Genomic DNA, 260,918 nt, shown 5'->3' with positions numbered 1-260,918 from the left:
AAAAATATATATAAAAATGGGTTCCCTGTGGTAACTTTACAAAAAAATTTAGAGATAAACAGAAAAAAAGTTCCACAACAATCATAAAATAAATATCTGGATAAAAATTACAAGAAAAGATGACTCCACCAAAAAAAAAAAAAAGTTTAAAAAGTATTATTAGTATGGAAACATTGTTTTGAAAAAGCATACCATGTCATTCATGAGATCAAAGAGAAAAAGAATCCAGAAATCTGTTTGGGAGAACTCTGTTTGAATATGAACAGCAAAACATCTTCGTTCTTTATAGCATTCGTAAAGAAGACATTAAATGCGCTGCATTCAACGTTTACAGATTTTGCAGCGTGAGGAATGTGCTACCTACAATACGAACACTAGTTTTACTAGACCGAGTGCTTCCGTTTAGTTTTTGCTTATGAGCATGCGTCGTTTTTTTGTCCGTCGGACTAGCATACAGACAAGCGGACTTCGGGGTCCGTCGTAGTTACGACGTAAAGATTTGAAGCATGTTTCAAATCTAAAGTCCGTCGGATTTGAGGCTAAAAAAGTCCGTTGAAAGTCCGGAGAAGCCCACACACGATCGGATTACCAGCCAGCTTTAGTCCGTCAGCGTCCGTTGGACTTTTGTAGACGAAAAGTCCGACCGTGTGCACGCGGCATAATTCTTTTTTTTATTACAGGGGGTATTTACATTCCTTGTAATAGGAATAAAAGTGACATTTAAAAAAAAAAAAACTGTGTAAAAATAAAAGGTAAAATAAATAATAATAAAAAAAAATTTAAACACGCCCTGTCCCAACGAGCTCTCGTGCAGAAGCGAAAGCATACGTGAGTAGCGCCCGCATATGAAAATGTGAGGTATCGCCGTGATCGGTAGAGCGAAAGCAAAAATTCTAGCCCTAGACCTCCTCTGTAACTTAAAACATGCAACCTGTAGAATTCCGTCGCCTATGGAGATTTTTAAGGGTAAAAGTTTGTCGCTCTATGTAGGTAGCCCCACCCTTCTTCTTCGTGCTCTTCTTCATAGCCTCCATTTACCATATGTATTGTATTCTGCTGAAGCTAGACACTCTATGATTTCTTCACCTATCTGATGTTCATCTGTTATGATCTTCTCAAGTTTTGGATTAAAGTTTCTATGATATGCAAGATGTCATTTGGATCGAGTTAGTGTCTGCTTAAAGTGTTACTGATCCCACAACAGTAAAATTAGTCTGTATATGCAATAAAGCATGCTTGTTATACTCACTGTGGAGCCTAAGGGGTTAATCCTGTGCATTGTGTAAAAAGGCTGTTTGAGCCTGTCTTCTCTGGTCCTCCCCTTCTTCCACAGTCCCCATTTCATCTCCTAATAGAACAGAGCCTTGGGGGCACTCTGCACATCCTCGGTTTGGTGTGTATTGTTAGAGAGTTTTTTTTTGGTGGGGGAGGGTGCATGTGATCAGCACAGGGCTAATTAGCACTGTCCAGACAGAGGGTCAGGGGTACTGCAGCCTCAAAGGACAATCAGAGGAGAATGAAAACTCCTCCTACAAGCTTTAACCAGACACTCGCATAGAAATAGCAAGACTGCTATATACTGCTGATGAGCTAAGGAATTTAACAGTTTATATTTACTAAAATAATTGCATTGACATGTTCTGTGCACTGTGGGAGCCCAAATATAGTGAATGCAGGGTCCTGGGTTTAATAACACTTTAAGCTATCTCACCACAACTGGATCCATTCTAGAGATCACACTTTCAGTACTTAGATTGTGGAAGCAGAACAATTACATTTCAATACAGAAGGATTAGAAGGGCCCTGCTCATGGAGCTTACAATCTTATAACAGAGGAGACATGCTATTTTATTCTGCATCAAAACAAATTTACCTGTCTGTTTGCATTCTCCTAATAAATGTACACTGAGCTACACATGTGCAGCTCAGCAAACTTTCTTGGCAAATTGCCAGTGTGGTGAGATGACTGCACGTGGATGTACCGGGATGTGCATGCATGGGAGTTGTTTTCCCTGCTGGCCAATCAAGAGTCTGAAAATCTGATACTTGGACGAAGCCCAGAGAGAAGATATCAGGTGCATCACTGGAATGAAGGTGAGTATTCTGCAAAATGTAGCTCCACTTTAAGGCTGAGTTCACATATATGCGAATTGGATACAGAGTTTTTCTGCATCCAATTCGCATGGCAGACCAGTGTGACCAGCTCTCAATGGAGCCGGTTCACACAGGTCCAGGGTGGCCCACGGTCCAGATTGCAAAAGGGTCCTGTGCATCTTTGGGTCCGGTTCTGGTGCGAATTTGGGTAAAAATTCAGACCTGAATCGCACCTGAACAGAAGGTGTACAGAAATGCACTGGACCCCATGCTGTAAACCCAAATTCTAAACTTTCATATAGGTGCATTCCAAAAGTTGCTTATGTAGTTTTAATTACAGTCTTTACTCATCACTTCTTGTTAGAAGGGGAAAACTCCCTATCACATGGGCTTCCATTGGAAACAAGTGGCCCTTTCAACACACTATAAGATGGGCACACACACTATACAAACTGATTGTGCAATCTTCTTTAGATCCACCAACAATTATGTAGCTTAAGGGCCTGCGTGATTTGAAACAAACTGGAATGTTTAGGTTTGTATTCATATGACATAGTTTTGGCAAATCAAAAGGAGGTTGTTCAGAGATTGTACAGTCAAGGCGGACCATATGCTATACAATCTGATTGTACAATCTCCTTTCAATTTACCATTAACTATGTAGTGAAGGTGCCTGTCTGATTTGATACACGCTTAAGTTTTTTCCTCATATTACATTTTTTTGTACATCTAATGTAGGGGCCTGTGCAATTGGATATACATAGGTTGGAATGCATAAGCTTGTTCATAGGTTTTGTTTGGTAAATTAAATTTGAATATACAGAAGTTATACAGTCAGAATGTAATGTTTATGGTCAACCTGTACAGATGCATGGTCCATTGTTGTCACTACCAGGAAACTTAACCTGAGAAATGCCATCAGTGGAGTGCTTGCATTTACTGTAGATAGGAAGTGGCTGCATAGAGACTGCAGGAAATCAACAGCACTGATATGCAAGAAAAGATGAAATACAGAAGAAAACCAGGTCTTTATTAAAACAATAGCAATTGTCTCTGATTTGATCATCAGAGCTGGGAGACATGGTAATACCCCAAGGTCAAAGAGCTGGAAGGAGAGAGTAGACCAATAAAATACTTGGTGATCTGTATTGTGAGAGGCAAGTCTTGTAGCTAGCAGGGCGATGTTCATCTCTGACCAGATATAATACATAATAGAAAGAAGTGATCACAATGGAGTGATAGATTTAGGTAGTTGAATAGCAGCCCCAGGTAAGATGCGGATTGCAGGAGGTAACTGGGGAACAGAAGGTTAGTGTTTGGCTCCAATGTAAATGATGTGCTGTTAGATCTATGTAAATCAATCAGCAGCAGGGTGCAAGGCAGACATCTGGGGGTAGAAGGCTAGGGGCTGCATACATGCCATGTGACTGCACTGTGTAGTGTTCTTGGCTTCATTCATATTTAAAAATGCAAATCATGTTCACCCACATACTAAGGAATCCACATATCACCATATAGCATGCAGTTCTGTATTGCTTCTTACTGTAATACCCTGTGCACTTCTACAACATATCACTCAGCATTTTATCACAGCATAAAAGTTAGATAAAGTTACAGTAAAACCTTGTATTGCGAGCATAATTCGTTCTGGAAGCAAGCTTGTAATCCAAAGCACTGGTATATCAAAGCAAATTTCCCCATAAGAAATAATGGAAACTCAAATGATTCATTCCAAAACCATTTATTCATAGGTCCTTCAGTTTATAGTCCATATGAAAAGATTATAGCAATGTGATAGGTTGTGTAATCATAAAATGTCCATCCGCAAATTGAAGCCCCCACAAGGGGATTAGAAGCAAAATCCATCAGGAGCTACAGAGTATAAAACAGAAGAGAGGCGCCTCTAAGTGTAGCAATATGTTGCACCTTCATTAAATGTAACCATATTGCTACACTTATGCCGCGTACACACGGTCGGACTTTTCGTCTACAAAAGTCCAACGGACGCTGACGGACTAAAGCTGGCTGGTAATCCGATCGTGTGTGGGCTTCTCCGGACTTTCAACGGACTTTTTTAGCCTCAAATCCGACGGACTTTAGATTTGAAACATGCTTCAAATCTTTACGTCGTAACTACGACGGACCCCGAAGTCCGCTTGTCTGTATGCTAGTCCGACGGACAAAAAAACGACGCATGCTCATAAGCAAAAACTAAACGGAAGCACTCGGTCTAGTAAAACTAGTGTTCGTATTGTAGGTAGCACATTCCTCACGCTGCAAAATCTGTAAACGTTGAATGCAGCGCATTTAATGTCTTCTTTACGAATGCTATAAAGAACGAAGATGTTTTGCTGTTCATATTCAAACAGAGTTCTCCCAAACAGATTTCTGGATTCTTTTTCTCTTTGATCTCATGAATGACATGGTATGCTTTTTCAAAACAATGTTTCCATACTAATAATACTTTTTAAACTTTTTTTTTTTTTGGTGGAGTCATCTTTTCTTGTAATTTTTATCCAGATATTTATTTTATGATTGTTGTGGAACTTTTTTTCTGTTTATCTCTAAATTTTTTTGTAAAGTTACCACAGGGAACCCATTTTTATATATATTTTTTAAATTTTTTTTAATGTTTGTAAAGTTACCACAAAGAACCCTTTATAATTTTTGTTTTTATAGTGATTTGTTTTTTTTTTTACATAAAGTTAACCCAAAGAAGCGTTTTTGGTTATGTATCTTTTTTTTTTTAAATACTTACCACTCGAACATTATTAACATTATTTTAATCTATTTTTGTTGTGTTTTTGCAAAATCAATGAGATTGTTGTCCCTTGTTAATTTAAAACATTGTGTCTAAAATCTATGATTTAAAATAAAAAACCTAAACTCAAAAAATATCCATTTATTTATGGTCTAAATAAAATAAAGAGGAAGTCAACGCTGGAAAAAGTATGTGTACAAGAAAATGGGGATCTTGAGGAGTCCATATAAGAGGGAGCACAATCTGGTCCAAGAATCCCAGAGATCAACAGCACCAGCAGATGATATAGATGTCCCCAGACTGTGGTACTACAACAGCCTGCGTCTTCTGTCAGACCAGACTGAACCCAAGTCATCACTTTCTTCTCTTCCCTGCAGCCTTTCCTCCACGCTGCCCTGCAGCCTTCCCTGCAGCCTTCCCTGTAGCCTTCTTTGGAGGCTGTGGCTCTGGTGTTTCAGTTGTGGCAGGAGGAGAAGGAGGAGGAGGAGGAGGAGGAGGGGGGGCTGCCTCATGTAGTTGGGTGTTTCGTGTTAGCGTGCCCTGCAGCCCCTTCTGGATTGTTTCCCCAAATAGTCGCTCACAAATGAGGCGCTGCTCCCAATCCATTTGAAGAAGCCTGCTGGCTAAGTAGCAGCCATAGGACTCTTCCGCTTCGGGGGGGGCTCTTCAAAAAACGGGTGGCCTCTTGCATGAGGCGCAGGGATGCCTCCTGTGTGACCGTCCCCTTCCTGGCCCTTTTTTTGGGAAGGTGGAGGGGAAGCACTTGTGATTGGGTCATGCTCCTACTGGGCCCAGCCACCTCACTTGGCCCAGCCACCTCACTTGGCCCAGCCATCTCACTGGGACCAGCCACCTCACTGGGACCAGCCACCTCCTGCCTGACACTGGGCCCAGCCTCCTCCAGGATGATGGAGAATCCGCCCTCCTCCAGGCTGTCCATGGGCCCGGTCTCCTCCTGCCTGCCACTTTCCACACATTCCTCCTGGATGGACTCATCCTGTGTATAAAAAAAGGACATAGTTTTATTTATTTATTTGGGGTTCATCAATGACACACAATTTGCTTCTCATGACCAGCAAATTCAATGTGAATACATCTCTTTAATAAAAGAGTCTAATCAGACACCCTAATTTTTTATAGCAGGTGCCAAACATATTTAGCCACTCCTGTCAATTGATATGTATACACAATTTTGAGGCCAAAATTATTTTAGACAATTATAACATCCAGTTAACATCATTAATATTAGTACAGTAAATATTTGTTAATATAATTTACCTGACTCCAGATGGTCATATCCGGTTCATCCAGGATGGAAGACCCAGCTTGCTCCTCATCAGCCTCTGCTGGGGTGGAGGGAAGGGTGGAGGGAAGGGTTGAAAGTGATGCCCTAGCTTCATTCTGGTCATCAAGAAAACGGAGTTGATTGTAGTACCACAGCCTGGGTACATAAACATCATCTGCTGATGCTCCTGATCTCATTGATTCCTGGATCTTCTTATGCTCCCTCTTATACATATTCCTCAAGACCCCAATTTTCTTGAGCAATGTCTCCATTGTTGCTTCCGGGATGGTCGCCTGGACAAAGGACAGAAGTCTCTCCAGCGTTGACTTCCTCACATGCTTTGCATAATACTGAGGGTGTTTCACCTCCCACAAATTCCTCATCTCTCGATATTTAGATATGAAAGCTGTAAGGAACTCTGGATCCTTAAATAGGGGATTCATTATATCTGGAAAAGATAAAGTCACAAGACAAAAAACACTTATTATTAGGTTTCTGCTAACCCCTCATCATCTTCTCCCTATGTAGGCCTCATCAATCTATCAAGCCATATAGGCCGCTTGCTACAAAGTCATGACCTAAAACCAAAAAAATATTTAAAATTACCTTCGTTTTGTAACGTCCTGGTCCACTATCACCTACGCACAGAACGTACGTACGACACGTGCGCAAGGGCCCTCTTTATACACTACGCATGTGTGAAACTCCGCCTGCGTCGCCCGCCCCTGACGTTCGAAATTAACTCATGTTCTCCGCCCCCTAATTCGACGCACAGAACGTACGTACGACACGTGCGCAAGGCCCCTCTTTATACACTACGCATGTGTGAAACTCCGCCTGCGTCGCCCGCCCCTGACGTTCGATTTTAACTCATGTTCTCCGCCCATTTTTAGTTACGGCGCGTAGTGGGGTAAATAATGGCGGAGACACCTGACATGTTATCTACCTCAGGTAGCGAAAAAAGCCCAGAGGCTGGAACGTCAACCGGATCTGTGAGGCCTAGATTTAAGGCCTCTAATATGAGTTTTGAAGAGATGGTGGAGATGGTGGCCATTCTTCAAAAAAAAGACTATGATGGGAAGTATGGGCCGTACGCACGGCCAAATTTGCGCAAGGCCAAAATAATGGCAAAGGTGGTGGACACTTTACAGGCTTCTTTTGGGGTCCAGCGCTCCAAGGATCAACTTCGCAAAAGATGGTCTGACCTCAAGCTCAGGGAGCCGGATCAATACGGACGGATCCTTAAAGTGCTGAAAAAAAGTAAGTACTTGTCGTGTTTTTCCTCTTGTGTTTATTACCTTGTATACTGCTCCATGTGCTTTTCCTTCCTATACGATTTTTTTGCTCATCGTTTCAAACGATCTTTTAATAAACCTCGTTACATATCTATAGATATATCTATCTATATATATGTGTGTATATATAGATATATATAGATATATAGATATATAGATAGATATATCTATCTATATATAGATATATAGATATATATATCTATATATCTATATATATAGATATATATATCTATATATATATATATATATATATAGATAGATATATATATAGATAGATATAGATATATATATCTATATATCTATATATATATAGATATATATATATATATCTATATATATATAGATATATAGAGAGAGAGAGAGAGAGAGAGAGAGAGATAGAGATAGGTAGATAGATAGATAGATATAGAAATGTAAAACATTCTTTTGGAATATTTTAAGTTATCTTTTTTTTTTTCTTTACATTTAGTTATATATTTAGATTTTGTTCCAGATATAGAGAGAGAGAGAGAGAGAGAGAGAGAGAGAGAGAGAGATCAAAAGATTATTAACTATATTTCGAGATATTGATATCTAGATATCTATCTATCCGATATGTCTTTATAATTTTAAATATTGAGGTAAAATAGGAACTCTACACAAACCACTTCACTCCAAATGTTTGAAAATTACTATGTACTAAAATATCTGTGTGCTAAGTAGATTACTAATTTTTTGTTTCACATAGGGGAAAAATCACTCAGCCAACAAGAAGACAGTCCACCCCAAGCCAAACAACATGATTGGGAAATCAGCCCAAGTCCCACTGAGGATGTGGAGGAAGGAGAGGTGGGCGACATGGGCACCCCACCAGGTGAGTGTCTGACACACCAGCTTACGGTAATCTATGCATGGCTGTCTTTTCTTTAATGTAATTTTTCTACTCTATTTTAGGGGATCTGGTTGTGCTTGATTCAAGCAACAGTGCCACCCCCGAGGATGTGGAGGAATTATGCTACATGGGCACCCCACCAGGTCAGTGTCTGAGACAACAGCTTTATTATGGTAAGGTAAACTATGTATGTGTGCATATTTCTAAACACATTTTTTGGTTTCATTCCACTTTAGGTACAAGAAGTGACTATTTCACCTCAGACAGTGCCCAACGGCTAATTGGTCAAATAATGGCCTGGAACAGGGAGATCGATGAAATGCGTAATCGGCTGGATCGTATGCAGCAGGAAATGAAGGACATGATTGATGTTTTGGGTAGAATCTAAATGCCCTTTTTGAAACCCCAAAACATCGATCATGTCCTTCATTTCCTGTTTTGCTGACCCCATTCTGGGCCTTCTCTTTATTTTTTTGGCTGAACATATATGGCTGTTTAACATAATTTAAAAAAGGAGGGCTGTTTCTAGAAAATACATACAAAATCCACAAAAAAATAAAACTTGATTTTAAAAAAACCAAAAAAAAGATAAAACTTGATTTTAAAAAAACTAAAAAAAAAATAAAACTTGATTTTAAAAAAAACAAAAAAAAATAAAACTTGATTTTAAAAAAACCAAAAAAAAGATAAAACTTGATTTTAAAAAAACCAAAAAAAAAAATAAAACTTGATTTTAAAAAAACCAAAAAAAAGATAAAACTTGATTTAAAAAAAAACAAAAAAAAAATAAAACTTGATTTTAAAAAAACCAAAAAAAAAATATTGATTTTCAAAAAAAAAAAAAAAAAAAAAAAGCCTGTTTGCGAAAATCAAAAAGGCAAAAAAATTTTTTTGTGGATTATGTAGAAATATTTAAATATAATAATATTTTTGCAAATTATTAAGATATCATTATATTTTTGTCTATGAACATTTTCTACTAAATGCATAACTGAATGCATAACAACGATTAATAAAAACATCTCCTTATAGGAATTAAATAAATGTGTGGTTTGTTATTTCAATGCTCAGTATCAGTTTGGTTATAATTGTAAAAAAGTTGTTTACAGTGGCAATGGAGCTTATTTAGACATTTAAAAGGAAAATACAGTTGGCACTACAACTGCTCGACCATAACCTAGGAGAAAGCCCAAAAGAAAGGCAAGCAATAAATATAATTCCAGATTTCATCAATATTTTTTTTATTTAAAAAAATTAAATATCCTGGCCCATTGCAATGGCCCCCCTACCCATAAAATAATTAACATATTGCTGTCTAACTTGACGGGCACTTTGGGGGGCCAAGCCAGTACGGACAGTATCCAGGCCTGTAAGGTTGTCATCTATAAGTCCGGCCTCAGGCCCAACTGTTCCTATATAATTTACAGAATGTTTGTGTAAAAAGTTGTGCAGAATGCAGCACGATAAAATGATAAAATTAAGTTTGTATTCCGCCAAATTAATGGATGTTTGAAACAGGCGGAACCGGCTGGCCAGAATTCCAAACGCATTCTCAACCACTCTTCTAGCTCTGGCCAGCCGGAAATTAAAAACCCTCCTCTCCGGGGTGAGGGTTCTTTGGGGGAATGGCCTCATGAGGTGCTTGCTCAGAGCGAAGGCTTCATCGGCAATGAAGACAAAGGGGAGTCCTTCCACGTTATCCGCATCAGGTGGCAATCCCAGGCCACCACTCTGGAGACGCTGGCAGAACTCCGTCTGGGCAAATACTCCTCCATCCGACATCCGGCCATTCTTCCCCACGTCCACATATAAAAATTCATAGTGTGCCGACACCACCGCCATTAAAACAATACTGTGGAACCCCTTATAATTAAAATAGTATGACCCCGAATGGGGTGGTGGCACGATGTGGACATGTTTCCCATCTATAGCCCCTCCACAATTGGGAAAGTCCCAACGGCTGGCAAAATGGGATGCCACAGTCTGCCATTCCTGTGGCGTTGAAGGAAACTGGGGAATCAAACAAGAAAACCAAAATCATTAATTTGGAAGCTAACATTGCAAGAAAATTATACAATTAAAAACATTATTCCCCAGCATCAGTATAACATTAAATAATTTAATTCTTCTGGAATAACTAATATGGAAAGGCACACTTATCAGATTGCTCACCCCCTCTGATGGAACATTGATTACATTTTAGGGGGTTGTGAAATCCCTAAAAAAGATTACTTTTAGGACACGCAGGAATTTAGGGACTAAAAAGGCTACAAGACTGCAGTTGTCGCACTCTGCAGGTGCAGTTGCTAACCAGCTTACAGTAAATGAGGTAAGGTAAAAAGGCATTCATGTTGCAAGGAGTACACAATCACATGCAAGGGCAATTAATGAAAACACTTTGTGGCTTGCATATGATTTGATGATGGAAATCAGCAGAGCTTCTGCTCATTTACTAAAGCACTGGAACAAATGCACTTGTAGAGTGCACATGCATTTTGCAAAGTGCAACATATATTTGCTTTAGACAAATCAACACCACAGAACATTCAAGCAAATTTTTACGAGGGTGTGGGGGGGGGGGGGTTGGGAAATCAAGCTAATTGCTAATTATCAGCACACTATTTGGAGTGAGTTTAGGGGGGGGGTTGGTAAATCTAGCTAATTGCTAATTATAAGCACACTAAATACACTCAAACAAAATACATTCAAAATGAGTAGACTAGGTGGATATGTTCCCATCATTGCATGCTGGGGAGGTTATTGAAGGAAAATATACATGCATGACAAAAAATAACAGGAAAAAAATCCAGCATGTGTGAGGATAAAAAGGGGACATTCACACTATATTGCAATGATGGTAAGTAGTGTTTGAAGCAAGAAATACATTACATTATCAAAGATTACATAAAAGAACATGTGATGCTAATAAAAGAAAAATATCTTACCTTAATATAGTCCTTCTGCTGGACCTGGATGATGGCAGAACAGGTCTCTGGGATAATGATCCCCAGAGCCTGGGGGGAGATGCCTGTCGAGAACTTGAGGTCCTGCAGGCTTCTCCCTGTCACCAAGTACCGCAACGTGGCAACTAGCCTCTGCTCCGGAGTGATGGCTTGCCTCATGCAGGTATCCTGCCTGCTGATATAGGGGGTCAGCAAAGCCAACAAACGGTCAAAAACGGGGTCCGTCATCCGGAGAAAGTTCCTGAAATCCTCAGGATTATTCTCACGGATCTCACGGAGCAATGGCATGTGACAGAACTGGTCACGCTGGAGCAACCAATTCTTGGTCCATGAACTCCTCCTCGCCCTGTTCATGGACTGGTCTTGGTCTGAAGAATAAACTACAGCACCAAACACATACAATGCACGAGCTCGACGACGAGTACGTACAGGTAACATGGTTTCAAAACGGTCGGCTGGTCAGAACGCACTAAACAGAACGCACTGAAGAACAGCAAGGCCTGTGAAGAACGACCTGAAAATCAGGAACGAGCGGACAATAAAACAAAGATTTCTCAATGCCAACTGACCAAACGCACTGAAAAGCAGATACAAACCTCACAAGCACAGACTGAACAACAGTTAAAACGAACTGAAAAATACGAGTCTCACAAGCGCGAATCGTCTCTCACCAAACTTCTACTAACACGAGATAAACACGAGATTAGCAGAAGGAGCCCAAAGGGTGTCGTACGGGCTATTGAACTTCCGTTTTATAGTCTCGTCGGACTTGGTGTACGTCACCGCGTACTAGGCTGTCGTACTTTTGTGTGGTCGTGTGTAGGCAAGTCCGTTCATTAGAAAGTCTGCCGCAAGTCCGCCGAAGGTACGCCGGAAGTATGTCGGACAGGCTGTCGGACTTTTGTAGACGAAAAGTCCGACCGTGTTTATGCGGCATTACAGGACCTCTTAAATATGAGATCTGATATTTAGACTAAAATGCAATAAAAAAAAAAAAAAAAAGTCATTTAAAAAAAATCATTTTAAAAAAATGGCCCTTTAAGAGCTGTGGGCGGAAGTGACGTATTGACGTCGCTTCCGCCCAGCAATTGTATGGAGACAGGTGGGGGCCATCTTCCCCTCACTCTGGGACGGCTCTGGGACCCTCTCTCGCCACCGATAAAAGTGATCTCGCAGTGAATCCACGGCAGAGACCACTTTTATCTTGTAGCGGACCGCCCACTGAAGAAGGGGATACCGAGCTTATGGCAGCTAGCTGCTGCCATAACAACGATATCCTCCTTCAAACAGCCGACGTAACACTGTGGTGGGCAGTCCGTAAGTGGTTAAGGCAAACAAACATACAATACATGTGTAACATGATAGTACAAGCTGTTGGCGCTGTATAAGTCCTCTATAATAGGAATAATAATAAAAAAAAGCTGCCTGCTCACAGTTTTTTAACTAACAGCAGTGGCGGCCCGTCCATTAAGGGCGCCCGGGAGCCACCCCCTCTATCCACGCCACCACTTATATGAATAATGGATAGATTCATGCATAGCATGGCCACCACGGCTACCCCCTATTCTTTCAGGACACCGGGCACCTGAATTACAGTGGCGGGGGTGTTTTTTTGAAGCACCTAATTAGAGCCATAAGCTTTAAAATAGTGAATATTCGCTGTTGTAACACTGATCCTCAATCGGCCAATCAGAAGTAGGTCTTATTGTTTGCCATCCCACCCCCCCCCCCCCCCTAAAAAATTACCACTGGCCGCCACTGACTGCTGACAGTTTAGTTCCACTTTAATTGTACATTTCTCTGATGTACTCAAGTGATTATATTCTCCTTTTTGCACCACTTTGCATGGTTCCTGGTTTGCTCACATATTTATCTGAGGATCTCCTAACCTACGGCAATGCTTGCCAGCACTCATAGTGCCCCCAAGTTCCCATAATTACCACAACCTCCCCCACAGTGCTCCTAGGTCCACTGAGAGCGCTCAACCCCTCCCCCCCACAGCATCCCCAGCCTCCCACAGTGCCCCCCATTGTGCTGCAGAGCCTCTAGTTTCCCCCTGGTGCCCCAACCCCCAATAGTGTGCCACAGGGACTCCAAACCTGTCATGGTGCCTCCTAGCCCCAACAGTGCCCTCCAGCCTCCTACAGTTCCCCTGCAAAGCCCCCATGCCCCCACACTAAAAATTAAAAACTCAACCACTACAGGGCTACCAAGTTTGCTGCAGTTAACCCCACCAGAACCCCCTTCCCCCCACAGTAACACCCAACAGCGTCCAGAACCTTCTTCCCCCCACAGTGACACCCAACCCCGTCCAGAACCTTCTTCCCCCCACAGTGACACCCAACCCCGTCCAGAACCTTCTTCCCCCCACAGTGACACCCAACCCCATCCAGAACCTTCTTCCCCCCACAGTGACACCCAACCCCGTCCAGAACCTTCTTCCCCCCACAGTGACACCCAACCCCATCCAGAACCTTCTTCCCCCCACAGTAACACCCAACCCCGTCCAGAACCTTCTTCCCCCCCCACAGTGACACCCAACCCCGTCCAGAACCATCTTCCCCCCACAGTGACACCCAACCCCGTCCAGAACCTTCTTCCCCCCACAGTGACACCCAACCCCGTCCAGAACCTTCTTCCCCCCCCACAGTAACACCCAACCCCGTCCAGAACCTTCTTCCCCCCACAGTGACACCCAACCCCGTCCAGAACCTTCTTCCCCCCACAGTGACACCCAACCCCGTCCAGAACCTTCTTCCCCCCACAGTGACACCCAACCCCGTCCAGAACCTTCTTCCCCCCACAGTGACACCCAACCCCGTCCAGAACCTTCTTCCCCCCACAGTGACACCCAACCCCATCCAGAGCCTTCCAGGATTCCATTACTTGATTTGCATTCCTATACTTTTATAGTGTGAGGATAAACTTTTTAATAGTGTTGAGGCTTGGAAGGTTTCGGAACATTTTACAGGGGATCCTGGTCTCTGTAAAATTGAGAACCACTTGCTTTACCCAGCTAGCTTCATTTACATTTATAAAATAAATATGTTAGATACATTAGTAATGTTTTGAAAACACAATAAAGAGTTTATAGCAAGCAAAAACTTTAGCAATAACAATTTTAGTAGCGCTGTCTTTGCTTGCCTAGCACCCAGTACAAACAGGCTTCATTGACCTGATTTAGTGCCTTTTCATATGCTCACAACTAGTAATTACTATATAAAAAAGGCAAAAGAAAATGTTATTGTCAAAACAAGGAAAATGGATATGAAATTCTAGATGCCACAGACAACAGATGTGTAATCTGACTGCAGAAAGATCATTCATGAGGAGGGATCATCATCAAAACATGTACACTGGTTGTCTGCCAGGCATGAAAGTTTATCATCTTACTGGAGACCCCTGTGCCAGCCTCTATGGGGGGAGCAATAGGGATCAGCTGGGGAGATTGAGACTCTTCAGTTTATTTTTCCACACGCTACATACTGATGATTTTTAGTACCACAATCATGCTACTAAAACCAGTAAACATTGATCTCCCAAGCCTTGTACACACTGGGTTGAACAGAAAGAAAAAGCTTGAGCTGCTGTACTAAGAATCCGATGTTAGTACAGCGATCTCCTCTGCTGTTTTATTGTGTTCTGACAAGGGGGCAACCCCCCCCCCCGCCAGAATGTTCCGAGCAGCTGCCCGGGAGCCAGTCAGCAGACTATTTTGGGTCATGACCATAGGTGTGCACACAGGGTGTGCCACGTGTGCCTGGGCACGCCCTAATCACTCCGTGTGGCATGCACATTAACATTATTGCTCTGTGTGCCGGCAGGGAGATGAGAAAGATTTCCCTCTCACTGGCACTTCCATAAGAGAAGTGCTTCTGTTCTTTTTCATTGTGCTGGCGGGAAGATCAGTGTGCGGAAACTATATATATATATATATATATATATATATATATATATATATACACACACACACACATATACAGTATCTCACAGAAGTGAGTACACCCCTCACATTTTTGTAAATATTTTATTATATCTTTTCATGTGACATCACTCTGAAGAAATGACACTTTGCTACAATGTAAAGTAATGAGTGTACAGCTTGTATAACAGTGTAAATTTGCTATCCCCTCAAAATAACTCAACACACAGCTATTATTGTCTAAACCGTTGGCAACAAAAGTGAGTACACCCTTAAGTGAAAATGTCCAAATTGGGCCCAATTAGCCATTTTCCCTCCCCGGTGTCATGTGACGGGTTAACGTTACAAGGTCTCAGGTGTGAATGGAGAGCAGGTGTGTTAAATTTGAAAATGAATGCCGCCTCAGTTTTGCAGAGCGTTTTGGGATCAAGGGGCAAAATCGTGGCAATTCTGCCAGCAATCACAAACGCCCATGTGTGAACGAAGCCTGAATGAAGGATGAGCAGATGAATTAAAGTTCCACCCCCTCCATTCATAGAGCACTTTTCATTAAAGCGTTTTTTTTTCCCTTACCTGCAAGTTAAAGGCATAATGTGCTAGTATGCATCGCATACTAGCACATTATGTGAAACGTACCTGAAAACAAAGCATTCCAGTGATGCAATGTCACCGCTGGAGGCCACTTTCATCTTTACCCGTCTTCCTTCTGGGTCCATGGACTCCGACTCTGTGACTGGCCAGAGCCGCGATGACGTCATTCCCATGCATACGTGGGGGAGCCGCCATTTACGGCACAGGACTCTGAAGGAATGGCCTGGGTGGCCGTTCCATCAGAGCGCATGCGCCAATGACGTCATCGGTTGCATATATAGTAAACATCTCCTAAACAGTGCACGTTAAGGAGATAATCACAATACGTATAGGTAAGCCTTATTATAGGCTTACCTATGGGTACAAATTGGAGATGGAAGTTCACTTTCACTTTAATGGAAAGTACAATACAGCTTCTATGAATGGAGGAGGGGGACTGAAAAGGCAGGAATCGTTATCACTTTTGACAAATGCCTGTGACAGGTCCAGCTGATCGTATTAACCCCTGCAACACCAGATGAATATGACTACATGAGTATTGAGCTCAATTTCAACTAAGAGACTAGTCAGCAGCACAAGGGACATGTCTTATTGAATGCAAGACAGGCTATATATTATGTAATTTTCTTTCCTTCAACTACAGGGTAAAGGAAAGAAAATTTATTGATTCCCCCATCAACACAATCAGTGTTGATGGGGAATCCCTCCCGTGGCGCTATTGTGTTTTGCCGGCAGGGAGCCTTCCCCGTCAGCAGAATACAATGATCACTGCTATAGCTGCTGGCAGTGAGTAGGTGAAAGACCCTAAAAAGCTGGTTGTATTGAAGTTGATCGATAGATCAGTATTGAAGATCAACTTCAATACAACCAACCTGCCCATAGATAGATCGAAATCTGCCTGGTTCCTGCTGAACCTGCTGAATTTAGATCCATCTATGGCTGGTTTAGTATCATCCCTTGTGCTGATTTAGGCTACATTTCCACTAGTGCGACTTGTGATGCGACTTGGGACTGCAAAGCTGCATGACAAGTCGTACCCCATGATTTCCAATGAGTACCGTTCATATCTGTGCAACTTCAAAGTAGTCCCTGCACTACTTTGGTCTGACCTTTATGCGACTTAGGGTCCATAGACCTCAATAATACACAGGCATTGCTTCAAGTCACATCAAAATCGCTGCAAAAATCACGGCAAAAAATCATGACTTTCAGGTCGCAATAGTGGAAACCTAGCCTTTTGCCTGGTACACATGATGAGATTATCGGACAAATGATCCTCTGTTTTTTTTTGCATGCTAATCTCAGATCGAAGCTGATAAGTTTACAAAAGTCACAAAAATTTGCGTACGACAGAATAAAAATTCAGAAGTAATGTCATGTGTTGTAATGCATTTGTTTTGCATTTTCGAATGACAGTTGTACTGATTAACCACTTCCATACCGGGGCTAGTCTGGCACTCCTCTCCTACATGTAAAAATCATAAATTTTTTGCTAGAAAATTATTTAGAACCGCCAAACATTATATATATTTTTTTTAGCAGACACCCTAGGGCAGTGGTCATCAACCCTGTCCTCAGGGCTAAGGATGAGCTCTGGTGTGTTCGCACAGCCCACGTGCAGAGCTCGCCAGGAAGTGATTAGCGCAGTGCCGACTTCCTGGCAGGCTCTGCACATGGGCTGTGCGAACACACCAGAACTCATCCTTACTCAGGGCCCACTAACAGATCAGGTGTTATGTATTAACTTGGGGAGATGCAGACTAGAATACTGCAATCACTGAGCATCAAATGATATCACCTTTGATGTATTTCAGTTATCTTGCAAACCTGGCCTGTTAGTGGGAGTTAGTTAGCTAGGGAATAAAATGGAAGTCGTTGCAACTTTCTGTCTCGCATGGTATTTGCACAAGAATTTTTCAAATGCTTTAAAAAAAAAAAAAAACAGTTTCATGAATCAAAATAACAACACAGTAAAGTTAGCCCAATTTTTTTGTATAATGAAAGATGATATTACATTGAGTAAATAGATACCCAACATGTCACGCTTAAAAATTGAGCATGGAATGGCGCCATACTTCGCTACCTAAAAATCACCATAGGTGACGGTTTAAATTTTTTTACAGGTTACCAGTTTAGAGGAGGTCTAGTGCTAGAATTGTTGCTCGCGATCTAATGCACGCGGTGATACCTCACGTGTGGTTTGCACGGTGTTTACATGTGTGGGCGGGACTTACGTGTGCATTCACTTCTGGGTGCGAGCCACCGGGGACAGGGGCGTTTTAATTTTTTTTTTTTACTTTTTTTTGAATTTTTACAATTTCTTTTACATTTTTTTTGATCACTTTTATTCCTATTACAAGGAATGTAAACATCCCTTGTAATAGGAATGGTTCATGACAGGTCCTCTTTATGGTGAAATGTGGGGTCAATAAGACTTCAGGCTGGAAAGCACGAGATCAAAAAGAAAACATCAATGATGTCATGCTTACCAGCTGTGATCACGGCTTTGTTTACAACTGCGGCCTGGACGTGACGTCATAACGCATGACTTTCATAGAGATGACTGGTGACCATCTGGTCCCAGGAAATCTCTATGGTTGTCACCCGGCGGCGTCCAATTCTTTCTCTGGGTCCCCGATGGCACGGGAGAGCCAGGAGAAGCACCGGATGGCGGTGGAGGGGGGGGTATGTCGGCTGAAAACGAGGATATCTGAATGATGCCTGTAGCTGCTGGCATCATTCAGATATTCCCACTGAAAGTCAAAGACGTCATATGACGTCCTTGGGCTGGAAGCGGTTAAACAAAAATCGTACGAAAAAAAAGTTTTGTGCATGTCCGATCAATAATATCGGATGGACTGTCCTGATTGGCTCTCGAAAGCTCTGTACTAATGATCAGATTATCATACGATCAGTCCGAAATCTATATCTTTCATATGATTTTTGATCGTGTGTACGGGCATAAGGCCCCTTTCACACTTTTTTGCTGCGATTTTGATTTTTTTTCATTTAAGCACTGCCTGTGTATTATTGAGGTCTATGGACAAATCGCATCAAAGTCCGACCAAAGTAGTGCAGGGACTACTTTGAAGTCGCTGAGACTTGAAGTCACACAGATATGAACAGTACTCATTGGAAAACATGGGGAACGACGTGTCATGCGACTTTGCAGTCCCAAGTCGCAGGACAAGTCGCACAAAAAAGCAAATCACCGCAAAATTGTGGTAAAAACGCACTACATGCTTTTCTGCAGCTTCTCCACTAAAGTCTATTGAACCAAAAAGTATGCAAAAAAAAAAAGCACCATTTTGCCTTTAGAAAAGTCCCTGACCCTTTCCAAAAATGCAGAGGCACAAAAATGCATTGACGTGAACATGTTCCATAGGAACCCATGTTAAAAATAATGTCCTGCGTTTCCACAAAAAGCAAAAAGCATGAAATAACGCATTGATGTGAATGAAGCCTAAAGCCTCGTACACACGATCAGATTTTCGGACGACCGTTCATCCTTTTTTTGTTGCATGCTAAAGTGAAGAGAATGACAGAATACAACTTTAGAAGTGATGTAATGTGTTGAATAGTTCTGTATGTATTCTTTCATTTCTGAGCATGCGTAGTCTTGCTCTTACGACTTTTTTCAGACGAAAACTATACTAATTAAATGAAAATCGAATGTTGAGTTCACATCCGACAAAAATTTTATAGTCTGCACATCCAGCTTTTGTTGGACGAAAAATCGGGATCAGCTATCGAAAGCACCGTAGTAATGATCTGAAAATCGGCAGATCGTTCGTCGGACAAAATTTTACTTCTGATTTTGGTATCGTGTCTATGGGCCTTTAGTGGGGGAGGATGAAGAAGGGGAATGCTTTGCCATCCTAGACTATGGGGCTGTGTGTTTTTATTGAATCTCGCAGTGTGGGGAATTTATCAAGCAGCTGTGCATGGCAACCAATCAGCTTCTATCTACAACTTATTCAGTTAAGGAGGAGCTCCAGGCTCCTTCAGAAAAATTTAGAGTCAGCCGCTACAAATACTGTAGCGGCTGACTTTTAATATTAGGATGCTTACCTGTCCAGGGATCCAGCGGTGTCTTCACTTGAGACAATTTTTCAACTGGCTCTCGGGTGCTGCCGCCAACATCTCAGCTAAGGGGAGCTGGCAGTGAAGCTTGTGCGCTGCACTTTGTGAATGTCCTAGCGGCGGGGGAAGGAAGCGGGGGGGGGGCTAACTTTCAGCTGAACTCGCCGTGGCAAGATCAGCCGGAAGTGGGAGCAGGTACCTGTCAAAACCATGTACCCACTGCCCCCCGAAAGGTGCCAAATGTGGCGGCGGAGGGCAACAAGCGGAGCTTACCCTTTTGGATGAAGCTCCGCTTTAAAGTGATTGTAAAGCTTCGATTATTTAAAAAAAAAAAAAATAACAAACATGTCATACTTACCTCCACTGTGCAGCTCATTTTGCACAGAGTGGCCCTGAACATCCTCTTCTGGGGTTCCCCGACGGCTCTCGCGGCTCCTCCCCACATCAGATAACCCCCTAGGAGAAGCGTTCTCCCGAAGGGGTTACCTTGCGGGCGCTCTCCCGAGTCCATCATTCCGCATCCATAGCTGCTGAACGTATGACTCAGCCCCGCCCTCCACGTCATTGGATCTGATTGACAGCAGCGGGAGCCAATGGCTGCGCTGCTATTAATCTATCCAATCAAGAGCCGAACACCCCTTGCAGAGGGACAGCGCATCCCCGCCGGGTCAAGTTCCAGAGCACAGGTAAGTAAAACACTGCTAGGTGTTTTTTCACCCTAACCGCTAGCCAACGCATATACGTCGGCACAATGGCACGACTGGGCAAATGGGTGTACAGGTACGTCCCCTATAAAACGTGGCATTGTGGGCGGCGCATGCGCGCCCGCCATGTACTCCGTGACCATGCCCGTTGGTCCCGCGGACTCGATGTCCACCGGGGGCCCGCGATTGTGTCACAGAGCGGAAGAACGGGGAGATGCCTATGTAACCAAGGCATTTCCCCATTCTGCCTAGTGACATGACAGAGATCTACTGCTCCCTGTCATCGGTCAGTGTCATGTCAGTAGTAGCCCATCCCCCCACAATTAGAACACCTCCCTAGGACACACTTAACCCCTTGATCGCCCCCCTTGTGTTTTACCTCCTCCCTGCCAGTGTCATTTACACAGTAATCACTGCATTTTTATAGCACTGATCGCTGTATAAATGACAATGGTCCCAAAATGTTGTCAAAATTGTCCGATGTGTCCGCCGTAACGTCACAGTCACGATAAAAATTGCAGATCACCGCCATTACTAATAAAAATAAAATTAATAATAAAAATGCAATAATCTATCTCCTATTTTGTAGACGCTATAACTTTTGCGCAAACCAATCAATATACGCTTATTTTTACCAAAAATATGTAGAAGAATACATATCGGCCTAAACTGAGAAAGAAATTCTTTTTTATATATATTTTTTTGGGGATATTTATTATACTACAAAGTAAAAAATTTTGCTTTTTTTTTTTTTTCAAAATTGTCGCTCTTTATTTGTTTATAGCGCAAAAAATAAAAACTGTAGAGGTGATCAAGTACCACCAAAAGAAAGCTCTATTTGTGGGGGGGGGGGGAGACGTCAATTTTGTTTGGGGGTCAGTTAAAGCGACGCAGTGCCGTATCGCAAAAAGTGCTCTGATTAGGAAGGGCGTAAATCCTTCTGGGGCTGAAGTGGTTAATGCATAGGATGCATTAAGGTGAAAAAACAGGAGAGTTTACAACCCCTTTAAGCTTTAAAAATGAAAGATAGAAGCTGATTGGTTGCCATGTACATCCCCTCCAGTAGCATGGGGAGACACAACTCTAGCCTCTGCATGCAAGGGTGACTCCATAGGATGCTGCAAGAGAAAGAAGCCACCCTCCCAGACAGGAAACCTGGCACAGAGGTGCCATGGCACCAGCTCAAACAGGAACATAGCAAGGATTAAAAGATAAAGGGGCTGCATGTTCACTAGGTGATAAAGTCAGATGCTGAAAGCACTAAAAATCTGAGAGTTTAATATCACTTTAAGAAAAGTCTCTAAGAAGACTGAGCCATGCCTCGCAGCACACCTGTCTATCCCTGTTACATGGGGTATATTTCTGGCACACACACACACTCCAATCTCCCATAGGAGAGAATGTGAGGAGCTCTTGGAGTGGAAAGAAGGGTGAGGCAGGGCACTCCTCAGCAGCAGACCCTCCCTGGAAAAGCTTGTCAGCAATGTGTGGGCTTTGGAGTGGAGGGGAGGGGGTGGGGAATGACTGGGACCCTGTGTGTCCTCTGATCTAGGGGCAGGAGGAGGCACAGGACACAGGAAAAAGCTCACTAGTTGCTTCAAACTCCTGCCTGTCAAAGCAAGGACAGAGGAGGGGTGAGGGCTCAGTGCAGTCACTTCTGCTAAGACCAGCAGCTCACATCAACAAAGACTTCTGGCAGACAGCAGTCCTCATAGGGAAGCAATTAGGAAAGGTGAAATGTTCACATGAAGGACTTGGAGGAGGATCTGTGGCCAGTCCCAGTGATCAGATCAGGAGAGTCCCAATAGTGGAGTCCATTGACTGGCTGCACAGTGACAGTGCTGGGAATGGTACACTGGGCACAGGAGCATGGAGAGGATAAAAGGTGAGTGCAGGACATGGCATCGCTGCCCATCCACATACAACTGTCCTCACCCATTACAATCTATTTTATTTTTTTTTTAATCAGAAAAGAGTTTTTATTTTAACTTTCACAGTATATGACATTCCATGTACAATAACAAAACAGAAATGTAAAGCGTTCGACTTTCTATAGTATATTGTCGATTGGTACAGTGTACACAGAAGTGCTTTTTTTTTTTTTTTTTTTTAATACTGTGTCATATAGTAAAATATTATAAGAAGTACAATCTATTTTAGATCTGGGGCAACAACTACTTCGTACAAGAGCCTGCCTGATTATATACAAATATAATGGATAGTTTAGGTCCTGATATTGTATAGCTATTGTTTATTCGATATTACAGTTTTTGTAGATCTGAAGGAGATTGTACAGTCAGATTGTAATGTTTATGGTGTGTATAATGGGCAAACCATCAATTCATCTTACTAAACTGACTACAGTAAACTTTACTTCTCCCTTCCTTCATATTGTAAAGCGCTGTGCAAACTGTTGGCGCAATAAATTCTGTACAATAATAGTGTGGTAGCTACTGGTTACTGCACAGGTTGATTGGAGTTATTTTGGTGACTCTATTGGAAAGAATTTGCTTATTGAGCAATATTTTGTTTCTTTATTGTAGGTTTTTTAGGGTCATTCAGCTAATTCAGTTTATATAATGTGTTTTGTTTTTTGTTTTGTATTTGTTTTTGTTTTTTCTGTATTGTTACATAAAAAAAAATTCTGTGACTCAAATAATGAGGCTAATAAGGGACAGTGTTTTTTTTTTTTTTTTTAAGTTTTATTTTTTAGGCTCTAGAACAAGTCCAGGATAGTCAAGAGCCATTGAGGGATCATTTATATTTGCGTGGTGCATCCTATGGGGGTCAATTTACTAAAACTGGAGAGTGCAAAATCTGGTGCAGCTCTGTATAGAAACAAATCAGCTTCCAGTGTTTTTTTTTTTTTTTGGTCAAAGCTTTAATTAAACAAGCTGAAGTTAGAAGATGATTGGCTACCTTAAACAGCTGCACCAGATTTTGCTCTCTAGCTTTAGTAAATCAACCCCATTATTATGTCACATGTTAACGCGCTGCGTTAAGGTAGCCCATTGAATTCAATGGACTGCCGACACACCACAACATCTCAGTTATCAGACATGTCATAATCTTTTTGCTGCATGACACTATGGTGCATTGCCATGTGTTACAATGTGCTGCAATGCATGCGTGTTCCCACAGTGTATTGGGATGTTTTTCAAAATGAATAGTGCCAAATTATATTGATGCATGCAACTTGCTTTGCTGCAAACCATTGATGTGAATCTGCATTCAAAGTCTATTTCACACTTAAAAGTGTATGTAAATGGTAACCTTTCTCTTACTTGCTCTCATTTTTCATCTATTAAACACACCATTAAAACAATGTTGTGTCTATCCAGCCAGAAATCTTGTGAGCTGTTCTCTTGCTGTATGCAGTGTCTCTGGACTGTTATCATTTAGCATTGCTCCCTGGCATCTTCGTGAACCACACAACACCTCCCATGTTATGGAGAAGAGATGGCGGTGTTATGTAGTCCTAGCGCAGTGTTCTCAGTTAGCATTGCTCCCAGCTATCTTCATGAACCACAAATGCCTCACCATTATGCAGCAAATAGGAGGGTTTTATGTAATCCTAACACCGTATTATTATTAATATACAGGATTTATATAGCTCCAACAGTTTACGCAGTGCTTTACAACATGAGGGCAGACAGTACAATTACAATCCAATTCAATACAGGGGGAATCAGAGAGCCCTGCTCATTAGAGCTTACAATCTAGTATTATCAATAGCATTATTCCCTGCTATCCCCATGGATTATCAAATACCTTCCCTTTAATGAAGAAGTGAGGAAGGTGTTATGTAATCCTCACTGTGTTATCAGTTAGCATTGTTCCCTTCTATCTCTTGGACTACAAAACACCACCCCTTGTAATGGAGAGGGGAGGGAGGTGTTTTATGCTCCACATACAGTGTTATCAGTAAGCATTGTCAACTGCAATCTCTGGACTAAAAAACACCTTCACGTGTTATGGAGAAGAGAGAGGATTTATTTAGTCCTAACGCCTTGATAATGCTGTTCAGTACAGTTGTCGCCCTAGAATTGAAACTGTTAATGCCAGAATTACCCGGTTAGAATAAAGGGAAAAAAAAGAAAACGAATGCAGCCACCACATCTAAGGACCTAGAAGCTGTAGTAGTATCAGCTGTGTTCTTGGATTTAGATATGCTTTATTAACTACCCTAATTTCACTTTGTCTATTTTGTCTATTTACTCCAATGTAGTTCATCAAACTGGCAAAAGTTACCAAAAACTCCCAGTTTATACTGGAATTTCACTCATGCGTACTGCACACTGCTCTTAAAGTCTAAAGATCTTTCTTATGAGCAGTCCTGTACTCATCCAGGTGTTATCAGTCTACTACTAAGGAGTTTGAGAAGTGATGTTTCACTGAAAAATCCATTCTGATTAGTCGTTACGGTTTCCAAAAGTTTGCTTTCTTGAATCGGCCTATAATGAGCAGTTGCTATTGCTTGATTCACATCGGAGTCCTTTGTTGTCTACCAAAGCCAGCTCTTTGGATTTGTGTTGGAAAAGTAACAATGTAATGTATGCGTACTTGGGTGCAGCCTGTGGTTATGGTGCTTGCTGTGAGTCATCAGCTACAACTTTTTTCATTATCCCTTTGCCAGAGAAGCAGTGACCCCCTGTAATCCTTCAGTCTCATATTACTGCTGTGTCAGATGTGTCTGTTCAGGTGTCCATAGGCATGCATAATGCTAGGAGGGGGAGCAGCTAAATATCCATAGGGAAAAGTGCATTTTTTAATGTTGTTGTGGCCAGCAGGTTGTCTATCCCCGGACAAGTAGTAATGTTTCCATCTCTACACTTGCATTGTATCGTCCCTAACTCAGTGCTGCAGATTGGCTGTAAGGTTAGAACTCTTGGCTTGATGCATCGGACATTTGGGTATGATTCCAATGACCATATCTGCATTGGGTTTGTGCATTCTCCCTGTGTTTGTATGGCTTATTTCCCACAACCCAAAAATTTACTAGTAGGTTAACTGGCACTTGACCAAATTGGCTGTATGTATATGGTAGGCTTAAGAGGTGAGTTCCTCTGTGGGCAGGGACTGATATGGCCATGTACTGCACAGCTTGAAATGGATGAAATAACTTTAAAAAAATGCACATTTATGGCAAATACTTTTTTTTTTTTTTTTTTAAATAACCTGAAACTTAGCAGAGCTTCTATTTGCAGAAGCTGCTTGGCCAACCCTATACAAACACTTTGCCAGGGCTTTTTTTTTTTTCTCAGAGAATAGGTGCAGGAACCCCCCTCTTTTGAGTTATCCCTTGTCTCCGCCCCCTACCCACCCCTGAGTAACATCCCTTGGTTCCGCCCCAACGCACCCCTGAGTAACATCCCTTGGTTTCACCCCTGAGTAACATCCCTTGGTTTCACCCCTGAGTAACATCCCTTGGTTTCACCCCTGAGTAACATCCCTTGGTTTCACCCCTGAGTAACATCCCTTGGTTTCACCCCTGAGTAACATCCCTTGGTTCTGCCCCCTACCCACCTCTTTTAGAGAATATAGTACCAAGTATTATTTTAAGTAATTTTGTATGCCATTTGTTAATGAGAACAAAAAAAACAATAAAATAGATCCCCTGCAGCCAGCAACAATGGATCCCATGTCAGCCACATTAGATCCCCCCCCCCCCCAGCAATAACAGATCCACCCAGCAACAATGGATCTTCCCCCAGCAACAATAGATCCCCCAGCAATAATAGATCCCCCAGCAAAAATAGACCCCTTCCACATTATACCTACCCAGCAACAATGGGCCACCTGTTACAAAATGCCACCTCAGCAACAATAGATCCACCCAGCAACAACAGATCTTCCAGAAGCAAGCAACTTTAGACCTCTCCCACAAGAGTAAATCCCTCCCAGCAACAATTTACCCCTCAGCAACATAAGATCCCCCATGCAAAAATAGATCCCTTCCAGTTGCAATAGATCCCCCAGCAGCCAGCATCATAGACCCTCCAGCATGCCTTACCATTACATGCATTCAGTGCTGGAGGTGCCGGAACTGTGTTCCCCCACGTTCCCGCTGAAAAAAAGCCCTGCACTTTTCAACCCTTTTCAGCCTGTGTACTGTAGTAGCACTAGCATATTAATGGCTGATTGTCTACCTCCCATATCACTAATCCCCATTTTACTTGCTGTACTTATAATGTATTGTAGCCAGATTCAGTCCTTGTCTTGTCACAGGTTTCCTTTAACAAGAGTAGTGCAAGGAGCATTTTTAATTTTCAAATATTTCCACGCTAGATGATATTGAAGTGCCTTATACTACAGGGGTAGCTGATGAGAACTTCCAGAATTTGGGTGCCACGCCTTACAGGTAGAATTAGATCTTATAATGAAGTGTTTCCAAAGTAAAGTGAGCAATGAGAACCTTTTTGAAGAACAAATTCGATATGACATGTAGTTATGTATCATTTATGCTTCAGAAGAAAAGGAAAAAAAAAATTGACTTTTACTGGTTCATGAGAGATGACATTTTTAATTCATAAACATTTATATTCCATTTTATTTTTGTTTAAAAAACATATATTTTTTTTTTTTTTTAAGAGAAATATTTTAGCAAGGTTCAACATAAGTCTCTCAGACTTTTCAAAGACAACAGTACATTATATGCACATACACATTATATGCACATATGCACATGACTCATATTGTTAAGATCTACAAGGTCAATGCGTTTCTCATAGCTAGCTTCTTTAGGACCTTATCTTGGGATCCAATGAGGGAATAGACCCTAGCATTATGCAACAACGTTATTGGGACAGATCAAGGAGGCAACCAGAGGCCAAACACTCCTGAAGCTGACACTGGGATGGGGAGGATATAGCAGACCATCCACAAAAGACCAATCACCCCTTCTGGGGATGTAATATTGAGGTCACTCCAGGATATATTCCACTCAATATGCCTAAAATGTATCCAAGGAGCTACCTATGATGCAATAAAGGCCGTCTGTAACCAATATGCGTGTATGTGCAATAGAGTGGAAATCCGAATGGGCCCCAACGTTTCCATAAGATGAGCACATCCAATGAAGGGATTAGTCTGCCAACCAGACCAAAGATAATGAGGAGATCAACAAGTAAAGTTCCCTTTTAGAGCTGTAATAGTGAGGGAAGTTGGTCCACTAAATAACATAATTCATTTTCTTTATTGATACCTAAACCCAATGAACAAAAATGTAATGTATTTCAGTTTAACAGCCCTTTAGATGTGGTGGCTGATTTGGTTTTCTTTTTCAGGCTAATAACAATATTTTCTGCAAGTACAGAAAAATCCCCATTGATCCTGGTAGAAATCCAGTATACTTGAAATCTCCTGTGCATTGAACTAAAATGTCATTGTTGTATCAGCTTTCCAGTCTATTTTCTGTGAACTAAAAAATCTGTCCCTCTCCGTGTAAGGGAGAATAGAAGAGGGGGAGGAATTTGCAAATCATATCATTTTATAAAATTAGGTGTCCTCACTCTCTTTGTTACAATTTAATGGGGACTTTTTCAATATCATAATTGATAGAATGATCTCTGTGTGTAAATTAGAATGGCTCTGTTTATTAACTCAACAAGCTTCCTCAAAAGCTTCAATCACACAAGTTGTCTTGTTTGGGGCACTCAAGGACAGAGGAGAGCTGCAAGGTGACCAAACCAGCACTGGGCACAGTGCTGTCACTTTGGCAAGATTTTCTTGCTTTGTTCCCTGAGAACACAGAACACTTGTAAGGGGTTGTGGCACACTCTCATGAACCCAAACCAGTCCAAAAAGGGCCAGATCCGGAATCATCTAATGCCTAGAATTATCTATACTTGCCAGGACCTTCCTATCATGCCATTAAATACAGTTAGTAAGAGAAAAGTCTTTTTTTTTTTTATTTTTTATCTTTTTTGAAATTACATCTAGTTGATGTGGTGTATATAGGGTTAAAAGTTACTAAAGCTTTCCATTTCACCATGCAATAAATGACTGAAAAACTTTATAAAAAATATAATAATGAAGTTAAAGGGTCAGTCCACACAAAAAATATATTTTAGTTCTAATTGGAGTCTGGTGGACTGTTTGCCTTTTCTTTTATGTCTTTAAAACTCCAACAGCAAGTAATTCCTGCCATAATTCCTGGCTCTGTTCTTGTCCACGAGGGGGTTTTGAGTATCTTCGATCACCTTTGCATCTAGAGCACATATGTCAGACACAAGGCCTGCTGGTGGAATCCGGCCCTCCAGGTCTTGTCAAGTGGCCCTTGCACCCAGTTTTGCAGCCGAAACATGGCAGAACTCCTGTGCCACCGCCTCTGGTTCTAGCCCTCCGCTCCTGCTCCCCGCTGTCACTTGTAAGCACACAGAAGCCCTCTGGATCTACAAGGGAAAGCTTCTCTCAGTGGCTCCCGGATCGAACAGATCCCTGCATGCACTCAGCAGGGCACGGCGGGGACAGATCTCCAGAGAGGGAGAGCACAATCCTTCTACATGCCACACTGCCTACACAGGGAGGTACTAGAGCCGGGCTAGGTAGGATAGAGGTATGCAAGGAAGCTTTGGGGGAGTTTGGGGTTAAGGTTGCACACCCTGCACTCTGTGCACAGCACAACCCTGAAGTTTGCACTCTGTACGTAGCATACCCCAAACCCTGCATTCTTTACATAGTGCACCCCTGAACTCTGCACTTTGTGCCTAGCGCACTCCTGAACTCTGCAGTCTGTGCCTAGCGCACTCCTGAACTCTGCAGTCTGTGCCTAGCGTAATCCTGCACTCTGTACATAACACACTCCTGAACTCTGTACGTAGTGCACCCCAGATACAACTGCTGATGTGTTCCGTGATGAATTTGAGTTTGACATCCCTGATGTAGAGGAAACCCATCATATAGGGCACAGCGGGTGTGCAGAGCCAGAAATTCAATCACAGATAAACCATATGGTCAAAAACTTGTGGCCTAATTAGCACTGTACTTACAGTGCCTTGAAGAAGTATTCATACCCCTTGAAATTTTCCACATTTTGTCATGTTACAACCAAAAACGTAAATGTATTTTATTGGGATTTTATATGCTATACCAACAAAAAGTGGCACATGATTGTGAAGTGGAAGGAAAATGATAAATGGTTTTCAAAATTTTTTACAAATAAAAATCTCAAAAGTGTTCTGTGCATTTGTATTCAGCCCCCTTTAGGCTCGATCATAGGCGTGCGCACAGGGTGTGCCGGGGGTGCCCAGGCACACCCTAATCACCCCGTGCACATTAGTGTTATCGCTCTGTGTAGCAGCAGTAACAGGGAAAGATCTCCCTCTTAACGGCTCTGCCATAGGAGAAGTGTTTATGGTCTTCTCTTTTACTGTTCCGGCAGGGAGATCAATGTGACGGGGTCATATATATGTAGACGCATACACTCACATATGTGTTTGAGCTTAAGGGTGCACACCCTAATGCAATAGGCTGCGCACACCTATGGGCTCGATTCACATCTATGCATGTTGCTTTTGAGAGTTTCTGCAGTGCTTTTTGCTGTGCTTTCTGCAATTTTGCCGCAATTTGTGTAGTTTTTTATTTTTTTATTTTTTACATTTATTGTATATAGCTGGTCGCTAAGCAGTGGGTCGGGAAGCTGGCCCCTGCGTCCTTAACAACCGACGAGTCATCAGCTGTCAGTGGGCTTCCCTGCTAACAGCTAAATGCATAAAAAAAAAAAAATCACAAAAACAATTGACGTTGGGACCCCCCAAAATCCATACCAGACCCTTATCCGAGCATTCAGACCAGCAGGTCAGGGAAGGGACGAGCGAGCGCCCCCCCCCCCCGAACCATACCAGACCGCATGCCCTCAATGTGGGGGAGTGGGTGGTTAGATGGGGGCAAGGGCCTCTTCCAGACAACCCTGGCCGGTGGTTGTTGGGCTCTGTGGGCGGGGGGCTTATTGGAATCTGGAAGCCACCTTTTAACAAGGGGGGGCCCAGATCCCGGCCCCCCCATGTGAACGAGCATCGGGGACATTGTTCCCCTGCCCATTCACCAAAAAAGCAGTGAATGTCAAAAACCGGCTCCTTCCTTTTTTTTTTTTTTTTTTTACAAGTCCTTTATTTAAAAAAAATAGCTCTGTCTTCTCCCACCGCCGTCTCTCCCGGTGCTATCTCCTTCCTCACCGCCGGTTAACCAATAAAAACAAAAATGTCCACTCTTGTCCTGATGCTTTCCTCCTTCGTTGTAACGATCACTCGCTGTCTGACATCTCTTATGTAGTCATGGGGCATGGCCATCCGATGATGTCACAGGGGGCGAGCTGTCCAGTGACTTCATTGGATGACCATGCCCCATGGCTACATAAGAGATGTCAGACAGCGGGGGACGTCACAACAGAGGAAGACAGCATCAGGACAAGAGCTGACATTTTTGTTTTTAGCAGGTAACTGGCGGTGAGGAAGAAGACCTCAGCGCGGGAGAAGACAGCTCGGGGAGAAGAGAGCATCAGGAGACCCGCTCCTTAGCAGCCAGCTATATACTGGTTACATGCAAAACTCTGCATTTTGCGGGGAAAAAAAGTTCCCGACCTTTTCCAAAAATGCAGAGGCACAAAAAATGCATTGATGTGAATGTGTTCCATAGGAATTTTTGTCCATTCAACCAAAGTAATGCTTTCTGGTACTGATGTCAGGTGAGAAGTCTTGAATTACAGTTAACATTCCAGTTCACCCAAAAGGTGTTCAGTAGTGTTGAGATCAGGGCTTTGTGCAGGCCAGTCAAGTTCTTCAAGTTCTTCAACACCAAACTGATCAAATCTTGTCTTTATGGACTTGTCTTTGTACACAGGAGCACAGTCATGATGGGAAAGGTCCTCCCCCAAATTGTTGTCACAAGGTTAGAAGAGCCTAAAATGTCTTTGGTTTAGCATTCACAGTACCCTTCGCTGGAAACACCAGAATTCAGTAGTTTGGGTTGGCATCCACATACGTTTGGCGTTATAGAACATCCCACCAATAGAGTTCCCTACAGATATAAGAAAATCTCCCAGCAGCTACCAAAAATTGAAATACAAATTGGGTATGCTGACCTTTTTAACAATACTGGTGTACGTCACCCCTCCCCCACCCCATTTGTTACATCCTCCTCTTTGTTTACACAGGTTGAGTTTACTGTACAAATTAGTCATTTCTATGGTGCGTTGAGCTAGGTGAGGGGCAAAGCTGCAAGTTAAAACTCATATCTTACCAAGTGTTTGCCTGCCTCAGCGGAAAGTGCAGCAGAAAAATTATGTAGCTGTAAAAGAATGTGACCACTACAAGACCCTCTCTACCTCCTGGCTTATATTTGCCACTCTATAAATAAATAGTATTAGAAAACTATGTGTTTCCAAAGCCTCATCTGCCGACAGACTGATCCACCTGACTGGCTGATGTTGTTATTACTTTGGGAATATGGTTTCAGTTGACAGATAGAGGCACTGCGAAGTAGATTTGCTTATATAAAGAGCTGCTGATGAATACTTTGGTAGATTGTCTCTGGAGTTATTATGAAATTGTATCTGTATATTGGTATTATATCTGCAGTCATTATGAAATGTAGTATAAAGGAATAAAGCCCAGATCAGTTAAAATGATTTCTGGCCATTTGCACAATAAAAATAAAGTGGCTCTAATGATGTGTGACCCATTGTTACTGCAGTGTTTGTTACACATCTTACTTTTACTCGGGTAGCAGTCTCGTCGACAAACATTCGGCAGTAAGACTTGTAGTTCTGTTTCCAGTACACTGACCACTGTAGGTCACTTGCTCGGCATCTCCTCCATCCATAAAAAGCCTTGCATTTGTTTTTCAGTGAATGCAAGATAATCTGTGATTTGGAGGAGGAGCCAATAAACGTCACAATCTGCCTTCCTCCAATCACAGAACGATCATAAAGCCAACTTGCTGATTGTGAATTCCAAACTAATATTTAAAGCGGAACTCCAGTCATTTTTTCAAATTTCCATCTATTAAATCTTCTGTCCTTTTTGTTTTAACTTTGGATAGTAAAACATTTTTCTTCTGCCAGTAAATACCTTATACAGCCCACTACCTGTTTCATGTCTGGTAAAAAGCTTAGGCTTATGACATCATGCACAGCTCACTCTCTCACTCTCCTGAGAGTTTGCCAGGAAGGGAGTAGGGATGAGTCATAAGAGGGCCAATGAGAGCTGCAGAGCTGGTGGTGTGCCTCTGTGTGTCTGTTTGGATCCAGGAAGTGAACAGGCAGCAGTTTCAGCTGTCCACAGTTAAAATTGTTACAGCCAGACTCAGTGGAGGGAGATTTCTGCATCATATTTGGCAAGTACAGAATCGCAGTATATATAAAATAATATGCAAAGTCGTTGGCGTGAAGCTTCAGAATGGCAAAGATGTTTTTATTACAACTTATGTGAGCAGACTGCAGTTCCTCCTTAAGCTTTAAGTATTACAGCACTATATTAGCAAAAATGACTTCTACTTCCTCTCTTGCTGACCTGCAACACTGTATTTCTGCCTCCAACGTACAAAAGAGCCCCAAATTTGGAGCTCAAAGAGCAGAGTCTTTTCATGTTTATGGAGAAATAAAAAACGGAGGGACACAGGTTTTCATGTGCTGTGGGACTGCACACAATTTTGCATGCTTTTCCCCAGCGCAAAAATGTGAAAGCAAGCATATGCATTATTATATCCCAAAATCCCTGGCCATCTCAGTGTGCAGTGACACTTGAAGTATCATAATTTGTTTCCTATTTTAATGGGGACACTGGATTAGTTAGAAATGAGGGTTATCGAGACGGGAAAGCAGAGATAATATAGCAGGCAGTCGATGAAAAATATAATAAACACATTTTCAACATTTCTGGATCATTATTCACATATTGCAGTTTAAGCTTGGGAGGAGTCGAATAAGGGTCGATCCTTGATTATTTTGTTCTGCTGTCTAGGATTTTGCTGTCACCAATTCCTTTACCATAAATAGGTACTGAGCATACACTCCAAAGGAACCTGGAAGTTCAACTCCCATCAGATCCCCCGACTGTCTCAGAAGGACCAGAGTTTCATATTGTCTTGGACAGCAGTATAGATCCCATGGAAGAAATGAAGAGAAAAACATATTTTTTGGTTGAATTTTACTTTAAGAAAGTTTAACAATGTCAGTCTAATGTGCATTGAGCATTGTGACATTGGGGTTTGCTACGTTTTTTTTTTTTTTTGATAAAATTATTTTCTCCATTTAGTGTGTATTGTGAAAAAAAAGAAAACTTTCTGTCCTATCCTAAGTACAGTACTTCCTTTATTGTAGGGTAACTTTTGAAGTCAAATGATTGCACCGTGGGTAGCAAAGGTAAAAGGCAGAGCTTTGTCAATTGTCAGGGTAATTGTCTGACAGAGATGGAAGTGATCATTGTGACACAGTATGTGTCATATCCTTTGAACATTGCACAGTAGAGGTCTTAGTGGACTGATTAAAGAGGTCTGAGGAAACACATTTCAGTTTTCTGTAAGACACCCTGTGATCTCATACAGGCTACATTCACAGGTGACTTTGTAGTAGCAGTGCTAGTGGTTACAACATATCTAGGTTAATTACCCAATAATGATATCCTTCTAATCTTGTAGAAAGAGAACGGCTAGTGCCATATATTGTCCTTTGCTGTGATCAAAACATGTAGTTTAAACATGTACTGACCTCTTCTAAAAAAAAAACCAAAAAAAAACAAAAAAACATTTTATTCTCACCTAGTGATTTCTATAATTACTGCCCTCAAACAGTTCTGAATTCACATCTTATTCTGAGTTAGTGACTAAAAGTATAAAAGCCAGAGACATACAGGCAACTAGCATTTTCAGAAGTAGGTGAACAATGTCAACCTTCGTTGACATTTCCTTTAAGGTATCTAAAACCTGCCTGTAGATGCACAATCCTTTTTATCAGCCAGTGCTTCCAGAAACAAGAACCTGGGGAAGATATGGGAGTAGTGCCCTCTCGCACAAGTGGTCCTGGATTATTAGAGGAAGGACATTGTAAATGGACAAGGTTTCCTAAAGTGTCACTTCACATGAGCCTTGGATGGATAATCCGTCAGCCAGTCATAGGTTGGGGCAGTTACGGTTTGTTTGTACTGTTGGTTATTTGGTGTGGGGGAGCACTAGAAACCTGCCATTGTGCAATTGCTGGGTGTCCAGTGTGCTCCTGTGTCTTTTGAGGAGTGGGCTCCCTCCAGGCAAACCTGCCCTCAATCTATCCATTACTATATATGCCTCCTACTATGGAGACTTTCAAAATTTATAGAGTTAGGACTGCAGATAATACTGGGGTGTCTTGATGCGGCCTCTGCAGCTTACGCGTGTATTTGCAAATGTGCGCAAACTAAACCCCTATTTTTAATGTGAACTGTTAGGAAAACATTTCTCTTCTTCAGAGCAACAATTTATTTACAGGTGTAATAACCCAGAAGAAGAAATATATATTGGGGGGTGGGGGGGGGGGTGGCTCTAAACCACTTCTTTCAGTGAGTGTGCCCGTTTGGGCAGCCTTCCCTCCGGGTTTGTTGGGAACCGTTGCTGTGTTATTTCAGTACAGGTTTTATTTTTTAAATCAAAATGTAGGCAAGACAGAACATCGGCACAACATAAGGAAAGATGAGCAACATCATTAACAGGTGTGACTAAAACAAGGTATCAGCAACATGGCCCCAGCTAATGTTTCGGGGCACCACCAAGGGTTGACTGGTAGAAGAAGTAGTCCTTACTCCTGGCTAATCGGTAAGAATGGGTGGTAGGAACACTGGCTAAGGAAACCATTGGTCTAGGGGGTCATACCCGTCCCGAGCACCCCTAATGGGATCATCCTGTGCCCCGGCTGGGTCCCCCCAGCAGCATTCCACCCCTTAGTGTTCTTGTCAGGGGATAGGTGATGCCAAATGTCTCTCTCTCGCGTCTGGCTTAGTATAACACACTCTACCAGACCTTCAGTGTTGCTGAATTAACTATATAACAAACCACTTACGAAATACCCCTAAGTCGTACCTCAGTACAGGTTTTATATTGCACCTGACACTGAATTATTTCTGATGCACCATGCTGCACTTCACCTACAAGCCAACCATGAGCTAAAGAATCTTTGTATATTTTAGTATCTTGGTTTCCTGCCACACTCACCCTCTATATGAACCTACACACCTGGTGTTTGAAACAATTATTAAAAAAAAAAAAAAAAAAAAGTGTAATAAAATCTGTTTTATGTCCATATATCTGACCACTACCTAATATCTTTTGGTTAGCTTGATTCAGACATTAGGCTGAATATACAAACTAACACCAGATCATGGTGAGGATCCTCCTTTATTTGCCCAGCACAGGATGTATATTAAAGAATCTGGTTGCTTCACACAAAGCCCTTTAATTTAAGAATCTTTGTTAAATGAGGCATTTTCCTAAGGCAGCTCTATCTGAAAAGAGATTTACACCATATGGAAGGAAAGTCCCGGGTCGGTCCAAATTCCAGTATCCTATGGCTAGATCCATATTTGCAGATGAAACTAACCCTTTATCATGTTCAAAGCCTAAAGCAAACAGTTGCTTTCTCCACTATCCAGTTCTGACATGTAGAAAGAAAGCACTTTTATAAATACTTTCCCCAGCTGTGTGTGACCTTTGTGCTTCATGTTACAGAACTCTAGTGCAAGTGTTATCATCTGCAATTGTTCTACTAAAAATAAAGACAGAGGATCACATTTCTCTCCACTCTGGCAATGGCAGTTTGGCTTGCTACAGTGGGCTCTATTTGGCAATAAGAGAAGCCTGATCTGATGTAAGAAATATGAAAAAAAAAAAAATTTTAGCTTTGGACATAATAATATGCATTCATTTAAAGAGATACTGTCCTCTAAATGGGCACAGTGACAGTGCCTCCCGATAGCTCCCTCCCCACACCTTTCCCACCAAGATACAGATACAGTATCTCATAAAAGTGAGTACACCCCTCACGTTTTTGTAAATATTTTATTATATCTTTTCATGTGACAACACTGAAGAAATGACACTTTGCTACAATGTAAAGTAGTGAGTGTACAGCTTGTATAACAGTGTAATTGCTGCCCCCTCAAAATAACTCAACACACAGCCATTAATGTCTAAACCACTGGCAACAAAAGTGAGTACACCCCTAAGTGAAAATGTCCAAATTGGGCACAAAGTGTCAATATTTTTGTGTGGCCATCATTATTTTCCAGCACTGCCTTAACTCTCTTGGGCATGGAGTTCACCAGAGCTTCACAGGTTGCCACTGGAGTCCTCTTCCACTCCTCCATGATGACATCACGGAGCTGGTGGATGTTAGAGATCTTGTGCTCCTCGGCCTTCTGTTTGAGGATGCCCCACAGATGCTCAAATAGGGTATAGGTCTGGAAACATGCTTGTCCAGTCCATCACCTTTACCCTCAGCTTCTTTAGCAAGGCAGTGGTCATCTTGGAGGAGTGTTTGGGGTCGTTCTCGTATTGGAATACTGCCCTGCGGCCCAGTCTCCGAAGGGAGGGGATCATGCTCTGCTTCAGTATGTCAAAGTACATGTTGGCATTCATGGTTCCCTCAATGAACTGTAGCTTCCCAGTGCCAGCAGCACTCATGAGACCATGACACTCCCACCACCATGCTTGACTGTGGGCAAGACACACTTGCCTTTGTACTCCTCACCTGGTTGTCGCCACACACGCTTTACACCATCTGAACCAAATAAGTTTATCTTGGTCTCATCAGACCACAGGACATGGTTCCAGTAATCCATGTCCTTATCTGCTTGTCATCAGCAAACTGCAGGCTTTCTTGTACATCATTTTTAGAAGAGCCTTCCTTCTGGGATGACAGCCATGCAGACCAATTTGATACAGTATGCGGCGTATGGTCTGAGCACTGACAGGGTGACCCCCCCCCCCCCCCCCACCCCTTCAACCTCTGCAGCAATGCTAGCAGCACTCATACGTCTATTTCCCAAAGACAACCTCTGCATATGACGCTGAGCATGTGTACTCAACTTCTTTTTGTAGAGCAACAATTCTTTTTTTTCAGATCCTCAGAGAGTTCTTTGCCATGAGGTACCATGTTGAACTTCCAGTGACCAGTATGAGAGAGTGAGAGCAATAACACCAAATTTAATACACCTGCTCCCCATTCACATCTGAGACTTTGTAACACTAACGAGTCCGGGGAGGGAAAATGGCTAATTGGGCCCAATTTGGACATTTTCACTTACAGGTGTACTCACTTTTGTTGCCAGCAGTTTAGACATTAATGGCTGTGTGTTGAGTTATTTTGAGGGGACAGCAAATTTACACTGTTATACAAGCTGTACACTCACTACTTTACATTGTAGCAAAGTGTCATTTCTTCAGTGTTGTCAATGAAGAATAATAATAAAATATTTACAAAAATGTGAGGGGTGTCCTTACTTTTGTGAGATACTGTAATATTAGAGCATGGCAGGGGTAGATGTACTGGCAAAAAATAGATCCTTCAGGCAGAGCTATGCAGGGAAGCATCTGAATGCAGAGAACGGTGATGATGCTCATGCCATCATGGATCACATGACATAATACTTTCCCCAGCTAGCTGACACATGACTAAGTCCAGGTAAAGCACGGGTCCCTGTCACTGTGCCAGCCATCTGCAACTTCCCTGCTCAGGTCTGCCAGGAGGATATTTTATTTTATATTATATATTACTATCCCTGTCATGCTCTGGTTAAATTGAATCCCTTCTTAAAAGAAACGCGAAGGCTGCTATTGCTGAAGCTGAAAATGCTTCTTTGTTAAAAAGTCTTTCCTCTAGTTTCAATCATTTCTAAGTCACCAGCCTGGAACAAGTATGCAGAACAGGAAATTCTGTTTATCATCAAAAGCCCTATCTGTACATTGAGTTACTTAAAGTGGAGCTCCACCCAAAAGGGGAACCTCCGATTGTTTGTCTCCTCCCCCCCCCCCCTTCGCTGCCACATTTGGCACCTTTCAGGGAGGGGGGATCGGGTACCCGGTTTTGACAGGTACCCGCTTTCACTTCGCCACCGCACCGGGTGATGACCACGCCCCCTTATGTCGTCACAGTCCCAGGGACTGTGACAGCATAAGGGGGCGGTGTCACCGCCTATATAAGTCACATCGAAGCGCTCAGAGAGCATTCCAGCCGGAGAGAGCGTCGTGTCAACATCGGAAAAAGAGAAGGAAGAAGGCGGAAGGCAGGAGTCAGAAGTCCGGGCCCCTGCTAACAAAAGAGCTGCAAAAGAGCAGAAGATAGCGGAGGAGCCCGGCAGAAGACCTGGAGAGCACGGTGAAGAACCGGGGAGACCCCTGAAGCCGGAAGAAGACCCCAGAGCTGTCTAATAAATCACTTTAAAAACCTGTGCAGTTTTATTGACACTTTTTCCCTAGGGGAATGAGTAGGGGTACCATGTACCCCATACTCATTCACATAAGGTGGGGGGCCGGGATCTGGGGGCCCCCTTATTAAAGGGAGCTCCCGGATTCCGATAAGCCCCCCACCCGCAGACCCCGACAACCAACGGCCAGGGTTGTCGTGAAGAGGCTCTTGTCCTCATCAACATGGGGACAAGGTGCTTTGGGGTGAGGGGGGCCGCAGGGCGCCCCCCTCCCCCAAAGCACCCCCCCATGTTGAGGGCATGCGGCCTGGTACGGTTCGGGGGGGGGGGCGCTCGCTCGTCCCCACCCCCTTTCCTGACTGGCCGGGCTGCGTGCTTGGATCGGGGACTGGTATGGATTTTGGGGGAACCCCACGCCATTTTTTTGGCGTAGGGGGTTCCCCTTAAAATCCATACCAGACCTAATGCCCTGCGCTTGCCACAATAGGAAAATTTGTTTTTCCTATTGTAGCGAGCGTGAGATGCAGTACCCTGCCCCTGCGTCGTATCTGGTCCGTCGGACCAGCATACAGACGAATGGGCTTTCCGTCAGGAACTCAGTCCGGCGGAGTTACGACGTAAAGATTTGAAGCAGGCTTCAAATCTAAACTAGGTCGGATTTCCGACCGAATCGGTCCGTCGGAAGTCCGATGCAGTCCAATGCAGACCACACACGGTCGGATTGTCCGCCGGATTTGGTCCATCGGACTTTTGTAGCCGAAAAGTCCGACCGTGTGTACGCGGCATAAGAATCAGCGAAGGGATATGCTACAGCCCTTGTTCCTCCAACACTGTATTCGGTGTTGCAAAAGGCCTTCTTTTTTCCCTAAGTCCCCTGTCACCATTTCCCTCTTCCCATTCCGGTTCTTACCTGGAACTCTGGATAACAGTCTTTTATTTAGTTCAGAGGACCAGAGTTTTGAGGCACTGGTCTAGATGTTCCTATCTCCTTTCACAATATACTGTATATTTACTATTCTGGTGGTTCCTTTAAAACTTCCTTTTAGTGATAGAGATGGCCATTGATGTCACTGATCTCAGTTTGTGTGATACAAAGAATCTTTGTGTGAAGCAGCATACTTGGGTTGTGATGAAGTTGCCCATTAAGAAGCTTTGTGGCTTGCTGAAATCTAGGAGTGCCAAGCAGCTGAACACTGGTGTGCAATGAGTTTGTGGATGGAAGGGTGTAATAAGAGTCCTAGCACCTCAGCAGCTGTAAAGTCGGGGGGCTGTGATGCCTCTTCAGAATTATGTTGATTAGTTTGGCTCTCTATATCAATTATTTGTTACTGCCAATTTATATTAAAACAGCACATATAACATACATTTATTTGAACTTCAACATTTTCTAAAATACATAACAGTGGCTGCCATTTATTGAAGTGTCTGCTATAAGAATGGCCCCAGTTATCCTATACCATTTGATTCCGAAACTTTTTTTTTTTTTTTTTATGACATATGGGGCAGTACTGAGGGTCATTTTGATAAACGAGACTTTATAGTGCAGTGATGGTGAACCTTGGCAACCCAGATGTTTTGGAACTACATTTCCCATGATGCTCAGCTACACTGCAGAGTGCATGAGCATTATGGGAAATGTAGTTCCAAAACATCTGGGGTGCCAAGGTTTGCCATCACTGCTATAGTGTGTCATGCTGGCCATACATCATATTGAACAGATACTTCAGTAAAATTAGCAATTACATATTCTTATTGGATCTAGCAAAAATTTTTTTTACTACCATTTAGAACCTTCTTGCATGTTGTGTTGAATCCAAATGAAGATGAAAGCAATTGGATGGGTAGGAAAATCCCAATAATTTTCCAGTCAGTCATGTAGTGTATTGGACAATTTCTCAGTTTTTGGGCACCTGCACACAGCCATATTTAAAGCGGAAGTAAACCCATCCATGCAACTGTTGCATTTCTGGCACATGTCGGAAATGTGACACTCCCATTCGTTGTGCTCTCAACGAAACTGTCAAACCATCCAATAGCTGGTGTCTTAACTGATCACATGTGCAGCATCATGGCAGTTGTAGATTACAGAGGCGAAGATGGCAGCTTCCTTGGCTAAAAACGACAGGTGGGTTTACTTCCACTTTAAGGCTTATGGGCATGCAGAGTAAAGCACGGCTGTAGTTGAGGTTCCCAGGAGCCACAGCTGCAGTGCCCATAGACCTACAGTACAAAAAACACTGTATACAGCTATACATGTGTAAACACTGGCACTAGCATTTACATGTACAGGTGTATATTTCAAAATGTAAAATTTTACATTTTGAAAAAATATGCCTGTATTGTATAGAAGAATGCCTTATTCATGTATTCAAGCCCAAGCATTCAGTTGTGTACACAGGTAAAAGTATCATCCCTCCGTGAGTAGTAGGTACTTGGCCTATTTGAAGGTTCATGGGGTGTGATGGGGTGGAATTTAGGAATGGCATTACGTAAAATATTGACTTAAAGATGGCATTCCGATTTGCTTACTATTAAAAATGCAAACCCCACCAACATTACCTCCTGAGAAATTTAAATATAGGCCCAAACCTCCTAGCCCCTATTATACTTTAAAAAAAAAAAAAAAGAGAGAGATGGAATCCAGGCTCTCACCAAGATCTGTTGGTCATTAAAGGAACAATTTGTGTGATATAATGAATACACATTTCCCATTAGATCAGAATGTAACTGCTAAATATTTATAAAATCTTTTCAACTACCCAACGCTTTTGGTTTGCACCATTTGACATCTAGATCTGTATCACTTGTAGACATAGCATATGACCTGCCTAAGGTAACAGGGTGGATAGGGTAACGCAGCTAGCAGTATCCCCCCTACTGTGCTCAGTTCAAATACAATTCATGAAGCATACAGAAAGCTGGGATATTCCCACCCTTAGCACCTCCACCTCCACCCTGCTTTCTGATTCTACAGGATAGGAGCATTTCCTTGTTTTCCGGCTGTGTCTCTCCCAGCTCCCCCCTCCTTCTCCAGTAAGACCTGGCTCCGGCACAGGATGCAGCTCTCACAGGAAACTTCTGAACTGAAATCTCTGACCTTGGAGCTGCACCTGATCTATCCCCCCCCATAAGGGGAAGGGAAGGGCTGCCTCTGACCACAGGAACAGCAGCTACAATGGGTGGGGGGTTTTCAGACCTTACAACAATATACCTAGAGCTGGGTGGCGGGGGAGTAAGAATGAAATATCAAATATTTCAAGTGACTTATCAGCATTTCTTATCAGTATTGTGCAATGTTAATAACTAACAAAAGTGCATAGCTAAGTAAAATCAAATCCGTGGAGTTCTTGCACAAATAAATTCATTCCACTGATCAAAGGAAAAGTCTACTGTGATTTGTGGCAGCATAACCGTTACAAGTCAGTGAGTCTCATGCACTTATTTTCTGCACATTATGCACTCTTATTAAGCAATATAATATCCTTTTGTGGTTTAGATGCACCATCAAAGTGCTAGTTTGATAGAATGAAAAAATGTAGCTTCTGTCAAAATAAATTAACCTCCGCTTATAGTAGATGAAATTTTTTTTTCCCAAAATGTTGTGTTTTTTTTTTTTTTTTGGGTCAAAATAAGTTTTATTATTGGCGTGTCCTGTAAAATATTTCTTTCAATAATTTACTTAAAGTGATACTAAACACACACACTGTTTTAATTTATATTGTCCCTTCTATTCCTGTATGTGGATGATGGCACTGTCATTTGAAAAAAAACATCTAAGTACCTTTTTCCTAATCGATATACAGCCGTCACATGACCCAGATCTTTCCCAGCCTGTCTGCAGGGAAATATAAGCAGGAGGAGCTTCTACTCCCCTGCTGCTGGTCACATGTTAAAAAAAGCAGCCTTTGGGATACAGAGTACAAATAAATAAGCTTAATAAACTGTTTTAAATAGTCATACAAATATATATTTCAAATCTTTATTATTTTTTGGCAATTAACGTGGTGTGGGCGGATTTCTGCGAGTCACAGGCTGTGTCATGCCCCTCTAGCCTATCTCTTAGAATAAGAGGGAGGTGAAGCCTTTATCAATCTACATGTAATATCTCGCCCCCATTGTGTTTAGCTAGTTAGTGGGCATGGAGGAGGAGAAATTGAGTGAGCTGTCATTTACCACTGTGTATACGCCCACCAGGCCAATAAAAAAGCACAGATGGCACTAAAAACCTTCTAGGCTACTTTCACACTGGGGCGTTGGGGGTGTTATTTTTAGCAGCGCTTTACCGTTGTTTTTGGCCGCTAGCGGGACGCTTTAAACCCCCGCTAGCGGCCGAAAAAGGGTTGAAACCGCCCACAAAGTGCCACTGCAGCGGCGCTTTGCCGGCGGTTCGGCGGCGCTGCCCATTGATCTCAATGGGCAGGGGCGCTTTAGGATCGGTGTATGCACCACTCCTACAGTGCTGCAAAGATGCAGCTTGCAGGACTTCTTTTACTGTCCTGCCAACGCACCGCTCCAGTGTGAAAGCACTCGGGCTTTCACATTGGAGTGAGATGAGAGGCTCTTTCAAGGCACTTTGCAGGCGATATTTTTAGTGTTATAGCACCTGTAAAGCTTCTCAGTGTGAAAATAGCCTAAAGCTGAACTCCAGTTATGATCTTTACTGCATACTTAAGTTTAATTTATAAAAATGATGCGCTGCCAAATGTAAGGTATACAGGTAAGTAAATACCCCCTTCACCACATCCCGACCATATATTTGGAAAGATAGACAAAAGAGACCTTGGGATTGTACGGGTGAGGGGAGAGTAGGAGTAAATAGCTAAAAATAGGGGGAAGAGGGTTTTTTTTTTTTTTTTGAGGGATAATATGGTTGGTATAACAAGTACCCAAGAGTAATAAAAAATATATACTTTATTAGAAATATACAAAGAAATATTTAAAACAGTAAACAGTTCATACAAAATACCTAGACCATATACATGAGTGTTCTAATTGAGAAAAACATGCATATACGTGGTACTTGGGAACCCAACATGTTTCAGATAAAAAATGCAATTCCTTCTTCAGGGGTTTCCTGTAAGGATTATTGTATGATCTGGGGGGGTACATAGGTAGAATATACCAATCATTAGTACATATATACAATGGATATACATTATAAGCATAAATGGTAGATAATAGGAGCTTATAAGGGCAAACAATAATGATAAGAAAAAATAATGATAAGAACTTGGGAAAACGAGAAATATATGTATATAACATAAAGAAGAGAAAGGACTTACTCGTTCACAGAATTATGTGCATATCCCAGGCCGGACTGTAGCTTAATAGCTTAACAGATGATGCTCCAAATCCTAGTCACCACAGCCTCAGTTGCGCATCATGTTTAAATATATACAGCCACATATAGGCTTATATAGTGAAAGCCAAGGGTCAGGGATTGGATGGAATTTCTGTAGTAATATAACTGGGGGATCTTAGAGCCCCACAGATGAGTCAAACATGAGAAGTCACCAGCGTCCACAAGGAACAGCAAGAGAAGGAAGAGGGGAATGTACAGCCCTAAATATAAATATAATATGATATAAGTATCAAAAAGTAAATTGCTGGACAGAGTACATCAACACATAAAATGGCCAATGTGCAATGAGTATACATGCTTCTACATGTGTCTAAAACGTCTACCTAGGCCCTCCTATGATGCTAGAATTCAATTGTGGAGATGTAATATAACTATACAGATATGTACAATGGTATAGAAAGGGAGGTATAGGGAGGTAACAGTGAGCTAACCTGTATGGGGTTCGCTCTATGATATGCCCAAACCATTTAAACAAGTGTGTTTGCAGAGTGGATCAGTGGCTTTCACCCCAGTATGTATATATATATATCTCTCTATTAGCATGGCAGATATTAAGGGTGTCAATATTGCCTGAAAAAATTGCCTGAAAAAGTTTGCCATATTAATGTGGTAAAATCTAGTACTTAAAATTATCAGACTGTCAGAAAGGACATCAACCTCCTCCTAGACGTGCAGTCTAGGTGTGCAGGGTTTGCCTAGATATATGCTCAATCATTCTACTGTGATATGTTGCTCTACTCAGGATCGATTGCCCCAGGGTGAGTCCATTCATGTTTTTCACTGGCACCATGTCCCCCGGCACGGGTAGGCCCCACATCTTCGGATAGTGGGGCCTTACATAGGGCTCTTGGCGATCCATCCGATCCGCCGTTCGCGCATGCGCGATACGGCTGCTCTTTGGACCGGCCTTTACTGAGCCCTCTTCTCCCGTGTCGGCGGCGCCGTGACGTCTGATGTCATCGCGTCCTATGACGCATTGGCTGTGGACGCCGCTGTGCTGAGGGAACAGCCTTCGGCGCACATCACCTCCTCTGCTGACACTGATCAGCTGAGGGGTTAGTGATGCCGAATCTCGTCCACCCCCCACTGTATCGTCATCCCCTCCGCTGACACTGTTCAGCTGAGGTAGCTGATGATGCCAAACTGTGTCCGCCCCCCAGTGCACTATACAACATACCAGCAATACACATTCCCCGCCCAGCATAGGCGGGGTTTTCCCTACTCAGCTGTCTTTTAAACCTCCAGGTGCAGACACGCTTCTGTGCTGCACACCTAGACTGCACGTCTAGGAGGAGGTTGATGTCCTTTCTGACAGTCTGATAATTTTAAGTAAGTACTAAATTTTACCACATTATTATGGCAAACTTTTTCAGGCAATTTTTTCAGGCAATATTGACACCCTTAATATCTGCCATGCTAATAGAGAGATATATATATATATATATACTGGGGTGAAAGCCACTGATCCACTCTGCAAACAAACTTGTTTAAATGGTTTGGGCATATCATAGAGCGAACCCCATACAGGTTAGCTCACTGTTACCTCCCTATACCTCCCTTGCTATACCATTGTACATATCTGTATAGTTATATTACATCTCCACGATTGAATTCTAGCATCATAGGAGGTCCTAGGTAGACGTTTATACCCTCATAGACGCATGTATACTCATTGCACATTGGCCATTTTATGTGTTGATGTACTCTGTCCATCAATTTACTTTTTGATACTTATATCTATTATATTTATATTTAGGGCTGTACATTCCCCTCTTCCTTCTCTTGCTGTTCCTTGTGGACGCTGGTGACTTCTCGTGTTTGACTCATCCGTGGGGCTCTAAGATCCCCCAGTTATATTACTACAGAAATTCCATCCAATCCTTGACCCTTGGCTTTCACTATATACAGTCCGGCCTGGGATATGCACATAATTCTGTGAACGAGTAAGTCCTTTCTCTTCCTTATGTTATATACATATATTTCTCGTTTTCCCAAGTTCTTATCATTATTTTTTCTTATCATTATTGTTTGCCCTTATAAGCTCCTATTATCTACCATTTATGCTTATAATGTATATCCATTGTATACATGTACTAATGATTGGTATATTCTACCTATGTACCCCCCCCCAGATCATACAATAATCCTTACAGGAAACCCCTGAAGAAGGAATTGCATTTTTTATCCGAAACATGTTGGGTTCCCAAGTACCACGTATATGCATGTTTTTCTCAATTAGAACACTCATGTATATGGTCTAGGTATTTTATATGAACTGTTTACTGTTTTAAATATTTCTTTGTATATTTCTAATAAAGTATATATTTTTTATTACTCTTGGGTACTTGTTATACCAACCATATTATCCCTCAAAAAAAACCCCTCTTCCCCCAATTTTTAGCTATTTACTCCTACTCTCCCCTCACCCGTACAATCCCAAGGTCTCTTTTGTCTATCTTTACTGCATACTTACATTGTTCCAGCTTGGACCAATGTACAGTGCCTCCAAAAAGTATTCATACCCCTTGAAATTTTCCACGTTTTGTCATGTTAGAACCAAAAACTTAAATGTATTTTATGTGAAAGACCAACACAAAGTAGCACATAATTGTGAAGTGAAAGGAAAATGATAAATGGTTTTCAAATTTTTTTACAAATAAGTATGTGCAAAGTGTGGCATGTGTTTGTATTCAGCCCCCCCGAGTCAATACTTTGTAGAACCCCCTTTCGCTGCAATTACAGGTGCAAGTTTTTTTGGGGATGTCTCTATCAGCTTTGCACATCAAGCGCTGCGCAAACTGTTGGCGCTATATAAATCCTGTATAATAATAATAGTAGAGTGACATTTTTGCTCATTCTTCTTTGCAAAATAGTTCAAGCTCTGTCAGATTGGATAGAGAGCGTCTGTGAACAGCAATTTTCGAGTCTTGCCACAGATTCTCAATTGGATTTAGGTCTGGACTTTGACTGGGCCAGTCTAACACATGAATATGCTTTGATCTAAGCCATTCCCTTGTAGCTCTGGTTGTATGTTTAGGGTTGTTGTCCTGCTGAAAGGTGAACCTCCGCCCCAGTCCCAAGTCTTTTCTTCTAAGATTGCCCTGTATTTGGCTCCATCCTTCTTCCCATCAACTCTGACCAGCTTCCCTGTTCTTGCTGAAGAAAAGCATCCTCACAACATGATGCTGCCACCACCATGTTTCACAATGGGGACGGTGTGTTCAGGGTGATGTGCAGTGTTAGTTTTCCACCACACATAGCATTTTGCTTTTAGGCCAAAAAGTTACATTTTGGTCTCATCTGACCAGAGCACCTTCTTCCATATGTTTTCTATGTCCCCCTCATGGCTTCTCGCACACTACAAACCGGACTTCTTATGGCTTTCTTTCAACAATGGCTTTCTTCTTGCCACTTCCATAAAGGCTAGATTTGTGAAGTGCACGACTAATAGTGGTCCTGTGGACAAATTCTCCCACCTGAGCTGAGGATCTCTGCAGCTCCTCCCTAGTTACCATGGGCCTCTTGGCTGCTTCTCTGATTAATGCTCTCCTTGACCAGCCTGTCAGTTTAGGTGGACAGCCATGTCTTGGTAGGTTTGCAGTTGTGCCATACTCCTTTCCATTTCCAGATGATGGATTGAACAGTGCTTCGTGAGATGTTCAAAGCTTGGGATATTTTTTCTAACCTAACCCTTCTTTAAACTTCTCCATAACTTTATCCCTATCCTGTCTGGTGTGTTCCTTGGCCTTCGTGGTGCTGTTTGTTCACTAAGGTTCTCTAACAAACCTCTGAGGGCTTCACAGAAGAGCTGTATTTATACTGAGATAAAAGGGTAAACTAGGGGTAAAGGTGGCAGAATACAAATGCACGCCACACTTTTCACACATTTTATTTGTAAAAAAATGAAAACCATTGATCATTTTCCTTCTACTTCACAATTATGTGCCACTTTGTGTTGGTCTATGAAATGAAAAACGAATAAAATACATTTAAGTTTTTGTTAGTAAAATGTGTAAAATTTCAAGGGGTACGAATACTTTTTCAAGGCACTGTAAGTATGCATATCTTGAACCTGGGGGGACTGTAGAAGCTGATGATCACTACTACAGTGATGGCCACAATATTCCAGGTCACTAACCAGAATATGTGACATCACTGCCCTTCCTCTCCACCTTTACTGGTCAGCTTCCCCAGTGGCCCTGTAGTATGAGATATGCATACTTACGTTGGCCCAAGAGCATATCTGGAATTTGGCTTTAGGACTGGATTCACACTTATGTGAAACTCTGTGGTGTGGTAATAAGCGTTGCCATAAGGGGTAGCTGCCACTTGGCCTCGGTGCCCCCCCCCCCCCATGAATGCTGCCTGAGGCAGCCAGTTCAACTTGCCTCATGGGAGGAAAGCCCCCGAGGTAACTTGTTCATTATGATGATGAATTCCTTATTGTGGTGCTTTGTCCTCTACTGCACAGGACATTGGGTGTCATTCAGAATGAATGGCACTGCAGTGCACTGGACAAATTGTGTTTCCTTCTGTTGTGCTAATGTGAGCGTTTTACTGTATGGTACCTCAAGGCACAAATCTGAATGGGCCCAAAAAAGGTTCTAAGCTTTTTGCTGCTGCCCATGTCCCTATCTGAGTTAATTTAGCTCTCTTCCTGTGTGGTTCATGTGCTGGCACCGGAACAGGGACAGAACAAACAGCAGAAAAAAACTAGAGTTCATAACTCTCAAGCAAAAAGATAAGTTTAGTTTGGAGTTGGGCTCCACGTTTTATATCTGAGACATTGGTAATGTGACAAGTAGATCTGTACCTTTTTTTTTTTTTTTTTTTTTTTTTTTTTTTTTTTTTTTTTTTTTTTTTTTTTTTTTTTTATACTGTCAAGAGTAAGATCAGCTTTTTCGAAAACACAGGCACCTCAGTGTTGTATGAATGAAGTGCTATACTTTCGTCCGTGGAGTTGCAAGCATTTTTGTTCATCGTGCAAGCGCTCCCCAGTCTGAATCTACAATGGCACATTTATTGGCCTTCAGCTCTCCCCCAGGTGCTCTGTGGCCAGTCTGTGGGTAGATGTTCAGCGTTTTGGTGGATACGTAGCTGCCAGCTTGTGCCCTATACTGGAGGCATTGTATAAAAGGAGCCAAAACCTGAACACTAGTTCATTCCCTGTTCCATTCCCGTTACATCATTCGTACAGGGATGGCCCTTGGTTTATTCAGTGATTTACAAAGTATTATACGTGCCTGGACTGCTCTGTCAATAAGCTCCTTTCAGTGCACTAACAATGACATGTCACAACAGTGAACATTGAACAAGTACACCTTTGTTATTCGACTGTATCACAAGACAATTACTGCAATTTTGAGTAGTTCATTGCTGCTATTAAATAAATTACATAATATATATATTTTAAGACTTCAAGTTGAGAATACTGACTGATCACAGAGGCTGCAGTTAACTTTGTTAACGGGTGATATATGTGCAGTCTTCCGTGTAGTGTACCATAGGGGAAGATGGCGGTTCCTTCAACAGGAGGGAGGGTGATGTGAGGACTGATGTGATGAGGGAGGGCTAATGTTTGCATTGTGCAGAGCTGGGGATGTATGTGTGAGTGGATGGATGTGACGGAGGTTGATAATTTGTACAGAATGTTTAATAAGATTGGGTCAGATTTGTTGAAGCTATTCATCACACATAGGGGAGTACTGAATATACAGCACATAGTAGTACGGTTGTAGCTTTAATAAGCATTTACACGCTCTAGTGGACTATTGGGATAGATTTTGTAGATGTTTACAGAATGTTTGTTTAAATGCTTGCCAAATTAACTTAAAGTATTTAAATTAAAATAACACTTATTTCACTGCCTTACATTCAAATATACTAAAAGGGACAAGTGACGATTAGCCAATCTGCACTAAAATTCCCCTTTGCAGCAGATATCACATGGCCAAATGCCTGGGCATCTGGTTATGTGACCAGTCACATGACTAGATGACCAGGCATTTGGCCATTTGATATCTGCTGCAAAGGGGAATTTTAGTGCAGATTGGCTAATCGTCACTTGGCCCTTTTAGTATATTTGAATGTAAGGCAGTGAAATAAGTGTTATTTTAATGTAAATACTTTAAGTTAATTTGGCAAGCATTTAAACATTCTGTCTCCAGGATGCGTATTTTAGTCTATTTAAACATATTTGGATTTAAAGCTATAATGAAGACAGGTCTGATATTAGGTATGCTTACATGTTAGATTTTCTAGATTTATTGCTAAATGTTAATCTCTTGTTTTACTGTAAAGGCTTAAAGTTACACTGTCGCACAAATTCAAATCTTAAAAACAGATGTTCCTGCAAAGAAGAAATTAAGTACCTTTCCCAATTTCCACACCGTTGAACACCACTTTGCATTTCTGTCGATCAAACTGTGAAATTTACATTGCTTTGCCACACAGCACAACCCTGTTTAGGTAGGAGAGGGGGGAGACCTGATCTTTCTTTGTAGTTTCACTTAAAGGGTAACTCCACTTTTGTGGGGAAAAAAAATGGCAAATAAAGAAAAAATAAATTAGCGCATACAATTGCGACACAAGTCATATTGTAATTGAATGTTATTAAAAATTACCTTTCCTTTTCCATCTGCAGCCGCTGTAATTTTCTGTAAATGCAGTGCAATATGGCTACCTGGAGTTGTTCTGTACACAGAGTGTGTACTGACCACCCCTAGAAACATAAATTTCCTGCTTGTGTGATTGGCTCACCAATTTTCACAGAAGTCTACACTAGATACAAGTCAGATTTCAGGCTCACCTGCAACAAAAATGTCATTTTTGGTGAGATATTTCCAATAGGAAGACGTCTAAAGGGATGCAGGCCCAGCAGCTTTCCTCATTAGTGCTCTGCAGCTGCACAGCTGATAGATAATTATGAAACCACTCCCATTAGACCCACAGAGGCACAAATGAACATACAGGGATTTCTTCAGAATAACAAAAGGTAGGAATCTGCAACAAAGGTTGTTTGTTATAAGCCTTGCAATGTACATAGATCACCCAGGGGGGAATGTTTTTTTCTCAGCAAAAGTGGAATTACGCTTTAAAGGACCCCTGCCCATCCAGGAAATAGAGAGTGAAAAGGAGAAGCGGCATGCTAATGAGCTCATCTCTTTTACTCTACCTTCTACTAAGCCTTGTGTACACTGGGCATTTTTGCAGGTGAGTCTGGTGTGTTTTTTTTTTTTTTTTTTGTGCCTCTAAATTCTTCTGCCTGTTAGCCTATGTGTCCATACATAGGATTTTAGCAGCATTTAGAGGCAGGGAAAAAAAAGCCCACTGCCAGTGGGCCCAAGAGCAGCAGAGTTGTGGCAGAAAAAAATGTTTGCTGCTGCCAAGCACTAGGCTAGGCCTTTATTATTTTAATAGCCAGAACAAATTAAAAATTCTCGCCATTAACCTAAATTATCACCCAAACACCAATGCTTTTAAGCTGGCAACTTAGGTGAGTTTTTAATGCTGATTTTCTCCTGTCAGAAGAAACTGGGTTTACAATAAACCAGCGTGCATGAGTCCTTAAAGTGGTTGTAAACTCTGTACAACCACTTTTACCTACAGGTAAGCCTATATTAAGGCTTACCTATAGGTGCTTGAAATATCTCCTAAACCTCCACGGTTTAGGAGATATTTACTAAAAAGACGAGTGCCGATGACTACGGCGCATGCACCCTTTAGAAAGGGCCGTCATGCCGTGACTGGCGGCTCCCTGCGCATGCGCGGGAGTGACGTCATGCGGCTCTGGCCAGTCGCAGAGCCGGAGTTCACGGCTCCGGAAAGGAAGAGGGGCGAAGATGGACACTCCCTGCTAGTGGGGACAATGGAGACTTTGCAGGCTTCGGTGTCAGGTAAGTGACACATAATGGGCTACGATGCGATGCATCGTAGCCCATTATGCTTTACCTTTGCAGGGAAATAAAGAGGAAGTAAAACCCATCAGGGTTTACTTCCTCTTTAACATGCTCCTTACACTGCATCCCACATAATTAGTTTTTTTGTGCTGCTCCTCCACCCCCCTGTCTGAACTCTGCTTTACACACTATAGAGGAAACTGCAAGAGGCTGATAGAAAGTCAAACTCTGGTACTAACATTACTTGCACTCAAAAAAATAGTACATACACTATATAATAAATACACTTAACAAATTGAAGCCAAATTGCAGCTAATACTTTATAAGCAGTTACAGCAAACCATTTTTTTCCCTTTTGGTGTAAGGGATTTACATGAATAAAAGCTGATCATTTTCAGCACCCCTGCTAGTGTTAAATGGTTAGTCTCATCTCTGTGTAGTGCTACTCCCGCAGGGGCTGCTCGTAATCGGTTCCCCTACTCCTGCACAGCTAGGCAATCGGCATTTCTCACTTCCATCCATACAAGAAACAGTCTATGAACTTGGTTTTGTTGTTTTTTTTTAGGGGTGATAACTTGGATGGGGAATAGTGTTTATGGGATGCCCAGCTTGACTGAAACCATAAACTGGGACAACTTCTTTCCTTTTGTACAAGATACTGAACTATCCTCCTTCCTGGACAGTTTTTGGTGATCAAAAGCCCCTTGAGGACTAAGAACTCTGTCCCTTTTTAGAAAATAGCAAAATGTGTTTTAAGCTGCATTCAGGAGTATCTCCAACTCCTCCATAGAAACTACTCCCAGCTCTACCTCCTGCAGGAACGACCAGCTCACCAGGCTGCTTGTTCACTAGCCCACCCAGCTGCTCCAAAGATCTCCCAGGGCAAGAGATAGGAAGGGTTAACGTGGCAGTCTCTCTCCTTGTGAATCCCTGGGTGTGCTGATGTACTCACTCTGTCCTCTTTGCTCCCTGCTGCTCCTTAGGCAAGATTCCTTTCCACACCGTAATGCTGTCAGGACCTTCCCAAGCCAGCCTGAGCCCAGCCTGGAGGCAGAATCCACCCACCCAGACCCAGGCATCCCTCTGAGACCACCGACAAACACCTCAGCACTCCATCTCCCACCCAACTCTCTTGCTAGCATGGTTCTCCCATATTTAAGGGCTGACTCAACCACCCTGCCAGGACACTCTGCCTGGGGATTGGCAAGGTTTCCTCAAGTATGCAGATCTGGCCTCCGCCCACTAAATTCTAGAAATGTCTCCAAACTTCCAGATCCAGGGAAGGTACAGGAGACCTGCCTCCTGTAGAGCCATCCAGCCCAACCAGCAGTAACTCTGACCCAATTTCTGACTCACAAACTAAACATGAGTCATATCTTAAATTTGCCTGCACTAAGCTAGTAGCACACTAGAGGGTACTACATCTGTAACTGATACATTCTGCTGGAGAGCTTGTGCTTTTGAAAAATAACAGATTTACTGGCAGGATCAACAGATAAAAATAATACCGCAGAAGAAAGCCTAAAAATGAAAATGAATGCAGCCATCACATCTAAGAAATGGTAAGCTGGAATATAATAAATGTTTGCTTTTGTATTTAATACCGCTTTAACTTTACTTTAGGAAACTAAATATTGGCTATTTCAGGTTGTATTAGCCTTGTGAAAAATGATATGATTACAGAGATGCTCTTGCCTGCATTGTCATAAATGGGTAACAAGATATTTCCTAGAGGTATCTCGTGTCATTTGGTCCCTCAATGAGACCACACAGAAAATTTCTCACAAAGGTCCCATTGTTGTGTTTACTGCACATAGTACAATAGGGTTATCGCACTGCCTTACCATGATGACCAGTGGTGGGGTATGTGTATTTATATTCCTTTTCAAGGCTGACACTCCAGGTAGTCTGTTCTTTACCACTGACATCTTTCAAAAAATCCGGGTGTTATTTAGAGAAATTATGGGGAGCTAATCTCTGTGTTCACCATCAGGCCGTGCCCACCCCTAACAAAACTTCCAGCGCTGTTAGATTCACATACCTGTTTTCTGACAGCTACATGAATCGGCGTGTCTACACCACCCTTTAGAAATTCCCCCCCATTCTGTTATTCAGCCATCATATACCAACTGTCGGTTAAAATTAGGAACCAGAAAGAGTTCTTATTCAAGACCCTCTCATAGGGGTGGCCTACAGGTTTGCATATATATAAAAATACTCATGTTGCCTGTGACAGCCATCAAAACCTCCCAGGTGCAGTTTTTCTAGTACAGTTGGTTACAGAGAAGAACAATCTAATTACTTTTGGGCAAAAAAATAATTTTTCCTTTTTCAAACTATTTTTGCTGTGTGAAGTCCATTCATGCTTTTCAGGCTGGTAAAACCGCATCAATCATTGCGAGCTACCGATGAAGAGTGTCCGAAGAATGTTTTAAATGTAAGAGAATCGATCCACAGCCACTAAGCATGTTCACACTCCCATAATCTGTGTGTAAAATATTAAAAATAAACAAATGCAGCGCTATGTGATATATCACTCACTCAGGTGAAAATATTGTGTGTGTATATAATATATTATAATATATATATATATATATATATATATAATTTTCACCTGAGTGAGTGATATATCACATAGCGCTGCATTTGTTCAATTTTAATCATAGCGTAGTTATTCTAGTATCGATGGTCCTTTAAAGTGTATGTAAACCTTGACCATGAACTTTTTTTTACTTCTTCTGGTCTTTCTAAATATACCATTTGAAAGCATACCATCAGAAATAAAGGCTAAGTTCACCTTCCTTTTTTTTTTTCTAAATTCCAGCTCCCCTATGTACCAATTATAGCATTCATGTACTTTTTTTGCTAAAATATCATAGCTTTCCATAAAATCTACTGACACTGTCCTCCATCCATGATTCCAAACGTATCTATTGCTTCTGTCTTGCATCCTTACAGACTGTAGGTCATGTCACAGGAAGGAGTTTACCAGCTGATCTCATTAGCACACACCCTGCATCATCCACCCTCCCACTCCCAGCTGCATGTTTAAATTAAAAGCAATCAATCAGTGATCACCCTTCTCACTAAATAAACAATCAGATTGCATAGTGTATGGCCAGCTTTACACAAGTACATAGGAGGGAGTGGACATAAGACAGAAGCAATAGATACGTTTAGAATCATGGATGTAGGACAGTAAGGTATGTGTCTGTAGATTTTATGGAGAGCTTTGATATTTTTGCAAAAAAAGTACATGAATGCTATATTGGTAGGGGAGTTGGAATTTAGAAAAAGGTGAACTTGGCCTTTAAGTAAGCAGGATTGACCCCATGTGCTTTGGAAGTCAGAGCAAAAAATATACTGTGTAGTCATGTCCAAGAGGAAGGTAGGAGCACACTATATGTCTGGCACATTAAAAGTTGTTTTTTAGTGTTTGCAGCCTGTTTAAAGGGGTAAAAATGTGCAATGTGCAGCAACAAATAAAACCATGTTTTTTTTTTTTTTGGGGGGGGGGGGGTTTGCATTGACATTTTGCTTTAAATAGCTGTGCCTCTCTACTTGAAGGGCAGCTGTTTTACTGTAATTAATATGATTTGTGAAGTTCCTATATAAAGATCCATAAGTGCATGCAGCCACAGAATTATGAGTGTCTGTGTATATATAGTAAAGAAGTATGTGTAAGTACAAATGTGGATTAAACAACTGTTGGAACATATCTTTCTTTTAGAATACATGGTCATTTTCACCTGTTGTTATATCTGTGCCCTTGCAAAAATCAGGTAGATGTCAAGCTTAAAGGGGTTGTAAACCCTTGTTTTTGTTTTTTTAAATAACAAACCTATCATACTTGCCTCCACTGTGCAGTTCGTTTTGCACAGTGTGGCCCCCGAACCTCATCTTATGGGGTCCCCGGCGGCGCTCGCGGCTCCTCCCTGCATCGGTAAACCCCCTAGGAGAAGCGCTCTCCCTAGAGGTTACCTTGCGGGCGTGCTCCGAGTCCAGCATTTGCGTGCATAGACACAGAATGCCGGACTCAGCCCCGGCGCCCGTGTCATTGGATTTGATTGACAGCAGCGGGAGCCAATGCCTGTGCTGCTATCAATCTATCCAATCAAGAGCCAAGAACCCCGGGCAAAGAGATATAGCGCATCTCCGCCGAGGGGAACGAATAGGCTCAGGTGAGTAAAACAGGGGGCTGTGGGGCGAGTCACTGTCAGAAGTTTTTTCCCCTAATGCATAGGATGCATTAAGGTGAAAAAAACACGAGGGTTTACAATCCCTTTTTAAAGAATGTTATACCAACATCTCATATTCCTGATATGCATCTGTGGTACCATGTATTTTTGTTAAAAGTATCCTCTTCTCTTTGTATTGCTTCTTTTGTGTGAAATCCCTGGTGATCCTGCTAGTCCCCCTACTTTCCTATTTCAAACTAGATATGAGGGTACATCCTTCACAGCATGGTCAGTTTTCTGGCTGTGATCAGACTTGTGCTGATGCGCCATTTCCTGAGAAGATCTGTGTACTTTTGTTTCTCCACCCTTAGCTCTCCAAGCCCAAAATATTTAGTGTGTGTGTGTGTGTGTGTGTGTGTGTATGTTTTTGCTTTTCACCTCCTAAAGCTTAATGGGTTGTTGAACAAAGTAAGGTTTCTTTAGAAATTTAGAGAGGAACCGCCCCCCCCCCCCCCCCCTATTTTTTACGTCTACAACCAGGTTGTTCATAAGAAAACATATATTGACATGCCAACGGTGCAATTCATTTGGTGTAGAGTACCCTGTGCCTTCTGGGATGCGTGACCTGGGTATTAAAAATTTGCCTTCAGAAGTCACCTAATTTGTAAATGGAGTCCACCTGTGTGTAATTTAATCTTTGTATAAATACAGCTGTTCTGTGAAGCCCGCGGAGGTTTGTTAGAGAACCTTAGTGAACAAACAGCATCATGAAGGCCAAGGGACACACCAGACAGGTTAGGCATAACGTTGTGGAGAAGTTTAAAGTTTGTGGTTAGCGCATGCAGTAAAGATCCTCTTTAAACTTTAAGTGTTGAGCCTTGTTATAATAATGTTAGAATTCTGCTCTCATGAACTGCAATATCTGCAGGAAATTACCGTATCCTTAATGGAGTAAGAAGGTCATGGAAGCCTTTTTATTTTGCCCTTTTAATGGCTCAGAAACCTTAGCTGTGAGTGTGATGCTAGATCTTCAGCTGCAGGTATTTGTCCAATTTCATGGCTATTGGTCCTGAGTGTTCCTCTAATGAAGATGTCAGGACAATTACCATACTCAATGGAAAGTAACTCATCTGATGACCTCTGCTGTGACCTCTGGGTCTCTGTATATTTTTTTGTAGGCAGATAGAATATCTGAAGGTTTTCTTACGAGGCATTTCTAAAAGGCCTATCCTCGAACCGTGAGAAGGTACCTATCATTTGCACTCAACTCCGAGCTACAGATTTATTTATTTTTTCTTCTGCTACAAAAACAATAGTAAATAAGTAGGTTCAAAGTCTGCCCAGCAGGACTACACACTTATCACCAACATGCTTAAAAAAGCTAGGATCCATCGGAGCCCTAATTACTATTTAACATGTTACATTATTTGGGTTCTGTAAAAGTACATACAGAATTTTGTAGTGGAATATACCATGTGAAAAATCTCCATATGGAAGTAGCCATTCTAGATACAATGGCTAGATACTAGTCCTCAGGTGGTGACATTGATGCTGTTTAATTTCACTATGAATAAAGTTGTTGGGAAACTAGTATGTGGACTGGTAGGCTTTCTCTTTGCATCCCCTGTTTTCCCCTTAGCAGCTTCCCTTTAAATGTCTGGCTGCATTCACACTTAAGCTGAGCATCTTTAGTTGTTGTTACAGGTGTTTTTGACCATTTAATCTCAGGGTTTTTTTGCTTCAGTTTTTCTTATTTGAATTATTTTTAGCCAATGGGAAGCTAGTTACTAGGAGAAAAAATTAGTGATATGCTCATTTTCATGCACCTTTGTTCATTTTTTGCATGTTCTCATTTGATGTTTATTGGGGCCAAAATGGTTGAAGCTTATAGCCCAAAAAAAAGCTCATGTACTTTTTCGAACTACAAGCAATACTATACTCGGGTGTGAACAGGTACAACTGAAAACAATAGGATTTTTGATTTTGAGTGTTTTGGAGCTTCAAGTGAGCACGGTGATGCATACGTGGCATCAGTTTGAATCAAAATATAGACAATAGAAACAGCTACACAATGTCATGGTTTGAAAGTAATCTGGATTGCCTTGCTATTACAGAGTTATAGATTCACAACAGGACTGTGACTGCTCCATGTCTGATGTCCACAAGACACATGTATTGCTTTCTCTGTTCTCTACATGCTTATATGTTTTTGTTGTTCATATGCAATATAAATTGATTACACATAGAATGAACCTGTCAATATCTGAATGATGATGCTCATGTAATACTGGTTGCGAAAGGTCAACTAATAATTTCCCGATCTCTCTAACTGTCATATCCTTCTGTCTCTCTCTCTTGGGCTTCACTTACATTGCCCGGCAACGTTATGACCTCAGAGTTGTTCCTTCCTTCCTCCAAGAGATCATTTCCTCCTCATCCCAGGTGATGGCTGAGCAGTCCTCCTATGGTCTATGCACTCGGCTCTCTATTGATGTCCTTAGACTTATGTTTACATGGTCCTAAGTTTGTCTGCCTGTTTATTCTTTTATGGGTCATTCATCAAAAAGGAACACATACTTCATATAGTTTGCTTCTATTTTTAGTATGGACTAAGAATGGTTTTGCTTCCTCTGTATTAAAACATAGGGCCTCCTGGCAACAAGGCTTTAAAAAAAAAGTGGCGTGAGCTTATGTTGTAGCTCAGAGGTCAACACGTGAGCAATGGATTGTGGGAAATGCCATATCAAAAAATAGCTTGGAATTCTAACTGTTTGGGATGTGGGAATTTATTGGGAAACGTGATCTATTGAGTGGGCATTAGCAGATCAGATGACAGCGTTATGGTCCTGAAATCTGTAGACAATTAGCAAAGGTTGACAATCCTACGCTTTGCCAATACAGGGCAAAACTATCAGTTGTTAATGGCAGCTCCAACATTAGCACTTCTATTACTCCCCTTCCACTCATTTTGCCCACTGCGAGGAAAGAAATACCTGGTATTTCCAAATATGGCGTAGCATAAAACCCACCGTGTTCCCCTTCATGTTACATGTTTATGCTTGTGGAGGCTGACATTAAAGAGAACCTGTTATTTTAGTCTGCGTGTGCAAAGCACAGGTTCAGTTTGACTTTGGCTTTAAAGCCACTGCCAATGTTTCTACAGTATCAAATGTAGATCTCTAAAATAAATATATAGCAGGCTGGCAGTTCTGGAGTAGACCTTTCAGCAGCTGCCAGCCATAATAGAGGATTCCACAATCTTGATTCAGGAATGGCCCTGTGAATTCCTATTATGCTCAAGATGATTCTCCTCACCTCCTATATAAAAGTGATCCTGCAGAGATGGTTCAGTATGTTACCAACGTCGACATACTTCAAAGGTGCTTGTTCTTGCTAATCTATTAAATGAAACCTTATGAGAAATACAGATGTAACTCATCCTTCTGAAAATACTAGTTGTCTGCCTGTCTCTGGTTTAAATACATTAAAGGAGAAGTTTGGGGTTTGCAAAAAATAAACATATATCCTTACATCTATTCTGCAGCATTGGTATGATGCTGCAGCTTTACCATGTTGGCTGTAAGACCGAGAATGAAGCAATCACATACCTGCTGATTGCTCAGTTCTTGGTCTGCTGGAACAGAGAGCAGTGACTATCAGTCAGTGCTCTCCACTCTGCTCCTGCAGAGCTCATTGACGTGCCAGGCAGGGAAGGGGGGTGGGTGCAGCTCACTCCGTGTCTTAGCTGAGTGCTGAGAGGGAGAGCCAGCTGTCAATCAGACAGCTGGGTGGACCTTGAGAAAATTGTCAATCTTTCTAGTGTCGTAAGCAGCTCTGCTACGTCAGCTAATACAGCTATAGCTCGCTGTCAGCTCATTCTGGGTCACAGGAGAACAAAAGTAAGTGTACTCCTGTGACACACGAGAAGTATAGCCAAAAAAGCTTTGGGCATACTTCTCTTTAAAAAATGGTCTAGGCCTTTTTTTAACCAGGGTAACTTCTGGTTTTCTTCAGAGGTGTCTTGGCTAAATGCCTGCAAACTGCTCAACAAGCCAGTAGGTGGCTCAAGCCTGCCTCTTTGTTAAACAAAGCCACAGTTTTTTTTTTTTTTTTTTTGTGCAGCATAACAAGCTTGGGCATTGTGAGGCCCATCCACTGGCATACTAACAATCAATGATGGCTTCAGGGAGGGAGATAAGAAACAATGAAATACTGGTCAGTACTAGTGTGCAAAGGTGTATTTGCTTTGTAAGCATAAATCACCTCTAATTTTGGATGTGCCTGCTGCTGCGATATGGAAAACTATTTAGTTTAGCTTAACCGCTTCCCAACCGCTGCACGACGATATACGTCAGCAGAATGGTACGGGTGGGTAAAAGGGGCTTACAGTTACGTCCCCTTTAAGAGGCGGCACTGCGGGTGTACACCCGCCACGTTCTCCATGACCTCGGGTCCCGCAGACTCTATGTCCGCCGGGTGCCCACGATCGTGTCACAGAGTGGTAGAATGGGGAGATGCCTTTGTAAACAAGGCATTTCCCCGTTCTGCCTAGTGTCATGACAGAGATCACTGCTCCCTGTCATTGGGAGTGGTGATTGCTGTCATGTGTGTTGAAGCCCAGCCTCCTCACAGTTAGAATCACTCCCTAGGACACACTTAACCCCTTCATCGCCCCCTAGTGGTTAACCCCTTCACTGCCAGTGTCATTTACACAGTAATCAGTGCATTTTTATAGCACTGATCGCTGTATAAATGACAATGGTCCCAAAATAGTGTCAAAAGTGTCCGATGTGTCCCCCATAATATCGCAGATCACCGCCATTACTAATAATAAAAAAAATGAATAATAAAAATGCCATAAAACTATCCCCTATTTTGTAGACGCTATAAATTTTGCGCAAACCAATCAATATACGCTGCTTGCATTTTTTTTTTTTTTTTTTTTACCAAAAACATGTAGAAGAATACATATTGACCTAAACTGAGGGAAAAAAAAGTTTTTTTTATATATATTTGGGGGATATTTACTATAGCAAAAAGTAAAACATATTGCGTTTTTTTTTCAAAATTGTCGCCTTTTTTTTTTTTTTTATAACGCAAAAAATAAAAACTGCAGAGGCGATCAAATACCACCAAAAGAAAGCTCTATTTGTGGAAAAAAAAGAAGTCAATTTTGTTTGGGTACAACGTCGCACGACCGCGCAATTGTCAGTTAAAGCGGCGCAGTGCCGAATCGCAATAAGTGCCCTGGTCAGGAAGGGGGCAAATCCTTCCGGGGCTGAAGTGGTTAAAGATTGCCTAGACTGAAAAAAAGTTGGGAAACGGTACTTTACATTATAAAGGGAGACAGTACAGCAACAATGCAATTCAATACAAAAGGGTTAGGAGGGCCCTGCTCCTGGGAGCTTGGCCTAATAGGGAGGAAAGAATTTGCCCTATATTTTTAATTCATCTCTGTATATTGTTGTTTGCTTGAAGTTCAGCTTTAAAGTGATATTAAAGGTTTGGTATAAAAAAATAACAAACATGGTATACTTCTCTGCTCTGTGTAATGGTTTTGCACAGAGCAGCCCAGATCCTCTTCTTCCCAGGTCTTGCGCTGGCGCTCCTCCCCCTTGACTAGTGCCCCCAATAGCAAGCCACCTGCAATGAGGACGTTGGTGCATGTTTTCTCCCGAGCCCTTCTCTTTGCATCCATAAGACACAGCTGTGGCTCAGCCCCACCCCCACTCTCTCCTCATTGGCTCACTTGCTGTGGAAGTGGAAGCCAATAGATCCTGCTGCTGTGTTTCAGCCAATGAGCCAAGAGAGATGGGGCAGCCAAGGCTCCTGTACACATTGTACACTTTGCTGGATCGGGAAGGGGCTCAGGTGAGTATTGGGGGCGCTGTGGGGGGGAGCAGCACACAGAAGGTTTTTTATCTTCATGCATAAAGGTAAACCTTCAGCCTTTACATCCACTTTAAGCTGTTCATATGCATAGGTATGAAAGTAATACTAAATAACTACAATATATTGTGTTCCACTGAATTCATCTTAATAGTCTTTTTACTGACCTCAGTGCATTAGAGGACAAAATGATAGATTCAGCAGCTATCCAATAAATACATCTGAAGAGTATAAATAACCTTTCTTTTAGTGAAATGCCAAAAAAACAAAAAGTAACAAGCTTTTCACATTTTTTTTTTTTTTCTTTTGATGTTTTGACCTTTTGTCTACTGATTAAAAGCCCAAAATACCATGTAAACAAGTTCCTTTTTATGTGTGGAACTAGCTAAGAATAGTTGTAGTCTGTATGGGTTATGATCCTTTGAAACTTAGTCTTGTTCTAAATTGTTTATTCTCCAAGGAGGAAATTTGGCAAAATAACTCCAAAAAAAGCCCTGAAAGGCTAAACCAAAAGTGAAGTTCATGTATTGTCTTCAGTAAGACCCTGGAAAGTCACAATGGGGAATGAAAGTGTCAACTTTCATAGTTCAATAGGCTGAATGTGTTTGGCCAATCTTTGAATATCCTGATAAAAATGTATTCCAGTAGTAACTCGCAGCTGCTAAGTGGACGTTTAGGAGCAGTTAGGTGTTTTTTTCAGCAGCCCCTGAACTCTCCTCTGTTATTTTATGTGTTCATGTACACTGACTCAGTCGTTTATAGTAAAAATCTCTTCTTTTTATATTTTTTTAATGTTTTTTTCTATTCAAACATATACTTACCTCCTCTGTGCAGTTGGTTTTGCACAGAGCAGCCCAGATCCTCCTCTTCTCAGGTCTCTCTTCTGTGCTCCTGGCTTCTCCCTCCTGTCGAGTGCCCCCACAGCAAGCAGCTTGCTATGGGGGCACCCAAGCCGAGCTGCAGCTCCGTCTATCCATTAAGACACAAAGCTGTAGTTCAGCCACACCCCCTCCTGATTGGCTAACTGAGTTTGATTAACCGCAGCGGGAGCCAGTGGCGCCAATCAGAAGGGAGAGTCCCGGATGGCCGACTCACTCGTGGACGTCGCTGGATAGAGATGGGGCTCAAGTAAGTATTGGGGGGCTGAGGGGGGCTGCTGCACACAGCCCCCCTTTATTTTAATGCATAGAATGCATTAAGATAAAAAAAAAAAAAAAACTTCTGACTTTACAACACCTTTTAATTGCTGCACAGCAGCTTTTTTTAGTCAGCCAAAACTTTTTTTGTTTCCTAGTTTTTGCCAGCGTGAGGAATGGTTTTATGGCTTTTGTAGCTGACTGTGCCCTGAATAAAATCCTAAAGGGATTTTAACCCTTCTCCAATCTAAGCAAAACTGGAAAAATGTGTTCAATTTTAACTCCTGTGGTAAATGCAAGTTGCACAAATTCATTTTAGAATCGGGTAGCTCTAAGTGTTTAATTTTTTTTTTCTGTAAATTTGAGACTGTTCCTCTGATCCAAACGTTTTATAGGTTATTTATATTTTTGTAGACCAGGCTTTTTCAACTAGGATTCCTCAGAGGTTGGTAGGGGTTCCTCGAGCAGCGGTAGATTCATCTCATAAACTCCAATAACCACAAATGTCATTTTTCACTGACACACAATATAAGTGGACACTTGTCCACTGACCTCCAGTGTAAGGGAACACTACAAGTTTTACAGTGTTTATGTTTCTTTAAGGCTACTATTATTATTCATTTTATATTAAAATTAATATTGTCTTGCACAGCAGGGGGTGTTGTAAAATAATCTGCTCTGATTGTTAAATTCTCTAGGTATATTATATTCTTAATTTTTTCAACTCTATTTAACTTATATTGTTAAAAAATAAAATAAATAAAAAAAGCACATCTTTTTGCAGGTAAAAAAATGTGCATTTTATTTTGTATTTTTTTTTTTTTTTTTTTACTATAAGCCTGCAAAGCATTGCACCCACGATCAGCAGATTGTAGGAGCTATGCAGACACTCTGTGTAGGCTGCCTGCTCATACCTCATAAGACTCAATGAACTACCTAGAGCTCTCAACGGTGCCCTGGTAGTTCATTGAGAATACAAGCCAACAACCGCAAAGGCTGTCCGTACTTGTAGTTTTCACATTCACATTCCTTATCTTTAAATTATGATAGCGGATGAGAGGAGAAGATCCCCCACTCACTGTCACATCAGGGGGGTCGGTGATACAGTAACATGTTACACCCTGAATATGGGTGTAACATGTTACAAAAGGGGAACTTCTTTTGTTAGCTGGCCATAGATGGATAGAAATCTGGTTCCACAGGGACCTGCCGAATTTCGATCCATGCTTGGCCACTCCACTCAATAGAAGTCCAATCTAACAATCGGCTTCTGTCAAGCGGGAATGTTGGGAATTTTTTTTTATCACAGCTGCTGATCAGTGTATTCTGACAGTGGAGAGTCCTGACTGTCACAATACAATGTCCCAGTGGGTAGGATTCCCCTATCCACCTTGACTGTATGGATGGAGAAATCCGTTCATGTTTTTTTTTTTTTTTTTTTTTTTTTTTTTAACAGCAATCCATCTATGGCCAATTTTACTGATCGCACTAATGTATTGTGATGGGTGAATATATTTACCTTTTTTAGCAGGGTTTTGCTGAGACCTGAAATTGCTTTCAAGGGTTCTTCCAGGGTAAAAAGGTTTAGAAAGCCTCGTGTAGACCATGCCTGATGGCTGAACATGCTCAGAAAAGAATTGATTGCTACTGTTTTTTCCCAGTGACAGTCAGATGCTGACAGTTCTTCCCCCTTCTGCTCTCCATAGACACAAACAACGATTGTTCATAATAACAATCATTTGCTGGCCAGGTCATGGATGCAGACAGCTGTCACATTTTCCACATCTTCCATTTATGTGAGAAATGCTGTTGTCATTAAATTTATAGATACTCCACCACAATCCGAAATTTCCAAATCGTCTTTCAGGACAGCACCCGAGAGATCATGGCTCCTCCTCCCACAGGAAACACCTCATCAATTAGGTCTTTAAATTGGAATCCTCCACGTTGCCTCATCAGTTTTTTGTGTTTCCTCCAGCTGGAGGAACACCTCTGGTGGGAGCCATGATCTCTCAGGTTATCCTGGGAGACACAGGTTCTCACCTGATAGGTCTTTTTAGGCTAGGAGAGTGAGCCTCCCACTTGCCTCTTATATGGATGGTCCCGTGGGCTCCCTCTCCCTCTTCCGTGCTCGGGGAGAGCCTGTACGTCCGGGGGTGCTGTCTAAAAATTTTTTTGGCCTGCAGGTGGCCGTCCTCTGTTCCCTTTTACAGAGGGAACGAGCGGTGGCGGCCGCCATGTTGCTGGTGGCAGAAGAGCGCTTCAGCCACGTCCAGGCAGCACTTCCGGGTCGGCGCGTGCGTCATTTCCGGCGCAAAGCGCAGTGGGAGAGGGCAGGGTCACCTGGCGCCTTATTTCCGGTTCCAGGTCAGCGCAGCGGCGTTTTCGAATCTGGAACCGGTCGTTCTACCACGCACCGCAGACAGCTATGGATAGCGATGCAGCGGAGAAGGGGGCAAGCCAAGGCGCCAGCAAGGCTAAGGTAAGGGACTGTGTCCTCTATTACCCTGGGCCGTTTTCTCCTGTGGGGGGGGGTTACTCACCCTTTCCCCCCCTTCCCCCCACCACCCCCCCCCCCACCCCCCTCTCAGAAGGTATGTTGCAGTGGCTAGATTTAGATATCTGCCCTACAACAGGGGATTAGGTGGTGGTGGCTTGCTGGGCACATGGAAATGAGAGGTTTCTTCCTTAGTGCACCTGGGTGTATTATTTGCGCTGTATTACAGCCTTTTAAGCGTGGTTGCTTGTCTCTTTTCTGTTTGTCCAGGCCAAAGGTTCTGCCCAACCAGTCAAGAAAAGGTGCCCTGTTTGCAAAGAAAAATTAGGCGATGCTTGGACCAAAACGCTTTGTGCAGAGTGCATTACAAATTTGGTCAAAGAGGAGACTCCATCCGTTTGTGGCGACTTAGTGTCAACAATAAAGGATGAGCTCCGGGCCACCTTTCAAGCTTTTAGGTCAAACCTAAGAGAGGAGCCAGGTCCCTCTAGGGATCCTCTGGTTCCGCAGCCATCTTCAGAACCCCAGAGCGGTTCTCAAATAATTTTTGGGGGTCCAATATCCCAGGACGCTTCTCAAGGGTCCGTTTCCCTCGCTCCAGATGATACAGATTCTGAGGAGGAGGAAAATGAATCAGATACCACTTCTAAATACAAATTGTCACTAGAAGAGGTGGGAGGACTCCTGAAGGTAATCCATGCCACTTTGGGGATAGAAGAGGAAAAGAAGGAACTCTCCCTGCATGACCGCATGTATGCTGGTTTAGGAGATTCAAAAGGTCGTTCTTTTCCAGTCCATTCAGTTATCACTGATATGATTAAAAAAGAGTGGCTGGAACCTGAGAAAAAGCCTTTCTTTTCCCGGGCTCACAAGAAAAGATTTCCATTTGAAGAAAATCCAGATTCTATATGGAATAAGGTTCCAAAATTGGACTCTGCCTTTTCCCAGGTCTCTAAGTCTACGGACCTAGCCTTTGAGGATATGGGCACTCTGAAGGAGCCCATGGACAAAAGGATGGACCTGCTTCTTAAAAGAACCTGGCAATCAGTAATGCACAATCTGAAACCAGCAATGGCAACAACCTGTGTTGCAAGGAACTTAGATCACTGGGTTAACCAGTTGAAAGCCCATGTCATAGCAGATTCCTCAAAACAGGAGATTCTAGACTCTTTTTCAACCCTGTCGGCAGCAATATCATATATTGCAGATGCGTCTGCGGAATCTATCCGCATGTCAGCAAGGTCAGCAGCTTTGACAAATTCTGCCAGAAGGGCCTTATGGCTGAAGACGTGGCCAGGAGATGCTGCATCTAAAAATAGATTGTGTGGTATTCCGTTTGCGGGTGATCTGCTATTTGGTTCAGAGCTGGAGTCCATTCTTGAACGAACGGCAGATAAGAAAAAGTCGTTTCCAGTTAGGAAGAAACAGGTGCAAACCCGTAAGCGTTTCTTTCGGCCCCAAAAAGGTCAGCAGGAAGGGAAAATGCAGGGCAAGAGGAAGTCATGGTCTTCTCAGAAGCCCAAAGGTAGGGGTGGAGTGCTCTTCAATCCTCCTGCGGCCTCCGCAAAACCACAATGACTCTGTCAAGGTCGGGGGAAGACTACAGGAGTTTCTTCCTCAGTGGAGAGCCATTTCCTCAAATCAATTCATTGTAAAGATGCTCTCCCAGGGGTATGTGATAGAATTCACGGAAGAACCTCCAAGAAGATTCCTGGTGACAAACGTCCCAAGGGACGCAGTCAAGGCTCTCGCCATGAAGTCCTTAATTCAGGAACTGAAAAATCAGAGAGTCATTGTTCCGGTCCCAGCGGGGGAGTTCTTCCAGGGGTTCTACTCACATGTCTTTCTGGTTCAGAAACTTTCAGGAAAGTTCCGTCTTATCCTGAATCTCAAAATGCTGAACAAATCGGTAGAATACAGAAGGTTTCGGATGGATTCAATATTTTCAGTAAGAAACCTCCTGTACCAAGGGTGCTATATGGCATCAATAGATTTACAAGATGCCTACCTCCACATTCCTATTGCCGCCAGGTCCCAGAAATATCTGAGGTTAGCACTGAAAGAAGGGAAGAAGGTGGTACATCTGCAATTCAGAGCACTCCCGTTTGGTCTGTCATCATCCCCAAGGGTCTTCACGAAAATAATGGCCGAAGCTCTAGCGCCTCTGCGTCTAGAGGGGATCTCAGTTATTCCTTATCTGGACGACCTGCTGTTTTTTGCCCAGACCAGAGAAGGTCTTCAAGAAAACTTGCTCAGAGCCCGTGTTCATCTAGAATCCATGGGGTGGATTTTAAACCTTCAAAAATCAAATCTGATTCCCTCACAGGAAGTATTATTCCTGGGTTTCCGTATCAACTCTTTAGAACAAAAAATTTTTCTTCCAGAGGAAAAACAGAAAAAGTTGATTCAAGTAGTGTCATTGCTACAGTCCAATCAAGTTCTGTCCATCAGGAAGGTTATGTCAGCATTGGGAACCCTGACCTCTTCCATTCCGGCCATCCAGTGGGCAAAGCTCCATTTCAGACCTCTGCAAAGTTTCCTGTTAAAAACCTGGAATCACCAGCAGGATTCACTAGATTCATTAGTGAAGATCCCTACTTCAGTAAAAAGAAGTCTGTGGTGGTGGAAGAACCAGACAAGGTTCTCAGAGGGGCTGTTATGGTCCTTCCCAACTCAGGTGAGGTTGACAACAGATGCCAGTTCCTGGGGTTGGGGGGCTCATATGAGCGGCCGGTGGGCCCAGGGCTCGTGGGACACAAGAGATGCCCTGAGGTCCTCAAATTGGAGGGAACTAAAAGCTATAGAAATGGCCTTACTGACCTTTGCGAAAGAAGTCCAGGGGCAACATACTCAGATCCTGTCAGACAACGCCACGGCGGTAGCTTACATAAACAGACAAGGGGGAACCAGAAGCAAGGTTCTGCAGAGTTTGGCAAAAGGCATTCTGAGTTGGGCAGAGCTCCATACTCTATCCTTATCCGCGGTCCATTTAAAAGGGACCCTAAACAGAGTGGCGGATTTCCTAAGCAGGAACCAGATTTTAGAAGCAGAGTGGCAATTGAATCCAGAAGTCTTCCAGTTAATAGTGCAGAAATGGGGGCGCCCAAGAGTGGATCTCTTTGCCACCCAGGAAAACTCGCAAATGTCTCGCTTCTTCTCCCTGGACAGGAACGAGACATCACTGGGAGTGGATGCTCTGGCACAAGATTGGAAGTTTCATCTCTGTTACGCATTCCCCCCGTTTCAGCTTATCCCTCGGGTCATAGCGAAAATCAGGAAGGAGGAGACAACAGTGATTCTCATCACTCCTTTCTGGCCAAAAAGGCCTTGGTTTTCATCCCTTCTCCAGATGCAACAAGAACCTTACTGGCACCTTCCGTTAAGAAAAGACCTTCTGTTACAAGGTCCTCTATTTCACCAGGAAGTAGCAAAACTAAAGCTCACGGCCTGGCTACTGAGGAGCAGCTCTTGAAGAGGAAAGGTTTCTCGGATAGGTTGGTAGCTACCCTTCTGTCTAGTAGAAAGAAGGTTACAAGAGCAATCTATTCCAAAGTCTGGAAAATCTTCAACTCCTGGTGCACAGCATCTGACAGATCTCCAAAACAAATTTCTTCTGTGCTTGAGTTTCTGCAAGAAGGGGCGGACAAGGGCTTAGCGGTCAGCACCCTCAAAGTTCAGGTTGCTGCGCTGGGGGTATTCCTGGAAAAATCCATTTCATCAGAACCCCTAGTAATAAGATTCTTCAAAGCTCTTACCAGGTCTAGACCAGTGGTAATCAAAAGCTGTCCAGCATGGGACTTATCGGTTGTTCTACAGGCCCTGACCAAGGAACCTTTTGAACCCATTAATTTAGCCTCCCTGAAATTTATTACTTTGAAAACAGTGTTTTTAGTGGCTGTTACAACAGCTCGAAGAGTCAGTGAGCTGCAAGCCTTATCAATCAGGGAGCCTTTCTTTTCCATTTTTTCAGACCGAATTGTTCTGAAGACGGATCCTAATTTTTTGCCGAAGGTCGCTTCGATCCAGAATCGAACTCAGGAAATAATACTTCCTACCTTTTGTTCTAATCCATCGGGTAAGAAGGAAGAAGAATTCCATACCCTGGATGTGAAAAGAGCAGTCTTGAGTTACTTGGAAAACACTAAAGACTTTAGATGTTCAGATGCTCTGTTTGTTTTATTTTCCGGTAATAAAAAAGGAAGACAAGCTTCTAGAGCAACCATTGCCAGATGGTTAAGAATGGCTATCTCAGAAGCCTATTCCCTTACAGGTCTGGAGAGTCCATTAAATGTCCGGGCTCATTCTACAAGAGCTTCCGCGGTGAGTTGGGCAGAAAAAGCTGGCGCCACCCCCGAACAAATCTGTAAGGCAGCTACTTGGACAAGTCTGACAACCTTTGCCCGTCATTATAGGTTAGATCTCATGACGGCTGGGGACCAGGCTTTTGGAAGGAAAGTCTTACAGGCTGTTGTCCCACCCTAAATGGAGTAAGTCTCGATTATCCTCTCGGGTGCTGTCCTGAAAGACGATTTGGAAAATTGCAAGTTAGACTTACCGGTAACTTGTTTTCCAATAGGCTTTCAGGACAGCAGTAACCCGCCCTTTGTTTATGCTAATGCTGTAATACTATGATATAACTGTCACTTATGTGTTGCAGCTGGGGCTGGAGTTCTCTACAAACAACTGATGAGGCAACGTGGAGGATTCCAATTTAAAGACCTAATTGATGAGGTGTTTCCTGTGGGAGGAGGAGCCATGATCTCTCGGGTGCTGTCCTGAAAGCCTATTGGAAAACAAGTTACCGGTAAGTCTAACTTGCAATTTTTGTGGCCAACCTTTGTGCCAGTATCCTGGTCTGTTCAGTGTTGATGATATTTTAGACATCTGCCTAGTGTAAAGCTGCATTGTTGGTGATATGGAGTGGGTGCATGAGTTGGTGATATTTGAAGTTTTGTAGGTTAAAGATATGTCTTTAAAAAGGAATGAACTGGCTATTCTAAAGAGAGACCCCAGCATTTTAAAATAAACCAAGACCAATAGAAATCCAGGCCTGGGTCTGACCAAACCTTGCAATAGCCAATCAAATGTTGACAGGTCAATTCTATTACCGAAGAGCCCCATCTTTTGTCCCAGAAATGATAATAAAGGCAATCGAATTGGTACTGCTGGGAGGTATGAAAAAAATATGTGATCTTTGCAAGTAGTTCTTATTTAAGAATGGAAAGGGTGTTTACACATTCAGAAATCTTATTTTAGTATTTGGTTTTATAATACTTTTGGGTCCTTAGTAGTTGTCAGAATTGGTGTACCACACCCTTGCATTGTTTCTTCGTTACTGTTTGAGCTATAACCCAGAAGTGAAAATTTTAGAGAAAGTATGAAATAAGTCATAGGATTGGCAATTGTACTTCTTTGTGTTTTTACAGCCAGTCATTGCTTGATTGGATTGAATGCATACAAAAAATGCACGTTTCATATGTATTATTTCTCCTATTGCCTATTATATACCTCCCCAACTTTCTGAAATGGTAACGAGGGACACTGTTTAGTACACGGATACACCCCATGCGATGCTCAACGCTACATGTACAATGAAGAACTGATACTCAGAAATAATTGGTTAAACTCGCAAGTGTTTTATTTTTTTTTTTTTTAACCACTACTTTTTCTATATACCGTCATTTTAAATGAACAAATACAATAATTTAGTGTTTGGACATATGGTTTACTACAGCACTTCTAGTAATTAAATAATACTTTGCGTTATAGAGGCCTAAACATCAGAGCAAAAAGAGGGACATATAAGGGATATGGGTCCAAAAAAGGAACAGTCCCTCCAAATTAGGGACTGTTGGGAGCTATGCTATAAGGATGTCAGATGCTGGTCAGCTATGCAGGTATCATATTGAAGGTAGAGAATGGGAGTACTGTACATCTCACTACAACCTATTCTATGGAAATCCAGAGCAATTACCTTTAAAAATCCAACATTGGCAATTATTTTTCCCCTTGAGAATGGTCAGCCAAAAATACCACATAATTCCCACAGATATGCGATTTTTTTTTTTTTTTTTTTTTTTACCTGTTCCAACTATAACCAGCTGGATGGGGAGCAGATATCTGATGTCTACATAAAACTTGCATCACCAGCTCTCTAGACAGGGTCCTACCACTGTTTTTTTTAAGGTGTACATAAACTTTAACAATTAACTTCTCTTTTTGCTCCCCTTTGACTGTTAAAATAATATTTAAAGTGTTTTGTTTTAATTGATTCATAAATGCAAGGAATCACCTATTAATAATTTCAGAAATTAAGAGCTGTTCAGTTTATTGTGCCTTGCTTCCTGTGTTATAACAAGAAGCCTAGTGAGCCATCCCAGTTCTTATCTTGGGACTACAGAATAACTCCTCTATGTTGTAGGGATCAGGATAAGGGATGAGTTTGAGTTGTTTTGCAAAAGACAGCTAAGCTGAGCTGACACCTGTCTGTCCAGAAAACTGATGTGTGTCAGCCCATATTGGGGGTTGAATGCATTTATGGCAGATCAGCAGGTATTTTTCAGTACAAACGGGGTCTTAAAAGGGATTAAACATGGCAAATGTGCAGGTATTGCAGCAATATTTTTTTTTTTTTTTGCCCTGACCAACATTTTGAAAGTGGTATTAAACCCAAAAGCAAACACTTTATATATTGCAATCCCTAGATGTGGTGGCTGAATCCGTTTTTTCTTTTTTAGGCTTTTATTCCTTCATTTTCACCTGTGATCTGGCCAGTAAGGCCGGCCATACACGGTTCGAATCTAGGCCGGTTCAGCAGATTCAAACCATTAATGGGCAGGCTGAATGTACCAAGATGGTCAATTGAACAACTAGCCTGCTGGATTCTCTTGCGTTTATCTCTAGTGGCTGCTATAGCCGCTAGTTATGATCACTGTCTTCTCAGTGGGGACGGCTTTCGGTTATGGGTTTAAGACCGCTTTATTTTATGTTTTATATGTTAATCCTAATATGGCCAGTGTGAAATGTTGTAGAACATGCCAATGCTATATAAATTAAAACGAAAATCCTATCCTAACTAAATTGACATTGCTATAGCCGCCAGAAATGATCACTTTGTGTTCTCCTGGCTAAGACACGCCCCCCCCTTTCCTACCCAGGGAGAACACAATAGCTCTGCGGGAGGGATTCCCCCATCAACAATGGCTGTGTTGATGGGGGAATCAAGCAATTTTCTTTCCTGCAACCCATAGTTGCAGGAAAGAAAATCGAATCCTCTATATCCAGCTTTAGAATAACATGTGGAATATGGGCATGTTGCTGCTTTAGACCATCTTGACCCATATAATTGCAAGAGGCTGTCATTAACCTTCTGCCCAACAAATATTCAGTCAAATATTGCTTGAGAATCCAAGAAGATGCAATATTTTGAGGGTTACGGGGTTGTTCATATATGCTCAGTTAGTGGCTGCACTATTTATTGTGTGTTTAAAATAGTATTCTGAATGCCCTTTCATCTTTTTATTCTGCATCTGATACCTCCAGTGTGCACTCATCCTTTAATTTATTGTTTTCATCCTGGCTGATGTTTTTGTTTTTAGCAATGAGACTCCTCAGTTCAAGAGAATGTGCCCATCCGACAGGAAACCTGACAATCCCAGTGTTTATAGAAAAAAATAAACTTTGCGTTGCTTTGTGCCTTACCCTGGATCTGTTGCACATCCAGACTATTACATCAACAGGAGCAAAACATCCCCTACTGTCTCTTGTAAATTAGCTGAGAAGATCATGGATATGGTCCTAAAATGCCATAAATGCCGAGACTACTGAAAGCAGATTAGAATAAACCTAAGACACTTGGCTTAGTGATGAAACCACAGTTTATAGCGCAGTGTGGTATTGCCGTGTTGTCATCTGCTAAATAAAGAAGCACACGAGATTATGTGGCAAATTCATCTTGTCATATTTTCTGAAAAAGGATCAGTAGAAGATTAATTTTAATTGGCTGCTATGTATACCTCCCAACTTTTATAAGATGGGAACAAGGGACATCTATTAGCGAAAGTATGTAGGCATAGGACACACCCACTGCCACACCCCTTAAAAGGAGAATTATACAAAAAAATGATTAGGTAAACCCACAAGTGGGTTTTTTTTTGTTTTTTTTTTTTACCACTACTATTCCTTTTATGCTTATGGAATTTACAAATGCAGCAATTTAGAAAGGTTTAGCACTGGGAAACACTTTCTGAAAGATAAAAAGTGCATTTTATATAAAACTATATAGATCAGACCAAAATGAGGGACAAATGGGGAGGAAAGAATGACAGGGGGGTCTTTGTTCTGAATGAGGGACAGTCCCTCGAAATAAGAGACAGTTGGGAGCTATGGCTATGTGTTTCTGCAACATTCACTCTACCAAAAAAAATCTGTTAATACACCTTGTTGTCAAACATTGGTTGGTGGATTAATCCTGGTATTAAGAGTCATCACTCTGAAGTCACAATGATTATAAATGAATGTGCACCACTGCCCAGAGAAGTCGCTGGATTGTTTGGGTCCTCCTGCCCTGCTCCAGAGGTGACCCCACCCTGTACCTGGACCCAAATAACACCGACATACCTGAAACTGTTGAAGCAGGCTTTACCAAAGGAGGCAAAAGACCTGGAAAGGAAGAAAGGTTAGATTAATGCAATTTGGACAGCTTAAAACAATGTCTTGTATCGGAATGAACAATATTGGGAAAGTGGCCTTGAATACAGGAGGTTGGCCTAACTACAGGTTCCTACCCCTGACTAGACCACAGGCCAGTGGAGAATTTGAATGCCTGCTGGCATCAGGACCTTAAAACTCTCAATGGAATGCTTAAACCCCAAATGGGAAATTTGTAGCCCACAGATTAAAAAAATGAACCTTACAGTCACCCCTGGGAGAAATCCCCTAACAATAGTAAGCTTATACAGCAGCCAAATACACAGTGATGGCCCATAGGCTTCTCACTACACTGGAGCTGTCCTCCCTGATACACTTGCCTCCAGAAATGGCTACTTCCACACTCTGGATGGATGTACATTGAAGCTCAGCCGCAGCTTCTGCGTGGAATCAGGTGAAAGGTAGCCTTACCAGGCCTGCAACTCTTGGTCCCTTTGCAGGCTCTCAGCACACTCTTTTCAACACAATTCAGGATTGCAACCTCTTGCCCCTGCAGTTCTCTCTAGGAGCAGCATGGATCAGTAGCAGAGCAGCTCATTATTTTAGTGCACTCAGTCCAAACACAACACCTTACTTCAGTTACATTTTTCAAGATGTCATTATCCTTGGGTACAAATATTTCCCATTGATGCCCCTGATAAAGTTGAGTAAGGATGTGGACTTAAAATTAAAACGTGTAAACGCGTAATGCCGCGTACACACGACCGGTTTTGCCGTCGGAATAAACACGTTGGGTTTCTCCGACGGAACTCCGACGGAATTCAACTCAAGCCATCAGGCTCAACCAAATATTCTTGTTCCACAGGTTAAAGATTTGAGTCCAGCGCCTCACTGCCACCTCTCTTTGAACTTCATTTACCATTAGGAATTTAGATTAAAAAACAGATTGCAGTTTAGAATGTACGCATTAGAAATGTGAAAATTGCCAAAATTTAGCATCAAGCACTTCTTGTAATGGTCAATCAGCTGCACAAATTAGATAACTGCCTGTTAAGGTCAGTTTCAATCAGATGAAAGATGGCTTGTGGCCACAGTGAAGCTTCATGTATGTGTGCATGATTATGGGAAATGTGAGAAAAAAGCGTAATTGTAAACTGGGTCTGTATGCGGGGGCAGGTGGATATGGTCCCAGGCTGATAAGAATCTTTGTCTGCTATGAATGGGAGGATCTCTCGTTTCGTATACACGTCTCTGAACCACAAACATGAAATAAATCTGCACATAAGTGAAACATAAAAGCTTGACCCTCAAACCTACAAACAATTCTACTTTTGTTTTAAAGGAGAGATATCACTTATCAGCGCCTGGGGGGAATGAGTGGGAACTAAGCACTCCATTAATCCCTATCCTCGCACACTCGTTCAGTCCCCACTTTCTGAGAGCTCAGAACAATTACCCACTCACAACTTCCTTTTCTACTTTCCAATTTGATTACAGGAAGCCTTTTAGATATGTTGGATGCTCAAAAAGGATCCTTTTTAAGGAAACCTATACTAAGGGCAATAAACTTCTTGACTTTGCAGTGTACGCCTGTTTGTTGATGATTACTGATGCAAGGAGCACAAGTGATTTGTTGGAAACAAAGTGTACATATATCTGGGCCATATAACTTCCTAGGTTTGTAAAGTTGAAATAGAGAGGGGAGTTTGGGACTTTAAATGAGGCGCACTCGTCGCCTCCATCCCGGTATCAGGTATATGCAAAAGGGGAGTTGGGACTTTAAATGAAGCGGTTGGAATGCGGAGGGTTAAAAAATAGAAATGTAATAATCATAGTAAATATGGTACAAGGATTTGATGTGTGTGTGTGTGTGTATATGTATGTGTATATGTGTGTATGTGTGTATATATATATATATATATATATATATATATATATATATATATATATATATACACACATATATAATTGGCACAACAATGAAGCATATAAGGTGGAAAAATACATGCAATGGATATGTAATCATAGTAGATAGATGGTAGTAAGAGTAGTATTGGTACAGGACAACAGTGGCCTAGGGTGCCAGCGGTGGCATGCCCGGTAGCTGGAAATATAATCGCAAAGTAATGATAATGATCATAATAGGTACCAGAGATGGTGTGCCCGGGACCTGGTATTAAAATAACGTAATACTGATAATGATATTGATGAAATAATGGTGACATCATCAAAGTGCAAATAGTTAGAGTATCAAGGCATCAAGTGTAGCTTGACGCGTTTCGTGGATGATTTTCTCCACTCATCAGGAGCTGATGCAGTGTGATCCTGTAAGATATATACATGTAATAAACCTCTATTTTAATAGAGAGGAGTGGAATAAAAATATTCAAAAATAGTTGGCCAAAAGACACACACTTACCCAACCACTTAGTACGGTGCATGACAGACGGTACGGAGTGAGCCAGGGGCAACAAACCCCGACACGGGAGCTGACGCAGCATGATATGTCTAAATGGCAACGGGTGATGGAATGGCAGTGTCTGGATAATGGGGTGATGTCCATGTGACAGCAATGATAATGAAGAACTTGTCGGAAGGAAGGGATATCTGGGGACAGAATATTGGTTATAGATTGTAAATATTTGTATTCTAAAGTAAAATTCGTAATGTTGAATAATATATAAATAATATACCCAAAAATACCCTTATGTAAGATATTGATAAGTAATATAATGGAGGTAGTGTGGTGAACAGAAGAAATTAAAGGGGTGATTGGTGCAAATCTAAACACGTGTGGGTTATTAAAAGGAATTGTTGAGGATAAAGTGTGACTAATGTACAAAAACAGAGTGTGCAGTGAAACAAGGCAGGGGCATGACAGGTAAAGTGAACCCATTCTCCAAAGACTTACCCGATGCTGCAAGTAAAGCACAAACAGCAAGATGGAAGCAGCTAGTGTGCAAAGACCCCAGTCGGAGACAGGCCATATAAATAGCCCGCTCAGATTGGGGGACATATAAATATATGCCGCCAACGCCACGTGCATGAGCCTGGCGGGAGGAGGGGGCGGCGCCTGCACCTGAGCTGGGTGATCGCTCAGTGTTTGGCACCAAAACGTCCTCCCCCCAATGGTGAGTCACGCAGGTGACGCTCCAAGCGTCAGTGCGGTGACGTCAGAGACGACGTCCCGCGTATGACGTAGGGACCGTGGCGCCGATGCGCAGAATGGTATCCGCCTGAACCTCCCAAAAGGGGAGGAGGGGGAGGATCCAAGGAGCGCATCGCAGCTCCCGCGCCGAGGAAAAGAAGCCCCAGCACAGAACCATGCCAAGAGCCACGCTGACGCAAAACAGTGGCAGGGCTGTAGGGGTTAGATGTATAGCAAAAACATAGAATCAATGTATATAGCAACCAGTACCGGAAATGCCATCCATGGTTACATAAGTAAACTAAATAAAAACATAACAGTATGTGCAAAATATATGACTATTCCAAGAATGCAGCCCTATGTAGGGCCTACATAACCCCTCTTGCGTAGAGGGGAACACTGCTGATCTAACTTTCCAAACGCTTCCATCCCGGTACTATATATGAAATAGAGAGGGGAGTTTGGGACTTTAAATGAGGCGCACTCGTCGCCTCCATCCCGGTATCAGGTATATGCAAAAGGGGAGTTGGGACTTTAAAGGGGTTGTAAAGGTAAATTTTTTTTTTTTTTTTTTTTTAAATAACAAACATGTTATACTTACCTTCACTGTGCAGCTCGTTCTGCACAGAGTGGCCCCGAACCTGCTCTTCTGGGGTCCCTCGGCGGCTGTCTCAGCTCCTCCCCGCAATAACTAACCACCTTAATGCGAGCTCTCTCGCATGGTGGTTAGTTATTGCGGGCGCGCTTCCGTGATACAGCCGGTGGCTATAGCCGCTCGCTGTATCACTCGGCCCCGCCCCCGGCGCACCGCGTCATTGGCTGTGATTGACAGCAGCGCGAGCCAATGGCTGCGCTGCTTTCAATCCATCCACTATAGCCAATCAGCGACCAGGCTGATCGGCTGAATGGAGGTTGGGAGTGAGCGGCCGAGTTTCGAGGTGTCAGGTAAGTAAAAAGGGGGGCTGGGGGCGGCGGTATTTTCAAAAGTTTTTTCACCTTAATGCATAGAATGCATTAAGGTGAAAAAATGTATACCTTTACAACCCCTTTAAATGAAGCGGTTGGAATGCGGAGGGTTAAAAAATAGAAATTTAATAATCATTATTAATGATTACTAAATTTCGATTTTTTAACCCTCCGTATTCCAACCGCTTAATTTAAAGTCCCAACTCCCCTTTTGCATATAGGTTTGTAAACTTGTGTTTTTTTTTTTTTGTTTTTTTTGTTTTTTTTTATCAGTGTCCAAAATTGGCTTTTGTGAACCAAGGCAGAAAGCAAACACCATTTAAACTGATATACGGCTGAAGTCTTGTTTCTATGAGTAGCACTACCCCCATAGATTATGGGATACCCAACTTGACAGCAACAGAACAAAAATCCAAGGACAACTTCTTCCCTATTTACAGCTCCACTTCTTCCACCTGCACAATACTTGATCCTTGTACAGCTCCACTTGACTTACTCTGCAGAACTCCAACTATATTATTCTGTGGAAGCTGACAGCCTCGTGTTAGCTCAGAAAAAGGCCCTTACAGGCTAAAAACTCTAAGTCCCTTAGTAAAGTAGCACACGTGGAGTAAACTGCATCTTGCACCACCTTCTGCTTCGCCCTAGACACTTATCACGGCTCTACTGCTTGCAGAAATGCTAACCCACCTGGCTGCCACCAGCCCACCTGACTGCTTCCTCTTCCCAGTCCTGATTGACACACACTGGAGATTCCCCAGGGCAAGGTTAGATGAAGACTTGGCACACCACTGTCTTGAAGAACGACCTACTAGAGCTGGCAGTCTCTCCCCTTGTCTCTTCCTGCACCATGCTGATCTACTCGCTCTGTCTCTTTGCTCCTGCTGCCTCTCCGGAAAGCTTTCCTCCAACTGCCTCCTGTCGTAGGATCCTTGCAGGCCAGCCTCCCGAGCTCCAGCCCAAGGTAACCGCCCCTACCCCGGTGCCACCGACCGACTCCCTCAGCACTAATTCTCCATCTTCCACACGACTCCCAGCTGGCATGACTGATGGCTTTTTAAGGCTCCTTGGTCCTCTGCCAGGCTCCCCTCCTGGGAATTGGCTAAGGGCCCCTAAATATGCAGGGCAACCGCTCCTAGCTTCCACCCACTAACTTCTACAATATTCTCCAACATTCTAGAACCAGGGGGAGGCACCAGAGAGCTGCCAGTCATCCAGCACTAACCTCTAATCACCCTGACCCAGATTCCATGACTCAGGTTTATCCCTGAGCCAGACTAGATTTGCCTGCTCTACAGCTAGTAGCACACTAGAGGGTGCTACATATGAGTAACTGTACATGGTCGTTTTTATGAGTTAAGACCTGTTGTGCTAATACTTTAAAAGTATGGGGTTCATGTTTAAATGGATTAAAGGGTAAATTGTGTTGCCTGGCAAAACCATGTGTAGCGATAGGTAAATTTAGTGGGTTATCTGTTCATACATAGTCAGATTTGCCTCTGTTCCAGCTCGGCTGAGTTGCATGTAATTTCGCACTGTGCCTGTGGGTGTCGTTGTTACTATGGGCCATTGTTGGAAAGGCAACACGTCGAAGTGTATGAGTGCTCCTCTGTCCCGGGGATAACTCGGTGGAGGTGGTCCTCCGAGTTGCATCCTGGGAGAGGGTATTTATGGGACAGACGCCATGTTTTGAGGTTGTTTTCCGTCCACCTGCTGGCCCTCCTGGCCGACAGGTATGTGCTAGGAGTACTACCTCGTGGTCCTCCGATCGGGAGGCCCACGTAGCTGCGGCGTGTGGGTGGGCCCAGAAGCCTGTCTGGGGCCTACCACAGCGGCAGAGGAATGCTCCTGGGCTGTCTATCCTGTGTGAAGAAGCTGGACAACTGAGAAGATCCCAGGGGAGGACCCGTCATGGAAGGATCATGCAGAGTGCTGGTCTGGAGAGGGGTCTGGTGACTCAGTTGGAGGACGTATCCTAAAGTAATCCTATCGCATAGCATTGCCGGGTTGGCTTAAAGGTTCTAGTGCTGTTTTTGCTATTCACCGTAAACCATTACATCTTGTGGCAGAGGATCGTATGGGTTTTGTTCCAATAAAGTCTGTGGCAGAGACTTTTGTTCGTGGTGCGTGCTGGCTGCTAGGTTGGTGAGAGAAACCAATCCAGGCGGGCAAAGATTCAATTCTACAAAGAGAGTGTAATCAGCTACGAGCTTTCAATCCTTAAAGTTACATTAAGAACGTTAAAAAAAGGTATTTGAGCTTCCCTACAGCTTTCCTTCAACCTCTTTCCTGCTACTTCCTGCAACTCAAGTTTATTAAAGCATTGGAAAAGATACTCAAGTGTCCGGTGCCTGCATTGTATGATGGTAAATGCAACGGGACCCTAGACCTGGTTCTGCTGAAATAAGGATAGCGAAGGTTACGGTAACAGCCCGCTTTAAACTAGCAGCTCCACCGAGAGTTATTGCTACACATGTGTAGTTATTTTTGTAAACCTGAAAAATTATATCTAGAACCTTTGAAAGCTAACCATTTTTTATTTTTTATATCTGATGACTGATCCATCCATAAAAACTAATTTGGTTTTATCTTGCCTTTCTGCACCTTCAGAAGTTTTTTTCCCTGGTATTCCGGCTAAGCCATATTAATTTCAGTTGCTTCTCCCTGCAGTGCTCCAGCTCCAACCAATCGAGAATATGGAATGCTCCCATGCATCTACTACGCTTGTATATGTATGTATGTATGTATATATGTGTGTGTGTGTGTGTGTGTGTATATATATATATATATATATATATATATATATATATATATATATATATATATATATATATATATATATATATATATATATATATATATATATATATTATTGTGTGTGTGTATAGCGCTGCATAAATTGTCGGCATTTATATACATACCTGTAATAAAATAAGGATAAACCTCTGAACATTATTTGCTTATGCTGTGGAGGGGAGTGGGGCCTGTTCTGGTATATCTCAAACACCGCAATAGCAAATGGACAAGCTTTGCAAATCGCTTCATCGATCCTCCCCCTTTCCCAAAAGTCTAGTTTTCTGATGCTATAGAAAGGATATTGTGGGTAAGGATCATCAAATGCCTTTAGCCACCATTAATACATAAAGCAACATAACTGTTTCTATCGAATTTTCCTTTGCTAAAGCTATCATTTCTCTTCCTTCTTCTAGAGTGTAAGTCTTCCTAATGGTCATTATGGCTATTATATGGTTACAGCAATACCCATTGTAGGCAGTGATGTTTATACATGATTAAATAATCACAAATCATGGGTAAATAAATGCATTCTTTTCCCTGTGTCCAACAAGATACGTTCTCAAGTCATAATAAAGCAAATTGATTTCCAATTCATTTTCTTTCTTTCTTTTTTCCTTTCTTTTGCTTCATTTTGCAGTTTTTGCCTTTTTAATACTAGGTTAATTTGTATTTCTAAAAGAAAATAAGTGCACGCTTTTCGCTGTGATTTCATCATTGACATCTGCACAGAATTCCTTTCTAACAGTGGGTGGGTCACCGGGTCACTGTGGCTCGTGGAGAGGCTGTGTGTTGTATGTCTGCCCTGATAATTATAGCAATGCCTTGAGTGATTGACCATGCTTTGAGACGCATACTCTGCGATGACTTCAGAGGTCTACAATGTGTCTGTTAGGGTGAAGGAGGCACATCCTGGCAGAAGACTAGGGCTTTTGTTCTTAGTTTGTCCCTACTGACCCTTCCAATGCTACTTGCTCCATGTAGTTGCCTTTTTTGTTTCTTGGATTTACAACTACAAACTATAAACTGCTAGATGCAATCAACCTGAACTCGTTGCATTTGGTTGTACACTGGCCATGCATATCAGGATATTATCTTCAATGGCATACCCATAAGAATAGCCTAGCAGACCCTTCAAACATAACCTGCTGCAAGAGGTAAAAAAGGGCTGTGCTTCTGATCACTTCTCTGCCTGTCTGATTACAGGGGACATTAAGAAATAAGTAGAAATTCAATAATAAGAAATTGGCATTTACACTCTCTGCTGTAATGACCTCGCACAGGCCACAATTGAAATGCATCATTGGAAAGATTGGTGTCAGTACAGCTAACCCCCAAAGCTTATCAGTTTGCTGCCAGCTAAGAATCCTGCCAATCTCTTGCAAGCAGAGTAGCGCTATTTGCCTCTGACAAAACTCACCCAAGTAGTGTTTTTTTTTTCTGCTTACACTCACTGCCCAGACTTCCTTAGTGCTAGAGGGCCCATATCTCCTGTGTTAGAGCTTTCTATCACTCACATCATCAACGGTCACCTCTAAGCTACCTCTTTTACATGATGCTGAGTCCCCATATAGCACAGAGACAACTGCAGTGAGGACAGTTGGACACAGGAGTAGTCTACAAATTGAAATCTTGTTTTTAGTAGGTTCAGCTTTTCCTGAATAAGCATCTGTGTGGTGTCCTGAATAATAAAACGGCGGGTATTCAGTGTAAGAGCCATTGATTCACATTCAATTTGGATAGACAATCTTGGCTCTATCCCTGCCACTAAGTATCAATGTAGTGACCAAAATGTTTGATGGTACAGCTTCCTTTCTGCCAGTTTGAGACCAAGTGAACTCAAGCTACAAATTTAAAATGGTGAACAGCATTGTATGAACCAGTAATCAAGGCTGTAATCGATAGAAAGAAAAATAATTTGAAAATTCTACTACCTACAGTTACTATCCACAGCTGTTCTGATCCATCTTCTGTCAAGAAAACCCAATGAATAAGGACCAATAGACAATTATCAAAAAGTCAACCCAAGTTAGAATCAACTCCGTGGCATCTCACAGATACATTTATTATCTAGTTCTTTACCTTTTGTAAATAGTCAGTACCCATGTATAGTAAAGTATTCAGTATAATGTAAGACATTTAGGCACTTTTCACACAAACAGCAGTGTTTACCACCTGAAAAGTGATCTCCAGTTTTCTTTTTACTGCCGAACAGCAATTTTGCATTGCAAGACCCATGTCCCAACTGCAAGCCCAAGCATTTGACTCCCAGTTGCGGCACCATACAATTACTTTACATGGGAACGTTTGAGAGGCGGTGCCGCTTGTTAAATTCAGTGCGTTGCATAAAAGTTGCTGCACCACAATCAAAAGCAATGTGTCACCTGAGCGGCACCATGTCTGCCCATAGGTTGGGGATGGGAGGAGGTAAAAACAGAGCAACTACCAGTTTTAATTATACCCCAGCACCTCCCCCCTTCCCGCCGCTAGCCATGTGAAAGGAGCATTAAAGCTGGTCATTTTTTATGAATGAAAAAAACTGAACTGAATCTGATATCTACACATTCAAGGTGGATGGGGGAATTAATTCTCCATGCTGTGCTATTGTATTTTGATAGTTGGGAGATATTCAGCCATTGGTTGCATGCACTGATTGAGCAGCTAAAATAGAACACGGCGATTTGAACAGAAGTCGATCAGTAGATCAACTTCAGTTCCACTGCAGATGTGGATTTAAATTCGGCTGGTCCCTGCTGAACTGGCCAAATTTTGATCTATGTATAGCCAGTTTAAAGCGGAGGTCCGCCGATTTTTATTTTTTTTTTAAAAGTCAGCAGCTACAAATACTGCAGCTGCTGACTTTTAAAATATGGACACTTACCTGTCCAGGGCGCCCGCGATGTCGGCACCTGAAGCCGATCTGCCGCCTCCATCTTCGGTAAGGGAATCAGGAAGTGAAGCCTTGCGGCTTTACTTCCTAATTCCCTACTGCACATGCGCGACTCGTGCTGCGCGTTCCCACTGGTCCCTGCTGTCTCCTGGGACCCGTGTGTCTCCCAGAAGACAGCAGGGGGGAAACGGGAAGTGGCGTAGATACCCGCGAGTGGCACGGGTATCTATGCCCGGAAGTGGGAGCAAAATACCTGTATTAGACAGGTATTTGCTCCCCTCTCCCCCCTGAAAGGTGCCAAATGTAACACTGGATGGGGGGGGATTCCGAAAAGCGGAAGTTCCATTTTTGTGTGGAACTCCGCTTTAAGTTTCCTCGTGAACTGAAATGAGATTCCTGACCCTCTGTGTCTCACCTTTCACCCTTTCTCACTTTCAAATATGTGATATCATTGTGTTTAGGATCATAATGTTTACATACATACTAATGACATTATGCCTTGGTCATTAGAAACCTCAGCATATGCACTGCTGACACAGGGAAACCTCTGGTGACCCTTACTATAGCTTCTGGATCAATGGTAGTTGTAAGAAGCTTTTGTGTGCTCTCTAGGGATGTGTAGACCTTTCCTGTGCATCAAAAAAAGCTGTAATTCCATTTCTTCCAAGGTTTTCTACAATACTAAGAATTATACCTCTGTTTAAACCTAACTCTGACCAAAAGTTTTTGTTTTTTTTTCCTGTGTGGTTAGATGTAAATTTTCAGTATTGTTTGTGTCCATGCTGAGGTGATATACCCTCAGTTCCTGGTCTATTTGATAACTGTCCCCTGGAACGGAAGTAAGGGGAAATCTGGGGACACAATAAGCAATAACATTTTAACCAAGATTTAAAGCATATCCCAACCCAAAAGCTAAAAAAAAATGTAAATGATGTGGTGACTGTATTGTTTACTTTCTTCAGGCTGTTCCCCTTTATTTAAAAATTGCAAACACACTTCCTGAAAATCCAGAGAGAAAAAGCCAGTGGCACACAAAATTCAACGTGGGTGTAACTTTATTGTTCTGGACACGCAAACCCAAATTTCCACCCTGTGGTCTCACCCAACCCAAAAAATGCCGTAATCATATCTACAAGAAGGGGAGAGGTAATTATGCAACCATAGGGAAGGGATATGTACTAAAATAGTAACTATCAATTTTTACGTTTTGTTGCATGAAATGGTACAAAAAAATTGTTCCCAGGCCGGGGACTATATGTCTTCCTGTTCAGGGCTTTTTCTCTTTTGGATTCACTGGTGATTGGGGAAAAGGATGAGCGCCTGTTCAAAAAGAGAGTGGCCCAGTGTAATGGGCTTGTGAGTAGGGTTGCCACTCTTACTTCAAGCCAAACCCGAACACTTTAGCAGCGCACAGCAACATTTTTTTTTTTTTTTTTTTTTTTTAGTATATACTATAGGATTGTAACAGACCTGGGACAAAAAGAATAGTAATGCATAACGCATAGTGCCCCCTCACTCTTCTGTCAGGCCCTGTTCTGGGCCACATTCCTGTCTGAATAATGTGTCTGGGTTTCAGGCAGACGGAAACCTGGACACGTGATTCAGAACCTGGACTTTCCAGGTGGATCCTGGACAGTAGAGCTGCACAATTCTGGCTAAAATAAGAATCACAATTTTTTTGCTTAGAATATAGATCACGATTTTTGCGGCGTAACATCATTTTTCACATTAAAACAAAAAAAAATCGGGCTAACTTTACTGTTTCATTTTTTTTTTTTTATTAATCGAAGTGTATTTTTTCCCAAAAAATTGCATTTGAAAGATCGCTGGGCAAATGTGTGACATAAAATATTTCAGCAATTAACATTTTATTCCCTAGGGCAGTGATGGCGAACCTTGGCACCCCAGATGTTTTGGAACTACATTTCCCATGATGCTCAACTATACTGCAGAGTGCATGAGCACCATGGGAAAAGTAGTTCCAAAACATCTGGGGTGCCAAGGTTCGCCATCACTGCTCTAGGGTCTCTGCTCAAATATATATAATGTTTGGGGGTTCCAAGTAATTTTCTAGCAAAAAATATTGATTTTAACTTAAACAAGTGTCAGGAAAAGATTTAGACTTTAAGTGGTTAAACTTCCTGCATTTACACATTGTTAAAAACTTGGCAGACTGCCCAGATGTTTTCTTTACACAGAAGTTTTTCCCTTTGATCTAAGAAGGAAGAGTTCTTACAATGTTTCATGTTAGAAAACTTGGCAGACTGCCCAGGTGTTTTCTTTTGACAGCTGAGTGAGCAGATAAGTCTCTCCACTTGTTATATGAAAGAATCGGCAAACTCTGCGATAGAGATGGATTTTTTTTTTTTTTTTTTTAACGATCAATTGTGCAGCTCTACTGGACAGGTGGCAACCCTACTTGTGAGCTGTGATCCTATTTCTTCATCTGCACACTTCCTGTCCTTGAAAGAGTGGCTACTCTCACTTCTTCACTGTCTTTATGGAAGCAGCCATGGTTGCCACACAAGCTGGACTTTAAAATATTTATTTGTTCATCTCTATTACATGGGGAATTGATAGGGCTAGTAGCTTACACAAGAGGGACAATCTTGTTTACAATGTGTTTTAGTTCACAGCAAGTAACTTTTCTGGCAAGATCAAAAGTTATTTTCTGTATTTGCTGAAAATGTTCTTGGCCTGGGAAAAAAAAGAAAATGATTGAAACCACCACATGTAAGAACTGATGAGATTTAATATTAGCTGACTATTGTAAGCTTGCCTGTCAGTGTTTAAATGGTTTGTCTCAGCCCTCTAACCGCCACTTTCGCTGGACAGCCCGGGCTTTTAAAGCAGAAACGTTTTTGTCCTTTACAGCCAAAAAAGCTGCCATTTTGACTTTTGTTTGATCTGCAGTTGCCATGATGCTGCACATTGGATCAGTTACGACACCAGACCATTTGATGGCTTGGCAGTTTGGTTGAGAGCTGGCATAAAAACAATAGGAATTGTCTCAATTCTCATTCAGGGTATGCCTTGAATAGAACATTTTGGAAAATCAATAAATGAGTGGGTTTAGTTGACTTTTTTTTTAAAGGAAGTTGAAAAGTAACAGACTTACTGGTTGGATCACCAGCTGAAAAAGCCTAAAAAGAAAACGAATGCCGCCACCAGCTGAAAATTGGTAAAGTGCAATAGATTTGACATATTACTGCTTTAAACCTTTCTTCTTGATCCAATGCGTTTTCAGGAGCTCATCAGTTCTTTCTTTGAAACACTTTTCCTGTGACTCTCAATTTGGCAAATAAAAATCAACTGGACCTAATAAAATGTATAGTAGTTAACACTCTTACTTCCTTAGTTTTTTTTTTTTTGCATCTCTACTGCAATACTTCAATCTCTGGAGATCCTGTTATAATTAACATTGATCAAAACTGACTAGGAGGAGGGAAGAAATCTCTGCCTTAAAAAGTTGGAATTGGGCTATAGCTTCCTAATTTCAAAAGGAAGAATGCTGAAAACTATTAATAATGTAGGTCATTTGGGGTAACCTGCTGGTTACTAGTTTATATTTTTCTGCAACCCTGACCTTTTATCCTGATCAGGTCACACAAGTGGCTCTACCTGCTTTTAGGTCCATTACAACTTGTGCAAGGCACATTGTGTAAAGATAACCAATCATTTTGAAGTACTGCGACACACAACAAAAGCACTTGCATGATTTTCGCTATAATGCAGGTACATTTTGACTTTGCGTGTTGCAGTGCCATTTAAAATGGGGCCAGTATTCATGTGACTGGACCTGTGTATTCAGCAAGGTTCAGTCGAATAATATTAGTTATATATTATATAAAGGATTAAATGAATAGTTCATGTCAACAGGAATTGTTATGTAAGGTGTTGACCTCAGATTTAATGATTTCTGTATCAAGCTGACCAACGCTCTAGATTGTTTCTTGGCCACATTGCTCATGCTATTCTCTTGGCCTGGCTGAGTAGTGTAGAAGCCAATAACATCCCAGGCAGTGTTCCGGCTTGTGGCTCTCTTTGTGTGATGTGTTCTAACAGCTGTTTTACAATAGTCCCTGTTGCTCCTTCAGTCCTATGTGCAGGAAGCAGTAAGAGCTATAGCGGTACATTTCTCAGGAAAGGGGACACCCTAAAGCTAAAAATAACATGATACAAATACCAGCCGGATTTCCCATTTGATAGTTAAGAGGAAAACTATTGTGAAGACGTTTTGTGTAACATAATTATGCAGTGTAAAATCTAACATATTTTTCTGTATTTGTATAGTACCATGCAATCACGCCTAAAAATGATTCATGTAAACTCTTGTGCCGCTGGCTGTTCTCTATGGTTCTTCCCTCGTTTGGAACAATACCTATGTAGCTTTATGTAGTGAAGGATGCACAAAATCACAGAACAAGGTGCTGCAGTCCCACACAGAAGAACTGTGAAAAACAATCTAATGCCCCGTACACACGATTGGAAATTCCGCCAGCAAAAGTCCGATGTGAGCGTTTGGTCGGAAATTCCGACCGTGTGTATGCTCCATCGGACTTTTGCTGGCGGAATTTCCTCCAGCAAAAGATTGAGAGCAGGTTCGCTATTTTTCCGCCGGAAAAAGTTCCTATCGGAAATTCCGATCGATTGTCTGGGGCAATTCCGACGCACAAAATTCCTACACATGCTCGGAAACAATTCGACGCATGCTCGGAAGCATTGAACTTCATTTTCTCGGCTCATCGTAGTGTTGTACGTCACCGCGTTCTTGACAGACGAAAGTTCCGAGAACTTTTGTGTGACTGTGTGTAAGCTTGAGCAGAATTCCGTCGGAAGACCATCCAAGGTTTTTCCGACGGAAATTCCGATCCTGTGTACGGGGCATAAACCTAGCTATAGTAGCTTTCCTAAATGTTTGGTTGAAAACCGTTTCCCTTTTAAATACTCACTCCTGTTTTTAACTTTTATTTCAGTGAGAGAGTCACCTTAAGTTTATACTGATAGGAGTTGGTGGCTTTACCAGACATGTAGGGTATGTCTGTGCTTTGCCCATGTAGGGAAAAGCAATAGGTTCAATTTAATGCCTCTTTTGAGTGCAAGCCTTTTCTAATCACCAAAGCTGTCACATTAGATGAAGGGAAGTCAGTCAAAAATGCTCCTCCATACCCAGAAGTATTGGATATTTTCTTTGTTGAATGGAAGTAGTAGGGGAGCAAAGCAAACATAAATACATGCTGCTTAAAAGGGGGGCAAGAAGGCTAACCTGTTGCTTTGACATGCATGTTTAAAGAGTAGGTTTACTTAAAAAATTCCAGGTATGATACATTTTTTGCATAGTTAGTTACATTGGTCCAGTTTGGACTAATGTAACCATGCCTGGCTGATACCCCTAAAAGCTGGAAATCGCCAATGTGGTCAGCACTACTCCAGTGATCTCCTCTTACTTCTAGGTTCTGTCTTGAGTGGCCAGCCTGATGCATTGTGAACACAGGTGTTTGGCCATTCAGCAGAGGCACCATTCAGAGGATGTTTTTCATATTCTAAATGACTGCAAAGTATTCTCCGATTGGACAAGATGGAGAGGTGGGTGGTCATGTCACTGTAGTAATGGTGTCTACTTTTAATGATTTCCAGCTTCCAGGGGCATCCGCCAGATATGGTATTTATGTAGCTACAATGGTCCAAGCTATATTAACAAAATCAAATAATTGTTTGACATGGAAACTTTTGTGTGGACCGTGCACCCACATGACTACGTTTGCAGTGAGAACATTATACCAGAATTTCATGGGATGGCCTGAGTTGCCACACACCTAGGTGCTTTGGATCAAATGAATGAATTGGGTTACCTAAAGAGGAACTTCACTTCCCTCTGTTTTTTTTTTTCATCTCCTTTTACCTGTCTACAGGGTTTTCTTCAGAAAACGTACTCCCCTTCCCTCCAAATTGCCTTGCGGTGGTCCTCTGCTCTTTTGCCACAAGCCGGTCATCCACCCTTCCTACATCATGGGGATATAGCTGTCTCTTGCAGGTTCTTGCAGCCAGCTCCCTATGACGCACAGCAGTTGTAGGAGCAGGACACCTCATTCTCTCCCAGGCAAGAATGCAGACAGGGGGCAGGCTGGATTAAAAAAAAAATGTAAACATGCATCTCTGAAACCCCCTGGATGTCTCTCTCCCATAGATGCCAGGACAAAAAGAGACGCCAGAGCCAACCTGTAAGAATTCCAGAGAGCTGAGACTGCCTGTTTCTGTTCTATTTCACCTCTCAAACATTTTCCATTTAAAGGATAGCTACTTTCAGGGGTCATTTGGGCCTATCTCCCCTACCCAGATGCATGCTGGCCTCCTGTCTGGAGGAAATCCAATCCTGGATGGGTGCCAATTATTTAAAGCTAAATGGCACCAAAACTAAATGCATCGTCTTCAGTAACCAGGTGTATTCCAACCTGTTTCCGTTATGGCTGGAATCTTTCAAACCTTTTCCGATTCCGGCCACTCAAGTCTGGGACCTGGGCGTCATCTTTGACTCTAGGTTGAACCTGCGCTCTCAGGTAAATCAGGTGGTGAGTTCATGCCACTTCTACCTGAGACTCCTGAGGTCGACTTCTCGCTGTATCGCAGACTCTGACAAGATCACCATGGTCAATGCCATTATCAGCAGTTGATTAGACTACCGTAATGCCCTGTATCTGGGTTTGGCTGTTTGTACCATCTACAGGCTCCAGTTGATTCAGAATGCCGCAGCAAGGTTATTGACAGGTGTTGGTCGCCGTGACCACATCACTTCATCCCTTAGAGCCCTGCATTGGCTGCCCGTGAAAGAAAGGGTACTGTTCAAAACCGGATGTCTTGTCCATAAGGCACTGCATGGAGGTGGCCCAGAGTATCTGAAGGAAAAATTTGTCATGTAAGTGCCCACCCGATCCTTAAGATCGGAGAACTTGGCCAGACTGAAGAGTACAAAATTTAAAAAGAAAACATGCAGAGGAAGAACGAGTGAAGTACAAGGAGCTGAATTTTGGAACTCCTTGCCTCTGAAACTGAGACATGAGAATGACTTTTTGAAATTTCGAAAGAAATTGAAAACGGTACTTTTAGTACAAGCTTTTCGAGTCACCTAATTTTTAATTGGGGTGTGATGGACAGACTCCCTGGCTTTTATTTTGTATCTTGCTATGCTGGTTTGTTGGTTCTCTTAAGGTCTTTTAATGTCAATGTCCTTTTGTTTTTGCGCATTGAGGCCTTCGGGTAAGACTGCGTAGGTTAAGCATTTTAATAAATAAATAAATGACCTGAGGGGCGATGACCAGCAGCAATCTTAGGAACTTCTGTCTGAAATCTTCTTTCCTCTGCAGTTGACACAGGAAACACTTGGGATAGGGCTCCAAGTCTGATTTTAAAGATTTCTGCAGATTGTGGCCATCCGTTTCAGTTGAGTATGCTTCTGGGGTAAGATCGGAGTTGGACCAAAGGGATTACTGTAACAGTTATCTTTTTAAAGGGAACCTTTCATTTGCCCATTTAGGGTGTCACCTGAGCTGTCCCATGTATGGCAATTGCATATGAATCCATAAGGTTGGGTGAGCAGTAACACATTCTTTTGGCTGGCAGAAAAAGTATATTAAGTTGTTGGGATGAATTTCCACTTTTTCATGTACTTAAGGCTGATGAGTTATTTATTTCCCTGCAGAAAAAAATAAATCAATAAATAAAAAAAATTAAAAAATGTAAACACACAATATAAAATGATTTCTATATTTCAGAAGGGAGTGTTGTAGGAAGGAAAACTCAATTTTGGGAGTGAAAGTCTGCTTTAAGCAACATTTCTTTTGCTTTCTGTTCATTACCAGATGAAATCAGCTTCTTTGAAGAGCTCTCACAATATGTCCAGAGTATATTATACAAGAAGGTTCCTGTTGACTTAAAATGGTATCTACAAGAGATTGATCACTCTCGGTGCAACCACTTGTTGTTTTTATGTATGGCCACCTTTTTTGTATTTTTTATTTATTTTTTAACTTTAGACTTTATAATAAATAGACTCCAGGCATATAACTTTGAAGGATGACAAGTACAAAGTGCAGTAACCTGTGACAACCAATTTGGGGTCAATTCTGATGTGTGATTGGTTGCTGCCGTTATACGATGATCTTCTGAAGCTATTTTTTATTGTCCAAAATAGATTTTACAGCACAATGAAAAATCTTTTTGGCAAATAGGCATTGTTTACTTTTTAATGCATATGTGGCAGAGCCATTCATAAAAATCCATAAAACAAGATTTCTGTGATTCATCACAAAACTAGATTTGTTCTAGGATGGGTAGATGTCTCGTCATCCCATTGTTCTTGTGGTACATCTTCCCTTGCATGCTTCTACTTAATCTTCTGGTATCATTATAAGATAGCATGGCCTGCTCTATGGCACTGCAACCTGCAAGCTATTTTATCTTCATGCTCAGGGGTCTGGCTATCTGTGCCTATTAATCTGCTCCTCTGCAAACAAAGCACTTCAAAGGGTGTGTGTTTTCCCTGCAGAGTAATCCGATCTTACAGTAAAGCAAGTGAACTCCACGCCAGCAGGAAATGTTTAATCCATCCAGTGACTGCTGTGGCCCCATGCTGCTGCTTAAACTCCATTCCACTATGGTGCTCCTCCATGCTCTCAACACTTATATGCCATATTGTTACTTTTTCTGTGCAGCAAGGGTGATGATTGGAAAATCTCAGTAATCTTTTTTGCATATGGTACAGGTTCACGCCAAATCCCTTTGAACATGAAACTCAGTGTCACTAGCTTTGATAACATATATCTTCTTGGCAGGGAGATATTGAACTAGTTGGGCTAGTTTGCTTTTGCTTAATGCAATAAACCATTTTGTTTTAAAAGTAGCTCTTATTACTGTCTGTGCTGACCACATTGGTGAAATGTCTAGGATAAAAGCGTAAGGTGTAATCTTTAGCCTTTTTGTAACAGGTTTACAAGGCAAAATGCAACTATTAAAATCTGCAATCAGAGTTTTTTTTTTAACCACTTTCAGACCAGGCTTTTTCTGGCACCTTTTGTAACAATTAGTATTTTTTGCTGGAAAATTTTTTAGAACCCCAAACATATATATATATATATATATTTTTTTTTGGGGGGGGTTTGCAATTCTTATGTCACATGGTAGTTGCATGGTGGTTTTTCAAATGCAATTTTTTGGAAAAATACACTTTTTTGAATTTTAGTGCAAAAAAACACTCTATGTTTTTATAAAATATAAAGGAGGATATGCTGAGTAAATAGATATCTATAATACCCCAAATCCATCCTCTGCACTTTAAAAGAATTTGATCCCACCAAGATTGGTGTTTTTGAATGCTTTTTGATTTTTGGCATCGTTGACATCCGGGTAAACCGGAAGTGATGTCAGGTCATCGCTTCCGGGTTACCATAGCCGATCAAAGTTGATCCGGGCTTTGTTCAGCTCTCTGATCAGCTGACCAAAGTGCTGGCTGGCTGCCCAGGAGAACTTGAGAAAGCTGTGGAAGGCGGGGGGGGGGGGGGGGTATACGTGTAGTTGGCTGCTAGGATTGCTTTTACAAGAGGGCTAACCGCCAACTCTACAAAATTGTACCGGAGGAAAGCTGCAGGTATCTTCTCGGTATAACCACCATAGTCCAGCGACATATGGGTGTGTCGCTGGGCAGTAAGTGGTTATTCTGACTACGGGAAATTGATGGAATCTGTTTGCTACGGGTAATGTCAACTTACAATGCTTTATGTCATGGGACACGAATTGATGACAACTGAGAAGGGGTTTCCTCTCACTTTGGTTAAATTTCCATTCACTGCCTGTAGTGTTTCTGGGGCAGGAAGTCCAAAGAGAAAGAAAACAAAAAAAGAAAAACCTGATAGATTTTCCAACCTAAAGGTCAGCAACATTTTCAGATTAAGTGTAATGCTGGCCATACACTATATGAAAAATCGGCCAAAATTCGGTCATCTAGATAGTTCATTCATTTTTAGGGCACTTAATGTGCATTGATAAAATTGATGATCGTTGAGACTTTTTGAGCCGAAAAATCTAAGGACAAGTTTGGAAATTTTCTGCTGAACGAACGATAAATTGAAAGATTACTGTGTATAAAAATTTTTCACTAATTTTTCGTATAGTGTATGGCCAGCATAGATTCATTAGCACTAGCCAATAGTTTGTTTTCAATTTTTGCACTCATGTAACATGTTATGTGTTATGAGTTCTCTGTGGGCAGATTCTCCCACCTGAGCTGTGGATCTCTGCAGCTCCTCCAGAGTTACCATGCACCTCTTGGCTGCTTCTCTGATTAATGCTCTCCTTACCCGGCCTCTCAGTTTAGGTGGACGGCCATGTCTTGGTAGGTTTGCAGTTGTGCCATACTTTTTTTTTTTTTTTTTTTCCTTTTTGGATGATGGCTTGAACAGTGCTCCGTGAGATGTTCAAAGCTTGGGATATTATTTTTTTTATAACCTAACCCTGCTTTGAACTTCTCCAACTTTATCTGAGGGCTTCACAGAACAGCTGTTTTTATACTGAGATTAAATTACACACATTTACTAATTAGGTGACTTCTGAAGGCAATTGATTCCACTAGATTTTAGTTAGGGGTATCAGAGTAAAGGGGGCTGAATACAAATGCACGTCACACTTTTCAGATATTTGTTTGTAAAAAATTTGAAAACCATTTTACTTCCGCTTCACAATTAGGTGCCACTTTGTGTTGGTCTATCACATAAAATCCCAATAAAATACATTTATGTTTTTTGCTGTAACATGACAAAATGTGGAAAACTTCAAGGGGGATGAATACTTTTTCAAGGAACTGTAAATATCCTAATAATGATTGTGTTTTGGCACCTTTTTAGTTAGAAGATTTGCCTTGGCTGGCAGGTTTTAAAGCATTAGCCATGTGCTTGGGTTGACAGACTTCTCTTTTCCTCTTACAATCATTCTTCCTCTTTTGGAGGGAGAGTGAAAACCTTTTCATTGATAAATCCTATGTGTCACTCGGAGTCTAGAGTAAATGTTGGCGATTCCCCTTGATGAAATGTGCTGAGTTCTGCTAAAGTCGCTGTTTCACTTGGCTGGCAGAAGCTGGAAGGAAACAGAAGTTCTGCATAGATAGATATACATTAGCTGCTGATGTGTTTACAGCCGGGGGAGGCAGGAAGGGCAGTGATTGTAAGGTGGGGGTGAAATGTTCATTTACATCCAGCACAGTAGCAAATGTGCAAAGAGACCCAGATTGGGTCATCCAGAATTATGTCACTAATGTTCAGGCAAACAGCAAAATTGATATAAATAATAAGGCATGTGCGGGTATGTACCAATTATTATAAAAGGAGGAAGTAAGAATCCAAACTGTAATACCTTTTTTTTTTGTTCACTAGGAGCAGTTGGTAAATTAAATTACAAAAAATAGACATATGCTGGCTCAAGCTGGCCATAGACAGTCCGAATCTCGGCTGGTTCAGCAGGGACTGGACGAGATTTGAACCATGTATGGGTGGACTGAATGTAACTAAGATGATCTATCAACTTGGGTACAACCAGCCTGCCGGATTTTACGTGGGATTATCGCTAGCGGCTGTTGTAGCCACTAGCAATAATCACTGACCCGGCAGGTGGGATTCCCACTTCAACACTGCCTGTGTTCATGGGGGAATTGAGCGATTTGCTTTCCTGCAACCCGTGGTTGCAGGAAAGCAAATCACTCCATCTATGGATGGCCTTAAAGTGTATTTTTCAACAACGCTGGCATCATGTCTGACTATATACAGCTTTCTTAAGCCAACACTTTTTTTGTGAATCTGTTGCAAAGTTTCTTACCTGGAGATCTTGCTAGTAACGGGACTTAATGCTGCAGGCTGACAACGCTAAACCACTGCCTCCCAATTAGCATCAGTGTGGTCAGTCTGCCTTACCAGCACCTTCAGTCAGCCATTGGGCTTCCTATTTATTAGACTCCAATGGGAGCCTAACTGGCAGCTGATGGCACGTATATGACAGACTGACAACACTGTTAATTGTGAAGCTCTGGCTTAGTGTTGTCTGCCTTCAACGGGTAATGCTGTTACTGGCAGGATATCCAGAAAAAAAACTGCAAGAGTCATAGAAAAAAAAGTTGTTTAAGCAAACAGTAAGACATGATGCCAAACATACTGAAAAATAGATTTTGGGTTTGCATACACTCCAGTCAGTCAGGCAGCACATAAGACAATTATAATGAGAAAAGAACACCAATCCATAGTAATGATCATAATCAAAGATTATTTCAGACAGGTTACTATGGTTTACTGCCTCTTGTTCTTCATCAAGGATCTTTGTACCCGCTTACTAGTGATAATGTCAATAGTGGCAGAGCAAATCGGCATAAATAAATGTATATGTAGGTTGATTTTAGGAAAAATAATTTTGAGGTGAATGTTGTATTTCATAATTCAAAACCACTTTCAAAGTTGTAATGCTCTTTTTTTTTTTATAACTGTAGAATATTGTAAAACAGTGCCACCTGTAGGTTTGTGTATAGCATTGCATTCCAAAAAGAATACTAAACATAATGCAAGTTTCCAGGGTTATGAAAGAATCAGAATATACACTGTTAAATAATTAGAGTTCTGCAAAGGAGTTTGCCTCCTTTATTGAGCTTTATTACTGTGATTAAGTCTGGCAAGGGTCAGAGGTCACCTGAAGTTTGACGGTTTTTACTCGACCCATAATATAATGCTGTGAAGCAATGCATAAGGGCAGGCCTCAAATATCAGGCTTCAGGTATCCCCCCTGATGCAAGCTGAAGTTGCACACTCAGAGTTCGGCTGGTCATACACAAGAAGATTAGGTTGAACAAGAGAATCAATACAGTAGACTCCTCCTTTCATGCTAAACAGCCTAGATGGATGCATCTTCCACTGCTGGCTATTGCTCTTTGACAGCCGGAGCGTGCGGCTATCAGAATTCCCAAACAATGGCTGCAGTCATATTTCAGACAACTTTTCTCCTTCTGGCTAATCAGCAGTTTATTGTAGTAGTAGTGTCAGATGGGCCAACCACGGCTCGAATTTTGGCTGATTCACAGCTGTCAGCTCATGGGCAGCTTAAAACCAACACACATGGGCCGAATGCCAGGCGACATCGGCTGGTTCAATAAAAACCTTCCAACAGTTGGCCTGTATGTATGGCAGACGGTCCGACAGAAGCCAGAGTTCGGCTGGCTTCTGTCGGGTGAGCATTCTGGAAAACCAGCAGCCGACCAGCTCCCAGAGATCTCAGCCAATGGCAGAAAGCACTGACCATAGTGTTCTGGCGAGGGTGGGGGGTGGGGGGGCATCCCCCTGTCAGAACACAATCGCTCAGTGGAGGAGATCACTGTACTAACATCAGATTGTTAGTACAGTGGCTCCGACCTGAGCGGTCCTTTTTTTTTTCGTTCAACCCGCTGGGTTGAGTGAAAAAACACTGAAAATGTATACTAGGTTTAAGGATCAATAAGGAGTCAACCTTAGATCTCTCACAAGTAAGAAGTTAAATGATTAAATAAATCATTTTACGATTCAGTGTATGATATAATAATAATAAAAATAATAATGTGTAATAACAATAAAATGATTGAATACAGAACTAATTTAAGACTTTAAGAATTTTCTAATTCATTAGCTGCAGTCCAGAAATGAAACATTTACCTCTATTCAGTAATTTCGTTTTTCTTCAGTCTGTTCCTTTTTAAGGTTTGGATTATCAAGCAACAGCAGTGTCTTAATATGACTGCTACATGAAATTGGGATGTTTCTTTTAGATTTTTAAAATCAGCAAGGGATGGAGGTTTGAAGTCCAAGTTCTATGTCTGCATTCTTCTTACCCAATGGCTATGACCTGGCTTCAGTCAGTGGAATGGCATTGTCCTTAGGAAGCAATACAGTATATTACTTCAGTGATACAGCATATTCTATTTTTACGTGAAAGGCCAAACCTTTGTACCATGGGGTTCACCAACACTAACTTTCCTTTTTGTGTTGTGTCTGATCTTTGTTCACACATTTGCCTGCTGTGATCTGCTCAGTGCTTACTTCAAACACAGATATGAACGGTCTAACATTTTCTCTAGAGCACGTTTTTTTGGGGCCACATGTGGCCCTCTCACACCTTTGAACTGAACCAGGCTTCAAGCTATGTTCCTTTGCATTCCTTAGGCCATTTTCCAGATGGACACTTCTTAAATAGTTTGAGAAACCCTTTTTAGGTATGTAATATAAGTTGCACTTATTGTCTGCTTTTCCTTCTTAGGTAGGTGTACCCTCCAGTAGACCTAACGTTGACCCTGCAATTTATTTTACTTTGCTCTGTCAAAATTTGTTTCTTTGAGATTGACATGCCTGCTCTATTGGATCCAGTGATCTCTACCAGTTGTGTGCAATGTGCAGTGACTTTTATATATTTAGGTTTCCTTGATTTGACTATAGGAAACTGATGTGGTAATGCGTGTTAATGTCTGATGTGGTATTTTGGACATCATTTTGAAATCAAATCCTTTTGCCCCTCCTTACACCTTAATTGTCCCTCATTTACGTTTGACGTATAGCCATCTCTAACAAATGTATTAAAGCATCAAATATTTTTTTATTACACTTCTTCTTTTATCTAGCCTGTCATTTATTGTGTTTGCAATTTTGAAAAATCAGTATTGAGGAAAAGTAATGGTAAAAAATACTTTTGGTTTTAACCAGTCTTCATTTTTTTGTGTATTCATTCTTTATGGTCTCCATAACTAGGGCTGTATGTTTTGACATATACTCAGTGCAAGAATGTGTCCCTCTTTCCCATTTCAAAAATTTGAGTGCTATGCCAATACTCTGACAGTGTACATTGGAAGGCATACTGTATGAAAAGGTTCTCCTGTTTGTCAAAAGTGGGAAAATGTCTTTAGGTGATACTCAGTAGGTTTAAAAGGTATCCATACCCTAGTCGGGCAGCATATTTGGTCATTTTACTTCAAATCATAACTTCAGATATTAAAGAAAACCTGTTATGAACAAAACCTAGTGTCTTCAAATAATGAACTGTGTTTCTGAAAATACTAAATGCTGGCTGTCATGCTGACCCACTGGCTTCAATACCTTCAATTACTTTGTACAAGCATGCAAAAAAAAAAGACTTTAATCTATATCAAACTTTCTTTAATCTGCATAGCTGTTCTGGGTACGTGATTTACTAGAGCCTGGCCACTAACATTTTAAGTAGTTCAGCAAAGGCAGCCCCTATATTTCTCTCCTAACAGGTTTACTTAATGACTTTTATGCCTTGTACACACAATCTGACTTTCCGACAACAAAACCGTGGATTTTTGTCCGAAGGTTGTGGGCTCCAACTTGTCTTGCATGCACACGGTCACACAAATGTTGGCCAACAATTACGAACGTAGTGACGTACAAGACGTACGGCGAGCCGATAAAAAGGAAGGTCAATAGTCATGTGATATCTCCATTACGAACGCTAGTTTTACAAGCCCGAGCGCTTCCGGCTCGTACTTGATTCCGAGCATGCATGGACTTTTGTCCGACGGACTTGTGTACACACGATTGGAATGTCCAACAACAAAGTTTTGTTGGCAGAAAATTTGAGAACCTGCTAGCCAACATTTGTTGGTGGAAAGTCCGACAACAAATGTTCGATGGAGCATACATACGGTCGGACTTTCAGCCAACAAGCTCACATCCAACATTTCCCGTCGGCATTACTCTTAATGACATTCATTCATCTTTTATCAGTATAAGCATAAAAAAAAGAAATTAAGGGGTCTATTTATAAATACTTATTGCATGAATGTTAGAAACATTCATGCAAACTGAGCAAAACTTTTTTGTATGACCAGTGGTCAAAATGCGGTAAAGTGTTCTGAAAAACCTCAGAGAGAATATACTGCATTTTGGCTACTAGATGGAGCTGATGATACAGGCATTAATGTATTAGAAAAAACAATAAGAGGAAGTTTAGTTGAGCTTGTACGAACACTCCTGACATTTGGCCAACAAATGTCTAACAGTCCCTTGTCTATAGGGATCTATAAAATGTAGTACCAAGACATCATTTTTTTTTTTTCTTAAAAAAAGAATAATAATGCAGGCTCATTCTTAATAATGAGCCCGCATTGCGTCTCCATTATATAATTTTTTTTGTTTTTTACTATTACTACTTTATTACTTTATTGTAGAAAATGACCTAGCTATTTATTGGAAGTAAAAACTGCTGAAAGCACAAAGGCAGTCTGAGTGCCAGGGATTGTTGCAGAAATAAATGAGATCACATGATCTGCACAGTGAGAAAGGGAGATGGCATATTCACAGCATTCACAGAAAGAAAAATGAAAGAAAGAATGCTTGTGGGATAGACAATCATGAGAAGTTGTGAGGAAGTCTAGATAGCAGAAAATAAAAGAGGGAATGGTGTGGGAAGGAAAAGTTTTCAACACAGGGATCTGTCTAGGTGCTGGTCCCCTGTTCATTGCCGCCTCTCACTTTGCTTGTTGACTCCTTTTGGCCCTAATCCCCCTTTTTTCCCAGGATTGTTTGCTGGAGCTGCTGTGATCCCAGGCTCTGTTTGTATAGCAAGAATGTCATCTGTTGCTTATCACTTTCCAGCCCTGCTAAATGCTGAGGTGTGAAGATTACATGAAACTTGTCACTTCCAGGTGACTATGTACACCATCCACCAGTCACAGTTCACTATATACTTTAATATGATTTCAGGGTAAACGGAGACGATCATGATGCAACTAATATGATTTCTTTACGATCGGATAACTATGTAGATATCTTTGAGTAGTCCACCATCAATACATAGATCAAAATTCGGCTGGTTCAGCAGGGACCGGCCAAATTTCAATCCATGTATGAGCACCCTGGTTATACAGAAGTCAATCTACAGTGCCTTGCAAAAGTATTCACCCCCTTGGCTTTTTACCTATTTTGTTACATTACAGCCTTTAGTTCAATGTTTTTTTAATCTGAATTATATGTGATGGATCAGAACACAATAGTCAAAGTTGGTGAAGTAAATTTAGAAAAATATATACATAAAACTATTTTTCAGAAATAAAAAACTGATAATTGGCATGTGCGTATGTATTCACTCCCTTTGTTATGAAGCCCATAAACTCTGGTGCAACCAATTACCTTCAGAAGTCACATAATTAGTGAAATGATGTCCACCTGTGTGCAATCTAAGTGTCACATGATCTGTCATTACATATACACACCTTTTTGAAAGGCCAAAGAGGCTGCAACATCGAAGCAAGAGGCACCACTAACCAAACACTGCCATGAAGACCAAGGAACTCTCCAAACAAGTAAGGGACAATGTTATTGAGAAGTAGAAGTCAGGGTTAGGTTATAAAAAAAAATATCCAAATCTTTGATGATCCCTAGAAGCACAATCAAATCTATCATAACCAAATGGAAAGAACATGGCACAACAGCAAACCTGCCAAGAGACGGCCACACACAAAAACTCTCGGACCGGGCAAGGAAGGCATTAATCAGAGAGGCAGCACAGAGATCTGAGGTAACCCTGGAGGAGCTACAGAGTTCCACAGCAGAGACTGGACTATCTGTACATAGGACGGCAATAAGCCGTATGCTCCATAGAGTTGGGCTTTATGGCAGAGTGGCCAGAGTAAAAAAACAAAATGGCACATTCTGAGTTTGCGAAAAGGCATGTGGGAGACTCCCAAAATGTATGGAGGAAGGTGCTCTGGTCTGATGAGACTAAAATTGAACATTTTGGCCATGGTGGTGGCAGCATCATGCTGTGGGGATGTTTTTCAGCAGTCGGGACTGGGAAACTAGTCAGAGTTGAGGGAAAGATGGATGGTGTTAAATACAGGGATATTCTTGAGAAAAACCTGTACCACTCTGTGATTTGAGGCTAGGATGGAGGTTCACCTTCCAGCAGGACAATGACCCCAAACACACTATTAAAGCAACACTTGAGTGGTTTAAGGGGAAACATGTAAATGTGTTGGAATGGCCTAGTCAAAGCCCAAACCTCAATCCAAATAGAAAATCTGTGGTCAGACTTAAAGATTGCTGTTCACAAGCAAAAACCATCCAACTTGAAAGAGCTGGAGCAGTTTTACAAAGAGGAATGGGCAAAAATCCCAGTGGTAAAATGTGGCAAGCTCATAGAGACTTATCCAAAGCGACTTGGAGCTGCAATAGCCGCAAAAGGTGGCTCTACAAAGTATTGACTTTAGAGGGGTGAATAGTTTTGCACATTGACTTTTCCTTTTATTTTGTCCTATTTGTTTGCTTCACAATAATAAAAAAAATACATCTTCAAAGTTGTGGGCTAGTTCTGTAAATTAAATGATGCAAATCCTCAAACAATCCATGTTAATTCCAGGTCATGAGGCAACAAAACACAAAAAACCCCAAGGGGGTGAATACTTTTGCAAGGCAAAGTACCTATCAACTTCTATACAACTAGCCTGTCGGGTTTTTCTGGATTGATCAGTGCCACCAGCTACAGCCAGCAGCACGGATCATTGTATTCTGACAGCGGGGAAGGCTCCCTGCTATCAGAACTCATTAGCACAGTGAGAGGATTCCCCCATCCACACATTCAATGGATCAATGAAAAAAAATGAACGTATGGGCTGCCTTAGTATGTAGTATGCATCCCGGGAATATTGCATTCACAGATGATTTTGTTACATCATAAAGAAAGAAAGAGGAGGAATCCACGAACCAAATTCGTGACTTACTGGTTGGAATTCAAGCCATGGGTGGCCCTATCAGCACCATCCTGCCCAACATTCTTCAATCTGAAAATTGAAGGAGCCTGGGGGGAAATGTGTTGGTTGAATGGTGGCTGCATCTAATTGGATGTTGTGTTGCAGGTTTTGCTGTTATTTTTTGCATGGACAGAATTTGCGCGATTCTGCCCGTGGTTTCAGATATGCTAAGTCTGAATGGGGTTTAAAGGAGATATAGACGGCAAAAAAAAAACAGACAGGTGTACTAATACCTCTCCACACTATCCAAAAGTAAAAAAAAAGCTTTGCCATTAGTTATACTTTAACCCCTTTGCACCGACCACCTCAAGGCCCTTTAAGAGTTCTAAAAGCTGGGAGGAGGAGACGGGCATTTGGGCCACGTGACCTCTGTGATTGGCTGTCACATGCACACGTCACCGCTGTCACAGCAACTGATCCTCGCTGCCTAATGTGCAATGGTATGTTGTTTTAACACGGCCGCATATATGTACCCGCTTAGTGTTAAGGCCCACCCGCCGAGTGACCACATATATACCTACACCGGCGTCAAGAGGTTAAGGATATTTAAAGCAGTATTAAACCCAAAAGCAAACATTGATCTATATTGCAGCTTACCAATTCTTAGATGTGATGGCTGCATTACTTTTCTGCTTTAGTCATTCTTTCCTTTATTTTCATGAGACGCTGTACCCAAATAAAATGTATGTCCCTTTTTCCCCAATAAATAGAGCTTTCGTTTGGTGGTATTTGATCACCTCTGCGGTTTTTAATTTTTGCGCAATAAACAAAAAAAGAGTGACAATTTTGGAAAAAAAAAACATTTTTTACTTTCTGCTATAAAACATACACAATAAAAAAATCGAATTTCTTCATCAATTTAGGCCAATATGTATTCTGCTACATATTTTTGGGTAAAAGAAATCCCAATGGTTTGCACAAAAGTTATAGCGTTTACAAGCTATGGGATACGTATATATGTGTGTATATATGTATATCTGCTGTAGCACAATAAACATGCGTCTGAGGTAAAAAGCAAAATCTGCTAACTGATGAGCTGAAGCCAAATTCCAGCTAAATTGTTATTAGTGTATCTGCTGGTACATCTAACACCCCCTCCCCCCTGATTAACAATGCTGCTGTCCAAATGTACCCCCTTTGCCCCTTCATTTTTTAGCAAGACCGTACGGCAGAGGCTGGACATTAGGCTGGCTTCTTTTGAACAGACAGAGGAACACATGTTTTTTTTCAAAAGTCAGCTGGTTCCTGCTGAACCAGCTTGCCACTACACACCTTTGTTGTAGTTCTCAGACTTCCATTACTCTGCTGCTATCACTATCCATACCTTTGTATCATGTTGTGTAAACTTTGTTGTCCTCTAATACCTTCTTCTCTTCCTTCCTGTAACATTCCACAAGAAGGTGCAAATAACCATGTCAGAAAGAGGATATTGGACACTTCCTTAGCTAATTCATTATAAATAGATTTAGTTGTTATACCAAACACAACATAGATATCCCAAACTGGACAAACATTTCATGATTCATTGCTCCATCATTTATATGTACAGCAAGGCAAAATTCTACAAAAGTCAAGGCAGCCAGGATTTTAATGTAAACTACTTTTCTTAACGTCTTAAAGTGGTTGTAAACCTCAGTCATAGAATCTGAGCAAAGCATGTATATCTGTAATGTTTATGTTTTTTCACTCTGGTGCTTCGTTCCTCTGTTATCAACATCACTTATGAGTCGTTTTCCTGACACATGAAGTAAATTTGTGTCAGGACGGGGGGGAGAGAGCTCAGAAAGGAGCTTGTCTATTTGCAACACAGTTCTTCTGCTATGTGGGGGGGGGGGTGTGCCTTTCCTCCAATCAGCTCTCACACACTGTAACTCTAGCCTCTCCACCCCCTCCTGCGTGCTCCTGACAATGCTGCATCCACCTAGGTAAATATGATTCTGAAAAAGAGGAATTAGCACACCTGTTAAATTTGTATTGCTGTCTGTGCCCAGGTCGGGGAGACTCACCCTCTCTATTTGTCCTGTTTACCATTATCCCCAAGAGTTTAATTGGATATCTTCCAATAGGGACACTAGTTCTGCTGACAACCTAGGATTTCCTCACGTGGGGAGATTTTCTTTCACTTCCTGTTTTGGGACAGGAAGTTAAGGAAAATTTCATCAATAGGACACAGATGTAAAAAGGGTCATAACCCTTTCTTACTATGCTATGATACACCATAAGATAAGTCACAGCTGCTGGAATCCCAACTCTCTACTGGACACTCTCCCAAGGAAGACATATACAAATGAAAATGACTGCAACATTTTCAAAGTGCAGCACAAAGCCGGACCTCCTGAGAAACTATAGACTTGTTTACAGGTCATAAACATTATTGGCTGAATCAGAGGATTTCATGTCTGTGTCCAACAGGCACCCGAAGGTCTTTTCTCTGATTTAGATGAAAATGACTGATTAGATGTGATTAGATTAGAAATGTGTTTTAATTGCTCCCCCCAAGATATGCAGGCTGCCATAATAACCCTGATTGGACCAAAATTCGATGTTGGTATATATCTCCACTTTTTTTATTTATTTCTCTTCTTGCTATTTTGTTACCATTTTTTTAGCCCATATGCCAATTTGTTACCAGTTGTATAAAGTCTCTTATGTCACTCTGTTACCATTTTTTTACAGCCTGTATGCCACTTTGTTACTGTTTTTATATAGTTAGCATGGCACTTTATTATCATTTTTACATAGCTTGTATACATATTTGTTACCATTTTTATATAGTCTGTATGCGACTTTACCATTTTTATAAAAAGTAGCTTGCATTCCTCTTTGTTATTATATTTTATAGCCTGTATGCCACTATGTTACCATTTCTATATAGTCTGTATACCTCTTTGTTACCAATTTCTTTTTTAAAGCCCAATGTCACTTTATTACTATATTTATATAACCCCGTATGCCACTTTTTTACCATTTTCTATATAGCCCTCATGGCACTTAGTTGTTGTTGTTATTATTATTATTATTATTATTATTATTATTATTATTATTATTATTATATATAGGATTAAAGCCATACATGGATCCAAATTTGTCCAGTTTGCAGGGACCAGCTGAATTTCTGATTAGTGTATTCTGATGGCAGGGAAGCCTCCAAATACAAGAACACAGCAGTAGAATTCCCCCATTCACTTTGAATGTGTGGATGTGGGAATAGGGTCAGTTTTTTTTCGTTCAACCTCCTGGTTGAACACAAAAACTGACTAATGTATGGGCAGCTTTCTATAGTGCCAACAGTTTGCACCTTGCTTTACAAAATGGAGAGATATGGTACAGATAAAATACAATACAAGGGATATTAGAGGGCCCTGCTTGTTAGCGCTTACAATCTAAAAGGAAGGGTCAAGTGATATAAAAGTGGTGGCAGAACGTACCATGGAAATGCGTTAACCTTTTGCTGTACCTGCTTATACTGATATGTGAATCAGATAAGATTAATTCAGAGAGATGCTATAGATAAAAGACATTACCAGATGTAACACATGCAGACAGTTACCGCTTTGTACTTGGGTGGTGTGTGATGTGTAAGTAGTTTGCCATGATTGCATTATTAGTCATACAATGACCCCAGCCTTGATGTTCAGCCTCTGTAAAAAGCTGAGATAAAGCAAATCGCCATGCCTGTCTCTGCATTACTTCTCCAATACTTAACACTATTCACATTGCACACATTACATACATTCCACCTGCCACTTTATGCTCTTGAGATAGGCCTGGACCTCCAAAATGCTGATGTTCACTTTTTTGTGAAAGTTCATGGACTCTTTTCAGTTCTGTTTTTCATTAGGGAATATAGTCCGCACCATAACCTTTTTAAGTGTTCCCACACAAATAAGATAATCCTGGGCCACCTACTATGGGCACTCCACAGCAGGTCCTGTGGTTATTGTGTTTTGTGTACTCATGCGGAATTGGCTTAGCACTGGTATGTTTGTCTCTACCAGCAGTCTAGAATAGGTGTAAATGTATTAAAGGTGCCAAATGCTTAGCAATTATTAGACTAGACTGAGCAGTGTATGGGTGTTATTTGTCATAGTATTAAAAGGCTGGGGTGGAAGAAATGGTTGTAGAAGAGCCCCATCTTTATATATTGGTTTAGTGTTAACACTTGTACAGTATATTTGGTAACTGTGGTGTTTAACATTTTGAATCAAACAGATTTCACTGTGAAAGGCAAATTGTCTTCATTTTTTGATTTCACATTGTCTAAAGTATCAAGATGTACATTCATCAGTGCTCTGCAACAAAAACAGTATGATCTAAAATAGTATTTACATGTTAGGAAAGACTGAGCGGTGAAAAAAAGCAAATTTGTACTTTTTTGTTCAAATAGATGTGGTGGTAGAAGGATCTCTAAAGAACATACTTGTGATTGTAATGTATTCCAAAAGCAGTTATATTAGAGTGAAACATTCCAACCCCAAACTGATTTTTCTGTCTAATGGTGGCCATACATGCTTCCATATTTCAATCAAATGAATCTGCAAACAATTGTATATCCATAACTTCCCTTGTAATTGATTTAGACCCAGTTTCAGATTTTTGGCTACGGCAAAATATTGTCAACTGTGTTGCATGAACCTGTAACACTGAGATGTTATTTATGAATATAGATGTATACAATCAGATTATGAGATTAGAGATGTGATTTGATAAATGATGTGGCATATCGATCCAATTCGTTCCAATTGATTGATTCCTTTTGGAGAGATCAATTGGAAAAGAAATTGCACATTTATCGAAGCGTGTAAAGCCACCATTAGGGTGAAATAAGTAGAATTTGATCTTTCAATGGGTCTTCCTAGCTCTCTGGGATCAGCAGATGTTCAGCGAAATGCCATGCTTAGCTGCCAAAGCCGTGCCCAGTATGAGAAGAGATTTTCCTGACTGACGGAGCTGGGACAAAACCTGATGGGGGATGTTTAACATAGAATGGAAAACTCTGTTTTGGGTGGTAAAGTTCTGCATTCAGTGATAATATAGTGTACATCCCTTTTTGATTAAGTCTGCATGGTGCCATCAAGTTTCCATCAAGTGTTATCCAAATGTTTGCAATGTTACCTAGTGTGTGTATAAGGAAAATCTAGTTTCCATTTAAAAGGTTCTCTAGAATAGAAAATAAATAACAACATTATCTTGTAACCCATCTGCTAATATTCCTTGGTGGATTGATGTCGGATAAAATATCACACGGTGATAACCAGTTGTACTTTTTTTTTTTTCCCAAAACCAAAGAGGCAGGAACTCCACCACGTTACTCAGAAAGGTCATGTCATATCTTTGGGTTCCAAATTGTTAGAGAACTCCTTTAAAAATGGAGTCCAATCAATAGTTCTTCTAATGCTAATTTGAGTTACTATGTATGCTTATAAACCAGAATATATCTTGTAAGCAATCTATTGTTTTTTCCTCTAGTTTTAGACCAGCTGTTGCCAGAGTTGAATGTGTTGCTAAAGCTTCTGGATCATGAATTCCTCAGTGCCACCACCAGAGAAAAACAAAGTGCAGTATGCAGCATCCTGCGACAACTACAGCCTTCTCCAGGTATAAGTGATTGACCATTTCAATATGGGCACCTTAGATTTGTTCGTTAAACACTATTTACAAATGCAGCTCACGAGGGATTTTCGCTTTGACTTTTTTTTTCCTTTTAATATCACATTTCAGGCCTCCTTTATCTCCACAAAAGTATTTTTATTGCTCTGTATTTCATTACCCTGTGTTAACATACACACTAGGCCAGGTCTTGCGTTCCAAATTGTGAGCAAGAACACCATTTGCCAGCTCATGTGCATACCTTTTTCATTTTTTTTTTTTTAACACAACTTTGAGTTCGGCTTCCCTTTAAAGCAGACTATATCTATGGTCAAAATTTAAAATCAACTTTTACGATTGAAAAGTATACCTAACCGCTTGTTAAACACATATTATATATATATATATATATATATATATATATATATATATATATATATATATATATATATATATATATATATATATATATATATTGTACGTGTATTTATTTGTGCCTTTCCTTAAATTTTGCAGGCGATGACCTGGATTTCCAGTATATGAACACTGCTGCCTATCATAATGGCACAAGCTTTGTGGAGTCTCTCTTTGAGGAGTTTGGTATGTTTTTGTGTTTGTTGATTAGGGCAATAAACCATTTAGATGTTTGTTTATTTTGTTTATGCCAGTACATGGTGAGTGTGGTGACGAGAAGATCTTTTGAACATCACCAAGCATGTTATAGCTTTTCCTTTGGTGGTAAGGAATGACTGTGCGTGAGAAATTAAATCTTTAATTCTACAACCATTCACACCAAAGACCAAAGCATTGTGAATAGTGAAATAAAATCCCTGCTTGCAGATTTTTTTTTTTTTTTAACATCTTTATATTGAAATACGGAAGTGTCTGGGACTTGTACCTCCTTGGGTATAATGAACACCAACCAGTGAATCCTAAAAAAGTCCCGACCACCGTATAGTAAAAATGATGGCAGGCAGGATCCCCTCTCGTTCTGGGCTGATGTCATATGGCGTCGACCCAGTCTTACCACACTTGCGCGCGTGCAGGGGCACGCAGCGCAGCAATCGTGGTCGCACCATGTTCCTAGGATCCCGGATCTCGTTAAAGAGCCCATGATGCGACAGTTTTAGGGCTGCAACTAATGATTATTTTCATAATCGATTAGTTGGCCGATTATTGTTTCGATTAATCGATTAATCGGTTAATAACCTTAAAAAAAAAAGTGGCATATAATTTGGTTAATATATAAAGTTTAAAAAAAAGGCAATTTGTTCTTAAATATCTCTATGCTGTGGTAAATATAAATAACCAACTATATGGTTAGGGAGAAAAATATCTAATCCACTCTGAGAATAACAGACAGAAGAGATATGCTGTATATACTATTAGAGGAGATACACTTTATAAACTGTTAGAGAAGAGATATACTGTACATACTATTAAAGGGTGAATCTGATAAATATTATCAGACTCAGAGATCAAATGTCTTCCTCCAAAAAAAAAATTTCATTTAAAGAACGTTCGTTCGATTTTCTAATCGTTAGTGGGGTCAAGTCGACGTTCATTTTCAACCACAGTGACAGGAAAATTTGGAAATAGAAAACTTCTTGGTCAAAGGAATTTTCAGAGTGTATGTGGTTTTCGTTCAGAAATTACATTCATTTTAAAAACAGAATGTTGAAAACAAGTACAAATTTCAAACAACATTCTTTCATTCAGCGAATGTACAAAGACTTTTCGCCTAAATATTCTCGTCTGAAAATTGATCGGTGTGGCCAGAATAAGGCTCGCTACTCACCTAGGCAGTTTGCTTTCGATCTGTTTCTGCAGTGCGTTTTGATTTTTGCGCACGCGATTTTGCGGCGATTTACATTTTTGCATTTTTTTTGGCCAATTGGGTTAAAAAAAACTAAAATTAGCCCTTTATAGTACAAAAAAAAAAAAAAAGCTGATAATCACTACTGTAAGAGGTTCATTTTTTTTATTGTAGAACTGTGAAAGTAACATCTACAGTAGCGATTATTTGCTCTTTTTGTACTATAAAGGGCTCGTTTTAGTTTTTTTAAACCCCATTATGTTACTGGCCGATTAATCGATTATGAAAATAGTAATCGATTAATTTCATAATCGATTAGTTGTCGATTAATCGATTAGTTGTTTCAGCCCTAGACAGTTTATCCATGTAATCGGCTGTGTCCAACACGGAAGTGCCGTTTATCGGCTCTCCTTGTCTCACATAAACAGAGTGTGAGGCAAGGAGAGATGATCAGTGGCAGCGACCTGTACAGGTAATTGGGGCACTGATCATCAGTGCAGTGCCCATCAGTGCCGCCTATCCGTGCTGCCTATCAGTGTCCATCAGTGCCACCTATCAGTGCCCTTCAGTGAGCCATATTAGTGCCACCTCATCAGTGGCCACAAGTGCCACCTATCAGTGCCGCCTCATCAGCGCACATCAGTGAAGAGAGAGAAAATTATTTATTTACAATTTATTGTAATTCAAAGTGTGACAGTGCTACAGTATGTAAAGCATTTTAAAACATGAATTGTTTGAATGTACCCTAATGTTTGAAGAGGCTGTAAACCTCAGAAAAAAAATCCCCCCCCCCCCCCAAAAAAAAAGGATGCCCTGAAGTGACGCCCGCACTCCGCCCCCACGGCCGACATCATTCCCGGAGTTACTTCTGGGTTTGCAGGCTCCAGAGCTGTGATTGGCTGGAGCCGCTATGGTGTCACTCCCATGCATCCTGCCAATCACAGCACGAGTACTGAAGAAACGGCGCGAGTGGGCCGTTCCTTCAGTGCATATGTGCCGATGACATAGACGGCAGCGTATATAGTAAATATCTCCTTAACGGGACAAGTTTAGGAGATATTTACAGTACCTACAGGCAAGCCTTACTATAGGCTTACCTGTAGGTACAAAAAAAGAGGAAGACTTTACTTCTTCTTTAAACTTTTATTAGAATGCAGGCAACCTCCATTTTTAAAGTGTATCTAAAATTTAACTTTTTTTGGATAAGGTAAGGAAAAGTCCCTTTTAGACAGTTGTCAGAACGTGTTTAGCACCCCCTAGCAGCAGTTGATAAACCAGATTCTGTAGTAAGGGGCCCATGTGATAGGACATGGGTGGTAGAGTGTCTAGGACCCAAGCAACCCTATAGCAACTCAGGCCAAAGGCTTACTGTACATCAGGGGCTTATTTGATCTCACATTCTAGAAGAGGGAGTTATATAGGATACTAGTCTTTTGATCCTTGGTTGGGTTCTTCAAGGGTCGCACCACACACCATGCCAAAAATCTGCAGTGACATGGTTTTCCAGTTTCCAGGAGCTTATGTCTGTTAGGGGACTTGACCCTTCCTAAAGTGTTGCTAAACCCACAACAGTATAATTAGTCTGTATATGCAGTAAAGCAGTGTTTCTCTAACGTTTTTCAGTAAAGGCACACTTTCAAATTATAGACCATCTCAAGGCACCCTTTAAAATTATGGACAAGGCACCCCATTCTAAAATGTAAAAAACTATTCTAATAGTTTTACATAATGCATCAACATCCACACATAGGATACCCAATGTTAGAGGTGATTTATTCTTCCAAAGCAAATACTTTTGCACACTGGTACTGACTAGCAGTGGCAGCCCATAATGCAGGGCGCAGGGGCACCACCCCACTATCCATGCGCCCGGCCTCCTAATTTACATGTGGGGTGCCGGACGCATAGATTCCAATGGGGTTTTTTTGTTTTGTTTTGTTTTTTTTTTGAAGCACGAGATTAGAGGCAGAGGCTCTAATAGGCTTTAAAAGAGAGTGGGCCTGGGATGCAGTAAACCCGTCCAGTTGTATGACAATAGTGAATGATCATTTGCTATTGTCACACTGATTCTGCTCCCGGCCATTCAGGGCGCAGGTCTTGAGACACGTTTCCTGATTGGCCGAAAGGAGGAGCGATCCTACTGGCCTAGGTGGAGGAGGGATGAGATGCACGGCCGCTGTGATGCCGAGGAGGAGACGCAGGAGAAGCCATCTCCCAGGGGGCGATTGACCTGACCGACCCACGGTGGGATGTGGGTGCATTGTTTGCACCCCCCCAAAAAAAAGGAACACCAGCCGCCACTGCTATTCCAATGTTTCTCTTCTCCCTCAATTTCTTTCCGTCAGTCAGTTAATGTGACCCTGGTGCTGAGGGAGAGGGGAACAGGAGGGTTAAACAAGGATGCTATGGAGGCAACAGACATCCTCCTTATCAACTAATAATGTCATTGGTTGTTAGGATGTCAGCGTCTAGTCGTAATGGTGCACAATGAAACCCATAGCTTTCTGTAACTTAAAGAGGAAGTAAAGTCTTCCTCTTTAATTGTACCTACAGGTGAGCCTATAATAGGGCTTACCTGTAGGTACTGTAATTATCTCCTAAACTTGTACCGTTTAGAAGATTTTTCCGATATTCGCTGCCGCCGATGTTATCGGTGCATGCGCACTGAAGAAATGACCCGCTTGTGCCATCTCTTCAGAGCGCATGCCGTGACCAGCGGCTCCTGCGCAAGAGACTTAATCGCGGCTATGGCCAATCCTAGCGCCAGAGCCCGTGAACCCAGAAGTAACTCCGGAAAAGATGTTGGCCGTGTCTGCAGGATGCGGGTGGCACTGCAGGATTTCGTTCTGAGGTAAGTATTTCATAATGAGCTGGTATGCGATGCATAGTAGCTCATTATGCCTTTTTGTCATGCAGGTTTTTTTTTTTTTTCCCCGGAGGTTTACAACCTCTTTAAGGGCAGGCTTGATCCACCTGCTGGCCTGTATACAATTTTTGATCAATTTTTAGGCATTTTGCCAAGGCACCCCTGAAGCAACCTCAAGACACCCTGGTTGAGAAAGGCTGCAGTGAAGCATGCTTGTTATACTCACTGTGGAAGCTAAGCGGTTAATCATGTGCATTGTGTAAAAAAGCTGTGTTGATCTTCCACAGTCCCCAATCCAGCTCCTGATAATGTAGAGGCTTGGGGCACTCAGCACATGCTCAGTTGGGTGTGTATTGCTAGAGAGGTTTTTTTTTTTTTTTTTTTTTTTTGTTTAATTCATATATTTTAAAAGAACCCAGGAAACCTATTGTGACTCTCCCATCCCCATTTTGGGAAGCTCCAGTGTTTACGTTGTCCTGAGCTTGCTAAAGGTGCCTAATATGCCTCTAACCTCCATCAGTTTTGGTTTAACGTACCCTTAAACTCAAAACTAAAATGTCATATATTGTAGTTTACCAGTTCTTAGAGCTAGTGACTGCATTATTATTATTTTTTTCTACCGTTAATCCTGTAAAAAACACACTTTCTGTCCCTGGGTAGCAATGCTCACTCCTTCACTGTATTGATACACAGAGCCCTGGTTGCCACCCAGGCTGTACTTCAAACATACCTGTCTTTGCTTATCTCCAATTACATGCAAAAAGACAGGTATAGTAGTTGACTCAAGAAATGTAACACTGTGTTGCCTCCAGCACACAGGAAGTGACAAGAGCCTTGCGTTTCTGGCAAGATCATCAGTTATTTTCTGTACTTGCTAAAAATGCTCTTAGCCTAAAATATGAAAACACTGCAGCAACCACATCTAAGGACTTGTAAGCTGCAATATATTAAACTTTTGCTCTTGCGTTTAGCTATTCTTTAAAATCATCTTCTAGTTCATTTCAGTTGAGAGGTATTATCGCCAAAAAGAACACGTTCTTATTGTAGAAACTTTACAATTGGCCACCCAACTCAATTTTGCTTTAGTGACGGTAACCTCAGCAGCGTTATTGCTCATGAGTCATCTTGTTAAATCTTTATGGAAATTTTGTGATTTGTCTTTCACTCAAATACAATGAATAGTCTTGTTTTAATGAAATGTTATAGGCAGCCTTCAGGACTAGCATTAGCTCAGTGCTACAGATTTATAGGTTGTAAACAATATGTTGTTTTCACGTCATGAGGCCATTTCTGAGGTAAAATGCTAATTGTTCAAATTTCCGGGATTTGTTCTTCAGATTGTGACCTGCAGGAATTACGAGAAATGCAGGATGAATACAAAGACACAGAGAGCCAATCTCCTCCACCTCCACCACCACCATGTGCCCCTCCACCACCACTGCCTACCACTCCCCCGCCAGAGGATTACTATGAGGAGGCTGTGCCACTTGGGCCAGGAAAGCCCACCGAGTATATAACCTCTCGCAGTAAGCAGTGTTTGTCTTTTGTCTTTTTCATTTATAGCCTGGTCTACTGTAGCACTAAACTGAATGACCATAAATCATGTCTAATATGTATTTACCTATTGTAAAGCAGGCCATAAAAATGGAAGATGGCTTGAAATGTCATCTGGATGTTGACCAGACCTGGCCATAACAGATGTGTCCAATCTGAAAGGTCCATATTGATTGAGGGAAAATAATGATTGAATACACGGACAGATGGAACTTGTGGACCAGATCGTCTTCTGTTGTCCATATGGGGTCTTATTAGGTTCTGTGCTATAGATTAAAGGAAACCTGTGCTGATGAACTATAGGGGGTACAATTGAAAGCCTCTCTATTTAAACATACTAGATATCCATGTCATTCTAATCCAGTAGCTATTTTCTGAGGCTCTGATATGAATGCATGTTTATTAAAAGTTCTAACTTTATTTTGATCCCCATGCTTGTTTAGATCTATGCCTCACAAGGTATTAAAGCCAGAGACAACCAGACAATTACGTTGTAGTATTTTCAGAATGAGGGCAGCAATGACAGGCTCCTTAGCCCCAGTTCACACAGGGGCGACTTGTCAGGCGACTTAGCCGCCTGACAAGTGGCGTCCCGTTCTGTACTACGGAAACGTTCTAATAGGAGCGATGCAAGTCGCTCCGAATTAAAAAAAGGTTCCTGTAGTATTTTTGGGGTGACTTCAGGCGACTTGCATTGACTTTTATACAGAAGTCGTTTTGCAAGTCGCCGCTGAAGTCGTGTGCTGCAAGTCGTGTTGCCCCTGTGTGAACCGGCAGTTACTCTTCAGTAAAGGTTTATTTTAAAAATGTAAGTTTTTAATGGGGGAAAAACAGATTAGGAGGATAAAAGAACCCCACCCTGTAGTTTTGTTTAGTGTACAGTTGATGATGGGTGACTGTTAGCATTATTTATGCATGTGTGTTAACATTATTATCTCTCTAGGAAATTACATCTCCCCCTGTTTTTTCCCGGTAACCATGCTGTCATTGCAGAAAAATATCTGATGTGCCAGAAATATATGCTCCTACCCAGGGCAGGACATGGCCTGAAGTTTTTTGTTTTTAAGGGCCCTTTCACACAGGCTGTCCGATCAAGTCCGCCTGTCAATTTTTCAGGCAGGCCGGATTGGACCCTGCAGTCTCCTTTATGGAGCGCCGGATGTCCGCAGACACGTGTCCACTGACACCTGCCACTATCTGATGCTGCCCACAAAAACCGGATGGATGGTGGTCCTATTTTCCATTCGTCTGGTGGATAGGATCGGATGGAAAGGGACCACCTGTCTCTCCATAGAGGAGAGCGGGACTGTGTCTGTGTCCACTCTGCAAAGCAGAGTGGACAGGACCTGTGATCCGCCTGCTCAATGGGGATCAGCGAAGCGATCCCCCGCTGAGCAAGTGAAATCCACTGCACGGAGGAGCCCACGTGAAAAGGGCCTAAGTCAATTAAACACCTTGACACATTGGGGTTGATTTACTAAACCTGGAGCGCAGAGAATCTGCTGTAGCTGTGCATAGTAGCTTCTGTTCAATTAAGCTTTGACAAAATAAAAAACCTGGAAGCTGATTGTTTTTTTATGCACAGCTGCACCAGATTTTGCACTCGGTATTAGGCCAGTTCAGCAGGGACTGGCTGAGTTTTGATCAATGTATGGGCAAGCTGATTGTTTTGGGTATAACCAGCCTGTCAGATTTTTTACCTTTGATTACTGCCAGCGGCTCCCCCCACCAGCAGAACATACTAGTGCTGCGGGAGGCATTCCCTCATCAACGCTGACTTTGTTGATGGGGGAATTGAGTGATTTTCTTTTGTTTCACCCGTGGTGGAAGGAAAGAAAATCGAATCATCTATGGGCTGCTTAAGGCAGCCTTTCTCAACTGGACATGTAGCCTAGGTTTGTCAGGGTGCTGTCATCTCCCTACCGGCCTATTGTAAAAAATAAAAACAGCCAGAAGGTGGATGCCTGTTTTGAAGTGCTGTTTTATAACAGTGTGCCTGTTAATGGCTTTGAATTTAGCCATCATTGGACCAATCCAAGTGGCTCTGTACCTTGTAATTGCTGTGATGACCAATCATCACATATGTAATCTGTAGTCCTGGTGCATGCTACGAGCATTACATATGTTTTGTTGAGCTCTACTTGTTGCTATTAGTTCCACCCCCTTTAGTGCCTTGGAGGCACAGTTTGGCATCTTCCCCCTGGACACTGGATGATCTTGTCCCAGCACTGCTTCTCTCTTCGTTTTTGACATCGTTGGCGGCTGGTGCTCAGAATTTTTTGGGGGCACAAATGAACTGAAAAAATTCTGAAAAATACTGAAACAAAAACATCATATGCAGCCAACTGTGCCCATCATATGCAGCCAACTGTGCCCGTCTTATGCAGCCAACTGTGCCCATCAATTGCAGCCTCTATGCTCATAATATGCAGCCACTGTGCCCCGCAAATGTAGCCAACTGTGCCCCCCACCTGCTGTCTGGCCGGCACTTACCCCATCGTAGTGGTGGGTCAGGCAGCGGGTCAGGCGGCGAACTGTGGGACGTGTAGCGCAGCAATGTTGTGTCCTCCGTATGCATCTTCTTCCTGTTTTGCTAGGTGGCCAATGAGATCGCCTCTACCTTCAGCCAATCTGGTGCCCGGTATTACATCTGGCCCTCCTAATTGGCTGAGAGGCGGTTCTGTGTTAGCAAAGAAAATTTTCTTTTGCTTTGTTAATACACCAGGGTGCAATGCGAGTGCAATGGTTTGGAAACCTATTATAGCCTATTAGAGCCTATGGTTCTAATCAGGTGCTTCAAATCCCCCCCGCCGCTGTAATTCAGGTGCCCAGCGCCAGAAACAGAGCCAGACGCCTGAATGGGGGTGGCTACAGCAGCCGTGGATGCATGAATCTATCCATAGTACACAGAGGGGGTGGCTGGAGAAAGGGGGCGGCGCCCGAGCGCCCCTAATGGACTTATGGCCATATACTTTTTGGCTCTGAATTCCAAAGCACATGTTGTCGGCCCTGACTACTTTATTTCTGATGGATTACAAAAAACACAGACCTATGCTCATCTCCTGCCACCCTTCTCTCCATAACTGCTCCGTGTGCACCAGCCAAGAACAAAGAAAGTTATCAACTCACAGGATTTCTGGCAAAATCAGCTGTTCTTTTTTGCACTTCTCCAGCAGCTATAATAATAATAAAAAAAAATGTTTACCCATCTATTTAGCAGACCAAAAGTGGAAAAATAAGAGATGTATTGTTAGGCTTTACATACAATTAAATTTTCCACTTCCCTTGTCAGTGCCTGTAGTCCATTTTACTTGTGACGGATGTTGGATTATTATTTACCATTCAAGCCAATGGGGGAATTTTTTTAACATACAAAGTGTAGACAGGGTGAGACAGAACTGCTGGAGCTGTGGAAGCAGGTGCATGGGATATTTACACATGTGCTTCACTTATCACCTATCCACCAAATACACTTGTGGAGTTTTCCTGTTAACATTTGTACAAAATGTGTGCGTTTGTATTAGAATATGATGAGTGATTTACTCGATGCCAACTGTTTATCTTTCCATCGTTTTTATTTCTGATGTATTTCCTACTTTACACAGACAGTTCCAGCCCCCCCAATTCCATAGAAGATGGATATTATGAAGAAGCGGATAATAATTACCCCCTTACCCAAATAAATGGAGAGCAGAAACATTCGTGTAAGTGACAGTGCATATAAATGCATTTATGGAATGAAGGTCTTAAAATTATTTTTTATACAACTGAGGTTTAATAGAAACGTCAAAACCCAGTTCAGGTTTTGAATACTGATTGAATAGATTTAACAGCATAATGTATCCTACTGTGGTCAATATGGAGGGCTTATACCTAGGTGCACTAACCTAAAACCACCAATCATAGTAAACTCAGATGATATTAGATCAGGACAAGATTGGTTGCTGCGCTGAGGGGCAGTTCACACTGCCGCGACCTGAAAGTCGGCACGACTTTGCCAGGCAACTTCAAGGCAACTTCCAGGCAACTTTTGAGGCAACTTTGAAGCAACTTCAGGGAATTCCTGGGTAATCTTCCTATAATGTCGGATCCAAATCACATCAATTAAGATAAGGATCCGACTTGGAGGCAACTTCCATTAAATCTATGGGTGCAAGTCGGCTAGAAGTCGTCTTTGAAGTAGTACAGGAACCTTTGCTGAAGTCGGAGCGACTTCCGTAGTGTACATTATGACGACTCTCATTCACTTCTATGGAATTTCTTATGTCCAGCGACTTGGGGAGACTTGAGGTCTGACAAGTCGGATCACAAGTCACTGTAGTGTGAACCGCCACTTAAGAATACTCTTTATTATACAGGTGTAAATGAGCCTTTGATGACATATACTGTAAACATAATAAATTGTTAGCCCCTCACAATACATACAGCAGATCTTGGTAAATCTAAAGGTGATTGTACAAACCTTCTAACCTCCTGGTTAGAGATTAGCTTTGGCATCCTCCGATCTTGCCTCTATCCAAACTTCAATGTTTTTTAGTCCCATCATCTGCAGGCCATTTCATTCACCAACCCGCAGCATGCATAAATGCACCATAATCATGAGCATGTGTCATGATGTCCTGCGAGGCAGTGAATAACCCATCCTGCAAATGATATGACAAAAAAAAGTTTGATTTAGATAGGGGAGTTCGGAGAATGTCCAAGCTCATCTCTAACCAGAATCAAGTGTATTCTAGAGAAGGATAGTTAAACTTCACATTATTTGCTGTTGTCATTAATTGTAATCAACAGTTGTTACTCTTTTTATACGGTACATATAACAGTATAAAACTGGGGCTTGGTTCTCTATGGCTGTCCACAAATTTTACAGTGTTGTTGTAGAATGAAAGTATGAGGTGAAGAGTCGGCACCTCGTCCTCTCGATAAAAGTACTTTAATGATGAAGGGTACATTGTGCAAGTTGCTGTAACTTGCACACTGTCCCTTCACCAATAAAGTACTTTTATCAGGAGGACAGGTTGCCTGGAAGTGCCAGGAAGACACTGTGAGCTTTGGAGCCCCGTTGGTCTGCCTCCAGGAGGAATTGACCTAGGCATATATCTTCTGTTGTAGAATGTTTGCGAGCCTGAGTGGATCTCTAATCTTGGTCAATCAGTTTTTATGCCTATATTGTTTGTTACAAAATGAATAATTGCATTTCCCTATCTACAATTCAAGCCGAGTTTTATTTATATAAATGCATCAGGTTATTTAAAGTTGTAATTACCCAAGTGTTCTTGAGTGTGAATTTTGTCATATTTTGTGAGGCTTATGCCTGGTACACATTACAAAAAAAAAAAAAAAGTCAGCTTCAGTCGTAGTCACTGTACTGACCATCCGAAGTTAGTTCAGCGATCTCCCCCTCTGAGCTGTTGTGTTCTGACAGGGGGACTGCCCCCGCCTGAACACTCTGATCAGCGCTCTCTGCCATTGGCTGAGAGTGCTGATAGGGAGTCAGTCAGCCTGCTCATCCGACAGAAGCCGGCTAGCTTGTGTCGGACAGACTACACACAGGCAGAATGACAGCGTTTTTTTTTAATGTCTCTTGGCTGATGTCTCCCGGCATTCGGTCTTTGTGTACGGAGCTTTATTGTCACCTGTGAATGTGACTTCTGACTAAGAAAGGTTTGGGAAAATCTGTTGTTTTTGGTTGCCTATATATATGAGACAACTACTCCACTGACCTCTGGTGCACAGAATTGGAATTTCTTATTGTACATCACAGGACACAGAGCCTTAGTAGTTACTATGTGGGTTATAGGCCACCTTCAGGTGATGGACACTGGCACACCCTAAGACAGGAAGTCCACTCCCTATATAACCCATCCCACTACCGGGAGTACCTCAGTTTTTTCGCCAGTGTCTAAGGTGCTGAGCTCCACTGGAGCAATCCTTGCTGGGGCCAACTATGCAGCCGGACCCATTCAAAGTGTCTTTTTCAGGCCGAATTGAATGGTACCCGGGCCTCGTGGCGGAAGAAACAAGGTTTTGCCTGTAACGCTTCTCTTTTTAAGAGAGCTGGACTCCAGAATCCAGAGCTTTGTTTTTTTCAGCCATAAGTTTGTTTGTTTTCTGGCAGGGTTTTTTTACAGGTCCAGGAGTGTGGGTTCCCCGAAGGTCCCCGGTTCCTGAAGGTTTTATAACGGAGCCCACCGTGAGGTGAAGATTGGGTCTGTTGGTTTTTAACACAGAAAACCCTGCGGCGGGAAAGGTAAGTGGAGGTTTTGAAGGCCTAAGAGTCACCACTGGGGGCTGTATAGAGCATGTACCTTGTCATGCTTTCCTCAAACATCACGCTGTGTCACAGAAGCAGCAGGCTCAGACCTCCGGTAAGATTGGGGGGGATTTTCTTCCACTAAACAACCCCCACCTGGACAAAGCTCTCCCCCTCCTCCTGCAAGGGGGAAGCCAAAAACTATCAGTGGTGCCGCTCCGTTTTTTCACTGCCCCTGCATGGCTGCTTGTTACAGGTCTCCGCCTCAACACCCCCCCCCCCCCAACACACACACGCACCGATCCTGTCGGATCGAGGCCTGCGCTCGTGCAGGAAAACCCTCTTTTGAAAAGAGAGGAGGGGGGCCTCTGGTGCAAAGATTTGGTATTTTGTTAGGCATAATGCAGATACACAGTTCAACTAAGCTGGCATCCTGGTTTCTGAAATCTCTTATCCAACATTGCTACTTTTTAATAGATGTCTTTGAACCATACTTTAGAAGCTGCAATTCTTTGAACACCGGGAGCTCCTTCCTTTTAATCCAAGTCCACAGATCAATATAGGTCACTAAGGGTAATGTATATCAATGTGTTCTTACTGTGAACTCAAGGAATTTCCCCACAGCCTCCAATCAAATTCATACTCTTAGGGTAAGTCTGCTGACTGGTGGCTGAGAGGTAATTCTAGTTCTTAGTTGATATCTAAGGCTTGAGCATTTAATTTATGGTTTTTGGTTTGCATAGACCAGAAGTGTTTAATAAACCCTGAGTTGTGTTCCTTTTGTTTGCAGATAATGAGTCTGATGGTCTGAGCAGCTCTTATGAGTCATATGATGAGGAAGATGAAGAGGGTAAAGCTCAGCGTCAGATGCACCAATGGCCTTCCCAAGAGTCGTCTCTGCACCTGGTCCGGGACAGCAGAATCTGCGCATTTCTCCTGCGCAAGAAGCGCTTTGGCCAGTGGGCCAAACAGCTGACACTAATCAGAGACAACAAACTATTGGTAAGAGAAATAAAGTATTCTACATGTAAAGTTCTTTAGAAACAAGCAGTGACAAATACTATCCTAGTGATAAGACACCGACCAAATTAAACAAATACACTGACACTGTTGAGGGAAGGAAGGAAGAAAATATTTTCTGTTGCGTCATTCAGAATCCAAAAAGCCTGAGTGCCAGAGAGGATTTCCTGCATCCACTCTTCTGTGACCACTGTGAATGGAGCCGGAGTGTATGAACAAGGTGTTTGGAAGGGAGAGCTGGAAAGCATTGGAAAAACATAACCGACCCGTCAGCTGTCACATTCTGGCACACCACAAATGAAAAGCGCTGTTTGCATTGGCTAAGCTCTAGTCACTGTCAGCGTGTTATGTATTTGGCAATCAAGTAGCATGGACCCAGTGCCACAAGCTCACCTCTAAACTTTGGTCTGATGCCTATGAATTATACCCAGACTCTCTTGTAGTGATAAATACTATATATATCAAAGGTCTACTTGCATTTATTCAGAAGTTCAGAAACCTGTCTTAAAAGAAATACTGAGGCTGAATTTGCCTACATGCTTCTGAAAATGCTTAGTTGTTCTAGATTCAATATCTTCTGAGACAATGGGGGTTTACTAAAACTGGAGAGTGCAAAATCTGGTGCAGCTCTGCATAGAAACCAATCAGCTTACATTTTTTTGCAGGTGAAGAATTAACACACTAATTAAACAAAAAAAATAAATAAAAATACTTCCAAGCATGAACCATCTAGATGGCTACATATCAGCTTTAGGACTCCCACAGGGCTCCATAGGTCTTGGCGGAACAGGGGCACTGAGAGAGCAGGAATATAGCAGCCCATCCTGCCATCCTGGATTTCTGACAATTGAAAAAAGGTTTAAAGAGGAAATAAAATAAAGAAATAAAGTGCATGTGAATTATGTTATTTTTATCTGATTTAGGGAAAAAATGTACTTTAATATCAGTTTAAAACTAGCGCATCACATACACAACTCAGGTTTGTTGAGGAAAATGCAGCAAAAAACAGAATTGCCAGCTATCTCTACTTTATATTTAAGCTATAAAGTCTTTTTCCTAGGCAATAAAGAGAAATATAAGTATGGAACTTTGGTTACTGTATCTTGTGGGGTTGCATTCGATTTTTGCGTTTTATACAATTTAAAATGACGCTGTTATTCTGCACAATTGCTCTCTAATAATGTTATCGATGCCATCTTACTAATGTCAACTGATAACGTTGATTTTCTGTAGTGTTACAAGAGCTCTAAGGACCAGCATCCTCACTTGGAAATGCCACTGCCTCTGTGTAACGTCACCTATGTCCCAAAAGATGGCCGACGTAAGAAGCACGAGCTACGTTTTTGTCTTCCCAACTCAGAGCTACTTGTGTTGGCGTGTCAAAGTCGGGAACAGGCTGAAGAATGGATGAGGGTGAGAGTCAGAATTTTTTCTCTTTTTTGTATTATGAATTTTCCTGGTACAAACTATACACAGATGGCATTAACTTACAAAGACATGCTGGAATATTTTATGTGGTTAAAGTGCAGTACATTCAGCAGTGGGGTTTTGCCAGTTGTAATAAGCTAAGATTGTATTTGGTGAGAGGACAGCTGAATATTACATCTGGGAAGAGAACGTTGCTGAACACAAACATTTGTCTATAATTCTGGAGACAAAATCTGCTCCACCTTCATTTTGAAATATTGAGCTTAATCTAGTTCTGCAAATTCTCATGTAAATAAATTTTATGATAAAGATATATCTATTAATTTTCATACAGGTGATCAAGGAGGCCAGTAGCCCAACTTCAATGCACCTAACTGCTTCCCCAGCACTGAGACATAAATTGGATCTGGACAAGGTGGGGTTATCTGAAAACACAATTGTCATAGATTTAATAGGGAGAGGCTTCTCACAATTTATTTAAAGCATTCCACTCCAACTTTAACCACTTACAGCCCGGAAGATTTTCTCCCTTAATGACCAGGCCATTTTTTGCGATACGGCACTGCGTTGCTTTCACTGACAATTGCACGGTCGTGCGACGTTGTACCCAAACAAAATTGACGTCCTTTTTTCCCCACACATAGAGCTTTCTTTTGGTAGTATTTGATCACGTCTGCAGTTTTTATTTTTTGCGCTATAAACAAAAAAAGCGACAATTTTGAAAAAAATAAAAATATATTTTTTACTTTTTGCTATAATAAATATCCCCCAAAAAATACTAAATTAAAATGTCTTCATCAGTTTAGACAAATATGTATTCTACATATTTTTGGTAAAAAAGACCGCAATAAGCGTATATTGATTGGCTTGCGCAAAAAATATAGCGTCTACAAAATAGAGGAGATATTTTTGGCCTTTTATTATTTTTATATTTTTCATTAGTAACGGCGTGATCTGTGTTTTTTTTTTTTTGCGGGACTGCTACGTTGCGGCGGACAGAACGGACACTTTTGACACTTTTTTGGGACCATTGACATTTATACAGCGATCAGAGCTAAAAAATAGCCATTGATTACTGTATAAATATCACTGACCGTGATAGGGTTAAGACTAGGGGGCGATCAAGGGGTTAAGTGGGTTCTCTGGGAGTGTTTCTAACTGTATGAGGGCTGGGCTGACTGGAGAAGGAGAGAGATCGCTGTTCCTAATCATTAGGAACAGCGGATCTCTCTCTTACTCCCCTGCCTGTTCTGGCTCTCGTTCCGCGATTGCGGTCGCCGGCAGACATCGCGGTTGCCGCCCATGCGCATCGTCTCCTCCACCGTACAGCGGGCGCGCGCTTCCTAAGGCTACTTAAAGGGGTCGGTGTACTGCTACGGCGGATTGTGGGAATGGCTGCTCGGCAAGTGGATAAAGGAGAGGTTTGGGGTCAGTAAAAAAAACAAACCTACATACTCACCTCTATGCTGCAGCATCGGTGTGATGCTGCAGCTGTCCTATGTCTGCTCTAAGGCCAAGATCTGAGCGATTGCTTCACTGCTGATCACTCAGTTCTTGGTCTTCTCAGAGCAGAGAGTGGTGACTGTCAGTCACCGCTCTCCTCTCTGCTCCTCTGGCACTCAAAGGAGTGCTGAGCTGGAGAGGGACAGGCACACACGGAGAGCCTGAGCCAGCTGTCAATCAATCAGGCAACTGGGTGGATCTTGACAATATGGTCAGGATCTCTCAATATTACTACAATCGACCCTCTCTCTCTCCCTCAGTGGAAGTTCGACGGTTATGGTCAGGATCCTTCCAGAGTCTGGATGGGTTCTGTGTCATCAGCTGACATCAGGCTTTAGCCCGCTGTCAGCTGACTCTGGGTCATAGGAGAGCAAAAGTAAGTGCACTCCTGTGACCCACAAGTTAAGTATAACCAAAAAAAACTTTGGCCGTACTTTTTTAAGGAGACCTAGCTATTTCGATATCTCCAGGTGTTTGTAAAGCTTTCTGACCATTTGAATACCTGATAACAAGCTATCAAACAGATGTGCCAAGCATATTAGATAACCTAAAGGGGAACTCCAAGCCAAACACATCTGGTAATATACTGTATACCTATGGCCAATTGTTGTGCTCTTGCAATGGAAAATAACACACATCTAAAAGAATATCCATTCTGTTTTGTGGGCATATATTAGCGATTAAATACAATGCACTTGGATTCTGCAGGGGTCTCCCTCACTAAGCCACATAAAGCCCTTAATGCAAACATACACACCAGCGAAGAATTGATTTGTAAAATTTAGCACAGAGATTGCAGGAACATATGTGCCAACTATTCAATCATTTAATATTGAGGTCCAGGTATCATAATTGTGGTCCTAATTATCTGAAATCTTTAATAAAAGATCTGGTTCCTAATATGTTCTTGGTAACATTAAACAAAACTATGGTCCTGACCCTGACATTGCCAGTTCTTTTTTGTGAATGTTTTGAAAAAAAAGAATGTCGGTAACCCATTCTGAGTCTGTCTTATGCTTGTACAACAGAAGTGTATGTTTGAAATAGTAGACTGTATCTTTTATGTGAGGAATATTTCACAGTGAACAGCCAGAACTGAGTGATTCCAGATTTTATGACAGCAGCTCCCTCTACTGGTGAATCTCTAGAATACGGGAGCATGCTGCATAAGGAAGTTTGTATCATATTTATTATCATACAAGATTTCTATAGCGCCAACAATTATACCTAAATATCTATTTAAAGTGGCATGTATGCAATTATTTAAGCAAAATTGTCCTTTTTCATGTATATATATTTTTATTGTTTATTATTCCTATGAAATCATCTCTGTTAATCAGAATAGCTCTTGGCAACGAACTGGTAAATTGGAACAAAGCAAGCACATAGTATACTCCACAATTAATGTATCATGTGAGATATCGGTCTTTTAATTTGTGTGATGTTTTTCTTTTCTTTTCCCACAGAGATTGTCCCATGACAAGACATCTGACTCTGACAGTGCAGCGAATGGTGAAAATAGTTCCCCCAGTAGTGGAAAAGAGAACCGTGACAATGGTAAGTAATCTTTTAATGATGTTTTTCTTATTAAACGCAGCCCATATTTATGTGTTCTGTATCCATACAGTATATTCTTTGTGCAAACTGTATGTGTTGGAGAACCAACGCAAATACCCCATTTCTTAATTAAGCCATATCTGTATCACATGTGTTTTTTTTTTTTTTGTTTTTTTTTTTTTTTTCTTTACATCTGCTTGGAGTTCAGTTTTACAGACAAACCCACTTTAAACAACTGTGTCATTATAAAACTTCAACATACTCCCCTGCTTCTCATTCACAGTCCAATCCTAGCCTGGCAGAAAGTTGGCGACCAAACTAAAATTTGTATATATTGACATTTTAGACCTTTTTAAAGCAAGGTGGGCATGAAATGAATATATAGACCTGTTGTAATGGCAAGATTAAATTAAAGAACATAATCTTTTCCCCTAAAAGTACAAATATACAAATTGCACATAAAAACCAGTACAACAAAATACAAAACATGTTACTTTGTGGCACTATAAAATTGCCAGTTTGGAGAATATCTTTCAGTAATAGTTCATTTCTTTACCTATCTGTTTTCAGTTGATGCTGTACAAGGAGCATACATGCATACATCTTTAAAACGTTTGTTTTATTTTTTCATTTTTGACCTCTACCCATAGTGAAGTGTCGGAGAAGTGGCTTGGCTGAGTTGAAAGGTTCCATGAGTCGGGCTGCGGGGAAGAAAATTACAAGGATAATTAGTTTTTCTAAAAAGAAGCAGTCTGCAGAGGAACAGCACACCTCATCCACAGATGAAGATGTCCCTTGTTGTGGTAAGCATTTAGGTTGATGGCATTGTCGGAACCATAACTCCTCCGTAATCTCTTTTTTTAATTTGTGCTTCCACGGGCAGTAATATTTGTATTTAAAAATAGGCTGTAGTAAGCACATCAGACATACCACAAAATAAATAGCTGTAATATCAATGAAATCCATAAAATGGCTTTCTGCCATTCCCATTGATGTGGTTTATTTTCTATTTCATGGAGATGATCATCATATGTTTTCACATCTATCCCATATAGGGGAGCTGCAATATTAATATCTGTTCATTCAGTTTTTTCTTCTGTCTGCTGCTAAGTATCATAAATATGAGCCTTTTCTTCTACAGTATTTCAGATGAAATTGAAGAACCAAAGGTTTGTTTTGAGGGATATAAAGGCATACAAATTTGCCTTTGCATCCCTGTTCTCAAGATTCAGCACTGCAAAGTTCCTCTGGTGATCTCATCCCCTCCCTGCACTCATCTGTAGGACTTGGAGGATAAATTTAGATTGGGTCCTGCAAGGACTGATTAGTCCTCATGCACACTGCAGCTCTTCTAAACACCTTGCTCCTGGTAGGAGAAACTAGCGTTTAAAATGTGCCTAAAGCCTTGTTTATTCAAAAATGTTTAGGTACGTCAAGCATTTTGATATTCATTTCGTTGGCCAGAATATTCATTTATTCTGACCATTGAAATGAATGAATGCTCAAGCACTATACGCGTCTAGCATTTAGACTCGTTTTTTTGGGTGAAACGCGGGCCCTAAGGCTTTTTTTCTGCCTCTAAATGCCTGTAAACATGCATTGTGCATTGACACATAGGCTAAACATGTAAGGCCATTTAGAGGCAAAAAACCCCAGATACTTCAAATGCCCTTAAAAATGGCATATTTGACAACCAGTGTGCATGAGGCCCTAAGCAAAATAAGAGCAGTTTGCTTCATTTATGCACAACTGCTACTGAAAAATGATTACCTTAGCATAGAAGAGGAAGATGGTGCAACTGCAAATTTCTATGCATAATTATGATAATCCTCTAAAGTTATTATGGAAAATAACCAAAAATATATATATATATTATTAGTTGTTCTTTGTTTGTGGGTCTTTCTGCCTTTTAGTTTTGCCTTCAGCAAGTGACATGCATGCTCAATTGGGTTGAGATCAGGTGATTGATTCGGCCATTGCAGAATATTCCACTTCTTTCCCTTTAAAAACTCCTGGGTTGCCTTTGCAGTGTGTTTCGGATCATTGTCCATCTGTACTGAAGTGCCGTCCAATCAACTTTGCTGCATTGAATCTGGGCTGATAGTATATCTCTAAACACTGCAGAATTCATCTGGCTGCTTCAGTCTTCTGTCCCATCATCAATAAACACCACTGGAAGCCATGCATGCCCATGTAATCACACTGCCTCCACCATGTTTTCCAGATGACGTTGTTTGCTTTGGATCATGAGCTGTTCCAAGCCTTCTCCACACTTTTTTTCTTTCTTCCTGTCATTCTGGGACAGAAGAATCTTATTTTCATCCGTCCAAAGAATGCTTTTCCAGAATTAGTCTGGCTTTTTTAGGTGTTTTTTGGCAAAGTTTAATCTGGCTTTTCTATTCTTCAGGCTTATGAATGGTTTGCACCTTGTGGTGAACCCTCTTTATTTTCTCTTGTGAAGTCTTCTCTTGATTTTAGACTTTGACAGTGATACGCTCACCTCCTGGACAGTGTCCTTCACTTGTCTGGATGTTGGGAATGTTTTTTCCTTTACCATAGAGAGGATCCTGCGATCATCCATCACTGTTGTCTTTCATAGACGTCCAGGCCTTTTTATGTTGCTGAGCTCACCAGTGCGTTCTTCTTTTTGTGCTGCCTATCAATGCCAATTAGTTCTGCCAATCAGTGCCCATCAGTGCTGCCTATCAGTGCCCATCAGTGCTGCCTATCAATGCCAATCAGTGCCCATCAGTTCTGCCAATTACTGCCAATTTACATTACCAATCAGTGCTGTCAATCAGTGCGGCCTATCAATGCCATTCAGTGCTGCCTATCAGTGCCAATCAGGGCCCATCAATGCTGCCAATCAGTGCCAATCATTTCTGCATAACAGTGCCACCAGTCAGTGCCTATCAGGGCCCATCAGTGCTGCCAATCAGTGCAAATCAGTGCTAACAATCTGTGCTACCTATCAGTGGACATCAGTGCTGCAAATCAGTGCCACCTATCCGTGTCAATCAGGGGCACCTATTGATGCCAATCAGTGCCCATCAGTGCTGCCAATCAATGTCCATCAGTGCACTGAGTGCAGGGATGGGGAGATGAACTCTGAAGCTAGGCACATTGTCCATGGGTGGGGGGGGTGGGGTGGCCTGGTGGGGCACAACTGAAATCCGTCTGTTTATTAATGCCACATCCCAATCGTTTTGTTGGGGGACACAAAAGATATACATGTCCAAATTACCAGGTGAGCCGTACGAAACCAGAACGCGGGCCGCAATTGGCCCACGGGCCGGACTTTGGACATGCCTGCTCTAATGTATGGAAATCTCAATAAACATCAATATTACCACAATACCGGTCTCTGTGATACACAACTTCACATCTAATTCAAACTGAAAACAAGACATAATTAATTTATTATTACATTATTTATCTTATACTCTAAAAGTTTCAGTCAAACAAAATTAATAGTTTTAGGTAAATGCTTTTTTCAGTAATAGTGATTTAATTAAAATTTTCTCTGTAATTGCAGAAATGTGTTTCACAATAAAACCCCTGACCAGTAAATATAATTTTGGCCTTTTGATGCTATGTTGGACAATTTTCACAATATTGTTTTGTGTGAGTGTCAGAAAGATCTGTATGTCTCTTAATTATCCAGTTCACACGGACAGGGAAATTAAAGGACATGCTGTGAATGGGATCAGCTGATGACAGCAGATGTAAGACCCTGATCTGTCTGTAGCCTAACTGGTCATTTTGCTTTCACATTGAATGGCAGGAATGTACAATTTTGACAATCTCATTAGGCAGTTAGCCAAGAAATAAGTTAGTTTGATAATAGAACAATTTTAACAAAAGGACAGCAGAGAAGTTGATTGTTACACATGAAAATTTTTTACTTCACCTTTTGCTAACTCTTTGCTGTCTGTCATAGGTTTCTTGAATGTACTTGTGAACCAGTGCTGGAAGGAACGTTGGAGCCGTTTAAAGGGTTACACATTGTACTTTCACAAGGACCGCAATGATCTACGAACTCATGTTAACTCTATTGCACTGCGGGGCTGTGAGGTCTCACCAGGGTTTGGACCAAAGCACCCATTTGCCTTCCGAATTTTACGTCAAAACCAAGAAGTCTGTGTTTTAGAGGCAAGTCTACAACCCCCCTCCCTACAAAAACCCTATTGGCCTGCCAGAGCCCTGTGAAAATAACTGGTATTGGGTATAAGGGAGCATACGACCTTCCTTCCCTGTTGTAATGTTTAGTGCTTCAGATGCCAATCACCACTCCTGAGCACCATCATGTGGTGGAAGTTCCTTAGCTATCTTTAACAGACTGACATAGAGTTTACCTAGAGCTTTGTATTCAGGGCTCCAGTAGGCAAGCTGAGCTCAAAGAAGGTATGTTTTAGTAGCAGAGGCTGAATATAAAGAGAACTAACTGCTTTGTCTAAACCCAAGAACCCATGACATGATATCAAAACCCCAAAACAAAAATGTAATAAACTGCAACCTACTGCTGCATTAGACTTCATTCTAATTCATGCTAAGAGCATTTTTTTTAGTATGTACAGAAGTTGCCTGTAGATCTTGTCAAAAATGGATGTCCTTATGTCCCATGAGCTGAAATCACCAACAAAGTTATCGTCCTTCTGTAAACCAATAACCCCATCACCCGTTTAAACCCCCCCCCCCCCCTCCAACCTTCAATTCATTCTTATAGGTGTGTATTCTTAAATCTTGAAAATGTCATAACACCAGTTTGCCACAGCTAAGGTTTTTGCTTTATTTTCTTCTTTTTCATTTTATTGCAGGCTAGCTCCTCTGAAGAAATGGGCCGGTGGCTGGGGTTACTGTTGGCTCAGACTGGTTCAAAAACCAAACCTGATGCTCTGCACTATGACTATGTTGATGTTGAAACAATAGCCAACATTGTCACTGCTGTGCGTCACTCTTTCCTGTAAGTAATCAGTTGTTTGATAAAACTTTCTAATCTTGTCAAGTGTAGTGTGCACTGGAAGGTCTCATAGATGTCTTTTTTTTTTTTTGTTCTTGACTAAATGCAGTCAACAGTGTATTATTCTTTAATAATAAAATAATCCTTGTTTACCCCAAGGAATGTGGGGTAAACAAGGATAGGTTGCTAAACTTTAAGAAAGAAGGAAAGAAAGGGAGAGGAAGTTACCGTATGAGTTCTTATAATTTTGTCTTGAGATCTACTGGAAACACAAGTTTAGTAGTTCTTGGTGTCTTTCAGGAAATTTGAAGCTCTAGGATGTAATGTCCATGCAAGCCAAACTTTTGTGAATTTAGCTTTAGCTCCTTTCTTGTCTGCTAACAATAATTCAAAGTGGGCTATGGAATTGAGTCTTAAAATGACATCAGATAGATTAGGAGCTAAAGTGGATTTCCATAATTTCCCATAGATGTCTTTTTACTGCCATACAATTACAATAATTGGACAACATTACTGCATGTTTCACAACATGTATACCCAGTGTTATTCTGATGTTAAGTGCCTTATTCTGTAACACAAATACATATTAAATTGTATAACCTGTTTGATTATCCTTCAAGCACATGTAGATATGTGCTCATATGTCTGAGAAAAAGGCTGGGCACCTGAGTAGTCTCTGCATACAACGTGTATATTGTGATGTTTGGGGGCATGTATACCCACGTTTATTAAAGAGAGAGCAAATGTCTAATAACACAATTCGTTGCCCATGCAGGGATTTCCAGCAACAACACAAAACAAAGTAAGTCAGATTCAGCCTCCTGGCTTTGTAACACAACTTTCCTGTGTCCCTGTATGAATGCTGTACCTCTGTCAGCTATTATCCTCACAGCTTCCCTGCTGCTTTGACCCTCAGGCTTGGGCCTTCTGTCTGTTCCATCACAGACATGCACACTCGTGGCTGCTCCCTTGCACCCACATAGACTCTTTGGGAGCGTGGAGCCCAGAACCCTGGCCCTGACTCTGCAAAAAGCCCAGAACACACCAGCATAATCAGTGTGCTAGCTGTTCCCAAAACCTGGCCCCAGGAGTGCAGATTTCATCCCACCCGGGTCACTATGAAATCTTAGGCTCCAGGTCCCTAACCGGATTTTACCAACCATGGTGGAAACTGAGAAAACAGTTTCCTCCAAAATAAACAAGCATCCTGGAGCCTCTCACCCTGCCTAGTTGAGAATCCTAGGCAACATACACCATGACAAGGAACCGTACTGTCACATAATGCTTTCACAAGCGGTCACATAGCAAATGGACAATTAGAATAGTCAGTAATCAAAGGATAGACACACCATCCATTTGTGCAAACTGTGCAGATGCACAAGGGCCCTTTGGGACTTAGGGGACTGTTAATACCAGATGAGGGTCAGATGGCTACCAAAACCCATCCCACTGTTGCATAGACCTAGGCATCATTTACCTCTATCTAGTTGTCAATCCATATACAGTAGTTCCCTAGAGGATCCAGACATTGGTCTTGCACAGGGACTCTTTGGTGCCTCTCTCCACCATTCCCATCTAAAGAGATCTACAGACATATACAATCTAGCCGCTTAAAGATAATTCCAATAGAATATTTTGGTACAAACATGTATTAGTACCAGGGGAGCATGTATACTTGAACATATAGAGAGGACAGGGGGAGCTTGTGCACTTAACAGACATTCCTGCAACCAGCCTAATTTACAGGAAATCGATATAAATTGGCCAAGTAAATAAACCTTGTCTAATCCAATCGACATTTCCCAAAGAAACTTTATGCAGGGGATATCTGCCATGGTGGGTTTGGGCCTACAAACATATGTATATTGCCTGATGTGACTCATTTCTAGAATTGCAGAGTATGGTGCCTGTACAAGAAATGATTTTTTGTACATTAATTCCCTGATAGTTTCATTTTCATTTGGAAATGCTGGCTTCCTATGTTTGTATGGTCTACCATCTCCTGTTACAGAATTTAAATACATTTTAAAAAATATATAAAAGGAGAGTGAGACCCACTTGGCCACATCAGGTGTGCCAAAGATCCCATCTGACTGATTGTTAGGTATAACTCTCCCACATCCACCAAGATTGACCCATTATTACCAGCACTGGTGTTGACTGCACTTGAAATTTTTTTTGATTCTTCACTGTGTGAAAAGGTCAGGACCAATAGATGTTAAATAAAATACAATGTAGTCTGTTATGTTTTTTTAAGAAGGTATCTGAGAGTACTTGTATCTTTTTTTTAGGTGGGCAAAATCTTCACATAGCAGTAGTAGTGATTCCCGAATCTACGATGATGTGACCTATGAAAAGGTAAGTTAATATGCTAGCTTTCCATTGACACACATGGTTCATTTTTCAGGAACTAATTCTCTACATATAGTATCCACAACGTAAATATATATATATATTGCTGTCTTCAAGTGGTATAATTGGATGATGCCTATTTTTTTCTGTGGGTGCCCAGCTTTTTTGTTAAAGCAATCCTAGCAGCTAATTAATGCACCGGCTTACCATAGAGCTTTTTGAGGACTGGAAGTTCCGCAATCAGCGCTATGGTACAGGAAACCGGAAGCGACCTGTACATTGTCACTTCCAGTTTCCCATGTCCAATGTAAACAATGCCATTTTTAAAATAGGAAAGCATCTGATCACACCGATCCCGGTGTGGTCAGATGCTTTTAAGGGCAGAGGAGCCATCTGGGGTGAATTAGACCTCAGATCTCTCCATAAAGATTACCTGCCTATTGCTGTCACAAGTGAAAAAAAAAAAAAAAAATTTAAAGTACCTCCACCCCCCTGTGCTCGTGCACAAAGGCGAACACATACGTTGGTCCCACATGCATACGTAAACGTTGATCACACCACATGTGTTAGGTACTGCCCTGAATGTCAGTTAGAGAGCAAGAATTCTAGCATCAGAACTTCTGTGTCACTTTCCACTGGTAAACTGTAAAGGCTTTTAAAGCGTCGCCTATGGAGATTTTTATTACTGTAGTTTGGCTCCATTCCACAAGCGTGAGCCTTTTTAAAGTGTGATATGTTAGGTGTCTCTTTTTATTTGGCGTAATGCCATATTTTTTTTTTATTTTCCACCAAAAAATTGGGTATTATGTTTGTGTGCATTAAAATTCATTAAAGTATAGTTTAAAAAAAACAAAACAGAAAACCGCTGCGCAAATACTGTTACATAAAAAAAAATTGCAAAACCCACCATTTTATTCTCTAGGGGCCTCTGCTAAGAAAAATATATAATAATTAAGTTTCTAGCCAAAAAAAGCTGCTTTTTTTACATGTAACAAAGTGTTAGAAAAGCCTGGTCTTAAAGTGGGTATACTATACCTACCTATGTGCTTTCTATATAATGGCCAGTAGTGGGAGCTTTTGCAAATTAACATGCATTCCTTTTACATAGTCTAGTTTACAAAGTATTTACTGCTTGTTCTGTGTTATCTCTGAATATCTCAACAAGAGTGGTAAAGTAGAGGTATTTAAATATATTGCTAATGCGCATTCCACATGCACCTAACGAATCGCACACCATCAATAGTATTTTTAGAAAAGTAACTATAGTGGATCTCCCTTATGTAACTGTATAAAAAATAATTCTCTGAGTCAGCCTGTTTTATCTCACAACTGCCATTTAGAGACTGTCTGAGACAGCTCTTTAATAAATGAGGCCCTGTAATCCATGTCATTATTAATTCCTGCTGATTAAATATGGGGTTAATATTATCAGTACAGGCAAAACATTGATTTTAGTTGATTGTGGATATGCTTCTAGGTGGAAGATCCTAAGCGCACACAAGGTGGAACGCAAGTAAAACGCCATGCCTCATCCTGTAGTGAAAAGTCCCGGAGAGTGGATACTGAAGTTAAAGTCAAGCGTCATGCTTCAAGTAAGCCCTTTTAAGACTCTGTTAGAAGACAAAGATAAGCTATTCCAGACAAGATGTGACAGCAGTAAATTTTTAGACCTATTCAAAAGATTTCACTTTGCTAAATGTCAAATTTTGCCATAGTGGTTCTTGTAAATAGTAAATACGCTTAGAATTATGGAGAATATTTATATATATATATATGGTCCACCTGTTTCAGATGCCAACCAATATAAGTATGGCAAAAACAGAGCTGAGGAAGATGCACGGCAATTTGTTATTGAAAAAGAGCGCCTGGAAAAGGAAAAGGAGGCCATCCGGAACAAGCTGCTAGCTTTTAGGAAAGAAAGGAGAGAGCTGAAAGAGCTTCTGAAGAATAGTACAGGTAAATGAAACATTACTGCTGGTTTTTAACAGTGCAAAATCATTTGCTTTGTGACTCCGTCTTACTTTCACTTTAGATTGAAGCCTAAATTTTTTTTTAAATAAAGCCTTCATACAGAAATATCAATACTGAAGTAATATTTTTTCAAAGCTTTACATTTTCAGTGCAATATTTTTATTGTTTTAAGGTATGAAACAAAAGGGGACGCTTTACTGGTAACTATAGTACATTATCTCTCATCAGGATTAAAAGGTATTATAGGCCAGCCCTAGGTCCTTCTTTAAAGCAAAAACATTTCCTTATATTCACCAATAGCTTCCTCCAGGTATTCAATTGTGTATATTGTTAGCATTCACTAGTCATTACTAACTGTTATTGCTGTAAGCATTATTTTAACCTAGTCTTGGCTGTAACCAGGATTTGGCTGACTAATCCTTCATTTAAATCTCTCTTCTTGAGTAAGTAAAATTAGAGAGCGTTGAAACTAATTGCTTTGTGTCCGTGTCATTCAAAGGTATACACAACATGTCTGAACCTAGAGTGTCAGAGGGGCTGGAGCTTTCACAGGGTCATGGCTGCACAGGAGAACATGCAATACCAAGCATCCCCCAAGGGGGCAGTGCTACGCATGCATTTGCCCTCCCATGTGCTCCTTACTGTGAAGGCCAGTTATAGGTGGGGGCAGGGGCCATCTCTTTGTTACTGGTGTAAATTTGGTCAGGGGGCACCTTTGCTGCCATTGTGGTATGTGCTGGGTGTCCAGTGTGCCCCCTGTGTTTTTAAGGAGGACTGGACTACCTCCAGGCCCACCTGCCCCTTATCTATCCATTAGAATGCATGTGCTCCCACTGTGGAGACGCTCATAAATTTTAGTAGTGCTAGGACTGCAAGCAATACACAGGGTGCTGTGAAGAGGCCTTGCAGCTTACGCATGCAATTGCAAATGTGTGCTAACTAGACCCCTGTTTTTAACGCAGACTGTTGGCCAGGTTAATTTGGTTAGTAAGCAGACTGGTTGGTTAGTCGACCTAGGAATTTTCTCTGGTTTTGTCTTTCCAGCAAGTTATAATTGACCTAAACTAAAAGGATACAAAGATGGTAAAACATAATTAAGCCATGTTTTGAGGAATTTAGAGTAGGAGTCGTTTAAGATGCTAGACATTTTTTTTGTTAATCATTAATGTGGTCATATGGTCTTTCACTTCTTAAAAGGGGACAAAGGGTTTCTTCCAAGCTTTGCCTATGGTCTGTTTGGCAGCCAAGAATAGGTAGGTCATTAGCTTTTTGTTGCTATGAGAAAAGGCCTGTAATTGGGCAATGCAATAGGGCCAGCTTAGCGTCTTTAGGGGTCATTAATTGGAGCATTTAGATCAACCCACAGACCCTAGACTAGAACACAACCAATCATGGGCACAGCCACCAGATATGAAGGACATCCTCGTGCTGTCCACTGCCCCTGAAGCATCTCTCGCTGCAGTTGGGGTTCGCATGAACTATACAGGTCAGGACCCAATACCAAAATATTACCTTTTCATCCCACGTTTAAACTGCAAAGTTAAGGTGGTAAACTACTCCCATGTTAAATCTCCCTTGGTGATCCTCCCATCCTGGTAAAAGTCAGATGTTTCATCACTATGTACCAAGCTAGCTCACGTACTGAGCACATAAATAGGTTTACAGGAAACATGGACCTGTGCTTCAGATTTCTGTCTTCTAGAGATTTCTACACTGGTTTGATGGGCCACCACTACCCACGGTAATATAATAGCTCCTGTAGGAGCTCCATTATATTAGCATGGATAACCCACAAATCCAGTTTTCATTTGGCATAGCAGTGTCAGCCAGCATGAGAAAAGGAATGTTTTCAGTTTTTGTTTTAGCTGCTAACAAGATGTTTATCCACTTCCATCCATATATAGGTCCCCATTTCAGGCCATTTCTTTGTACAGTATTGTGGAGAATTTACTTATTGGATAAGCTTCTAGTGGTTAACTTGTTTATAGATAATCCTTTTTTTTTAAATTATGGATAGAGTGGAGACAGGTTGAGGTCCATTGAATGTTTTCCTCCCTAGCTCCTGTAGCAGTAACAACTATAAAATATTGGAAATCCCATCATTTTCTCAATGACAATGGTCACCAGGACATATACAAATGGTTAATCCTCCCCACAGGAACAAAGGCAGCGGTAAAAATTTGGCAGGGTTTCCAACCATTCCCTACGCTATCTGAAACAAAAAAAAGAAAGAATTCCTATGTATTGCCAACTCTGTGTCTATTTCATGCTTTATGATGGCAGCATTATTAACAACAGTTGCACTTTGATTCCAGGGAAGAAGCAACAAGAACTGGAGGCAAAGCTGGCCTCACTAGAGGAACAGTGCAAGGACAATGAGAAGAGCCGTGTAGACCTGGAGCTTCAACTTTCAGAGGTGAAAGAAAATCTGAAGAAATCCCTTGCTGGAGGCCCCTCTCTTGGACTGGCAGTGACTGGAAAACCTGAAAATCCTGTAAGTAGACCGAGATGCGCAGTCAGTTAGGTAGTTTATGACCAGATATTTTTATGTAAACAAATCAAGGTTTGAGTGTAATTTGCAGCAATACACGGTAAAAATTCATCACAGCCACCACAGAGGAAGAGAAATCAAACAATGTCAAATCATGGTCAAAATTACTACAAAATAAGAGATCACACAATTTAAAGCTAGCATAACTAGAATAAAGCTAAATCATTTAAACCCTGCATATTTGGTTGCTATTTTTCTACCACCATTATATTTACAATCCGCTATTTGGTGGTAGATGGAGTTCGCAGCCAGACTAAATCAGGATTTATATAAATGTACTCCTGCATGGGAAGAAATTGTGCTATGATCTGAACATTTCTGATGCAGTCATAGAACAACTTGGGTTCATGTTGACTCAATATGATACAAAGGATAGTGCATACCATTGGAATGTCAGACAAGCAGGCTTAAAAATCAGTAGGCTAATCCTACTATTTCTACTGACCAGAGCAAAGAGAAATTGTAAACACAAATATTCTCTAATAGGGAATTGCTTAAGGGGAAAAATATAACTTAAGAGTCAGATGGACAATCAGAAACCGCTTTGTATGGGGGTCTTAAAATATAGCTGTGATCACTTTCAAGTGCTGAAAAAAATTATAAAAGTGAGAGGCGAGAATTATGAAATCTGGCACGTACATGCATGCATGCTCATCTGCCTTGGGCTGTCAAGGATCCCTAAAATACAGGGTGTGCTCAACCAGCCCCTGTGGTTTAACACTCAGGTCTACCCTCTACGTCCCATGACTAAAGACTGGCCAGCCAGGCTGTCCTCCAAAACATGGCTCAGTAGTGGGCCATGAGAAGCCTTCAGGGGAAGTCCTAAGTCTAAATCCTAGTAGCTAGTTAAGATACAACCATAACAGGTATAGAGTGTCCCATGTTTCAATGAGCAAACCTGCCAGTCTCTCAAGGTATTTGCTGTCTATCTCCATCTCCTCCCTGTTTATCACTTTTAAAGTATTTAATGGTCAATTTAGGCATGCTCAACCAAATCTAGCAAAGACACACCCGTCGATGTTTAGGTCCAGCACCCATATTTGCTCATGTATGACTGAGGTAAAATTCAACATTTTTAATTGACTAAATTGAAGAACTTCACCCTAATGACTCTTTTCTTTCTGGAATTTATCTTATACAACTGCCTGCCTTGCTACCTAAATCCCTCTAGTTGCTGGTATCTTTAGCTGCTGAATAGTCCCTGAGATCCTGAGAAAATACAGTTGTGTTTTTACTGCTCCAAGCACTGTCCTCTTTCTCTGAGCCTAAAGCAGCCTCACTCCTTCACACTAAACCATGAGAAAGACAAGTCACAGAATTATAATGGATATAGAAAGGAATTGCCCCCCTTTAAAATAATCACATTTTGTTGCTTTGGAGCCTGAATTTAAGACAGACACAGTTTTTGTATTATCCATTTACATTTACTCAGTGCCACTTATAAAATCCAAGTGAAAGATATAACACCAACATGTCAGGAAAAAAAATCAAAGAATTGGTAACAGGATCACTCCCTCCTAAAAATGACTTGTAAACTCAATCGGGTGTATTCTCAATTGCACACAAAGCCATTTGACTTTCACTTGTAATCAGCTGTGGTAATTTTGATTAGCTCAGCATGAAAAGAGCTTTCCTGGAACATTTCTTTCCCTGATAGTGCAACTGAAGCGAATAATCAACTATGGGTGGCAAGGCACTGTAAAGATTTCTGGGATAAAGTTGCTGACAGGCACAAGGCAGGAGATGGACACCAAAAATGTCAAAAGCTTTATCAATGCCTAGAAACACAGTAAAGTCTATTATTAAGAAGTGAAAGGTATTTGGTACAACACAGACCCTTCCTGGATCAGGATGTTGCTCCAAACTGAATGAAAGAGCCAGGAGGAAACTGGTCAGAGAGGCTACCAAGAGACCTACAGCAACTCTTAAGCAGTTGCGGGAATTTATGACAAAGAGTGGTCAGTATGTGTATGTGACAACAACATCACAAATTTTCCACAAATGTTGCTTATATGGGAGGGTTGCAAGAAAAAAGCCTCTCCTCAAAGGCCACATGCAGTCATGACTGAAATTTGACAAAACGCACCTTGAAGATTCTAAGGCCACATGGAAAAGGGTGTTCTGGTCAGATGAGACTAAAATTGAATTTCTTTATCATACATTATGGGACACAGAGCCTTAAGTAATTACTTAATGGGTTATAGGCCACCTTCAGGTGTTGACACTGGTAAACCCAATTAAAGGACCTTTACTCCCCTATATAACCCCTCCTCCTTCCAGGAGCACATCAGTTTTTTCGCCAGTGTCTAAGGTGTTGGTCACAAGTGAAGAAGTGCTCTGAGGAGCTCCAGGAGGGATCCATGCTGCATTTAAATTCCTCCATAAAAAAGAAGATCCATTCAGATCCATTCAGAAGTGCCACTGAGGCCTAAAGTGGATGGTACCTGGGACCTCGTATCCGAAGCACGAGGTTTTGCCTGTAATGCCTCTTTGTAGGGCTGGACCCCAGGAACATAGGGCTTAGGTCTTGTTACATTACCTCAAGCTTCCTGATGGGGTGTTAATACAAGGCCTAAGGCAGTTGGACCCCGTTCTTGCAGACCCAGTCCTTGAAGATTCGCTAAACGTAACCCGCCGTGATGGGTGAAAGTTGGATTTTCTGTTAATTCAGCAAAATCCTGGACAAGGTAAGGGAAGAAAACTTGGATATTAAAAACATCTATGCATTTTCTTTCATTTAAGGAAAATATGTTGTCATGCCTTAAAATCTCCACTAGATGGAGTCTATGCACATACCTTACTCTGTTGTCTCACTGTTTGCTCAGTTCCGTGTCTGGCTGCTCAGTGTGTGGAAGATTTTTGCAAGGTAAAAAATCAGCAAAAAATTTCTTTTTTTCTTCCCCTAATGGGACCAGAGGTTTAGGGGGACACCCCCTTACATTATCCCCCCCCCCCCGCCGTGGGGCATGTGGAAAGTCCCGCTGTTTTACCGCTAAAATCTGTTACTGTGGCTGTATTTTTTCACATGTCTGTGCCTCACTGCAGAAGCCCCCCCCCTCGTGTTGGGTCTGGGACCCGAAAAACGCCGCGCTCAGGCGCCAGAAACACTTTTTATAAAAAAAGGGGGCGGAATTTTTTCAGAGGGGGCGGGGCCTATCGCAGGTGCATCGGAAACATCCACGAGGACACACGGCAGGCTAATAGCAGGTAATTATACAGCTGTGTCAGTCTCTCCTCTGCTGATGAGAAGGAAACAAGCTGCCTGCACACAGGGACACATGAGCTGTGGCATACGTATGGGTTGCAAAACTGGCTTTCCTGATACAGGAACAACGCTCTTTTTCCAGCACTAGGCTGAACTGTATAGCAGCTTTAAAAAGTCATGACTATTTTCAGCGATTTAGTGCAATGTGTATAGCGCCTCTGTTTTTGTACTTAGGACTATGCTTGCCAAAAAAGACACCACAAAAGCCAAAATGCTGTCATCCTTGCCTGAATTACCAATTTTGGCAAGCCAGGGTGAGCCATTGAAGCAAATTGATGGTGCAGCTGCCTCTCACATCTCAGCACCTGTATACGTGACTAAAGATGACCTTTCCTCCTCCCTGCAGGATCTGTAAGAAAGATTAGCGGTTTTAATCGCATCCTCCATTCAAATGGATAGGAAGCGTACTAGGTCCCTCAATCGATCAGGAAGAGAAACAAACCGATGATTGTTCTGCTGAGGAAACAACGGTAGATGAACCTTTTTCAGCTTCTCAATCTGAAAAATTGCTGATACAATCTCTTACAGAAATGGTTCGTTCCACTTTCATGCTGCCTCTAACAGAGTCTAATGAAAAACTTGACTTCTTCCCTGCGGTACTTTAAAACCTTCCATTCCTTTGCATGCGTTTCCTGCACATGCATTACTTGAACAGCTTATTTTTCGTAATGGGATAAACATTTTCTCCCTCCTAAGAGGTTTTCAAATTCTCTATCCTCTGGAGGAGAAATTCTCCAAAAGATGGAAAGTACCAGCAATTGACGCTGCGACTTCCAATGTGAATAATAACTTAACTTGGCCTGTAGACAATGCAAAGATGCTTAAGGATCCAACAGATAAAAAGTTGGAATCCCTACTAAAATCTGCTTTTTTCCATAGCAGGTGCCGTCACTCAGCCCGCAGTCGCCGCGATAGGCGTCTGCCAATCCTTAAAGGACCAATTCAAACAGGCCCTTCCTACACAACAAGCTCGGGATTTGGCTGAACTACCTAAGGCATTATGTTTTGCCATAGATACCATTAAAAACTCTATTCACCAGGCATCCTGCCTTACGCTTATGCTTGTACATATGTGAAGAATATTGTTGTTTGAAAAATTGAAACACCATGCAAAAACCTCCTAACTGGGTTCCCCTTTCATGGAGAGCGACTGTTTGGAGAAGAATTGAATAAATATATCAAGACAATTTCTGCTGGGAAAAGTACTTTTTTACTAGTCAAAAGAAAATATAAACGCCCTTCATTTAAACTGGCTCTTTCCCCTGCACCAAGGGCTTCTGCCTCCTAGGTAATGGTGACGGCCTTCACCATCAGACTCTAGAGGAACACCTCGGAGTCAGACCCAGGCTCAAGAGAAGCCCTGGGGTAGGAAATCTGCAAAACAGAATACTAAAGCCTCATCATTAGGAGGCAACCCCCCTCACCAAGGTGGGGGGAAGACTTCTGCAATTTTCAGAAGTCTGGAAAAAGGAAATTAAGGACAGATGGGTCATTTCCACTGTAACGCTGGGGTACAAGCTGGAATTTCGGGACTTTCCACCGTCTCGCTTCCTGAGGTCAAGCGTTCCCAAAGATCCAGAGAAAAAACAGTCTCTGTTTCAGGCACTAGACCATGTGATCATACAGATAACCACAAAAGAGCAAGGTCTGAAATTTTATTCAAACCTTTTTTTGGTAACCAAATGGAGATGTCAGACCCATTCTAGATCTAAGAAAGCGAAATCAATTCCTGAAGATCTGCTCCTTTTGCATGGAGACAATCAGGTCAGTAGTTTCTATCCTTTTAGGAAGAGAACTTTTAGCGTCAATCGAAATCAGGGATGCATATCTGCATGTCCCTATATTTCCTGCTCATCAAAAGTTTCTGCGGTTCGAGTTAGAACAGCAGCATTTTCAATATGTAGCCCTGCCCTTTGGGCTAGCCACAGCACCTCAGGTTTCACCAAAGTGTTGGCCCCACCTCTAGCCAGTTTAAGGGCACAGGGCATAACAATCGTAGCATACCTAGACGATCTATTACTTGTAGATCAATCAGTGACTTGTTTGGAGCAAAGCGTACGCACTACAACCAACTATTTGAAAAGTTTGGAAAAGTTTGGGTTGGATTCTCAACCTAGAGAAATCTTCCTCAATACCGCTGAGAAGGCTGGAGTACTTGGGTCTGATAATATATACAGCCCAGGAAAGGGTATTCTTGCCTCAAGCAAAAATTAATTCCAAAAGAGAGCTGGTGCGGAGGGTCAGGTCAAATGGCAATTCCTCCATTCGCCTCTGCATTAGGTTGCTAGGGACCATGGTAGCTTCATTCAAAGCAGTTCCCTATGCCCTGTTCCATTCAAGAATGTTGCAAAACAGTATCCTGTCTGCTTGGAACAAAACAATTCAAGCTTTAGTCTTGCCAATGCGGCTGTCCCCAAGAGTGGCCCAAAGCCTCACTTGGTGGTCATTAACCCAGAATCTGCTGAAAGGAAAATCATTCAGAACAGTCTGGAAAGTGGTAACAATGGATGCCAGCCTTTCAGGCTGGGGAGCAGTACTAGAAAAGACAACTGTCCAAGGACAGTGGTCAAGAACCAAAAGTTTCTTGCTCATCAAAATCCTAGAGATTCAGGCAGTACGTCTGGCTCTAAAGGCCTGGACTTTCAGGTTATGGGATTGTCCTGTCAGGATTCAATCCGACAATGCCACGGCTGTGGCCTATATCAATCACCAAGGGGCCACCAAAAGTCTCTCAGCACAGAGAGAGGTGAACCATATTCTAACTTGGGCAGAAAGGCATGTTCTATGCCTTTCTGCAATCTTCATTCCGGGAGTAGAGGCAGGCCAACTACTTAAGTTGCCAGAAGTTATTCCCAGGGGAATGGTCTCTTCACCCTGACATATTTCGGGCCGTTTTGTCAAAGATGGGGGACTCCAGACGTGGATCTTCTAGCATCCATGTTCAACACGAAGTTTGTCAACTTTGTGGCCAGAACAAGGGATCCATTCGCATGCAGAATGGATGAGTTAGTGACCCTATGGGATCAGTTCTCACTGATCTATGCATTCCCCCTATTCAGTTGCTGCCACGACTTTTTTGCAGGATCAAGCTGGAAAGAAAGCCGATAATTCTAGTGGCACCAGCATGGCCCAGAAGGTCATGGTAAGCAGAAATCGAAAAGATGGCAGTGGAGGGCCCATGGCCCCTCCCACTATGGCCAGATCTGCTCTCTCAGGGACCGATATTCCATCCTTCCTTACGGTCTCTAAATTTAATGGCTTGGCTATTGAAACCCACATTCTAAAGGAACGTGGGCTTCCGGGTCAGTCTTATCTCTACCCTGATTATTGCTGGGAAGCCAACTTCCAGAACCATATATTATAGAGTCTGGAAGGCTTATGTTTCCTGGTGTGAATTCAAGGGCTGGCACCCTCGGAGATATACCATAGGCAGAATTCTTGCCTTTCTACAATTAGGGGTAGAAATGAAATTGGCCTTAAGTACTCTTAAAGGCCAAGTCTCAGCTTTATCGGTCTTATTTCAAAGACCACTTGCTACTCATTATCTAGTTCTGGGGCTTTATACAAAGGGTGATGCAGCTTAATCCACCCGTCAAACCTCCCTTGAACCCTTGGGACTTAAACTTAGTTTTTTGTCTGTGTTTCAAAAACAGCCATTTGAACCAATACATCAAATTCCCCTAGTCTTTCTGACGGGGAAGTTGGTATTTTTGTTTGCTATATCCTCAGCAAGGAGGGTTTCAGAATTGGCTGCTCTTTCTTGTAAAGAGCCATATTTGATTTTTTCATGAGGACAGAGTGGTGTTACGCCCTTGTCTAGGCTTTTTGCCAAAAGTAATTGCAGGTTTTCACCTGAAACAAGATATTGTCCTGCCATCGTTTTTCCAAAACCATGTTCCAGGGAAGAAAAGTCACTACATTGTCTTGATGTGGTGAGAGCAGTGAAAATCTATTTAAAGAAAACTGCTCAGATTCGTAAGACTGATGTCTTATTTATTCTGCTGGGGGGTCCTAAGAAAGGACAGGCAGCGTCGAAATCCACTGTCACTAAGTGGATTCGGCAAGTGATAATTCAAACTTGTGATGTAAGGGGTAAGATTCCCCCGTTTCAAGGCGCATTCTACCAGGTCAGTTAGTGCTTCTTGGGCAGTGCGTCATCAGGCATCCATGGCTCAGATCTGTAAGGCTGCAACTTGGTCTTCAGTGCATACATTCACAACATTTTATCAGGTGGATGTAAGAAGGTATGAGGATATCGCCTTCGGGCGCAGTGTACTGCAAGCAGCAGTATAAGATCCTCAAGTCTGGGTGTACCCTGCGGGTTGTTTTCTCCCACCCCTCATGTGGCATTGCTATGGGATATCCCATTAAGTAATTACTTAAGGCTCTGTGTCCCATGAGGTATGATAAAGAAAATAGGATTTTTATTACAGCTTACCTGTAAAATCCTTTTCTTGGAGTACATCATGGGACACAGAGGTCCCGCCCCTCTTTTGGGATACAAGTATATTGCTTTGCTACAAAAACTGATGTGCTCCCAGGAGGAGGAGGGGTTATATAGGGGAGTAAACTTCCTTTGATTGGGTTTACCAGTGTCAACACCTGAAGGTAGGCTATAACCCATTAAGTATAACAAATAATTCTGCGCTGCCCAAAAGAGTAAGCAGCTAACACGGCCAGTAGGATATGTGCATAAATCAGAAAACTAAATAAGTGTAGCGCTAATATGAGAAGTGAAATAACCACATAATAGGTGCAATGAAGACCATTACATCATCAGGTTGGCGAACAATAATGAAAAAGAAAAACGTCAAAGGTAAACTAATTATGTGTGGTAAACAGCTGGTAGGATTCTGAAGAAGTTGAGAGAAGATCCTGAGATGATCGGTGAACCGGTATGTTCCTCAGGGGTGATGCCCAGAATGCATAGTGGTTACAATGGATAGGAAGAAGGAAAAGAAGGCCACATAGTGTAATTCCGTATAAAAATGTATGCAAAATTTATTAAAAAGAAAGAAATACACTCACATGGAAATGGATAAAACAGCACTGTGTAAGTAAAATGGCAGCAGTGGGGTCCTACCGACGCGTTTCGTCTCCTTGGACATCATCTGGGGGGTCCCCCCCACTGCAGCCAGCAAGGTTTATGTGTGTGTTCCATGCCTCACTATAGGGCCTAGGATATGCTGGAAGTGCCTCTTACTGGAATGGACATTACATCCACATATCGGTCATATTTGGTCATTGCATGTCGAGTATTCCATGTCCATATTATGCTGTGCAAACACGACAGTGAAATAAAGACGAATGTAAATGAAATGGCAAAAGTGCACCGAAGAAAATGATGTAGCGTCTCCAACTTCTGTCTGGAGCTTGTGTTCCAAAGAGCCGTGGTGCGCAAGTGTAAACGCCGGGAGGAAATGACGTAATCCCTACAAACTCAGTGGGAGGCATGTCAAAAGGGCTGTACTGCACCGATGCGAGGTGGCATCACGCGTCAAGCCGGAGTTTCAAAAGGGCTGTACTGCGTCGATGCGAGGTAACATCATACGTCTAGTCGGCAACAGCCGTAAGGCCGTAATGACGTTTATGCGGCGCAATAACATGTGAAGTTAGTGTAAACAAACAAAGAAAGCAATGTTCTAAAAAGGAAGTGTGAGACAGGGAACGAACATGCCCTGCAAAAAACGGTCGATAAAATTGGGAAAAAAAAAAAAATTTTCAGAGTGGCTGGATGGCTAGAGATCAGTGTGTAAATAATAAGGAGTGGATGAATGACTAGAGATCGGTGTGTGAATAATAAAAATCTGATAGGTTATCCCACCCATGGGAAAAAATGCAAACATATCTATGCATACTACAAGCATGTATATAAAAAGTGCAATGGAAAGTAATGAAAAATGATAGAAGAATACTGAAGAGCCGAATAATAAAAACCTGAATGCCCACATGTGGAATGGACTCTCATGAGGAGGTCATATAGAAACAATTGAAATGTACACATAGGAGGAAGGAACCTCAACTATATTCTATATGTATCTATAACTGGCTAAACACATATATGACGTAAATCCGTAAGAATAAAATCAATAGAGGCCAAAACATTAAATTAAAAACCTATGTACCAACATGTGAAAAAACTTGTGTGTGGAGGTTGTATTCACACGTAGAAAAATGGAAAATAAAGATGAAAGATATAGAACTATAGAAAATTAAAATAAGTAAAGGAGAGGGAATGAGCATGTTGGGTCTAGACATCAAGCCTTATTGATAAAGGAATTGATGTCTAGCTCCACGCGGAACAGAGTCCAGCCACGATCGATGGTGGCAACTATCCATTGAGATGAAGCCATTACGATCTGTTGGCTTAAAGTGTGTCTGGAACTGAAAACATCCATTACTCCTTTTGATTTCAAGGTCCAGAAAGTTGATCTTGTCTGTACTGGCAACATAAAATAGAGATATGCCTCTATCATTGTTGTTCAGATGTTGGAAGAACAATTCCAATGATTCAGCAGTGCCCTTCCATAGGAGGAGGATGTTGTCAATGTATCGTGCCCACAGGACAAGAGAAGAGGCCCTGTGGGCATAGATGACATCCTCCTCCCACTTGGCCATGAAAAGATTGGCGAGGCTAGGGGCAAATTTAGCGCCCGTAGCCACGCCGCGTAACTGAAGAAAATAGTGTTGGTTAAACCAAAAATAGCTATGCTTAGTAGCAAATTCCAACAGTTCAATGATGAAAGAACGTTGGAAAGGGGCAATGCTAGGTTCTTTCTCCAAAAAATACTGAACGGCTTCAATACCCTTTTCCTGCGGTATGCAAGTATAGAGGGAGGACACTTCCGCCGTAGCAATGATATAGTCATCCTGTAGGTCTAGACCTTCTAATAGATGGATAGTGGCCTCCGTATCCTTCAGATAGGATGGCATTTCTCTAACTAAGGGCTGAAGAAAAAAATCTATGTACCGGCCTATGCGTGAGGTGACTGAGTCTATCCCGCTCACGATAGGCCGACCAGGGGGTTGTGTTGGGTTTTTGTGAACCTTTGGCAAATAAATGGTGGGAACTCTAGGTGCCAAAGGCATCAAAAAATCTCTCTCCTTTTCTATTCCAAATCTTTTGTTCATACCCTCTCTTTATAATGTCTGACAATTTTCTCTTAAATAAAGAGGTAGAAATATTGGGTAATTCCTTGTAAGTGTTGGGTTCATTAAGAATTCTATGCATCTCTAGCTCATAGTCCTTTTTGTCCAAAATTACAATCCCACCCCCCTTGTCAGCCGGATAAATAACCAAGTCCTTCTGTTGACATAAGGACTTGAAACCGGCACTGGACATGGGTGGGTGGCGTATACGTTTCTGTGGAAGTTCAGCTAAATCTTTAAGAACAAGGTCTCTGAAAATGCCTATAGCTGGTGCTACAGGAACAGGTGGATTAAATAATGAAGGGTTGGACAATCCGGAGTGAATAGTTCCAGACATTGCAGCGCTACCCCCGTTCCTATAAGGATTGGAAATGAGGTAGCACTGAATGTTCAATTTGCGTATATATTTTTGAACATCGATAAAAGTACCAAATCTGTCTAATTTTTTTGGGGGGGGGCGAATTTAAGTCCCTTATCCAAGACAGAAAGTTCTTCTTTGGTAAATGTCTTGGTACTTAAATTGAAGACATCTTGGCCTCTCAAGTTCTCCTTTTTCCTCCTCTGTATTCTCCTCCCTCCTCTTGTGCCTCTCTTAGGTCTGGACCCCTTTTCCGTAGTCTTGGGTCCTCGTGAAAAACCTGACCATTATGTTCATTGACATTGGATTGATTATATCTATGAGGCGATTGTTCATATACAACTCTGGGATCAGGTCTGTATTCAGCTCTGTAATCATTCTCACGTATATTTCTGAGGGGAGAGAACCTGTCATAAGTGGTTACAGGGGGTTGTCTGTAATTATGGGAGTTGGTGTGATATCTATCAGCATATTCCCTATAACCAGAAGGGGAAGCATCCCTATAATTATAATAGGGATCAGAATGCTGCATACCTCTACCACGTTGACCTCTCCCCCCCCCCCCCCCCCCCCCCCCATTTGCCTCTGTTGTGTCCCCTACCCCTGTTCGTAGAATAGGGGGTGTGTGGACTATAGTGATGCACTCTGATTTGTGAAGATGACTCGTGCCCTCTGGCATCTCTGCTCCATCTAATAGCTGGAGTGCCAGTGGGTGAAACATCTGTGCTGATTGTTCCAGATGTTGAGGCGGTTGGGGACCAACCGAAGTGGAGGGAGTGATAACCGCCGAATTGGAGGAAAAAAGTCACGTGTACATTGATAAGTCACACACTAGAGGACTTTAATTCCTTCACTTTGTATGAGGTCACATACTTACAGAGGACTATAATTAGTTTACCTTTGATGTTTCTTTCTTTTTTTTGTTTTTCATTATTGTTCTCCAACCTGATGATGTAATGGTCTTCATCGTACCTATTATGTGGTTATTTCACTTCTCATATTAGCGCTACACTTATTTAGTTTTCTGATTTATAACCCATTCAGTAGTTACTTAAATCTTTGTGTCCCATGATGTACTCCAAGTAATAGATTTTACAGGAAAGCTGTAATAAAAATCCTATTTTATTGGCCTCAACACCAAACGATAAGTCTGGCAGAAATCCAATACAGCTCACCATCCAAATAACACCATTCCTACATGAAAGCCTGGAGGGGGTTATAGGGGTGTTTTTCTGCAGCAGGGACTGGAGCATTTGTCAGGCTAGAAGGGTAAAATGGATGGACCACAATACAGGCAAATTCTTAAGGAAAATCTGCTGCCCTCTGCCAGAAAGTTGTCAATGGGAAGAAAGTTTACCTTCCAACATGGCATTGACCCAAAGCACACAATAAAAATGACCACAAAGTCATTGAAGGAGAAAAAGGTGAATGTCCTTGCATGGCCTAGGCAAAACCCAGACTTAAACCTCATTGAAAATCTGTGGAATGACTTGAAGACTGCAATCCAAAAATGGTCACCATCAAATTTAACTGAACTTGAGCAGTTCTGCAAAGAAGAGTGGGCAAATATTGCAAAGTCTAGATGTGCAAAGTTAGTAGAGACAAAACCCAACAGACTAAAGGCTGTAATTAAAAAGGCAGTTCAACAAAATACTGACACAAGGGGGTGATCCTTTTTCCAACTCTGTGATTCCATTTTTAAATTATTTTTTTGACATGTTGGTGTTATATCTTTCACTTGGATGTTATAAGTAAATACCGCTGTATAAAGTAAAAACTGTGTCTGTCTTCATTCCAGACCACAAAGCAACAAAATGTGATTATTTTGAAGGGGAATGATTCTTTTCTATACCCACTGTATGTTACAGAAGACTACAGGACACTCCCATTAACCTTGTGTAAAGCTTGGTAAAGTGCACCTGTAAAGAGAATAATATTGGGGGTACTATTGCTGGTTTCTTTCTGAAAATGCTAGTTGTCTGGCTGTCTATAGCTTTAATACATTTAGTCACTGACCTGAACCATGTATGCAGCAAGTGAGTCAAGGAGAAGTCCCGATTCCTTCGTGCTATATTGTTTTGTGCCAGTCACTCTGAAAGTATTGCTATACCAAAGCATCGGTATTAGAGCATCCTACATGGTTTTTCTTATGACAAGTTTTTGTCTGCTTTGGATTAAGTCACTTTAATTTAACCTAAAATGAGTGGACTCCTATGCAGTATCACTTGGACAGCATAAGCATTTGCCTAGAAGCCTTCTTTCAGTCTCCATAAAATAAGTAAAAATCTTTTATATATCATTATATTTACAGTTACATTCATTGTTTTATAAGAATCACAAATTTTCTATGTTCTTTACAGACCCCCAAGACCCAGCAAGAAAGTGAACGCCCTGTACCTGTCAACAGTGCAGCGGAACTGAGACGCAGATCACCTCCTATAGCAACAAGCAATAAAGGGAAGGTGTTACAAAAAGCCAAGGTAGGCTCATGTCCCCATTGAAATACTAGGTGACTTTATTGGCTCACATCCATAGCAGTAGTAGCTCTTTTATATCTACCGGTATTTTACAAGTATGGTTATGTGATTGGAACTGAAAATCATAGTTACACAATCGCCCAACATTGTCCTTTTAACGGGAGCAATAACACATAGATATGTGTTTACTGTTTGTACCTATACAGTACAATGTCAACCTATTACTGAGCCTCTTACATACATAGTTTATAGTTCCCACTCACCCAAGCATCATTGCTAGGTATTGCATCATTGTAAAGAGGGAGGGGTAAACAGTCGCATGATTTATTAAAGCATAAGTACATGTTCCGGGGTAAAGCAAATTAATTGCCATGCTGCTGTTGCACGAGTCATTATTAGTGGTTGTAATAGGACTGCTGTTCATGCCTTCTCCAGAGCGTCTGGAAACATGTATGTAGCACCCTCCTAGTTGCTAGATGAGGTAAATTTAGTTGGCTTCTCTGTAGAATAACAGAGGCTGCAACTGGAATATTTATGGAGTTACCACTAATCCATGAGGAGGCGAGGCTCAGTGGGTGGGGGAACAGTCCCATGAATGGTCAGAAGCCTAGCAGTTGGGGAGCAGAGTCCAGGGTTTAGTTGCCTAGAGGGGACCCCTGTGCTGGGATGGTCTCTGCCCCAGGAAGGAAGGAATGAAGTCAGCCAGCTAGGCTAGCTGAAGCCATCCTGAGAGCAAGGCCCGGCCTGTATAGCAGACTGCTCATACAGCAGCCTCTTGGATCCCAGGAACTACTAAAAGGGACAGAGTGAGTAAGTTCCATTTCACTTTACCTCAAGCCTGTACAAAGTGGACAGTAAGGCTGCAATACAACCCCTGGCAAAAATTATGGAATCACCAGTCCCTGAGGATGTTCCTTCAGTTGTTTATTGTTGTAGAAAAAAAGCAGATCACAGACATGGCCAAAAACTAAAGACATTTCAAATGGCAACTTTCTTAGTGAGCCTCAAAAACAGGAAGTCCAGATTATAGTTTGCCAAACAACATCTAAAAAAGCATTCACAGGTCTGGAACAACATCCTATGGACAGATGAGACCAAGATCAACTTGTACCAGAGTGATGGGAAGAGAAGAGTATGGAGAAGGAAAGGAACTGCTCATGATCCAAAGCATACCATCTCATCAGTGAAGCATGGTGGTGGTGGTGGTGTCATGGCGTGGGCATGTATGGCTGCCAATGGAGCTGGTTCTCTTGTATTTATTGATGATGTGACTGCTGACAAAAGCAGCAGGATGAATTCTGAAGTGTTTCGGGTAATATTATCTGCTCATATTAAGCAAAATGCTTCAGAACTCATTGGACGGCGCTTCACAGTGCAGATGGACAATGACCTGAAGCATACTGCGAAAGCAACCAAAGAGTTTTCTAAGGGAAAAAAGTGGAATGTTATGCAATGTCCAAGTCAATCACCTGACCTGAATCCGACTGAGCATGCATTTCACTTGCTGAAGACAAAACTGAAGGGAAAATGCCCCAAGAACAAGCAGGAACGGAAGACCGTTGCAGTAGAGGCCTGGCAAAGCATCACCAGGGATGAAACCCAGCGTCTGGTGATGTCTATGCGTTCCAGACTTCAGGCTGTAATTGACTGCAAATGATTTGCAACCAAGTATTAAAAAGTGAAAGTTTGATGGATGATTGTTAATCTGTCCCATTACTTTTGGTCCCTTAAAAAGTGGGAGGCACATATACAAACTGTTGTAATTCCTACAACATTCACAACATTTGGATGTAAATACCCTCAAATTAAAGCTGAATGTCTGTAGTTAAAACACATCTTGTTCGTTTCATTTCAAATCCATTGTGGTGGTGTATAGAGTCAAAAAGATTAGAATTGTGTCGATGTCCCAATATTTATGGACCTGACTGTGTGTGTGTGTGTGTGTGTGTGTGTGTGTGTGTGTGTGTGTATATGTGTGTGTGTGTGTGTGTGTGTATATAATATATATACACACAGTAGCTTCTGTGTAATTTGTTCTGTAATGTTATGCAAAGTTACCTTTCCATTTTAACCTCCTGCCAGCAAAGTGTACTACATAAGCATACATCAATATCAGGAAAACAGTAGCCGGTTAGGATCATCAGTAGAACCACTGCTAAAGTTCTCGCAAAGTACATTATATAGTTCACCCAGAAGGCATTATTTTTCCCCGAACAGTGTCATTTTAAATAAGCTAGTTTGTTTTCTAAAGAACATTTACTATTTATACCTGCAGATCATATTATTATATACTTATATATATATATATATATATATGTGTGTGGGTATATATGTATACACACACAATGTGTATGCATATATGTGTATCTCACAAAAGTGAGTACAACCATCACATTTCTGTAAATATTTTATTATATCTTTTCATGTGACAACACTGAAGAAATGACACTTTGCTACCAGTGTAAATTTGCTGTCCCCTCAAAATAACTCAACACACAGCCATTAATATCTAAACCGCTGGTAACAAAATGAGTACATCCCTAAGTGAAAATGTCCAAATTGGGCCCAATTAGCCATTTTCCCTCCCCATTGTCATGTGACTCGTTAGTGTTACAAGGTCTCAGGTGTGAATGGGGAGCAGGTGTGGTAAATTTCGTGTTATTGCTCTCACTCTCTCATACCGGTCACTCGAAGTTTAACATAGCACCTCATGGCAAAGAACTCTCTGAGGATCTGAAAAAAAAGAATTGTTGCTCTACATAAAGACGGCCTAGGCTATAAGAAGATTGCCAAGACCCTGAAACGGAGCTGCAGCACAGTGGCCAAGACCATACAGCCGTTTAACAGGACAGTTTCCACTCAGAACAGGCCTCGCCATGGTCAACCAAAGAAGTCGAGTGCACGTGCTCAGCGTCATATCCAGAGGTTGTCTTTGGGAAATAGATGTATGATTGCTGCCAACATTGCCGCAGAGGCTAAAGGGTTGGGGTGGGTCAGCCTGTCAGTGCTCAGCCCATACGCCGCACACTGCATCAAATTGGTCTGCATAGCTGATGTCCCAGAAGGAAGCCTCTTCTAAAGATGATGTACAAGAAAGCCTGCCAACAGTTTGCTGAAGACAAGCAGACTAAGGACATGGATTACTGGGACCATGTCCTGTGGTCTGATGAGACCCAGATAAACTTATTAGGTTCAGATGGTGTCAAGCGTGTGTGGTGACAACCGGGTGAGGAGTACAAAGACAAGTGTGTCTTGCCTACAGTCAAGCATGGTGGTTGGAGCGTCATGGTCTGGGGCTGCATGAGTGCTGATGGCACTGGGGAGCTACAGTTTATTGAGGGAACCATGAATGCCAACATGTACTGTGAGATACTGAACAGAGCATGATCCCCTCCTTTTGGAGACTGGGCCGCAGGGCAGTATTCCAACATAACTACCCCAAACACACCTCCAAGATGACCACTGCCTTGTTAAAGAAGCTGAGGGTAAAGGTGATGGACTGGCCAAGGATGTCTCCAGACCTAAACCCTATTGAGCATCTGTGGGGTATCCTCAAACAGAAGGTGGAGGAGTGCAAGGTTTCAACAGCTCTTTGATGTCATCATGGAGGAGTGGAAGAGGACTCCAGTGGAAACCTGTGAAGCTCTGGTGAACTCCATGTCCAAGAGGGTTAAGGCAGTGCTGGAAAATAATGGTGGCCACACAAAATATTGAGACTTTGGGCCCAATTTGGACATTTTCACTTAGGGCTGTACTCACTTTTGTTGCCAGCGGTTTAGACATTAATGGCTGTGTTGTGTTATTTTGAGGGGACAGCAAATTTACACTGTTATACACTCTCACTACTTTTCATTGTAGCAAAGTGTCATTTCTTCAGTGTTGTTACATGAAAAGATATAATAAAGTATTTACAGAAATGTGAGGGGTGTACTCACTTTTGTGAGAGAGAGTGTGTGTGTGTGTGTGTGTGTGTGTGTGTGCGTGTGTGTGTATATATAAATATTATACTGATGTGTGTAATCCTTTTTATTTCAGGAATGGGAAATGAAGAAGCAGTAAACCATAATTTTATCCAGTGAAACAAAATGGAAAAACGAAAAAATCCTTCATATTGTGAAAGTGTTTGTGATAGGGCGGCTGGTAAATACAGGACGGAGAAGGTTTGTCCATGCTGTGCCCAGACTAAGCACAAGCACTTCGAGTACAAAGACTGAACCAGACTAAACAGACAGAAGATGGATATGTGTGTCCAAGACGCTATTAAAGATGTATAAAATCATTTCCAGTACTAGAAGATGACTGATAAAACTGAACATAAGACTTTTGTAAACAGTCGAACAAGATCGAAGTGGAATATTTGGACAATTTACTTTACAAGAGACCATTTCATACCCTAGAATGTGTGATGGTCCTTGCTCCAGATGGTAAATGCAAGTTAATGACAGTTAATTACTGCCAAAACTCAAAAAGAAGACCGATGACTAATACGGAAAAACAAATGGTAAAAACTGAACTAACAGGTTGCAGTTCTGAGATATAATCTGCTCACCTAAAAGACTAAAGTGTGTCATTAAAACTAGCCCTCTGTTTATTTAGAGTCCCTATGCAAAGTCATTGTTGTACTGCTTCCACTTGTGTCAACAAGCTGTGCACTACCATTTATGGTCTGATATGGCTTCAATAATATAACAAGGCACTCACAGCGCTTAAAGGCTGCTGAAAGGTCCTGGAAGGAGGACACATCTTACTTACTGACCACCCACTGATTAAAACAGAACATTCAAGAGAAATTAGTTTAGCATCTCTACAGTTCTGTAATTACATATACCTAGGCAGGGTTGTGCAATAAGGAAATGCAACATGCAAAGGATGGAGTAACTCATACGAAATTAGATTTTGGTTTAACATAATAAGATCGTTCTAAAACTAATTTGGTAACTGGATTATGCAGTTTATTTAGTTGCACAACCTTCTTGAAGGTAATCTTTATGGAGAAAAATAAAGGAGATATCATGACCAACTTGTTTCTGAATTTGCATGTCTTAGAGCTTTCATTCTTATCCTTGCTTCATTTCTTGGTGACACCTTATTTGCACATGTACAAAGTCAGTGACTCACTGTAGAAGTAGTAAAATGTAGGAAAAGCAAGTGTCACAGTAATTCCAACCGTCCATCACAAAGTTTATTCCACAAAGAAAGCCAACATATTTGGTGATTCAAACTTTCCCCTTTTTTCAGGACTTGTAAAGAGATGGTGGCTCAATGGTCTGAAATGGTAAAGACAGGAAGAAATGTACAACACCAGATGGGTGCCTGACATTGACAGCCTGATACCAATGTCAGGTGCTCGCACAGTGTTGTACATGCCTTCCTTTCTCCACTACCTCGGTCTATGACCATAACTTTACAAGCCATGATAAAGGGGGAGTGTTTGCACCCTGAAACACATAGGCCTTCTGTGTGGAATAAACTTCAAGATGGACTGTTGTTGTTAGTGTGGTGCTCACATTGTTTCTACACTTCGGTGACTTTCTCTAGGGGTCCTTTGGGATACCCCTGTCGATAGAGAGCAGCCCCTAAACCCTCAATTTTAAAAACAACATGTCTGTATAGCACAGCTGAATTTGGCTCTCCTACACTGCACAGAATCAACATCACCAAGTAGTAAAGGAAGGATAAGGCTAGCCATACATTACACAACTTTCTTGCACAGTTTTCCTTTAAATTTACCAAAACCATGAAATAGGAAGTCGAACTTGAACATTTTCAATTTGTATGCAGTCAGGCAGGCCCTTGCAGTACATAGTTAAAGGTAAATCTAAAGGAAATTGAATAAGAAAATTGTATAATGTATAGACAGCTTTTGGCGATCAACCTGAAACTTGCACCTTCAAATTCAGCAATAGCAACTCCCATATTTCTAACCTGACAGATTACCTTGAAATGAGCCTGGCTATTAATGAGGATGTTTACATTGTTCCAGCAAGTATTAATCTACCTTTACAGCTGGTAATGTTGATAATTGAATGTTGGTGAAGGAATATAGTAGTGTCTTTGAAGAGCATTCTCCAATCACTGATGATTCAGCAAGTGCCTTATTGGATATCTGACTTATGGAATTCTGCAAGTGGAAAAGATGCATATTGATGGATAAACCAGCCGGTTACATATAGTTTGACTTTGTAACTATGGTGCCAGTAATTTACAAAGCACCACTTTAGAGCTGTGATTTGTGGACTATTGTGTTGTATAAAGGGAAACCTTATATTTGAGATGTACACAGAACCAAAAGATGTGCAAAGTTGTAAGATTTGAAATACCTCTTATTGGGTATGATGTAAGTGATAATGAACTGAAAAAATGATTCTTAGAGCTAAACTACATGGACACTTTTCATCCATGTACATTGTGAAATAGATAATCACCCTGGAATTATCCAGGACTATTGTGGCTTTCTGCAGTGAACTGCGACCATTCTCTTCATTCCATTCTCTCTTAATTATATTTGCTAGCTGTGATCACTTGCAGCCTACCATGTAAACTGTGGTGTTATGCAATTATGTGTAGTTAAATGTGAACCATATCAACTACATGTAACTGTCATACAATTGTCCAGAGAAGTGAATGGCTGTAATTAATCGCTGTAAACAGTGCAATAGTTGTGGCAGAATTCAGGGGTCTCATGAATGAAAACTGCCCTTTAGCTTGGCTCAAAATTTTCTGCATATTGTGCCACTATTGTACAAAGAGCTGTATGCACTTTACGAATCGTACTTTTGTTTTTCAATAAAAAGTTGATGTACATAATTGTGTTCTCTCACCTTTATTTCCTGCTAGTAAAATGGGACTGAAGGAACAACTCAGGATGTGCAAAAAGAGCATTATATCATTTAATATGGTTGCTCCCATGTACCTACTGTATATAATTGCAAATATTTAAAACATTAAAGGTCCATACACACTGGGCGTAAAACTGCTGCTGATACAGGCTTTTGGCATTTTTTTTCTTGAGCCCGTATAAGCCACTCTGTGTTGGGGCCCTTTCAAACGGGCTGTCCGATCAGGTCCGCCTGTCAGTTTTTTAGGTTGACCTGATCAGACCCTCCATTCACCCCTATTGAGCAGCGGATATCAGCGGTGACATGTCTGCTGACATCTCCCGTTTCTGGATCCTGTCCCCCAAATCCAGACAGATGTTGGCCCTATTTTCCATCCGTCTGGCGGAGGTGTTCGTGTGAAAAGGGCCGAAGTATATTTGTCCATGCATATTAGGGAGTTTAGAGGCATATTTGCAGAGAAACATTTTCAAGCAGAAAATAAATACCCGTCGGAATGGGGTTTTTGAGAGGAGCTTTAGGGCAGAAAAAACACTTGACACGTATAAACGCTGGTTAATGCGGCATTTAGGAGACTTCAGAGTTTTCAAGTGTAGGTCGGTTACAGGCGGTCCCCGGGTTACAAACATCCGACTTACAAATATATACAAAACGATTCTGCGCTGCCCTACACAGAAGAAAGTAGCAGCTAACACAACCAACAAGGCATAGACAAGAAAAAAAACCAAAACAGGTGTAGCGCTAGAGAATAGAATGTCCAATATATAAAAACGTATTGGGTTAATCCTCCCAAAGGTGAACCAAAAAGTACATCTATGTGTATTAAGTGAAAAGTCCTTCAAGAAACTGAATACTTCAAGAAGACATCTGTGGTAAAAATAAACACAGCACCACCTGAAGATGAAGAGGCTTACCGGATGGGATGGACCCAAAGGGCGTACGCCGAGTTGGGTCAGGTAGGCTTAGGTGGTGAGTGATTCAGGGTGACCTGGAAAGATGATGCTGGTGAATGGACCGGCTTGATGCTGTATCCCTTTTAATTGGTGGATGCCCAAACCAGGGGGGATGATGTAGTTGAAGCAAGCCAGATGGTATCATATCCCTCAGAGTCGGGTTAGTAGAGCCAAACGATAATGTGGACAAGTGGGAAAAGAAGGAATGGCCACATAGTGTGAATCCGTAAAAATAAGTAATTTATTAAAAATAAACAGATGTACACTCACATGTGAATCCAGATAAAACAAATGAAACAGCGCTGAGAAAAGACGTGGCGACAGTGGGGTCCTACCCGACGCGTTTCGTCTTCATAGACGTCGTCTGGGGGGTTCCCCCCACTGTAGCCTCCAGAGTTTATATAGGGGGTCCTAATAAAGTGATGAAAAAAAGCTCCGACTTACAAATGAAGGAAGGCAACAGGAAGGGAGAGGAAATCTACCCCTAGGAAGGGAAGTTCACTCCTGTAATGCCGCGTACACACGAGCGGACTGTCCGGCAGAAAAGGTCTGGCGGAACTATTCCGTCGGACATTCCGATCATGTGTGGGCTTCATCAGGCCTTCATCGGACCTTTTCTGTCAAATTCCGATGGACCTAGAAATAGAACATGTTTCAATTCTTTCCGACGGACTCAAGTCCGATCGAAAAATACGTTCGTCTGTATGCTAGTCCAACGGATAAAAAAGGACGCAAGGGCAGCTATTGGCTACTGGCTATGAACTTCCTTATTCTAGTCCGGTAGTACGTCATCACGTTCGAAACGATCAGACTTTGGTGTGAGCGTGTGTAGGCAAGTCCGTTTCGTTGGAACTCCGTCGGAACTCCGTTGAAAAGTCCTTTGGAGTTCAGGCGGACGTGAAATCCGCTCGTGTGTACGCGGCATTAGAGTTATTATGGGAAAAAGGTATCTCAACTGAAGCATTATCACCAATCCTTGTTTCCACAACAACCCAAAATTTTCAAAATACAATTGTCATAGGGACAGAAAGTGAGGTGAAATCTTCTGAACAGGGACATAGACCGCAAAATAAACATTACTGGGGTGTTAACCCTTCCCTATGCTATCCAAAAAACATAAGTTATTTTTTTTGGCTGAAGCTATACTTAAAAATTTTACCTGTTCCAACTTACAAACAAATTCAACTTAAGAACAAACCTATAAATCTTGTTTGTAACCCGGGGACTGCCTGTATAGTGAAAAATGAGCGGAGGGGAATGTTTTGGGAAAAAAAAGCTTATAAAAGCAGATTTCCATAAACTCTTGTGCAATACGAACCACTATGAGCATTTTTTATGCTGCTTTTCCTGACACAGGTTCTGGCATTTTTTCGGCCACCTAGTGTGCATGGACCCTAATAGTTTCATGAGATAATTTACATCAAGTTGATATGTTTTATATGTTTATACATTGTCGTCTTGTTTATTAAAAAAAGGCAATACTAGTGTACCTCATCTGAAATTATGTACATTTGCTTATGATTTTTTGATTGTGCTGTTGGAGCAACATATCTTTCAAGTCCAAGGGATGTTAATGCGCAGGTGTGTGTAGAGCAAAAGTAGATTTTTTCAGCCATGATGTAAACAATGTGGGAGGGTGTCTTGATTCTCGAAACTAACAATATGTCCATCTCGTACACATACCTCTCGCCTTGTACTCCCGAGAGTGCTTGGGCTGGGCACCAGTAATGCAACATTGCATGCAGAAAGGCCAGCACTCCATGTAAAATATAACTTTTTAATGAACAAGAACAGTCGCTATTGTAATGCTTTGAAGGCACACCGTTCCTATATTATAAAAACTTTCTATAACACTGAACATTCTTTTACATTAATTATGAAAACATTCCAATAGACATGCTCCTAAACCATGTGGACCGCCTTCCCAGAAGAGTTGAAGCTGTTATAGCTGCAAAGGGTGGGTCAATGCAATATTGAACCCTACGGACTAAGACTGGGATGCCATTAAAGTTCGTGTGCGTGTAAAGGCAGGAGTCCCAATACTTTTGGTAATATAGGGTGTATATACAGTGGATATAAAAAGTCTACACACCCCAGTAAAAATGTCAGGTTTCTGTGATGTAAAAAATGAGACAAAGATAAATAATTTCAGAACTTTTTCCACCTTTTAATGTGACCTATAAACTGTACAACTCAGTTGAACAAAAAAAACTGAAATCTTTTATGTGGAGGGAAGTAAAAATAAAAAAATAAAATGCAGATATTAAAGGAGCTCTGGGAATGTTGCTGTAAGCCTCTTGGCAGCCTCCCTAACCAGTTTTCTTTTCCTCTTTTTGTCAATTTTGGAGGGATGTGCAGTTCTTGGTTACATAGTAGGTGAGGTTGAAAAAAGACACAAGTCCATCAAGTCCAACCTGTGTGTGTGATTTTATGTCAGTATTACCTTGTATATCCCTGTATGTTGTGGTTCGTTCAGGTGCTTATCTAATAGTTCCTTGAAACTATCGATGCTCCCCGCTGAGACCACCGCTTGTGGAAGGAAATTCCACATCCTTGCCGCTCTTACAGTAAAGAACCCTCCACGTAGTTTAAGGTTAAACCTCTTTTTTCTTCTAATTTTAATGAGTAGCCACGAGCCTTGTTAAATTCCCTTCTGCGAAAAAGTTTTATTCCTATTGTGGGATAAAAGCTTTTCTTCTCCATAGAGTTCAGTGCTCGCAATCTTTCCTCATAACTAATATCCTCCAGACCCTTTATTAGCTTTGTTGTCCTTCTTTGTACTCGTTCCATTTCCAGTACATCCTTCCTGAGGACTGGTGCCCAAAACTGGACAGCATACTCTAGGTGCGGCCAGACCAGAGTCTTGTAGAGCTGGAGAATTATTGTTTTATCTCTGGAGTTGATCCTCTTTTTAATGCATGCCAATATTCTGTTTGCTTTGTTAGCAGCAGCTTGGCATTGCATGCCATTGCTGAGCCTATCGTCTACTAGGACCCCCAGGTCCTTTTCCATCCTAGATTCCCCCAGAGGTTCAACCCCCAGTGTATAGATTGCATTCATATTTTTGCTCCTGGCATTGGTGAACATGCCACGTAGTTTAGACCGGTCGCATATTATCCTCTTATTGGGTGTTCCGAGACTGCAACTAGGACTTTCTACTATACTTACCTTGGGTTTATGTGCTTTGGTCAACTTACCACTAATGCCCCCAATACTACCCTCTGGAATATGTTCTGCACTGACTATCTCTACCTCTGGACCCTCCCCCCATCGCCTAGTTTAAAAAACCCTCTAACTTTTTGGCCATCTTCATTCCCAGCTGATCTGCACCCTCCTCATTTAAGTGCAGTCCGTCCCTTCTATAGTACCGGTTATCGACTGAGAAGTCATCCCAGTCTTCCAGGAACCCAAACCCCTCCTTACTACACCAGCTTTCAGCCACTTGTTTACTTCCCTAATCTCCCTCTGCCTTTCTGGTGTGGCTCGATGTACCGGTAGTATTCCTGAGAATACTACCTTGGAGGTCCTTTTCCTCAATTTAGCTACTAAGTCCCTAAAATCATTCTTTAGGACACTCCATCTGCCTCTGACTTTGTCATTGGTGCCAACGTGCACCATGACAGTCGGGTCTTCTCCAGCCCCTCCCAGTAATCTGTCCACAAGATCCGTGATGTACCGAACCCGAGCGCCCGGTAGACAACATACTGTTCAGGTCTTTGTTACAGATTGACCTCTCTGTCCTTCTAAGAATTGAGTCCCCTACCACTAGAATCTGTCTTTCCTTTCCCTTCGCTTTCCCCCCACTCTCACTGGAGGAGTTCTTCCCCCAGCAGCTAGGAGAGTCCCTCAGCTCCAGCAGTGCTGGTCCCTGACTGGTTTCACCAATGTTATTCAATAGAGTGTACTTATTGGGATGCTCCAGCCCTGGATCGGCCTCCTTGGCACTTCCCCTTTAACCTTCCTGACTGTCACCCATCAACTCTTGCTAGTGCCTGCACCTCTTTGTCTCCACCCGCCTCTGTGCTGGCCCCAGCCAGCACCTGCTTGGTAATGTCACTGTTGTACCACATTTTATCCACTTGATGATGACTATCTTCACTGTGTTCCATGGTATATCTAATGCCTTGGAAATTCTTTTTTACCCTTCTCCTAACCTTTTAACAATGAGATCTCTCTGATGCTTTGGATACTCTCTGCAGAACATGGCTTTTGCTGTAGGATGCAAGTAAGAAAATGTCAGGAAAGACCTACTAGAACAGCTGAACTTTATTTGGGGTTAATCAGAGGCAGGTGTGTACTGACTTCTATTGACCATGAGTTTGAATGTGATTGCTGAATTCTGAACACAGCTACATCCCCAGTTATAAGAGTTTGTGCACTTCTGCAACCACATTATTATTTTTTTTTTTTTTTTACTGCCCCCCCCCCCCCCCCCAAAAGATTTCAGTTTGTTTTGCAATTGAGTTCTACAGTTTATAGATTTCATTAAAGGTGGAAAAAAGTTCTGAAATGATTTATCTGTGTCTCATTTTTTTTTTTTACATCACAGAAACCTGACTTTTTAACAGGGGTGTGTAGACTTTTTTTTTATATCCACTGTATGTGTGTATGTATGTGTGTATATATCTATATAGATATATATAAAATTTTGTAGGACGTAGGGCCAGCTTCAAACATAGGGCTCGCAGAGAGGTAGTTGAGACACCAAACTGTGTGCCGTTTTTTTCTCACAAAAGGTGTCCCAATACTTTTGGTAACATAGTGTAGATCATCTATAGATAAGTATTATGTATCTTGTTGATATAGATATATACTTTGCTTTACCAGTCTGTTCATCTGCAATATTGTTTACGCTGACTGGCAAACCCTGACTAAACCAAAAAATTCTGTCTGAATGATCTGAGAGTCAGTAAACAGCAAAGACAATTCACCTGACCAAATGCCAAGTCTATCCATTGCACGACCCACGCCCTTCAACGTGCAGTATATAGAAAAGGTCAGTTATCCTGCAACTTTCTCAGAAAACTTCAACTTTATGGGATGACCATAAAAGCAGAAACACCGCTTTCACGTTTCAGACTAGTTGTCCTTTATACGGAATCTAGAACAACTAGTCTGAAATTCCCAAGCAGAGTTTTTGCTTTTATGGTTGTCAGTAAAGCTGAAGTTTTACGGGAATGCTTTTCTATTCAAGTTAAATGACCTAAGGCTGACTGTAGATTGGCAGATGTTAGAGGCATTACTCATCCTTTTTGAACAAAACCCATTGGTGTTTGCTGTTGTGACTTTTGTTCTTGAGTGCATGTTCATTTGCATGCAGAACACATGAAGTAAAATGCCTGATCCCTTTTCTGTGGCACCCATTTAACCACTTAAGGACCAGCCTCGTTTTGGAGTTTAGGTGTTTATATGTTTTTAAACAGGTTTTTCTGCTAGAAAATTACTTAGAACCCCCAAACATTATATATGGTTTTTCTTCTAACACCCTAGAGAATAAAATGGCGGTTGTTGCAATACTTTTTTTTGCACCGTATTTGCGCAGCGGTCTTAAAAGCACACTTTTTTTGGAAAAAATTCAACTTTTTGAATAAAAAAATAAGACAACAGTAAAGTTAGCCCAATTTTTTTTTTATATTGTGAAATATAATGTTACGTCAAGTAAATTGATACCCAACATGTCACGCTTCAAAATTGCGCCCGCTCGTGGAATGGCGTCAAACTTTTACCCTCAAAAATATCCATAGGCGATGTTTAAAAAATTCTACAGGTTGCATATTTTGCGGTACAGAGGAGGTCTAGGGCTAGAATTATTGCTCTCGCCCTACCAGTCGCGGCGATACCTCACATGTGTGGTTTGACCACCGTTTTCATATGTGGGCGCTACTTGCATATGCGTTCGCTTCTGCGCGTAAGCTTGTCGGGACGGGGGGGGGGGGGTTTTAAAAAAAAAATTTTTATTATTTATTTTACATTATTTTATTTATTTTTACACTGTTTTTAAAAAAAAAATTGTGTCACTTTTATTCCTATTACAAGGAATGTAAACATCCCTTGTAATAGAAAAAAGCATGACCGGTCCTCTTAAATATGAGATCTGGGGTCAAACCCCTGGGGTTTTGATTGTGTACCAATTTAAAGTGCTTTGACACATTCTGTGTTTTTATACCTTTCTTAATGTTGTTAACATGTTCCCCTAAACGGACATGTAAGGGGCGGGAAGTTCTACCAATGTATTGTAGGCCACACTCACATTGAAGCATATAGACAACCCCAATTGTGGTGCACGTAATGAGCTGATCTATTTTATATTCTTTATCTGTAGAGGTGGCCCTAAAACTTTTAAGTTTTTTGTTATTGCACTTAGAATGCCTGCAGGCTGTGCACCGCCCACAGGCATAAAACCCTGAGAGAAAAGAAAATAGTCTACTTTCTGATTGTATAGGGGGATCCACCACACCTGGAGCTAGGCTAGGGGGTGGCAGTCTTACCAACCCAAACCGGGAGAGTGGTGGAAACACCGACCACAAACTCCCCCCCCCACAAATAACAGGCCCACCTCGAAAAAGAAAAGAGAGAGAGGTACTAGAGGGGGTAGGCGATTACAAAAAGAAAAAACCCCATTAGGAACAGGGATTTATAACTTAAGTAGTGTCGTTTTGAGTGAGAGTGAAGTCCAAGTTCTAGACAGAGGGCTGAAGTTTGCTCCTGTTCAAAATTTGAACAAATTTGATACTTATGTTAATATCCATAAATTTGTTAGACATCTCAATATGAAAAAATATTTTTTGTCCAACTTTGGTAGACCAGCCAGCACTGTAGGAGGCTATCATTCGAATTTACGCAATAAATCTACTTTCAATCCTCTCAATACCGATAACAAGTATCTTGAAGTATTCAAGAACATGTTATTTCATGATCTGGATAAAATGAGAGTTAGAAAGGCAGTTGATCCATTACCCATTAGGCAAGGTATAAAATCCCTGGAAACTAGGAACGATATCATTATCCGCCCGGCGGATAAAGGAGGTGGTCTGGTGATTTTGGATAAGTCTAAATATTTGGAAGAACTCCATAGGTTATTGGAAGATCGGGATACATATCAAATCTTGAACAAAGATCCTATGTTAGCCTATAAGGATGAGCTTCATTGGCTAATAGAGGAGGGAAAAATGGAGAATGTTCTTAATAAAAAGGAGGCCTCCTACTTGGACCCCCTTTTTTGTAGAACCCCCATCATTTACTGCCTCCCAAAAATCCATAAGGATATTAATAATCCTCCTGGGAGGCCCATAGTAAATGGTATTGACTCCATATCCTCTAGGTTAGGTCAATATATTGACCATTTTCTCCAGCATTTAGTTTTTAAAACGGATGCCTTCCTCAAAGACACAAAACATATTATCCAAATCATAGAATCTGTCAGATGCTCTCCCTCCAGTATTTTAGTTACAGCTGACGTTGGGTCCCTTTACACCAAAATTGGACATGAGGATGCTTTATCTTCTGTCCAATGGGCCCTGTCTTTGTTTTCTGACCTCCCTGAGAAACATAAAAAGTTTTTGTTGAAAAGTTTGGCTTTTTGTTTGGCCAAGAAATATTTTTGGTTTAATCACCAGTTTTTTCTCCAGAAAAGGGGCGTTGCGATGGGCGCTCGTTTTGCTCCCAGTGTGGCCAACCTTTTTATGGCCCACTGGGAGGAAGATGTAGTGTTCAAGCATCGCCCCCCTGAGCTAGTGTGTTATAAAAGGTACATAGATGACCTTGTCATGATCTGGGAAGGGGATCAGTCCAGTTTAGATTCCTTTGTTCAGAAACTTGATAGTAATACTAAGAACATACAGCTGTCTTGGAATTTCAGCAAAGAAAAAATAGTATTCCTGGACCTTGAGATCTGGAAAGATAATGAAGGATTCAGATTATGCAACTATCTTAAACCCACAGACCGCAACTCATACATTCCCCTGGGAAGTTGCCATCACAAATCATGGCTTTGTAACATTCCCAGGGGACAATTCGTCAGACTCAGACGAAATTGCACACGAGATAGTGATTTCATTTCCCAATCTGCCTTACTTTCATCAAGATTTGTAGAAAAAGGATATGATATACACACATTAAATAGTGAGGTTGAGAAGGTTCTGGCTATGGACAGAGCCTCCTTGATCTCCGATAAGGTTAAGAACACCTGTTCAGACGTCTCTAATTTTAAGATAGTGCTGAATTATAATATTCAGCACAAACAATTTGAAAAACTTGTTTCGAAGAATTGGTCAATTCTCAAACAGGATCGTGTGCTGGGTCCCCTATTGCCACCCCGCCCCATGTTCATTTATAAAAAAGCTCCATCTTTACGTGATCGCCTAGCTCCAGGTGTGGTGGATCCCCCTATACAATTAGAAAGTAGACTATTTTCTTTTCTCTCAGGGTTTTATGCTTGTGGGCGGTGCACAGCCTGCAGGCTTTCTAAGTGCAATAACAAAAGACGTAAAAGTTTTAGGGCCACCTCTACAGATAAAGAATATAAAATAGATCAGCTCATTACGTGCACCACAATTGGGGTTGTCTATATGCTTCAATGTGAGTGTGGCCTACAATACATTGGTAGAACTTCCCGCCCCTTACATGTCCGTTTAGGGGAACATGTTAACAACATTAAGAAAGGTATAAAAACACACAATGTGTCAAAGCACTTTAAATTGGTACACAATCAAAACCCCAGGGGTTTGAGCTTCTGGGGTATTGAGAGAGTTAATAAACATTGGAGGGGGGGTAATTTCCTACGCCAACTCAGTCGTAGAGAATCCCATTGGATTCACGAGACCAAGGTTCTGGTTCCAGGGGGCTTGAACGTCGAGTTTGACGTTAATTGCTTCATTTCCGATCGCTAGTGACTGCTCTCTGTATTTTATTATTCTTATATTTTTTTCATTTAAATATGTGTCTTTGTATATTATGTTAATGGATTACCTAGGATGATGAGCGGAAACGCGAGGCTTACGTCATTTTTATTTATATATTTGTGTATCTAGATTTTTATTTTTGTTTTTTTTACTGCTTTACTTGCTTAAAAGTTATGTCAGTATATTAATTGTTGGTTTTCCAATAATTAGCCTTTGTATCACCAGTTTCCATAGTGATTCTGTGGACACTGCTATTTCCTGCCTCTAAGGTTTCTGTCCGGAGTTGCCATAGTGATGAGTATACACTAATGTTTATTGGCTGCCTGGGATGAGCGGACATATACTTAAACGGGTGTCATTACGCTCAGCCGTCGCCGCTGAGGAAGTCCTGCCCACTTGTAGGGACGTAACGCATATGGCACTTTGCACGGGTCTAGATCGTGACGTCACCCACGCTCCGCTCGTCCATCCTGTATGGGACATCCATTTTATCCACGCTTGTGTCCTTCGCACTGGGGTACAGTGCATTCGATTGTGAGTGTTTCTGATATTTTTTAATAAACATTTTTAGAGTTATTCAGAGAGCACTAGATTTTTTCCATATCTCTTCCATGTAAATACTGCCTGCATGTTCGCTGTTGAAGCTGTTGCTGTAGATGCCTGAACCTGCATATACCTCCTCCCGTTATTATCCCTGTGAGGGAACTGCTGTTTTGACCTGACTGATTTATTCAGGGGTCCATCTATTGAGGTGAGCGGCTAGTATCACCGAAGGTGGAGGTCCATGCTTGTCACCACAGTCACCCTGCAATCTGTTTCATGTCACTAATGTCACTGGAGGAATCACTGGATTTTGCCTGCATTTATATTGGACTTTTTAGTATAGTTTGTTTTATTTACTTTTATGCGCTGTACTGCCTCTTTATATATTTTATACATAGTTACATTGCTCCAATCTGGACCAATGTAACTATGTATATATCATACCTGGCCAATGCCCCTGGAAGCTGGAAATCACTGGAGTAGACATGACTTCCCTGGTGATTTTCACTTTCTTCTAAGTCCCTGCTGAGCGGCTGGCCTTGTCCAATCAGAGAATGAATTGCATTCATTTAGTAAAAGCAAAGCATTCTCTGGTGCCCCCTGTTGAGTGCCTGATCCTCTGTGTTCACAATGCATCAGGTAGGCCACTCAGCATGGCACCTGGAAACAAGTCGAGATCACTGGAGTACAGTGTCTATTTCAGTTATTTTGTCAGCAACCTTGAATCAAACCGAGACAGAAGTACAGTTAATCACATTTGTTTGATAATAATAAAAAGGTAAACAGAGTAAGCATAGTCAATACATAGCCAGAGTTCATATCGGGTAGTCAGCCAAAGCCAATGTCAGAGAGCCAGAGATCAACGTAGTCACTGTGAGCAGATCATCAACAGCTGAGTATATGTGGAGAGAAAGGAGCTGGCAAATAGCCGACAGCTGAGCGGCCAGCTCAGAGAAGGAAGGGCTGAACCCAGCCCTGACAGTACCCCCTCCTCAACGACCCCTCCCCCTCGAAGGACCACCGGGCTTGAGGGGAAAACGTCTATGGAAATCACGAAGGAGGACAGGGGCATGTACATCCGAGCATGAGACCCAAGAGCATTCCTCCAGACCGTACCCCTTCCAATGCACAAGGTACTGTGTGCACCTACGGGAGTCAACAATGGATTGTGCGTAAGCCACTGGGTTAATCCTGCGAAGGATACGGAAAGGCCCAATAAACCGAGGTGCGGACTTCAAAGAAGGAACATGAAGTCGGTGGTTGCGAGACGACAGCCAGAGTCTGTCCCCAACCTGATAGGAAGGCACAGGCAGGCGCCTGCGGTCAGCATGGACCTATCGTTAGCATGTCGCAAAGCCTCCTGGACTTGTGCCCAAGTGGAACGAAGGCCACGGAGATGCTCCTCTAACGCAGGAATACTCTGTGGAACAAACGAGGCAGGCAACACGAAAGGTTGGAAACCATAGTTCACCATAAACGGGGACAAACTCCACCCACGGTAAGAGGTCTGACCAGTTGTTATGGTCAGAATTATAGCAATGTAGGAATTGCTCCAAGGACTGATTGGCTCGTTCTGCAGCCCCATTAGACTGCGGGTAATACGCAGAGGAGAAAGCAAGCTGAATACCCAACTGTGCACAAAAGGCTCGCCAGAACTGGGACACAAACTGACTACCCCTGTCAGAGACAATGACCTTGGGTAGCCCATGTAAGTGGAAGATCTCCCGAGTAAAAATAGAAACCAGTTCCTTAGAAGTAGGCAACTTCTTGAGTGGAATACAATGCTACATTTTCGAGAACCAGTCAACCACCATAAGGATAACTGTGTAGCCCTGGGAGTTGGGTAAATCCACAATGAAATCCATAGACGGTGGGTACAGGACCTCTCTCCATTGGGTATGGGTTGCAGGAGGCCCACTGGATGGTGTCATGGAGTCTTACTCTGAGCACACACGGAACAGGCAGCTACAAAGGCGGTTACATCAGCACGTAGACTAGGCCACCAGAATTGTTGGGAAATGGCCCAAAAGAGTTGATTCTTTCCTGGGTGGCCAGCAGCCTTGGGAGAATGGTAAGTCTGGAGCACAGCAGTATGGAGACTCTCAGGAACAAAGCAGCGGTCACAAGGTTGACTGGTGCAAACCGTAGCCAGAATACGATCAGGAAGAATCACAGGAACCGGAACCGACTCCATCTTGGAAGTGGAGGAAAATTGTTGTGACAAGGCGTCAGCCCTTACATTCTTAGTACCGGGTAAGAATGAGACAATGTAATTAAAACTCGACAAGAAAAGAGCCCATTGCGCCCTTCTGGGAAAAAAGCGCTTAGCCTCAGACAAAAATGTGAGATTCTTATAGTCAGTAAGAATGAGAACCGGCACAGTGGTACCTTCAAGGAGATGTCTCCATTCTTTCAGGGGTAAAATGATCGCCAACAGCTTTCTGTCATCAATCTCATAATTGCACTCTGCCGGTGACAATTTCTTGGAAAAGTAGCCACACGGATGCATAGCACTCTGAGTTAGGACGTTGAGACAGAAGGGTGCCAACTCCAGTCTCAGAAGCATCAACTTCTACAATAAAAGGCAACGTAGGATCAGGATGTGCCAACACAGGAGCAGAAACAAAGGCAGCCTTGAGACTCACAAAGGCCTTAATGGACTCCAGGGACCAACTCTGTAGGTTGCCGTCTTTCCTGGTCATATCAGTCAGGGGCTTGACCAGAGACGAGGAGTTACAAATACATTTCCGATAATAGTTGGCAAAGCCAAGAAAACACTGCAGAGGACATAAACCCATGGGTCGAGGCCACTGTAGGACCGCTGAAAGTTTCTCTGGGTCCATCGAAAAACCAGCAGTGGAAATGACAGCCCAGGAATTTAACCTGTTCACAATGGAATTCGCACTTTTCCAATTTACAATAGATCTTGTTCTCTCTTAGTCTCTGAAGCACACGACAGACATCTGTGTGGTGGCTCTCCAGGGACTTGGAAAATATGAGGATATCGTCGAGATAAACCACCACACATAACTGCAACAAATCTCGGAGGACATCGTTAATGAACTCCTGGAAAACTGCCAGAGCATTACAAAGGCCAAAAGGCATTACGAGATACTCATAATGGCCTGATCTGGTATTAAACACAGTTTTCCACTCGTCGCCCTCCTTAATCCTGACAAGATTGTATGCCCCTCTCAAATCAAGCTTTTTGAAAACCGTTGCTTCCTTGAGGCGGTCAAATAACTCCGTAATCAACGGAATGGGATAGGCATTCTTAATCGTGAAATGATTGAGACCCCTATAATCGATACAAGGTCTCAGCTCACCACTCTTCTTCACAAAAAAGAAACCAGCACTAGTAGGTGACGAGGATTTGCGGATGAAACCTTGAGAAAGTGCGTCTGCAACATACTCCTCCATGGCCTTATCCTCCAAGACCGACAAAGGGTAAACCCGGCCACAAGAGGGTATGGCACCAGGTTGAAGGTTAATTGCGCAATCATACGACCGGTGTGGAGGCAAAGTACCGGCTTGACCTTTGTCAAAGACATCGCTAAAATTGCAGTACTCCTCTAGCAGGGAGGAGAGTGAAGAGGTGCACAGGACCTTGGCTACCTTCTGGAAGCATCTCTCACTGCACTGTGGAGACCAGGACAGAACCTCAGCACGGAGCCAATCAAAAGAAGGATAACCAAGGATAACCAATAACCAGCGGAAACCTAGGTGAGGAAATTGGAATTGGATTATCTCATGGTGAAGAGCCCCTACGGCCATGGACAATGGAACAGTCTCATAAGTCACATGGGCAGGCTGTAGAGGTCTCCTGACAAGAGCCTCAATGGTAAGTGGAGTGTCACGCAGCTGCAGCCGAATCGAGTGCTTTGATACAAAGGCAGCATCAATGAACAGGCCTGCAGCCCCAGAGTCGATTAGAGCCTGTATCTCGACGGATGACTCACCCCAAGACAGGGTAACCGAAACCAGGGGCTTATCTTTCTGGGAAACTGGAGACGAAACAACGCCACCTAAGGTCTGTCCGTGACAGGACCTCAAGCTTCGGGCGTTCCCTGGACGGGTAGGACAAGACTTCAAAAAGTGACCAGCCTGACCACAATAAAGGCACAATCTCTCCCTCCTCCTAAGGGCTCTCTCATCCACAGAGAGACGCGTGAAGCCCAAGTGCATGGGTTCATCTTCACAGACCGACTTGGTACCAGGAGGCATGGGAGGTGAGGGAGGCAAGGGTGGGACTGCAAAGCTCGGAGACAAATGTAAAGGAGGCTTGTGCCAGCGCTCCTTAAAAGAGAGTCTTTCTCTAATGCCCCGTACACACGGTCGGATTTTCCGATGGAAAATGTCCGATCGGAGCGTGTTGTCGGAAATTCCGACCATGTGTGGGCGCCATCGGACATTTTCCATCGGATTTTCCGACACACAAAGTTGGAGAGCAGGAGATAAAATTTTCCGACAACAAAATCCGATCGCGTCAATTCCGACCGTGTGTGGCCTGTTCCGACGCACAAAGTGCCACGCATGCTCAGAAGAAATTCCGACACGGGACAGCTCGTTCTGGTAAACTTAGCGTTCGCAATGGATACAGCACTTTCGTCACGCTGCAATGTTAAAAATGGTTTAATACAGCGCACTCTCTTCTTCTTTATAATGTGACAAGAATTAAGTAGTTATGATGCTCATATTCACACACACTTCTCACAAACTTCTTTCGTTACTATTTATCGGGATTCCCTCAATATATTTTGATTTCTCACATCTGACAACATATTTTTGTATATATTTTTTTTTTTTGCCTTTAATGTAGAATCTTTTTTTGTGTTTCTCTTTTTTTTTTTTTGGTGATTTTGATTTGTACGCCCGAAAATGTTTGTGTGTTTTTTGTGACAAGTTCCCACAACACCATTGATATGTTGTTCTATTTAATCTGTAGGAGATTGTTTCGTGGTGTTGTTCCTTGTTAATTTCACATTTTATGTTACAAATGTACCTGAATCGTCACCAACAAACTGTCCTTTTTGGATGAAAACACACACAGGAGAGTAGAATTTACCTAAAAAAATTTTATTAAGGGGTCACAACTATAAAAAAACAAAGAGGGAGGCAACGCTGGAGAAACTGCAGAAGTGGGCGAAGCCTTGGACCCCCAGGGCAGACATCAATTATTTAAAAGCAAAATTGGTGGCCTGAGGAGTCCATATCTAAGGGAGGGCAGTGTGGTCCAGAAGTCCCAGAGATCCGGAAAGCAGCAGATGACATCTGTGTCCCCAGGCTGTGGTCATACGAGAGACTGCATCTTCTGTCAGACCAGACTGAACCCAGGGTCATCACTCTCTGGTCTTCTTTCCACGCCTCCTTCCACGTGGTGGCTCTGGTGGTGGAGTTGTGGCAGCAGGAGGAGGAGGAGGATCATCGATCTCAATAACATCCGTCTTGGGTGTCAGTTCCCCACTCTCCCCCTTACGTAGGACTTTATAAATCAGGTCCTCAGAGAGCTTGCGTTGGCCCTCCTGCATGCCCTGCAATTTGGTGGCAGCCATGCAGGCAAAGGCCTCTGCAGGACTGGGGAAGGCTCTGAGGGACGCAGAAGCCTCCTGGATCAGCCTGTATGCTGAATCCTGCACAGGACTGGGAGTGGCCTTCCTGGCCCTTTTGTATGGCAGGTGGAGGGGAGGAACCTGAGACTCAGTCAGGCTGCGACTTGTCCCAGGCTTCTCTTGGCTGACACTTAGCCCCGCCTCCTCCTGGCTGACACTAATCCCCGCCTCCTCCTGGCTGCCACTAATCCCCGCCTCCTCCTGACTGCCACATTCCACAACCTCCTCCTGGCTGAGGTCTTCCTGTGTATGAAAAAGGGACATCGTTTTAGTATTTTTTCCATCAGTCACACACAATTTTCACCTCCTGACTGCTGCAAATTGAATGTTAACAAATATAACAGACTATCCTGCTGAGCCCAGCATTTTTCATTCTTGTCCCAATTTTGGGTGCCCACTACTGTCTATTGATATGTAAAACACTTTCAATTAATGATCAATAATAACATCTAGTAAACATCATTTATTTATTGCCCAGAAATCTGTAGAAGAATGCTATACCTGACTCCAGCTGGGCTCCTCCACTTCTTCCTGGCTGGAAGTCCCAGGTTGGACATCAGAAGCCTCAGCTGGTATGGAAGGAAGAGTGGAAGGAAGAGTAGAGAGGGATTCCCTGACTTCAGTGTGGTCTGACAGAAATCGCAGTCTCTCATAGTACCACAGCCTGGGGACATAAATGTCATCTGCTGCAGCTCCGGATCTCTGGGAATCTGTGACCTTCTTGCGCTCCCTAAGATAAGTGCTCCTCAGGCCACCAATTTTAGCTTTTAAATAAGGGATGGTTGCTGTGGGGACCACCGGCTTCACCAACTCCAGCAGTTTCTCCAGCGCTGCCTGCCTCTTTTGTTTATGGTTATAGTGGGGGTGTCTGACCTGCCACAGACAGGGCAGCTCCCTGTACTTGTCAATAAACAGGGGCAGGAAATTGTGGTCGTTGAACCCATCCATTTTCTCTGCAAGACACAACACAAGACAAACCCTAATGTCAGGCCAAACTCCCCTAATCTTGTTACAATATAGGCTTCCATTTCGAAGCAGTATAGGCGCAAGTTTAGATCCTACCTTCGTTATCACGATCGGCATCTCCGATGCTCCTTCCTCCGCTCACAGATCGTACGTAAGACGCGCGCGTGTTAGGATTTATACACACTGCGCATTCGTATAACTCCGCCCGCCCCTGACGTTCTTTCTAGTCTATTCCCCGCCCCTTTTCGTTCGGCGCAGTGGGGGAAGAACACATGGCGGATAGACAGCAGGATCGTGCTAATTGTAGCAACGAGGAGGAAAGGCCGGAGCCTGAAACGTCCCGATCCAGAAGGAGATTGAAGGACTCAAATATGTCCTTTGGGGAGATGTTGGAGATGGTGGACATCCTGAAGAAGGCCGACTATGATGGAAAGTATGGGCCTTACCCCAACCCCAATGTCCGAAAGGCCAAGATCATGGCGAAAGTGGTCAGTAGTCTGCACCGGAAATTCGGGGTACGAAGATCGAAAGATCAGCTCAGGAAGCGGTGGTCGGACCTGAAATTACGAGAACATGAGCAGTACAGAAAGATCCGGAGAGTGCTGCAAAAAAGTAAGTAGTTGTGCTGTGTTCCTATTCTTTTTGTGTTTATTACATTCGTGCTGCTCCATGTGCTTTTAGGAACTGTTGTACAGTTTAAAATGGCAACTTTCATGTTCATGGGCACATTATTCGTTCGGATCACACATTTTTATTTCGGACTATAAAATACCATTGTTTAGCCCATATGCATTTGGCCACCATTTTGACGCCCTATACTTGGCTTCAAAGAATTGGGTTGTGTAGATGGCTTTGTTACTAGAATGAAATGCAAACTAGATTGTGTGTAAGGAGAGGACACTGAGCAGCTGTTTTCACATCTGGACACTGGAGCACTAGTGTGGGACACAAGAACACCATTTTTATTGGGGGGGGCACACAGGCGCTCCAGTGTATACTATAGGGGGGTCTCCATCTGTGAAGCTTGTACTAAACAGGTAAAGTATTGCAGGTTGACAAAGGACACTAAAAAAGCTACATCTTGGAACTCGGCTAAAATAGATAATTGTACCCCACTTCCAAGCAATGTTTCATCTTTATAGTTCTGCCATCAAATATCTGTGTACTAAGTATACCTTTTTTGTTTTACATAGGGGAGAAAAGACTCAGAGGACACCCCTCATCCGAGGAGACCAGAGACCCCCCACCTCTGGAAGAAGGGGAAATCTACCCAACACAAGATGAGCAGGAGGAAGAAGACGTGGTGGAACTAGTCACCACAACAGGTGAGTGTCTGCGACCACAGGCTCCGATAAGAGATGGATGGCGGCATTTTTTTGGATACCTAATTTATTTTGGGTTCCTCTCTTTTTAGGTGATCGTGAGGTTGTGGATGAAGATCCTTTCACATCCGAAAGTGCCCAGATCCTGATCGGGGAGATCATGGGGTGTAATTTACAATTGGAAAACATCAAGCAAAACATCAATGATGTTATTCCAAAATATAAAAACATCATTGATGTTTTGGGGCGAGTTTAAAACCCCTCCAAATCACTTTCTTCTTTTGTCTGCTACAATGTGCGAAATGTTTTTGTGATTTTTCCCAAAGCCAAATTTGGAGGATGCACACAGTGTGCCAACATGTGCTATCTGCCATCACGGGAGATCAATGGACGCGTTTTTGGGGTGCAACCCCTTCCTCAATAATAAAGTAGTGGTGAGGAAGGGCTTTCTCCCCCAAAACACGTCCCTTGATCCCCCCTGATGGCAGATAGCACATGTTGACATTGTGAAATTTGTGTGCATCTTCCAAATTTGGCTTTTCCAGGGGTGATTTTACCCCATCTGAACGCAATATCAAACACAGTTCCTAAATACTGATGTCTGATATTGCCTTCAAGTTCTACCTAATGTGAACTTTGTAAGATCAAGATTTGTGTCTTTCTTGTTGGTTTTACACAGGCCTGTTTTCTATAAAATGGACATTTTGATTTTGGATAATGCCACCACAAAAATTGTTATACAACAAACATGTCGGTTTGTCAGAAAAACCTTTGGTAAATGCACATGTGATTGTGCAGGTATTAAAAAGATTGTTCATCAAGAATGTGTGGATTATTGTCTCAACGCTACAACACTTTTGGGGTGATGTAATTGTTGTTTTATGAGAAAATGGGGGTAATTTCCTAAGGGCAAATCCACTTTGCACTACAAGTGCAGTTTCAGTGCAGTTGCAAGTGCACTTGTAGTGAAAAGTGTCTTTGCATTTAGTAAATAACAGCCAACAGTGCTTTGTATAAGTTTACACAATCACGACATTTTCTGGACTCCACACATTTCTGTCAGGGTCAGCTCAAACAAACACAAGCAGTAAATGTCCACAAAGAAGAGCCTGGGGGAGATGCCTGTCGAGAACTTGAGGTCCTGCAGACTTCTCCCTGTGGCCAAATACCGCAAGGTAGCGACCAACCTCTGCTCCGGAGTGATGGCTTGCCTCATGCAGGTATCCTGCCTGCTAATATAAGGGGTCAGCGAAGCCAACAAACGGTGAAACACGGGGTCCGTCATCCTGAGAAAGTTCCTGAAATCATCAGGATTATTCTCACGGCTCTCACGGAGCAAAGGCATATGACAGAACTGGTCACGCTGAAGCAACCAATTCTTGGTCCATGAACTCCTCCCCACCCTGTTCATGGACTGGACTTGTGTCAAGGTCAGGACCCCAACACCAAGCCCCCCCCGCACAGCACGAACTGTACGAGGAGTACGCATACGAAACATGGCTAGAAAACGGTCGGCTGCTCAGAACGAAGTAACAGAACGCACTGAAGAACAGCAAGGCCTGTGAAGAGCGACCTGAAAACCAGTAACGAACGAACAAGAATACAATGACTACCTAAAGTCACGCGGAACTTGCTGCACGCACTGAAGAGCAGATACAAACCCACAAGCACAAACTGAACGGCAGAAAACGATCTGAAAGCCACGAGTCTGAAAAAGCGCGAATCGTCTCTCACCAAACTTTTACTAACACGAGATTAGCAAAAGGAGCCCAAAGGGTGCCGCGCTTGGTTCTGAACCGGCCTTTTCTAGTCTCGTCGTACGTGGTGTACGTCACCGCGTGGTTGTCGATCGGAAATTCCGACAACTTTGTGCAACCGTGTGTAGGCAAAACAAGTTTGAGCCAACATCCGCCGGAAAAAATCCTAGGATTTTGTTGTCGGAATGTCCGAACAAAGTCTGACCGTGTGTATGGGGCATAAGTCTGGAGTCAATGAGGATGGCAAATGTGATCAACCTGTCCAGCTCAGTGGATATATCTCGGGCTGCTATCTCATCCTTGATGTTATCTGAGAGACCATGAGAGAAGGCAGCCACGAGGGCCTCATTGTTCCAAGCAACCTCTGCTGCCAGAGAACGGAATTCAATGGCGTAATCGGCAACAGTTCTCGTACTCTGATGGACATGAGCCTCTTGGCAGCAGAAGTGGAGCGTGCAGGAATGTCAAATACCCTTTTGAAGGAAGCCACAAATTCTGGGTAACTCAGGACCAAGGGTTTTTGCGTCTCCTATAAAGGGTTTGCCCAGGCCAAGGCTCTCTCAGAAAGCAAAGAAATCACAAAACCTACTTTGCTTCTGTCCATGGGGGACGCCTGGGGCAGCATCTCAAAGTAAATCTCAGCCTGGTTGAAAAACCCTCTGCACTGAACTGGATCGCCCCCAAATCACTGGGGAAGCGGAGTGGAACCAGACATGCCTCTTATAGAAGTAATACTCGAGGCGGGTGCCTGCACAGAGACTGGAGCAGCAGCAGGGACAGCCTGCAACACAGGTTGTACCGGAGCAGCCATAGTGGAAGATTCCAGGTGAGCCGTGCGACTCAGGAGCTTTTGTAACGCCAAGGCAAACTGATCCATGCGGTGATCCTGGTCATCCAATCTGGAAAAGATATTACCAACAAGTGGACTGACTGCATCTTCTGAATTCATGGCCTTCGCCTACTGTCAGAAACCATGAATCAGACCGAGACATAAGTACAGTTAATCACACTTGTTTAATAATAATACAAAGGTAAACGGAGTAAGCGTAGTCAATACATAGCTAGAGTTCAGTAACCAGATCGGGTAGTCAGCCAATGCCAATGTCTTAGAGCCAGAGATCAACGTAGTAGTACAGCAAGCAGGATCAGGAGCCAGAAGGGACGTCAGCTGAGCAAATCTTCAACAGGAACGCAGGAGCAAGTCTCTGAGATGTGACCAAAGGCGAAGGCAGAGATGAAGTGAGCTGGACGGCTTTAAGTAGCCAGGACTGACGAGCAGATAATCAACAGCTGAGTCATTGTGGAGATAAAGGAGCTGGCAATTATCCGACAGCTGAACAGCCAGCTCAGGGAAGGAAGGGCTGAGCCCAGCCCTGACATATTTCCAGTCCAGTGGCTTCGGCCGGGTTTGTTATATACACACTTACTTTGGTCCAAGCTGGACCAATGTAACGATCTATATACAATGCCTGGAAGTCATCATTAAAGCAGAATTCCAACCAAAAGGGGACACTCCGCTTGTCCGCTGCCACATTCGGCACCTTTTGGAGGAGGAACAGGTACCTGGTTTTGACAGGTACCTGCTTCCACTTTAGGTCTCCTCCTCCCCCCCCCATGCAGGCAGTCTACTGAGAAAGTGCAGCTCGATTAGTGCATGCTGACTCGGTTAAATTGATGATAGGCAACTCCTATCCTCATTGTGATTAGTGGTTCCAAATTAATAATAACTACTGCAGTAGGGAACAGACACAAAAGATACGCTCAGCATCTTTCCAAATTACTGTTCTGCTTTATTATGACGCAATTGAAGGTTTTTATGCACATGATTACGTAGGTATCACATTAATATTACAATTGTACGTTTATGGTAACAAGGGGCGTTACATAGGCAGGCTAATTCTAATCAGGACTCGAAAGAATGTAAACATTTCCTGAAAACATTATTAGTGCTGTGTGCACAGTGAGGGCAGTGTGCAATACATATAAAATACAATACAATTATATACAGAACTTACAAATTTCCATTACAGTCTCCCTTCTTTTGATCAATATTTTGATCACTAACCATACCTGCTATCACCTTTAACCTGGAACCTCCACACGCTTAGGTGGAGGTAGTCCTGGCCAAAGAGGCAAAAAAAAAACTCCATTGTGAAGAAAATAATAGCTGAGCAACTTTTTTCATTACCAAATGACTTTTCATTGTGAAAAACAAATGATTGATAAGACATATTTACAGAGTACTGGCTGTACACTCCTGTGGCCAGAATGGCCTTCTAGCTGAATTGTGGGCATGCTGACTTATCAGCATATGTAAACACAGACAATTCTACATAAAATGGAAAACGTACAAAAGACAAAATATGACTTCAAAATGGCTGAACTACTTTTCAAATATATATATCCCTTACAATTAAAGTAATTGAATCAAAAAGTACCCTAGACTGTGATCACAAGAGGGAAACAAATCAAACACAGAGATTTCTTTAATTTGGTCATTTTTGCAGTGTCTGGTGTGGATCCAGGTGACTTTTCCTTCAAGTTTTGCAAAAACTGTACATGAAATAGATGCTGTATTGAGTCTCCAAACATTTCCTTATATATATAAATGTCTCTTAACAATCCACAAGTCACCTGGTTTTAGTTTTAGATCCTTCCAAACTTTTAGGATCTGGAATTGGGGAGAAAACACATAAATGAGTTTGTCAAAAACCTTAAAAGATCAGCAACGTTCTCTGTGAGATCCAAATGGAGGACTTCAGCTGCTGAGACAAAATATAAGCAAGTGAGTAACACACTCCCAAACCAAATCCCATAGGGAGAGAGTCCAACATCCCCCTTAGGGGCTTCATAAAATATAAGAAAACATTCAGGCAAAAATTTTCTAGTTTCTTACTCTACTTTGTCCGCTACATTGTAGACAGTGGGGGTGTAAAAATAAAACCTCAAAACTTCTAGTAAGGACTCTCCTATAAAAAATGATTTCCTCTGTTACTCTCTGTACTTTCTGGCACTCTGTACTTACAAACTACTTCTGATAACACTTTTTACTGTGGCCTTTGCAGTAGCATTTGCCACTGGGCATCCAGAAAACATGTCCATACAGACAAAATGCATACTTGTAAGATCCTGACTTGGGCATCTGGATATATCTTTTTTGTGATCTTTGGAAGGGATGTTCAGCTTTTGGTAACACCTTTGGTAACAGGTAAAACAAGAAGTGGTATGTTATAAAAACAACTGTGGAGAACCCTGGCTCTATCCCACGCTCATTTACTAAGGCAGCCATAACTGCTTGTGACTGATGACACGGTCCATGTGTCAAGCTGGAGGGAAAAGAGTGGCTGGCAGACATAAATGATCACCTTTTCCAAAGTCCTGTTTCATAAGAAGTTGCCCCCTGTGGACCACTTGTTCTTCTCGTTCTGGGGTCCTTAAAGTTGAATTATTAATCCCAGCTATACTGGGCCAGAACTAGGGTGGAATCTGTGAGTTGCACAGACCCATCAAGTGTCCGGGGCTGTAAATGCAGCATCCTTAGTCACCTGGTCTGCTTCCATGTGTGAAAGTTAATATGGCTACCTCAGCAAGAACCTGGAAGGCTGAAAACAGCCGATCAAATTAACTTGGCATGCTTAGTTGGTTTACCTGCCGAAGTAAAAACAAACTTCTGGCCCTTTAAATGGAACCAAAAGCTCTCTATATCTTGACTATCCATATAAATATACACTCTTTTTATAGCTCACGGGCTTTGCTAAAACATGGAGCTCTGCTTCTTGAGCTGGGGAAAAAGGATCCAATGACTTTGAATACAGAGTATCCTTCTGGGTGATAAACTGCATACTCAAATCTACAAAAAATGTAATATCTGGGTCTTCAGGGAGTGTGTCCCGCACTGGGCTCACAGCAGCTGATTCCCACATCAATTTAACACACATGTCTTCCTTTGTCTCCAGCCTCCTCCAATAGAGGCAATAAGGTGGCTGGATTCAAATATACACATTTTTCATTGTTAGATTTGTACATAAACAAACTCATATTTTAAACCTTTCATTAGACAAACATTTAGTTAGCTGTATATTTGCTGCACAGAATGTCGGACCATTAAAAATTAAATGTTTGACCAAAACAATATCTAATTTTGTCTAATAGCACCTTTGCATAAAAGCTACAGCTCTGATATATTGGGGTGAACCCTTCATTACTGGGTCCAGCTTGCATAAATATATTACAATGGCTGGTTTTCTATCACACTGTTTGTGTAAGAACTCCAGTTTCATGTTTCAAAAGACAACTTCTTCCTGGCAATATTATAATAAATGATAACAATACCCTGCGGTCATGGAGAGATGTCCATAAATCCAAAACTATTCTTCTGCTTATACCACAGTACTTACAAGAAAAAGGGGCACATCATTTCACAATCCACACATTCTGCTTTCGATTTCAAAAATAAAAATAAATAGAAACAAAAGGACCTATCTGTATGATGGACCAGAAAGCATCAAAAACTATAAAACAACTGGCTGCAGGTGGCATCTACCCTAACAGGGTGTGTGGACTTGATGTGATGGGTCTGTTATATTTAAATTTTATTTATTATTACTCTCACATCATGGACCGCACATCAAGTTATCATCAAAAACCTTACAATATCATTTTTGTAGAAGAGCTTCTTATGTATCCCATCCATCTTGGCTTTGTTAAATATTATGGCAGCTTTATTCAAAATAACAACCTCATCTTAATCTTTTTTCTCTCAATAGGGGCTTATTGAATAAATGTAAAATTACAAAATTGTTATCTTAATCTAAACTAATCCCATTTTTACAAATTTCCCCAATAACCTGGATTTCATTTCCAACCAAAGGTTGTCTAAACCAGTTTCAATATATCTATATTATTAATAAAATTGTTAAACTCATATTAGAAATGAATACTCATTATTACTTAATTTTACTTAATTTCCCTTTTTTAAATGCACTGTTTCCACTATCAAAGGATATTCAATTTGTGTAATACACGGTTAAATGTAACCTTCATTTTACCATGTCTGGAAAACAGATTCAAAATAATTGTGATCACATTGTTTAGATTCGTTAACCCGGCACATTTTGTTATACATGTTTTGTCTAAAAAACAGAAATTGGCATGGTGTCCTTTCAGCTTATCACTGACCTCTCATCCCAGCCACATTTCTTTCATGAGAGCGCAAAGGAGGGGGTCACATCTGTGTACATGACACACACAAGCGATAGAACTAAAGCTCCCAGCATTCGCACACACACCAATATCTCTCTAAAATCGCTTACATTTTTCCCATTTGTACACAACACATGCATATCATTCTCTCAATTTCTATTAACTCTTTAATATTCCCCTGCCTAAATTCTGTTTTCCTTATTTTGTTCAGATATCTTTTATATCTAGCTTCTATGATTCTATGATCAGATGGGGAGCCACAGTGCTCATCCCATCTTCCCTCTCTGCCAACATATAAAGTATTCTGTTTTACCTCTCATTTCTCTGTTTCTGACTTTTACTAGTTGTAGTGCCTGATCCCAAATTCATCCCACAACTTAACATGAAAATGTCCCTTTCTGTCTAGTGTTAATGTCACCCTTCATCCATCCTGCTCACATAGATAGCTGTTCCTCTAGCTGTTTACTCTGCATGATTCTTAGTCCCTGTGGACCTTGGTAACCCAGTTACCCATTGTGGATCCCTGTCCACTGTAACCATTAATCTAGGGGCTCAGTATAGGCGGAACTGCACCTTTGGTTCATATGTAGCGCTCCTCTTGCGCAGGGCATTTTGGAGGGTCTCTTACCCTTCATTCCCTTACTTAATTTAATGCCCATAATGACTGGCCAGTCTTCTCTCTTCTCTACTTGTGCCTATACCCTCTTGCCTCTAAACTACTTTATCTAGCAGATGTACTACATATACCTGTGAACAGCACTATTCTTCCCTTTCTTATCTATAACACTCCGATGGACAGTAGACAGGGACAACATAACATATAACCACCAATCAATACAGTTCGATTAAGGGGAGTAAAATAGGTACCCTTTGTCCCGAAAATGCCTTACCGATCAAGGAAGTCTGATAACTCAAATGTAAGCAAAAGGCTTACCTCAGCCGGCTGATTATCAGAAATTCCCGGATCGTCTCAAGCTCCTTGTTTCGGATACTCAGGGTCACCTGGAATCCCCTCCTAAGGCAAAGCTCGCCATGCTGACTCGGTTAAATTGATGATAGGCAACTCCTATCCTCATATTGATTAGTGGTTCCAAATTAATAATAACTACTGCAGTAGGGAACAGACACAAAAGATACGCTCAGCATCTTTCCAAATTACTGTTCTGCTTTATTATGACGCAATTGAAGGTTTTTATGCACATGATTACGTAGGTATCACACTATTATTACAATTGTACGTTTATGGTAACAAGGGGTGTTACATAGGCAGGCTAATTCTAATCAGGACTCGAAAGAATGTAAACATTTCCTGAAAACATTATTAGTGCTGTGTGCACAGTGAGGGCAGTGTGCAATACATACAAAATACAATACAATTATATACAGAATTTACAAATTTCCATTACAATGCGCAGTAGGAAACCAGACGATTTCCCTAGCCAAGATGGTGGCAGCAGCACTCGAGAGCCGATTCAGGAATTGGCTCGGGTGATGACACCGTTGGATAGTATAGTATATGTAGCTGCTGACTTTTATATAATAAATTGGGGGGTCGGGGGTGGAACGCCTTTTTAAGCACATTTTCAGTGGTTGCTGATGCTTGGGTTGTAGAAATCTAAACTTGCCATATTTAAAACACTGCAAATGTTACTGTCTCGTTGGAAATTACATTCTTTATGAAAAAAAAAGAGCATACAGACTGCCCCAGTGTTTCCATGGTTACAAAAAGTTCTATTTAAAACAATTCCACTTTTGTTCAGAAAAAGAACACTAGACCAATCTCCTCCTAGTCAATGACATGCATTATAAAGATTTAGCAAACGTCATTGCAGAGATCTTCTCCCGTTTCTGACAGTTTTAACTGACCCCTGGATTCTGCTCACTTCCTACTACTTAGTTATTTCCTACCTCGTGAAAGCTGAGGGGAAGAGATTGGCTAGCATTGCAAAAGATTTTTGAGGATTCTGTATGCAAACTGTACAGAAACCCCAATTGTTGCCATGGTTATAAGAAAGCTATACAGTAAAACCTTGGATTGCGAGCATAATTCGTTCTGGAAATCTTCTTGTAATCCACTTGTATATCAAAGCGAATTTCCCCATAAGAAATAATGGAAACTCCAGTGATTCGTTCCACAACCACTTATTCGTAAGTCCTTTAGTCTATAGTCCATATAAAAAGATTATAGCAATGTGACTCCGAGGCAACTTCAGGGAATGCCTGGGTAATCTTCCTGTAATGTTGGATCCAAGTAACATCAATTAAGATGAGGATCCGACCTAGGGTTCATGCACAGGTATTTGAGCTTTTATTTCAGCTTGAAGAAGCTTGGACTTTTTTGTGCTCTTGTGCACGTTTTTATTGAGCTTCTTTGCGCATGAGCGTTTTTTTTCCACAAACCATCCTCAAAGTCTATGGGCACAAGTCAGATAGAAGTCGCCTTGAAGTAGTACAGGAATCTTTTCTAAAGTCGGAGCGACTTCAGTAGTACTAATTAAGACAGCTCTCATTGACTAAAATGGGATTTCTCTTCGCTTTTATAAACAGTTGTGACATGGCGCTACTCGTATTGCAAGACCTCGCTTCTTTACCAAGTTCAAATTAAAAAAAAAAAATCTGCTAGTCTTGTAAAACCCTCGCAGACCAAGTTACTCGCGATCCAAGGTTTTACTGTATTTTATTTGATTACAGGTAGTTTTATATAGTGCTGTAATCTTTCTCAGCGCTTTACAGACAGTATATATTATGCATTCACATCAGTCCCTGCCCTCAAGATATTTGAATTATTTTGACAGTTTTGGGATCATGTAGACAGGCGTTCATGTCAAATACAACATTTTCTGTTTAAACACAGTGTTGGCAAAGTGCATGCATTTAAAGGCAAAATGCGGCATTTGACCTGCTTTGCCTGCAAATTTACCTCAATAAGACATGCTGTGCTGAAGAATCGCAACCCAAAAAAGGTCTACCTGCATAATTACCTGCAAGTAAAAATTTTTAATATAAATTATTACTGAGGTAAACAGGGCCGGACCAAGACATTGTGCTGCCTGGGCCCAAGAATGAAATGCTGCCCCCCCCCCAAAAAAAATAACGCTTACCAAATGGTCCCCACATTCATTATTTTATATCATAACTAAAATTAACTTTATCAGAAAATCTGATTAAAATTCCATAAATCTATCCCCTATTTTGTAGATGCTATAATCAATATACGCTTATTGTGATTTTTTTTTTTTTTTAACCAAAAATATGTAGCAGAATACATATTGACCTAAACTGATGAAGACATTTTTTTATAGCCAATATCTATAGGAGGGGTTTTCACCATCCCTGCTAAGCTTCATTTTATACAGTATGTCTTACTTTCAGTTTGATGTGTATTATATGTGAAGTTGCGTATCAGAGACCGGTACTGTCGTAATATTGAAGCCTATTGAGATTTCCATACATTAGAGTATTCCACCATTTTATGTTATTGATCAATAAGTTAGCGCTGCACTTTTTTTTTTGTGGTGTGAGAACACATAACTGTGCTTAGCGGCAGGCCTTTTACTGACACTTTTCTTATTTTACCTCCAGTAGTTTATTGTAAATAGCAGTGTGGTGATTACCTATTATACTAAAGATTGGTATGTGGAATTAATAAACATCAACAGATTTCAGTTGTGCCCCACCAGGCTGGCCTCACATGCACAATGTGCCTGGCTGCTGCGTTCATCCCCCATCCCTGCACTAAGGCCCCATTCACACCTGAGCGTAGCGTTTTTGAGTGTTTTTCCGGCATTTTGTCTGGTGTATTTGCGCGTTTCCATGCAGCGTTTTCTGGCGTTTTTGAGCTTTGACGTTTATTTTATTAGCCAATAGGAAAAATTATCATCTGCTTCATCATTTGTTGCTATGTTTTTAGATTTTGTCATCTGCTTCCTGCTCCAAAAATGCCCAAATCTACCCGATCTGAGCGACAAAAATGGGTCCAGAACTTGTTTGCGCTTCAGGCGTAGGGTTTCAGGCGATTTGGAGTGAAGATGTGAACCATCTCCATAAAGAATAATGGATTTTTTCCCCTCAAGCGTTTTGTAGCTTGAGGCTTCAAGCTACAAAACGCTTAGGTGTGAATGGGGCCTCAGTGCACTGATTGGCAGCACTGATTGGCATTAATAGAAAACACTGGCCCTGATTGACAGCACTGATAGGCAGCACAGATGGGCCCTGGTTGGCACTAATAGGTGGCACTGATTGGCAGCACTAATGGCACTGATGGGCTGCACTGATTGGCACTAATATGCAGCACTGATAGGCAGCATTTAGTGGCACTGATTGGCAGCACTGATGGGCACTGATAGGCAGCACTGACAGTCAGCATTGATGGGCGCTTATAGGTGGCACTCATGGGCATTAATTGGCAGGACTGATGGGCACTGATAGGTGGCCCTGATAGGTGGCACTGATGGGGACTGATTGGCGGCCATGATTGGCATTGGTTGACACTGATTAGAAGCACTGATTGGCACTGACAGGTGGCACTGATTGGCACTGACAGGTGGCACTGATTGGAAACACTGTTTGGCACTGACAGGTGGCACTGATTGGAAACACTGACAATGACAGGTGGCACTGACAGAGGAGAGGAAGTTTTACACTGAGCCGATACTAACGCTTAGTGAAACTGTGTGTGACACTGTCATGTAATGTAACTGCATGCAGAGAGAGACCAGCTGTCAAAATTCAGCTGTGATGTTGGAGTGGGCGGGACCCCGCAGCTATCAAACACCAACCAATGATTGGGCTGCTTAAGAAAGGGGGCGGGGCCACATACAGATAATAGCCCGCTCAGACCCCATCCCATTGGCTGGTGTTTGATAGCCACCCACCCCCGACATCAATGCTCAATTTTGACAACTGGTCTCTCTCTGCATTCAGTTACATGACAGTGTCACACACTGAGCGGCTCTGGCAAGCGTCAATATCGGCGCAGTATGAAACTGTCTCACAGGCAGCAGGGGCTGCACACTCATTGGATGCAGCCTTTCACAACAGTCCCACAGGCAGATCTCGGGAGACAGCCGGCTTGGGTGACCTTACGGGTACAATTTGTCACTGCCGGCTACCGCCCCTCTTAAAACCACTGGGTCCCATGGTAGGACCGGCCCTAGAGGTAAAGGTCTGAGTTCACTGTAAATCTCCTAGGTTTGCGAATTGCAAACTTTTTTTCAAAAACTTGACAGGTTTGCTGCCAGAGCCTAGGTACAATGCAGTACATGCCAGGGGGACGCATGGTGTTCTCCCAATAAAGTGGCATTCTTTAATTGGGTGGCACCTCCGCCCTTGTTAATCTGATCATGTCTTCTCTCCCTTCATAGGTAAACCTGCATTTATAATTACTGCTGTTCCACATCCACCTTAAACTGAATACAAACTGACTGCTTTCCATGTTGCTATGGTAAACCTGCATTTATATTACTGCTGTTCCACATCCATCTCTAACTCTGTTCACATATTGTAATGTTTATTTTGTTTTTAAACCTTACCTAAATTATGGCCTGATCTTAATCTTTACAACTCTGCCCTCTTGGTCCTCCTGCAGTTGAATTGTGGTGTGGAAAGTTTGCTGTGATAGATGTGTGCCAGTTATTAACTCCTGATTGATTAACAGGGAAATTCCATCCACACCCACCACAGTAGAAAACCAGAGCATCTTTATGGGAACACATGCCAGGGGGACGCATGCTTGGGTTCCTCCAGTAAAGTGCCATTCTTTAATTAAGTGGCACTTCCTCTCTTACAGTTCAGTGATTGCAAGAAGCGAACATTTACAGCTACTTAACACATCAACAGACTGCAGGTGACCTTGTTTCCCTATTCAGCTTTCCTTGCTCTCTGTAACATGCACTCTTTATGTCAGGACCGGTGTCATTGCTTGGGTCACCTGCTGATGGCACTGTTGTTTTTAGAACCAAAAGGTGTAGTTCTGGTGACCCCCAGCGGGTGTCTCCCAGCAGATGGACCATACAGGTAATTAGGCTGCATCCGATAGGACTGCTGGGGTTATATATGCCCGCCTTGTACTGAGGTCCAGTGCTTCAGTATTTTTCCTGCAAGCCATGTCCCTGCCTGAGCCTGATCTGTGCCTGTTCCTTGTACCCTGATCCAGGGACATGTTCCCTGGAACCTGCTCCCTGCTGCCATTAACTGGCTTCCTGCTCCCCTTGTCTCTTGTCTCTGCCTGTCTTTCTCATGTGTGTTCCCCCAATAAACGTGCAATGCAATAAACGTGCACCTGGGAGTGGGAGGGTGGATGATGTAGGGTGTGCGCTAATGAGATCAGTTGGTCAACTCCTTTCTGTGTCATAACCTATAGTCTGTAAGGACGTAAGAAAGAAGCAATAGATACGTTTGGAAACATGGATGGAGGACAGTAAGGTACGTGTCTGAAAGTAAACAAGGTCACTTATCCAGCGCTCAAGATGATAGAAAATATTGGACTAAGCAGCTGCTATATAAAAATATAACATTTAAAAAGAAGGCAAAAAAGTTCCAAGAGAGTAGGTTCTTTCTAGCTTAAGCAGCACTCAAAAATTCATAAAATTGTAAATAAAAATTAAATAAAAGAACATATGAGCAAAAACAAACTATTTAAAATTATAAAAATTCTAACAGTCCTGGTGTTGGGTAATTGCTCATATTAGAAAGCAGTTCATATCACTGAAGAGATGTTCCACCACCGTCACCACACCATGTGAATCCACTCCCTATAGGTATTGCACTCACCGGACTCCTAAAAAAAACGATTGCCTTAATGGATAAATCCAGATTTAAGCTCAGCAACTACAGGACATAAGCATGGGAATTCAGTACTGAATCCAGACTGAACACACCCGCAATCCTCCGAATCACTCAGGCATATAGGAGGAAAGGAATCCACATAGTGTGATACTGTAAAACTTTTATTGTCCCAAAAAACACCCGGACCCTTAAGATATTGCACTTACACAAAGTTCAATATAAAACAGCATTCAGGTAACTCATACAGCAATGGTCATAGCAGTTCCGATAATCTCACCACCTCAGAGAAGAGCAGATCGTTCGTGGTGGTTCCCGGGAGAGACTCAGAACAAATCCCAAATGCAGCAAGCCGTTTGGTCTCCCCTAGACGCGTTTCAACATTCTGTCTTTGTCAATAGGAGGACAGTGTCTGTAGATATTATGGAAAGCTTTGAGATTTTTGCAAAAAAAGTACATGAATGCTATATTGGTGCATGGGGAGCTGGAATTTAGAAAAAAAAAGTGAACAAAGGTGAACTTATCCTTTAACCACCTGCTGACCAGCACTGATCAATTTAATAATGTCACTGATCCCCAAAAAGTGTCATTTAGCCCTGGTTCACATTGGTACGATCTGACATGCGATTTGACGTCAAATCGCATGTCAAATCGCCAGCAATTGCAGGCAGTGGCACCGTCCTAATCAGTAAAACACTGCATTTGCAGCGCCACACTGATTTCAAAAAGTAGTTTCTGTACTACTTGCAATTTTGGACTGCTCTTTACATTGAGATCTGTGCGGAAACCTGCACAGATGTCTCTGAAATCGTGACCAAAATCGGAACTGACATGCAGGAGTGAAGTCGTTCGAGTTCAACTTAACTCGTACGGCTTTATTCTCGCAGTTCAGTGTGAACCTGGGCTTAGGGTCAGATTTGTCCGCCGCAATGTCGCAGTACTGCCACAAATCGCAGATCGCCACCATTACTAGTATAAACAATAAAAGTAAATAAGTCTCTAAATCTATCCCATAGTTTGTAGACATGATAACTTTTGCACAAACCAATCAATAAACGCCTATTGCGATTTTTTTTTTTTTTCTTACCAAAAATATGTAGAAGAATATATATCGGCCTAAACTGAGGAATAAATGTGTTTTTTATTTTATGTATTATAGCAAAAAGTAAAAAAAAAAAAAAAGTTGTTTATTTTTTCACAATTGTCGCTCTTTGTTTATAGCGCAAAAAATAACAACTGCAGAGGTGATCAAATACCACCAAAGGAAAACTTTATTTGTGGGAAAAAAAGGACGTTAATTTTGTTTGGGTGCCGCATCGCACGACTGCACAATTGTCAGTTAAAGCGATGCAGTGCCATATCGCAAAAAATGGCCTGGTCATTAAGGGGGCAAATCCTTCCGGTCCTTAAGTGGTTAAGGTGCAGCCAACTGATTTGATCACCCTTGCTGGATGGCCTGCATGTGGTATCCCTGACATAATACTGAAGCCATACAATCAGATCGGCTGCACCTGGGAATTAGGTCTAAGCATTTGCTCAGCATGTTCCCAACATGTGCTTGTAGAGTATATTAATGCAGTGCAGTCTCTTGTCAGACAGGCAGCATGTAAACTGAATTGTGTGCAACCATTACTACAGGCATGGTCAGATATATTGCACGCTGTCAGCTTGCAACAACCCATTCCTGCTGCTAGACACCTGCCTGTCCAAATGTCTCTCTCTCCATTACTCACAGCAACCACAGTTGCAGCCCAATATGCCCTGCTACCAACTACATGTCAGTACCCTGTTTCCACCTGCAGCACCTACCCTGCCTTTATCCCATCTACCTTTTCTCCGCTGCCTGCAACAATCCCACAAACCCCTTCCCCCCCAGCAACTGCCCCCTCTTTTTTACCATCCTCCAGCTCTTCTCTACCATCAGCTGCACCCCCTACTTACAGCCCTGCATCCACATACAGAACTTCAGTGGCTAAACCTACAATGAAACAGAAGTTTTTCCCAACCCGCACAATCCTGCCACTATCCAATCCTGCTTCCACGCCGCCAGCCGATCTGTTCCAGTCTGCCTCCATGCCAGCCGATCTGTTCCAGTCTGCCTCCACGCCAGCCGATCTGTTCCAGTCTGCCTCCACGCCAGCTGATCTGTTCCAGTCTGCCTCTACGCCAGCCAATCTGCTCCAATCTGCCTCCACACCAGCCAATCTGCTCAGGTCTGCCTCCACACCAGCTGATCTGTTCCAGCCTGCCTCTATGGTTGCCAATGGGGTTAGGCAAGCCTCTGAAGGTCCTGAACACAATGACTTGCCTGACCTTGCCGATCCTCTGCCTGCTGCCCAGCCTGATGGCCCGGTGCCCGCTGATCCAGTGCTTGATGACCCGGGGATGCCCACTCTGTCTGCAACAAGCTCACCTCTGTTCATGACCTCTTTGTCACTAACTCCTTTAATCTATATGCTCTCACCGAAACCTGGCTTTATGAATCACACACTGCTTCTCCTGCTTCCCCCTCCCACTCTGACCTTCTCTAGACTCACTCCCCTAGACCTAGTGGACGCAAGGGAGGTGGAGTGGGAATCCTATCCCCACAGAGCACCTTACAGGTTCTTCACTCTCCTCCCTCTCTGTCCCTCTCATCATTTGAATCTCACTGTACACGTCTATTTCTCAAATTTCTTTAAGAATTGCTTTGATCTACCAGCCCCCTGGACTGGTATCAACTTTACTTGATAACTTCTATGCCTGGCTACCCTACTTTCTCTCTTCTGAAAATTCCCACAATCATTCTCTGTAACTTCAACATCCCTGTTTATACAAACACTCATGCTACTTCTAAACTTCTTGGTCTATCCTCATTTGACCTGAAGCAATGGGTACAAGCTTCTACTCACTCTGATGGCAACAACCTTGTATTCAACTACCTATGCACTTCGTGCAACCTCTTCAACAACCCTTTTCCTCTCTGTAATCACCACCTTATTCGTTTCGCTCTCTGCCTGTCTTCCACCACCATTCCCTCCAACCGCATAACAATCACCCTTAGAAACCTTTGCCACCTCAGCCCTTCTCTATTCTGCTACTGACCACCTCTATGACAAAATCTCACTCCTGTCCTGTCCCAATCTAGCCACTTCGGTCTACAATAGACCCCTGTCTTCCACACTGGACGAGCTCGCCCCCCTCACTACACACAGAATCAGGCTCGACCCCTACTACCCTGGCAAACCCATTACACCAGAAGTCTCAAAAAATGTAGCCACGCTCTTGAACATCTGTGGTGTATGACTAAGTCTCACAAAGAGATTGACTTGGGTACAATCAGCTAGCCCATGGATGGATTGATTCTTGGCTGGTCCGTGCTGAACTGGCCGAAATTCGATTAATCTATGGTTGGCTTTAGGCACAGGAGCCAATAATTTTTAGGAATAGATAACACAGCCCACTTTCTATAAAAGGGTAGGCTCACAGCAGCCATATTGTCAGTGTGTGTTGGTGTTGGACCTGTTAGGGAGAGCTGGCTATTCTGTGTAGGGAGAGATACTGTTTTTTGGCAATGGTACATGTTCCCCCATGGCAGTGCATGACCTCCTTTGCTTTTATTTGACAATAGCTTGCTTATTAGCTTTACAAATGGCCAGAATTGGATAGCAATGTTCATGCTTCCCCAGATAGATTTCATTTGGCTTCATAACAAAGGTCACAAACTTTGTGCAACATTCTTGGAAATGAACCCATGCATTGTCGCTCATTCTAGTGCTTAGCTGCTCTTCTCACTCTGATTTCATTTAAGGATCCACAGTGAACATAATAGGACTATGACATATAAGCTGTATACTGTAGGGAAGGTATATTACTAAATAAAATGTGTATTTTTAGCATGTGAATGAAATGTACATGATTATCATTTTGATGGTTCATTCACCATAAGGCAAAAGGGAGGAACTGCTCCTAAATTGGCTAAATCCCTTCCTTTAATTTTGTGTATCTAATTGGCTGTTTTCATTACTTGGCCCCTGTTCACATCGAAGGAATTTGACATCTCAAGTCGCATGGCAAATCGCAGCCTATTTCCAGCAACGGCACTGTCCCAAATGGTGCAACGCCAACTTTGCGATGCCACACTGATTTTTCTAAAAGTAGTTCCTGCACTACTTTTGGTGACTAAGTGGGCAATTTCAATAGACATCTGTGCATGAACCCGCACAGATGTGTTTCAAATCTCCCCCTGAACTTGCACGGAAATGCCGGTTTGAAATTGTGCGAGTTCAGCTGAACTTACACGATTTCAAACCCACCTTCAACTTAAGTTCACATTGCTGCGGGTTAGAAATCGGGCGTGTTCAGCTGAACTCGTACGATTTAAACCCAGCAATGCAGTCCGACTTTGGGAATTTGACAGACATCTGTCCGGGTTCCTGCACAGATGTCTACTGAAATTGCCCCCCAAGTTGCCACATGTAGTGCAGGAACTTCTTTTGGGAATCGGTGCAGCTCCGCAAAGTCGGCGTTGCACCGATTCGGACGGTGGTGCCGCCAATTTGGCATGTGATTTGACACCAATGTGAACAAGGGCTTAATCTAGACCTATAATTAAATTAAAGGTATCACTATCAGGTGAGAATCTTTTGTAAATAAAACTTACATATAATGAATTTTATAGATGTTAGGAGAATACGCTGTATGCTTTTGTCAATAGAAATGACAGAAAATGAATTTAGTAGATGTTAGGAGAAAATATTGTACATTTTATAATTCCTAGATGTCTATGGAAAAAGATCATTAAAGGCATAAAACTGCCTATGCAGACAAAAGGACATCTGTAGATGAAAACAAGCTGTGCAGCTTTGACCAAAGTTGAATAATGCCGTTGCTATAGGTGTAGACATTTACTTACCTCATGAACCCTGACAGGAAAACTCCTAGGATGATGCTAAGAGACGCTTAGCTGTTACTGTTCACCTTCACCATCACAGGCTGGGGTCAGAGCTACTGCATCAGGGGAGAGAAAAGGCACATGAGGGGATTTGAATCAGAGAAAGCCTCTCATGTGATTTTTCTCTCCCCTGATGCAGTAGCTCTGAGCCCAACTTGTGGTGATGAAGGTGAACAGAAGCAGCTAGGCATCTCTTAGCAACATCCTAGGACTTTTCCAGTCACGCTTTATGAGGTACGTAAATGGCCTACACCTATAGCAAGGGCATTATTCAACTTTGGTCAAAGCTCCACAGCTTGTTTTTATTTACAGGCACCCTGTATCTGCATAGGCAGCTTTTTGATGAAAGTGAACTAACTGGTCATACATTATACATTTTTATTGTACAATCTTCTTTTAGATTTACCAAAACCATAAAATATGGGGCCAAACCTAAACACTTTCAATTTGTATGCAATCAAGCAGCCCTTGCATTAAAGTCCACCTAAACCGCCATCCTGGTTGTGGGAATCAGGAAGTGAAGCGTTGCGGCTTCACTTCCCTACTGCGCATGCGCGAGTTGCGCTGCGCATCGTAACTGGTCCCCGCTATCTCCTGGGAGCTGTGTGTTTCCCAGGAGACAGCGCGGACTGACAGGAAGAGGCGTAGACTCCCGTGGGAGTCTATGCCGGAAGTGGGTGCAAATACCTGTCTTAGACAGGTATCTGCACCCCCCTCCCCCCCTGAAAGGTGCCAAATGTGACACCGGAGGGGGGGAGGGTTCCAAAAAGCGGAAGTTCCATTTTTGTGTGGAACTTCGCTTTAAGGAGTTATCCATTTTAAAGGGGTCTTTTTTCAGGAGGCCACGTAACTGAGAATCCTTAGATACCAACTTCCTCCTCTAAATCAAACATCAGTCTCAAAAAAGTTGCAGCATGTGATTGTAAAGCAAGATCTTTTTTTTGTGTGTCTGGAAGCAACTTACTAAAGTTTATAGCACTGTGGACACAGCAGTACATTTAGTCACTGTGCTTAAAACATAGCTCGGCTTGCCTACAATGCCAGAGGCCAGGGTTAAAGGTACTATTCACACTATAGCCTATCCTTTGTTAACACTTCACATGGGGACATCTGTAACATTCCACAGCTCCATGTGTAATTAGCATATGAAACGTTTTCAGCTTCCTGTGAAGCAGTAGAGCCAGGAGAATATACAGATTGCAGGACAATGAGAGCAATTAAGCTAGTTAAGCTCCAGTTGGGAAATCCCTGCCTTCGTATTTCTAGTAAATACTTTCCCTCGTCAACACAAAAGTTCCCGTAACTGCTTATGTAAGGATAGGTTTAAAGTCATAAACGTGTGTTGCAATAGAACCCCTTCCTACTAAAATACTTAGTGACACTAAAGTTTACCCTAGGTTCAAACCTATGCGTTTTTTAGTGCAATTTGCAGAAATGCACTACAGTATATTTACCATGGTTCCCTATGGTACAAGTTCACATCTATGCGGTACATTTTTGGAAAGGGTCGGGGACTTTTTCCCAGCGATTTTCGGGTAATAGACTTCAATGTAACCGCACCAGAAACGCAAGTGTTGTGTTTGTGATGCGATTTTTTTATGTGTTTTGCGGTTTTTATTTTAACACTGTAGATAGCTGGTTGCTAAGCAGGGGGCTGGGAAGCCGCCCGCCGTGTCCTTAACAACAGATGACTCATCAACTGTCAGTGGGCTTCCACGCTGAAAGCTGAATGTAAAAAGAAAAAAAAGAAATTGCAGGCGAAAAAACCCAAATAATGGCATGGGGTTCCCCCCAGATCCCTTTGGTCTAGTATAAATTTGGATGGGAGCCCTCGCACCAAAATATAAAAAATAAAATTGCGTGGGGTCCCCCCCAAAATTCATACCAGACTCTTATCTGAGCATGTGTCCCGGTAGGTCAGGAAAGGGAGAGGACAAGCGAGCACCCCCCCCCCCCGAAACCATACCAGGCCGAATGCCCTCAACATGGGAGAGGTGGGTGCTTTGGGGCGGGGGGCTTATCTGTTCATGAAGACAAGGGCCTCTTCCTGACAACCCTGGCTGGTGGTTGTCAGGGTCGGCGGGCGGGGGGGCTTATCTGAATCTGGAAGCCACCATTAACAAGGGGGCACCCAGATCCTGCCCCCCCCCATGTGAATGGGTATCAGATACATGGTTCCCCTACCCATTCACCAAAAAAACAGTGACACGTTAACAAACTACAAGAGCCGTTTTTTGACAAGTCCTTTATTAGATAAGACACCCAAAGCCATCTTCTCCCGGAGCCGTTGTCTCCCAATTCTGTCATCTCCTGGTGCCATCTTCTTCTTGTGCTCTCTTCTCCGGTGGAGCTGTCTTCTTCCACGCCACCACCATCATCCTCTTCCTCAACGTCATCTTCTTCTTCCTTGCCGCCGTCGTCTTCTTCTTCTTCTTCCTTGCCACCGTCGTCTTCTTCATCGCCGCCAGTTACCCACTAAAAAACAAAAAAAAGCCGGTCTTGTCCTGAAGCTGTCTTTCTCCATTGAGATGTTCCCGCTGTCCAGCACCTCTAATATAGGAATGGGGCGTGGCCTTCCAATTACGTCACCTAGAGAGACCGCCTTTTGTGACGTCACTTCGGGCTTCTTATTTGATAAAGGACTTTAAAAAAAACAGCTCCTGTAGTTTAAAATTTTAACATTTCACAGTTTTTTTTTGGTGAATGGGTAGGGGTACGATGTACCTGATACCTATTCACATGGGGGGGGGGGGCGGGACCTGGATGCCCCCTTGTTAATGGGAGCTTCCAGATTCCGATAAGCCCAGGGTTGTCGGGAAGAGGCCCCTTGTCCTCATCAACATAGGGGCAAGGTGCTTTGAGCTGGGGGGCGCAGAGCCCTGCTGCCCCAAAGCATCCACCCCCCATGTTGAGGGCATGCAGCCTGGTATGGTTCTGGATGCTTGCTAGTCCCCTCCCTTTCCTGACCTACCTGGCTGCATGCTCAGGTAAGGGTCTGATAAGGATTCTGGGGGGGACCCCACGCCATTTAAAAAAAAAAATGGTGTGGGGGGGTCCCCTCTGAATCCATACTGGACCCGAAAGGCCTGGTCTGGACCTGGGGGGAAACCCCACGCCATTTTTTTTGTGAATTTTTTTTGCCATCATTTTTTATTTATTTTTTTACATTCAGCTTTCAGAGAGGAGGCCCGCTGACAGCTGATGACTCATCGTTTATTAAGGACATGGCGGCCAGCTTCTCGGCCCCCTCCTTAGCAACTAGCTATATTTAAAGAAAAAAAAGTTTAAAATGCATGCAAAAGGGCAAACAAAACACAGGTTTAAAAACACAAAACGCACTGCAAAACGTGCCTGAAAAACACATCAAGCGCAGCCACATAGATGTGAACCTAGACTAATTCTCCAAAAAAAATAATCCATACACATCAATTATTGGTCCTGTAATCTATTTTTATTTAATTGCTTCTTACGGTCTTTCTCTGTCTCCTTGTAACATTGTCCTTGAGCTCCAGAACCTCTTCCTTTTTTCCCTGTCCTCTGTTTGGAATGAGCAGTGCATGTTATTTGCTGTCATGCGCAGCGCTCTATGCACACCACACATTCCATAGTCCATCTAAGGAGTGAGCAAGAGAAGATGGCTATGTTCCTACATACAGTGGGACCAGGGGGAATAAACGCAGCCATATTCTAACAGGAATTCTGATCACAGCAGCAGAAAAAAAAGAATTTGGATTAGGCTGAAAACAATAGAAAGTACTTTTCTGAGTTAGGAATATATACTTGAATAGAATTTTCTTTTCTTAAATCAGAGTTTAGTGTAACGGTAAAGTGTATGTCAAGGCAACAATAAAAAACATATCAAGTACATTTCTGCAACACATTGGCATTTCCCCATGTTTTATCCCTTTAAACATGCTGCAAGTACAGAAAGATAACCATTGATGTGCCAGAAATATAGTATGCTCCTACCTTCCACTTTGACATTACATTGGTGGTTAGTGCGTGTCCTCCCCTCCCTTACGTTGGTGGTCAATGTGCCTCCTTTACATTATGCTCCTGTTCCATTGGGGTCAGTGATAGCAGTGTGTTCACAGGACCATCAGAGAAGTGCAGGCACCAAGCGTGTTTGTTTGCTGTGATAAGCCATCACAGCAATCACAAGGCATAGAGCCATTTTGATTGGCTCTGTGCCTTCCTTTATGAGCTGTGTTGTCTGATGACAACATAAATCATAAAAATGTGTGTCATTGTGCAGATGGTTTGAACACCCGCAGCACCTCCCAGGAGATATGGGGCCCAAGCCCTGTGTACCCAATGCCAGTTACGCCCCTGTGGTTTGCACCATATATGAGCTGCCCATATGAAGTATTGGCCTGAACATTGGAGTAGTGATAGCAATAATTCTAGAGCAATCATTCATGGTTAACTCTAAACTGATAAGATGTAATAGCTTTTAAATCATCACCTTTGGACATTTTTGGGTACTGTAGCTTTTCGCCATTTCATACGTGCATGCAATTTTAAGGTTTGACATGCTGAGTATCGATTTACTCACCAACCACTTTATATATTTTTTACCAAAAATTATGTATTTTATTGTGTTTGTTTGCAATAAAATTATTTTAGTGTATTACTTACAGAAAATATGCAATTGATAAACAGTTGCGCAAATATCGTGCAACATAAAAAAATGCAACCATTTTATCCTACAGGGCTTTTGATTTCAGAAAATACATCAATATTTGTAGTTTTATAGCATACAATGCAGATGCGTGTGATAAATATAAATAATATAAAATAAACTCTATGTAACAAAGTAGTTACAGTTAATTTCCTGCACTGATGATGTTTTCTGGAACTTTCTATCCACAACAATGGTCCCTAATAATACACTGATAGCTCTCTTACTATATGTTCTTTATTTAGGCATATACATACATAAGAGACTGAAAACTTGGAGATGACCCTATATACTTTTCAACAAGACAATGGCCAATACATAGCACAGGGCCACAGTAGTACCATGTCCTTGGCAAGGTAGGTGACTAGAATATCTGATGTTGGGGTCATATATAATCTCTCAGATATCTACACATATATATGCTTTGTGCACTGGTCCAAATCATTTGGTGGGGAGGGGATTATGGTGTGGGGTTGTTTTTCAGGGGTTGGGCTTGGCCCCTTAGTTCCAGTAAAGAGAACTCTTAAAGCGGAGTTCCACCCACTTTTGAGAGGTGGTCTTAAACGAAAGACCACCTCTCCACCCCTCGTTTTTGGATATTAAAATGTTTCTTTTTCTTCTAACGTACCTTTTTATGACGTGCATAGTGTACTTCCGATCCATCCGGTCCGCGGCGCAGGACGTCATATCCTTTTTGTGCGGCGACTCCCCCCCCCCCGCGCTGTCTTCTGGCATCTGTGTGTGTTCCAGAAGACAGCTGGCCATTCAAAAAGCGCCGCGCGTCTCGTGCACGCTCAGTAGGAAACGGGAAGTGAAGCCGCGCGGCTCCACTGCCTGTTTCCCTTAGTTAAAATGGTGGCGCTTGCACCCGATCCAATGGACGGATCGGCCTTGGAGGGACAACATCGCGGGCTCCCTAGACAGGTAGGTGTCCTTATTAAAAGTCAGTAGCTACAGTGTTTGTAGCGGTTGACTAAAAATAAATAAATAAATAAATTTGCGGGTGGAACACCGCTTTAAGGCAGCATACCAAGACATTTTGCACAATCTCATGCTCCCGACTTTGTGGGAACAGTTTGGGGATGGCCCCTTCCTGTTTCAACATGACTGCGCAACTGCGCACCAGTGCACAAAGCAAGGTCCATAAAGACATGTATGAGCGAGTTTGGGGTGGAGGGGCTTGACTGGCCTGCACAGAGTCCTGACCTCAACCCAATAGAACAGCCAGGCCTTCTCGTTCAACATCAGTGCCTGACTTCACAAATGCGCTTCTGGAAGAATGTTCAAACATTCCCATAGACACTCTCCTAAACCTTGTGGACAGCCTTCCCAGAAGAGTTGAAGCTGTTATACCTGCAAAGGGTGGGAAAACTCAATATTGAACCCTACAGACTAAGACAGGGATTTCATGGGCGGCACAGTGGTGTGGTGGTAGCACTCTCACCTAGCAGTAAGAAGGGTCGCTGGTTCGAATCCCAACCACGACACTACCTGCCTGGAGTTTGCATGTTCTCCCTGTGCCTGCGTGGGTTTCCTCCAGGTACTCCAGTTTCCTCCCACACTCCAAAGACATGCTGGTAGGTTAATTGGATCCTGTCTAAATTGTCCCTAGTATGTATGAATGTGAGTTTTAGGGACCTTAGATTGTAAGCTCCTTGAGGGTAGGGACTGATGTGAATGTACAATGTATATGTAAAGCGCTGCGTAAATTGACGGCGCTATACAAGTACCTGAAATAAATAAATAAATAAAATAAAAAAATTAAAGTACATGTGCGTGTAAAGGAAGGGGTCCCAATACCTTTGGTAATATAGTGTATATAACATATATAATCATCAGGTCTGTTTTAAAGCATGCCATCCATTCTAAAATGTTATTGTTCAATTTCCTTTAGATTTACCTTCAACTATGTAGCGCAAGGGCCTGCCTGATTGCATAAGAATTGAAAGTGTTTAGGTTTGACTCCATATTATATGGTTTTGGTAAAGCCAAAGGAACATTGTACAAGAAAATGATATGATGTACGGCAAGCCTAAGAGACTGGTGGGCCCAGGGCAATCCCCCCCCCCACAAATCATCATTCTAATTTCAACCAGTTGAGGATTTTGAACTTAAGACCTATGGCCTAAAAAAAAAAACAACAATGTTTCTTGAAAAGCTACCCCCTCTTCCTCTCTCCAATCACATGCTAATAGTCTCCAAGCGTCAATTAGGTAAATCCAATTTAAGAATGCTTCAGAATGATTGATTGTGTTTACTATTTCATTCATGTGTATATCAAAGGTGTGGCCTTCCATCTGCATACAACATTCGTTAAAAAAAACCTTACAAATAAAAATAAACAAACTAAATAAATAAAATGTATTTCTTTATCATGTTCCTCTATGCCCTTCCCAATTTTATTTTTAAAGGTAAGCTGTATTCAATGACAACTATGGACTAATAAGATATGTATACCTCCTGCACTGCCTGCTAAGGTGAAGAAATGGAGATCCCTATGGACAGTGTTTGCCCTCTGGCTGATGCTTGGACAGGGATGATAATCAGCTCCATAATAAACAGTGTTCCTTTGCATGCTGCTTATATTTCCTATCACTGACTTTCTTCAATGATGCCCAAGTATGACCCACGACTGCCATTTTGTTCCCCACAAGCAACTACCTTTGTACATTGTATCTCTCTCGATGGATGGAAGATCGTTTCTGATTTGTTACTTTAGTTTACACCTCATCTCTACATTTACACTTATATATGTATGTTTAAATACATGTCTGTATACAAACAATCTCAAACTGTACACTCTTCCCTGCTGCCCTGTCTCATTGGTGGATTTACTAAAGGCAAATAGACTGTGTAAGAAGGAAAGATTAAACCTCCACTATGTTACCTAAACCAATATAATGTATAGCTGCCAGCACCCCAATTATATCGCAAAAGGATATAACCAGGTAGAAATCATATAAATGTTGGTGTGGCGCTATAAAACACCACCCACCCAATTAATATAAGACTAGTGCTGTGTTTTCCAAGAAACAATTAATGTGCAAATGCCACACTGTACAAAATTGTGCAAGGATACTACAATACCCCTCCCTCCTACCGCAAGTGCTTCAATAAATATGAAAACATATCGGTATGGTGCTACTGCAGCTAAATACAGTTATTCCAATGCAAAAACAAACAACAAAACAAAAAATATTTGTATGACACTATAATGTACCCCCCCAATTCAATACATAATATATAAGCATATACATAAAGTCCAATAAAGTGCTGAGTGATTACAAAGGTGATGGCTTGAGTGGCTAAAAGTGCTCATCTAAAGTAAAGTGCTTCAATCAAGCCAGTGTCCTTGTTTCTGTGCTCCCCTTTGCACACCACACTCACTCCATAACCCCTTAATAATTAAGCAGGTCTAATATAGCTCAAGAGATCTCTCCACCGGGACTCTTCTTATGGCTGTGTACCTCCTCCAGACCATTAGTAGGGTGTATGGAACAAACCAAAGGGATACTCCAAGTAGTGTATTACCCCCTTTATTTTATTGAATAAAATGGTTAAAAACACTTACAGCAAAGGGTGCTTGTCAATACAAGCCAGAAGTGCCCGATAGTGTGTCTGGGACGCTCCTGCGCTGAAGCAAGAAAACCGGAAGTTATGTAGGTGGCGCAAGGTGGCTCCAACCGATGCTTTTAGTCATCAATGACAATGGACGTTTTTAATGACGTCATTGATGATGAAACGCATCCTCAGGTGGCTTCCTGAAGACACTTTTAGCAAAACTAGTTGAGGCTCCAAGTTTGCTGTCACTTTTGGTTCCGCTGTGACGTCACCCTAACTTCCAGGGTTTGAGACGCACGCCGATCTCCAGGTGGTGGATTGTTTCTAGAGGCTGTTTATATTGGTGCCAAGTCTGGGCACCTGTACAAGTGAGAATTTTTTACAAGTATGCTTTATCTGGATAAATAAAAATACAACATTATAGTATCTTTCTGGTATGTCTGATAGTGTGGTTCTTCCTGGAGCGATGACAGAGGAAAGCTTGTGATCCCAGAGGAACCATTAGCGATAATCACTGTCTTCTCCCGGGGAAGGTGGGGGAGACAGGAGCAGACAATGGCCCGGCAGGAGGTATTCCCAGTGTCAGCACTGTCTGTATTGATAGGGGAATCATGCAAATTTTTTTCCTGCAACCCATGGCTGCAGGAAAGAAATTTGCACCGTCTTTGGCCGGCCTTAGGGTTTAGTTTTTGAACCTTTTCTTTATTCCAAGGTGGGTGTTTGCAAGTCTCAATGGAAAACAGTTAACTCTTGATTGTGGCACAGTCAATAGAGCATTGTTCATGGAAACAACAGCTGGCTGTACCATCCGAGCCTGACTTAAGCCAGACATACATGGACCAAAATTTGTCCAGTTCAGCAGCGATCGGACAATTTTCGATCCATGTATGGACCAGCTGGTTCTACACAAGTCGATCTCTCGATGGACTTGTATACAGCCAGTCTGAGTTTTTCTAAAAGGACCAGCTATAGCCAACAACACGGATCTCTGTATTCCACCTGCAGGGAAGGCTTCTCATCGGTAGAACACAATAGCACAACAGGAGGATTCGGTATGGATGGAGGAATCTTCACACTTTTGTTTGTTCCACCTGCTGTATAATATATAGCCTGTTTTAAGCTGGCCATAGATGGGTGAAATTTTGAACGAACATTCTTAGGAAAATAATGTTCTAAGAAAGTTTGTTTTTCTAATCATTAGTGGGGTCAATTCAATGTTCATCACAGTGAAAAGAAAATTCGAAGGAGCAGGAAAGGATCATTTTTCTCAAACACATTTCTAACAATGTATGTGGTTTTTGTTAGTTAGAGTCTTTTTGTTCCAAAATCAAGTGTTAAGAACAAACAAACTCTTTTGCACGACACTTAAATGTTCTGAGAATTGTACAAATTTTCCTAAGACTTTTCCTATGAATGTTCATTCAAAATTCTATCCATCTATGGCCAGTTGAATGCACAGCTTAAAGCAGAGTTCCACCCAGAAATTGAACTTCCGCAGGTTGGCTTCCCCCCCCCCCTCCGGTGCCACATTTGGCATCTTGTAAGCCATCCCCACTCTATCCAAAGCTATATCTGGAAATCCTGGCTATATAAAGAAATTCTCCCAGTATAACTTCAGTGTCGGGGTGGGTGAGTGTCCCTGGATGCAGACAGAGGGAGTCTGGGGACATGGGTTGCCACATCATCCCTTTAAACCAGGACACATATTAATTACACAGGTTCTGAGGCTGATTTAATGCAGATAAGGCACCAAATGAGTTTAATTACCACCTTAATCAGCCACAGAACCTGTGTAATTAATGTGTGCCCTGGTTTAAAGGGATGATGTGGCAACTCACGGTACAGGGCTCTGAAGGAGTGGCCGTTCCTTCAGCGCGCATGTGGCGGTGATGTCACTTGCTGCATGTAATGTAAATATCTCCTAAACGGTGCAGGTTTAGGAGATATTTACACTACCTATAGTAAGCCTTATTATAGGCTTACCTATAGGTAAAAGCAAAAGATTGAAGTTTACTTCCACTTTAAGGTGGTAATTAAACTCAGTGCCTTATCTGCAATAAATTAGCCTCAGAACCTGTGTAATTAATGTGTGTTTGGTTTTAAAGGGATGAGGTGGCCACCCTACAAGTGTGTGCACAAGCAGTGTTGCCAACTGACCAGATTGAAATTTACTGACACGACACCCAAAATTTACTGCCACAGCCAAGTTTTTACTTGCATTTCCAAAAGTTAAGGTAGATATTAAGGCAAAAAACACATTTCTCTTTTTATTGTCGATATAGTAAGTAAGTAGCTCAGGGACAGGACTCAGGAGGGCAAGAAATTAGAATCGGCAGGCACACACACCTCATCAACATGAAACATCCCTTCCTAAATCACAGTGGTAGTCTTTCTCCATGCCAGGTGGTCTTTTCAGTCCACTCCAGTCTAAACAGCACTGATAGTTCCGCTCCCAGTTTGCCTTGCTCCCATCCCTCAGACCCTCAGATGAGACTCCGGCAGCTCCACCTGGCCCCCTTGCACCATGACATCACACTACATGCTTAGGTACTGCCTCTACCAGACCCACCACCTGCTGCCACTGCCCAAACACACTGTAGCAGGCACTCGGATGGTCTCGACCAGCTCAGGACCAGAGCCGTGCGTCACAGCCATATTTTTTACTGACACCCTTTTCTTGTCACCGGCATTTACTCGCAGGAGAAAAGTGCCTATTTTTTACTGGCTGCCAGTAAAAATACTGACGGTTGGCAACACTGTGCACAAGGCCTAAGGATACCAAAACATCCAGTCCCAAGGACACAACAGGACTTCGGAGGAAGTCTCTCCAAGTAAGAAAAAAAATCTCCTCTTAACCACTTGAGGACAGCCTAACGTACATATACGTTACGACTTTTCTAGTGGTTTACAGGGATGATGCCTGCAGCTAAAGGCATCATCCCAGAATTGTTTTTTTTTCAAGAGGCCATTGACTTTTTTGTAAAAGCCATCCGAGCGGCTAATTAGTCGCTGAATTGCTTTTACAGGTGGTGGGAGGGGTTAGGAGTCCCCCCCCCCTCCTGGTGGTGCCTCTCTGGGATCTCCATCCTACTGGAGAACCCAAGACTGAAGCCGGTGTTTTCACCAGCTTACCACAAAGCCCATGGAGGACTGAAAGGTCTCTGATGAGCTCTATAGTGTAGGAAACTGGAAGCGACGAGTACTGTCATCATTTCCGGTTTACCCGGGTGTAAAACTGTTCCATATTCAAAAATCAAAAGCATGGACACACCGATCGTGGCGTGATCAAATGCTTTTAAGAGCAGAGGAAGGCTCTAGGGCAGTGATGGCAAACCTTGGCACCCCAGATGTTTTGGAACTACATTTCCCATGATGCTCATCTACACTGCAGAGTGCTTGAGCATCATGGGAAATGTAATTCCAAAACATCTGGGGTGCCAAGGCTCTCCATCACTGCTCTAGGGTCTCATAGATGCTAGATCACTCCATAAAGAGTACCTGTGACTACCTATTGTTGTCACAAGGCATGTTTACATACCTTGTGACAGCAATAAAAGTGGTCATAAAAAAAAAAATGTAAAGAAACAGTGTAATAAAATAAAGTAATTTAAATGTTATGCCCCCCCCCCCTGTGCTGAATGCATGTGTTGGTCCTGCCTGCATGCGCAAACAGTAATTACACAACACACGGGAGGTACTGCTGCAAATGTTAGAGTGAGAGCAATAATTCTAAGACCAGACCTTCTGTGTAACTCTAAACTGGTAACCTGTAAAGGCTTTGAAAGCATCGCCTATGGAGATTTTTAAACACTGCAGCTTGTTTCCATTCCACAAGCCTGTGTAATTTTATAGTATGACATGTTGGGTATCTATTTACTCAGTGTGACACCATATTTTATATTTTACAAAAAAATTAAGCATTAAGATTCATTAAAGTGTATTTTTTCCAAAAAAAATGCATTGAAAAATTTGTTGTGAAAATACCGTGTGACATAAAAAAATTGCAACACCGAATATTTTATTCTCTAGGGCCTCTGCTAATATATATATATCTGGTGCCTTTTTGATGTTTTGAATCAATGTAATTTATTCTTCGGAAATAAATCTTTTTGTGCAGCAATGCTTGCCGTTTGTTTCTATATATATATATACACACACACACACAGGTTCCCCACATCCAATTGGCATGTCCAGAGAATGTGACCATCTCTATGGAGCCAGTTCACACATCTCCGGAGCGGCTTGCACAGGAGCCATGTGTGTCTTTTGGTCCGTTTAAGCCAAAGATTTGGGCTGAAAACAGACCTGAAGCGGTGAATGGAGACGCGTCGGACTCCTGCTGTGAACCGATCCGTGCTGCGGTGTGAATCCAGTCATAGGGATTAAAACAGCTGACAAGAACTCCTCAGCGCTGGTCAAATGCTCTCTGAAAAGCGATCCACTGTGGGTGCATTTGACTGTTTATATTGTTTTTGGGAACTTTATTGAGTGTACAAACGTACACAGTGTGAGATGCTGACCTGAGGCACCATGCCACACGCTGTGGAATAATGCAGCATGTCTTCCACAGGGCACATCATCACAGTGTTGTAGTGTGAACAGGGCTTATAGGAATTAATGGGCATTGTACTGTGCATAGACTGTGAAGGAGCCCTCTGCATTATATACAATGTAATATCACAGAGTAGTTGGAAATCCGTTTTATGAAGTTTATATCTATAGTGTACACCAGACACGTTTCCTCCAGCAGCAGGGTCAGGGTCACACGCACCAGCTGCTGAAACACTACTGCCTTAGGAGTGGGCGGAGCTTGACATCCCACTTCTTATTGATAGATTGCCAGCGCGCCTCGTGCCGCCCACGAGTCACAGCAGCGTGTAGCGAATGGGACGCTGGGTGTTGTAGTCTGACACGCCTCCTTGCGCCCATTGGCTGCCAGGGGTCTCAAGCTGGGGTGTAGTACGCAGGCGCGGCATAGCAGCTTACACACACACAGAGCGGAGGAATGATGATGGTTGGACTGAGAGGCGCCGTTGAGCAGCTCCGGGTGTTACTGACACACGCCGCCCGGCAGGGCAGGTGAGGAGACCGACTGTGGAATATAGGGGGTGGCTGAGTGTTCTCATATATATTTATTAGATGTACGGGGAATGTATAGGCGGCCCGGGGAACGTGTGTGTGTGGAAGGAGGGGGAAGCTCTTCCAGCCTGTCCCCCCCAAGTTACTATGACAACATAGCAGTGCTAGGTGACCACCCAGCAACCCTGATGTAGTGGGGCCTACTAATTACAAGGGATTAGTGCTGCTGTATGAGCTGATTTCCAGGGAAAGTCCTAGAGATGGCTGGACACTGCTGTCATCCAATACACCCTGTGTACAGTATAGGACTAACATCAGGGATTTAGGAGGAATCCTTTCATTGTCCCTGGCTCTTCATATGATTCCCTCCAATGTTGCGCTCCAGTTTAGACTAGCTCTATGTAATACATCCTGGTAAGTAGATTAAAGTAAACCTGTCCTGATGAAAGTGTGTAGGCTGCTATTGTGAGAATGTTGGTTGTTGGGAATCATTCAGATGGGGGAATCGGGACATCTAGGATGATCAATGGACACCTACATACTGGATCACCCACTTTGTAGAAGACCAGAAGTGCTGTTTGTGGACACAAACTTACTGCATAACAGTCCCTAATTGCCACTTGGATGAACAATCCTGGCTAGGTGTTGATATAAGCAGCCCATAGATGACTTGATTTTCTATTCTTTCATCACGTGTGGAAGGAAAGAAAATCGCTCGATTATTGACTTGGATACAATCAGGCTGCTCATACATGGATTGAATCTGCTCGACTGGATGAATTTCCATCCATGAATGTTTGACTTTACACAGGGATCAAATCTGGTTGGGGCTGGGTGTTTACTAAACCTGGAGCACTCAGAATCTGGTGCAGATGTTCATGGTAACCAATCAGCTTCTAACTTCAGGTGGTTGTTCTTATAATTATTATTCAGGATTTATATAGCGCCAACAGTTTGTGCAACGCTTTACAACATGAGGGCAGACAGTACAGTTACAATACAAATCAATACAGAAGGGATCGGAGGGTCCTGCTTGTTAGAGCTTACAATCTCGATTAAAGTAGTTGTAAACCCTGTTACATCGCTTTTGTCTACAGGTAAGCCTATAACAAGGCTTACCTGTAGGTACCTTGAATATCTCCTAAACTTGCACCATTTAGGAGATATTCAGTATATGCGCTGCTGCCTGCGTCATTGGCGCATGCGCACTGAAGAAAAATGGGAAGCAGTGGTGAGCTTCGTATTTCTCTCCTCTATTGGAAAGCATTTAACAGATATGTGATGTAGAAGGGGGGATGTGTTTTGTCAATAATATGCAAATTCTGATTTGGATATGTGCATTTTAATGGTTCTAATTATTGGCTCTCGTAGGTTTACTTGATTTCTTAAGACCCACTGTTAACCTCCCTGGCGGTTTTCCCGAGTGTGGCTCGGGGTTAAAATTCAGTACCATTAGCGGTAACCCCGAGCCACACTCGGGATCGCATTGCAGGATCCTGGGGCGGCGTTACTTACCTTGTCCCCGGGATCCTGCGATGTCCCCCGCAGTGTCCGAGGGCTCCGTCCTCCTCCGAAGCCTCTCCGTGCCAGGCTCCGTTCCCTGCGAGCTGCGCGACGCACAAGGGCGGAGCCTGGCGGCAAATTAAAAAAAAAAGTAAAAATAACACATACAGTACTGTAATCTTACAGATTACAGTACTGTATGAAATGATTTCACATCCCTTTTGTCCCCAGTGCTTTGTCCTATGCCCTGCATGCAGTTTTATGTTATATATACTGTTCTTTCTGCCTGGAAACTGGAGATTGTCCATAGCAACCAAAAAGTGTCCCTTTACGTCAAAAGTGGTTTTAGACCAGCTAGAAAACAGCGATAGTATATTAGAACACTTGCAGAATTGAGCGATAGTGAATTGTGGGGAAATTTATTTTATTACTATTTTTTTTTTTTTTTTTTTAATTATTTATTTTTATTTATCATATTATAATTTATGTTTTTGTGTTTCAAACTTTATCATACCCGGGATATCTACTAGACTCTTGTTTGGACAGATTTAAGTGTGTTATTGTTAAGATTTACAGACCTACAATATAAAACGCCAAATTTCCATGCAAAATAATTGTACCGCTTTCAGCACTTAAAATCCAAAATAATCATACCGCCAGGGAGGTTAACAGCTGAGTAGAACACACATAAGAGGAAGTGTGTAGGTCATGTCGGAAAGCGTTACTGGCCATTCTCAGAAGAGACTATGTAACAAGTGTTATTGCACACACACATGGGGTAGATTTACTAAAACTGGAGAGTGCAAACTCTGGTGCAGCTGTGCATAGAAACCAATCAGCTTCCAGGTTTTATTGTCAAAGCTTAACTGAACAACCTGAAGTTAGAAGCTGATTGGTTTCTATGCACAGCTGTGTCAGATTTTGCACTATCCAGTTTTAGTAAATCAACTACAATATCTGATGTTCCACTTGTATGAAAACTGGCAGAACACTAGTTCCGGATTGTGTATTACCACAGTGAAAGCACAACTTGTGTCCTTCTGGTTGTTTGTGTTTTAAGCTGGCCATACATTATACAACTTTCTTTCGATTTACCTTCTACTATGTAGTGGAAGTGCCTGCCTGATTGCATACAAATTGAAAGTTTTTAGGTTTGACCTCATATTATATGGGTTTGGTATATCTAAAAGAAAATTGCTAATGTATGAATAGCCTTAGTCATTTGTCTTTAAAGCGGAGTTCTGCTTAATAAATAAATTACAAATACTGCAGCTGCTGACTTTTTTAATAATCAGACACTTACCTGTCCCAGGGTCCAGCGATGTGAGGGAACAAAGCCCCAGTCGTCTTCCCCTTCTCTCTGCGGTGCCGGCATTGTAACTGTGGGCACCCAGCTGTGGCTTCACAGCCGGGCACCCACTGCGCATGCGTGAGCCGAGCCGTGCGTCATGACTGGCCGGGCAATCACGTGGGACCTGTGATGTGTCCCAGATAATTACCGAGAGGGAGGTGGGAGACGTGATCTCCCTTCTGGTGCCGTGGTGCGCCGAGAGGTAGTGGGAGCTGGGACACTCTAAAAAGAGGAAATTCGCCCGCGCCCCCCCCCCCCCCCCAAAAAAAAATGACATCCAAATGTGGCATGTCAGGGGGTTGCCTCCCTTAAAGCGGACGTTTCATTTTTGGGTGGAACTCCGCTTTAACTAAGTTACTAATGTCTCAAAAGACACAGGGTTGATTTATGAGAACTGGACAGTGCAAAATCTGGTGTAGCTCTGCAATAGAAACCAATCATCTTCCATTTTTTCTTGTCAACATTTAATTGAACAAGTTGGCCACCATGCAGATCTGCACCAGAGGGTCTAAATTTGCTGATAATCTTACTATGTGTGTGGTCAGATTGAAGGGCTATACTATATGGGTGGTTTTCTCTCAAGCTGTTGAGTGATTGATTGATTTAGCACCCCATTAGCACTTATCTTATTTGCAGCCAGTTGTCATTGTTGTAGCCATGTCAACCACAAACAACCCTCTTATTGTTAGATGTGGGGGAGTAATTGGTTGCACAGCTGTACATTCACTACTAAACAGGCATTTGCATTGATTTAAAGTCCAAATTAACAGTTACAAACTAAAGGGCTTGTGTTTTTCATATGATAAATAGCTGTTACAATAGAACTGTTTATCACTTGTAAATTTTAAATGTATATGAAGAGAGTTGATAGGAATAAGAGTGCACACACCCAAGTCTGTCTCCAACACTGTTATGTTGATGGGGAATATCTCCTGTGTGTGTACTAGCTGTCTATTACTCTGCCTTTCCTGCAGAGAGATTGGGGGTTTGTTGTTACCATTTATCTGTGATGTAACTGTTTACATAACACTTAACATTTTAGGAATGCGGTGTTTATGTGTAATGAGCATATCATTACAAACGTCCTGACCTAGGAAGCCCACTTACTTCCTGCGAATGTTCATGATCATTAGTTGTTGTATAACTGGTTTGTACGAGTGTTTTTAGACACATTCATACCCTTCTATTGTATTACCTTTAACAGTGTTACCTTAACTGTTTGCTTTTTTTTTTTTTTTGTAAAAGATAGAGGAAAGTGTCCTTGTTTCCCATCTCATGCCAAAAATCTTTAAAATTTGAGGGCTTGCTAAGTTTATTTAGGGGAGGTTGGGGGCTGATTCATGCCAAGCCAGTCCTGTGCAGTTACAGTAATTAACTAATGTGCATGATGTTGCCTATTAAAATTATCTTAAGGCAGCTCATTTATTTCAGTTGGTTGCCAGTGCACCGCAATGGACCTGAAACCGACATGCATCATTTTTAGCAAAGAAGCACACCATGAGATTGTATATAGTGTTGGGTTGCAGCGGACTACAATGAATGTTTGTTCCCCTAGTGAGTGCACTGGGGTGCCATTAAAAAGCTCAACACATAGGTTTTTGTGATGTTCCTGTTTGCTGCTGCACTGCACATACATTAAAGCAGTTCTTTGTTCAAAAAAAAGTCAGAAGCTACAAATACTGTAGCTAATGTTCTTTAATAATAGGACACTTACCTTACCAGGGATCCAGCGCTGTCCTCACCTGAACCTTCTTTGGCTCCAGTCACCAGTGTTCTATCAAATAGTGCCCATGCATGCGCAATACGGAAGGCCACTCCAGCTGATTTCCCCCATCAGCTGGCGTGACGTCACCATAGTGCATGCGCACATCATAGGAGGCATTTTTAGATGGGAGATGCCATTTGACGGGCAGAATTGAAAGCTATGCAAACAGCGGATGGAGCCCGTAGTTGTCAGATTGTGCCTCACTGTTGCAGGGCAGATTGTGACTGTGTTGCAACCCGCCCTTAGACACAGTCAAAACCCACCGTTCAACATACCAAACCCACCCTGCAACACAGACAAAACCCCACTTTGAGCACGCTGTAAACCCGCCCCATCGAGGCACAATCTGACAACTATGGTCTCCCTCCACTGTTTGCATAGGTTTCAGTTCTGCCCGTCAAATGATATCTCACATCTAAAAATGTCTCCTATGATGTATGCATGCGCTATAGTGACATCACGCCAGCTGGTGGTGGGGGGGGGGGGGAAATCAGCTGGATTGGCCTTCCGTACAGTGGGGTTGCTTTTTGATGGAGAGCACTATTCGATAGAACATCGACGTGTTGGATTTGGGAAGCTGGCTGTGACTGCTTGTGGCTTCCCACTGTGCATGCATGAGCCACACTGCTCCTTGTGAATAGTCCCACAGCTTTCTGGGACATGTCCCAGAAGTTTGGAAGGGGGGCTGAACTTCTACTCAGATCGTCACAGAAGTAGGGGCGGGTACCCATTTCCACTTCTGTGGTGATCCAAGCAAAAGTTCTGTTCCCTCCTCCCTCCTTCCCCACTTGTTTGAATGAAAAGAACAGACTAATGTATGGGCTATCTTAGTGATCTGTGCTTCTAATACATATATGTTTCTTTTGTCACTTTTAGTTACTTCTTTCCTTTTTTTTTTCTTTTTTCCCCCAACTTTTAATAAACTGCAAAGGTGCAGTTAGGCTGGCCCTACATTATGTAATTTTCTTTCATTCAACCGGGGGTTGAAAAAAAAGAAAATTGCTCAGGCCACCCATCAAGTCATTGTGGATGGCAGAATCCCTCCCACAGTGCTTTTGTGTTGTGCCAAGGGGGAGGGCAGGGAGCCTTCCCTGCCAACAGAATAGAATGATCACGTGAAAAAAACCCCAACAGGTTGGTTGTACTGAAGTTTATCGATGGATCAACTTCAGTACAACCAGACTGCTGATGGCTGAATTTCGCTCTGTCTGGCCAGCTTTAGAAGCTTTATGACCTTTCTGAACTACCCAATCTCAAAGATGAAACCTAGTCTTGTATCAGCCTTAGTTTGCATTGTGTACAGATAAGATTGGTATGCTATTTGCTTTTAAACTTGATTACACTGTGGCGTCTAGTTTGCTGTGTTACAAATACTGGATACGCAAACACCTGTAAGTTGACCTGGCCAATTCAGACTGACCACCCTTTTTCCATAAAAATCATTGGCTCTACCGTTTTCTGAGCCTCCTTACTGGTTAAATATAGCACCCATTAGATTAAAGAAGCTATAGTGGGGCAAAAGCCTCTTGCCCATGGGCACCTGAGACCAAGGTACATTTGAGCTCATATCCCCTGTGCGGGTCCTGCATTCAGCTACCCATAGACATGAATGGCTGTACTTGGGTAATCGTGAGTATAGTATAAATTTTTAGGGTTTCCACTGGCTTCAGGAAGTACATTGCCTACATATTTTGTATACTTTTTTTAAGTCTACAGGTAGTAACATACCATTTCCATTTGTACGAAGAGGCTGAGCGCTTTTTTGCTATCAAGGAAATGTGGGAGCTAAATTTGCCATCCAGAATGCTAGTTTACGTGACTGCATGCTGTAATTTGAGTTCCTGACCCAGAACCGGATATAGCTGGTACACATGGAACGCCTGATCTGTATGCTTGTTCTGGGTCAGAGACTGGGAAACATTAAAGTTATTAGATACACATTACAGCTAGGTTGGTTCTATATTTAGAAAGATAGATCATCAGTGGCAGCCTACATATTCCTGCAGTACAGGTTTCCTGAAAGCGGGAGCTGTTTGCTTAGAGGGTAGTTCACACCTAATGCAGATTGCAGTTTGTATATACCAGGTGCCTTTTACGTGGGGTTAGTTTATTTTTTATCTTACACATTTTTGATCCATGTTAAATGGACTGTAGTGTGTTCCTGCAAAACTAAAAGTGGTTTTGTGTGTGTGTGTGTGTGTGTGTGTGTGTGTGTGTATATTCCAAGTTAGCGGGCTCTGGCGATGTGAGTGGCCAGAGCCACCGGTCACTGCACAGGCCCTGAAGAAACAACACGGGTGGCTGTTCCTTCAGAGTGCATGCACAGATGACAAATTCGGCACAGTTATACAGTAAATATCTCCTAAACAGTGCAAGTTTAGGAGATATTTCCAGTATCTATAGGTAAACCTTATATAAAAAGTTGTTAATTAAATGTATTTAAAGCATTAACTGTATTTTACTTTTGTAACTGGTGTAAGCTCCTAGATTTGATAGTGGCCTCATGTAAGCTCCTGTGCAGTACAATTCTGATACCAAATAGAAGAGGCTGATGCCAAGCTCTCCTAGACTAAGAGAAAGGCCAGTGTGAATGGGCAGTTAGGCATGCACATGTGCCGATAAAAATAATGCTTACAGGAAAAGTACAGAGGAATGGGTGCGTCAGTCTCCTGCTGCTCCTTCATTCTTCAGTGACAGAATAAGGTCAACAAGGTGACCAAGCTGTATTCTACAACTGCAATAGAAAAATGTCAGCCTCCAAATTTAACCTCCCTTGGCGGTATGATTATTTCGGATTTTAGGTGCTGAAAGCGGTACAATTATTTTGCATGGAAATTTGGCGTTTTATATTGTAGGTCTGTAATTCTTAACAATAACACACTTAAATCTGTCCAAACAACTATCTAGTAGATATCCCGGGTATGATAAAGTTTGAAACACAAAAACCTGCATTATAATATAATAAAAAAATAAATAAATAAATTTTCCCCACGATTCACTATCGCTCAATTCGGCAAGTGTTCTAATTTACTATCGCTGTTTTCTAGCTGGTCTAAAGCCACTTTTGATGTAAAGGGACACTTTTTGGTTGCTATGGACAATCTCCAGTTTCCAGGCAGAAAGAACAGTATATATAACATAAAACTGCATGCAGGGCATAGGCCAAAGCACTGGGGACAAAAGGGGATGTGAAATAATTTCATACAGTACTGTAATCTGTAAGATTACAGTACTGTATGTGTCATGTTTTTACAATTTTTTTAAATTTGCTGCCAGGCTCCGCCCCCGTGCGCTGCTCGCAGGGAACGGAGCCTGGCACGGAGAGGCTTCGGAGGAGGACGGAGCCTGCAGACACAGCGGGGGGACATCGCAGGATCCCGGGGACAAGGTAAGTAAAGCCACACCAGGATCCTGCAATGTAATCCCGAGTGTGGCTCGGGGTTACCGCTAATGGTCCTGAATTTTAACCCCGAGCCACACTCGGGAAAACCGCCAGGGAGGCTAAGACACACTCAAAATGGCCAGGCCATGCAGGTTTATGGAGGAGGGTGGAGTGCACCATGATACCATCTTAAACAAATAACATTGGAAGAATAGAGAGGTGGAGTCGCATTTTTCAGAAACTCTGCCCTGATGCAGACATAGCATGAGGATAGTTGGGCGAAACCATGAGTTGCATAATGTTATTGGTAAATATGAAAACAAACAGTGTATACCAAGGCCTAAATACACCACTCAGCGCTAGAGAACTCAAAAAACTCAATCACAGCATAAATAAGAAATGACATAAAAAATTAAATGAATAATAAGTAGATAAATAAATAAATAACGACCAACACCCCTAAATAAGTACTTCAAAGGTAATGGTATAAGCAGCTGTTTAAAACCAAAAAAACATCTGTAAGCAAAAGTATAGTAACATACATTGATATACAAGGAATAGTTATATACTGAAACAGCGCTATTGTTGAGCAAAATTGAATAATTGTGTGGCCAACTACACACAGAACAATGTCCATACAGGTGATAAAGTAATAGAAGTGGTAGTTCAAGTTGTCACAGCATGCACCATCCACCGATTAATCCACTCCACCAGGTGTGAACACACTCCCCTCAGGGGGTTAAACTCACCAGAGATAAGTAGATCACAAGCCTCCAAATAACAAATATCCTGGGATAAACACATACGCTTTTCTGTAAAGTGATTTATGAATCTGTCCCTAAGGGTGGGATCTCTGGAATGTATTTTAGTGTTCTGCTCCTTCTTAATTGTCCAGTCAGTAGGCAGGTAAACCCTGGATCACAAAATTGGCTGCACAGATGTAGCCAGGTGCCCACCGGCTCTATATATGTATCTATTTCCTGTTCAATCCCCTGCCACGTGTTTCCGTATGAGAGAAGTACGGAAACACGTGGCAGGGGATTGAACAGGAAATAGATACATATATAGAGCCGGTGGGCACCTGGCTACATCTGTGCAGCCAATTTTGTGATCCAGGGTTTACCTGCCTACTGACTGGACAATTAAGAAGGAGCAGAACACTAAAATACATTCCAGAGATCCCACCCTTAGGGACAGATTCATAAATCACTTTACAGAAAAGCGTATGTTTATCCCAGGATATTTGTTATTTGGAGGCTTGTGATCTACTTATCTCTGGTGAGTTTAACCCCCTGAGGGGAGTGTGTTCACACCTGGTGGAGTGGATTAATCGGTGGATGGTGCATGCTGTGACAACTTGAACTACCACTTCTATTACTTTATCACCTGTATGGACATTGTTCTGTGTGTAGTTGGCCACACAATTATTCAATTTTGCTCAACAATAGCGCTGTTTCAGTATATAACTATTCCTTGTATATCAATGTATGTTACTATACTTTTGCTTATTGGTAAATATGTGGCACTTTCCACAGCTTAACTTTTATTGTTCATAGAGTATTTTCCTCTGTGGCGTTCACTTCAGAATTAGGTGCGTGATGACTTTCCACCTGTCATTGTTCTTAGATTTCAAGCTAGTCTGCTGAGATGATTACTTAATCATTGTCAGCCTAATGTAAAGTTGTTTATTGATCATCTAGTTAGTCAGTGTAATAATTTGTGTCTGCAAACGATTAGCTTTATACATGTGCAGGAATAACTTGGTCATAGAGTGGAAAACAAATGGATTTGCACATGGGATATATAGCAGTTTTTCTGGGAACTGATCGCTACAGCTGCACTAATAAAGCTGTAGTGTCTTATCCTGTCTTTCCACATGTAACCTTCAGAAAATCACCAGCAAGGCCAACTTGTGCTAGTGAAAAGTTTTTCTAGTATGTGTTTTAGGTTTTTACAAATCCGCTTTGAAGAAAGGGAGGGGATTAGAAATTATAGATCTCTCTAGCCAAGGTTTTTTTTTTTTTTTTTTTTTTTTATATTGGCTGTTATCTTTTAAAGAGAGTATTGTAGCTCTGTTCCATCCCTACACATGGACTTTGTAACTGCAACAGATGTGTAGTGAGAGGAGGGGGAGGAGGATCGCCTCGCCCAGAATCCATTCTGTCCCCTCTCTCCTTCACGTAGCCTCAGTCAGCTAAAGATAAATAACTTGCTTCCACTGAAGTCAGATGCTGGTTAGTTCCTCAGAAAGAGAACTGTGTGGAGTTTTTTTTTTTTTTTTTTTCTGAGTTCTTTTCGGTAGTTTGTGTATGATGTATAGGTAATGTTAAAAGTTACTCCCCCCCTCCCCCCTTTTGTAGTGTGATCATCTTCCATACTGAATATAATTTTAGGAACTGTTTATTAAATCAGACTTCAACAAAAAGTTGAAAATTGGGTCTTGTTTTCTAACAAATTAGAAACCGTGTGTGTGTGTGTGTGTGTGTGTGTTAAAGGATTGGTAGGCAGCCAGGCTCTGATGCAATAAAAAGGATTTCCACAATGGCGATAACTGCAAAGATGAATAGGGGCTTGTTTTAAAGCAGCGGTGTCCAACATATTGACCTTCCTAGGCCACATTGGAAGAAGAGGAATTGTCTTAGGCCACACATAAAGTACATTAACAATAAGGATGGCTAATGAGCAGAAAACGTTGGGCAAATCACAAGTTAACGATCGCTGATCTAGATAATGTACCCATCTAAATAATGAAACTTCATTTTTTTTTTTATTTTTTTTAGTAAAGGAAGGCAACCTAAAACTAGTGCGATATTTGACACATTGTATTTAAAATGTTCCCATTCATATATCATAACTTAAATTGATGCTTACCTTTTTATTGCAATTTTAAAAACAATAGTGTATAAAAAAAGGAAGGGGAAAAGGAGAAAAAAAATATATTGGTGGGGAGAAGGGGGGTCGGTCATTCAACAACCCAGTCCTATACAAAGCAAATCTGCACTATATATTCATGTTTACTTATATCAAACAACCTCTTCTAAAATTGCATGTGATTTTCTTAAAATTGTATTACCTCCATTCTTACCCCAAATGGGGACGTATTCTATAACCAAATATTATTATACAGGATTTATATAGCCCCAACAGAGTTTGTACAGCGCTTTACAACATGGGGGCAGACAGTACAGTTGCAATATAATTCAATACAGGAGCAATCAGGAGAAACCTGTCCATTAGAGCTTGCAATCTAAAAAGGAGGGTCAAGCAAAAGGCAATAACTGTGGGGGATGAGCTGATGCAGAAAATTAAAATACAGTTGTTGGGAGTTGGTAGGATTGGCTTCTCTGAAGAGGAGGGTTTTCAGGGATCGTCTAAAAGTGAGTAGAGTTGGCCCAATTGAGGTAAGGAGTTTCATAGGGTTGGAGAGGCTCTGCAAAAGTCCTGAAGGCGAGCATGGGAGGAGGTGACGAGGGAGCTAGAGGGCAGGAGGTCTTGAGAGGAGCGAAGAGAATGATTAGGTTGGTGTTTTGAGACTAGGCTAGTGATGTAGCTGGGGGCAAAGTTGTGGATGGCTTTGTTAGTATTTTAAATTTAATCCATTAGGTGAGCGGAGGCCAGTGAAGGATTTGACAGAGGAGTAGCAGACAGAGCGATTGGTAAGGTGGATGAGTCTGGCAGCAGCATTCATGATGGATTGAAAGGGGGAGGGAATAGACTATGTAGAGGTAAGCCAATGAGAAGGGAGTTGCAGTAGTTGAGGCGAGAGATGACCAGAGAGTGAAGTAAGAGCTCTGTGGTGTCATTGGTTAGAAAGGGGCGTATTTTGGAGATGTTGCAGTGGTTGAGGCGTTAAGTTTTGGACAGTTGTTGGACGTGGGGCTTAAAGGAGAGTTCAGAGTCCATGACTACACCTAGGACCTTGGCATGCGGGGATGGGCTTATAAATCGGGAAGGGGCACATGGATAGGTTGCGTTTGAGAAAGTGGTGCAATATCCAGACTGATATCTGTTAGTAAATTAGTGATACGTGAGGAGATTGAAGGAGTGAGCTGAGGGGTAGAGAAATAGATTTGGGTGTTGTCAGTGTAGAGATGGTATTGGAAGCCATGGGAGGCTTTCAGCTGACCCAGGGAGGAGGTGTAGATTGAAAATGGGAGAGGTTGAAGAACAGAACCTTGGGGGACCCCAAAGGAAAAAGGGAGAGGAGGAAGTAGAATTGTAAGTAACGCTAAGGGGGTTAGTATTTGATATATTTACCATAACTAACAGTGTCTGGCAGATCTCAAGAAAAGCTGTAAACTAGATTTGTTCAATCTGTTCTAAAAGAGGGTTAAAGATTTAGAAGTTGGGCTATTTGCCAGAGAAAACCTGTCCCAAGCCTTTCTATTGGGACAGACTGATTCTCTGACATTGCAAGCAACAGTAAGATATGAGGCCTTCTAAGGCAAGAAGTCTTCATTATTTTACGGTGTGGTGTTTGAATGGGAACATGTAACAAACAGTGGCCATTTATAGCAAATTTGAATGCAAAAGTGGAAATACAATTTTCAGTGCTTTTACTGCTTGTTCTGAATAATTAAATTCTGAAGTGTGCTTAGTCTAAGCACAGGTTCACTTTAAGTGCCCATCCACACCTTTTGCACTGCGGTAGTGCACGCTACATGTTTGTGTGATGCAGTGCCATTTATTCTGAATGATGCCCCAAACATGCGTTGTGTTCTGTCAGAAATGGCACATGCATGTATGGTGTGTTGGGCAGTCAATTCACATTAATGGGGTTCCTTTACGCAACAATGTTAACACGTGTGTTTACACTGCAGTGATGTGAATGGCTATTTGTGTCTTTGCATGACGTAACAATGTCCTCAGTAGGGATATGGATTGATCAAATTTTTCTCCATTCTTTTTATAACTGACAAATTGTGTTGGAAGGGCCTTTGGCCATAGTCCCTGGGCTATTTTAATGCTTTGCATGTAATGGGACACAAGACATTCTAGTTAAAGAATGAGGTATGCAGTCTGCATTTCCTCTTTCACTTCTTGTGAATAGGTTAGTGTAAGGCGAGCTGAGCTGCTGCATCACAGTTTCTGGAGTGTCATTTTAGGAATGTTTTTTTTATTGTTGCTTTTCTAGCAACCTTCAACCGGACAGAGTGGGGGAGGGGACAACTATTTTGTTGTAACAGTGGTCCCCTTTCTTTGCCTTCATGTATTTTGGTTTCATAGGCCTGCTAAGCACAGCATGGCTTCTTTCAACAGTTATTGTAATCCTTCTAATACAAATTCCAACAATAGTGTTTGTGTTTTAAATACAGTTATTAAAATTAATATTACCGGATGAATGCTGTGATTTCTGTGAGGAAATGGTGTAAAGGGAGGGATGTTGGTGTAAGTTTTGGAGGGGTGAGGATAAGGGGGGGGGGGGGGGGGGGGCGCAGGAGAGGACTCGGCTTGATGTCTGTCAGTCTAGGCATGGTGGTGGTCCCCCTTGAAAATCTATATAGCCAAGGTTTGTGGACTCCAGCCCATTTTTATTTTTTTTACTTCTTCTTTTTTTTTTCACTTGACCAGTGGGTTGAACAAAAAATGAACCCGTTCCCCCACATTTGATGTGGGTGGGGAAATCCATCCTGCTGAGTTAATGACTTCCCCACTGTCAGAACAGACTGATCAGCGCAGCTTCAGCAGGAACCAGCCAACTTTCAGTATGTGTGTACCACTGTCTGTCTTACAGAAGCCAGACTAACAACTGGCTTTTGTCACACGGTAATTCTGGAAAACCTTCCTTTCCTTATAATGGCTGCAGTGCCAATTTGTAGCCAGCTGGCTGAACAAAAGAAGCTCCATGTGATTGTGTATATCTTGCTTTAATTAAATGAACGTACTGGACATTCCATCCCAAAACTATGGACATGGCATTGCTTCCTGTACATGAATGTCTGAATAGGCTAGCTCCTCTTCACTGAAGTGACCTTAGGTGGATCAAAATTCTGCTATTTCAGCAGGGACTGGTCGAATCTAGATTTACCTATGGCTGTTCTTGAGAATTCAATCAAGCAAAGGACTTCTTCTCTTGAATCGGCTTGTGGAAAAAATGTAACTTCAATTGGTGCTGCAGCACTACTCAGTGTATTTTGACTCCGGTAGGGGGGCACTCAATACAATAACACAGGGAGGAGGCTTTTACCATCCACCGTGAATGGGGGGAATCTGTTCAGTTTAAGCAACAAGATGGCATGCCATCACTAACCATGTGCAATGTTTTAGCCAGCCTGGGGACGACTTCAGTTTGATGTAATCTGTAACTTGGGTCTAATTCTACAGAAATTTGTAGCCTAGATGAAAAGAAACTCGAAACTCATTAGGTGTCCTCTGTCTACAAGAAGATTACAACATGTACTGACACCACTAAATGTACTCATTGTAGGATGGTTTCTTGCTAGGACATTTTGAGGTCAAAGGGTCTGACATGTAACAAAGTTCCCGATTCAATTTGTCAAAAATCTGTCAATGTAGCTATTTATAACCATGAATTTTAAATGACCACCCACACATCAGGTTGTGTGTCATCCTTGTGTCATCCTTTTACAAGCTATTACAAATTGGAGTAAAACAAAAGAAAATACACATTCGTTGTAAACGTAATTCTTTTTTTAGACAAAGTGTCACTCGGCCTTTGTCTCAGAAAAGCCATAAAAGCTTTCTATTTGTTCATATAGGTTTTATAATTGAGGAATTTTATCATCCAATCTTTCCATTATTCTATAACTGTTGTCTCTCATTCAGATCTTATGTAATGTGGGTAGGGTTTTAATATAAATCTCGTATCATGACCAGCAGTATTTAGAAAAGTGGCCCAGTAGTTCACAGCAAAATGGGGAAGAAAATTAATTCTTTACAGGATTTAGTTGGCGCCAAAAGTTTACAAAGCAATGTAATGATAAATGAGTATATGAAAAATATAGATTACACTGCAGGCAGAATAAATTCTTGTTTGACCTTTTTATTAAATTATGAATAGGTTACTGATAAGGTGATAAAGCATCTGTATTAATTTTTAGCAGATTTTTTTTGTATTTCCTGAACTCTTTGAACGCACAGCTGTCCTGCAGGATTTGTCAATCAAAAATTGGGATGGAGAAATGTGACAACTGGTAACTGGGAATTTTATAAAGGATACCTTGTCACTAAATGACCAGTGTGTATTCTCTTAGGTGTTACCAATATCTTTCTGGTACAGAGTGAGTAGACTGCCCACAGGTTTGCAGCGGGAATGCCTATGCAGCAACATTGCCAGTAGGCTGAGTAGAATAAGTGCAAGCTATGCTAGGGACATACCCCCCCCCCCCCTACAAATTCGATGTGGGAATCCTCTCCGCTATGTCCATTGTATTCTGTGAGGGACTCCCCTGCCATCACAGTACACTGATCAGCACTGCAGCCATTGGCTGTAAGCGTTGATCAAATGAAAACTTTCCAGCAGGACTGTTCACAAGAAGTTGATCCATTGACTGACTTCTCATGAACAGGAACAGCTATGGGTGGATTGAAATTTTGGGTGACTCTTGCTGAACCCACTGAATTTTGATCCATTTATGGCCAGCTTTAGACTGCTTTATGTCCCTGGCTGATTGTTATTAAAGGTATAGATAGAGATATATAAATAATATAATTTTTTGCCTACATTACCATATGTTTACTTTTTTTTTTTTTTCTCATTTCAGGGGTTGTGTAAGCGCATACAGTGCAGCTCCTCAGCAGAGAAATGCTGGGGACCAGACCACTGTGGGTGACGGCACCGTGGATGATAGATCCTACGCTGTGAGGAATCTAGAGAGGAGAGCAATGAAGCTGGAGGAGCAAGTGCGAGATCTAACAGTGAGTTTCATGCTAGTCTTTTTTGCAAGTGTAGAGATGTTGCTGATAACTATATGCTGGTCATTTGTATAATGACTTACTTCACCTAATGTGAAATGTATTGTGGCAAAAAAGGGGCAGTACTGAATTGCTGAGGATGTCAGCTTTTTAGATTTAGAACTTTTTTTTTTTCCTGTAACTTAGATGATTTCTGTCACAAATAAGTTAAACGAAATTCTAAAGTTTCCTTCCTTATTTGCTTTAGAGGCAGGGTTTTGCTAAATGAAGAGGCACCTGCTGTATTTTATGCTTGAGTGCCCATTCACACAGGAATGCTGTGCGGGAAAGCCCATGTTCCGTGGATTTCCCGCACTGTGTTTAAAACGCACTGCAGTTGCAATGTGGGTCGCAAACAGTGTTTGTCTGCACCGAATTGCATGTTAAAAAAAGTGTTGTGATCTGGTTGCAGTGCATTTTTTTTAAAGTAGTGCATGCAATATTTTTAGTGCGGTCCAGATTCCCAGTGCGAACCGGTCCTGAGGTCGGATTTGCACTTTGTTGTGGTGCCATTTATTTTGAAAGGCATCCAAAGCACTAAGGCAGCACACGCATTATGTTGCATGTTAACATGTGCTTTAATGCAGCTCTAATTGCATTAATACGCTATCCAAAGTTTAGAAGAGGATCGGGGTTGCTCAGTTCAAAACCATTGTACAGAGCAGGTAAGTTGAATGCCCAACATAGAAAGCTGCTTGCTATGTGGACACTCGTGCGGGCTAGCTCCTGAGACACCTCTGTGTGTCCATAGGCATAGTGGGGTGGATACTGGATCTAGGGTTTTTCTGAGATAAAGGGACCTACTTAATAATGCTGTTTAACCAGTTCAGCTCTTTGGGCGTACCATGTACATCCAAAGAGTGAACCTTTGATCACAGGCTGATGGCTGCTGTAGCAGCTATCAGTTTGTGAGGGGACGGGCTTCAAAGTGAAGGTGATACGGCAGCTCCATAGCTGGCCACTGCTTTCACACAGCTGGCCCACCCCCCTCCCGTGATGCCTGGGCTGTCTCGTGGTTACCGATGTCAAGGAGCACCTCTGCTGGCGCGGGCAGAGACTGCAGTGAGACTGAGGCAAATCCATGCCTTGATCTCGCATGCAAACAATGAAACCGGAAGTGATGCCACTTCCGGTTTTATATGCACAATTTCCTGGCCAGTACAGCCAGGAGACACATCTAACCAAGCTGAACTGTGTTTAGTTAGATGGTGTAAAGGGCAGGGGAGACATTGGGGTCTATTAGACCCCTAATGTCTCAAAAAAAGGTACCCGTCACCTGCCCAATGCTATTGCATAGGGGTTTATTAACCCCTTGTGATAGCAATCATGTATAAAAAAAAAAAAAAAAAAAATTAAAATTTGAAGAAAAAAATTGCCAAAACCCCCTGCTGCCCTGCGCAAACGCACACCCAGGGTGCGTACGTGTATGTAAATCGCTGTTGCACCACACATGTGACGTATCGCCGCAAATGTTGGTGTGGAAACAATAATTCTAGCACAAGAGCTCCTAGTTGACTCTAAATTAATGAGCTGCAACAGCTTTTAAAAGGTGACCTATGGTGATTTTTGGGCACCATGGTTTTTGGTGACATTGCGGGGGCACACAATTTTTCAAAAACCTGGAATGCTAGGGAATCCTAGGTATCTGTTTGTTTTATTTGATGCAATCTTATCTTTTTTATTTTAACCATTATATGGCGTGGTTTTGCACTAAAATTTTTTTTTTTTTTTTTCTGTAAAATTTGCGTTTAATAAACAGTTGTACAAATATCACGTGAAACAAATTTGCCACCATCACCTTTTTTATTCTACAGGGCTTCTGCTTTCAGAAAATATATAATGTTCTAGAGATTTATGTAATTTTATTGCCAAAAATAATTTTTTCTACGTGTATGAGACAAAGAAAAAATTTTTCTCTGGAGCCGAACTGGTTAAGAGATCTATAATCTGAAGCTTAGATTAATATATACTTTACTTTAATTTTGTCTTTTTTGTTTGCTAGGAACTTTACCAGAAGGCTATAAGCGATTCTGAAATTGTCAGAAAAAAGACTCAAAAGTTTGTGGAGGATGCCAAATTATTTGGTAAGATATCTGCGCCAAATGGCATTTAGCTGTTTAGTTGTTTAACTAAAAATAAAGAAAAAACCTAAAGCGTAATTGCCCTGGCTTCTGTCCTGACTGAATTTTCCGTGATTGTCTGTTCTGTCATGATGTACACAGATGTAAAGAAAAATTATAAACTGCGCTAAACAAAAAATATTAGGTAAGGTGGAAGTGTTGCCTACCACCAGCAAATATTGATAGAATTATGAGAAGCAATAATAAACACAGAAAAAGTCCAAATCTTCAAAGATAGTAGGATGTTCAGCTTAATTGTAGGTAACAGTCCAAAATAAGCTATGATTGCCCTTACCAGAACTTCAGTGATAATGAGCGGATGGCATAAAACCCTGCCAGGGCCTTAGGGATAATAAACCAGTCAGCACCTTCCGTTTTCAGATTAAAGTCCCCTCAATGGATGCAGGAGAAGAAACAAACAGAAAAAAACTGGCCATAGTGTAGTATATCAGATGCTTAGCATGGACAAACAAACATACCAAACACCCTGGTGAGCACACAGGAACAACCAAAAAAAAAAGGGGGAGGGAAGTGAAAAAAACCCCCACCACTGTGGCTGTAGATTGTGCTTACCGACTCACGGTGATAAGCAGGCTCTATGTCAAACTAGGAGCTGATCAGTAGTTGACAAGGAACACGTTCATTGAACTCTTTCTGAATAGATTCCTGAGGATTGGTGACCAAAACGAAACTGCAAATTCAGAATGAGGCCAAAGCAGTGTTCTGGCAGTCAGGTATCCAAATTGTGATCTCAGCAATATCGCCAAAGGTGTGCTAGAGGTTATTGAAGTGGAACTACTTGAATTAGAGTGAGAAAGTAGATGCAGACGCTTTTGAACTTACAAAACTACCAGAGTTTTGTAAGTTCTGGCTTGTGATGCCTCCTGGCTTAATTATTTTCTGTAGTACACTGGAGCCTGTGAAGTGAGTGTCTCTCCTAAATGGTGCCTTTTGTTTTTTTTTATAGGGGATTCTAGGACAAGATGCATTTTTAAAATCTGTACGTCTCCTCATACTAATGACAGTAATGTGCATCTTTTATTAGGGCCATTATCACTCAAGGAAAAGCATCATTATAATGTAATCAATCTTATTGGGTGCTTTTTTTTATTATATCTTTTGGATAGATATAGGAGAATTTATAATCCCTGTAATTTTTTTGCAATTTGTCTCCCATATTGGAGATTTCCCTTTATTTACTTCCTGCCCCTTCCCTCCAAAGTGAGGAAATTCTGGGGTGTCCCTATTGGAAGACTTCCCCTATATTGCTGTTTTGATGTCACCCCGAAAATGTGTTAAATTTTTTTTTTTTTCTTTCAATGACAATGGTAAAGAGGGCAGAGAATCTTCCTAACGGGGGCACAGACCCCTATAAAAACCCAAGCAAGAGTTCTGAACCCTCTTCACTCTGTTTCACTCTGCCACTAAAAGCAAACTTTTTTTAGTTTTGGATACTTTAGGTAATTCAAGTCGTGCATTTTAAAATTGTAACTGTGAGGCTCTGTTCACACAGATGCAATTTCTGATGTGACTTGAGAAAAAATGACGAGGGAAATGGCGTTAAGTTCAATGGTGCTGGGTCACATCAATGCGACTGTGTGGTGGGATTTTGAAAAAGGTTCCTGTGTAGCTTTGGTGTGATTTGGCTCCATAGAATATGCTAATGATATCTAAAGCCTCATCAAGGTCACACTACATGATTACACTGAAAATTGCATGGGAATCAAGTTGCAGTAGTCTGAACCAAGCCTAAGGTTCGTAGTTCAAATAGATTTTGTGAATGGTTTACTATTTTGGATCTTCGCACGCCTCTGTTAACCACTTCCCGCCCGCCCACCGTCATATGACATCCTTGGCTTTGGGCGGGTATATCTGAATGATGCCTGTAGTTACAGACATCATTCAGATATTGCTGGTTTCAGCCGGCGAATCTCTACACCATAGGAACGATCATAGCGGCTGTTCCGCTGCTTGATCGTTCCTATGGGAGGCGAGAGGGGATGTGTGCCCCGCCCTCCGGTGCTTGTTCCGACTCACCGTTACGATCGGTGAGATGGAGAGTGGATCCGCCGGTGCCGGATGTAGATCATAGAGATTTCCGGCGGACCAGTTGGTCCCCGGAGTCTCTATGATCATCGGAGGCCGGGCACGATGTTATGACGTCACGCCCGGCCTCTCCATTCAAAAAAAACGGCGCCGCTTCGGCTGGGAAGCGGTGATCGTTTTATTTATTTATTTTATTTCAGGCTTCCCAGCCTAGTGGTGAGATATGGGGTCTTATTGATCATCACCTGTCATGTCATATTCCTATTACAAGGGATGTTTACATTCCTTGTAATAGGAATAAAAGTGATCAATTTTTTTTTCAAAAAAGCGTCAAAATAAAAAAAAAAGAAAATATATAATTAACAATAAAAAAAAAAAAAATTTAAAGCGCCGATGTCCCCGTGTGCTCGCACGCAGAAGCGAACGCATACGTAAGTCCCGCCCACATATGAAAACAGTGTTCAAACCATACATGTGAGGTATCGCCGCAAACGTTGGAGCAAGAGCAATCATTTTGTCCCTAGACCTCCTCTGTAACTCAAAACATGTAACCAGTAAAAAAAATTTCAAGCGTCGCCTATGGGGATTTTTAAGTACCGAACATTGGCGCCATTCCACGAATGTGTGCAATTTTGAAGCATGACATGTTGGGTATCTATTTACTTGGCGTAACTTCATCTTTCACAAAATGCAAAAACATTGGGCTAACTTTACTGTTTTTGTTTTGTTTTTGTTTTTTTTAAACACAAAACTGTTTTTTTCCCAAAAAAACGCGTTTGAAAAATTCCTGTGCAAATACTGTGTGAGATAAAAAGTTGCAACAACCGCCATTGTATTCTCTAGGGTCTTTGCTAAAAAAACATATAATGTTTGGGGGTTCTGTGTAATTTTCTAGAAAAAAAAAGATGATTTTTACATGTAGGAGAGAAATGTCAGGCCTGGTAGGAAAGTGGTTAAAGAACCCAACGTTAAGGCAGCCCATGTATTTGAACAGTCTGCCAACGCCCCACAACAGACCGTTAACTGGATATGCGCCACTTGCGCATGCACGACAATCTGTTGCTACGCATTGCAGTAAAGGAGTGTTGGGCCCTATAGCAGACCTGAACAGTAAGGTCCTAGAAATCAACCTGATAGAAAATCTATACTCCCCTATTGCCTACGTCAGGCTTTGGTATGACTATCAGTCTCCACCCCCTCACCTAGCCTGTCCATGGCGAGGGAGTCACTTCTGTCACTAATGCGCTTGCCTGATAGTGTCTGTGATTCCACAGCCCCAGCTAGAGGAAACTAGAGTCTGCATCTGGAATTAGGCATTTAAAATGGGTGTTCATTGTCGTCATTTGTAACACATATTAACAAAAAAGCGGGTTGTTTGTTTTTATGTGGATATGTATAAAGCCACATGCACAAGCCAATTCACAGCCACGGGGCATAAGAAATGCTGGCTTGTAGAACAGATTCAGCTTTTCTTTACGTTCATGTTTTCATATAGTGGCTTTAGACCCCATGCACAGTTGCTCTGAGTGGAACTATACAAAAAAATGGTTTATTTAGTTCTGACCTCTTTCTTTTTTTTTTTTTTTTTTTTTTGTGGGATGATCTTGTCCTAATCCTAACTGAATCATATTCAGGGGTGTCTGTTTAACTACTTAACAACCGGCCCATAGCCAAATGACGGCTACAAGGCGGTTGCTTAACTCTGCGAGGACGTCCAGGGACGTCCTCCCAGAATTCTGCTCTCGCGCGCCCCCCAGGGCGCGCACTTGAGAGCATCCATGACCAGGACCCGGCGCATCACGGATCCCGGTAAAGGGCCGCTGATCGCGGCCGTTTACCATGTGATCGCGCCGTCAAATGACATGTAAACAAACCGGCGTCATCTGATGACGCCGGTTCCTCTCCTCCCCTCCTGTGTACCGATCGGTACACTGTGAGCGGAGAGGGGGATGGATGGATGGTAGCAGCGCTGTGGGCTGCATCTGTAGTGCCCACAACGCTGCACAGAGACATCCAGCCATCCATCCATCCATGCTCAGCCATCCCCACTACCCTGCATGCCCTGCAATGCTGTGCAATACTCTGCAATGCCCCACAATACTCTGCCATACTCCGCAATACCCCTGCAATACTCTGCCATACCCCGCCATACTCTGCCATACCCTGGAATACCCCGCCATACTCTGCCATACCCTGGAATACCCCGCCATACTCTGCCATACCCTGGAATACCCCGCCATACTCTGCCATACCCTGGAATACCCCGCCATACCCTGGAATACCCCGCCATACTCTGCCATACCCTGGAATACCCCGCCATACCCTGGAATACCCCGCCATACTCTGCCATACCCTGGAATACCCCGCCATACTCTGCCATACCCTGGAATACCCCGCCATACTCTGCCATACCCTGGAATACCCCGCCATACTCTGCCATACCCTGGAATACCCCGCCATACTCTGCCATACCCTGGAATACCCCGCCATACTCTGCCATACCCTGGAATACCCCGCCATACTCTGCCATACCCTGGAATACCCCGCCATACTCTGCCATACCCTGGAATACCCCGCCATACTCTGCCATACCCTGGAATACCCCGCCATACTCTGCCATACCCTGGAATACCCCGCCATACTCTGCCATACCCTGGAATACCCCGCCATACTCTGCCATACCCTGGAATACCCCGCCATACTCTGCCATACCCTGGAATACCCCGCCATACTCTGCCATACCCTGGAATACCCCGCCATACTCTGCCATACCCTGGAATACCCCGCCATACTCTGCCATACCCTGGAATACCCCGCCATACTCTGCCATACCCTGGAATACCCCGCCATACTCTGCCATACCCTGGAATACCCCGCCATACTCTGCCATACCCTGGAATACCCCGCCATACTCTGCCATACCCTGGAATACCCCGCCATACTCTGCCATACCCCGCCATACTCTGCCATACCCCGCCATGCTCTGCCATGCTCTGCCATACCCCGCCATGCTCTGCCATACCCCGCCATGCTCTGCCATACCCCGCCATGCTCTGCCATACCCCGCCATGCTCTGCCATACCCCGCCATGCTCTGCCATACCCCGCCATGCTCTGCCATACCCCGCCATGCTCTGCCATACCCCGCCATGCTCTGCCATACCCCGCCATGCTCTGCCATACCCCGCCATGCTCTGCCATACCCCGCCATGCTCTGCCATACCCCGCCATGCTCTGCCATACCCCGCCATGCTCTGCCATACCCCGCCATACCCAGCCTCTGTATGTGGCCAGGCTGTGGAAGTCTCACACATGTGGTATCGCCGTACTCAGGAGTAGGAGAATCTATTTTGGGGTGTCATTTTTGCTATGTACATGTTATGTGTTAGAAATATTGTATAAATGGACAACTTTGTGTTAAAAAAAAAAAAAAGCGTTTTAACCACTTCCCGCCTTCCGTCATACGACGTCCTTGACTTTGTGCGGAGATATCTGAATGATGGGTGCAGCTACAGGCATCATTCAGATATCGGCTTTTTCAGCCGGCAATTCCCTACACCATAGGAATGATCATAGTGGCAGTTCCACTGCTTGATCGTTCTTACGGGAAGCGAGAGGGGACGTCCCGTCCCCCCCCCCCCCCCCCCCCCCCCCCCCCCCGCCGCCCTCCGGTGCTTCTACCGACTCACCGCTACGATCGAAGCCAGGATCTTCTTTTTTTTTTTTTTTTATTTCAGGCACAGCCTAGAGGTGAGATGTGGGGTCTTATTGACCCCCATATCTCACTGTAAAGAGGACCTGTCATGCCATATTCCTATTACAAGGGATGTTTACATTCCTTGTAATAGGAATAAAAGTGATCAAAAACATTTTTTTTTTTGGAAAAAAGTGTCAAACTAAAATAAAGTAAAATGAACAATAAAAAAAAAAAAAAAAAAAAAAAAATTTTAAAGCGCCCCTGTCCGTGTGCTCGCATGCAGAAGCGAACGCATACGTAAGTCCCGCCCACATATGAAAACGGTGTCCAAACCACACATGTGAGGTATAGCTGCGATCGGTAGAGCGAGAGCAATAATTTTGGCCCTAGACCTCCTCTGTAACTCAAAATTTGTAACCAGTAAAACATTTTAAAGCGTCGCCTATGGGGAATTTTAAGCGGCGAAGTTTGGCGCCATTCCACAAGCGTGTGCAATTTTGAAAGGTTACATGTTAGGTATCTATTTACTCGGCGTAACTTCATCTTTCACATTATGCAAAAACATTGGGCTAACCTTACTGTTTTGTTTTTTTTTTTTTTTTTAAAGCAAAAAACCGTTTTTTCTCCAAAAAAAGCGTTAGAAAAATTGCTGCGCAAATATCGTGCGAGATAAAAAGTTGCAATGACCGCTATTGTATTCTCTAGGGCAGGGGTCTCAAACTGGCGGCCCTCCAGCTGTTGCAGAACTACAAATCCCATGAGGCATTGCAAGGCAGACAGTTACAAGCATGACTCCCATAGGCAGAGGCATGATGGGACTTGTAGTTCCGCAACAGCTGGAGGGCCGCCAGTTTGAGACCCCTGCTCTAGGGTCTTTGCTAAAAAAACATATATAATGTTTTGGGGTTCTATGTAATTTTCTAGCAAATAAATGATGATTTTTACATGTTGGAGAGAAATGTCAGAATTGGCCTGGGTGCTCCAGAACGCCTGAAGGTGCTCCCCTGCATGTTGGGCCTCTGTATGTGGCCACGCTGTGTAAAAGTCTCACACATGTGGTATCGCTGTACTCGGGAGTAATAGCAGAATGTGTTTTGGGGTGTAATTTGGGGTATGCATATGCAGTGTGTGAGAAATAACCTGCTAATATGACAATTTTGTGAAAAAAAAAAAAAAAAAAAACGAAAAAAAAAAACTTGATTTTGCAAAGAATTGTGGGAAAAAATGACAACTTCAGAAAACTCACCATGCATCTTTCTTAAATACCTTGGAATGTCTTCTTTCCAAAAAGGGGTCATTTGGGGGGTATTTTACTTTTCTGGCATGTTAGGGTCTCAAGAAATGAGATAGACCGTCAGTACTTCAGGTGTGATCAATTTTCAGCTATTGGCACCATAGCTTGTGGATGCTATAACTTTCACAAAGACCAAATAATATACACCGATTTGGGTTATTTTTACCAAAGATATGTAGCGGTATAAATTTTGGCCAAAATATATGAAGAAAAATTACTAATTTTTAAAATTTTATAACAAACGAAGAAAAATTTATTTTTTTACAGATTTTTCGGTCTTTTTTCTTTTATAGCGCAAAAAATAAAGAGCCCAGCGGTGATTAAATACCACCAAAAGAAAGCTCTATTTGTGTGGAAAAAAAGGACAAAAAATTCATATAGATACAGTGTTGCATGACTGAGTAATTGTCATTCAAAATGTGAGAGCACCAAAAGCTGAAAATTGGTCTGGTTATTAAGGGGGTTTAATTGCCCAGTGGTCAAGTGGTTAATAAATGTATATGCTTGTAAAGTGTATATATAAATTCAGGTTTTCAGTAGACCAGGATTGCTTTTAGATAAAAAAAAAAAAAAAAAAAAAAAAGAAGAAATTGTGTATACAAAGCTTTGGAAATTAGGTTTACGAGGACACATTTTGAGATCTGTTGCGTATACTGATCCTACGGCTTTTTTTTTTTTTTTTTTTTTTAACTTGTAGGCATCCAGAGCTTCTGTCGTGATCTGGTGGAGGTGGCTGATATCCTGGAGGATGCCACTGAGCAAGCCACCAAGGCGGGAATAAAGGACCTGTCTGATATCTTATCTGCGATTGATGGGAAACTGCAGAGCGTATTGATTAAGCATGGACTACATAAAATGACACCAGTGGGAGGCAACTATGACCCTTATGACCATGAAATCGTTTGTCATGTTCCTGCTGAGGGAAGAAGACCTGGAAGTATAGCAACTGTATCACTGGATGGGTACAAGCTGCATGGCCGTACCATTCGTCACGCTCATGTCGGTATAGCAGTGGAGACACACGAGTGACAAATGCTGACTGAGGAGTCCCCTTCTATGTTCTTCTGAAAATTCCCCTTATTTATTGTATTTTGTTTTGAGTATAGACTGTTATTTTGTGCTGTCCTAGGGAATGTAAAGCCTTTTCTCATCAAGGTGCGCCACCTCGGGTACTTATCTCGTGGAGTGCCTTATTGTTGCCTTCTTATGCGCCAGTTATTTCCTGGGATTGTGGGATTGTCTTGCTTTTTTTTTAAATATTTATTTTAGTCCATTGCTTAGAAGGAAGAAATAATGTGTGTGTGTGTGTGTGTAATAAATATATATATATATATACAGTGGGAACAAAGTATTCAGACCCCATTACATTTTTCACTCTTTGTTATATTGCAGCCATTTGCTAAAATCATTTAAGTTCATTTTTTTTCCCTCATTAATGTACACACAACACCCCATATTGACAGAACAACACAGAATTGTTGACATTTTTGCAGATTTATTAAAAAAGAAAAACTGAAATATCACATGGTCCTAAGTATTCCGACCCTTTGCTCAGTATTTAATAGAAGCACCCTTTTGATCTAATACAGCCATGAGTCTTTTTGGGAAAGATGCAACAAGTTTTTCACACCTGGATTTGGGGATCCTCTGCCATTCCTCCTTGCAGATCCTCCAGTTCTGTCGGGTTGGATGGTAAGCCATTTTTAGGTCTCTCCAGAGATGCTCAATTGGGTTTAAGTCAGGGCTCTGGCTGGGCCATTCAAGAACAGTCATGAGTTGTTGTGAAGCCACTCCATTATTTTAGCTGTGTGCTTAGGGTCATTGTCTTGTTGAAAGGTAAACCTTTGGCCCAGTCTGAGGTCCTGAGCACTCTGGAGAAGGTTGTCGTCCAGGATATCCCTGTACTTGGCCGCATTCATCTTTCCCTCGATTGCAACCAGTCGTCCTGTCCCTGCAGCTGAAAAACACCCCCACAGCATGATGCTGCCACCACCATGCTTCACTGTTGGGACTGTATTGGACAGGTGATGAGCAGTGCCTGGTTTTCTCCACACATACCTCTTAGAATTAAGGCCAAAAAGTTCTATCTTGGTCTCATCAGACCAGAGAATCTTATTTCTCACCATCTTGGAGTCCTTCAGGTGTTTTTTTAGCAAACTCCATGCGGGCTTTCATGTGTCTTGCACTGAGGAGAGGCTTCCGTTGGGCCACTCTGCCATGAAGCCCCGACTGGTGGAGGGCTGCAGTGATGGTTGACTTTCTCCATCTCCTGACTGTATCTCTAGAGCTCAGCCACAGTGATCTTTGGGTTCTTCTTCTTTACCTCTCTCACCAAGGCTCTTCTCCCCCCGATAGCTCAGTTTGGCCGGATGGGTTCTGGTTGTCCCAAACGTCTTCCATTTAAGGATTATGGAGGTCACTGTGCTCTTAGGAACCTTAAGTGCAGCAGAATTTTTTTTGTAACCTTGGCCAGATCTGTGCTTTGCCACATCTCTGAGCTCTTCAGGCAGTTTCTTTTGACCTCATGATTCTCATTTGCTCTGACATGCACTGTGAGCTGTAGGGTCTTGTATAGACAGGTGTGTGGCTTTCCTGTTCAAGCCCACTCAGTATAATCAAACACAGCTGGACTCAAATGAAGGTGTAGAACCATCTCAAGGATGATCAGAAGAAATGGACAGCACCTGAGTTAAATATATGAGTATCACAGCAAAAGGTCTGAATACTTAGGACCATGTGATATTTCAGTTTTTCTTTTTTAATAAATCTGCAAAAATGTCAACAATTATGTGTTTTTCTGTCAATATGGGGTGCTGTGTGTACATTAATGAGGAAAAAAAAATGAACTTAAATGATTTTAGCAAATGGCTGCAATATAACAAAGATTGAAAAATTTAAGGGGGCCTGAATACTTTCCGTCCCCACTGTATGTGTGTATATGTATGTGTGTGTGTGTGTGTGTGTATGTATGTGTGTATATGTATGTATACTGAAGATGTATTTATATCCTATAGAATGTTATTTCTGATAGTGTCCCTAGGGGATAGAGAGATTTACTAGAGCAAAAAACTGACTTTTTCTATTTTGTGTTCAGTCCTATATAACTGGCAATTTAGGCCACCTGTGATATAGTTTTTTTTTTTTTTTTTTTCATATTTGACAATATATCTTTGCCAGAGATGAATATGGTGAACCAATAAGAGAATTTGTCTTGGCAATCAAAAGTGCTACAATTTTTTGTATATGGACCAATTTTTTTCAATGCATTTTAGAATCTGTTCACCTATGAACTGACCTCCAAGAGAACTTGTAATGGGAATATGTCATCATTTGCAAAGCTGGTCCGAAATGGAAAACCTTGTTTTGGTTTGGTGTATGCTGGCAAGTTCAGTTGCCCACTAGCTTTATAGGGATGGTTTCCTCCAGATGAGTAGTGTCTGTACCTACTATTGTGTTGTGTTGTGCTGGAAAAGTCTTGCATGTTACATTTAGGTATGTTGACCTGAAGTTTACCTTTTTGAAGTCTGTTCTTTTTAAATGTACATTCTACGGCAGCATCAATACCGGGACAGGGTTGTCCAGCACCCGGAACCAGTATAGCCCCCCCCCCCCCCCCAACTTTTAATGCATGCTGTAGAATGGTTGTGCCACCCTGTGTCCATGTTTGTTTCAGTGCGCCCAGGGTAACTTCCCTTCCTGGCCCTGGGCAGCATACATAGCCCAACACATTTACCCATGCTTTCTGGGGGAAACAAGCCCTTGAATATCCTGAGTTACCCCAGCTTTTACACTGTGGCCATTTCATATCTCGCCTGACTCTTTGGCAGTGGCAATAGGAAATCCTCCCAGCCTGGCTTACACCATTGTTTGGCATAAACTAAAAGACAAATTTGTGAGATGTGATTGCTTAGGGGTATTCTTCCTGCTGAGTTACCAATGTGTTTTTAGAGTCAGTGGGTGGCTGAACCTACCAGAGTCAAACCAAAACAAAGGTATTCATTTTGGCTAGACTTACCTCTTTGTGGTCAAATCAGTCATCAGTAGACCTACTGAAAGCTCAAGTCATATGGAAAATTGTAATGTGTTTGGTTAAATGCTGTTATCAGATATTATTATGCCTGTGGTATTACAAACCTGCTTTGCATTTGATGACCGATAGAAAATCAGATTCGGAGCTGCCTCCCAAGCCAAAATATAAGGTAAATAGACTCTAGACCAGTGATGGTGAACCTTGGCACCCCAGATGATTTGGAACTACGTTTCCTATGATGTTCAACTACACTACAGTGTAGTTGAGCCTCATGGGAAATGTAGTTCCAAAACTTCTGGGGTGTCAAGGCTCACCATCACTGCTCTAGACCAATCCCTTTCTTTGCCAACTAAGCAAGGATATATATGTGGTTTGGTTATCAAAGTCCTCTATTCTGTGCAGCATTATCCTCTAGGAATTATCTTTTACTATACATCTATAATATTGCCAGAAGTGTACAGTGTTTGTTGCAAAACCCTGCAATTGACATTGCATGGTCCTTAGAATTTGCTTGCATATTAGAGCACTGTCTAGTGTTTGCAGCATCTGATTGTAGTGGTTGTAAAGCCAAATTTTTGTTGTGCTTATCTGCTCTTTCCTTATCTGTGTGTGCTGCCATAGCTAGCCATGTGCTATGGGGGCACTTGTGCAGGTGTGCTCCCGAGCTGGGCTGTGTACATCCATAGACGCACACGGTGTATGTCTTGGCCATTCCCCCAGCTCCCTCCTGCACAGGATTTGACTGACAGCCGAAGGGGTTTAGAGGTGGTGAAGCATTTTTTTACTTAATGCAGGGAATGCATTAAGGTAAACATTTTAGAACCACTTTAAGTACATGGACAGGCACAGATGATATTCATCCATTAGATATTGTACTGTTAATGCATTGTGAGAACACTTGTTATATGTTGGACCTTGGCAGTATTTATCAGAAGTGCTCCGACATGGCCATTACCATATCCTAGCTTAAACCTGATGGGGTCTGTGGGTACTTTTTTTATATTTTTTAAAAAAATTATGCATTTAATTGGATTCAGTGGGATGTTTACATATGGCTGAATGTGAATCAAATGCTCCATTGCTATTATACACCAGAATCTTCCATCTCATCCACGCATATCGGAATTGCTGCTGAATCAAATGTTTGGCAGCTAAAATGGATTTTACGATAATGATGTAAACATTAGATTTGAGATTAACTGTTTCCACAATTAATTTTTGATGCAAAGTATTTCCATCTAATGCCAGATTTGACTAATTTTTACCATGTATTTTCCAAAATGGCCTAGAGTTTCATCCCTCTTTACAGTGTACATCTTTTATCTTTTGTTTTTTGCTCTGTATTACACTGTAATTACTTGGCAACAATTCCAGGAAACCTCTTGCTTTATAGCAGCCGTCTGAACCATATAACTGCTTTCCGTTTACATTTCTGGCTAGGACTGACTGCAAAAATCTCTGCTGTTATTCCTGCTGTTCACCAAAGTACTGCAGCCTGCCTGTGTATGGGTTTATATCCTGTATAAATGTCAGGCTTGCTTCCATGCAGTCTCCGGTGTTCACAGGTGATCATAGAGATTCAGGCAGGGGAGTCTGTGTGAACATACATTAGGGCTGGAATTGCTCATCAGAATGTTGGTTAGGCTCCGTTCACACTTATGTGATTTGTCATGTGACTTTGAACATCTGTCACATGACAAGTTGCACCTTATTCTTTAATGGCACCTGTTCAAATTGGTGCGATTTAGAAAAGGTGCCTGTGTGCTACTTTTGGTGTCTTTTGATGCGACTTAGATCCTTTTGCATGTAAAGTTGAATCAAAGTCGCTCTTTCACTGAAAATCTTGTGACTTCGGAGAAGTGCTAATGTGAATGGAGCCTAAATCTTGATTCTCCACAGGACATGGTATTAATTTGACTGCTTGGGCCTAACCTGGTTAAGCCGGGAATAAAATAGCATCTGATGTAGTTATTTGATGACCATGGGCTTTTCTCTCCACCCTTTTTAATATAAAAAAAAAAAAAAAAGCTGCATTGCATGGGCAGTCTAATGCTTCTAGTGAGTAGTGCAGGCAAGGCAAAGAACAGCTGAGCAAAATGGGATATATTCAAGTCCCTCTGTGTACAAATTACTACTAAACCTTTACCTTTGTTAAACGTATGCAAGGTCTTTTGGTCTCTGTTATACACTTGCTAATATTGACAGCCAGTGCCTGTAAAAAGCATGTGTTTTATTGGTAACAGACTCCCCAATAGAGCATCAAAAATAGTGCCGCTTTATTCGTTTGCATTAAGGACTTACTCAAAGTGGTTTTAATGCATGCTAAAAGTGGGAATGGCCCCTAATAAACATGGGGCCAGCTGACCCTCATACTAGCTCCTGTATATATCCCACACTACCCACCTCCTCCTACCAGCAGGTCACCACCTCCACCAGGCTTCAGTCTACACTGGCTGTTGTGGTTCTGCGGTCCTCTTTACTGAGCCATCTGGCTGTGGGGAACTGTTTATGATTGTAATTTTTCTCCATAGGCATATTAAAGAAGCCATCGCCATGCAGTCATGCAATTAGAATGGCTTTTCTATTGGCGCCTATAAAAGTCCACACATCTGCAGAACTGCCAATGTAGGCGACGTGCTGGAGGTTACTGGCTGGCCTGATGCAGCAGTATGTGATGATAGGGAAGGGGGGCAATTTAAGGTTTTCAATGTAACACCATTGTAACAAAGAACATTGATATTAATACAACAGTATAATATCCATTTAACATTGCCCTAATTACTAATGCTTAATGCCGTTAAACATCCTCAAGCCAAATCTAAATTGTTAATCTTAGATGGAATCTTATTGAAATTCACCATGTTTCTTTTTAACAATTGTTAACTTTTACAGGTGCATGCTGGGAATTATATCATGCTTGAGCGAGTATTATGCCTTGTATGTTTTTAGATTTTTAGTGTCTACCTCTAAAGCATGGTGGCTTCCTGTGTTTCACACAAGTTAACAGAGATCCTCTGAAGGAATATCTGGTATTTCCGTTCAGCCAACTAGATTGTGTGTGTGTTTTTTTTTTTTTTTTTTTTTTTTTTTTTTTTTTTTGTTTTGTTTTTGTTTTTTTTAAGGCTGTGATTGTGTAGGGGAAAATGGGGAATCTGGTGACAGGAGCCTGCTACATGTAGGCAATTTTTTTGCTCAACAACCCAGCGGCCTGAACAAAAAAAACCTGAGGTCACTACCAACTATGCAGTTAGTACAGCAATCTCCCCGCTGAGCTGGTGTTCTGGCAGGGGGGCCCCCGCCAGAGCATATCGGTCAGCGCTTGCAGACATTGGGCCACTGCGAGCACTGATGGGACCTTGGTTGGCTGCTGGCTTTCCAGCATACTCGATTGTCAGGAGCTGGACGAGCTGCTGTACAAACTGGCCGGATGTCAGCTGGTTTCTTTAGAACCAGCCTATATTTGGCCTGTCTGTACCAGCCTTAAGGCCAATAAGAACATCTATTCCTTCAAACATGTGATGAGGCTAAGAGTGCAGCACAGCTTTAGACTCCTGGTAGTAAATATTGTCAATAATTAAAAAAAAAAAAAAAAAAAAAAGCATGCCATGTCTTCCAGTTTGTTAATATAATGCTATGTATTTTGTGTGTTGATTTGATTTTTATGTTTAAAATAGTTTTTGGAAGGGGTGTAAGAATATAAGGGGATATCTAGACCAGTGTTTCATGCTGATGATCAAGTCCTTTTTCACATCTCCCAGGCATACTATATTCTGTATATCAGTCACATGTACTGTATTTCCTTATTGGTGTGCCACATACACTTATCTACCTCTGTAAATAACCAATAGCTTTTCTGCTAATCTGATGACCCTGCTTGTATATAAGTACAAGGATTGTTGGAAATCAGAGTCCTATAAATCTGGAATGCCTCTTGTAAAGGTCTCCAGGGATACCTGGGGACATGTGACCTTTCTTCTGGGAAAAGGGTATCTGAGCATGAAATCAACCTTTATTCAGGGGACACGTTTTTTTTTTTTTTTTTTTTTTCAGAGATTTGAGTTTTAATAAATGTGTGTTTTTCTATGCAAACTTGAAGTTGTCTTTTATTTATAAGTGCAGAGTTTATGAATGTCTTTTTATATAAAGAACATTGGGCAGACATACAGTTTTAAAAGTAATTCTTACCTCCTTTGGTTTAAGGGACTGTAACTTATGAAGTCCATTTTAGTTCAATCTTATTTTATTGAGTAAACAAGGGTAACAAACAAACATAGAATATATAACACAATATTACATAGTTGTCTAGTAGAAATATACAAAAATGGATAAATCCACTGAGGTCAAATTAGTCTTTTTTTTTTTTTTTTTTTTCATTTTTACAGTTACGAAGTGCATCAAGTGAGAATTGGCTTTTCCTAAAAAAAAAAAAAAAAAAAAATCACAGGAAGGCCATGTTGTAGTAAATGTTATCAAAGGATACTGTTAAAGCAATAAATAACGTAGAGAAATTTTCTTCTGCATGGAGCGTATGTCAAGGGATCACATGGTTTTCCGTAGAGAAGGGAAGTATCCCTTAATGCTCCAAGAGCAGATGTGGATTGAGCAAAATAAAGTGTAAAGCTATAGGGTAAAAGAGTAAGAGCAGATTAAGAAGAATTGAGGGGCACATCATCTAGGCTAGGGTGTAGTAGCAGCTTGTGCGTCCTCCTGCCTATGGTACAAACTCTGGACTACTGTAACATGGACCAAGAAGTCCACATAATGGAGAATTAGTCCTCTATCGCTTTCCTGGTCCAGCATACGTTCCAGGTCTCTAATACGATCAACTTCAATAGCCCAATCGCCAAGGGAAGGCATATCTGTCAACTGCCAGTAACAGGGGATCACTGTCTGTGGTGCAGCACTTTTTTTCTTTTTTTTTTTTTTACTGATTTTAGAGGGCCTGGAATTATAGGAGAGCTACCTCCGGTGAGAGTTGGAAAGATGTCTCCATCAGTTTGCCATACAGGTCAAAAGTTTGTTTTTTTGCCAAAATTTCCATACAGGAGGGCAATCCCACCAGATGTGGAATAGCATGCCTCTAGAAGATGAGCATCTTCAACAATCGTCTGATAGGGTCGGGTTGAAGTTTTCTATAGTTGCTGGGCATCTGTACAATTTGGTTACTAATTTGAATTAGAGCTTATGTGTTGGAATGAAGCATTTTTTTCCAGTATATGTGCGATATAGGACTTTGCAGTTATGATTCCCGAGTCCGTGTGTATGGTGGGAGTTCAGGAGAGGAAACGTTGAGTAACAACGAATAGAGTTGACAGACTACATGGGTTGGGGGGTCAGCCTGCAGTAGCCTATTGTTGAAAACTGATGTTTCAGACAGGATATCCAATAGGGAGGGAAAACTACGGACATACTATAGGACTTTTCTCCTCTGAAGCCAATCTGTTGGAGAGTGAGGAATTGATCAGGGCGGGGCATTTGTCATCAGAGATGGGTCTGCTTGAAGGACTTGGCCCAAGTTGCCTGTATTCCTCCTTTTAAGCCAAGGTCCAAACTTCGACTTACAGCCGGTGGGAGAGCAGGGGTCCCAAAGAATGGAGCCAAAGGGCCTAGCTGTTTAGACACTGTACCATTTGAGATCAGTCGGTCACATATTTGAAGTGTCTGGCGGGTAAGATCAGCCAGGAGACAGATCCTTGCGACAATTTGCGGGGGTCTACGGTAGAGCGCGTAGTTCAATCTGGTTTATGTGATCTAGTTGGACCCATAGTTTGGATGCAGTATGATGGAACCAGTCCACTATATGTGTGAGTACTGCTGCTTTAAGATATAAATGCCAGCCCCCCCAGCTTTCGGGGAGAGCTAGGGTGTCATATTTTATCCTGGGAGGAGCCGCTCCCCAGATAAAATTGGAGGACCGATGAAGCTTCCTAAAGTACGAGGTCGGTATGTATATGGGGATTGTTTGAAATGGATATCGTAATCAGGGGAGGACGTCCATTTTCAGTGCATTGATACTTCCCATCCAAGAGAGCCGTTCGCATAAGATAAGCTTTAAGTAAAAGGGGGGCGAAGTTGGCCGAAAAGAGCTTGGAGGCATCTGTTTGGATGTGTATTCAGAAGTATTAGATGGAAGTGGAGCCAGTCTTGAAAGGGAATTAGGACGCAAGTTGTATTAAAACCGCTCCTGATAATGAGATGTTGAGGATTTCTGACTTGCTGTTGTTCACCTTTAAAGTTTCTCATTACCCCGAGTTCCTCAAACTTTTACATGATGGAGGGCAGAGATGAGTGGGGCTGGGTCACAAACAAGTCATCTGCGCAGAGAGCAAGTTTAGTGTGAACAGGGCCTGTCTTAATACCAGGGTTATTACGCAGGGCGACAGCTAAATGTTCCATAGTAAGGACATAGAGGAGGGGAGAAAAAGGGCAACCTTGTGTCCAAATGGTGGATATTGAACGCAGGGCACAAGGAACCATTTATGTGAATTCTGGCAGATGAAGAGGTATAGAGGGACATTATCCTGGATAGCATTTGGGGACCTATTCCAGCAGCTGCAGGGACAATCTAAGAAATTGCCAGTCCACTCGATCAAATGTTTTCTCAGCATCAACGGTCAATAGACAAAGGAGGATATTGTGTAAATGGGCATAGTCAGCTCACAAACCCAACCTGGTCTAAATGTATCAAACTGGGTAAGAGAGGCTGCAGTCTATTAGCCAACACCTTTGCAAACCCTTTCAGGTCAACTCCTATCAGGGAAACGGGGTCTATAATTTGTACACAGAGTTAGGTCTTTCTCCTAGCTTTGGGATGAGAGAAATGTGAGCTTCTAGTGTTTGTGGAGGAAATACGGAGCCTCTTGACAAGGATTTAAACACTTTAGTTAAAAAGGGTGTAAGGAGGGAACCAAAAAGTTTTTATAGAATTTAGGGGTGAAGCTTCAAAGTCACTGATATTATCAGCCTCCAGAGTAAGGTAATGCTGTCTTTGCAACAAAGGATGCCTTACTCTCGTCTGACTCGGGAGAGGGTCCAGAGGGTGTAGCTGTTGGGTTATTATATAAAGATTGGTAGAAATCTGTAAACGTCTAGGCTATTTGGGAGGGCGGGGAGACAGAGTTTCCAGACTGGTCCCGAATGTGAGATATAAAGGTAGAAGGCAAAACTGGAAAAGAGGCTTGGACTTTCCTGACAGCTCCATGTCAGTCGTCCCCCCCCCAATGCCTCCAGGACTTAACTCGTATAAATTTGAGCCCACCTACAGCCTCAGCTTAATTCTTTTTTCCTCCTGTGCACAGGACCTAGGTGTGCTCCTTTACCTGGCTGGTCGCTTTACTGTTATTTACTGCCATTCCCTCAAAAGACCAGCATTTCCAGAGAAGGTAAAGGAGTCACCTGTGGATGACTACTGGAGCCAGCCATGGCCTGTTAAGATATGGGATATCCTTTTATATTTCTATGTGCTCCTCTAGTTTTTCATTAAAAAAAAAAAAAGGTAAAGCATGTTTGAGGCCTACAATTCCCTTGGTTGGTGTACATTGTCGAATATTAGTGTAATTCTTTTGCAAATTCCTACCTTTTTTGTTGCTGTTCTGAACAAAATTTTTCATTTTTTGTCCTGATTCCTCGCAGAGCAAGGTTTAGCTCATTAACCACCTGGTGAATCGGGGCTGTAGATGAAGGCTTCAGTCTCCCTCTAGCAGTGGTTAACCCCTTTTAAGGTTTGTTACTAAGCAAACTATTTTACTGCATTTAATTATTTTTATGGGCTGGTTAATTGCCATGCAGAACCCTGTGGAAAGGTTATCTATTGGTAATTACCAGTCTCAGAAGAAAACAGCCCTCTTCAGTAAAGAAGATGTAGATGAACATGACTGTGTGAATCTTGCTTTGATTAAGCAACCAGAGATGAGGATGATAATACCTAACAGGTTGTCTTATTTATTAAACAAGTGGCCAATACACTCAAAGGAGTTATTCCCACTTACCCTGTGAAGGGGTTAAATTTTTTGGCAAGGAGCAGTCTCATAGTTAGTTTTCCCAAGCAAACATCCCCCTTTAGACTTTAGAAGAGAAATACACGGATAGGCATGAGAGTATGTGTCCCACTGGTTCAAGCAGCCAGGGATAAGGATAACACCTAACAGGATATCACATTCAATAAACACATTGTCAATAAGAGGTTGTCCTCCTACATTCCTTTTGGGGAGTACTCAAGAAATTAGCCCACTGGATGTGGGACAAGCTTTAAAATGTTTAATCAAAGTGACTTCTGCCATCAGGAAGTCGGAGCATCTGTTTGTTATTCCAGGTGGAACACATAATTATTTTACGGCTTCCAGCAAGATTATTGCCTCTTGGTTGGTAAAGCTCATCTCCTTGGCCTACAAGTTGTAAGGGCTGGTTGTGCCAGGAGAATCAAGGCACCATTGACTAGAAGGGTCTCGACCTTGAGAGTGGCAGCAGGCCGAGTGTCTGAAACTTTAAAAAAAAACCCTAATGGTGGCCTTTTAAGGCACGTACAAGGTAAAGGAGTATTATGAATACAAAAATAGTTTTATTAAATATATAACATCAGGAATGCATTTACAATATTGTCACCAGTGTACATATAGTAGTATACAATACTCTTGCACCCAACGTGTTTTGGAGTACACGTATCTCCTTCCTCAGGGATGAATATTAAGCAAGAGAGATTTCTATTCTAAAATATATAGAAAAAGAATAAATATATACAGTCTTCCATAAACAAATTTTCACAACGTACACTTATTGGGTGAGTTACTACATTAACATTCCATGATCTTGTGGTTAAAAACAACAGGAATTATGACAGGCGTGCCAGGCAGATTTTCGGCTCCCAAAGCTCTTAGTATAATTATTATAAAGGATGTTCTACAGCCATGCCAGATCAAACAAGGAGTAGTAATAAGAACAAAGGTTGTAATAGAAAAAGCCCAGAACTCTCTTAACTCCCAACATAAGCAGGGTATGACCCAAAGATTCACTTGGGTCAAATGGCGAATCCTGTAAATAAAACAGAATATATTGTTTTCTTCTTAGGAACAATTTTTCAAAATATGTATAAATAAATATCTTATCTTGTATAGTATATAAGACCATTTATTTTTTAAAATGTATAATGTACCAGGGAGTGGCAGTTGAAGAGTTAACCAATAGGTAGTGATATATAGTGACTGATCATGGCTGAAAAGATATAATAAAAGACTGGATCAGTCAATTGAATTATTTCAATATAATGAGGAAGGAAAAAAAAACATTTTATTAAAAATTCTTTATTTGTTTTATTATATTTTTTTTATTTTATTTACTGAAATCTAAATTAAATTAATTATTCAAAAAAATCTTAATTTATAATGTATTAGTTGAAATATTGGTATTGGGAATTTAGGCAGAATATTTATATCAATTTGAGCTGATATTTTCTAATCCTCTATACCAAAAATAGATGATATTAATTTAATAATTGGTTCTCCCAGGTATAACTCATAGTTATAAACAGTTTTATAGCATATGAAGCGCAAGGAGCCATTTAAGCTAATGGTATAATGGCATGAAAAAAAGTTTTTCTTACCTTTTACAATAGAGTTTTTGAAAACCTGACAGCCCAGTCTCAGCATCTAACAGCCAAATGTGGTGGATGTTGGACTGGCTCTCACTTCACTTTTAAATACCCATCCCTCTCCAATCAGCCGGCGCAACTGATTGCAACAGCTGATGGAAAGGGAGGAGACAAGGATGTGCCGTGCACGGTTCCCCGAGTCAAGTGCGCGCCGTCCACGGTGCACGTGCGCAACCACGCACGCACGTCGGAATGTGTGTGTCCCTTGTGGGATTGGCCATATACATGACCTGACCTTGCCATCAGAAGATGTTGTGGCCTTCAAGGACAAATGCTATCACTGGACTCCGCATGTCCACTGGGGTCGCAAGATGGAGGTCAGTCATTGATGTAAAGAATGACTGTAACCTCCAGCAATGCTGCCACAAGTTACATGACCCGGGCGGCTGGTGTGCCGGGCGAACCCTGGGTCCACCTGCATGGGAGAGAGTTGTTATAATTGTGGGCATAAAACTCAGATCAAATCCACCCATTATCAGTAATATAACCAGCTTTGGAAACAGGAAATCGAGACCCCAGATGTTGAAAGGCATGACATATTTAGATGACATTATATTTTGTTGTATATTAAACAAAGAGCAAATGCATACATTATAAAGCTTGCAAGGTATATATGTATAGTACAATATAATGAATTTTCATATGTTTTACTACAAAAATTATTAAACAACTTTGAAAACAGGAAAACAAACGCCACAAACATTAGATAGCATGACATGATTGCATGACATTTTTTGTTATTGTCTAGTAAATCAAAAACAAGTATGTACACCATAAAGCTTACCAAATATATATACATAAAGTATCAACAATCTATTTACGCTAATATACAGTATAGTGCATGGAATAAGGGTTTATTATCACTCTAGATCAAAATATGCATACATTCATGTGCGTATCAAAGATTTAATGTGCATGGTATATATAGGTGTTCATTACATGCATAGCGATACTACACAAGTTTTGGAGTATAAATGGTTATTTCCTAGAAAATCATTTTTCCATTCCTCCCGAGGAGAAACCCTTAAGGAATGGTTTGAACCAAATAGTTTCATTCAAACCTGGAGGTTGTGTGGCTTTTAATCTATGGATCCATCGTGAATCCATCTGGAGGAGGACCTTATTCCAGTCCCCCCTCTGGGAATGAGGTGTATACGATCCAAGATCAAAAACTTTTTTGGGGGAAATTTTCCATTTTGTGCTATTCTAGTATGTTGGCCAAGCGGGAGATTAGGGTCGCAGGTCTGCATGCTTCTAACATGACTATACACCCTTCTCCAGAACTCCAATTTCGTTTTGCTGATAAAAAAAAAAAAAAAAATGCGCAGTCGCATAATAGCATGTATATTACCCCAAATTTTTCCAGTTAGCAAAATGCTTTGGGTGGAAAATCTGACCATTCGGAAGGGTGGGATTTTTTTGAGTAAGCCTAAATTTGCAGTAATTGCATGTCCCACGCATGAAGGTTCCTCTGTATTTACAGTGGGTTTTGTTCATTTCTCCTCTGAATTCACTACTAATGATCCTGTCTCTAAGAGATGTAGCTCCTTTAAAAGTGAATAATGGTTTAGTAGGGACAAATTGTCCTAGTACTGGATCCAGTTGAAGCATATGCCAGTATTTATCTATGATGGCTTTGATTTTTTGTTACTGATTGCTATATTTGGTGATGATTCTAATAGCGTTCATATCGTTTTTGGGAGTATAATAGTTTCTCTCTTGATTGTAAAGATGCCTGTTTGAAAGATCATTTCAAAGAGGCATGAGAGTAACCTTGTGACAGCAATCTATCGCGTAGCTTGTTTGCTTCTATCTTATAGACAGTATCGTTTGTACAATTTTATCTTACCCTAAGGTATTGGCTATATGGAATCGAATCCATAAGAGGCTTAGAGTGAAACTTTCTGCAAGGCAGCTACGTGGGCACCAAAATATTTATATTCATGGCTTAATGACAGTTGAGTTTGGCAGAGGCATCCTGGCTTTTGTTTTTTTTTTGTCAGAATTGAGGAGTGTGTAGCATTATCACTCCCCTGTTTTGGCTAGTTAGTTCCCAGCTGTGCTGACATGGAGCCATCAGAAAAACTGAAAATTGAATTCAAATACTTCCTGACAAGCTCCATAGCAGCACAGATCCCACCCAGCTTGGTACGACTAGTTACAGAACACAGAGGCTGTAGGTGGGCTCAAATTTATAGGACTCAAGTCCTGGAATCATGGGGGTGGGGGGGTGGATCCTATACCCAGCTGTGCTGCCATGGAGCTCGTCAGGAAAGGAAAATTACAGTAAGTATTTGAATTCAATGTTCCGTTTAGGCAATACCAGACAATGTATACAAAAATATATTTTTATTATTGTAAACATAGAAGATTTATATTTTAAAATCCACATTCATAAATCAAGTATATGATAAAGTGCAGCTACTGTACATAACCAATTAACTGCATGGAAACTTGGAGATGACTAAGATCATTCCATTATATTGATGGATCCAGGAGTATGGTCATATTACAGGGAAGCAATGAAAGAATGTTCTAGGTGCACTCTACATGTTACGCGCCTTGCGCTTCTTCAGATGCATCAAAATGACTAACGAAAATAGAAAAATAAAAATACAATATATTATAACATAATATAATAAATATGGCGTACTGTTTCACATAACCCCAAACAGGTCAATCTAAAGTGTCTAAAACCAGGCAGGATAAAGCAGACCAAACAACTATGGGGACATACATAACATAATAGCCAGCGTAGTCAAAAAGCATGCATCAAAAAACGAAGATTGACTGTCCATAAGATTTAAAGGATTATTAGCTGCATGTTAGGAAAAGGAACGGGGGGGGGGGTGGTGGGAAGGGATAAAGGAAGGGTAGAGCGGGAAAAATGGAAGGAAAGGATGGGGGAGGATGGGGCGCAGGTTGGGGGGGACCAAGGGTACACTAGTACCCTGTGTGTTTATTAAGTTAGGGAAAATTATTCTAGGTAAATATAAGGTACCAAAATAGCCTAATCACTATAATAATCATAGAAGGTAATATACTTATTGAATAATGTGGAATATACAGTGCCTTGCAAAAGTATTCACCCCCTTGGCATTTTTCGTGTTTTGTTGCCTCACAACCTGGAATTAACATGGATTGTTTGAGGATTTGCATCATTTAATTTACAGAACATGCCCAAAACGGAAGATTTTATTTTTTTTTTATTGTGAAACAAACAACAAATAGGATAAAATAACAGAAAAAGTCAATGTGCATAACTATTCACCCCCCTAAAGTCAATACTTTGTAGAGCCACCTTTTGCGGCTATCACAGCTCCAAGTCGCTTTGGATAAGTCTCTATGAGCTTGCCACATTTTACCACTGGCATTTTTGCCCATTCCTCCTTGCAAAACTGATCCAGCTCGTTCAAGTTGAATGGTTTGCGCTTGTTAACAGCAATCTTTAAGTCTGACCACATATTTTCTTTTGGATTGAGGTCTGGGCTTTGACTAGGCCATTTCAACACATTTACATGTTTCCCCTTAAACCACTCAAGTGTTGCTTTAGCAGTGTGTTTGGGGTCATTGTCCTGCTGGAAGGTGAACCTCTGTCCTAGCCTTAAATCACACAGTGTGGTACAGGTTTTGCTCAAGAATATCCCTGTATTTAGCACCATCCATCTTTCCCTCAACCCTGACCAGTTTCCCAGTCCCAACTGCTGGAAAACATCCCCACAGCATGATGCTGCCACCACAATGTTTCACTGTGGGGATGGTGTTCCTTGGGTGATGTGATATGTTGGGTTTGCGCCAGACATAGCGTCTTCTTTGATCGCCAAAAAGTTCAATTTTAGTCTTATCAGACCAGAGCACCTTCCTCCATACATTTAGGGAGTCTCCCACATGCCTTTTCGCAAACTCAAAATGTGCCATTTTGTTTTTTGCTGAAAGTAATGGCTTTCTTCTGGCCACTCTGCCATAAAGCCCAACTCTATGGAGCGTGCAGCTTATTGTCGTCCTATGTACAGATACTCTAGTCTCTGCTGTGGAACTTGGCAGCTCCTCCAGGGTTACCTTAGGTCTCTGTGCTGTCTCTCTGATTAATGCCCTCCTTGCCCGGTTCATGAGTTTTGGTGTGCGTCTGTCTCTTGGCAGGTTTGCTGTTGTGCCATGTTCTTTCCATTTGGTTATGATAGATTTGATGGTGCTCCTAGGGATCATCAAAGATTTGGATATTTTTTTATAACCTAACCCTGATTTGTACTTCTCAACAAAATCGTCCCTTACTTGTTTGTAGAGTTCCTTGGTCTTCATGGCAGTGTTTGGTTAGTGGTGCCTCTTGCTTAGGTGTTGCAGCCTTTGGGGCCTTTCAAAAAGGTGTGTATATGTAACAACAGATCATGTGACACTTAGATTGCACACAGGTGGACATCATTTCACTAATTATGTGACTTTTGAAGGCAATTGGTTGCACCAGAGCTTTTTATGGGCTTCATTACAAAGGGTGTGAATACATGCGCACATGCCAATTATCAGTTTTTTTATTTCTGAAAAATAGTTTTATGTATATATTTTTCTAATTTTACTTCACCAACTTAGACTATTGTGTTCTGATCCATCACATATAATTCAGATTAAAAAATATTGAACTAAAGGCTATAATGTAACAAAATAAATAAAAAGCCAAGGGGGTGAATACTTTTGCAAGGCACTGTAGGAAATACAGCTTAAAAACAAGTTTAGGGTACGATAAACAAAATGCAGGGCAGCTGTTGGGCGGTTGTAGTAATCCTGTCATGATAATTCAGGTTTAGGTAGAGAATAGCTATGATAAGAGCAAATACGGGAAAATAATACATTAAAATATATAAAAAATGGTTAACCAGAACTTGCCACATTCAGAAACACAGGTTTCCAAAGGTTCTATATAGCAGAACTCACCAGTTCAGTAAATCACTAACAAAATGAAATGGCAAGAGGGAGGTTCTTGTTGGAAAAATTTATATAAGAATGTAAGAGGTATAATGAGGTACAGTATATCCCAGGTAGGGGACAATCATTAAACGGGTCCTCAATGAGGAATAGTTGAGCCCATTAGCTTCTAAAGAACCAAACATATAGTTTGCCCCATTTCACCAAGACCGCGGATAGATAGGTAAAAAAACCTGAAGAGACATAGAGAAAAAAGGAGAAAATGTCAGAAGAAAAAATCTCTAGCAAAAGGGAAGATGCAGACAAAAGGCTTAGCGTTAGTACCTTAACTCAGGACACCTTGCTCGTGTATCAGCTGCCGTTAAACTGGCATGATAGCGTGCCTAAGTATGCACACCCCGCCCGTAGTCAACCAATCGGCGTCGCCGATATGATGTCACCTGGACCGGCCAACAACTCGCCACTGCGCATGCACCCGAAAACCGTCCCGCGCCTGCACACCAACAGGATGTTGTTACCGGACGCATGGCGAGGGGGAGGGGGCCTGCAGTGACGAGTTAGGACCAGATAGAGGAACAAGAACATATTTGGGGGGTACATCTTATGCACTGGTGGCCACTAAATAAGAGGTAATGAGGAGGGGGAGGGGTGCTCCAGCCCAAAAAACCTGGTCAGGGCCTATTACAATATACAAGAACATATTTGGAGGGCACACCCTACAATGCGTTTAAATTCAAGATAGGATGTATCCCCTTCAGTTCTCCCACATAGAGGAGTTTAGCTCTCATGGTTGAGACAAAGGATCTTCCATTCTATTACTAGAGTAGGACCCACTAATTTGGGGTACTTTGTCGCAGTAAGTGGGCTTAGCACTATATGACCATATAGTGTGACCAAATCCCGTATTTTTTGAATATGTTCAGGTGTTTTTAACTAGCCCTGCAGGAAATGTCATTCTTGTATGTGTGCGCTGTGAAATATTTTGTACTGTTTGTAGGTCTTATAACAGCACCATCTTGAATTAAAATGCATTGTAGGGTGTGCCCCCCCAAATATGTTCTTGTATATTGTGATAGGCCCTGACCAGGTTTTTTGGGCTGGAGCACCCCTCCCCCTCCTCATTACCTCCTATTTAGTGGCCACCAGTGCATAGGATGTATCCCCTTCAGTTCTCCCACATAGAGGAGTTCAGCTCCCATGGTTGAGACAAAGGATCTTCCATTCTATTACTAGAGTAGGACCCACTAATCAGGGTACTTTGTCACAGTAACTGGGCTTAGCACTATATGACAATATAGTGTGACCAAACCCCCGTATTTTTTGAATATGTTCAGGTGTTTTAACTAGCCCTGCAGGAAATGTCATTCCTGTATGTGTGCGCTGTAAAATATTTTGTACTGTTTGTAGGACCAGATAGAAGGACAGCGTCCTCCAGCTGATCCTCCCTGCGCCAACACGCCACAATGGATCATGCAGAGTATGGCACTGGGCGGCCGCATAGTGCTGGAATATAGCCAGTTCCTGCCCATACGACACCAGAGAAAGAACCAATAGAAGAAACGAGAAACAGAAGCCCAAAACTGTAAAGAAAACAGATAACACTTAAAAAATGATACAAGCAACAAAATAAACAACATTATTAACTAAGTATCCACTATTTAAGTCTAGGAAGTCAAAGGCATTTCCTGACATATTGCGTAAGTATCAATACTAAGATAAAATAAAGAGAATTTTCAATCAAATGGAAGCATGATAAAGAGACACTATAGATTGTCACTTGTGAGGGCTGGAGAATGGTCGGGAATACATGATGAATCACCACAATCAAAGAAAAATGGGAGGTACCTTTTAAGCCTACAGTTATAAAACATGCTGAAGGTAGGAGGATTTCAAAGAATTGGTTTATATGTCTGGGCCTCATTAATCCCAGGGGAATGGATGCCATTGAGGCACTCGATCCAGATAGTCTCCCTACGGAGAATGTACTTGTCCCATTCGCCGCCTCTGGGATCTCTGGCGACCACAGCCAGTGCAATAAACGAAACCAGAGATACATCAAATTTGTGATAATGATCTAAATGTCTGCTCACGGCAGTCACCATTTTGCTGTTTACAGAATAGTATACATGATCTTTAATTCTGGAACGGAAATGCCTGGCCGTTTTCCCTATGTAAAAGGCTCCACATTGGCATGACATGAGATACACAATCCCTTGTGTGACACAGTCTGCATTAAAATTCAGAACAAACAGCTCTCCGTTTGGGAGCATAAATCTGGTGCCTATAGCAATCCAAGGGCACATAGCACATTTGCCATACCTAGTAATGCCACTGATTATGGGGATGTCTAGAATTAGAATTGACAGAATAATGACTGGATGTCAGTTTGTCTCTCAGAGATCTCTCTCTTCTGAAAGTAATTTCTGGATGTATACTGATGTATTTGTTAAAGATAGGGTCTTCCTGGAGTATTGGCTAATGATTTGCCAATATATTGAGTAGCTCTTTGGGTTGTTGAGAGTTGAGAGTACCTAGTGATGTACTTGACTGTTTGGTTGTTTACCGTCTTGGTTTTATACAGTAAATATGAATTACGTGATTGACATAGTACTTTATTAAAAGCAGTATGGAGTAGGGATTTACTGTACCCTCTTGCCTGCAATCGGACACGAAGCAAATTGGCCTTTATTTTGAATTCTTCAAGATGTGTACAGTTACGCGACGCAACCTAAGGTACTGGGCATAGGGGATGCTATGGATGAGTGCCGTAGGATGGGCGCTATCAGCGTTTAACAGCGTATTGCCCGCTGTCTCTTTTCTAAAGAGTGTAGAGGCTAGGCAATTGTCTTGATCTTTAAAGATAGTGAGATCCAAAAAAAGTAATTTGCTGAGGATCGCTGGCAACTGTAAATCTTAAATTAAACTGGTTCTGGTTAAGAACATCAACAAAGGTGGCCAATAGAGCAGGGGTGTATATAAATAAGTTGCGCTCATATACAGCGTGAGTGATCACAAAAATGATTAAATAAATTAAATAAAGTGCAAGTGCAACACGAATATAAGTCTATAGGTAAAGATTCTGCATAAAAAGAAATGTAAAAAACTTACTGAGTCCACACATAAAGGATTCCACAGTGTGAGAGGGGGTGATTCAAATGAGGTGATGAACTCCAGGTCAATTCCACCGTCACCAAGGAGATGGGGGTTTCTTGAATAGAAAAACCCACTCGATAAGTGGGGACTCTAACCAAAACTGGTGGACCCCCTAAAGAGCAAGGTCATATACACCAGCAGACTTAGCCCTCTGCAGGCTCAATAGGTCCTCCTTTTCACTCGAGCTCTCCGACAGTGGCTGGAAGCCCTCCTCAGTATCCAACTTGAAAATCACATCTAAAAAGGGGGGGCGCACTCATATTATTCCTGGCACTGATCTCAGTTTGCCAACACTTGTAAAGATCAGTCGGTCTGTTCAGACAACTTGCCATTGGGCTCCTTGATAGACTCTGAAAACAAACCAGGAAGTTCAGCAAGACTTATATATATATATAAGCAGGGGTACCCGTCCAAAAAACAAACACGTCATTGATATAACGAATGATTGGTGAAAGATGACAGGGAGTTGTCAGAAAAAGGGTAGAAGGCGTTTTAAGATGTAAATAACGGGCCAGTGGTTTACCGCATTTGTCTTGTAGTTTTATATTGGTGTAGAGTTGTGACCGGGTTGAAGAAACTTCCATCAGAGTCTCTACAGTAGGGGAGCGCTTATGGGTGGTTTCCAAATTCTGAAATGTTTGAACTGCCGCCACTATGGCAGCCGAGGGCTCCTTCTTCAGATGAGCCCCGATTTGAATAAAACTGCAGGACAGCCTTTAGTGTCTGCAGCGTGATCTGTAAAAAAATTAGATATGGTGTCCGATACCCGTGTGATGCATTCGGAATTTGTGAGTAATGAGTCATTTAAACGCTACATCCATTCCCTTACCGAAGTGGAAGGGATCATAAAGGTCGGGTAGATGGGAGAGTGGTCAGACCAAACCATGGAGTCAATTTTACATTCGGGAGACCAGTCAAAAGAACTATGGTCGATTAGAAAGTAGTTTATGCAACTGTAGGATTGATGTGCATGAGAGAAGTGGGTATAATACCCTCCACACATTGATCAGATGGAGATTATAGATAGCATGCTTCAGAGCTCTTATTTTAGGGAAAGATATTGAAGATCATGATGCTGAGGAATCTAGGAGTGGGCCTAATGGGTGGGGTATTAAAGTCCCCACCAAGGAAGAACTTACCCTCTATGAAACCGGCTAAGACCTTAAGGTATCGCAAAGCTGATGAAATTTGGTTAACATTCGGCAGGTAAATGTTGGCTACCGTGAATTTAGTCCCCCACAATGAGAATTTAACAAAAACATACTTTACTGGTGGTCGGGCAATTGGTCAAGTACTTTTATAGGGAGCGATTTGTGGAAAGCAACAGAGACACCTCTGGCCTTCTGTGATGCATGGGTACTATGGATCCACCTGGTGAAGTATCTGTTAGAGCAAGAAGGGGAGGAGTTGGATTGGAAGTGTGTCTTTTGCAGTAGAAGCACCTTGATCTGATGTTTATGAATGTAGTAGAGGATTTGTCCCCGTTTAGAGGCAATATTGAAACCATTTACATTATATGAACAAAATTTTAACCGAGGGCGAGAGCTCATTGTATGGGCCGCGATGAAGTGTGAGAGTTAGAATAAATATAGAAGAGAAATGAAGAAGAGAACACAGAAGGAGAGAAGGAAGTAGAATTAGCGAGAGGACACTCAGGGAAAAAAAGTGTCTATAAAAAACTAAACGCCCACGGGTGCGAGGCATTACGTGAAATATCAAGTTTCTAGCACAAACTGTGCCAATCCTATCGTGGGAGAGAGGTTGAAAGGAAAGAGTCTGAGTTGTTTCCTTACAAAGCAGGAAAAACGGTAAGCAAATAGCACACCCAGCAACTAGTGTGAAGGTAACAGGAAATTAACAGTCTTGTATAGGTCAACCATACAGAACCTGAATGCAAGCCGGAACGTGGGTTCCCAATGTGCATAAGAACCATCTACTCCTTGAACCTTAGCACTATCAGACGATGAAGGTATCACCTTAACTAAGGAAGTAAAAACATGGCAACCATAAATCTGGAATGAACTGAGCAGGTAAGCCGGTGTCCAAGAAAGAGTCAGTGTTACTGCTGCTCAGCCCAATACCAGCCCTCAGTAACAATAATAGCATTGACATATACCTTAATTGCTCATTGTAGCAAAGGACATTGAGTCAAGATTTATATCACCAAGGGGCTGTCACATAGAAGTCAGCATAGCCCAGCTTTCCGGAAAAGCAGGCAGAGATCTAATACATATCCAGGCGGTCTATACATATAACACATAAGTACCTTGGAGGAGAAAAAGCCAATTAGTCACAGGAGCATGCCACATTGAGATGAGGACAGTAGTAGAAGGACCTCACCTCTAATTCTGCATAGGGCCAACCTCCTCTCTTTTAAGGGGTCCAATTAGATATACAAGTGACAAAAGAGAGAGGAAGATGCCCCCACGCACAGGCACATTAATATTGTCAATGCAAATAGAGAACTATAAAAGGAAGTTGGTAATGGCATTGAGTGAAAGCAATCGTCATACGTGAATAAGAACCTGAGAGAAAAAAAATAGAGATAAAATGGATCATGAATGTCCCTCTGACCTTCCCAAACCCCAGCTAGATAAGTCGTACCAGCAAAGGGCAGGAATAGATCCTGCATGGTTATTAGGGCAGTGGAACAGTTTATGACGAACCGAGTAATGCGGTTACTTGCAACCATCAGTGGTTAAGGCTAAAGGCAGTTGAGGAAGCAATTTGTAGTGCAAGCCGGTCCGAAACCAGGGAACACAGACATGACCCCTTTATGGAATATTCAGTGGACAAAGCAGGGTCTATGCAGCTCTCAGTAGGAGAAGACAGAGTCAATCTTCAGGTGAGGTAGGCCGACGGACCCTGTAGTCAGTAGATGCTGATCTGGCCCTAGGGCACCTCCGACGCTGAGAAAGAGGGCCAGAGCCTGGGAGCCGCTGACAGTTATCAGGAGGGTCCAACCCATTTAGGACATCAATTGGGTCTTGCTCAAGTAAAAGAAAGAAATCAAGCAGTTGATCAGAATCTGACAAGATGAGTTTGCGGTCATCTAGAGTCACCTTGATGCTAAAGGGATGGCCCCAGGTAAAGGAAGCCTCAGCCTGGCGTATAAGGTCCAATAGGGGGCGGACTACTCTCGGCATGTACAATGTGTTGAGGGAAAGATCTGGGTATAGGTGGATAGAGGATCCGTCAAAGTCCACAGGGCCCAGCCGCCATGCTTTACGCATGATTTCTTCTTTCAGGGTGTAATAATGGACTCTGCATAGGACATCACGAAGGCAACCTCCTCGATCCCCCCCCGGTCCCCCCACCCTATGCACTCTGTCAAGTTCAATGGGTGATGTTGGCTCCCTTCCCAGGACCTGGTTGAGAATAGAAATAACAGTAGGGATCAGATCTGTGCCCGACGTTGCCTCTGGTATGCCCTGGAGACTAACATTGTTTCTGCAACTTCTATTCTCATCTTCTATGCGGAGCTGGTGTTGTCACATGCGGTTCAGATGGGCTTTTGACACAGATTCAAGTGCTGATATACGGGCTGCATGGTCAGGTTGGGTGATAGTCAGCGATGACATAGCCCCCTCAGTGACTGAAACTTGCAGGGGCAGGCATAAGGGCTTTCCTGTACGTCCCTGCCTGCCGGCGGGCGGGCGGGGGATCCGATAGTGGGTCGCCAGGAGTGATCCGAGGTGAGGGGGAGGCCACTGATTCATGGCCACCCCTCACGATCGCTCCTGGCGAATGGAATGCTTCCTCTGCTGCTGTAATGTAAACAGCGGCAGAAGAAGTGATGTCATCTCTCCTCGTGAAGCCTTTTCGTTCCGGCTTCCGAGGAGAGAAAACATCAAGTAAGTGTGCACCAACCCTACGCGTACAGTAGAATACGCAGGCGCACTTTTCACCCCCCGATCACCCCCCCGATCACCCCCCTGTACCCCCTGTCACAGTGACACCAATAGCAGTTTTTTTTTTTTCTGATTATTGCATTGGTGTCATTTTGTGACAGTTATAAGTGGTAGGGCAGTTAGTGTTAGGCCCCTTTAGGTCTAGGGTACCCCCCTAACCCCCCCTAATAAAGTTTTAACCCCTTGATCACCCCCGTCGCCAGTGTAACTAAGCAATTATTTTTCTGATCGCTGTATTAGTGTCACAGGTGACGCTAGTTAGGGAGGTAAGTATTTAGGTTCGTCGTCAGCATTTTATAGCGTCAGGGACCCCCCATATACTACCTAGTAAAGGTTTTAACCCCCTGATTGCCCCCTAGTTAACCCATTCACCAGTGATCACCGTATAACTGGTGACGCTGGTTAGTTAGTTTTTTATAGTGTCAGGGCACCCGCTGTTTATTACCTAATAAAGGTATAACCCCCTAATCGCCCGGCGGGTGACAGGACAGGAACGCATACATATCGACTGATAGTTGCCACCACAGTTCCTGGATCAGATCTGTTCCCAAAAGTCAGTTCCTACGATTACGAAGGAACTGTACTGATTCAGACACTTTTAGACTACAGGCCATGACCTTGAAAGATAGGTTCCTGGAGAAGGGTTATAACTCTGTGGATTTAGATAATGAGATCGAAAGTGCTTGTGCAACAGACCGTCAGTCATTATTAGAGGATAGACCTAGACAAACGAATGATGAATTCAAATGGTCCTTCTTGACATCTTTCTCCATGCAGGACAAGCATGATAAAAAAATCTTTGAAAACCACTGGGATGTTTTAAAAACAGATAAAATCTTGGGACCTCTGTTGCCTAAGACTCCAAAGGTGGTGTTTAAGGGTGTTCCATCTCTCCGGAATAGGTTAGCACCTAATGTCATCAACCCACCAGAGAGACCATCCTTTTTCCACAACTTGATTGGATTTTATCCTTGTAAAAAGTGCTTGGTCTGTAAATTTAATACCTGTGGCAGAAGGGCTAGTCATAGTTTTTCTTCCACCGTGACCGGCCGTACTTACAAAATTAAACATTTCTGCACGTGTGCCACTACAGGAATAGTTTATCTTTTAACTTGCCCTTGTGGCAAGCAATATGTCGTCCGGACCATCAGATCTTTTACTACACGGGTTTCGGAACACATCAATCTCATTAAAGCGGGCAGTACTAAATACACTGTCCCTAGACAC

General features: G+C 42.0%; 2 protein-coding genes and 1 non-coding gene across 5 annotated transcripts; all 3 read left to right on the top strand.

Moving 5' to 3' along the window:
* Positions 1-22,065: 22,065 nt before the first annotated feature.
* Positions 22,066-158,648, top strand: AFAP1L1 (actin filament associated protein 1 like 1). 3 transcript variants are annotated; one of them, XM_073620580.1, is made up of 18 exons: positions 22,066-22,454; positions 108,642-108,770; positions 109,278-109,361; positions 114,781-114,969; positions 118,603-118,701; positions 122,041-122,252; positions 123,504-123,683; positions 124,033-124,113; positions 126,668-126,758; positions 127,409-127,561; positions 130,699-130,910; positions 131,576-131,721; positions 134,010-134,076; positions 135,548-135,662; positions 135,862-136,026; positions 138,357-138,535; positions 151,725-151,844; positions 155,877-158,648. In XM_073620580.1, exons 1-18 carry the CDS (start codon positions 22,439-22,441, stop codon positions 155,898-155,900), a joined length of 2,262 nt encoding a protein of 753 aa, XP_073476681.1. In that variant the 5' UTR covers positions 22,066-22,438; the 3' UTR covers positions 155,901-158,648. The 3 variants fall into 3 exon arrangements, with proteins under 3 accessions (XP_073476681.1, XP_073476682.1, XP_073476683.1); XM_073620582.1 differs by lacking the exon at positions 22,066-22,454 and adding an exon at positions 46,242-46,260; XM_073620581.1 differs by lacking the exon at positions 124,033-124,113.
* Positions 90,510-90,642, top strand: LOC141135769 (small nucleolar RNA SNORA14). The gene has a single exon (XR_012243623.1). It is a non-coding gene; the product is annotated as a small nucleolar RNA SNORA14 (small nucleolar RNA).
* A 50,185-nt stretch (positions 158,649-208,833) lies between the features above and the next one.
* On the top strand, positions 208,834-235,362 carry GRPEL2 (GrpE like 2, mitochondrial). Its single transcript, XM_073624046.1, has 4 exons — positions 208,834-208,966; positions 224,692-224,845; positions 226,884-226,965; positions 234,735-235,362. The coding sequence occupies exons 1-4, from the start codon at positions 208,893-208,895 to the stop codon at positions 235,064-235,066; spliced, it is 642 nt and encodes a 213-aa protein (XP_073480147.1). The 5' UTR covers positions 208,834-208,892; the 3' UTR covers positions 235,067-235,362.
* The last annotated feature ends 25,556 nt before the right edge of the window (positions 235,363-260,918 follow it).

This window comes from Aquarana catesbeiana, linkage group LG03 (assembly GCF_042186555.1).
Source record: "Aquarana catesbeiana isolate 2022-GZ linkage group LG03, ASM4218655v1, whole genome shotgun sequence".
NCBI lineage: Eukaryota > Metazoa > Chordata > Amphibia > Anura > Ranidae > Aquarana > Aquarana catesbeiana.
Note: the sequence above shows the minus strand (reverse complement) of the source record. Positions and strands in the feature narration are given on the sequence as shown.

Excerpts from the sequence above, each read along its gene's own strand:
- AFAP1L1 (XM_073620580.1), top strand. Across the intron at positions 108,771-109,277 it reads ACAACTACAGCCTTCTCCAG|GCGATGACCTGGATTTCCAG; the intron begins GTATAAGTGATT and ends TAAATTTTGCAG. Across the intron at positions 122,253-123,503 it reads TCAGAGACAACAAACTATTG|TGTTACAAGAGCTCTAAGGA; the intron begins GTAAGAGAAATA and ends GATTTTCTGTAG.
- GRPEL2 (XM_073624046.1), top strand. The coding sequence starts at position 208,893 with ATGATGATGGTTGGACTGAGAGGCGCCGTTGAGCAGCTCCGGGTGTTA. Across the intron at positions 208,967-224,691 it reads CACGCCGCCCGGCAGGGCAG|GGGTTGTGTAAGCGCATACA; the intron begins GTGAGGAGACCG and ends TTCTCATTTCAG. Across the intron at positions 224,846-226,883 it reads AGCAAGTGCGAGATCTAACA|GAACTTTACCAGAAGGCTAT; the intron begins GTGAGTTTCATG and ends TTTGTTTGCTAG.